The 288,358-nt window shown below is 37.4% G+C and overlaps 2 protein-coding genes and 1 long non-coding RNA gene across 5 annotated transcripts; all 3 read right to left on the reverse strand.

Annotated features, from left to right (window-relative positions):
• Positions 1–52,457: 52,457 nt before the first annotated feature.
• LOC311093824 lies at positions 52,458–60,254 on the reverse strand. The gene is made up of 3 exons (XR_014608485.1): positions 60,024–60,254; positions 57,472–57,626; positions 52,458–52,546 (listed from the first exon to the last, which is right to left on the reverse strand). It is a non-coding gene; the product is annotated as an uncharacterized lncRNA (long non-coding RNA).
• A 7,553-nt stretch (positions 60,255–67,807) lies between these two features.
• On the reverse strand, positions 67,808–209,385 carry khdrbs3 (KH domain containing, RNA binding, signal transduction associated 3). Of its 3 annotated transcripts, XR_014608567.1 has the most exons (11): positions 208,886–209,385; positions 128,320–128,438; positions 112,676–112,792; positions 108,771–108,917; positions 108,129–108,268; positions 105,713–105,899; positions 88,338–88,420; positions 77,143–77,201; positions 73,460–73,581; positions 71,032–71,092; positions 67,808–68,870 (listed from the first exon to the last, which is right to left on the reverse strand). XR_014608567.1 is itself a non-coding variant. In XM_084131850.1 (10 exons), exons 1-9 carry the CDS (start codon positions 208,974–208,976, stop codon positions 73,490–73,492), a joined length of 1,035 nt encoding a protein of 344 aa, XP_083987976.1. In that variant the 5' UTR covers positions 208,977–209,105; the 3' UTR covers positions 71,544–71,567; positions 73,460–73,489. The 3 variants fall into 3 exon arrangements, 2 of the variants coding, with proteins under 2 accessions (XP_083987976.1, XP_083987975.1); XM_084131850.1 differs by lacking the exons at positions 67,808–68,870; positions 71,032–71,092 and adding an exon at positions 71,544–71,567 and having other exon boundaries at positions 208,886–209,105; XM_084131849.1 differs by lacking the exons at positions 67,808–68,870; positions 71,032–71,092 and having other exon boundaries at positions 72,218–73,581; positions 208,886–209,331.
• Positions 209,386–250,547: 41,162 nt separating this feature from the next.
• On the reverse strand, positions 250,548–283,870 carry LOC311093815 (CMP-N-acetylneuraminate-beta-galactosamide-alpha-2,3-sialyltransferase 2; the record flags this gene model as incomplete). The annotated part of the gene is made up of 6 exons (XM_084131409.1): positions 250,548–250,989; positions 251,094–251,219; positions 252,899–252,944; positions 254,497–254,676; positions 255,340–255,533; positions 283,592–283,870. The coding sequence occupies 6 exons, from the start codon at positions 283,868–283,870 to the stop codon at positions 250,822–250,824; spliced, it is 993 nt and encodes a 330-aa protein (XP_083987535.1). The 3' UTR covers positions 250,548–250,821.
• Between the last annotated feature and the right edge of the window lie 4,488 nt (positions 283,871–288,358).

A 288,358-nucleotide genomic window follows, 5' to 3' on the forward strand; every position in this document is an offset into this window, starting at 1 on the left:
TACACTGGTATCACCGTGGTTTTTGGACCCTACCATGACAGCAACAGTAGTGATCTGCCAATGTAGGTTTTTAACAGCCAATGCTAATGACGATATTAAGAAAGCATGGATGATGCATGATGCTGATAAACAAACAAAGAAAAAAGAATAATGACACATTTTTGTTTTAGATGTATCTGTTACAATTATATAAAATAATTATACAGAAATAAAACACAAACAATTTATACATATGTGTGTGTGTGTGTGTGTGTGTGTGTATAGACTTTTGGACACCATTGTGTTTAAAGCATATTTGGATACAACTTTAAATATAAATTAATATTTAAATATATAATATTTAAAATTGTGATGTACACCAAATTATTTACAAATATTTCAATCATGACAACACAGAATATTGGGTTATTTTTTTCTTCCCAAATCCTGGGTTAAGCCTTTTGGTAATTTTGGGGGGTTCTTTTTTCAGTGTTTGGTTAGTTTTTGTGTAACCCAGCTCCTGGGTCAGACGTAACAACTTTATTTATTTTATAAACAATAACAAAGTTATTTATTGCGGGCTTTTTGCAAACCTCCTCAGGAGAGAGCAGTGCAGCTCCGTCAGATTGGTGCGTGTCTTCGGTAAAATACAGGTTTGTGTAAAAAAAATTGTATTCGTCATTGTTTATTGTTTAATTACATACAGAATATAAATACTTAGTAAAAAGAAAATTCTCAGAACTGTATACTGATTGTTTATGGACAGGAGTCAGTCACAGCATATTTTGGCTATGAGTGAAACGCAGGGTGGCGGTCAGAAGACCGTAGAGTTTCATGACTCAACTAGATATATTTGCTCAAAATTAATAAAAAACAGATATATATATATTTCAAAAATTTGAAAATGTGATATCAGTCAATTCAAATAATCTCTAATCTCTGAATCTGATTGTCCACTTTATCAGCCTATCATTGTGATACCAGTCCTGCATCCATCCTGTAGGTTATCCGCAAGCTAAAGCTCGTCTTAATGAAAGCTTTACTTTTGGTTACCTTGTATAATTAAGGTTCAGTCTTCTCATGGTTTCAACCAGACCTATTCATTTTTAATAAAAACTAGCCTATTCATCTTTGCATTTTTCTTAATTATTTCCCTTTTTTTCTCTCTAATAAACTCACAGCACAATAAGAGACCCCTGAGAGAATGAGCCCAATCAGACCAATCCAACAGCCCAGGGGGCGGAGCTGAATGGCACAAAAAATACATTCACATACATGACAAAACCTGATGGCTTCTGACTGTGCCGTAATGGATCTAATGGAAGCCCCCCTATTGCTCTTTGTCTCACTCTCCGAATGACAGACATTGCTATCTGACAATACAGACCACTCGAGCGCAGGGGGTCTGGATGTGGTCCTATGGATGGAGAATTATAGCTATGACTCACAGCTGTAATTAAAAGCACTTTTTCAAGAGACCTGCTGGTGGTTTTTGATGACAAGTCTTATAAGGTTGGATAGAACACAACACAAATCACATCAGACATGAGTTTCCCACGCAAGACCACCGACAGAACACCGACATGCTGTTCAGAGATTTCAGACAATACTAATACTCGTTTTATAATACAGACGTATACGATTTATTTTGAGTTGACCAATTCATCTATGTCCTGTAAGGGGTCATTGGTTCTGTGTAGTGGGGTTACATGATTCATGTTCAGACAAGAAATCGGTACTGCAGTGCACAAAATTGCTATAAAAATACATGAATCACTGGAAACACTCAGGACCAAAAAAAAAAAAAAAACATGGCATATTTAATACTTCCTGAAAAGCACACAGATAAAATATAAGAGCTAATGGATTTGTCATGAAGTTACTGTGCAAATTCTAACTTGCCCTTGAAAAAAAAAAACTACAGTTAGTACCCAATACAACACAACAAAAAAAAAATCTGACATATGACTCACTAGCCACACTGTATGCATCTTTGTAGCAGTGCAAAAATACATATTTTCATGAATGACTAGTCAACTAATAAGTGTTAGGGAATTTATTTAAATACACATCTTTTTGGACCAGTTTGATCTAATAAATTAAGCAATGAACACTGTTCTTACACTCATTATAAATAAATAAATACATTGAATGCAATGTGAGTCTCTTTGGATAAAATGTGTCCCCCAAATGTATAAATGCATAAGTAAATAAATAAATGCATACATATGTACATAAATTCCTTGAATGCAATGTAAGTCTCTTTAGATAAGAATGTGTCACCCAAATATATAAATGCAAAAATAAATAAATGCATAAATAAAGTTCTGTATTTAATAAAGCATTAACTACTGTAGTTCTCTGACAGCAAATCCGAACACTCACCTCCTCTTTCCTTCACTCTGTATGATTATTTTGCCCTTCTGTAAAGCTGAACATGAGGGTGAACACAGCTGAGAAGCAGATCTGAGGGGTAGAACCTGCCACCTGAATGCAGCCATGGGAAATAATTGGTGCTTAAAAACTGGAGAGTAAAGGAAAGAGGATTCATCAGGTTGTTGGTTAAATAAAGCACAGCACGTTTGGAATGGAATTCAATTTACAGGATATTTCATTTGATTCGACACAACGGTATCGCTCTTTAGTCTTTACAATGTCAGACACATAACGGTAATTAATATGATTAGCCTTTTGCTTGACAATGCTATCAAACAGCTAATAATGTGTAGCAGCTGCCTTCTAACAATCATCAGAAACGCTTTGAACAACTCAGAACATCAGTGAAGAAAGGCATATAGTTCTTCATAACATCGCAACATACAACATCATACATCCGCTACATTGCTAAATCTACCCAATTTTTCATATCATCCGAAAAATATAACCTGGCTTCTCTTGAGACTCCCTGAACTTCGCTGTTAATAGCCGCGTTTCCACTGTCGGGCCAGTGCGAGCCAGGGCTTTAAACGGGCCGTTCCGGGCTAATAGCCTCGGGCCTGCGTTTCCACTGTCGGGCCAGAAGCTCCACAGCGCTTCACTAAAACACGCCTCTCTGGAACAACATCACACTAACCCATCATTTCACCAAATGGAAGTTTTATCAGAAAACTAATCAGAAATCACTGGAAACAGCGCTGAAAACAAACATGATAAAAGCGGCCGTTTGCTGGCATTTTTTTGTTTTGTTTAACTTACTTGAATATTTAAAACCCAAGCATCAATGTTTTACCACAGGTTTACAATAAAAAGTGATACATTGATCATAATGAATTAATTTATGTCAAAATTGCACATTAGTCACTCAGAAATAAATTACCGTTAGGTCTATTTCACAAAAGAAAGAGGACACACTTACTTCTTCAGTCGCATCTGTTTCTGTTTATCTGGTAGGCTACAGGAAATATTTACATCACATTTAGAAAGAATGATAATTTCTACAAATATATGCCACCAAAAATACGACCTGAGGAGCTTTAGCACTCTCTCGACTCCCATACAGATATTTTCAGTCAGAGAAACAGAGGAAGCTCCCGAAAAAAAAGTTTCTTTATTTTATGATAGTCCGGTATAAAGAGATGAGACGTAGGCTACTGACAGATAAAATAAAAACATGACTGTGATCAGGGGCGTAGCAGCCATTATAAAAGTGGGGGGGACAAAAGCTGTGACCCAAAGGTGATTTTCATAACTGTGTTTTTCACAGAAAAAAACACACGTGTTCCGGACACACTCTATGGTCCATAGGGGTTCTGTTGTCGTACACGTCTTACTCATAGACGGTCTTACTCTGCGTTACAGTTGATTAAATCAACAAGGAAATAACTTTACGTGTGATTCATGTCATCACGACATACATACTTAGCCTACAGTGCGTGTTTGAAAAAAGGATGCAATCGTCCTCTGCTTTTTTCTGGGGTTCATTTTACCCCAGACGGCCAAACAGCAAAGTAACTAAACACAACGAATGAAAATTCGCAAGAGCAACAAGAGATTTGAAGCTCATGGCAGACACGCCCAAGAGATGATTCGCGCTGTGATTGGCTGAATGTTAGTTCACTCAAGTCTAAGTAACAAATCAGAGAACACGGGCAGAAATATTGGCGCTGGGTCAAAAAAAAAAAATGCGGGGGACAGAATCACCTGTTTCTAAAAGTGAGGGGGACGTGTCCCCCCCGGTTGCTACGCCCCTGACTGTGATACGCCCCTGACTACGCCTTTATGATTGGTCTGATTTCTTCAAGCGTTCACTATGTTTTTTTTTTTACTATGCATATCTTCAAGCGTTATATGTTTACTATGGTAATGGTTAGCGCGTATCGTCTTTTGCATCACAAACAGAAGGCATTCAAACATGAACGCGAGTTAAATTATTTTAAAAGTCTTTAATGCTGACAGAATCATCCGGCGCTGCCGTCTCCCGACTCAGGTGAACTCCGCCTCTGTTGGTAACCACTCCTCTAGCCCGAGCTGGCCCGCTTTGACCCAAGGTATTCGACGGGCCAGAAATCCTGGCCGTTGGCCCCGAGTAAGCCCCGATCAAGCCCCGGAAGTGACAGTGGAAACGCGACTGGCCCTGGCACGCACTAGCACGGTCCGGCCCTGGTCGACAGTGGAAACGCGGCTAATGATATTGCTAAAGCCCGGCGGCACGATGACGTGATTGGGAAAGGTAGTTTGTGACGTCAGAAACACCAGCGATTTCAACCCGCGTTTTTGAGACTGTCTTTGGTTCACTGCAGTATTAAGGAGAAAATACTCTGCGATGGTGTTAACTTATGAATTTGCTTTGTCTTAAAGCACATTAAAAACACCACATATAAATAAACATTAAAAACTTGATTTTCACCAGAGGGGGACATTAAGTACAGTTCCTGTAATATATTTAAAGGTAGGAACAGACCCCATCTAATTATAAGCATTCAATGAATCCTGTATATGCCAAAGTTTGATGATTTACTTCATTTAGGCTACAATCTGTCGAGAAATAACATTCAGAAAGATGCTGCCCATCCCTCTTCTGCAAATGGAGGAATGTTTGTCACGCAAAATGCAATACAAAATTAGGACCAGCCACAAACCCTGTTATGCATACCAAATATTGTCTGCCCTGCAATCTCTGCGTCTATTAGTTTCTGACACTCCACAGAGTGCTGTCTGGATATTCAGAAAAGTCAGATTTAGCTCAGGGTTAAGTGCTGCTATTCTGCCAATCTGTCCAGAAAAGCCTGTCTGCTTTCTGCATTAACAGCAAGAGTGTGTATTACAGAGAGAGAGAGAGAGGAAGAGAGAGAGAGAGGTCTTTAGTAGCCAAATGAGACGCTGTAAATCCGGAGCCATGTCTCCCATTAGACACCTCTCTCTGTCTCACTCTCTCTCTCTCTTTCCATCCGGTCCTGACAGAAAAAGTCCATTAAAACAGAGCAGTCGACAGATTATATTACACCGTACAAACCAAAAGGACATTATTCCTGGATTACCAAATTGAACTAAGTTATTATGTGACCAAATGTTTAGATTTAGCGGGACATAAGATCACAAGAAGATGGAATATTGCTGTCTGGCCTTCCTGGACATGTTTTGATATTAAAGCAGTCGACTGTGCTTATGATCAAAGAGAGAGAGAGAGAGAGAGAGAGAGATCTGAAAAAGACAATCCACTTTGGGATCCATTCATTTTAGATCTATAGAGATAGAAATAAAATGTGCCCACTGCAGAATCGATAAAAGAACAGATGTATAGATACATTTAATAGATATACAACATATTGTAAAAAGACTGTGCTTTTATTGGTTCAGCTCTGAGGAAACTGTATGTTCAATGAGTAATATTTAATGTATAATATAATATGAACTTAATATTTATAATGTTATGAGTATATTCCAAATAATAAAATAATAACTGAAATTACAGAAAACAGTCCTGTTCACAATTTTGTCAACTACAAACAGTCAATAAAAATTTAGAAATGTGGATGCAATCATAACAGAATTTGCACTGGAAAGTGCTCCTATTATGCTCTTTCGAATATTCAAATATGCCTAAACGAGTCATCAGCAATTCCTTCCTGTTAAATACCTACGTAACAAATTTGCATAATGCCAGTCATTGGCTGCCCGTGAATGTCTACTTTGCCCCACCCTAAAACACTGTATTTGTAGCTGAGGCCTGGAAGAGTTTGGTTCATGTTTGTTGACATCGAGAAGACTCTGTTTTCAGCGCCGCGAATCCACTTCCAAAGGATGAGGACTCGTGCTCAAATTGATACTGTAAAACCGACACAATCGTTACTGTTCGTATCACTGTGTATCAATTGCTGAGGAAGATCCGAAGCTGAAATTCAGATATGATAATAGGCGTCCGGTTTCCGACACGTGCTGTAAGCGGCCGACCAATCACAACAGACTAAGCCGACTGACCAATCAGAGCAGAGTAGCTCACGGAAAGGAGGGGTTTAGAGAGACCGAATCCATGATCAAACCATTTCAGACATTTGAGAAAAGAGGTGATGCTGCAATGTATATTATGAAAAAAATGTAAGTGTCTTTTGATGTAAGCCTATTGTAGGAGACCGTCACAACAAACTTAAGAACCTTTAAAATAGGATAACAGGGCACTTTAAAAGTGTTTAAATAGAGAAAGGGAGAGTGATTATGTGCCAACAGGAATTGGGAGACAAGGAAATGTAAACACTTACCATGAGAGAAGTACTAAATGAAAAATAACAAAATGCCATTTTTATGATGCCTCTCATTTTTTTTAAGAAACATGTTGTGGATTCCACAAAGGGTATGTAAATGTATGAGAAGGACAATACATTTTGAAACCCTTACAAAAATGATTATGGGTAACTGTAGTTTTCACTTAAATACCATACTGTAGTTACTAAACTGCTGAAATTTGGGGCCAGATTTACTAAACAGGGCAAATTAGCATGAGAGTGCAATTCCAGAAAAGCGCAGATGGGAATGGAAATTAAAGAACACAGATGCAGCCGGATCATTTCCATTATGACCAACGCAATCTACTAAGAGCAGCGTAAAATAGCGTCTGGTTTAACATGCTTTTTTTTGATTGGTAAATAATGGTGCGAATACAAGTAAATTGACGAGCGCAAACCTTAGTAAACCACCTTAAAATCACCTTGTATGATTGATTTAAATACTCTCCTCACATAAATGTTGCCTCTGAAAGGGAAACTAATGCATATGCAAACAAAAGCATATGCAATAATGTCAGTCGCAAAAAAAAAAAACCTTGTCCATGCCTTTTCAGTGCTGATTTTCCATTGCTTATCTTAAGTAAATCCTGAAAGTAGTTTTTTTAACACCAAAAGAGGGTTTGCGATGGCGCAAGCTGTTAGTAAATCTGGCCCTTGGTCTCTTACTATATTCTGTCCTGCGACAGATGGGTTTGACTCAACTATGCTCAGATTCATAGAAAACAGAGAGCGAAAACTGCTATCAAATCAATGAAAAAAAAATGAAGCAAAAAGGTACAAAATATCTTCAAAAGAAGAATTTTCAGAATATTCTTTCTGTCTTGTAATTTATCACATCTGTAGTAACCGCAAGATATTTGCTGTACGTTTTCTGAGGGAAAAACAATTTTATTTTTATTTTTTGGCACTAGAATAAAATTACAAGTCTGATCACTAAAATCCACCTCTCCTCAATGATTTAAGACATCATTTATGCTCATAGCACAATTTTGACCTCTGGAGAGAGTAAATACTTGAACGATTGATTTGAACAAACCCCTTGCTAAAGTTAAAGCAATAGTAAAGCTTGGCCATGAGCGTACCTGAATAGCATGAAAAAGCTTATTTTTCTCTCTCTCTCTAATTATTTTCCTCCCTGCACTCTCAGCTAATTTCCAGTCTGTATTGTTGTGGTGCCGTATGACCGTAAATGCTGTCCTTCATTGTGCTAGCGAGATGGGTTCGCTGATTTTATAGTCAAATTTTGTACACAGAGGAGAGAGCAACAAAATCAATCCAGAATGCATTGTAAGCACACTCCACAGACATAGTAATGTGAAGAGATGCTGTTGAATGGAGAGAATTTAATGAAGAATGCAGCGCTGTGGTATTGTACACAAACGGTCTGCAACAACAATATTTAAAATGGGACATGGAAAAACACTCGAGTGCCTGTGATTGTGTCAGCTGTTTTGTTTGACTCATGACGTGATATACGAGAAACAAGTGTTTTAACCTTTAGATTCACACACACACACGCACACACACACAAACTTACAACTATCTATAGAGGGAAAAACACATTCATTGTCTTCCAAAAGAATAAGTGGATTGTGACTCACTCACACAAACCAAGAGAGAGAGTTCATTGTTTAGAGGTTGCTATTTTATCTCAAACTTAATGTAGTTGCTACACTGTAAAAATAAATCCCATTAAATGAATGTAAAAGGTCTGCAAAGTTTCACACGTTATTGTCTCACAAAAGAGAGTGATTCTGAACTGCCTGATACGAGTCGTCAGTAATTCCAGTCTCACTTCTGCACAAACCTATGTAGGTTTGTAATACATTTGCATAATGCCAGCCTATGGTCTTCATTGGCTGCCTATGAACAACCTCAGTTGTAGCTGAGACCTTAGGTTTGTGTTTTCATGTGGAGAAGATGCTGTTTTCAGAGCTGCGAGAGCAAATACACTTTGTATGCACTTCAAAAGGATGAGGACTCGCGTTCCAATTGATACGGTAAAACTGACGCCATCATTACTGTTTGTATCACTGTGTATCAAGTGCTGAGGAAGTTCAAGAGCTGAAATTCAGACATGGTTATGGGCGTTTCATTTCTGACATGTGCTTTTTTTCTACAGTAGTCAACATTTGAAGTGGATCAAAACCTTTCATCAAAGTTATACATGAATTACAACAATACCTGTTCTCGTCTTAGGACAACTTTGAAGAAATTTTTTGATCCACTTCAAATGTTGACTACTGTATATCATGACATGCGCACTGATCTGACCTAAACTTCAGACTCTAGACATCCAGATCACTGTTTTTCTAGCAGATCAAAAGAAAATGGAGCCCGTGTTGCTTTATGCTGAGAGCTTTTGTGGCCACAACAATGAAAACAGAGACGTTCACCTGAACGGAGCAGCGTCCAGCAGATGCTGTGCTTTAACATGGCCTTGAGTCCAATTATAACCTTTAGCAGGGCACCGTTCGGCACAGCTGTATCTGATGGAAATCACACAAGTACACTGGAATAAAAAGCATTTATTCAAATCCACATGCCCCAGAAGCTCTTGGTTAGATCTGTCAGAATTGCGCATTACACAAAACATGTCGCATTTCACTGCAAAATCAAAAGAAAAGCCAATTATATTTTGCATGACGAAAATAAAGAATGTTACTGGGGCCATTAACACTTATTTTAAAATATAAAAGCAAAAGATAATTTCTCATCTCTTTCTTTTGATTCAGGGATGAAATATGACCCAGGCATGTTCCTGACAGGTTTAGTGAGATTCACTCCTAAAGGTGGATGAATGTCTTCATGCCGCATACATCATTATTTAGAGTCGTACCACCAAGAACAAAGTCAGCACAAACACTGCAGCCACATTACTCTTTCTCACTCTCATCTGCAGACATGTACCTCTCCATCACGCTCTTGTGACATGTCAAATTCAGGGTTTTATCCATATTCATGAACAGTGAAGCCCCTGTAAAGTCTCAGAGCAAGCAGATGGGTTCGTTGACGAACTGGCCGTATCTGACCTCTGCAGAAGCATTCAACTGCACCAAGTCTGGCTAGACAGACAGAAGCGCACAGCCAATTCTCGGTAAGGCTTGGTGCAACTGGATGCTTACAGAGGTCAGATACGGCCGGTTCATCAACGAACGGGAGGTTGCCCTGTTTGGGGAACACAGGATTGGGCTGGTCAGCCCAGTTGAGGGATGTTGCACCCCAGGAGGCCTCCAGTAGTGCGTCGCACTGGATCCCGGCAACTTTAAGAGTTGAGTTTCTTGGGCAGAATAAGTCAATGGCTGCAATTCTCCGGGTTCTCCAAAGCCTCTTCTGCGTGTTTGAGGCCCAAGCAGACCACGCAGAACGGGTGAGGGTCTTTCGCGACGACCAATGCAACACACGCGGCCGGGTGAGATCATGCAAGAGCGTGGGTGGCAAAACACAGCAATCCTAGGCTGAATTAAAGACTGTCACGTCTGGCGGTGGCTGATCTGGCGATATGTCCTCCTGAAGACACGCAAAGTGAGCAGTGTAAAATCCAACCGAACTGTGTCAGCGCAGAGATCGCGAAAAGCGAATGTCAACTGGAGAACAGCAGAGCACGTTGGCGTTATATGCCCTCAGGTAAGGGTGTGGGCCTTGTGGCATTGGGTGTGAAAGAATGCTTCTGTCTGTCTAGCCAGACTTGGTGCAATTGAATGCTTCTGCAGAGGTCAAGTACGGATGCCCTTTCCATAGGTGGATCTCGAACACAAGATGATGAAAGTGTTAGAAATACAATAAAATCAACATGTAAATACCATCTCTACAGTTGTTAATGAGTTTGTTTGTGGTCAGTACGTTAAAGTTATTTATATTTAGTGCTAAAAAACACTTCACAAATATAAACAGTAATAATGAGATCATGCACATGGCATGCAAAAACAAATAAAACACTTCTACACAATGTGACTGACCATAAAAACATCTTATTACAGAACATCTACAAAGATAATGGCTTCTATAGACATCTGGTGAAATCATAAATTAAAGTAAATATTTCATATTGCCATCAGCAGCATTATACAATCCAGCATCCATATCTTGTTTTGGTTTTCACTGTGCTGTGCTATTATATATCCTGATCAAACAAGATGATGTTAAAGGTTTATGTTCCTTTTAGAAAGCACTTCCCCAAAAGCAAACTGAGTGCTGTCGATTGCCTGTATTTAAGAGATCAGATATTTGTAGAAACATTTTATTCATGAGATATGAGATATGCCATTATTAATTCATTCACTTGTCCAGCTGCTTTGCGCTGGAGTCTCAGTTATCATTAAAAGAGAGACAGGAAGGCAAAGGCTCGTCCGTTTTATGTAATGTCACTGTTTTATTTGCAGATATGTGCAATATATCAAGAAGAGCTAATGCTATCAAACTGATGCTCAAGCACAAATCTGCACAGCGGAACTCAAAGCAAAGCATGTCTCAGATGAGCTGTTCAATTGTGTTAGGCTGGTGATGTCATAATGGCAGTGAATCATAATTAATCATCTGTTTATGATGTCATAATGCAGCTGATCTGTAATGAGAGCTCGAGTCTTGTCTGTGTGTGTGGGGAAAACAGGCCGCTTTTAAAGTCTTCCTTCTGTCCTCCAGGGAAAATTGTGGTCAGTTAGAGGGGAAGTTGTTGATGATCGCTCAGACTCTGAGGGAAATGGATGTTTAAAAAAAGAAAAAGAAATCCACTGTCTGTCCCGCAGCATGTAAAATGACTCTCAATTCAGACAACAATTCATGGGACGCCATCCAGACGCTCAAAATGTTTTAGTATTAAAAAAGAAATCTATCCAAAGCACAATATGTTCAGACAATTTATCCGCTGGGGGAGTTTAAACAGAGCACAAAATGCTCGGAAATGTACTTTAAAACCACTCCAAATAGGGACTGAAAGAAACTAAACAAATTATCTTTTTTTCTGATGACGCATTAATGATAAAAAGCTTATCCTCTGAATAAGCATCATGTAAATCTGTTTAATCTAAAGAGCTCAGCCTAGTTTTGACCAGAAACTTTAGAACAACTTTGGCATAATTAAATTCACATTTATTTGTATAACGCTTTTCACAATACATATCGTTTCAAAGCAGCATTACAGAAAATGCATGTCTACATTACAATTTAGAGTGATCTGTTATCGGAGGTGACTGTGTCCAAGTTAATGTACATTTACAAATCACAAAATGGAAAATTTCAAAATGGTAACAGTCTGATAGTTACGATCTAAACCCTAGCAGTTCTATGATCTAATTCTAGCAGGGAAGCAGTGGCAGTATGTAATGTTATTATTTATTGACTTATTTCAAATGTAACATCTAGCTTATACTTGAAACGTAGCAGTGTACTATAAATATTGTTGGCTCTACTGACAGATTGCTTGCCTTGTTTTGGATAAATGAATAAATATCAATAAAAAAACAATCTCAATCAGATTGCAGTAGTAGCTTTACTATAGTTAAATATTGTTTTAGTTATGTTTTGAATACATTTATGAGGAGGCTTTGTATCCTTGCCTCTGACAGCCTGCCACTGCTGGGATCCAATCACTCCCTTTGTAAAAGCTGGTCAGTGTTCATCTGTGTGTATTTAGTGGAATGGTTTGGCATAAAAACAATGTCTGAAAGCAGAATAGCAGTGCTGTCAGCAGTCCGGGTCAAAGACATTCATACACACTTTCACACACTAGGGGTCTGTGTTCAATTGAAGAGTGGACAGATTCGATGCAAAGTAAATATTCAGCACAGTTTGTGTCCTAAAATGCACATTTCAAGCTTTTAACAACAAACACTTTTTGTCTTATTGTGGAAAGTTGACAGATGGTTTGTGTGTTAGATTCTCTTAAAACTGGTTGTTTCTCACCTAGCAAAAGAACAGTTTTTTTTTAGCTGGACTACTTTTATATGCAGATAAATGTTTTATTACTAACAGCAGTCTTTATTCTGAAAAAAAAAAGAAAAAGATCCCCATTCATTTCCTCCATTATGAAGAACCAAAACCAATTAGACATTAAAAAATGAAGATCAGGAAAAAACACAGATGCAACACTCTTTTATGAGGGAATGAACAATCCCATGAAGCATTGCAAACAGCACAATCAAAAAATAAATGAATAAATAAAACAATATAAAACCTTTGATTTATAGTAATTATTTAAAAATATAAATGAAATGTAATTTATTCCTGTGATGACAAAGCTGAATTTTCAGCATCGTTACTCCAGTCTTCAGTGTCGGCCTTCAGAAATCATTCTAATATGATGATTTTCTGCTAAAAAAAATCCCTTTCCCTGTCCCTTTTGATCAGTTGAATGCACCCTTGCTTAATAAAAGTGTTCATTTTAATCCCAAATTTTTCAACAGCACTGTATGAATATGTCTTGTCCCATAGACTTCATTGTGCTTTACTGTAAACAAACTTTTTCTTGTATTTACAATCTGAGTGACGAGTGAAAGTATTTCCTTTAGTAATTGCCACAGATACTTTTAACATAGCTTAATCTGTATTGAATCCACAAAATTCAGATAAGCAGATAAGCTATCAATAAGTTGTTTTGAACATGAACATTTGTATTAAACGTACATTTCAATAGCATATAAACGTAACACGTGACATGTTGCCGTACCATTCCGAGAATTTCTCCAACAGCCATCATGCATCATGCATCATTTTGTAGCAAATTTAACAATATCCCCCCTTTTGTGAGCATGAAATTAAATCTGCAAAGTGTTTACAGGAAGCTGTAAAGAGTAATTCAGCTCCTGGGTGTGAATAACAGCATGCGCCCCATTCTGAAACACTTCTCAGCAGTGATGCATGTACTCTATGGCTTTAAGTCGTCATGATTTAAATTCAATGCTCTTTCAGTGTGGGTATGTAGTATATACACACTTACAGTGAATATGTCATTGTGAGGTCGCATGCATGGAACGAGCATCCTGGGAAACCGTTTTTCCCGTTGTGCTTGCTTTTAGGAACCATGATCCATATGTGATCTCATTAGCATTCATATATATTTTACATAAAATACATTTATAGTTTAAGTGCAGTGCATCACCAAACAGAAGCGCATAGTGCTTACAACACCAAGGTCATGGGTTTGATTCCCAGGGAACGCATACAACTGATGAAATGGATCCATTGAATGCCAAATGCATGTACAGATATGTACAGTATGAATGTGTGGATAAATGTGTGGTAATATATTTACACGTATACAAAATGTTAAAATGTTTAGGTTAGCAATACTGAATTACAGTGCCCTATTATGCTATTTTAAAGTTTCCTAATTTTGTTTTGAAAGTCTCCTACAATATACTTGCATCAAAAGACAAAAAACACTTAATTTTTTCATATTATACATTGCACATCACCTCATTTCTCAAAAAAGTTTGAAAACGGTTAGTTCGAGGATTTGGTCTCGCTAAACCCCTCCTTTCTGTGACCCTACTGCTCTGATTGGTCAGACGGCCCAGTCTGTTGTGATTGGTCCACCGTTTACAGCGCGCCCATTACCATTTCTGAATTTCAGCCTCGGATCTTCCTCAGCACTTGATACACAGTGATACGAACAGTAACATTGGCATCCGTTGTGTCGTATCAATTCAAGTGGATTTGCAGCACTGAAAACAGCGTCTTCTCGACATGCCAACAAACACGAACCAAACTCTTCCAGTCTCAGCTACAAATATAGTTTTTGAGGGCGGGTCAAAGTAGACATTGTTCGCGGGCAGCAATGAAGACACTAGGCTGGCATTATGCACATATGTTACATTAAGTATGTAACAGGATGGAATTGCTGACAACTCATTTCGGCAGTTCGGAATCAATTCTTTCATTTGGAACCAATAACTTTATTAATCGTGCATGATGATCTTTAAAACTTTTTTTTTACATTTTTACTTTCAGTTTTACATTCACAAACAGCTATATTACACACTGCATGAAAGGTAATATTCGAAAAAGCATAACGGGGCACAATTTACTGATTTTATTTATAATAAATTTATAAATATTTATTTTCTCTGTTCTGTTTGAGTAGTAGCTGATATTGTATGTACCAGTGTCTATGTGTATAAATGTAAATAAAAATACATACATAAAAGGTGCTACAATCACACCTTACATACAATTAACGCCAAAGAACACACTGTGAGAAGCATTAAGCAGTTAAGCAGCAAAAGCAAAGACATTTAGAGAACAGATATGATGTGATATTTCAGTTAAAAAACCTGCTAATTTACAAACCAACCACAACTAGTATAACCAGGCCCTAAATGCAGTTAATAGCAAAGCAATATCTGAACCTGTGCTGTGCAAATTAGACACAGACGACATTAGAGCCATGACCTACTTTGCATAAAACTCTCATAAACGCATGCAAAACACATTGGGCATAAGTTATTCTTAGGGATTTTCCCCTATGAGAAAGCACAATGTGTGGGCCGAACAAACCTGGATCTGAACCTGCGACTGATGAATTGTAAACCTTCCATTACACTACACTGAAAAAAAATGATTCATTGAATTTAATAAAAAAAATGTATCGTAAGTGGTTGCACACAATTGATTTTAGCTACATTTAAACAAATGCATTAAGTTGAACTTAATCAATTTTAGCCTAGTTCAGCTTAATGCATTTGTTTAAATGTAGCTAAAATCAATTGCGTGCAACCACTTACGATAAAAAAATTGATTACATTTTATTTTTTTTTTCAGTGTACCAGAGTTCCCAACCTTATACTCACCGCAAGGACAGGGCTTTGGAACAACTAGTGGTTAAACGTTTTCAAGACAACTTTGAAATGAGTGTTGAAGTAAGAGATTCTGTAATTTTGTGAAACTCAACCGGCATAGATAATGTTATAGATCACTGTCAGCAAATACAAAGACTCCAAAAACAGCTTGTTTTGATGAACTGCTGTTCTTCCTGTTTTGTCGCCAGAAAGTGGGTTGTGACGGTAAAGAAAATCTCTCTCATGCACACAGACATACAGCCACTTTTTTACGGCTGCATTTATATATGTATTTCTCTCCAAATGTTCCTCACTATGCACCAAAAAAAAAAAAAAAAAAAGCACATTGGTTTTATTTATGGGAGTAATAACTGAACACAATGTTTGGAGCATTTGTAACAGGATTTCATTCAAAATGGATGAATTACAGAGGCAATATAGGCACACACAAGTAGGATGGCAGGGAAGAAAGATAAATGACTTTTTCCCAGTCTTCTTTGCCACATATAGTTAAAAACACTATTGAATGGCCTGACAAACATGGTTTTCTTTCCTGTATTAATGCATTTCCTATTAAAATAGGAAGTTGAGGCAAAATTAAATGCCTTTGTTTTTTGAAATAGCCAATAGTCTTTAGTTTATGTTACAGCAGTGAAGCAAGATTGGCTTTTGTTATTGCTATTCAGATGCAGCAACAAGCAAGTGGTTAAGGTTTGGCTGCTGAGAATCAAAAGGCATCTTTCTCGACTGACAAACAGAATTAGCCATATATTCTGCAAGCAACATACAGTATTTATTGCTAATATTTCATATTATATTATATTTCATAATACACACATACACACACACACACACTCAGAAGCCACTTTATTAGGTACACCTTGCTAGTACGATCTTGGACCCCTTTTTGCCTTCAGAACTGCCTTAATTCGTCATGGCAGAGATTCAACAAGATTCTGGAAATATTCCTGAGATGTTGGTCCACATTAACATGATAGCATCACGCAGTTGCTGCAGATTTGTTGGCTGCACATCCATGATGTCAATCTTCTGTCCACCACATCCCAAAGCTGCTCTATTGGATTGAGATCTGGTGACTGTGGAGGCATTTGAGTTTAGTGAACTCATTGTCATGTTCAAGAAACTAGTTTGAGATGATTTGAGCTTTGTGACATGGGGGTGTTATCCTGCTGGAAGTAGCTATAAAGATGGGCACACTGTGGTCATAAAGAGATGGACATGGTCAGCAACAATACTCTGGTAGGCTGAAGTGTTAAAATGAGGCTCAATTGGTACTAAGGGGCCCAAAGTGTGCCAAGAAAATCCCCACACCATTACACCACCAGCACCAGCCTGAACCATTGATACAAGGCAGAATGGATCCATATTTTCATGTTGTTTACGTCAAATTCTGACCCGACCATCTGAATGTTGCAGCAAAAATTGAGACTCCTCAGACCAGGCAAAGTTTTTTTCAATCTTCTATTGTCCAATTTTGGTGAGCCTGTGTGAATTGTAGTTTCCTGTTCTTAGCTGACAGGATTGGCACCGGTGTGTCTTCTGCTGCTGAAGCTCATCTGATTTAAGGTTTGACATGTGCACTCAGAGATGCTCGAACCAGTCTGGCCATGCGTTTTGACCATGTCTGTATTGTAGTCCAAACCATATTCCTATCTCAAAAACGTACCCTACCAAAAAAAGAATCTGAGGGAATTCGGTCAATTTGATTTCATGTTATCTTTAAATCAATAAGAATAACAGAATCTGAGAGCAAAGGCAGTTGAAGTCTTTGTTCACCTTTCTATATCCATCCCTGCCAGTGGAGGGTCAAAAGGTCATGCTCTACAAGGTCAGCAAGATCTCGAGAATCGTCCTCGGTTTAGTCTCAGGCTCTGACGGATGCCTCTGGACCTGTGGGTGGAAAGACAGATTCCTCTGCAAGCTGGTTATCTCTTTATCTCACGACATGGTGGATCTGTCTGATACAGTCGTTCAAGTTCATCAGCATGTGTCTGTCAGCGAGGGAAACAACTTCTGGGATGGAGGCCCATCGCCCCGTAACAGAAGCAGAGTGCTTGTGAGAGTCCAATCAAATCAATGTCACCTTGGATGATCACTGGATATGATCTGCCGGGATCAGGCTTCAGGGGAAACTAAAGAAGAGGGAATAAATAAGACGAAGGAAGTTAGAGAGCGACAGAGAGATCAGGCTTCAAAGAACGCAGGGAATCATGTTGGATTGGATAGAGCGAGCTGGAGACGAGCGCCGTTATCGTATCTCTCCTTTGAGAGGATGTCACCCCTGTTTTTCTTTCCTGCATGTCAGGATATTGATCACTCTGCGTCGGAGATGTAGACAAAATACTCTTTATCCGCTCAGAAAACCGCTCAAGGTGAAACCGAGTAACAGAGGACATTCATCTCGAAGAAAATCCATCAACATTTTTTTCCACAATCCTAAATTACCACGTAGATGTATTTTAATTTCATTCAGGCATTAAGAAAATGACTCTGGGAGCTGGTTTGATTCCTGAAGGGTCTCTAATGACATGATAGCATCTGTCAGAGTTGGGAGAGAGAGAGTCCCTGCGTACAGGAAAGCCCTGATGTAGATACGGATAATGAAATCTCTGTTATTAGCTCTGTTCAGCGTAATACCCCTAATGTGTAATTATGTGAAACAGATGTGTAGGTCTCTGCTTTGTTTACTTTGTTTAGGAAGCCTATCGGAAGAGCCTATTATTGCATTCGAGGTCACAGGAAAGTGATCCGTCATTGGGAATTAAGAGTAATGCGAACATGAGAGAGAAGTTTGAACGTGCGCTGGAAGGTCTGAGCTGAAATGGTGGTCTCATTTTCCCACTCTTAGGCCCTAACGGCACACTTGATGTGGATTCGAGAGTCCATAAGACTCCCTTTGCTCGTTTAGATTCAGAATGGTGCTCAATAAGCTCATTCTGCTTGAGGCTTTGGACTACAACACAATGGTTTATAGCAGAAGAGACAGCAGATTACAACCAGATAATTGTAATCACAAAAATATATCGGACGAGAGGAGCACCTGAAAGGGACCTATCATTCTGAAAAGCATTATGGCAGTAATATAAACATAATAATGACGTTCAAACAAGCAAGCTGAATTGTATGTGGATGTAGTCTTATTCTCATACTGTTTGTTCTCACATCATGAGTCGGTTCTGTTAAACATACAGCGCTACCCTAAGTCAGAGTCGCAAATTAATTACTCTGAGTGATTCAATAACTAGTAGCTATAGTACTGTTCGGGAACAGATTATTTTAATGAGTTGGTTATTTTTAGTAAATCAAAGACATACAGACATACAGTAGCTACGTTTACATGGACACAATCGGAATGAAATCAATCCGATTGATGAATCCGAACAAGGTGTTTACATGAATGATAAATAAAGTAATCGGGTTGATGTGCGCGTTTATATGTCACAAGTTTCAAATCGGATCTGATGTTTTGACATGCGCACACTGCACGAATATACAGAGTTTCCCACTTTTCGCGCATAAATATTCTCCTCTATTGGTTCTTTATTTGTTTTAAACAGCAGACATAATATTAATTCGTCTCTGGTCATAATTTAGAGCATATTAACTGTTTTGCCGTGCTGCTTATTGATCACGCAGTAAAAATGCCCCTCCCCGCGGCCAAAACCAGACGTCTGTGGATGAGAATCCAAAACAAGGACTGGTGGGACGTTGTCCTGCTTCACTTCACAGACACGCGAGTGAAATGAGAATTTTAGAATGACGGGAAACTTATTAATATGACACTTTATTCAACAGGAAGAACAGCTCGTTCCGCACGTCATACGTCATTACGCGTTTAACGTCATCGCACATGCGCAGTCCTTTCAGTTTCGGTTTTCAATCCGATCAAGTGTTTACATGTTCTCTCGATCGGATTACAAAAGGGATAAACCACCCCTTTCAATCCGATCGAAATTTCATTCGGATCGAGCTCAATCGGATCGATTAAGGTGTTTACATGAAGGTTTTTTAGTCGTCAATCCGATTATAAGTGTCCATGTAAACGCAGCTAGTGATTCCAGTACAAAATGATTTTAAGGAGTTGCTCCAGATACAGCCCAACTGGTATTGTCTGATTCCCTACTAATATCTTTAATGAGTCAATTCTATTTAGTGAATCACAAACAAGTATAGTTTGATTCCAGAACAAATTATTTTAATGAGTCAATTACTCTTAAATTGTAATGTAGACACATGCATTTTCTGTAAAGCTGCTTTGAAACGATATGAATTGTGAAAAGCGCTAGATTATTTTACATGAAACAAAACCATACATCGCGTATAGCCGGTTCCCTATCATAAGATTCAAATGAGTTGCTTTGTTTTAAATAAATCAAAAACAAACAGCTCAATTAGTATAGTCCGATTCCGGAACAAATTATTTTAGTCGGTTATTTTTAGTGAATCAAAAACAGTGCAACCAGTGTTGTCCAATTCCCAAATGAAAGCTTCTAATAGCCTTTACTTTTTAGTGAATCAAAAGCTTATTCAGTTGCACAACTAGTATAGTCCCCCTATCTGTGAGACTTAAATCACTCACTGACTGGTTGTTAAAATGACAATATGTAGTTAAGGATACACATTATGGATTTTGTCAATGATGGAAACATTTATGAAATCATTTTTTTGTTTAATACTATTATTTGAATACATAGGCCAAAAGTCTGTGGCATTACGTCACCAAAAACATGGACCCAGTAGAGGACATCAAGGACTGAATGTGGCATTTGGGATAGGCCTATCTCTCTCTTTCTCTCTCTCCTTATCTTGCCATTCCTCATCACCTCCTTCTCCAGGTAGGCCTATATTTCACCGTGTACTTATCTGGGATGACTGATGCCTGCTGAAATGAAAAACCTGTGATTACAAAGACTTAGATTGATTTAATTAGATACTTGTCCGACCTAACCTGCGAACAGACGCGGCACGGCTGGCTGACAACTCTACGAACATGTCCATATTCCCCTGACACCTGTCACCTCACTTAAAGAAATAATACATCTCGCACTCTTTTCTAAAAATACCTCCGGGAGAAAAATGTGTGAGGCTGAGAAATCTATAATTAATGTGGTCATATTTAGCAGCCGATGGAAATATGATGTGCTCTCCGCTCTTGTTCTCTCTTGCTCGTCTTCCCCCTTGTTTTATTTCTTGCTTTCTCGACTTCTCTTACAGGCGGGTTTATGGTCAGGAACCTGATAATCCCAGTGTGAAGGAGGATAGGCGTGAATATAATCGAAGCATCTGAGATTTGTCTACAATTCCATCATGTGTTTGACAGCTGACTGGTATAATTAGCAGCCGAAGGGTTTTCCAGCCAGAAGGGGGGAAGCACATGTGCTGAGGGAAGAGAAAGAGAGAGACAACACAAGTGTAGAGGACTACTGCTAATAAAAACAGCTTATATACAGTCTCTAGATTCTTTATAGACCAGAACATCATAAATAGTACAAAATGGTGACCAGTGAGATAAAGATCAGTCTTGCCAATTAGTCTGCAGCTTATTCTGACAAGGAATCGCACACTCAGACAGGAAGAAGCCACCTGACCTACATGAAAATGGATCATCCACAGTTTGCTTTTACTCTCAGCATGCAACAAAGTGAAAGCTCTGTCAAATTAATGGTGCAGGTGGTTCTGTGAACATTTTTAAAGATGAAGAAAGTGCGAGTTTACAGTTCAAAACAACACCATGATGAAAGGTTATTCTGAACGCTTACTTATTCTAAGTTTACTTAGAAGTTTCTATGCTATTACTTAAGTGTTCTGAATGGTTGCTAATGCATTGCATGTGGTTTACAGTATATGGGGTTTTCAAGTGAAAGGGAGGACTATGACACCCGCAATCGAAACCAGTAGCATTCTCATTCATTTGGCATCTAAATCTGTCTTTTTTTCTCAGTAGAACAGTATTTTATTTTATTTTTTCCAGTAAAAAATATATATTTTTAATAATATTTATTTTTCCTCAACAAATGACCCTTTAGTGAATCAAAACCATACAGTGCAACTAGTATAGTCCGATTCCTACACAAATGTTTCATACGAGTCGATTCATCGCAACTAGTATAGTCTGATTCTGGTCTGAATGATTTTATTGTTCACTTAATATTCAACAATATTATTGATCTGACTGTACTGACACTGTTGTAAAACTGAAATGAGGTGGTCGATGACAATTTTTTGCAGAACTGCTTTATAGATGAAATTAACTAATTTAATAATTGATCTTTACAATGGAACTGAATCAACGCTGAACTGGCTTCAGCTAAACAACAGCCAAAATGCATTATTTTCATTTTCATTATTGAAAATCTGTATTGTATAAAGCGCCGTATAAATCTTGACTTGACTTTATGGAGTTGGCTCATTTTAGTGAATAAAAACAATACAGAACAACTAGTATAGTCCGATTCCTGTAAGAAAGTAGTCTCTAATGACTCGATTCAGTGCAACTAGTATAGTCGATTCTAGTCTGAATGATTTTAATGAGTAAACTCCTTTTAGTGAATCAAAACAATACAGTGCAACTAGTACAATCCAATTTCGGAACAAATTATTTTAATAAGTTGCTAATTTATAGTGAATCAAAAACATACAGTGCAACTAGTATAGTCCCATTCCTGAAAGAAAGTATTCTCTATTGAGTCAATTGTGTTTAGTGAATCAAAACCATACAGTGCAACTAGTATAGTACAATATTAGAACAAATTATTTTAATGGGTCAGTTATTTATACACTGTAAAAAATTTCTAACCCTCCCAAATCAAAAATTTCAAGTGACCGATAACATCTAAATTTTTCAATTGGCCCAAGTGAAATTCTTGTTGCAATAGTCTGTTAACATTGGCTCAATGAGAAATAATACGTCAGACTAATTGAAAAATTTAGATGTTATCGGTCACTTGAAATTTTTGACTTGGGGATGTAATTTTTTTTTTACAGTGTAGTGAATCAAAAGCATGCAGTGCAACTAGTAAAGTCGATTCCTAAATGAATGTCTCTAATGAATTAATTCTGTTTAGTGAATCAAAAACATAGTCCGATTCCTGAACAAATGTCTCCAATGAGTCGATTCAGCACAACTAATCTGATTCTGGTCTGAAAGATATAATGACATGGCTCTTTTTAGGGAATCCAAACCATACAGTGTACGGTAACTAGTACAGTACAATTTCGGAACAAATTATTTTCATGAGTTATTTATTTATAGTGAATCAAAAACTGTGAAACTATTACAGTCAGATTCAACGAACGAATGTCTCCGAGTCGATTCTGTAGTGAATCAAAAACAGACAGCGCTACTAGTCCGATTCCCTGACCTAACGTATGACTCTAACAAGTCACTTCTACTCAGAAACATGCAGTAAAATATACAGTAATCTTTTTCTTGTTTCAAACAACCTATATTTAAAAGACTTATGTTAATATTTGATGCCACATTGTTTCTTAAGTAATCTTGACAACAACACAAACATTTTTGCAGTGTAAAACCTTGTACACAATGACGTCTGGAATGCGCATAAAACAAGCCAATCAGATTAAAGCTTTTAAATTTTGAGATGGTGCTTATTTCTGTGTGCAATATTCAACAGGCAGTCCGTCAATGTGTTGTCTCAGGCTGACACTAGGTGAAGATGTTATCACAGCCTAATTTACAACTTAATGAGCAATAAACAAACCCAGTAATAGTGAAGTTTACAGTTCTCATACGCAGGCAGTGTTGAAGCTAATGGTGATTTTCCATTAGACAGCTGAGGTTATGATGGGGAGAGATTATAGTTGTGGGTCTGTGCTTCCAAACCTCATTAATGCAGTTCATAGGTTCTGCAGCAAATCTACCATGTGTGGTCATTAAAAGTCTTGACTTTACCTCCTCCGATTTTCTCTCGTTATCTTAATCTGCAACCTTTTCACCTGTAGGCTATATACATTTATATAGAAATATATATGCTGTAAATTGTGATATAAACAGTGAATTTCATTGCTTTAATGGGATATCATCTGATATGCTGTTTTAAAGGAGGGCTCAGAGGGCAAACACATGCGTTCACACACATCCTGGGGCATTTTCCCATGCATCTGTGTCTAATGTGCACGTGTGGTGTTAAATTCAGAGGTGCTCGTTTCATTAGTCCATTACTCACACAAGCCTCAGACTCTATTACATGCATGGGTCGTATAAATACGCACACACACAAACAACTACTCCTCGGGCTGTGACTATTTATTCCACGCATGTATAGACTGGTTGACATGTCGTCTTATGGGCAGTAATGAGTGTAAATGGTGTGTATTCTGATTGACTCTGGCAGGGGAGTGGATATTCCTGGAGAAGTTTAACAGGCACGGGCTGATGTGACCTGGCAGTGGGGAAGCATTACTACTGGAGGTGAAATCTCTATTTGGCAGATCCCTCCTGCGGCACATGGCAATTAATAACTGACCTTTAATGTTTCAGCATGTCTCAGCTGTTTGTCTTGACACGGATGCAAGTTAACAACTGACAAATCAACAATATGTCATATAGTGTGCGTCATAGTTGCATGTAATATTTGTGTGAGAAAGGTGTAGATGTGATCACAACCGGTCATGATAAAGAAACAAAACAATTTGAACCAATTAGTTCAAATTCAAGTTGTATTAAAAGGTATCATTTATATACTATTTCTGTTTCATTCTATTCTACTTGCAATGTCAATCATGGTTTAAAAAAAAGCATGTTTTTTCCATGACCACATACATACATATACATACACACACATGGGCGTCGGAACCATTGTATATGGGTGGGACAAGACCCACCCACTTTTTAAGACCAATGATATTGGACCCACTTACTTTTACCATCTCTGATTCAGCGCATTTGTCTTTTCATAGCGCTGTCAGTCAAATACAATTATTAGGGAATTCCCTAATAAATTAAACTCCGCTGAATCGCTACATTATATTTCTCAACGAGCCGCAACTGACGAAAGTAACCGCCCGTTGTACCTTTCCAGTCAAATATTGCGTTGCAAACATCAATAACAGCTTTAAATTGTCATTGCTGGCAGATGACCATGGTATTAGCGGGATAATCCACGGATAGCTGTGCATTTAATGCACGACTTGGAGGCAAAGAACCGCCCGACGTGAAGTGGAGTGTAGTTTACTTGTTTTAATTAAAAGGCACCAGAATAGCCTACATGAAATGGTATTTACTCCAGTAACATTTTTCTGGGGGAGGACCCACCCACTTTTTTTTTTCTTCCGACGCCCATGTACACACACACACACACACACATACACGCATATATATATATATATATATATACACACACATACACATATACATACACACATACATAGAGTTCAGAAGCAAAAGCCTCTAAGTGCCATCTGAAATTTTCTTCTAGAATGATCATTTTTATCAAGCTTGTATATTTAAGTTCAGTAATTTAACTTAAATGACAATTAATAGGTAATTTTCATTGCCATTTAAGTTAAATTACTTTCATTAAGTGAATTACAGATGCTTTTGCATCTGAACTCTTCATACACACAGTGTACTGTATAAACATACACTACTGCTTAAAAATGTGGGGTCTAATTTTTATTTATTTCTTTCTTTTATAAATTAATACTTTTATTCAGCAGGGACACATTAAATTGATCAAAAGTGACATTAAAACTAAATAAATAAATATTTCTATTTCAAATAAATGCTGTTCTTTTGAACGTTCTATTCATTAAAGAAATCTGAAAATATGTATCATGGTTTCCACAAAAATAATAAGTTAATGAAAAAATAATGTTTTCAATAATAAGAAATGTTTCCTGAGCACCAAATCCTCATATTAGAATGATTTCTGAAGGATCATGTGACACTGAAGACTGGAGTAATGATGCTGAAAATTCAGTTTTGCAACATAGGAATAAACTACATTTTTAATATTTTAAATTGAAATAATATTTCAGAATATTTGTTTTTACTGTATTTTGATCAAATAAATGCAGCCTTGAGATTTCTTTCAAAACCATTACATCTTACCAACCACAAACTATTAAATTACCAAAATGCAGAAACATGAAATCAGAAACATGGAAACATGACATCAAGTGACAGAAGTAGAAAGCAAACCCTCATGATTTAAAGGTTCCTTCTGTGATACTTCACGCTGATATTTTGAGCAGCTGTACCTTGAGCCATGTGTGGTTTCCCGCAGATGTATTAAGAAAAGAAATGCTCTTCTATAATGCATTGAGAGTACTGACTTCTCCTTGGTGCGCTATTTCCTTTTCCTGGCAGGTAAGAGAGATCCTCCCCCCTCCGGTCTCTAATGCACCTGTCAATCAGAGAACAAATTCAATTTAGGCTTGTTTGTGTGGACATAAAGAGGGCATAGCCAAGTCAAAAAGAAAAAGAAAAAAAGGTATCAAGCGCTATCACTTGGATAATAATGCATTTTAAAGAGCTTATTGTCAGTGAGAGGTTAGAGTGATCGGTCAGAGAGATTAGACGCTTTACACAGCACTCGTCCCCCAAGGCTCTTCACATGCTTACACATTTATAAAGTCATGTTTTTTATTGGGGGATTGGGAGAGTTTCTTTAATCATTTATCACTGAAAGAAACCGAATATAGAAGACGACAAAATCTTAATACTAATATAAAAGGACAATGTAACATGAGAATTCCCAAATTTCAGAAAGAAAGGGAAAAAAAACAAACAGTTGAAGCAAATGAAGAAAAAGTAATAATCCCTGGCTTTACAACAGCAGCAATAATTTCTTCCTTTAAATGGGGTATATGTAAGAATTTTCATGCATTACTCACTTTTTTATTGACAACGTGTGAACAACTAGTAACAAAACTTAAAAACCAAAATCTTCCCCCACTTCCTACCTAGGTTGTCTATGAAAGCCTGTAGACTTAGACTTAAAAAATCCAAAGGATCTGAAGTTTACGCACACGATCCGGAGAACCTCTCTACGTTCTATGACACATAAAATGAAAGCTTATATAATGTTCAGGATAATGCCAAAAGTACCGTCACGTCAATGTGTCATGCAAAGACAATTGATTAATTCAAACTATAGTCTCATATAGCCCAATCTATATAGTCTGACTCTATAGTCTTAAATATACTGTTTAAATTAAACTATCATAACAGTGTAATTTTAATCACCACATCTGTCATCTGTCAACGTGATGCTAGTGATTGCAGAGCTGGTGCAAACATATCCACATCACTATTATCAGATGCTTTTATAACTGCTGTTTTCTCATCGCAGTTATTTTTGTTGCATGTTTATATTTATATTGAGAGGAACTATCTAATCTAAATCTAAACGTCGCTCTCAGCAGCGTGGACGGCGTCTGGATGTTCATAAACGGTATATTCCTACAAAGGCATTTCCAATTTATTTTTACTTCAGAACAAAGAACGAAAAATAACATCGCCTTGAGTATGATATATCGGGGCCTTGAACCACCATCAGTCTCCTGTACGGTAAGTGTGCACAAGTGAGAATGAGCAATAAGTTGCTGGCTGCAGTTCACTTAACGAGTGTCACTATAACAAGAGTTTCTGAATTCTACACAAAGCCCCAATCAATCAATCAATCAATCAATCAATCAATCAATCATTCATTCATTCATTCATCCATCCAAAAACGAGCACTGTCAAATCGATTAATTGTGATTAATCGATTTGACAGCAGTAATAAAAACATTTGGATAATTGCAGAAAATAAGCTCTGTGACCAACAAAAGTTTGATTCACTAATGAACACAACTTTTATGAATTCTGAAGCCTAAATACAATCACCAGAAGAGCAAAATGTAGGCTATAAATGAACTACACCACGGTCACAAGTCAGACTTCAGACTTCTTATTTAAAAAACATTTTCCTTAAAAGTTTGAGTTAGAATAGCTTGGAAAAGCGCGATTATAAACGAGTAGATGAGTTTACCATTTTGGCGTGATGACGTTTAATTCCCCCGATAACCTCTGTAGTCCATTTTATGTCATAGAATAAAACATGGAAATATCTTGAGCTTGTGTTAACCATAGACCAACTCGTTAACAACTCGTTTCCGGAAAATTTTGACCTACAAAAATGTGTGATCCCCCCCAGAACTCTAGATATATAAATAAATAAATAAATGAACAAATGTAATAATTATTTCATTCTAATTCTAGTGTGCACACATACAGTATAGAGGTTCAGTTTCCACAGGTTCAGATCTTACCAGGTGATCCATGAACCATGGTGCCCTTTAGGCTAGACACTAAACTGCATGTTCCCGCCTGTAATATGTTCCCAGAGAGGAACCAGAGCCATTAACACACATTTACTGTAGGTGCAAAGGCTAACATCTCAATTTACATTCCGCTCAGATGGGGCTTGAGTTTAAAAATCACCTTTAATTAAGATCATCACAAAACAACGTCTTCACCGTTGTCTCCACGCTTGACACATTCCCTTTAAAAACTGTATGTTTGCCACAACCTTGTGACAGGAAAGGAAGAAGGACACAAGAAAGCTTTCAGGGACCCAGAGACCCTGACAACAGAGGACAGCCACTATCCAAATGCAGAGAGACAAGTGCAAAAATCCCATTCAGACTCATTAGGCTGTGACATGTCATGGTGCTAAGACTGTTAACGCTACTCGCCTGGCATATGAATTTTTCAGCTCATGGCTGTTTTATTCATGGCGACGTGTGGCAGAGACATGTTACTCTCAGACACCTGTGATTGAGGTAAGCCAGGGGTCATCACCCAGAAAACACACCGTTCTGCATTCTGCACATGCATGATGCGTTTCAGTTTTCAATAAATAGATAAATCTTTAATTAAATAAAATGGGTGATGCTGGATTCCCTTTGTCTGTTTTTGTCAGTGGGAATGTCGCTTGAAGTGCTGACTGTAGATTTGCGAGATTTAAAAAGGCATTTGGTTTTTGAAGAAACCACTCGCCCTAAAGCATGTCACGCTATGCCTTTTCAAATCTACAATGCACTTTTTTTTTTGTGGATGCAAAATTGGGTAAAAAAAAAAAAAAAAAAAACTCACTTGCACTTAATCTGGAGTCATATCTAGAGACCTGAATATCGTAGAGACTTGGGCTTTTTTTACTTTGACCCAGGGGTGCGTTTCCCATACAACAATGTAACTTGCTGCTGAACTACCATAGTGCGATGCATTGTTAAAGAAATCAACTAGCCTAGTCACGACCGTTTCGTGAAACCATACTGTTGTAAATTTAACATTCAACCATGTTGGTTAATGATGTCATGCACATGGTGGAGTAATAACTTCTTTTAATTAATCCTTTTGAGATCTCATCACTTTCTGAAACCTGACAGTTCCATGAAGAGCCTTTAACATCCATAGAACATTTTCATTGGACAAAAGGTTGTTTTGTTTTTTTATAGTGGAAAATGGTTCTTTAGGTTATTAAAATGTTAATCACACTGAGAAAAAAATGGTTCTTTTAAGAACTGTTCAATGATTTTATACCGTCATTGTTTACTCTTAAGCTGTCCCAAAATCTTTCTAGAACCAGCCAAAAGACCAGCAAACTATTTTTAGGCAGGTTTATTTAGGAATTCTGTTGCAATATTCTAAAAACTCTCAGAACACCTTAGCAACCACCAAAAACACTTCAGCATCATGGTGTCAACTTCAGAAAACAAAAAATAACCATAGAAGATAATAAAATTTTCATAAGCATAAATAAATAAACTGCAACAACACTTTAAACTTAGCAAGATGTACTAACTTTGTTGATGCATGATACATTGTGCCTCACATTTTGTACACGGACTCATTTGTATATCATTTGGACTCATCTCATTTGTATAGTCTATCTCCAGCCAATCTGTGTGTTTTGGAGACCACATGAGGACACTGGGATGTTACAGAAAGTGAAACACTACTCTAAATAAAGCCTGGCTTTCTGCCGGCAAAGACGTTAGACAGATTTAGCTTTCAGTACTAATATGAAGGGCCCAGCTATGCAGAAATGATAGAGAGGAATGGTAATATAGCCTTTATGATTAGATAGGATCCCGAGGGAGGAGTGCAATGGTAGATGGACGAGAGATGTGCATTTACCTTGAACTGAAACACATTATTATTGATGAAATGACACTCCCCAGCACTCGATCTCTTGCCATCTCTCTCTCACACACATACAGTACTCACTGTTCATCGTTCTAAATTAAGCTAGTTTAAACAGAATTAGGACCTTCAACCTATATTTATTAATTGATCATACGATTATATCTAAATCAATTCACATTTCACAACTGAAAAAAAAAAAAAACAAGTGATGTATCGTAAAGAAGATAACCATGTTGTAATATAAGATTTCAAGAGTAAACCAAAATTATCTTTGCTTTATGATCAGAAATAACGGTAACACTTTTACAATAAGATCTCATTTGTTAACATTAGTTAATGTATTAAAGGGGTACTTCACTGCTGACAAAATGGGCTTTCAATAAAACTTGTCTGCCTAGAAAGGCGATTTTTTTTTTTTTTGGCCCAGGATGTTGTGATTGGCAGCACTTAGCGTGTGTTCAGGAAATGTCTCGCCCCTCCATAACCTCGAGTTCTGCTCTAGTGTAAATATAAAGGATGGTGGCAATTTCAAACCCGATTCAGACCCTGACAATGTTAACAAACAAGAGGAGCATCCAGAACGAATTTCATGCACGGACTTTGCAAGCACGGAATTCACAGGACGATTCAGAGTGGTATGTTTTTCTTGCACATTATTGTTACAATGTTATCCACCATTTAATCATGATACTTGTCAGAAAACTATGGTTATACAAACAGTAATCGGTCACAAAAACATGGTTAATTTTCCTAATTTTCCATTCTTATAGTTCTACCAGAAAGACTTGGGAGGCAAGAGAATGTATGAATACGATTTATTTAACAGTTTTTATGCAAAATTAAATTCTTTGGTGTAGGCCCCATCCGTAATCCAAATCCGGTTTCTGCGAACGTAGTAATGGGTGTTAACCGGGCTTAAACAGTCCATATGTCGAGTGGTGATTGGCTAGATCTGTGGTTAATGAATGACGTGATTAATGAATGACGTTAAATTAGAGTCTTTCTGGTAGAACTTGCGCTAGAGCTCCCATTTCTTGGAAAGTGGATTCTGTTAAATAAAATATCTCCCTTTGGAGTGGACTTTTTTGTAACCTTGCAGATCTTTTTATGCTCAAACAGCAACAGTACACACTATCTAAAGTTGAAAAGGGGAAAATGTTAACCAAAGGTACTTTGGAAAGGAAAGGAAATTAATTATAAATAGAAATGAGAATGGTAAGGAATCCCACTTACAATTCGGGGTTCCAGATTATTTTAGAACTCCAGTAGATGATTAGGAAACATCAGTGAAACCATCATAAAAATGATCTGAGTCTAGTGTTTACTGGTTCAGTTGTGTGTGGGCCCAATATTTCTCTCAGCACGTCCGTCCCTGCAGAGGTGAAAATAAAGTATGATTCACATGTTTTGCATTGAGGAGAGGAATTTGTGTTGGCAAGGTCCCTGTACACACACTGCTCAGCTGAAGAGACCACTCAGGACCACAGACAGCGACCGACAAAACAAATCAAAAGCTCGCATACTGGAGGCATAAAACTGAAAGATAGTATAGCTGGAGGGTTACGAGAGACAGCTGCAGTCATTCCAGCATGGAACATGTTAGAGAGGTTAAAAAATAAAAATAAATCTGAGTCAAAATCTGAGTCAGGTTACCAGCTTCCTTTTGATTCTTTCGGCACATTACAGAGATTTTGCCTGATTTCTGCTTATGTTATGTTATCCCTGTAGTTTACAGCCTTGCCTGAACTTTAGCAGACTTCAAGTATGCAACTTACTCATAGCAAGAAATTCTATTGTTATTTTAAGCCCAATCTTAAACTGTAACTTTCCTGGGTAAGCAAGCACCACTCACACACAGTTTCTTCTTTCAAACAAAGATAATTAGTAAGCCAGTGAATTTAGAAAATCAATTAACGTCAAACATGCTCTCAATCTGCCCTATACTAAAACGGCTATTTCAGCACTGCCAATAAATAAATCAAAATCTTTTTTTACAGATCATTGCTTGTTTGGGCGAAATAGTAATGAAAATGAAAAATGCCTTAGGAAAGCATGATACCAGTTTAATAGGCAATTCTCCCTCAAATCATTTATAAGGATGACAAATGCAATTAATTTAATGATTCTTTAACGGGGTTTAACTAATTCCCATTCCTTAATACATCATTTAGTACTTTTGATAGAAGAATTGTATTTCTTTATTCTTTTACAGCAGTCTGTTGGCAAATGGTGATGAGATTTTAGATTTCAGCAGAACAGATTTAACAAAATCCAAAATAAATGTTTGATTTAATAACAAAAGTTAATGCTAAAAGTATTATGAATTAATAAGAAAAACTTTTAGGAATTCATTAATCTTGGTTGAATTTAATTTCTATAGCCTATATACAAATACATTTTTAACATTTCATTATTATTATTATTATTATTATTATTATTATTATTATTATTATTATTATTATTATTATTATTATTATTATTAAACATTAAAAGGGACCTATTATTCAAAATTCATCACACATCATATGTTGTGAGTCTTTCTGAAAGAGCTTGTTGGCACGCTGTACGGCTAATGTCACTAAAGCTACCGGTGTCTCTGCCTGTTTTTACTGATGCTGCCCTTAAAAATTGCACATGAACGCCCTTTGAAGTCACTCACTTGAATGCAACGAGCTGGTAATCACGACTTCAGAAGTGGGAATAATGAAATTTCTGAGTCCGAAATTCTCGACTGAAAGTTACAAAAATAAAAACCTCACGTTGAAAAAATGCATACGAAAATTTCGGACTGCCATTTTCAGTGCGTGAGACTGTCCTGTTTTGTTGTTGCCGGTATGCCGGAGCATGAGCTCTTGAAGCTCTGTCCTCTTCTTGAAAGAGGGCCGTGAGCAGCAGCTCATTTGCATTTAAAAGCGACACACAAAAATGGCACGTTTTTGCTCACCCTCAAAAAGTAGCGATTTTAAAATGCTATAAAAATTATCTGTGGGTTATTTTGAGCTAAAACTTCACATACACACTGGGGACATCAGAGACTTATTTTACATTTTGTAAAAAGGGGCATAATAGGTCTCCTTTAATGTATTATGAATGAACATTGAATTGGCTATATTATATTTTGAAATCAACAATAAATGCCTTAATGTAGGCTCATGAGCATAAACCTGGAGCATAAACTAATATAAATAAACTTTATTGTAATTATGTTACCACAAATTTAATACAATTATTGTGAAAGGTGTGCTTGCAGCACAGAGGCTTACAAGCAAGCCAATGTCTAAACTATTTATTAACTCAAAATAAAAAATAAAAAAATTATCAATTCAAATACTATACCAACAAAACTACACAATTTACAAAATTTAACTACACATTTTGAAAATTATTCAGTTCCAGTGTTTGTTTGTTTTTAGTTTCTTAATTTCTTGGTTTCCAATCCTAATAATTAGACTGAACTTCACTTTTCTGACAGATGATGAGCCTACAGCCTGAAGAACCGTGAAAGTCACCTCAGACGTGGTCTTGTCCGTGTTATTTTACTGATTTGAGTTCTACAGCAGCTGTGATTAGTTCATCCATCAGGTTGCCATGCATGAGTCAATAAACTCAATCCAAACCATTTATGTTCTTGTCTAGTGACCTGAGAGAAAGTTATGATCCCTTTTCATCTGCAGCTTTTGGTGTGGAAGAAGTCTTGACTGAATTCTCTCATTAGAATGACAAGGAATGAAGAAAAAAAAAAAAAAAAAAAAACTGTGTAATTAGCCCATCAGTGTTATCAATCCCTGTGTTGCGACAGGCTCATTTTTTATCATCAATTACCTTGAAAGCGTTTGGACAATGATCAGACCCTGGCCGTCTTTCTCTAGCTGAGGCGCTGTCAACGGCGTTAATGGAATTTTAAATCTCCTCTGCAGGGATCCACTTAAAGAGCAAGTCCCAATTAGGGAGAGGGTAATACGGCTAATCTCACAGGAGACCACGATCAATATCCAAGCCGAAACATGGGCCCTGCCGCGGTGGAGAGTGATTTGCTCAATGGATGGATACCACCCTCAAATTCAACAGGTTTAGTTTGAAGACAGTGATGGACTGGGACTAAAGCAATAGAACAGGACTCATCACAACCAACAGTGGACAATGCACCAATCCGTCCTTTGGATAAGACGTTAAACCGAGGTCCTGACTATCTATGGTCATTAAAAATCCCAGGATGTTCTTGGGAAAAAGAGTAGGGGTCCAAATTTGCCCATTGGCCTCCTACTCCTAATCATCCTCATATATACTGATTAGCTTCATTACTCTGTCTCCTCTCCACCAATAAGCTGGTGTGTGGTGGGCGTTCTGGCACAATATGGCTGCCGTCACATCATCCAGGTGGATGCTGAACATTGGCGGCGGTTGAGGAGATTCCTCCTTCCATATGTAAAGCGCTTTGAGTACCCAGAAAAACGCTATATGTAACAAATTATTATTATAGTTATAATACAAACTCTTGTACAAGTTCCGTTCAAAAGTTTGAAATAAGTCTTTATGCTCACCAAGGTATTTTATGCATTTTATCGAAATACAGTAAAAACAGTAATATTTTGAAATATGATTACAATTTAAAATAACTGTTTTCTATTTGGAGATATTTTAAAATGTAATTTATTGATGGCAAAGCTGAATTTTCAGCATCATTACTCCAGTCTTCAGAGCCACATGATCCTTCAGAGATTATTCTAATATGCTGATTTGCTGCACAGGAAACATGTCTTATTATTATCAACTTATATGGGTGATGTACTGTAAATTTAAATTCAACACTTCTATTTCACATCACATCTTCTCAATTAAATTAGCAAAAAGTCCAAAATGAAAAAATAGCAATGCTGAGTCAAGCATTACATCAAGAATTAGGGTTAAAACACATGGTAAGTTCTGTGGAAGTTTTGTGAGTCAGAACGGTCAGAGAAGAAGGTCAGTGGTTCAATATAGTTCGATCAAGGTGAGTGCAGGAGATGAGGTTGTTAAATATACATGCAAATACAAATTATCAATACATCACAAGCAAGCAGTTATGAATCTTTTATGGGCAAAGTATACACGATCATTTCAAACCAACTCATAAGTGTGTTTACACTAAACTGAAGACTTCATAAAGGGTTTCAAAATGCACCATGCAACTTTTAGTATTGATGAGTGGGTTATAAATATTCTATGAGTTAAAAGAAACCCTAACACTCTTGGTTTAAGGATCGCTTTTCAATCGACTTGTTCTTTGCGGAGCACAATATCATATGCTTTGTCAAAGTCCATAAGGGAATCAGTTTTGACTCAGAAGGACAATCGGGGGACTCATGAGAAAGTTTGTTCTGTCAAGAAATATGGAAACAGCTCAAAATTAGCTCGCCGCCATAAAAAAAGCCACAGATGGAATTATAATTCATTTATCCACTGACTCTCCTCTTCAATTTTAAATGAAACTTCGTTGACTTTCATGTTTGAGGAATCTTCTCTCCACAGAGTGCAATCAATACTACCAGACAACAACATGAATTATTGATACGCATATCCATATTTCCTCTGTCTACGCTGCCGCTGAGAGCTACGGCCTCATTATGAGGAGACTAGCGTCTTTGCTATGAATGGTTTAGCGCTAGCAGGCTAAACGCGGCATCTTTCGATAGATTAAGCTCCATTAAAACTACTTCAGCGTGACATGCTCTTCAAAGTGCCATCACACTGTCAAGGACACGGGCATAATGAGCCCAGACTTTATTTTCCCATTTAAAGAAGCCTGTAGACAGAAGAAAGGTGAGGGCCCACAGCCAGCCGTTTGGTAAAGTGCTGTTTAGCAGCACAACGAAGCCAATCTGTCAGTCATACAGTACATTATGCCCGACAAGATCGTTGTGTGTCTTGAGAGAACTTACTGACACCTGAATGTGTCTCGTTGAGATGTATGACAAAAGTTTTGACCTCACAGGCACTCGGTAGAGTGCCATAAACGCATACACACTCAAATCCTCTCAAAAGACGTCAAAACAAACATCTAAAACAAAATGTAAATGTGCATATTAGGAACATTTCATCTGTGTTTTCAAACAATGTTTGCCCACAAAAGTTAGCTTTAGCGTGTTTTCACACTAGCACTTTTGGTGTCGATTGACGTCAGAGTTCGGTTCGTTTGGATGATGTGAACGCTGATTTCCAAACTAGGGTGCGCAACCTCGAACCGTACCAGAGTCTGCATAAAAAGAGTGGTCTGGGGTATGGTTCATGTGAGCTCCAGTACGGTTCGCTTCTGATATGAATGCAATCGTGTTAAATCACGGAAGTGAACCGCTATTGATGAAGTTTGATTTGATTAAAACTGTGTGCGTGTTCTCTTCTCACTCACTTTCCTGATAAGCACGACTGACGCACTGGAAGGAGAGAGAATGTATGGCTCTGTTTACACCTGGTATTAAGATGCATTTTAGTCGATCGGATCACAAGTAGACAACACTTAATACCGGTGTAAACGGGGGTCTAAAACTTTTTGAGCTTGTCTACTTTCGACCACTTCCAGAGGTAGTGGAAAACACATTTGATCAGATTGATCAGACATTTGATGTAAACGCTCATGTGGTCAAATGCATTCGAACAGCCGAGAAAAAGGATCCCCCCCATCCTTTCACGTCCTCCGAATAATCTTCCACCCCATCTGTATTCAACCTCTCAATGTGATAAGTTTGTCATTTTTCAAAACCAAAATTGTCAATATCCATCAACAGTTACCTATCTCACATAACAGTGCACTGTATCCATCTACTTCTGCCCCTCCCTCTACTTTATTATCTAGTTTCCTACTCCCAACTGTCACTGAAATATTTGACCTTGTCCGGAAATCTAAGTCTTCCACCTGCCAGCTTGACCCTCTCCCTACCCACCTATTTGCCTACCCTCCCTCTCCTCTTTTATAACTAACATCATCCACTCCTCTCTTATCTCTGCTCATGTTCCCTCCGCTCTAAAAACTGCTGCTATTACCCCTGTACTGAAGAAACCTGGTGCAAATCCCAACGACCTAAATAATTTCAGACCAATCTCCAACTTGCCATTTATCTCAATTTTTTTTGAAAAAACTCCATGATCCATAATCATCTCAGCAACAATAACCTCTATGAACAGTTTCAATCTGGTTTTCGGCCTTTCCACAGCACAGAAACAGCTTTAATCAAGGTCACCAATGACCTACTAATGGCTGCTGACTCAGGTCTTCTTACCATACTCATCCTTCTTGTTTTGACTTCGGCTTTTGATACAATCTCGTACAATATCCTTCTGGACCGTCTAGCCTCCATTGGCATTAACACATCACTGAACTGGCTCACATCATACCTGTCTGGCCACACTCAGTTTGTACAACTTAAAAATGTTCGATCACAACCCTCCCCAGTCACCAGTGGTGTTCCCCAGGGATCATTCCTGGGTCCCCCTCTTTTTATAATTTATTTACTTCCCCTTGGTTCTAGTCTCAGGAAATATAATATTCAATTTCACTGCTACGCTGGTGACACCCAGCTTTACTTGCTTATTTCCACTTACGCACCATCAACCGCCTTCACTTACACACCATAACACTGCTATTCTCATCCACACTCTTGTCACTTCCCGTATTGACTATTGTAACTCCCTTCTATCTGGTCTATCTCACAAGTCCATTCATAAACTCCAACTGGTCCAAAACTCTGCTGCCCGTATTATCACCAGAACCCCTGTCTCTGAACACATTACTCCACTTCTAAAACAACTGCACTGGCTCCCTGTAAAATATCGTATAGATTATAAAATTCTTCTCCTTACTTTCAAAGCTCTCCATAATCTTGCTCCTCCTTATCTCTCTGAACTACTTCAGCCTCACAACCCTTCCCGAACTCTCCGATCCTCTTCTGCCTCACTACTTTCCATTCCTTTTGCCCGCATGTCCACTATGGGTTTCAGAGCCTTTAGCTATTCTGCACCTCACCTTTGGAACTCTCTCCCTTTATTCATCCGTATGACTGAATCCCTATCCTCTTTTAAAACTTCGCTCAAAACCCACTTATTTCGAAAAGCCTACCCCACATAACTTCACCTTCAACTGGCTTCATGTTTAACTGCTTCTTTTTTCTCTAGTCTATTTTTTTCTTATTCTTTACATTGTGTCTTGTTTTGTTTTTGATTGTATTGTCTCCTTGAAATGTATTTTAACTGTTTTAATCTGTAAGATGTCCTTGAGTGCTATGAAAGGCGCCCACAAATAAAATGTATTATTATTATTATTATTTATTATAAGATGCCTACTCTCCGCCTACTGAACTAACGCATCAACATTATGGGAAGCGCACTAGCCAGACAGGATTTAAACTTTGTCGGCTGAACACCCAAGATTGGCTTGGAGACGAAAAACATACCAAGTAAAATGTTCTCTCACCATTCCTGGTTTCTTGTGGCTAACAGAGCAGAAAGAAAAGCTCCGTATGTTTTTACGTCGTCTGTTAATTGAGAATCTACATGGAATATTCTGTACTCATGTCACACTGCAGGACAATTTAAAATCAAGTAGTCAAGGCAAAATGATGATTAAAAATGCTAAAAGTTACAGTACCTAAAATGCACGTAAATAAAAAACATAAATTTAAACATAAAATCTTGATGTTGGTTTAAAAAAAAAAAAAAAAAAAAAAAAAAAACACATTACAACAAAAACTTACATATTAAAGTTTAGTATTGGAGTTTATTTAAAGAGAGTTAGCTAATTGTGTTGGGATGAGCCAAAAAAGACTGGTGCTGAACATCAACAAATTCTGCTGCAGAAATTATCTACCTTTAAAATGTTCACCCCACAAAAATCATTGTAGAATACGCGCACTGCACGCGCACACACATATGAATACACACAGTCTAGCGAATGTTTATTCCCACTGTATTCTATCTGAAGCTCTCCATACACTGCTGGTCATTAGTAATTGTATTAATCAACACAATGTAATCAACTTTTTACTAATGATCGTTCCGTCTCGTTAAGGGCCTTCCTCATGTTTTATTGAACAGCCAATTAGACGGAGCATTCAGCGGTTAATTAGCATGCCAGGGCTCATGTTGTTGTTGTGGGCTCCCACTGTGTGTCAAACAGAGATGTGAAAGGATTTACCAGGGGACGCTTCTAACTCGCAGTACTGTATTTGAATGCCCTACTTCAACTTCAACATCTGTGCTATCACAAAACCACATTCAGCTTATTGTGAGGCTCAACATAGTCTTTACAATAATTATACTGGTACATCTTCCATATCCCAGCTCTGTTTATTACTTTCCGTAGTTATTTACATAGAACGGTGTGCTCATAAATGCCTAAAACTTATTTCCACATATTTTTTATAACATGATTATATAACATGTACTGAAGGTATTCAAAAAAAGCTGGCACTGCTAATTATGTTAATACTTGTCTCGCAAAATGCTTTCTCATCCTTGTCCAAGTTGCTCCTACCAGCACCTGCTAAAAATATAATCTGTACAATTACAAAAAAATTATATATAATAGGTGGAAGCTGTCATGTTTCTGATTCAGTGGTATTTTTTACTGACTGTACCGATGAGTGTTTTAGATGTTGTTTTTCATGTCAGAGATGCCTCTACATGTCAATTGGAGGTCATCTCACAGATGGCCTGATGTCTGGTCAGTGACTGAGGATTAGAGACGTAATATGATCATACAATAATGTGTCTGTTTTCATATCCGTGCAAACAGAACTTATTATTTTAAGCTCATATTATGGGTGGAAAAAGGTCAAGGCTTGTCCCACAAGATAAAACACAACATGATGAAATTGAATTTTCCTTCAGTTCCCTTTTGCATTGTTGTTTTTCACAACAACAACAAAAAAAAAATGGAAAGGCATCAGAAAGCACAAAGGCTAGGAAAGAAAAAGAAGCAAAAATGCAAAAGAATGCATGAAATAAAGGGTAAAAAACTGAAACAACAAGCAAAAGAAAGAGTAAATCTTAAAAAAGTGTCAAAAAGCAAAAGAAAGAGCAAAAAGAAACAATTGAGAAAGAACAAAAGAAAGACTCAAGAAAGAGCAACAAAAAAATAAAATAAAGAGTGCAAAATAAAGAAAGAAACAAGGATCAAAAGAAATAAAGAAAGCGCAAAATAAAGAAAGAAACGATCAATAGAGAAAGAATCAAGAGAGATCAAAATAAAATAAAAAACAAGACAGATCAAAAGAGAAATCAAGACAGACAAAAGAAAGAAATAGTCAAGAAAGAACAAAAGGATTTAAAAAGAATAAAATAATAAAATAAAAATAGAAAGTAGGGGTGTAGAAAAGTAGGGGTGTAACAATACATCGGTATGGATTGATGTATCGATCAAACGTCTAACAATACGATGCCACATAGAATATCGATATACGGTACCTTGTATCATAGCAATTACTTGGTTTTGTTTAACTCTGAAACATGAAATGTGAAGTTACCTGCTTTTGCCAAAAAAAAAAAAAAAAGATTGTGAAAGAAAAAAAACCTTTTAATATATAAAAAACATACTTTCAATGAACTTTAATTTTGTAAGTTACCTGTATTTTTTGAGTTATTATTACTTAATCAAAACAACCCAGCTGCAGTTTGATGGATATTACTTGGAAGGCACAATAATAATAAAAAAAACATGATTAAAGAAAATGAACAAGAATGGAGTTATCTATTTTTGCAAATGAACTCTTCTGTTGTAAATGTCCCAATTGGGAGAGGGTGTGCAATTTTCAAAGAGTTTAATTAAACGTTATATATTTTGGTTGCATTTGTGAGTTAATAAACATAACTGGTTGTGTAAACTTGGCACATAATCTAAATATCGATAAATCAGTCGATATAGCCCTGAATCGAATCGTATCGCAGAATTTTTTGAGGTATCAGCAAACATCGTATCGCTGGCTGAGAGAATCGATATCGTATCGTATCGTGATGAACTGTCCGATTTACACCACAAGAAAGTGTGGATGACAAATCAAGAAAGAGAAAAAGAAAAGAAGAATCAACAAAGAGTGGAAGACAAAGAGCAACAAAAAGTAACAAGAAAAATCATAAGCAAGAAAGAATCACAAAAGTGCAGAAGACAGACAGACACACAGACAGATATACATTTGCTGGACTGAACCTTCTTGGATTCAATACAGTCTCAGATTTTTTACTTCTATTGCATTCATTCAGTTTATTCAAGCACAGAGGCACATTAAGTGTCAGTGTAATTCCCACATGTGCGGTCACATATGGGCTCTGTCCCCAGACACCAGTGAGAGGAACCATCCCCCTCGGGACCGTACCTTCAAAATACAGGTCCCCGAAACAAAGCATCAGCCATTAGTTTCACTCACTTCACACCTGGCTGGCATGAGGGGAAAAAAATGGTTTTCTATTTCATGTTGGACTTGTGCTTGAAATAAGGCCAATGTTGAGGGGACAACAATTTCAGAGAGTGGAATATCGCCCGTCTGCTTCTATGGAGAAGGGAGCCGCTACCTTCATGGCTCATGATAAATGAGAGCAGTCCAGAGAAAACGGGAAATAAATGCTTCAGAAAATATTGCTTTACAGAGCTCAATGGGCTGACTTCTGAAATGATCATTATTTATGAGCAAAGGGCCGGCCAGATGACACAGAGAATTATTTTTAGTATATTTCATGCAACGGGATAGCAGTGGAAACCAGACGTGTACGGTCAGTGCGAGAGATGGCTGGATTGGAGGGAGGGGTGAATAAAATTGGTCAGTGAGCAGAACAGGCAGAGAAAAAAAATAGAAATCAATAACCAATCTACAAGAGAAAAAAAAAAAAAGGAGCCCTCGGTGTATCGTACGGAGAGGTTATCATAGCAGCGCCTGTAAATGAAGAGTCCTTCACTCTAAGATCGGTTTCACAGGGTTAGCGGGGTCATGGGATGGCCGTCACTAATATCTTTACGCTGCATAGGGTACATTAATGTCTTTCGAGCTGCTATATGCTGACAACAGCAAACTGACAGCAAAAATATGTGTTAATGTGGTGACTGGCAGCAAGTGTTTCCACCTCAGTGGAGATATTGAACACTTGGAGTTGTGGTAGATTAAACTAAACTCAGAAACTCTGTGCCTTTCGATGTTTTTCGATATTAAACTAATCTTACTTGGAGCTATTATTTTAACATGTCTTCAAAATGTATTTTCAGAATGTTCCACTATTCAATCTATAGTTCCAATCAATGTAACTTTAGCTCAAGAGCTCAAATGACTACAGTAACTGCTTCCAGGGTAAAATAAAACAATAATAATAATAATAATAATAATAATAATAATAATAATAAATAATAATAATAAAGAATAGAATATAACAGAATGAAATAAAACAAAACAAAACATGAAATAGAACAGAATGACATTAACTGGAATTAAATTGAATGATAGAATAGAATAAAAAAATGAAACAATAGAATAGAATAGAATTAAATTAATTGGAATAAAATAGAATAAAATCAAATAGAATGAAATTAAACAGAATCAGGGACGTCACTAGGTTTGGAGGACAGGGGGGGCTTAGCCCCCAGGGTATTTGTAACTTGCGTTTATAGAAAATCTTACAGTGAATTTGAGTAAAAAAACAACCATGTTTATATGTCGCTGTATTTGTCTCTTCAACCCCATTACCCTAGTCTCAATTTTTATTAATTTTTTTTTTTAAGTTTATGAATAAGTAATTTAATGTTTGTTGAACTTAGTCAGAAATGTTCAGAGCAATAATAAGAATACTGATTTTAGTTCAAATTCTGAAGTTAAGCCACATCTTTGATCAAAAATGTTGCTGTCACAAAAAGTGCCCATTTCAGGTTTAAGGTTCAAGTGTAAAATGATATGTTAATGTTATGGTGCATGGTACAATTTCTGGTAAGCTACACTTTTTTATTATTTCAATTCAATTAAATTATTGTGATTTGATTTAATATTGACTCATTTGGATAAATATTAGGTAGCCTACTCGAGATGGGTGTTCATTTTTCTCAAGAAAAAAACAACTCACCTAATGTTGTAAACATAGACAGCCCTATCAGATGGTAGTATTATTTAAGGTTAAAAATAACTCAAATTAAATATAATGTTTTTTTATTATAATAACAACTTTATTTAATGATAGCTATAAGTAAAAATATAATAAATAGGCCTATGTAATATAGAACACATATTTAGCAAAATACTTTGTTTCTTGCCAGCTAGGCTACGTGCTTTCCTATATTATGTTCATTAAATGGCTTTCCTCAGGTAAATGTAACATATTGTTCTCCAGCTTGACCTCTTCACGCTGATAAAAAACACTGATTGATCGATATTATGTAGGTCTATGAGGAATATACATTTCGGTAAGTTGTAGCCTACTACTGTATCTTTCAACAGTGTTCGTGTTTTTTTACTATTAGAGATGATAGGTTCATGTGCGCTAGGGATCTGTCACGTAACATTTACAAGCGCCAAAACGGTATTTATTGTTTGAATTTCGTAATAAAATTGACAGAATCTGAGAGTTGAGATTCTTTTATATCATAAAGTAACCTGCTCTGTCTAGTCTGTTGGTCTCCGTGTCCTCTTTGCTTCGCGATTTTTCTGTGCGTGAGAAAATGGATGTGTGGCGTGAGAGCGTGTGGAAAGTGTCAATTGCGCGAGTCTCACGGTGAATGCGTGAGAGTTGCCAGCTCTCCAACTTCCGACTTTTCGGCTATTTTTTGTAGCTGGATATATATAATTTGTTGCGTCTAAATATGAATGAGGATACGGTTATTGATAAATCGAATTGTTATTGTTGTTCTTATTATCATTTAGGGGGGCTTAGGAACATTTTGGGATAGCTTCAGCCCCCCTAAAATAGGCCTAACGACGTCCCTGAACAGAATTAAACAATTAACTGGAATAAAAAAAATTATACAATGAAATTAACTGGGATAAAATAAAATAGAATGATATATATATATATATATATATATATATATATATATATATATATATATATATATATATATATATATATATATATATATATATATATATATATATATATATATATAGACTCCTAACATTATAAAATGCATTTTGCCTGAACCATTGATTGAAAGATATGTCAGAGTTTCTAATAAAATCTATTTGACTGAAGAAAACCAGTCTCTCTATTAATCTCTATTATTCATATGTAAATACATTATTACACAATGTACAGATACACACACATTACCCAAAGCACTCGTAACCACACACACACACACACACACACACATTACAGTCTATACACATGCACACAAATCAATTCACCACATGCCATAACACACACAGACACACAACTTCCTTTTTCAAGAGTTGACAGTTATGAAGTCATGTTAATGAGTTTCACTCCTCTGTTTAATCTAAATTAATATCAGTAATAAACTAGATTGAGAGTCTGCACTGATTACAAATGAAGAGTCGGGGAGGATCAGTCCTCCAAGAGTCAGAGAACATTAACTGTGGAATGATCAGGAATAATCCTTCAAAATAAGTCAACAAATCTGTTCACCTCTTTGTTGTTCACAAGCTCTGCTTCTCCATTTCTGAGATTTGAACTCTCAGTTTAAATCGCAGTGTCTTAAAGACTTAGTCAACATAAAACGATATTCACAACCCATTTTCCTACCGTAATGTAATATTTTGTCAATGGATATTTATTGTTCAACGAATATTTATATTAATAACTGATAGGTCTGTCTCTAAATTCTGATTGGATGATCCACATTTTAAAGTCATTATAAAATCTGATACATAAATTCTATATCAATGCCCCAACTTCATATATCTCATATGAACTAATTTTATGCTAACGAACAATTCGTTTGCAAATGAATTGTTTTTCATTTTTTATTGAACACTGGTGTCTTTCATCACAGGATTGTTGCTGTTGTTTTATAGTAGCAATAAGCCTCACAATAACCCTTAAGCATTGTAAAACTCATGGTTACACTCAGCTGGCTCATGTGATTTTATAGCTTGTGTTACTTTAGACACATAAAGAATAACATTAATATGGCTGTAATATTCTCTTGAACTGTTTTACCCCAGCTCAGTGAAGTGAGTCTCGCCGGATGTGACCTTAACTGCCTCTTGAAAGCTGGTTTGGATTCAATCCAGCCTTTCAACATTTCTTTTCATGCCATCCACTGGGTTTAGTGATGAAGACCTCACCACCTCGTGCGATCAAGAGCAGAGACAGAAGAAACAGCAGCTGTAAAATCCCCAGAGGAGACAGAGAGAAAGGAGAGAGGAGGTGTGAACAGCTCTGATGTGATGTGGGATCCACAAAAAGTTGAATTTGGCACAAGACCTTCTTAAGGGAATATGCCAAAGCTTGTGGGAGAGACACTTTAGAAATTAAGATGTGAGCTATAGGAGGAAACAAGAGGGTAAAAGTATCGAAAACATAAAAACAGGAAATAAATGGGTGTTTCTTGACTCCTACAGTGAGATATGGCTTTAATTAAAGGGAACTATGAGGTTCTATAAAGTGAACTGCTTCAAAATATAAACACATTTCAAAAGAAACAATAAGAAAAAAAGAAAAAAGGAAAACACATTTTATGGCTGTTCTGAGAATTGTATGATAAGAGATACACTATAAGGCCCTTACAAACATTTACCATGGTAAGCAGGTTTACACCAAAATATTATAGATACATAGATATTGTAATTGCTCTGCTACAGTAGAATAATAATACACTAATAATTTATACTACATTTCAGAAGTTTAGGGTCAGTAAGATTTTATTTTATTTTTCAGCAAAGATGCTTTTGCATTTTTTAAATAAACTTTCTATTCATTAAAGAATCCTAAATGTATCACACAAATATTAAGCTGTTTTCAACATTGATACTAATAAGAAATGTTTCTTGAGCAGCAAATCAGCATATTAGAATGATTTCTGAAGAATTTTTGACTCTGAAGTCTGGAGTAACAATGCTGAAAATTCAGCTTTTACATCAATAAATACCATTAAAAAAAAACATTCAAATAGAAAAGAGTTATTTTAAATGTTAATATTTCAAAACAGTACTGTTTGATTGTATTTTTGAAATACATGCAGCCTTGGTGAAAAAAAGACTCAAAAACATGAAAAATATTTAAGCTTTCAAAACCTTATTAAATACTATTATATTACTATTACAATTTAAAGGAATAAATAATCCAAAAATAAAACATGAGCTCCAATAATGACAAAAAGCACCATAACATCTTGCCCTCCATCGCAGCTTTCAAACCACATTCATGTTTGCATCTTTTTAAATGTCATGACACGTCGCGTAAGGTTTGACGTCAATGACAATCGGTCGAGAAGTGAGAACCGATGACTTTTGATGTTGCTGATGCCAAACCTGACCAGCCATATTTGCATGAATATGAACAAAAACTATTTTAGAGCTACGACAGAGCAAAACAGCATTTATGGAGCTCAGCTCCTTTTGCCTGAACTATTCTTTGATACTTTTTATACTTCTTACTGGGTCATGGTCTGATGGAAATGGTGCTGTTCTCAGCGACTGTCTCAACACAACAGTGCGAGACTAAATTAACCTCAGGACGAACACTGCTGCACCTCTGAATACATGCAGACTTGTTTGGTACGTATTACCAGAAATTCTTCTGTAAATGTCTAAGTAGTTATCTAACACTTTTATCCAAAGCAACACACAACACATTTATTACAGGTTAAGACCCTGTAGTAACCTGAGGTTAAAGGGTTAGTTCACCCAAAAAATGAAAATTCTGTCATTAATTATTCACCCTCATGTTGTTCCAAACCCGTAAGTCTTTTGTTCAACTTCAGAAAAACAAATTAAGATTTTTTGATGAAATCTGAGAGATCTGTCCCTCCATTGACAGCTACGCAACTGACACTTTCACGCTTCGGATTATATTTATTTCAATTTCATAAAGAGATTGTAAAACTAATCCATATGAATTGCGATGTTTTAATCCACATTTTCTGAAGAGACACGATCGCTTAATATGATGAACAACAAGAAGCAGCACGTTTGAGCTTCAGCAAGAACCAATGAGGTTCATTCTCGTGTTACGCAGCACGTTTGAGCTTCAGCGAGAACCAATGAGGTTCATTCTCGTGTTACGCAGCACGTTTGAGCTTCAGCAAGAACCAGTGAGGTTCATTCTCGTGTTACGCAGCACGTTTGAGCTTCAGCGAGAACCAATGAGGTTCATTCTCGTGTTACGCAGCACGTTTGAGCTTCAGCGAGAACCAATGAGGTTCATTCTCGTGTTACGCAGCACGTTTGAGCTTCAGCAAGAGCCAATGAGGTTCATTCTCGTGTTACGCAGCACGTTTGAGCTTCAGCGAGAACCAATGAGGTTCATTCTCGTGTTACGCAGCACGTTTGAGCTTCAGCGAGAACCAATGAGGTTCATTCTCGTGTTACGCAGCACGTTTGAGCTTCAGCAAGAGCCAATGAGGTTCATTCTCGTGTTACGCAGCACGTTTGAGCTTCAGCGAGAACCAATGAGGTTCATTCTCGTGTTACGCAGCACGTTTGAGCTTCAGCGAGAACCAATGAGTTTCATTCTCGTGTTACACAGCACGTTTGAGCTTCAACAAGAACCAATGAGGTTCATTCTCGTGTTACGCAGCACGTTTGAGCTTCAGCAAGAACCAATGAGGTTCATTCTCGTGTTACGCAGCACGTTTGAGCTTCAGCAAGAACCAGTGAGGTTCATTCTCGTGTTACACAGCACGTTTGAGCTTCAGCGAGAACCAATGAGGTTCATTCTCGTGTTACGCAGCACGTTTGAGCTTCAGCAAGAACCAGTGAGGTTCATTCTCGTGTTACGCAGCACGTTTGAGCTTCAGCAAGAACCAGTGAGGTTCATTCTCGTGTTACGCAGCACGTTTGAGCTTCAGCGAGAACCAATGAGGTTCATTCTCGTGTTACGCAGCACGTTTGAGCTTCAGTGAGAACCAATGAGTTTCATTCTCGTGTTACACAGCACGTTTGAGCTTCAACAAGAACCAATGAGGTTCATTCTCGTGTTACGCAGCACGTTTGAGCTTCAGCAAGAACCAATGAGGTTCATTCTCGTGTTACGCAGCACGTTTGAATTTCAGCAAGAACCAATGAGGTTCATTCTCGTGTTACGCAGCACGTTTGAGCTTCAGCAAGAACCAATGAGGTTCATTCTCGTGTTATGCAGCACGTTTGAGCTTCAGCAAGAACCAATGAGGTTCATTCTCGTTTTACGCAGCACGTTTGAGTTTCAGCAAGAACCAATGAGGTTCATTCTTGTGTTACGCAGCACGTTTGAGCTTCAGCAAGAACCAATGAGGTTCATTCTCGTGTTACGCAGACCATTTGATAAACCTGTTCATCATATAAAGCAATTTTGTCTCTTCAGAAAATTTAACTAAACCGCTCCATTCATATGGATTAGATATGATCTGACAGAATTTACTTTTTTGGGTGAACTAACCCTTTAAGTGTCTTGCTCAAGGATCAAACTTTCAGGTTCACACCAGCAATCTTAAACCATCCCAACTACAAAGAGGCCAGTGTTTTGTTAAGGAATACCAGCAGTAGAGTTTAAAAAGAGCAATGAAAACGACTCCTAGCAACCTGCTCGCTAAGGATTTGAGGAATGCAGACAAGCTTTTCAGTGCAACCTTGACCAGGGTGAGCTACTGTATAGAGGAGTGTTGCAGACCACACTACACCCCTTGGGCTGGACTGTGTCAATGCATAGCTCTCTGGGAAGGGAAGATAGACAGAAAAAAGAGAGAGAGACTGCCGGTGGCAAAATGGGAAATGAGACACAAGAGGGAAAAGGGGGAAAATGAAGGAACAAAAAAAAAAAGAAAAAAGGCCATTCCGGGAAATCATAGTTCGGTGAAACATGCCTGAATAGCCTGCCTCGTGTTATTTAAACATTTTAATGAAAGTAAAAAAAATGCCCATGTGTGACCAGGAGATGAGGGCGTTATTCCCTTCTTTTAACCTACCACCCCGAGGAGCAAACCACACCCACCAATAAAGTTCAGAGGCTTGTCAAGTGAGTTTAAAACAAAGAATTTATTGAAGTCTCAATAGTTAAAATGTCTCTGGAAGCAAGGCAACTGTCTTCTACTACGATATATCTCTTGAAGCAGAACAACTGCTTTTCTCCACGTTGTGTCTCCAAGCCCGGCTTAAGTCCGAAGTTCCTCCACGCTCCCTCACTTAGAGGGTGCTGCCACTCAGCTGAGTTGGTTCCTCCCACAGCAGGTAACCAGCAGTGTGGTGTCACCGGCTTGCTCCCTGACCCTCAGCTGACCGCTTAGTCTGCCACAGCCCCGTCAACGAAGCCTGGGGGGAATCCACAGCAAACGTAGAATACTCTTTGAAACAGAAGAAAATACCACAACACCCCAAGGTTCAAGTGAGGTCTCACCACAATCTTCACACCAATAATCAGCAGGCGGTCGACTCGGAACAATGACAGGCAGGCGGCGCCGGCGACACTGAGATGGACTATTCCATTATTTACATGTCAGGGAGGAGACAAACTGGATGATAGATTTACAGTTGCCTGGCTGGAGCAAAGAGCTGGGATCCTTAAGCGACAATGCAGACTGATGATAGCGAGACACAGGATAGAATATTACAGTAAGGCTGGTGGGTCACAACAGCAATGCCCGCCCAATCTGGAAGTCAGTAGAATAGCACAGTGAGGCAATTAAGTCGTTAAATACAACACTAGCACGACGATAGTATGCACATCCAGTATGGGGGTCGATAGAGTAGTACAGTGAGGCTGTTAAGTCGTTGGCGACGGCACCAGCAAGACAGCAGGATACACATCCAGTATGGAAGTCGATAGAACAGTGCAATGGGGCAGGTGAATCGTTGGCTACAGCACTAGCAAGACAGCAGTATGCACATCCAGTATGGAAGTCGATAGAACAGTGCGATGAGGCAGGTGAATCGTTGGCTACAGCACTAGCAAGGCAGCAGTATGCACATCCAGTATGGAAGTCGATAGAACAGTGCGACGAGGCAGGTGAATCGTTGGCTACAGCACTAGCAAGACAACAGTATACACATTCAGTATAGAAGTCGATATAACAGTGCAATGGGGCAGGTGAATCGTTGGCTACAGCACCAGCAAGACAGCCATATACACATCCAGTATGGAAGTCGATAGAACAGTGCGATGAGGCAGGTGAATCGTTGGCTACAGCACTAGCAAGACAGCAGTATGCACATCCAGTATGGAAGTCGATAGAACAGTGCGATGAGGCAGGTGAATCGTTGGCTACAGCACTAGCAAGACAACAGTATACACATTCAGTATGGAAGTCAATATAACAGTGCAATGGGGCAGGTGAATCGTTGGCTACAGCACTAGCAAGACAGCCATATACACATCCAGTATGGAAGTCGATAGAACAGTGCAATGAGGCAGGTGAATCGTTGGCTACAGCACTAGCAAGACAGCAATATGCACATCCAGTATGGAAGTCAATAGAACAGTGCAATGGGGCAGGTGAATCGTTGGCTACAGCACTAGCAAGACAGCAGTATGCACATCCAGTATGGAAGTCGATAGAACAGTGCAATGAGGCAGGTAAATCGTTGGCCACAGCACTAGCAAGACAGCAGTATGCACATCCAGTATGGAAGTCAATATAACAGTGCAATGGGGCAGGTGAATCGTTGGCTACAGCACTAGCAAGACAGCCATATACACATCCAGTATGGAAGTCGATAGAACAGTGCGATGAGGCAGGTGAATCGTTGGCTACAGCACTAGCAAGACAACAGTATACACATTCAGTATGGAAGTCAATATAACAGTGCAATGGGGCAGGTGAATCGTTGGCTACAGCACTAGCAAGACAACAGTATACACATCCAGTATGGAAGTCAATATAACAGTGCAATGGGGCAGGTGAATCGTTGGCTACAGCACTAGCAAGACAGCCATATACACATCCAGTATGGAAGTCGATAGAACAGTGCAATGAGGCAGGTGAATCGTTGGCTACAGCACTAGCAAGACAGCAATATGCACATCCAGTATGGAAGTCAATAGAACAGTGCAATGGGGCAGGTGAATCGTTGGCTACAGCACTAGCAAGACAGCAGTATGCACATCCAGTATGGAAGTCAATAGAGCAGTGAAATGGGGCAGGTGAATCGTTGGCTACAGCACTAGCAAGACAGCAATATGCACATCCAGTATGAAAGTCGATAGAACAGTGCAATGAGGCAGGTAAATCGTTGGCTACAGCACTAGCAAGACAGCAGTATGTTTGTGTAGGAATGTTCACTTAGCTTATCGTAGCTCAGCCGATCTCTCTCTTGCCTCGTCAGATTCGATAATCCACAGCCCCAGGCAGTCCTGCTTCTACGTCACTCGTGCTCGTTAGCCTCTCTTGATTACAAACTCCACCGTTGCGTCCCCAGCCAGCACCCGGTCGGAAATCCAGAACTCGCCGCGAATCCGTCTCACCCCACACTCTCTCGACTCAAAGACTGTAAGTCACAAGCTTAAAAACACATTGACGAGTCTTGCTAGCCAATCACTAAACCCCACACTTCCCTCTTGCACACCTGTCCATCGTCAACGATAAGGACATCACGTGTAAATTGCCGGCTTTGTTTTGGTCCGTCTTTTAATGCCTCCTCCTTATGGGAAACAAAACTCTATAATTTTAGTTCCGCCCCACAACATGTGGTCACCTGGTGACACATGCTATATCTGTTGGGAAAAACGAAACAACTTTTACAAAATTAGTCAAATTAGCAAATCGTCATCTGCTATAATTTTGAACTGAAATATTACATGACAATTTAATTGCATTTCTGCCTTGATCATTTTTAATATCGGTGCTCAGTCAAGATCTTGGTCCCATCTCAGTACGTTAGGCTTTATAGGTTATGTCATTTCCTTTTCTTGACCAGCTTCAGTGATCTCCGGAGTCCAGTTTACAATGAAGGAGCCACAATATCACCATTTATCTTTCTGATTCCAAATCAGTTTAGGCTGATGATGTAGAGGTCTTTCCCTCAGAAGGATGAATCACTGCAGCATGAAGAACAGAATTTCCAGACCATTTCCTTCCTTTGATTGTGCCGTTATGTTCAGCCCCGTAATAGATTGTTGTGTATCATAAATCTCTTCTTTTCCTTCCCCGTATGAGATCCTTTACACAATGTAGCTTATATATTGTATGGTATCTCAAATCTTCCCCAATAGGTATGTATTATTATTATTATTATTATACAGGTAGAATATAAATATGCATTGGGCTTTGTGACCCAGTCAGACAACAAAAAAACAGCCACGCAATCCTTCTAAACAAGGTCCAGAGATAGCCAAGGCTTTATGATTTGCACCGAAATGAAGTCCAAAGATAACAGAGACTTTCAACAGCCACAGAGAAAAATTTCCTTGTGACAGTGTATAGTTATGGATACTGTTCGCATAACTTAATATACAATTTTGTTATGCTTAGATGTCAAACTGTTTTGCTACTTTCTAATCATAGCCTCTGGAATTCATGCAACTGTCAAGTTGAAAAGGCTTATTTCAGGCATTACTCAAATTTATACATCTGTAAGCATTCATACTGTACAGGCTGCTATGACAGGACACATATCAGACAGCAAAAGATGTCAGATCATGTGAAGACATTACATGAAGCCTCTGGGTGAGTCTGACACTGACCTCTGACCTCTTTAAAGACGATCTGAGGGTTGGCTCCCAGAGAGAATGGCCCTGGAGGGAAGGGAGTCATTTTTATGCTCTGCTGGAAGGCATCTCTCTCTCTCTCTCGCTCTCCATCTCATGCACGCCTTCAGGCAAGAAACACAACAAGAGTGATGGTATACTGGAGACCGGGGAGAGTTTTGTGCTTCTGTTACTCTCTGAGGTTTTTCTGTGCTGTGTGTCTCAAACTTTAAAAAAACAACAACAAAAAACTATATTTGGGGAATCTCCCATCCCATCCCCTAAATAAATAAATAAATAAATAAATAAATAAATGAATGAATGAATGAATGAATGAATGAATGAATGAATGAATGAATGAATGAATGAATGAATGAATGAATGAATGAATGAATGAATGAATAAATAAATAAATAAATAAATAAATGAATGATAAGAAAGAAAGAAAGAAAGAAAGAAAGAAAGAAAGAAAGAAAGAAAGAAAGAAAGAAAGAAAGAAAGAAAGAAAGAAATATATTCTCTGTGCAAAGAAAATGAACACCATTGGGCCCTTGTGAAAATGTGACAATATTTTCAGGAAAATTCTCATTACTGTAATGCACAATCTACAGTAGCCAACATTTGAAGTGGATCAAAACCTTTCATCAAAGTTATACATGAATTTTGAACAATACCCGTTCTTGTCTTAGGACAACTTTGATTCACTTTTTTGATCCACTTCAAATGTTGGCTAGTCCCATCTTATTATTGTAAATAAAAAACTGATTTAAATTATAAAGCATTAAATTGCTATTTTAAAGCATAAATAATTGTAGCATTACTGTCATTTAAAATAAAAATAAATGTAGATAAATTTCAAAAATATAATACAATAAAAGATTACAAATATAAATGGAATAATGTAATATAATATAGTATAATATAAAACAATAATATAATATAATATAATATAATACAATACAATATAATATAACATTGTTTCCCATAAATTGATTTTTTTTGTGGTGGCCAGCCACAATATCAACATTGATCCCGGACCCCCCTAGAGGCCCACCAACCACAGTTTCACAAATATCCTGTGGGAAACACTGTATAATATAATATAATATAATATAATATAATATAATATAATATAATATAATATAATATAATATAATATAATATAACAACACAATACTATTACTACATTACATTTTCTTTATGCAACGTATTATTTCTTGTTTGTTTTTTGTTTGTTTGTTTGGTTTTTTTGCTTTTGGGAGCTTTGGAATTTACAACTTATCCTCAAACTGTAAATAATAAATATTATTATTGCTTTAAGGGGCTAAAAACAAAAGTTAAAGTTGAAAATTTGTTACGACAGTGGTTTCCTCTATTCCGGTAAGGATACTAATTAGGATACAGGAACAGACACAGAAAACACCATGCACAGATAATGGCACCACCTAAAGTTACAAAACAACTTCATGGAAGCAGAGTGAATCCGTTTGAGACTACAGAAACTGGCCATCATCCTGGGAGAAAATAGCCCATCTCTGTATATTCACTCTTCTGATAAATCAAACTCCCAATGCTGTAAGCACCTCACGATTGTTTTCCCTATCAGTGCCAACAATAACAGTACGACATGATAACGTGCCAAATAGTCTAGCTCAGGTAAACTAAATCTGATGCCATTTTGAAGTTGGCGAAATTAGCACTTTTGCCCATTTAGAGCCATCTGCACTGTGCTTTGCATAGAAATATTAGCAAAGATAACATTCTCATAAAACTCCCACATTCTGGCCACAGCGACAAGACAACACAACAATACTTACAAACTGAGCTGCGTATCAGAACGCTTCTCATGAAGAAATGAATAGCAGGTATGAAATTGAGGGTGTGAACTCATTTTGAGATGCCGACGTGGCCGTTTGTCTCTGCGCGCAGCACACACTGCGTTTGCTCGGAGCCAGTCTTGGCGTACACCATTATCCCAGACACCCTTCAGAGCTAAAGAGAGGCTCTCAAAAGAGCAGGGACTGCTGACGGCAAGACTTTTTACATGCTAGCACAATTTCTCGACCACATGAGCACCAAAGGTGATGAAATGAGATTCAGTCAAACGTAATGATGGAGATGTCAGGCACGGCGGTTCATCGCTTTGCAAAACAGCACATGCAGGGAATAATAATGAGGCTTTGTTGTTGTTGGTAATTAGTGTGATCTCTCGTTTATAGCTGATGGTATCAGGCTACATTTAACTTCGCCTTCAGTATAAACAGACATTTTGTAATGCATCACATTACAGCGTCCAAGTTACATGTGACATGTACATTTTATTATTTACAAGCTATCCCACCAACAATTACACTTAGTCATGTATCCAATACACACCAGTAAACAAATGTCAATTGAGTTTTATGCTAAAATACCATCTTGCTAAAAGCCACTCAAATAGTGCTGTGATCTATTACTTGGAAGAACTGCAAATGATTACATTACTAAAACATATTCATTAGAATAAGGAGGATCTTTATAGTCAGACGGCCATTACTGTCATTATGCAAGAAGCAGTTGGTGAGATAAGCACACCAAGGGTAAACATTTTGAATAATTATATAGTATTCTGTGGCCAGTTACATAAACTGGGCTTAGACTAGTCTTACAAATTAGTCATCTAAGTTTTTTTCTTCAAGACGGGTCATATTTTTTCAAGTCAGTTCTATAAAAAGGTAGATTGGTCTAATTTAAATCCAAAAAGATAATACTGATTAGCCCTAACTAATTGCTAGTTGGTCAGACTAGTTCTTCAGACACATTCTTAAAGGGTTAGTTCACCCAAAAATGAAAATTCTGTCAGTAATTACTCACCCTCATGTTGTTCCAACCCCGTAAGACCTTCGTTCATCTTCGGAACACAAATTAAACACAAATTTTTGATTAAATCTGAGAGCTGGATCACTCCTCCATAGGCTTCTAAGACATTATAACTTGCTGGCCCAGAAAATGTATTAAAGACATCGTTAATATAGTCCAAGTGACTACAGTGGCTCAACCTTAAGTTTATAAAGCGACGAGAATACATTTTGTGCGCAAAAAAAATAATAATAAAAAACAACCACTTATTCCACTATTCATTTCCTTCTCTCTGGGCCTCGAGTTATTTCACGTAGTGTTTTAGCGCAGCGCGTCTGTGTTGCACGCCACACGCATCACACACATGACCAGCGTCGGTCAATAGTGAGCCTACATGTGACGTATAACACAGAAGCGCTGCGCAGTTATACTACGTGAAAAAACTCGAGGCCCAGAGAGAAGGAAATGAAAAGTGGAATAAAGTTGTTATTTTTGTTGTTGTTTTTTCGCACAAAAAGTATTCTCGTCGCTTTATAAACTTAAGATTGAGCCACTGTAGTCACTTGGACTATATTAACGATGTCTTTAATACATTTTCTGGGCCAGCAAGTTAAAAGTTCTGTCTAAAAGTGGACTGGAACGCAGCATTAGTCTCAGCCTATTTATACCATGTTCACTCATTCACTCACTGCAAAGTTTTGTATGTTGTTGCACTGCATTTCCGAGCGTTTTCCCTGGTTTCATGTCTCTTGGTTTTTGGATTTCTTGCCTGTTCCGTGGATTACTCTTTTGCCTCTGACCCCTGCCTGTTTTGTTTGTTTGTTTATTAGTTTGTTTGGACGGCCTACCTGTGTTTTGACCTATTGCCTGTATATTGGATTACGTGTCTGGATTGCCCCTTAATTAAAGCTGCATTTGGATCTCAACCTTCGTGTCTCGAAGCGGTTCGTAACTGAAACATAGGGCCTGCTCAGTATGGATCACAGATCAACTGCGAATGCAATCCATTGCACCCCTAGTAAAAAACAACTTCTCACCATTAAAATGGTGTTACGTATAAATCCAATAAATCCTCATGTTACGTTGCATTCGGAGATCGACTACTTTTGACTGACAAAATTCCAGCCACCGGAAACACTAACTGATAAAGTGAGTCGTACAAAACCTTTCTTTTTAGTAAACTTTGTGTACACAAACAATGTTGTCAATGCTCGAGTTCATGTGTAGAGCCCCTGGTGATACTTCAAGCACAGTTTCATGTTGTGTCGAGCCTCCTTAGTGTTTTAAAAATAGCGATTTTGATGCTATCACTGCAGTGCCCCTAGCACTCCCATTCAAAAGGCATTTTGACCGAAAACGAAAATACGGTCAATCTTATAAAGTGCCGTTTCCATTCTAATTATGCTTTTACACAAATGTTTGACTCGGGCAGATGAACAAAAATAGCCTTGGTTGCAATTTGGCGAGAGTTACCCTTTAACTGTTCCATTTTGTGACGATCTGGCCCAGCCGAAATGGATATAGTTTCATTTTCCACTGCAGGGCTGATAATAGAGCTCTTTGGAAGTGAATACAGCCGTCAGTCATTGCCTTGGTAAGACAAGAGTTACAGACAATATCCGATGTAATGACTGTTATGGAGGATGATCAGATATTTCTTTTCATTTTATTAATAATTTGTGTTTACGTAGCTCAAATAGCACACTTAGCCAGCTACAGAGAAACTGGTAGCCAGGCAAAAAACAAATGACCAATGTCACAACTACACATTACGTTGAAACTGGACTTTCGCTCTTCAAACATTTAATCTGCAAGCTCACGTTCATCTGTTAATGGCCACATCTCAACATCCAATCAACAACCCAAGCACAGATTGAGTCCACATCCAACCTTTTTTACTTTTTCAATAATCCATTACACTTGGATGTACAGAATACAGAAGAAAAAAGTCACTACTTCCATTTCATGATGCCAAAACAATTGTTTTACACGTTGTTGTTAAACAAGGCTGCATCCCTTCTTCCTGTCTGCATAAATGTTGGTCAGTGATATTTAAAACCAGAAATAGGAGAGAGAAGACAGAAATGAGAGCAGAGGGAAATCAGCACATAGGTTTGAGGGAGCACTTTGGTGTACAGTATGTGTGCGTGTGCGTGTGTACATGTTTTCCTGGGGTTTTCAAGTCCTTGGTCAAGGGTAATGTCAAACGTACCTGTATGTCACTGTTGACTCTCTATCATGGACAGCAAAGGCCGTGTAAGCAGCGGTCTCAACACGCTGAAATGCTGAGGCAGGAATCAGGATTGATACGGTACCAAAACCCACAGCGTGGAAAAAAGCCTCGCTGTTCCTCACAGATCTTAGTGCCTAGGAAAAACAAATGAGAACAAATCTGCAGCTAAAATAAACTCAGACGATCCTTACAATTACCTTAATGCATGACCAAATAGACCAAACGGCAGACAAGAAACACCACGCTGCAAATATGAAAATCAAAGCAGCCTTATAATTTGATTTCTGTGCACGGCACAAAATTGCTGTATTTGAAAATCAACCTTGTTTTCTCAAGTCCTGCAAATCCCATCTTGTTTTTCTTTCTTCCTAATTCAGCAGCCGAACGCTGCCTCCACATTTCTTCATTAACTCGGGTTCCTTCATTTAAAAATCACTCCCTCTTGCTTTTGAATTCAAATGACTTCCATTTGAAGGAGCCGTTTTCATTATAACTACTGACTGTCTCAATTGAGAATGGTTTTTGTTAGACATAATCCTTTTAAAACAATATAATGATCATATATGAGGGAAAAGTCTCAGAGGAACACAAATCAAGCCAGAATACAAATCAAGCCTTTCAATTTACATATTTCTAATTTATAAACCCTCCCGTTTGACTGGCTATTTTGTGACCTACGGGCACAGAGATAAGGAAAATGGCTGATAGTTTTTCTGTTATCTTTTCATTGTTTTTTTTATAGTTTCTTTTTATTTCTGTCTGTCTCTCTTATGCTTTTACAGAATTGAAAGCGCTTATGCTCAATCTTCAAATATGAAATTTTGTTATGAAATTAAAAAAACGTGTACAGCCTTCAGATGTTGCAGCCTCTTCAACTCTCTTCTAGCCATGTCTCGCTGTGGTTCTCCTCTTCATTGACCTGTAACTGCGTGTGGTGGCTGTAGCGGGACCCTCGTTCCTCTGACAGGGCAGCTGCAGCAGGGCCCCTCATCCTCGGGCCCCAATTAGGCCGTGCCATGCAGGCCGGTCTCCCCAGACACGGCATCTCCCCCTCAGCATTGAAGCGAGCTGCCAGTCTCTGATGCTGATGAGGGGGAACAGTAGCTGAAGGGGAGGGCAGTTAGAGCTGCAGCCTCTGAGGCCTTGCCAGCTATTTTTTTTGAGAATAAATGCCACTCTCATTTTTTTTTTTTTGTGTGTGCCAGTGCCATAACAGCTCACAGCTTCTGGCAAAGTGAACTGGTCGAATCAAACTGTGGGTTTAATAAGTCACTTTTCTATAAAAAAATAAAAATCTTACCCTGCCCCCTACTATCCACTTACTTTGGTAGTTTTAATGGACAATAAAACTCAAGACATGTCTAGACACAAGAATATCATAAAACTTTTGCCAGAATGTAATATCCTAATACGGAGCCCTGCACATGACTTGCAGACAATATATATGTTTTACTTAAATTGTGTGCACGATATAATAATTTGTTCCCTTGTTTTAGTAAATCATGGTTAAGTTGTATTAATTCGTTCCCCTGTTTTGATTGAACTAAAACAAGGGAAAATTAATACAACTAGGTGTGTGAATCATCACTGGTCTGACGATTCAAATTAATTACAATTATCATGTCAACGATTCAATTCAATATCACAATGCATCATGATGCGTTGCAAATACCTGCATATGGCTACATATTCGTCAATGCTACATTCACATCAAGGGTTGACGCCACAGATTTTCGGTCATTTCACATTTTTCAGTCATAACAAGTTAGTCATTAATGCCATTCTTTTGAGAAATTGGCATATCTGCCAAGCAATTAACATTCTTGAGAGAGGAACATTCCATAACCTTCAGAATGCATTCAATGCAAGATGGCATGACTAACACATGGCACACAAACTGGCAGATCTTGCCTTTGAAGAAAACTGATATGTCACTTTACACTTTACTGTATCCCCAGCAGACAATTACTCAAATTACAGACTGAAGTCCTGAGTGTTTTTTCATCTCAATGTCCACAATCTATTACAAGTAGACACTCCAAATACTCCTACCTATATACACAAATCAATATAAACCAGCCACAGGTCCTCATAAGTGAAACGGTTTAAGAAACTATACTAACTGAGGTCTTAATGGTCTAACACCGAGGAAAGACTTGTTGAATGTTAGAGTCAAGGATAGAGGATGGAAAACATCAGCTTAGTATTAAAAAGAAATCAACATCATGAGAGTAAAACCTTTCCTTTATTCCTTCTGAGACAAGCTGACTCGCTCTTTTCTGCTGTATTATCCATCATTCTGTACTTAACTTTCGTCATATTATATATTTTCTCTGAGAAGATAACCTTTTCACAGTATGACACTTGTCATCTTCTTGTCAGGTTGACTGCATATCAAAACAGCTATGGTGGTGTCAATGTCAGGTCATGAAATGTAAATGCTTAAAAAGTAGCTAAAACTTGGACGTATTCTTCTATTCAAGGATATACTAAAGGGTTAGTTGACCCAAAAAGGTTTTAAGTGTACTTACTCGTGTCGTGTGACTTTATCCGTGGAGCTGGAAATGTTTCATTGTTTCCACACGACGCAGGTGGGAGCAGGCGCTGACGGACAAAAAGCCCCAAAAAGTACCATAACAGCGTCATACAGGTAATAATTACTATGCGCTATATTCCAAGTCATATTATAGCTCTGTGTGAGGAATAAATGAAATGCAATTAACATTTCTGTGGAAATCTTAAATCTGGCGCGTTTATGAAGCTGAACTATAGTGTTGTTGCGGCCTGCGTTACCACGAGGACAAGAAGGATGAGACGTAACGTAACGGCAACTTATGTCGACGCAAATTAACCATATGTTCTGTATGATATTTATATTGCTTGTTCAGTTATTATGACTAGACATCTATCCTTGTTGCATTTCTATGAAAGCATATGCAGTTAATTATTTGAATTAATTTCCAAAAAAATAACAAAGATTGATACAAATGAATAAACAGAAATAGAGAATAGCCACACATTTATTTTATTTCTCTTTGAGATAAACCCGGTTTTACAAGATCCCAAAGTATATGTCTTATTCTCTGCTTTGAATCCCTTATTAGTTTCTCTGAGGTCTATTTGAATCATGCAACGTGGCTTAACGTGAGGCATTAATCTCCTTTTAAATTTAATCTCTTTACAAATGACCTGGGTCATCACCAAGAGCTTTAGATGAAAATATTGGGACGTGTAGAAAGTACTTGTCATTTCCTGATAAATTTATGGTTAGGATGGTTTAAATCCCTGCAAACTGTGAAACAAACTTTGACCTCTCATCCTGTTTCTACCTTTCACCTCTCTTCTTTAAGACAAGGAAGACGAACACGGAATGGAGTAGAAGTGGGGGAAATTAAATGTAAATGACCATGTCTCTAAATCTGATGTACCAAATTTCAAATAATAGGAGAGAGACAGCCAGATTACCTAGCACTCGCTCCCGTCATTTTCCTGGTTCACCTTAACTGTGGATTGTGTGTTAACACTTTTGGAGAAATCAACCAGTAACTCAGTTGTCTATATATGTTTAGGCATGGGGAAGGAAAAGGAATTTTATAAGACTTGGTGAGACGGTTCAAAATATTTCATTATTTTTTATAAACATTATTATGGTTTTTATGATTGTATACTAAATCATGTCAAAAGTTTTAAACATCACATGTTTATTATTATTATTTATTATTATTATTATTTCATATTTATGGAAGATCAGAGGGTTGTTCCATAAAAGACGCTTAGAAAAGCGGGGATTAAACTCCAAAACCGGACTTGAATGAGCCTAACAAATAAGTTGGGGCTAAAGTGGTTCCATAAAAGGTAATTGAAGTTCACGCAATCTCACTAATTTGATCCAGGTTTATCTAGTCTAGATAATTGCGTGTGCACGCGTTTCTGAAGCAGCCCTAGAGGTCGATCGTGGATCAAATCGATCCACCATCAAACAGCGTATATTTTGTGCTGTTTTATGCGTTTGTGACATGTTTTTTTTTTCCTCAGTGCAAAACTTACATTTTACAGTTATATTCTCCATCTGTAAATGTTAGAAAGTCATGCAAATGTATCCATTTTGCTGCTAATCTTCATATTGAACGAGCGCTGCTGCGCGCATGCGCGCCAAATAGGAGCGCAATAATTCTGACTAAAATATACATTTTGCTTGGAAAATTAATATGCGATATTTTATAACACTAGAACTATCTTCTAATTATAATAATTTATCTTTAGGATGTTGGATAAGTTGCAGTGAACTTCTAGCGAACAGAAGTACTTCAGTGAACAGAAGTAGCCTAATTCAGGGAAGATTTTTTTTTAAGAAACTAAGGCCCGGTTTCACAGACAGGGCTTAGACTAAGCCAGGATTAGACCATAGATCAATTAGGACATTTAAGTAATTTTTATAAATTTTTGGGTATAGGACCTATGCTACTTAATAAAGATGATGTATACTTATTTAGAATGCTGAGAATTACAGCTTTTAATGCAATAATTTTTTGGAGAAAGCAAGAATCCCCAGTTGTAAATGAGTAGATTTAGTTTCTAAAGTACATTATGGAGAGGATAACATGAAATTAAGAGCAAATGTATACATTTTGAAAAGATATGTGCAACTCTAAAATCAAAGAATATTCCATAAAATAAAGGAATATATATTAGCCTACATTAACTACATTTTTATATAACCCTCCCTCCCTTTTATTTCTAGGCTAGTTATTTGTTATTTTATTTATTTGCTTATTTAATATTGAATATTTGATATTCAAATAATATTACTTGAATAACTATTAGGAATTATGTGTCATTATAAGAGTTTGATATAAATATGTGAATGTTATTTATTTATTGTTTTTTGTCTTTTCCCCCTTAAATCATATGTAAAAGTGTCTAACTATGTACTTTTTGGTTATTGTTCTAATCATGTGTGTTGGTGGGTATTATCACAAAAGAAAAAAAGTAGAAAGAAAAATAAGGAATATTTATTGGGGAAAATATGATGTCTTTAAAGGAACTGTCAATTTGTATAATTGTGTTAAATGTGCTTGAATTGAAAGACATAATAAAGTACATTTTATATATATATGCTAAAATATTTGTTATTTGGACATTAGATGTGCCTTATTTAGAATTTTAAACCTACAAGTGTATTTTGTACTGTCAATTACTAAGCTCAGATTCATCTTACCAGTTAAAATTTATACTGTGCTTTTGTAATTATTTATTTTTAATTTTGTGATTTTAACTTCTGCTTTACAAAGCTTTTTTTTAGATTGTGTTCTAATGTTCTTCTAATCATAAACATGTACTACAGCTGCCAAACAAAACCAGAGAGAAATGTATTCATAAATCTTTAAAACAATCTAATTAAATCTTGGGCACAAAACATTCAGCCAGTAAAAAAAGAAAACCTGTAGTATATATATTGTATTTAGGCCTATCTATCTATATATCTATATATATATATACAGTATATATGTATGTCTATATAGTCTAATTTATCATTGTAGCCTTATTTAAGTTGATTTTCTGTATACTGTGTATTTATTTTTGGACTAATAGTGGTTAATAAAGTCCAATAATGGTGAGAGAGTGTCAGTGGTAATGTCGGTCAGTGTTAGAGGATCTGTGTAACAGCTGAGGCTTAGCCTGACAGTTAGCCTGCCCTGGACCAGGCTAGTTTCCCAGCATAAGTTGCCAGGGTAACTGAGTTTGAACTATTTTAAGTTTGCTTTATGAAACAGAAATCACCGACAATAAGTCTGACTTACCAAAATAAGCCTGGCTTGTATTCTAATCTTGTTTTATGGAACAACCCTCAGGGAATACAAATGATCAAAGACAGAACGTTTTGAAGGCATTCTCTTTATTTTATTTTTTATATTTTTTATATTACATTGCTTATGCAAAAAGTAACGTATTCTGTTGATATTTCAAACACTTTCATTCTTCTGATGAGTGAATTAGGAGCAGTAACTCTTGAGGGACTGTCAGCCCATATGCTTCAAAATGATTCATTCTCTGAAGTTACACTTCAAGCTTGTTTCAATGTGATGAAGTTGAACAAAGAGAGAGAATGGGAGACAGAAAGAGACCACCAGATTTAATTCTTTTACTTCAGTCTAAGAATCGAAGACACTGGGAGAAACATCCCACGAAAAAAAAAAAAAAAAAAAAATTCACGGACAGATATAAATATTAGCTTTTACAGAAGCAGCCGAGAAAACATATAATATTGAACATGATGGAAAATATGATCTCACGCGAATACCTAAACTACACTGTCAACTCACAGTGACAAGATGGATGGATGGATGGATTGAGCCATTACAAACAAATATCTCCTCACTTTTGGCCACTATTTGTTTTTCTGTGTTTATCTATGTATATATTTGACTTGAACAAATGTCAACCCCTCATTAGGACATGGAAAAAAATAAAAATAAAAAAATAATCTAGGCTAGGGGGGAGAGGTCTCTAACATGATTTAACAGAATTATGCAAATGTTTAAAATTATTCTTATGAAACCGGTCCCATCTCCATAATTGGCACAGGCTTTGCGACACCTTTTAAAAGCTGTGTGTTTAGGCCTTACCAAACACAAGGCTAATTATGCAATGACTAAACCTAGTGGTATTACAGATGACGAGGCCATGACTCAGCCCTGATCCTGACCTCTGACTGAAACAGAGGACGGGCCGCTGGCTAAATGTGCGCATGCACCACTGCGCCTGCCCCTAAAACCCTGTGAAAAACAGGTTCTCTGCCAGGAAACCTACTTCAAACACTCGACTAAAGGTTTATTGATCTTTGCGGATTGCAGCCTCTTAGGAACATAAAGAAACTTTTAAGGTGATCACAGAGGTTTCATAAAGGAGAAAAGCAACAGACACTTTGAGTTATTAAGCAAATAAAAGTAAGTGTGAGATGCATAGATGTAATGAAAAAAGCTGGCTAGGTAATTTAAAAAAGCTGTGCATACTATTGCATGGCATGAAAATTAATTTAGTTTCAGCCACCATAAAAAATACACATCAATGTACACTGTAAAATAATGATATGATCAAAAAGTTATGACAACATATGTTTTTACATTGATTTAACTCATTAAAATAAGTAAATTTCAACTTTTTTTATAAGCTATACAAGATTCAACTCATTTTTCAAGTCAGTTTACAATGTAATTTCAAATAATTTTTGAGATCCACAGGTGAATTAGTGTCATACATGTACAAAATGTCTGAGTCCTGTATGTAAGACAAAGCAGAAAAACATGAAATATACCAAAGAACTTGTTGCACTCCGTCAAGAATTATAGGGGCTGTATGTAAGAATTTTAATGTATTAATTTAAATTCATATAACAAAAATAAAAAAAAACGAGACATCGACCTTTTTTAATAAGTTTAATGTCATTTAAGTTGAAATAAATATCTACTTTTTTTTTTTTTTTTTTTACAATGCATATACTATGTCCTCAAATATACTATCATAATCAAACTATCATAACAGTGTACATTTAATTAACTCATCTATCAACATGATGCTGGTGAATTGCAGAGCTGGTGCAAACATATCGACATTACTATGATCAGATGCTTTCTTAACTGCTGCTTTCTCATCGCGGTTATTTTTGTTGTGTTTATTTTGTTATTGAGAGGAAAGCGCGCAGAACATATTTACATATTCATCTCAACGTCACTATCGTGGACAGTGTGTGGATGTTCATTCACAGTATATCACTGCAAAGGTATTTTCAATTTATTTTTACTTCTAAGCAAAGAACGAAAAAGAATGTCGCTGTGAGTATATCGGGGCATTGAATCACGTTCAGTCTCTTGTACGTTGCGTTTGCATGACTGCGAGACGAGCAATAAGTTGCTGGCTGCAATTCACTGAACGGCCACCGGTGTCGCTAATAAGAGTTTCTGAATTCTACATATGGCCCCTTTAAATTACACCCAGTCCTCAGACAACAGATTAGCTCTTTATAAAAGTTCAAGAACAGTGTGTAACTAGACTAGACTAGACTAGACTAGAATGAGATGAGTTAGTCCCTCATAAATATTTTATTTTATTTGAGTAGTATATAAGTATAAACCCAGAACGATCTTATCCACTCAAAGTCAGCATGAAATGGTACCAATTTCATGTACATAATGTGACATAAAGTGAACCAAAACACTGAACAAGAAAATAAGTTGGGCTGGTCTTGATTTTATCAAGGAATTGATTGGATGAATGTAAACAGAGTCACTTTTGATTTCATGTTGACTTTCTCTGCAGGATGTTATAGATACTGTATGTGGGCTGTTGGAATGTGGATGTGTGCTCTGTGCACCCAATGATTCTCAAATTCACTTCTCAATGTTTTTATGAGACCACATAAAACCATTAACAGGTTGAAAGGTGTACATATCCACTGTATCTGTTTCAGAAGAAGTGAAGAACATCCACACTGATCAATGGAAACCAGAGGAAGAGTAAAACGAGCCTGTGTTTATGGTGATACGTGAACATGTAGCAATACATACTATAGTTCCCCTTGTGTGATCATCGCCAACAACACTTAAGTGAATCTGATCAATATGTACAATATACGTTTCATATGGGCGTCCAGCTCCAGCTCAACTAAAGAAAAAACAGATTTCTGAATGGGGCTCAGGAAAAATAAACATGCTTCAAATAAATAAAATTTGCTTATATGATACAGATACCCTCACAACGTGTATTGTACTATAAATAAATTCAATTAGAATATCTAGCTAATGTGTATATATATCATAACAATACTATGAATATGCCCTTCAACTTAGTGTTGTTGTAGTAAATGACTCACTAAAGAAATTCAGATTACAGTGAGAATAAAAAAAATAAAAATCCCAAAACAGTGAATGAAATATAATCAGACTAGGACAGGTATGGGTTGCATTTAGATTGTCAGCATTAATGACTTCAGTCGGTGGAGAGACGCCGCTGTCCATGGTGCTGAAAGAAAGCACCGCAGGACAACACTGAACATGAACATAATTTGGGCGGGACTTGTTTTTATCCAGCAGGAACTGATTGGATGGTAAGTGTTAATGGGGTCAGTTTTTACTTTAACTGCAGGATGTTATAGATATGTGAGCTGATGGCATGTGTATGTGTACTCTGTGCAACCGACTACAAGAGTATGGGTACCAAATCAATATTTTTTAAATCACCAAGGGTGCTTCTCAATACTCAAATAGATGCTTCCTTGTTTCCTTGCTCCTCAGTCCTCCGATCGAACTCAGCCATCTTTAAAGGCATCTGAGGAGTCATGATCAATGATACACAGGTGTATCCTTCCCTCGTATACTAATGCCCGCTACTCATTGTACTATTTTGGGCCATCTCAGACGAAAGGTGACCTATCATGGGTATATATATGGTCGGGGCTCCTAAACGGTGGTCCAGCGTCATACAGTGAGAGAGGTTCAAAGATGGCTGGTGTCACGGTCTTGTGACCAAAAATAGCCTCCGATAATTTTCTGACAGTGACATTTAGCAGGATCATCTCACAGTGTGTTTGCTGCTACGACCTACGTCTACTGACTTGTCAATAAAAATGCAACACGAAATGGCGTATTGATCAACGCGACATGGCGCTTAAACTCAAACCTACTTACCTCAAGCTCCATTTGCAAAATTCTTTTCCCTTGCATGCCTCTTTTCCGTAGCCATGACTGCATCCATATTCTCCTCTTTGGATTCCTCCTCTTTTTTCAGCGCACATAAAAACAACAATTGCCAAAGTGTGATTCATCTTGCTGTATTTGTTAACCACTAGCGCATGCTGATGACGTTTTATTCTTCTATACTAACTTGCATCATAGACTACGATTCAATAGGTGTCATCATCGTACAGTCTACATATCGTACCCAAGTTTATTAGATCCATGTCGTACAGTGTGATTTGTAATGATCTTATAGGTTTGCCGAAATCACACAGTCTGTGGCAGGCCAGGCATAAGGGAGTGGAGCTAAGTCGCAAGGATGCACAAATAAGAAATGAGAAGCACCCCAAGAAATGATCAAACACAATCAACACCAGACAAAGGACTGGGACAAACTAAGGGCCATGTATACATAGGTGAAAATAATTAAAACGAAACAAGACAAATTCATAACAAAAGTCCATAGAAACATGACGGAAACAGTGACTTGTCAACTATAACCCTGGAAAGCATGACAGTCATACAACTTGAAGCAACTGTGGCAAGAAAGTGACACTAAATTTTGTCTTCACTTTATTTTTATTTCTTCACTCCAACCAATTTACTTGGTTCAAAGTACCACTTCACATGTTAGTCACGAAACATGTACAAGTAGTGATAGCTGTATAATTTCAAATTTTCTGCAAATGTTCTTGTAAAAAAAAAGCGAACATATTACACATAATAATATTATAACATTAATAACAACAATAATAAAAATAATTTTAATGATACATTTCTGGGATGGATAGATAGATAGATAGATAGATAGATAGATAGATAGATAGATAGATAGATAGATAGATAGATAGATAGATAGATAGATAGATAGATAGATAGATAGATAGATAGATAGATAGATAGATAGATTGTTTATTATTTGGTGGGGACAGTAAAAATCATAACTACTGGCCTAACTGAAAATATTACACAAGCTAATGGGAAGCCAGATGCTGAGATTAAGGTCCCATTTAATCATGAGGATGAATTCATTTGACATCCTCATAATGAACTTAACACAAAAATTGCATTGTATCTCATTTCCCATTTTTGTGTGATAAATGTAGCTTATATATTCACTCTGCCTCTCCCATTCACATATCGTTGACTGTCTTTCTCTCTCCGGCTCCTGTGAGAAGAGTAAATTCCCGTCTTAATGTGTTAGCACGTGCCACATGCCCCCATAACCCATAAGTCTGTCTGCTGACAGAAGTGGGTTCACCCTCAGTGCAGCCTGCTGCAAAATGCATGTAGAGCGTACAGCGCGCCTCTGAGCCAGCTGTGAGAGCACCATTTTCCCAGCACGGCCTCCCCAGAGGACCAGAGAGCACCATTTCCTGAGCGAGAGGAGGCTGGACCGCTCGTCTGCAGGTTATTGGCACATTAACGCTCTTAGTGTGGCGCTTTGTGACCTCGTAGAGGTTCAGAAGCCTTTTCGAGAAAGTTCCAGTAGAAATTGAGTCTTCCCTGAGGAGTGTCATGCTCCTCTGTGGGCCGCAAAGGACTTTTTAAGTCTGCTCATTGTGCTTTTCTTGCTAAGCACAAGCTCTCTACGGTAGCGCCCGTGCAGTTTTAGTTTTCACGATCAGATGATGCGGCCAAACCTCCCTAAAACAAGAGAAAAACAGGAAAAAGTTGGATCAAACGAACAAAACCAAATGGCAAACACACTTTTTAGCCCTATTCGGATGTGACTAGTTTTTCAGGGGGACGTTAAGAGAAATTCGTGTTTCACTTTGCGATTTTAATGCAGTCCAAATCTGCCAAGTCTGTCAACCATAACAGACTGATATATGGCTCGTACAGCAGCACGTTCCTTTGAGTAAAACCCTCTGTGTTCATGGTAGGCCTGTCTTGAAAGGTTACAATGCTAAAAATCTATTTCTTTATGGGAAATTTTTTTTGGGGTTTTAAGCGTCTGAGTATGCTATCAAAAAGACCATAGGTATTTTTCTCTGTGATTTTTGTTTGCTCATTTCTTGTGTACGAATGACCATGATGTAATCTGGAAAAACCAATTTATGCAGCCATTTCTCTGGTCTGTCTAGGGAGGTTATAGAGAGATAAACACTGTCGTTTCATCATTTCTCTTGCATGTTTGTTACACTTGTGGTGGTGGGGGAAAGAAGTGGGAACAAAAAAGTTTGAGAAACCTTGAAAAAAAAACATTTCTTGATAAGAGTTCTTTGCTGAAACTCTAAAGAACCTTACCTTTAGACAAAAGGAATAACATAAAAGACCTTTAACTGACCAATTTCAATTTCAATTTCATCTGAAAATAGATGCACTCATACTTGCAATGTATGGATTAGTGCATCCCCAATCATTGTATTTTGAAAATATGTATGAAGAAGTATGCTTCTCGATGCCAATAATGTTGGACCATGGGTAGTCTCAGCCTCAGACGTCACACCCACGGACCGCATAAGGAGCCGTGTGTGTCGCGTTCTTTAAGGTCCGGCTGGAAACAAAGCAGTCGTGGAGCCAAACCCCCTCATGGAAAAAGAAAGCCTTGCAACAACGTTCTTGAATGATTCATTTAGTGGATGCACGCCGTTCTGTTATCGTAGGGAGAGGAGAGATATCGACTTTACATTTTCACAACCCCTAAACATGACGGTCAGACGTCGTCTTGGGCGGTCCTTGGCCAGTGAAACCTGCGAAGGAGTCGAGACCTTCTGCCGTCAGTCTACGCGAGACTAGATCACGAGTGTCGAGGCAGAGGGTGGCACTCAGTGCAGTCATCAGACACGGAGAGCAGTCGCACTGATAGGATTACTCTCTGAGATCTCTACCCGTCTCTCCTCTCCCTACGGCTCAGCTCTTTATCCTCTCATGCCAGGGAAGCTCTTGTTTGACAGTCGCCGGAGGAAAGCATGTCTGCTCTCTCGAGGCGGGGATTTAACTGCATACGCACTTAGAACTCTTGCTTTCATCAGTACTGTCAGACGACTTCGGTTAGTTTACACATTAAACCCCTCATTTGTGTTTAAATGCCTTGTATTATTACAATAGTACTAGAGACCACCTAGAGAGTATTTTAAGGGAAGGAATGAGTGTTTGTGTTCCCTGAAAGGCAGATTACTCTAGGTAGTCCTGCAAAAGAGTGTCATTATTTGTTGTAAGGGTGTTTACATAGATCTGTTTTCAACCAGTACAGCAAGTTTCTAAGTTTCTAAACAGCATCCTAACTGAAATGCTGCTTCACAATGGACTGATTTGGAATGCATTTCTAATTTTTTGCATTTCATTTCATTTAAAAAAACAAACAAAAAAAAACGTTTTTAATTGACAAAGTATAAAACCATGTAAATGAAGTAATAATTTTGCTATTCTATTCAAACTGAATATATATATATATATATATATATATATATATATATATATATATATATATATATATATATATTCATTTAATTTAGATTCATTTAACAGTTCAAGTAATACCCAATCAATTAGTCAAAAGATAATTTTTTTTTTAAAAATTCACGAGAAGCCAAAGGAAAATTTCCACATAGGTGTATAATAAAGTTCAATAGATCAATCAATCAATCAATCTATCAAGCAAATGATAAAAATCAATCAATCGATAAAATCAATCAATCGAATAAATAAACAAAACAAAAAGAATTCTGTTTTTAACAGTTTGAAAAGTGTATATATATATATATATATAGATACATATACATACTTACATATATGTACACACACACACACACACACGTTCATTTAACAGCTCAGAAATGTTTTTTCAAAACATCAAGCTCACCCCAAACAATCTGAGAAGAGCATCAGTGGTGTTTCACGGCTTCAGGCTCAGCTATCGTAATCTGAAAAAGAAAAGAGAAACATAAAAACTGAAGCTGTACTGATAAAAAACAACAACAAAAAGACACAAACAAACACAAGTTTACCATAAATGTGCAATGGTTTACAAAGCTTATAGTATGATAATATTAAACATTCATTTATTTAAAGCTATAGCACACATACAAATATATAAGTTTAGCTCCTTCTTAAACATAATTGGTGATAATAATGATTTGTTAAAGAAATATTACAGCTATTTATTAATCTTTTTACAATTTTACTTCTAATTTAAGTTCCTCAGCCAAGAAAAGCTTTAAATGAACAGGTTTGTTTTTGTTTTATTCAGTTTAAGGGCTAGTTTAGATGAGATTAGATTGTGACGGGTTGTTTACCTTGTGGAACGAAGGCCTGTAAATACAGCTACCGCCATCCTCATCAGCTCTGAGGTCAGCTGGGGTCATTTAGAGGTCATGTGGGGGCGGGCTGTTTAGTGGACTATAGAGATGGTCATGTGACCAGAAGGGGGAAGAAAGAGCAAAAACAGCAAGCAGAAATCCCCAAAAAGAACCAAGTTCAAAAAGCCACTGCTTACATTATTGAATCTTAGAATATGAAAGACAATATGTGGAATTACTTTCCATGTGCAACATCTTACTGATGCAATAGTACCGTATCTAAAGGAGTAGGATTAAAGATATATTAGTAGATAATTAACTTCATATGCTTTACCACAGAAGAGTCTCGTGTGTTTTCAAGTAGAAAGAATTATAACAGATAATAAGGTAGGTTTATAATTGGAAATTTATTTCAAGCTGCTGGGTACGGTATATTACAGATGAATTTAATTGTGCTGGTTGCACAGGGAATTCTTGTCAAAATAGTTACATGCATCAGATTATTATTATTTTTTTAAAAAGGGAATACTACAAAGTTAAGGAGGGGGGGGGGGGGGGGGGGGGGGTAACTAAACTTTTTGGTTTATTTTCACATTTATGTGGGCTTAAAGGATTTTTTCCCCATTCGTTTTTCTCATGACGTACGCTACACTTTTTTAATGATAATACACATCAGATGTTAGTTTAGATTATGAAGTTTTAACAAAGTGAACAAGGACAAAATGTGCTCTCAAACACAATGATATTTTTGCTTTCAAAAAGTTTATTTTATAATCAACTGAGACGAGAATTAAAGGGCTTACACAAGCTTACAAATATTATAGCTCTTAACAGAAATGTATTAAACTGCCACCACCAGTACCACAATAATTTTCATTACTATCACCTTTTAAACTTCAGCATACATTTGATTAGACTTTTAATAGTTTTATAAAAGAGTACTAGTTAAACTTTAGTCAACAGTATTTGGTTTAGAAATGACCAGTAACACTTTGCTGTGCACTTAAAATGCATTACAACAAGGTTTAAAGGATACACAATGTGCCAAAAACTGCTGGATTCCCTTTAAATTTCGTAGACTATCACAAGCGATGCTTTTCGTTTGTTTTTAAATGCTCTGTCACTATTTTTAACCCATCCACGCTATATGACATACTAATGGACTAACCAACATTAGTGGTGTATAAAGGATTATATGTGCTATAATGGATTAGAATTGCACAGGAAACGTCATTACCTTGATGTATTTCTTGAAGGAATCTATCATATATCACCTCAAATTGGGAAACTGAATTGGGGATTTTAGCCACAATCATGTTACTGTGAATTTCAGTCAGATTACTAGTCAAAAAATGTTGATTTAGACGCTCTCATGGGAAGGTCTAAAAGTAGATTGCTCACTAGGAGAAAACACCTATTACCACAGAGCTCATTAAAGGGTTTAAACGCTCAACACAAAAACCAGACAAAACTATGCAGGCTTTTCTCATCGCAACTGAAACTGCACACAGTTTTTTTTTTTTTTACGACATGCTCCTATAAGGCCTTTAACGCTGAAGAACCTTCCATTTAGAAAAGAGAAAAGAAGAAAAACAACAGGTGCACTGAGATTTTCTTTTACTTTTTTCCTACTTAATTTTCATTAAAGGTCAAATTTACAAGGGACACATGGAAGCTGATCACCCATCAAAAAAAAAAAAAAAAAAAAAAAAGTATCTACAAAAAACTGACTGCTAAATCTAAACATCGTACACCTCATATAACTCCGCCCCCAACTGCTAGTGCCCGCCTCCCTCCGACATAAGTGAGTCTATTTGAATTCTGATTGGTTCTCTGATTTAAACTACATAATCCGGTGATCCCGTAATATTCCGTTTGTGGGGGTCTCTTCCATGTCTGTTTTACCCATCAACTTCTTCAACTTTCTATTTTTGTCGTTTTGGTTGATTTTATTTGCAAAAAAGGAAATAGAGTCCATAGAAAATCCATTACTTGGGAGGGCACACGAAGGAGTGTAGCTGGTCAGAACCGGGAATACGGCTGCTCTCTGTACACTCCTTTGCTTGTCCTTGCTGGTGGCGCCTTGTTGCGGTTGTTTGCCCATTCCTCCGGGCCTGAAGAGGGAGACAAAGAGCAGAGGTCAGGAAGTTTATTAGTGAAACAGTCCTTTAGCTCTTGTTAGAAAGCCTCATAAAACACTGAACAACATTTGTAAGATATGTTTCTTTCTGCGTCACAGACTAACATTGACATGTTTGAGTGCATGCACAAATGTATTTTGGTGAATTAAATCAGTTTGTGTGATGATTGTCTGTAGTCAAATACAGTATGTAAACGGAAAATGAAACGTGTGCAGAAAGAAAACTAACAATACAGATGTGATAACACGCATCAAAAGTCACATATAAAATGTGATTAAACAATGATTTACAGTCATTTTAATGGACTACTTTGAATTTCCAACTACCGACATGAAAATAAGCTTTAAAGAATAAACAAGACTTGGTGAAAATATTACCAGTGTCATGTTTGGGTGATGTGCTGAAAAATGGGCAACCTGTCAAGAAGATGCCCGGTTTTATTTTTATTTTTTAACAGTTACTCATTTTTATTACTTTTTCAACTCCTCCATCATCATTTATGAACACTGCTGTTTTGTTGTGATTGTTTTGTTGAAATAAAAAAATTATAATAAATAAAACTGGATCATATTTCACACCAAAATAAAAATGAAAATAAATTATATTCTGCATTAGGAAAATTAAGCATATTTTACAACAAATAAGAATTTTTGGTATTGTGATGCATTTTATTGTAATATTAAATTACAATATTATTTGACTAATTGTAGTATATATATATATATATATATATATATATATATATATACAGTGCAATGCATAAGTTAATACACCCATGCTAAAGTTGACTAAAAAGAGGAATAAAAAATCATATTTTGGAAATTGAACTTAATGCCTTAATTTAAAAAATTAGGAAAAATCCAACCTTTTAGGACACCAATTTTCTTTGTGAATGAATAATGTATCGTAAATAAATAAATGTTCTTCCTTAAAATACATGGTGCATAAGTGTGTACACCCCTATGTTAAATTCCCATAGAGGCAGGCAGATTTTTATTTTTAAGTATTTTTTTTAAATTAATTTTTAGGATACTATGCATCCTGATAAAGTTCCCTTGGCCTTTGGAATTAAAATAGCCCCACATCATCACATAGCCTTCACCATACCTAGAGATTGGCATGGTTTTATTTCAGTTAGCCTAAAAGCTAGTTTGATTTGCATTGAGAGATGATCTTATGGAAAGTACCCCATGCCAATCTCTAGGTATGGTGAAGGCTATGTGATGATGTGGGGCTATTTTAATTCCAAAGGCCAAGGGAACTTTATCAGGATGCATAGTATCCTAAAAATTAATTTAAAAAAAATACTTAAAAATAAAAATATAAATAAATATAAATAAAATATAATTATAAAATTAAATTAAAATGTTATAATTTTCTTTTACGCAAATACATGTAATACATGATATTGAAATTATAGTAATAAATATCAATTAAAAAACAAACAAATAAATAAAACAAATTAATAAATTCTGGACTCATTGACATGAGAATGGGGGAAATGTGGTTAATTGTCAACATTTAATACAATATAATACTTTTTTCCCCCTAAAAATAAGCTTAATTTTCTCTAAGCAGCATATTTTATACATATTTTCTTTTATATAAAATGCATTTTTGGGGTAAGATCATGTGACCTTGAGCATGCTTCGACGCCAGTAAAGTGTAATTTCCTAGTAAGTTTGTGTTAAACAGGAACCGACTGTGACAGTGATTTGTAGTTGTGGAACATGCAGCAATCCAAACCACCTTCAAATGCGACTTTTACAGAACAACACCAATCTTTAAAGTAACAAATCCCAAGAGTCACGACACCATCCAATATCTTCCTCTCTGAGCTCATGGGATCTCTGATCATTTAGGCCAACTAACACTGACAATCAAAGAGAAACGTCCCCAAACCATCCTCCTTTTGTCCTTCACCTCAGAAAGAACAAAACAACTTTAATTGCACCAGAGGATCAAATAGCCACTTGAAAGGGGTTTAGTGGAGTGCCCTCGGGCGAGAGGTTACCGCCGCCATTAGCGTAACAGCAGAGCTAATTCACGAGCGTCCGTGTCGATGAACGAGAGCGCTATCGACGGCAGCTTTTGTGTGATCTTGCTCGTTTTCAGTTCTTTTTAGGGACAGAAAGGCACAAAGACCGTTTCTCTAAAATCACTTGTTTTTCAGGGAACCATAGCCAATAATCTTTAATTAGAGAGCTGTCAATCTCAGGTTAGCCCGCGCTAGTTTCAAAGAAAGGGTTCGCGCGCACTGTCCTTGCGTTTAGAAAGAATAAGGATGTGTATCAGCCGGATAATAGGAAGTTCTTCTTTGAACTGTCAAGCTGTCTGTGTTTTGTACCACCTGGGAAGTGTTAACTTGAGTGTTATGGATTGTGTGTGTGTGTGTGTGTGTGTGTGTGTGTGTGTGTGTAGAACTGTGTTTCAAATGTGGTTGCAAAGTGAAAACTGACAGGAAAATGACAACTAACTAACTATATATTTTAGGGGCAACATTGTGTTTGTTGTGTTGGAACTGATGGAGAGTAGGAAAATGGTATCTTAAAATGGAATCAAACTTGAAGCTATTAAATCTACTTCAAACATTTTGGTCAGGCTTTCTCAAACCAACATAAAGTTTGTCTTTTCTAGTTTAAGATAAAGTCTGGCTTAACATAACATGAAATAAGAAAATCTATTTCTTAAGGAAACAATTATGATCTGGTAAAGGTTTCCATTTTTTGGGATTCCAATTAGCTTCATACACACGCACGCACGCACGCACGCACGCACACACACACACACACACAACTTCTAGTGCCCCCAAAAAAACTTCTAGTGCCCAAAGCTAACAAAATAAATAAACATAAAATAAAGTTTTGAAACTATATGGTAAACAAAACTAGCAGTTGATTCTGTTACAATATCATTTATACATTCTACAAAAATTCACACAAATGCTTCAGACTGCACAAATGCATCTGTATATACACACTAAACACACACACACATTGATATTCTAGCTGCTGAGAAATATAATGGCACATCTTATCTTTTTTTTGCTGGGACAATGAGCTTACAACAGCAACATCAGCAATTCCAGAGCACTGCAGTTCTTTTCAAGATATCTCTGCCATATTTATGCTTTTCTGTACCGACATTGTTCATAACCGCAAACTTATTTGCCTTCCATGGAACGCTCGTCCGACAGCATTTTGATTCTTTCGCTGCATCCAAACGTCTCCTGTTTACATTCATTGTAACTGTCTGTTCAAGTAAATTCAATGCTGTTGTATAGATACTGCAACCAAAAGTCTTGCAAGGCCAGCAGTATTTATAACATCAATACAGCAGGAGCCGAGCGTGCTACAGGCAAAAGAAGACAGTGACAGACTGAAGGTTCATGTACTAACTGGAGTTATTATAAAATAGACAGCTTATTGTGTCATTGCATTAGAAGAGTGGAAATCAAGCAAGACATGCTCACAAACTACAGTCATTTCATGTAATTATAAAACTGCATTGAGGGAAGAAAAAAAAGACACTTACCGTAAGAGTCATATGATTCTGCACTGATACCATGGCTGTATTCATAATAATCCTCTGAGCTGTGGAAAGAAACGAGAAACATTTATTGAGCAAAATAAAATTAATGCGCGCTGACTGGCTGATCCATTTTATTGATCCATTGTCAAGAAAAAAAAAAAACATATTTCTATTGACATGTTTGTATGTGCATTTATTTATAGACAGAGAGAACGAAAGTGAAAGGTGGTGAAAGTTCAAGGTATGTGTCTGCTTAGATTTGTTGTTCTTTTTTAATTCTCTGTGTGCATTTAAATAGTTTTATAATTGTACCCACATATGTGTTATGTTTGACTCATTTCATGCTGTGCTGCTAAAGTAACTGTTCTTTTTTTGTGTGCTGCAATATCCTGCCTTGACAAATTTCAAATAAAATAACTAACTAAAGACAGAGAGGACCAAAGTGAGAGAAAGATGGTGAAAGTTCAAGGTATGTGTCTGCTTTTATGACACTAGTTGCTCCCTATTTAAATTGACAAAGCAATATCTCAGCAGGCACATGAAGCAGAATAACCCATCGGAGAAGCTATTTTCCGAGCAGATTTGCGGTGCGCCTGCCTTTTATTGCAGCATCTCAGAAGTTTTGCTCCTGGGTCTCTGTTCCCTTTCTGCTTCCAAATTGAGTTTTTCTCCCATAGGCCCCTCAGCTGAGCTGTCCAGTGCCAATCACAGCTGACTGCTAACCATATCCTGATGTTCATGCTCCCATAATTCCACTGGCCTCCCATCAGTATGAATGGTGCTACAAGAAATAGAAGGTTACTGGAAAAATGATCTCAGCTTCCACCAGGGAATATTCTTCAGATATAGACCTAGTGTTACATTGGCATAATTATTTGTTATTCCTCCCATTATTTCTATAGAAACTACATATTTTATATTTGGTTCCTTAATTTCAATAACTCCTCATTTAATTTCTATAATAACTCCTTTCAAATCTATTGTAACTCAGTGCTTCCCATTAATTACTGTACCAAGACTGTGGTGGCCCACCAGCCTATTCTTTCCGACTACAGTTTCATAATGTACCGAAAATATTTTTGACTTTCTCATAATAACACAAAAGTTCTTTGACATTTTGGACTCTATTTTAACGATCTAAGCGCATGGTCTAAAGCGCACGGCGCAAGTACACTTATGGCGTGTCCGAATCCACTTTTGCTAGTTTAACGACGGGAAAAATGGTCGGCACACCCGGCGCATGGTCTAAAAGAGTTGTCCCTATTCTCTTAATGAGTAATGGGTGTAAGATTAAAAAAAACAACCAGAGTCTCATCTGCCATTTCCTTTAAAAGCCAGTTGTGCTCGCGCCATGGCAGATTCGAACACTTCTCTAGCGAGGAAACGTATCTGCTCGAGGTTAAAGCGCGCAAGCCGACCATCTACGGGACAAGCCGGATTCCACCATATCTTTGTGTACACAATAATAATCTTTTACATTGTAATCCTTTTATTTTTAACATGTGGCATGTTTGTGTGCTGCTGGGCATCCCTGTGTGTGTAATAAGCAGAGTGTATGCGCGTTGTGCACCCGCCTATAGGTGCACTTTACTAATGCGCTCTTTAAATAACAAAAAAAATATTGCACCATTGACTTAAACCAGGTTTTTGTTGGTCAATGGTGCAGTCTATTTCAGTTGTCTCAAAACAGCAAAGCGCCAACAATGTGCCTGAACATGGCGCAGGACGTGAAAATGATAACTGCGTCAGGCTGAAATTAGCAAAAAACACTTGCGTCGCGCATGGCACTGCATTGCACCGGGTGTATGATAGGGCCCTTTGTCTTGTGGACAGCACATCGACATCGAGGCACAGCAGCACCTCAGACAGCATGAGTTTGAGTCCCAGCTAAAGGTACTTTCCTGCTCCTGTTCCCTTCTCGTCCTAGACAGTCCTGTCCATTAAAGGTTAAAAAATCCCCAATGTCATGAAAAAAGCTACATCTGAAAATATTTGTCTTGAAAGAGATTACAGCAAGACAATAAAAATGTTCCCATGTTTCTCATTTTGGACTCATATCTCAGTTGTGTCTACTCTTATTTCTAAGTTTTAGGAAGCATAGGAAAAGCAACCACTTAGCAATACATTTTTCCTCTGGGTAGTCTCTCAAAATCCTGTGGGAAACACTGGTAACTCTTCCTCTTTCCTCTCATAACCACTTCCTCATTCCAATCATACTGTCAAAACCCCTCTCCTTATTCCAATCATAATATTATTGACTCCTCCACTCATTCACAAGAGATACTCACACATACAACAATCCACCTTCAGTGGCTGAGAAAAGAGCGTCTTTGATTTTCATAAACTGTTATGCAGAGAGGAAATCCCATGTCAAAGCTCACACAGAGGTGCCTATCGCTAGCCTGCTGTTACTATTAGTTTCACGCTCAAAACGTGTCTGCACACCAGGGAGAAGAAGATATGATGAGAGTGAGAGAGAGGGTTCTGCTGGGATTGCATGTATGAAGACCTATGGAGCACAACTAGGGTCACTATTCTCCTCAGATTCCAACACAGAATCTCAGGAACCTCGTGAGGGCTGGGAGGAGGCTTTATATCATATGTGTGATGAAATTCCCCATTTCCACAGCGCATGAAGGTGAAATTGAAGAGACCTAAAGCTTTAGTGTTCAGTAATGCATCAGTCAACTTCACAACCTGCTGCCAGATGCATCTCTCTCTGCTGTTTCACACCATAAAGAACCTATTCTCACCAATCTGAACACCAGCCTGGGTTCAAACCTAGTTAGACACCTTTAATTTCGTCCCTGACACATCGTCAATATTCCTTCTTTCCTAAATTCGTCTCTCTCTCCCTCTCCTCCAGTGCCGAGTTTGTTCTGTTCTACTCAATTACCCTGTTCAGCTTGTTCCAGTCGAGGTAGAGCGTTAGCAGAAATGATGATGCATTTAAGTCACACACAGTCCAATTCCTCCAATTAGCAACACACACGTGTAAACACTGCAAACACGCTGTCGAATGAGCTACAATCACCCAGAGGAACATTTCACTCCTCTGAGGAGACTTAATGGAGTTATCAGGTACGCTGCATATTAGTGTTAACTGTAAGTATCAAAAATGCTTTGGAGGAATAAAAAAGTATTATGATTATTTAACACCTGCCAACCCGCAAAATGCAGCAGTGGCGTGTAACGCAGTCACTCCTATTAGCCATTTTGGCGGGTTGAATTTGATATATAATATACACATTTTTCAATTGTAGTCTTTTTAAAAGGCATCTGAAATAATAAACTAAGTGCAGTGTGTAGTCAAATATATATAAAAAAACGATACATATTGAAGCGCTAGCGCTTTCTCGCTCTCTCATCTTTCCAACAGCGAGTTGGCACACAAACCCGCCTCCCCTCACTCTCTCGTTTCATTTCCTCCGGATGAATATTGTTAGTGTCTTGAATTTCAGCATGGGATTGCACGTATTGTGCATAATCTTACTCATTCCCGCAGATTTTGTGCTCATTGTGATTAAACAGTCAAATACACCCAAATTAATATCAAAATGCCGGTCTTGGTGAGTATTCACGTAAACAATCAGTTATGTTTTAAGTGAACATAAACAGTTGAGAAAGAAAACGCATGTGTAACAGTAATGGATCCGTGTGTCAGGCTTTAAAGTGACAGCAGCCTAATATATCTGCTGGCAAATTATGATATATAATATATATATACATGATAATTATAACCAATTATAACCAATTTCTTGTCAAATAAGAGACATTATTTACATAATGTTTTTTCTCTCATACACACAGTCATGCTTACCCAGCTAAAACCGTTGTGCACTAACACTGTGTGTCTATCTGGTGTTCTCCAAACAGATTAAATAACAGATTGGCTTGTTTTAAACTGTTTTCACTATGGCGTATAGAAACACTTCAGTCTCTCAGTGATTGCTTATATCTGCAGGCGACTGTTGAGTAACTCTGTCACATAGATCTGAAACCATGAAGTACTGCACAGGTGTTTGCTGGGAGTTTTACTTCAAGTAACCATGAAATTACAACAATACCCTGCTAGAAAATCAACTCAACTTGTTTCCTCAGGTAGATTACCAGCCGGTGGGGTCAAGACTACAAGTACAAATGCTTCGATTCTGCATTTTCTAAGGTTTTTATTACAAATGATATTGTCAGCATAACAATTTGAGTGAAAAGTATGACATAGGATTAATTAATTTTGCTTTACTGACAGCAGTACTGGAGCTGACATGAGCAAAACGTGATGATCATATTCTCCAGAATGATCTTAGACGATCCAAAGAATATCTTGCACTTCAGTAGAAGCAAGAACATTTGACCAGCTGTTTGACTAACTTTTTGTACTTGCTACTTGAATTTTTAGTGAACAAGAAAAGTGCAGAATTGTAAATATATTATTTCAATCATCATTTAAAAAAATATATTAAACAAAGGAGTAAGTCTATTAAAACATAAATGCATACATAAAATTAAATAAAAAAACAATGTAAAAAAATGTGTGTGTGTGTGTGTGTGGGGGGGGGGGGGGATAAAACATATAAGTCTATGTGCAGGTAAAATATAAAACTAAATAAAATAAAATAAAATAAAATAAAATAAAAAGCAGATCCCAGATGTTTGACAAAGTGAGCGTGTTTCCTCAGGACGGGCGCTCGCTGACTTGACATTCATAAAGGCCTTGCTCTCTCTCTCTCTCGTGTGGTTAAACAGATGGTGGGGTTAAATCTGAATGATGTACTACATGTCCCAGGTGATCTCTGTGTTTCCTCGTTCTCTCGTCTTTTTTTCACAGCTGGTAAATCAGCAGTGGGGCGTCTGTGACGAGTCTCGCTGGTCTAATCTACTGAGAGAGGCTTATCACTAATCACTAATTACTGCTTCATTCCCTCGCACTCAAACAGAAAGAGTTTGGAAGAGGTTTGGAGGGCAGAAAGGTGAATAAACATCACACAACGCTAATTATGTTTTCCATACATGGGTCACAAAGTTTACTTAAAGGAACAGTTCAGCCAAAAATGGAAATAGAACGCTACTTTGAGTGAACAAGCATTTAGAGCATGTTTTAAATGCTCATTCCAGACTGTGTCAGGTTGTTCATTCAAGATAAGACTAAAATGAAATCAATTTATACAGTCTAAAAACAGACAATGGAAAACCACAGGCCTTTGTCCTCTATTGAGTCTCCTGCATCAATTCAACGCTGAACTAGAGCATTCAATGTGCATTTATTATAGCTAGCATGTTGTGTACACACCATAAGCCATGTGCAAATATGTATGTGTGTGTCCCATTTTATGTTCTCCTCATACAAATAGGAAAATCTGTCTATTTCAAACAAGCTACAGGCAAAATCATGGTTTGCATATGCTTGTGGAATTTGCGACAGAAACGGAAGCTCTTTTCTCAGATGTAAATTAATCTATTTTTAGACTGTAACAGTCTTCTTGTCTTGCTAACAGAACCAAAGGTCCACAGAGACGGAAACAGAGACGAGAGCGAAGACACCAAACCTCTAAAATAGATCTGAAATAAGTTAAAAAATATCAGCGTGTCTGTCTCAGAGAAAGTGGGACAGAGGACAGAACGTGTGAGTAAAGGAACAGAGAGGAAGACAGGTGTAGAAGAGAGAGAAACCTGCCGAGTCTGATGCTTTGAACGGAGGAGTAATCAGTCGTGATAATCGTGACCTGCAGAGCTGAACTCTGTAATGTTCCTCTCATCAGGTGTGGAACAGCTTTTTTTTTTTTCATATTTACAGGATCAAAAGAACCGGAAAAACAAAGTAACAGAGTTGAGATCTAGATTTCTAGAGTTTTCCACTGATAAAAGAGCCTGCCATTATGAAAAAGTATTAAATGATCAATTTATTCATTAAAAAATTAATTCATAGAATAATAACTCAAATTACTAAATTAATCAAATTTATAATACATTAATGTATTGATTCAAATAATTGTATTTATAAAACAATATTTTTAAATGAATCATTCAAAAAAAATGTACAAATCAATCCTTTAAAAAAAATTACGTTTAAATAAATTGAAAAAGAAAAAGACTTTTAGAAATGTTGTCCTTTATTTTACCACAATAGTCCCATAAAATTATTCATATACTCTCATCAAAATATTCCATCTAATAGGGTGTGTCTTAAAAAGCTGAAAGTTCATTGGTTGCTCCCATTTGATTAACTGTCAAATGAAACTTTTTGCAAATAATAATAAAAAAATAAAAAATAAAAAAAAGTTATAATTTTTGTAAAATTACACTTTTTTAAGGTGTTCGTGTATTTTTACATTTGTAATAATAATTAGCAACATGTACTTAGGGCCTACTATAGGCAGAGGTGGGTAGAGAATCCAAAACCTGTACTTGTAACGCTTAAGTTCAATGAAAATGAAGATGAGGAATATAGCACATAAGACTTATTCGAATAATCCAAACAGCCAACATGCGAAACAGCCTGCAGACATGAACAACACCATACACTGAATGAGAACACAAGAGGAAATTAAATACACAGTGATGAGACAATGACGAACAGCTGTGGTGATTATGAAGGTGTCCATGGTGACTGATCAGTGGTGGCAAATTAGAACTAGAACACATGTGACTAACGAAAACAAACAGAAGGCATAAATGTATTGTCAACACTGTTCTGTGATTTATCAATAAAATAGCTTAGAAAATGAAAAGTTCAAGAATATATTTCTTAGTAACTAAAACCCACAGCTTCACTATTAGTAGAGAGACTAATTAATTCACACGCAATAGCTCTCTATAATGCATTCATATGTAATCTTTACTGTGCTATTTCATCTGTAGGCTATCTGATTCAGAACAAGCAGAAATCTATGAGAAATATAAAGACCCAAAGACAAAAGAACTGATAAAAATAAGCTGTTATTTAGGAGTGCAGTGTCATTTGCCATAGCTGTGCTCAAGGCAACCCGCGTTCGAGTCTCAGCTCGAGGTTCAGGCCTTTTTTGTTCATTAATGACGTCATCAGCGACTAGTCAAAGCCCACTCAACTTTAATCACATAAATGTTGACTTAAAAAATCTGAAGTCGTTCGACCCCTAGCTGTAATCTGGGGATTGTCCATGTTGGTCAGCATCTGTCTGTGCAGTGTGAAGAACTGACCTGAACATTTTATTTTATTAAATATTATTTGTATGAATACAAACTAGAAGCCTGCAATTTTCCATTAAACTCAAGTCGTATGAACGAGTTGCCAATATTGTGTACTCAAATTTCACTCAAATTCACTATAAATAGTTACAAATAAAAATCGTGCATTATCAATAACAGAACAAAACATTTGGTAGATTTTCAAACTTGCAAAAGGGTGAATAAAAACACAATTAATGTGCATTGCTAATCTTCTTAAAGTGGTCCAATACTTGCCTAGCTGCTATCACTAAAATGAATGAATGAAATTAAATGTTTGCAAACATCAATTATTGAATTCGGTTAATTTGTACAGCAAACCATTCCAACATATCTTACTAAGAACAGTGGCCTTCTAAACCCCTCCGAGATCAAGCCAGAGGCGAGGAAAACCTCCCAATCAATCAATCAATCTCCTAAGAGGGAATTTCTAATCAGTTCCCGCTATAATTGCTCTTTTCCCCTCTAAATCTCAACTCTCAGAGTCGTGTCTCCTGAAGCAGTGCTAACCTTTGAAAAGCAGCAGTCTCTGAACTCACTGCACTGACATTTTCCACAACAAACTGCTCTGCGGAGGCCTATAGCCGCTCTGACATTCAGTGTGTGTGTGGGTTATGTGGACCATATGGCGCTCTATAGCACTCTGAAGAAGCTGTTTAAATGCTGTCAGACACACTCACGCACCCCTGAGCACTTCCACCGGGAGTGCGGCTGCAACACGCCGAGTGCACACGTGTGGAGTATCCGGACCGCTACACAAGAAGGTGACACACCTGGGAGAATCACACAGCAAAGGCTTTTTCATCAAAGTCGTAACATTTGACCTCTGACCCTTTTAACGCTCCTGTGAGATAAACCCGCCACCTCTGTGAACATTTAATCTCTGAGCTCTCCCCTTCCTCTAACATGGGTAACGCCAGCCTATTTATAGCATCGGGATGCCATGGTGAAGACACAACTGATAAATTTCAAGTCATGACACTTTCGCAAAATAATAAAATACTTTTTTATAACTATTGTGGTATATTGCGCCATTAGCCTATTTTATCTTTGAGTGTTGAGTGACGTAATATAGGTGGACGCGTGAAAGCGTTGTGAGACTGAATGCATTGAAAAGCCCTCGCGCACGACGCACAGCGCTACTCGTGCTGAGAGAGAGATAAGACAGTAGAGCTGCACGATTCATCTTTAAAAGACTGTGATCTCCATTCAAACACCCATGCGATCTTCTTCCATTTCGTCTGTCTATTAAACCTTTGACAAAATCATATCGCAACATTCAAATCTGTGTTGGCGCTGCCGCTGACCCAGAGAGAATTGTCATGAAACAGCAGTCATTTCCTCATAGTATCATTATTTCTGTGATACAATAGTTCAAATTATCATTGAAGTACTGGGATAAAAGTTTAAAGTTCAAATATAAACACTGATGTCTACGATAGCGATAGAGTAAATCAGCTTTTGATAAAAACTTGGTGCTTAAAATAACGCATTTATCGATTACAATGTTTCGCCACAAGTCGAAAATAATTTGTTATTGAATAATTTATTAAAGAGAATGTAGTACTGTATGATGCTTCTAAAATAAGTCAGAAAAATAAAAAATAAATCGCAATACTGAATCGCAATACATATCGTATCGGCACCCAAGTATCATGATAATATCGAATCAGGAGATAGGTGTATGGTCCCAGCCCTATTTTTCTTCATAGTAAAATGGTAGTGACACACAAAGGAAATCACATGCATGGGATTTTTTTTTTGCGTGCTCATGCGTTACAATCGAACCACTTTACTTTTTATGTTTATCGACCATGTTTCTTTTACTAAAGAGGCTATAGTTTCTCGTAAGCACGCAAAATGTATCTCATGCGCACGTCGAAGTCTGTTAAAGTTCGCAAAAGAAATCGTAAAACTATTTTTTCTAAAAAAAATAAGCGGAAATAAAATATAAACAAAAAACTCAAACTTAAAAATGTAAATGTAAATTAGAAATGTCGCTTACCTTAGAAAGCTAAGGTAACACTTTATTTTAAGGTGATGTAGTTACACGTTACTACAGTACATGTACTTACAATAGTAATAACAGTAAATTATGCATAATTACAAGTAACTAACCCTAAACAAAACCCTAACTGTAACTCTATAGTTAGTACATGTAGTTAATTAATATGACTCAGTACTAATATGAGTAAGTACAATGTAACTACGTCACCTTAAAATAAAGTGTAACAAAAGCCTACAAAACTATTTAAAAAACAAAAACAAAAAAAGACAAAAGACAAAAGAACAAAACAAAATTACTAAAAAATGAAATAAAAAAATGAAAACCGTAACCATAAAAATAAAAGCGAATTCAAAATATGAATAAATACCTGGCCTGCTGTTGCTTTGATATAGTTATACATAGTATACACAGGGTAAACCACCTCTGGATCACTGTATATTCTATGATTAAAAGAAATGTTGGTTTACATATCCCTGGATTACATATTACAAGATCAAAGATGCACCAGGATGAGGTATGAGGAAATCTACCACAGCTCAGTAACGCACAGACGATGTTTTATGAATCAAAGAACACAGAAACCTGCCGTATAATGAAGTACATGTAGGCTTGTCGAAAGACTCCTCATCAATTAGTCAATGCCGTTTGAGCTCTTAAAAAAGCATTTGAGCTCAGGAAGAAGCCTCAACTGACATTAATCTTAAATTAGTATGTTCCAAATACTGATCTGAGACCTGGCCTGTGTGTCTTTGATATAGTTTTAAGTATACACGTGGGTAAACCACCTCTGGAGACAGAACAGTAGTGGTCAGAGTGTGATGAAGTCCACCTGAAGATTACTGTGACATGTCATCACTGCCATAAATCCAGCATCATGTCTTTCTCGCTCTGTTCACACCGCAGGTCAAGTGTCAAGTTCCAATGCTCATTTTCTGCTCAAATTCTATTCAATTGTTTTTGTGAGGTTGTTCATGTGGTTTTTTAAAATGTGACCCATATCAAAAACAGTGGTCAAAACTAAAGACACACAAAAAAATCTCAATTAGCAGAATTTAAATCATACTTTAAATCATATAGATCAATTTTGCATTATACATACAGTATATGCTAAAATAAATGAAAAAATAAACCAAAAAGATGATTAAAATGTATTATATTGCCATTAAATTAAACATAATAATCAGAATTTAATTAATTATTGTATAATTCATTCTTCCTGATTATACAGTATATAATTATTTAAAAATATAAAAATTAAAAATGAACAACTGTAGTTATACTGTGTGTATATATATATATATATATATATATATATATATATATATATATATATATATGTTTTTGTTTTTTATTTTAGCATATACTAACATTGTAGTTTTATTATAGCATATATCACAATTGAATTAAATTTAATAAAAAATATAATATATCTTTAAAATAAAGTAAAAAAAGTATCTTTAAATTAAAATACTAGTATAAAGAATTATTAGTTATTATTAGTCCAACTTGAGACACAACTAAATTACTAAATTACAATAACTATTTTACTGCATTCTAAATTGGCTGTTTCAAAAAACATGAACGTGTATTTTATGTTAACACCCACTAATTATGAGTCAAAATGTCCTTCACAAGACTGTGGTGTTCATAAGACCTTCTCTGGTACACAGTGACAACTGACCCTGTCATACAACATGAAATGTTTCCTTGCAGAGAATATTGCGAGATAAAGGAGTGATTCATTAGCGAGAAGGCCCGCTTCTCTCTTATGGGCTTTCAAAGCTGCCCCCTACATTAGCCTGAACGATTTCCAATGCAGCAAATCTCCAAGTCCAGCTCTGTGCAGACCCACACAAACTCTTTGGTTCGATACAGAGAGGTGAGCACTGACCTACATTGTGAATAAGCTCTCTCGTTCAGATAGACACACAAAGGCACTCTGAGATGCCCTTTACACCGACAGCAGACAAAACACACACAAACTTACTTCAGCGCCTGATTGCTGTAGTTGTTGTCATACGAGTCATATCCCTGGTCATCGTAGGCCGTTCCATATCCATCATCGTATTCCTACGGGGAAGAAAATACATGCTGTAAATATCCAGATGATTATTTTTATTTATTTTTGCAATATAAAAAATTTTGTTCCAGAAAAAAAGGAAAAGAAAATAATTTATTTTTTTGTGAATGATTCTGTTTTAGTTTTAGTTGAATAAATTATTAAATGATTCATTCACAAACACAGTAACTTGTTTTGGTCTTGAATGAATCAGATTTTTTTAAGTAATCGGTTGACTGAATGATTCAAAGACTCAATCATAAAGACAGTCACTTGCTTTGTTCATGAATGAATCAGTGTTTTAAACAAATTGGTAGATTAAAATATTCTATGACTCACCCATGAAGAGAGTCACTGGTTTTGTTCATGAATGAATCAGTGTTTTGAACGAGTCAGTTGACTGCAAGATTCAAAGTCTCACTCATAATTTATATGTAGTGTGTCACCTGTTTTGATGATGAACAACTAAGAGATTCCTTGACTCACTCATAAAGTGAGTAAATAGCTTCATTCAATTGAATTCCCTTTTATTACAATTGCATAAAACATAATGAAATTGGTTTATTTTCTGAATGAATCAGTGTTTTGAATCAATCACTTAACTGATAGATTCAAAGACTCACTCATAAAGAGAGTCACTTCATGAATGAATCAGTGTTTTGAACAAATTGGTTGATTGAAAGATTTTATGACTCACTCATAAAGACAGTAAACAGTTTCATTCCTGAATGAATCAGTGCTTTGAACGAATTGGTTGAATTCAAAGACTTTTATAAAGACACTACAGTAAATAGTTTCATAATAGTTTTCAATCAGTATTTTCTCAACAATTTTTAGTACAGTGAGACATTGTACAGTGTTTATTTCAGTACAGTGTTTTGAACAAATCGGTTGACTGAATGATTCAATAACTCACTCTTAAAGACAGTCACTTATTCTAAAAATGATTTGGACTTTTCTGTGGGGTTTCAGTTCAAAATGGTCTGGGGAGAGAGCTTTGTATTTTGAGCATTAGTGTGTATACATAGTACATTAAACTCTTTTTTTAAAAGAGCAAGAAAAATCCTGTTTTCCTTGATATGAACCCCTTGAAGAGAAAAATGCATGTATAATGCAGCACTGCAGGCCGGAGTCTGGATCGACGAACAGTCTCAACAGGACATACTGCATTTCATGAGGGTCAAGAGATCTGCTCTAGTGATGAAGCATTTCGAGCCGTCCTGGATCCACACACACTCACTCACACACTCCCAAACTCTGCTTAGAGGTTAATCTACTCTGCTGAACCTCAGTCGACATTAATACTCCATATATCTAGAGCAGAAATAGCAGAGAGCCTGAAAACTGAAAAGCAGCTCTTCACTTAAATGAAAGGTTGTGAAAGTGCTTCATTAAGTCGAGGGGCTGATATGATTTTGACACTGTAATTAACATCGCATAATAACCATTTAAGAGTGGATAATGAAACTTCATGGGGGTTAATATCTAATGTAGCTTTTATTGTGACATATCGCAGATTGCTTTGTGACACGTGGCTCTGTGGCCTGTTGTCAGATGTCGCAAAGCCCTATTTGATATGTTTTTGAAGACTAATGAAGCATGTGAAGTGTCAGGATAGGTCATAAGAACAAGCTGGAACTGAGTTATAACACATACTTTGCACCTTTTCCCCCCACTTGCTAAATAGATTTAAATATTGTAAAATGTGTTAAAGAGAGCCCATTGTGTAAAAGTTGACCCCATTATTAAGTGTTTACCTAGACGATCATACACAAATAAGCTTAAAGTGTAAATGCATGCAAACATTATCTGATAAATCAACATGAAATAAGATTTTAGTCTCTTATGCTTGCCAAGGATGCATTTATTTGATAAAAAAAATAAAAAAATAATCATTAATAACTTCCGCCTCTGAAACAAGTTAGCTTTGCAGATGATGTCATCAAGCCCCTCCCCTCTAACCACCCAGTTTCCACCACCCAATCAATTCCTGATGCCGAAAATCAAGTCCGCATTAAATTAGAGTATTATGTTTAATTCAGAAATATGCCACAGCAGATTACAAATGCTGATTTCAAGCTAAACTCAACGCACCTACATTGTCAAATTCTCTAAAATATTCTCACAGAAGTCAAACATCAAAGCCTAGTCCTGCTTTTCTCCTGCTAATTTAGGATAAATGTCCTCCACAAAAAGGCTCCGAGCCCTTGTGACTGCTCCAACATATCCGGGGCCAGCTCAGTTCCAAATCCATCCGCCCTCAATTCACATTCGTAAAATCCTCCTCAACTTCGAAAACAAAGACAAAACCGCTCTCATCACACACCCCGCAGTCTTAGAGAGGCATTACTGTCCGATCAGAGGCCCGCCGCTGCCAAACACACACTATTCACAGTTGCATCTTTAATCCACAAGCAAAGTGACATTTAAACTGAGTTTTATAATGAAGTTTACTTGCAAAAAATAAAGAGAGAAGTTTTGCTGCTGATGGCATTAGCATTGGCAAACAGACTGCATTATCATAATAATTTAGATTTATTATTTAGGGAGAGACTTTCTAATTTAATGCAGAGTACATTTAAGACGGGGGTTCTTAACTGGTTTGACCATGGGACCCACATTTCCCCATGGTCATTAAGCTGCGTCCCAATTTTTTTTAAGGAATTTAAATATGTGTATATATATATACTTAACTAAAGATATACCATTGTTAGGCGTGTTCCCCGAACCATACCTTAGGAAGCTGCTTAAGATATACCTTCTTACGTGCGACGTTACCCGGCGCTGTCCGGGTAATTATTAGGACTCATGGGATATTATAAAAAATAATCCAAACTATAATAGCGTAGCCTACATATTTTAAAATTGTATCATATATTGCTGCCATGATAACCATTTTTGTTCGCTGAGGTGGAGCTGCGATGAAATATTGTTCTTGCAAATACTTTCCAGCATTTCAGTAATAAAAGTGTACATCTTACGTACGGTGCTCGGCAGTGGTCAAAAAGGATTTAAACAGTGAATTTTGAATCTCTTGTAAACTCAGAGATGTGGATTCAGACGGCAATTAAACCACACGACCTGTTTGTCAAAAAACAGTAGGTACTAATTTGGCCAGGAATTTTTACGCGGGTTGGCTGAGAAAAAACACTGACATTATGGATTCGGACGGCACTAAAATCACCGACTTACCCCTGTAAATGTTTAAAATACGAGCCCATGAGAAACAATTAGCGTCCGAATAGGACTTAACTGACAGTAGCCTATGCTTTCACTGGCCTTTAAAAGAGCGTTTTAATTAAATTAATAATATAATATATATAATAATATAATTAAAAATCTAACAACAATCAGTGTAATGACAATTTTATTCTTTGCATGAAAACACTTGAATTAGCCTAATTGAACTGTCTGGGTGTATTAAAACTTCAGAATTATATTCATATAGACCTGCAACAGTGATAAGGTAAAGCTAAGAGTGGTCCAGACCAACCTTCCGAACGTATGACTTACAGAAGGTATATACTTAACTAAGAACGTTTCGGGAAACACATATTATCAATAAGGTACAGCTTAAGGTGTAACTTAAAGTGTAAATTGCAGGTTAAATTTTTCACGAAGATAATGCAATGTGTTTATTAAACATAAAGATAAGAACCGCCCACCATTGTTTTTTATACCAAAATGCTAAATATAATATGAAAAGTTGGGACTTTTAACAGTGGTTTTAACCGCTCCCGCTCCCTTCCACTAGATGGGGCGTGACGTCATAAGAGGAACTCACTAGTAGAGTTACCGGCATAGTCATAGCTATAGATGCCTTACATAACTACAGAAAAGTTGGTTGTATGATTTATTTGATAAAAAAATTATGGATAAAATAACTCAATTGTAAACATACTCGTGTGTGCTGACTTCAAGGGGACCATGATCCTGCCTGAAATGAGAATAAGCTATTCGCAAAACAAACGGGTTCAGGCACGTCAGATCAGCCAGTCGCAGGTCGAGCTGTTCCACGTTCACCTCTCCACTGCTGATTCAACTGGGTGGCATAGCCCACACAAACACAGTGATGGGGACATCGATCTCTCTTTTTCTTTTCTGACAATAAACATCGCTAATTAAATCGTGAGAAATAGCGTGGATTGAGGAAGGGTAATACATGATGTTTGAGGCGTCGATGAGACTAGCGATTGGTGCCTGTGCAGTGTGTGCATCTCTACAGCTCTGATTTGGACTGACACCATGTAAGTAAATAATGTCTTCAGTCGTTGTCCCTCCTTGCTATTCTACATGACGGCAAGATTTTGAAAAGACTGGCTTGTTCCCTTATATTATCCGGGTTAAGTTTGCACCAGGCTAGACTAGCTCTAACGTAGCTACTCACCAGGACACCTGGCCAACCCTCCACTCATTCTCCTCACACCAAGCATTAATAACTCTTTGAGTGCCATGGGTCCTGGCAATTTCCTCCCCTCTCTCACGTCTGACCAGTTAAAAATTGTAGGGCTGTGGTCCATAAAGAATTTGATGGTTTCCGGTCGTTCTCCAAATAGCCATAATACAGTAGGAATCTAGCAGAGTGGTATGGGTTGCGAGTTCCTCTTATGACGTCATCACCAGTTACTGAAAAAACACGCTACCTTTGAAGAAACCCCAATAAATGTTATTTTAACGCATTTTAAGACAGAAATAATTAAATATATACATATAGAGCACTTTAATTTACACATTAATTGGCTGTGGTGGTTAACCTGCAACTTACACTTTAAGAACGACGTAGCGTTAAGAAGGTTTCGGGAAACGCAGCCCAGAACAGGGAACAGGTGTAACATTAACAACCACGGAGACTAACTAGCAAAGGAAACACAGGCTAACGGGAACAGAATAGAACACAATGACACTAAACACAACCCGGACACACCCTTCTCCTTCCACTAATCATTTCTTGTCTATCAATAAAAACAGCCTCAACCCCATACATCAAATGAGGTCAAAATGGAAACTGTAAAATGAATTTGAAGAAAGCATATGAGAATTGATCCCCCTGGAAAACCTGGAGCTCCACAATGTTTCACAGGGATTTCAGTGCCTCTCCAGTAGGTCACCTCTGCCAGGCTGAGAGTGTAGAGAGCTACTACTCTGCGCTGGTTACTGGCAAATAACAGCAGCTCAGACATTTGATTAGAAGCCAAACACTTTAATTCCCTTCTTTATCCAAAGGGAAAAGGGTCTAAATCAATGCAAAATGGAGGTATTCAGCATTAGAACCTTTAAATAAAAACGCTCAACAGTGAGCAACTCATCTTCCTTCCAAGCTGAAACAAGACTAGACTCACTCAGCTATTTATAACTGAAGATATTTCCATTGTGCCGTCTCGGCTGACAGTGATCTCTATCTGCAGCACTATGAATATATCATAAGGTTAAAAAACCTCTCGTATTCTGAAGAGCGAAACTCTGTTACCTTGGCAGATTAGTTATGCACGGCTTTGCGCACTGATCAAATAAATTAGTCTGGTTGAATGTGAAAACAAAACCAGGTCATGTGTGAGAGAGAAAGAGAGACAGAAAATTAGACTTCCCTTGAAGAACGGAAAAATCTCATTTCCAAGTTGCTATAAAGAAGTTGAAAGCTGCTGACAGTCACTGTGCCGTTTTGATCGGCTCACGTTTGATCAAGTCTGTCAACGTTGCGCAAGCCGCTGAAATTAGACATGTACACATCACACGCCAAGCAAGGAGAAACTGAAATCTCTGTTCGCACGGCATGTCAAATCTTTTCAAATTTGGTTGTACTTGTGTCAATGTACAATGTCTCAGCTTTGTCTGAAAGAGGAGAGCAGATCTCTGCTGTTGAAGTCGCGATGAGCGCTCTGAGATGAGAGACTGATCGCAGATTGTTTGGTAAACTTTGGTAAACTCCTCGCTAAGTTGAAGCTGTCGTTAGCGAGCAGCGAGCATTTGATGACGTCCACAGAATCTCTTTCACGATGGATCAGACTCTTTCTGATTTCTGAAGAATGGCTGATTTCTCCTTTGTTACCAATTCAACAAGCATAAAAGCAACACGAAACACCATTTGCAATGCCTTTAACTTAAGTAATGTGACATATTTCCAAGTGAAATATTTATTCAGCACTTATAAGCAAATGAACAAATGAAAAAAGTATATTGAATATGTCTAAGTGAATAAGAAGATCTATATGAAATCAAAAACTGTTTGAAATAAAAAGGACAATCAAAATAAACACATTTAAAAATAAACAGAAGCTAATGAAATTGTCTTCTAGATTTAGGATACAACCATTAAGCAATTCATACATATAACAATGATGAGTATGGACACCTTGACACAAATCTGCACAAATAAATATAAACAACATTAAGAGGCTTAAGATAAACGTCAAGGGTAATTTGATAAACAATACTGGCATAATCAACAAGAGGCTATATTAACTGAAAAACAATTATTTTCATGACTTGAAATGTGAGACAATTAATTAAGCGATAAAGTAAACCCAAACAACATGTTCTATTAATAATATAATCAATATGGGGCTTAAAAGTAAGTTCATAGTCAATCCAAAGACTAAGGTATTTAAATGAATCAACATTATCAAGAGATAAACCATCATCAAACATAATATTCAAATCAAAAGGATAGCAATGACAACGGCGCATACCAAACACCATACAACATACAACAAGAAGACCTCTTATTCAATATAAGCATATTATGAAACCATTTTTGAACAAATTTAAAATCAGATTTGTAACAAATCAGAATTAGTGGTGTGAATAACAGTAGATTTGAACATATTTGAATCATTAATAAAGATAGAAAAAAGTAACGGTCCCAGAGCAGAACATTACACCTTTATCAACAATTACATAATCAGACTGAAAACCCAGGAAAACAACAAACTGACAACTGTTATGAAGATAAGCATTAAACCAAAGAACAGCATTTCTAGTTAAACCAATACAGAATACAGTTTATCAATTGTATCGATTGTATCGATTTTATTTTTGACTTGGAAATAAACAAATGCTCTCCTGTAGACCTGATCTCCAGGTCAAAACAACACATAGACTAATTATCAACACATGCTATATTATTAATTATGCATTACTTCATATTAATATTCACATTATTCAAGTTAATATTCACAAGCTATTCTGTGGCATCACAAGTCTCCATATCTGTCCACCCCAGAAAAGTTTCCCCACAACTTTTTTAAACAAAGTTAAGCTCTTGAGTTGCTTAATATATGTTTACCCCGTTGTTACATCAGCAGAAGAGGTTTCAAAGGTTTCTGTAACAGCAGCGGATGACCTGTTTTCAATCTCACCTGCGCACGCTCTAATTTTGAGAATGCGATTGACATTGCAGCTGCGATCTGTGGCCTGTGAGAGTATGGATCTTTATTCAAGCTGCCAGCTGGGGTCTCAGTGGTGAGTCTATCAGAGCGCTGTTGGCCGGAGCTCAGGTAAGCGGTGTTCTGGAGAGAGCTCTATTAGAGTGGAGTAAAGCCATGTAATCACATTACATTTGCCTCCTTCAGCCCGGTGCCAGAAACGCAAAGCCACATTAGAGACACGGAGAGACCCAGACAAACTCAATCATGTTTAGCCTCTCTCTTGCGCACACACAGACATGTTTTTACTTATCTCAATGAGGGTACAGACTTCTATTTTTTTTTTTTTTGATATTAAAAGGGTTCCCACACCTTGGTTAACTTCAAATTCAAGGACCTTTCAAGGACTTTCCAGGTCCAATACCCTCAAATTCTAGGACTTAATGTGGGGACACATTTCAGGTGAGAGCACTAAGATACATTGTTACAGTTTTGCGCGTGTGAACATCATGGCAACGTACAACACAAAGTACCTCACGCGGGAAACACTTAACGTAACGCGTAAATGTGTGTAACTAACGTAAATCAAGCAAGCTAGTATGCATAGGTCACAAAGTGTTGACGAAATAGGCCTAACACATTAGCGGACCGGAGGGAATAATAAGGAATTTTTTACAGAAAACTTATTGCACAAAAAATAAATTCAAGCACTTTCAAGGACTTGTATCTATGTATGTTTATTTTCAAAAACTTTCCAGGGCCTTGAAATCTTTTTTCATATTCACAAACTTTCAAGGATTTCAAGGACCCGTGGGAACCCTATATTAAAGATAATTATTATAACGATAGACTAACCCAAAATAATGCATTTTTTCACAAAAAAAAAACCACATTGTTAATGGTGCGCGACTTTTACTTGCATACATACATACATAGGGCTTGACATTAACCGGGTGGATTTCAGTAGTTGCGTGTAACGCAGTCACTCCTACTGGCCACTGTGGCGGGTTGAATTTTATATATAATATATCCCATTTTCAATTGTAGTCATTTAAAAATGCATCTAAAATAATAAACTAAGTGCAATGATGTTTCAAAACACATATACAGTATACTAAAATATCTGATACATTTCCAATACTCATTTCCCACAAAATAGCTGTGCTTTCTCCCTCTTTCATCTTTCTGACAGCGAGTTGACGCACAAACCCGCCTCCCCTCACTCACTCGTTTCATTTGCTCCGGATGAATAGTGATTGTGTTACAGGGCTTGAATTTCAGCATGGGATTGAGCGTATTGCACATATTTTTACTCATTCCCTCAGATTTTGTGCTCACACCCAAAGTGTGCGTACATAAAGCCACCTCTCAATACTAAATTGAGGTCTTTTTCGCTGCTTATTGCACTTACACAGTCAAACACACAAAATAATGTCAAAATGCCGCTCTTAGTGAGAATTCACGTAACAGTTATGTTTTAGGTGAACGTAAACAGTTGAGAAAGAAAACGAATGTGTAGCAGTAATGGATCCGTGCTTCAGGTCTTAAAGTGACAGCAGCCTAATATATCTGCTGCCAAATGAGATAATATTAAAAATATCTATATGGCAGTTTTCCCCATGGTATCAATGTCAAAACTGTGGCCAGTGGCTAGTAACTTTGGAAAACCACTAGCCACAGTGGCCGGTGAGCAAATATACACAAAATAAATATCTAAAGGCCAGAATATAGTACAGACTTGAGGATAGACTCATTTGACTTGATCTAGTAAGCAAACATACAGAACAGCCTGCGACCAGCTAGAAACCACCTGCCTCTACTATCACACAGTCCTTCAGATGCCTCTGGCATGTTGGCAAAAGCCATTTGTTCTGGAATAGACATTGCTGTGATAACTCACCATCTTCTGTGTCTGAGATCTTTGATCTTTCACTATCGTCAGAGATTTGCAACAGTGTTTGAGGGTCACGAGAACACACACGTTACATCAGAAATAATGAGAACATCGACACTCTTAAGAGACACACACATGCACTACAGCCTGAATGAGAGACAGGCAGCTCCCTAGGTGAGTGTTCTGGTAGAACAGACACAATTGGCTGAAAGACAGGTTGTTAGAAGATAAGACCTGCCCGTAGAGGCCACAAAACCTCAGCACACACTTTAACAAGTTAACTACATGAGGACATACTACAGACCTTTACAGCTTAAAATACAGTTAAACTAACAAAAAAAGTGACAAAATGAAACGCTTTGAGTGTTTCTGTACTACACACAAACATACCACAACACACATTACCTGAGAAAGATCTAAAAACACACACAAACTGACACTCACGCATGGCTTGTCTGACTAACTCCATCACACTTGCTCATCTCTGCTCCAGTCTGCTGGGTTTTCTGGAATATTTCATAGTTTCACAGATCAGAACAAGAGCTTCGCGTCTGCCAAGATGTCCTGAGCGGCTTCACTCTCTTGGAATACTGAACACCTAACAAATATGAGCATGCAATTTACAGCGCAACAACATCATGAAGGGATATTTTTTTGCATTGTTGTCATTTTTATCCATAGTATTGACAGAGAGAAGTAAATCACTGGGAGAGGAAAAAAGAGAATGGATTAGGGAAGTGACATGAGCCAAATTTGAACTTACACAGCCTACATGAGAAACTAAGACATGTTCGTAGGTCAACATATTTTGTTGATCCTGGAACAACATTCCTGTCTGAAAATTTAGTCCAAACCAACACTGGAACTAAAATATCAAACAAGAACTTTATTCTTTCGCTATATGTATGGTGAAACATATCCTTTAGACTGAAAAAAGGGCTTTTTTGTAGCAACAACAGCACTAATGAACTCAAAGATTGATGAGCGCTCTTCACTCTATCCGTCTCACTTTTAAAACCATTCATAAAACCCAAACTATTCAGGTAGTTTAAAGCAGCTCATAGACATATTCTGAAGAATTCAAGAACATCCTCTACTGGACTAATAAACACACAGAACTAAACTACACTACTGTCAACTGCAATTACCACAAGGCTTCTGCCATGGTGATCAAACTGAGGGAGAATGGAAATCATAAACGCTGAGCTATCATGGGGCTCTGGCCATATTTGCATAAATAGAACTGATTTATGGGTATTCGGGTAGTCAGACTGAAACTATGAGGCGGAAGTATGCATGACATTATCCGTTTAATGGAATTTCATGCTCTGTCTCTCGCTTGTTATATGATAAGAAATGTTGCTCTCATTCGATATAATACTCACTATGAACATTCTAAAAGTTTATTGCAAAAGTGCCAATCACACCAAACTGCACAATAGTTCGGCGCAAATGCACAAATAAATGTGAGCCATTTACACGTCTCAATAGTATCGACATGCAACATGGCACTTAACTTATACAGTACACACATAATTTCAAGGCAAACAGTTTGGAATTTATTTGCACACTCAATTAAAGGTGCTCTAAGCGATGTTGGGTGACATCACTTGTTGACGTTCAAAGTATTGTCAAACAAAACGGAGGATAGCTCGACCCTCCCTCCTCCTTATCCTGTCCCCCCACCCCTCTCCCTTCTGTGCTTCTTGAAACAGTAGAGCTGTAGCGGTGCGTCGATGACGTCGACGCGTCGACGCCAAAATTACGTCGACGTCATATTTTTTGCGTCGACGCTTCTTTATTTATTATCTATTTATTTTTTTGCACCATTCCCGGAGGTACAGCTCGCCACACACACACCGCCCGCCGTGTTATTCTGCCATGTTTTCTCCCTTTCTTTCCAAACCGCGACAAACGCCAGTCTCCTTTCTCTGCAGAATGCCACAAATCCGCTCAACCAATCACAGCGCACCATTCCACGCATTGTAAACAGTAACGGTGGCGCTCTGACACCCGGCATCCTAGTTTTCCTTATCTACTTTGCACTTTTTGATCAACAAACAAACAAAAAAAATAATACATTGATGAACCTGTGGTGGATTCTGCCGTAGGGAAGAAAGGTAAGCCATCGAAATCTAATCATTTACGTGAGGAGATTAAGAAGATGAGGCACGCGGGAGGAAGAGAAATGCCGACTGATGCTTGTTCTCACACGACAGCGTCAAACTTCTATCGAATGCTGACACGTTAACCCCAGGGGATCTTTTAAAAAACTTTCAATTCTTGTACTCAAAGTCAACGAAAACCGAGCAGGACCTAAGCCATTTTACAGCTGATCGCCGTCAAAAAAGAAGGTCGCCGTCGTTTAGAAGGTATTTCTAGCGATGGCTGATTGAATGTAGCCTATGTTTAGTCCAGATTAGTATTGACCGAGTTCAGAGGCTGTCATATGTGGATCAACTTACTTTGTTGTGTATTTTCAACAGTTTCAATGTGAAAAATAACTTTTATATTGATTCAATGGATTAATTGCATGAAAAAAAAAGGATTTATCACATTTATACTATATTATTCAGAAGTAAACATTGTAGCTGACAGTGTGTTTATGTCAGAATGTTTATTTTTAAACCACAACCTTCTAAGTGCTTCTTTTACCAATATATTTAACATATCTTTTGCATTTCATCTTTTGCAAACAACGTCAAACTTGGCACTGCACTTACTCGTGCCCAGACAGCTGTCGAGTTTGAAATCCATCGGAGTAACGGCTCGACAGAGATATGCGAATAACAGACAGGATAAATAATTCCAATTAGTCGTTAGATTAGTCGACTAATCGATAAAATAATCGCCCGACTAATCGTTTAATTAATAATCGTTTACCCCAGCCCTATGAAACAGTCATGAACCATTTAAAAAAAAAACAAAAAAAAACTGGATTTACCAGCAAAAACAGAGCCACCTGAATGTTGGATTGGACATTCTGCCGGCTGAGTTCTCGCCACATTTTGAACGCTTTTCTGATGTAAATTCGGGACTTCGCGCGTTCCTTCTCCTTTTCCCTATTCTTTGTTATTTGGTCTTCGGAAAGTCGTCTCTTTGGTCGTGTGTCGGCCATATCAAAATTCAAGAGAATATAATTCTAACGTTAGTCATTGTTGTTGTCTAGGACATCTCTCCTCTAGCTAACTTCCCTCTTCATGCTTCTCTCTCCTCCACTCCCCACACCCCTCTTCATGTGCACGTGCACTAAACCCCCAACCCCCACCCCCAAATCATTCTTGTCGGTTATTGGCTGGAACACTGTTTGTTATGTTTCATGGTCCAGGTTGGGCCAGTTTGTTTTTGTTGCCGTTTATAGAGCCTGGGCTGTCTACAGAGACCGTGTTTTTTTACAGTGTGTTCAGGGGACAGGCAGCTAGCGGATAGTGAGGAGATGTTTGCTGTATGTGACAAAAAAATGTTTTGGCCTAAAAAACGCGTGACATCGCTTAGAGCACCTTTAAAAGATACAAAATGATCTGTGTAATTCACAATTATCCTGATTCACTGTTTCTGATGGAAATATCATATAAAGAAGCCTTAAACTACAATAATCTTTTGGAAAAGGGGTGTTTAGTTTAACAAAGCACCCATAGAATACAGTTCCTTCAGGGCTGCAAAACGAATCTGTTCCCACCCCAAGTGTAAAGCAAAACGTGATTGCTTGTAGCGAGAACGTGCTACGATTGGTAGCAATGTGGCCCTTATTTGGAGTCCACTTATTTGTGGATTTGTCTGCACGTCTTGACTGTTTCAGAATGTTTCAAAATCCACAAATGCTTGTGCGCGGGGATCTACAAATGCACAAGAAGTGATTCATAAATGTGTGCAGCGATTCACAAATGAATGCCAGGCAGAGTTGTGCTTGTGACATAAAACACATTTGTGTATTTATTTTTATATATATTTACAAATCTCATTTTATGTATTTCTGAATTTTATTAATTTTTGTGAAACTCTTTACATTTATTTGTGGATCTTAATCTATGCATTTGTGAATTAGATTTTTTTTTTTTTTAATCTCAACATTTATTTGTGAATCTCAATCTATTTATTTGGAATAACGCAACAATTCTAACCCCAAGTCCTCCTCTCGTATTACCTTGTCAAAGAAGATTTGTGTTTCTACACTGCATCTTAAAAAATTTAGATGCATCAAGAATCAGATTGTCACTCTGATTCAAAACCTAATCGGATCTTGACTTCCTTGACTTTCCCTTCACACTACCATACTTTCAACAAAAAGTGTCAAACACCTACTAAATACAGAGACTTTTAAAGTTGAAGACCCGAGGCTCAGGAATATGTTTTGAAGTGTTGTCACTTACTCAATAACAACTCCTACACTGGTCTGCATGTCACTAGTGTACTTCAGCGTGATAAAAACCGGCGTGGACAGAATGAAACGGCTCAACAGAGGAATCCGAGGAGCCCAGAGGCGAACCCATATGTCTCGCCATGTTATTGGGAAATAAACCCGTGATTTGTGTTGGTTCGAGAAACATCATGCTGGAAACAGGCATTCATTACACAACACTGGTGACAATGGAAGAAATTTCAGCACTCGACCAAAGGAGAGATGGTATCGCAACCGGCTCAGTAATTATGAGGCTAAACCAAAGTGACAAGCGGTTTTGATTGTGGAAACAGAGGTTCTGAGATACAGACTGGGATAATACATGCCATAATGGTATTACTGCAACCCTCCACAGAGAGTGACTCAGGTATCAGAGCGGCCCCTGAGAGGGAACGAATAGCTGATGAAATTACTTCATATTAATGACTCACACAGGGGGGAGCAGATCCACCTTTGCGGTAATCTGATCAAAAGGTTTTCAAATCGCTTAAGAGACGTGTTCATGCTGACCTCAGTTCATTCTCAGAGCTTGATAAAGATAAAGATATATGACCACGTTTGGGTCAGATGTATTAATCATGCAGGTGTTTGATATGATGCATCTTTTCTTTCCAGACTTGGGAAAGCGAATGTGATTAGTTGATTCGTGTAAACCCAGATGCTGAGAGCGGATATGACTTGGTAATCCCTGTAAATATGAATGGTAAGATTAGATGTGATTGGCTGATGGGATGCCACATGGGGTGGAGATGAAAACACAAACTGCAAGGTAAGAAGTCAAAAAGTAAAAGTAAAAAAAAAAAAAAAAGCAAATTTGAGGAAAATGAAAAGGAAAGTGATAAAGTATATGGGGATCCAAATGTGTCACTCAGTAATCAATAGAGAAATAAATAAATCAGTTGAGAAATTAAAAATGAATCAAATAATCAATTAATAAACATTAACAATAGGGTTAAGAATTTAGTAATTAAAAAAATTAGTTCATAAAAATACTGAAAATAAAATATTCGGTTTAGCCATTTATAGTATTAAAATAAAGAACAAAAAATAGTTTTGAATAAATGGAGCAATTCCAAGAGGGTCCTCACACCATCGGTGCTCGGGCCCTAAATAGTCTTTCAAAAGTTTGGGGTTCAGAAAGATTTTTGAGATTTTGCATTGTCAATACAAGATCTTGACCAAAAATGTATGCACTTTGATTGAAATAAATGTTGTGATGCTATTTCCATCAAGATGAGCAAACATGTTTGGTCAAGATCTTTGTATTGACAATGCAAGAGTCAAGCACTCTGTAAAGTCTCCTCCAGCACATCCCAAAGACTTTCAATGAAGGTCTGGACTCATGTGTGCCAATTCATGTGTGAAAATTGGCACATCTTTTATTATATATTGAATAAATTATATATTGAATAAACTTAATATATTTACTTCTCAAATTATTATTAAGTGGCATAAATAGGCCTGAATTTGGAAATGCAAAAGATGAAGAATGAATGTTGAAGAATAAATAGTATAAAGTGGCATTTTGAAAGCCAACAAAAATTTGATCATATTGTAAATCTTCAAGACACACTCTTCTGTTCGACCCCAAAACACTGATGTCATTTCCAACAATATGGGTGCAAAAAGACACTCTTGAGTCTAAAGCTGTCGCAATAGATGCATGAAAACCAATGACAACACCATGAGCACAATGTGATCAACACAGCCAAAGCTTAGGCCTACATAAAAACATGGAGGCTTCTCAATACAAGATCAACAGATTAAGAAATCTTCTTAAAGGGATAGTTATTTTGTTCCAAACCCCATTCCCATGGAACACATTTTGCATTTATTTTACATACAATGACAGTTCATCCTAAACACATCTATCAAGCAACAAAAAGGACAAACACGCACTATAAAAATAGTCCATACAACTACAGATTCTTGTTAAATCTGATTTCTGTCATTGTACAAATATACTTGCCCCAAAACCCTTCAACTTCTCCTTTTGCATTCCACTAAAAAAATAGGACCATAATTGTTTGGAATGGCATGAAGGTGAGAGAACAATGACAGCCTTTTAATTTATCCATCACTATTCCTCTACAAAGATGTCTTGTTAATTTCTCATGACTTGTCAAAACTCTCAGGACAGTCAAAAGATCGTTTTCCAGTTCGCTCCTGACGAGGAACATCTAAACACTGATTCAGAGTGACAGCTTCAGATTTATCATCCCACAGATGTTTGAATCGTTCCCAGTGTTTCAGGATCCTGCACAGACGTGTGTTTTGAGGCCGTTGAAACGATAGAGAACAGCTGGCGACTGAGTCGTTTCCTCTGACCCCAGCGCATTCGAACGGCGCCCCCTAAATAAACCTGTCAGATGCGGTTAGATACGGGCACTGCGGGGCGGCGTGCCAACTCTACCCACCTCTCCGGGCCCACCATCTGTTAAATATGCCACACGCGAGCCCAGAGACCTCTGAGACGTGCAACATCAAGAGGAGCTGGCGAAAGCTCCAATGTATTTGAACTGATTATTTTCCAACTCTCTCTGATAAATTAAAACTCAAAGCAGAGGAAATCTACAATGGTGTCAGAAGCAGGTGAGCAAATAAGACAATTTTTTCCACATAATCGAAAACAAAAACAAGTAAATCAAACAGATGAAATGATTTAGGATGTCTCCGGTAGACGGGCGCATCATGAACTGTTCTATTACGACTGACAAATGAGATCAGTGTCGGTAAACATTCATTTCTGTGAGAGCTTTGGCGAGCTATTGAGTTTGTTTTATATAATTTATCGATATGAGAAATGTCAACAATAAAACACAAGCAATTATAGGCACATATCACAGATAACACTTTCTGTCTACAGAGGACTAAAATGACTGTAACGGCACATATAGAGTAAGAATTGTTTTCACAAAAACAATTGCATATACCATTGCAGTTATTGTTCATAAAAACTAAAACTATTACAGATTACTTCTGTTCATTTAAATAAATCAGAAATAATATATATATATATATATATATATATATATATATATATATATATATATATATATATATATATATAATGACAAAGGCATATAACAAAATTAGTAAAACTTACAATTGAAATGAAAATGCTCAAAAGTATCAATAAATACAATAATATTATAGAAAAATGATAATAAAATAACACTGGCAAAAGACTATGGTAGAATCTTAAAGTGCGTAGATATGCACAGTTGATGGTAAAGTACACAATTACGTATGAATTACACTGTAAGAAAATATATGATCAATAAGCTATGACAACATGTTTTTACATTGCTTATCAAAACTCATCAAAATAAGTTAGGCAATTTTCAACTTTTTTTATAAGTTATACAAGATTCAACTCCTTTTTTAAGTCAGTTTAATGTAAATTAAGTTGAAATGACTTAAACAACCAAGTCGATTGAATTGAAAAATTTAAGGCAGCAACTTTTTTACAGTGTAATAAAAAAATGTGCATATTTCAATGCATATCAATCAATGCATATTTCAAAAGTCCAGCAGAAATAGTACCTCATCTGGCCACCATTCTGACCTTGCATACTATATACCCTTTGTTAGAGTCCCTGAAGAGAGTGACGTCTGTACTGTAGTAATGGATGTTACAGTTACTTACGTATTCACCGTAGGCATCCTGCACGGTTGGAGGAGGAGGTCTGTACCCAGGTGGGGGCGGAGCTCCTCGTGCTCTCTGTGAGGGAACCCCCCTCCCTCTGCTGGACGGGACCCTGCTGGGCGGAGCTCCTCTGGGCGCCACCCCCCGGGGAACTGCAGCCTGAGGCGGAGGAACACCCCCTCTACTCCTGCAGGACAAACACCTCAGCTCAATATACATCAATGAAATTTCATATGTCAATCAATTACATTTTTTGAAAGAATCATAGGCCTTTGTGAAACATTACAACAGGAACAATAATGAACAAAATAGTGTAAAAAAAATCATAAAAAAGCCAAAAATATTTCATATACATTTGACATTTTTTTACAAAAATGGACTGAATTAGTGGTTTAAAAAAACGTTATATACTACAATACAATATGTGCTTAAATGTTTGAATTAGTTTTATAGACAAGCTAAAGTATAAGTCATAATATATTTAACATTTTGCTTGTCCCTATGTAATTCCCATAATTCCACAGTTTTGATGACTTCTGATGACTGTCTAAATTTTTGACTGTAGTGCACACTATCGTTCAATGGTTTGGGGACTTTATTTTGTTGATTTTTATTCAACAAGGAGGTGTTAAATTGATTAAAAGTGACAGTAAAGCCTTTTTGACAGTAAAGGCAGTGTTACAAAAGAAATTGCATTTCAAATAAATGCTGAACTGAACTTTCTGTGACACTGAAAACTGGAGCTTTGCCATCACAGGAATAAATTACATTTTAAAATAATATAAAAATATTATATAGAAAGCAGTTATTTTAAAATGGCAATAATATTTCACAATATTGCTGTTTTTACTGATTAAATATTATTTTTTTATCAAATAAATGCAGCCTTGGTGAGCATAAAACATTACAAAAATCTTGCCGACCCCAAATTTTGAATGGTAGAGTATATAAAAAATTCCACTTTACAATCACAGGATTTTCTATGAATCTTTCAGCTGACAGACAGACAGATCTAGTATCTAGATCTAGCTATCATTTACAAAATAACCCCCAAACTGGGGTACGTGAGGTGACAGAGGGGTACGCAAAAAAAATACAGAGTTTTGCCGTTCATTAAATTCTGTCCGTAGCGGTGTTTCGTTAAAAAAATAAAACAGTTTTTTGTTTAAAAGCAGTGCCTCTGTTCTTTCTTATGATATATTGCATGTGCAGATATTCATGCAACAAAATATTGTGGGGGCCATGACACTTTTGTGAAAATGATCAAAAATGCTGGCATTGGCTGGCAACCTCTTAAAAATACGCTGGAGGGGAAAGAGTTAAAAAATACGCACCTGAAAATCAATATAAAGGGGAAAATATCGTCCCTTAATAAAAAAGGTGTGAGTGCAGTGTAAGAGGAAAAGAGGAGGTGCGCAGAAGGATGTTAAACGCCTCAGGAGGTTTGGAAAGTTTGGAAACCACTGCTCTAATGGAAGATTGCTTTAATGGTTTTATTGAATTTTCCTCTCCAACTATGATAAAAATGAGAATAATTTGAGGTAATGACATTAGTGTCAGTCCGTGTGAGAATAAATCTGCCAGTTATGCCGCATTAAACTCTCAGTGGAGTTTAAAATTCTTTGCTCAATAAACAGCAGAAAAAATTCAAATAAACAGAGAAGGTGATATTAAGGAGTTAATTTGCCTTATTTACATGTTTTTCTGGCGTTTCACAGTTTTGTAGTTTATGCGGTAAATGTTCTCAGTGGCTATGTTTTCATCCAAACTTGCGAATTTAACTTGTGTGCAGAATTGGAATATTGCATTAAACATTTGCAAATAAAGCACCATTTCCATCCAATGTGTTCAAGAGAACAGAATGGGAAATTGGCGCAAAATATCTGTAATAAAAATGGAAGTTGCTGCCATTATCTTTCTTCCTACATCATTAATGACATAAATGATCATTGAGCAGACGAAACGCAATAAACGCTGTCATGTTATCTTGCGTTCGGACGCCTGGTGTTTGGGAATGCAATCATGTGACACTTCTGGGAGGGAATTTAACCAATTATTCTGATGACAAACTCAGGCATTTCAGAACGACCAAACATTTAAAATGCTGTGTGATGAAATTGGTCCACTGGTTTGTTCAGTTATCCAATCACATTCTCTGTTAAGGCAAAGTCATGAGTAAGGCAAAGAGTTTGTTGCGCATCGAGGGATTTATTCTTTAAATGTGTTTACATTGTAGTTTATGCGCATGTCTTCTTATCAGATAAATATATCCACCTCATTTGAGCGCATTCGTTTTTATGTACATTTTTAGAATTTGTGCACAGTGTTTTTACGCATTTACCCAAAATGTGCATAAAAATAGGTGGATGGAAACATAGCTAGTGATCACAGCAAGTACAATCAAATCTGATTGTACCTGTGCGGTCCCGGCGCTGGTGTTCCTCTGGCTCGTGTGCTGGTTTTGCCTCTCGCAGCCGGGACTTTGGCGTCCTCCGAGCCGCCGTTCAGATATGTCAGCTCCTGTAGTTGAGCCTGTCTGATCTCATCATTATAGTCCTGTAAGACACACACACACACACACACACACACGGGCAGTAGTTAATGAGCTGGAACAGGCAATAATGGTGCACTTGATTTTCAAGGGGAAATATACGCCCCCAGCAACCCCAAACATGCTCCAACATGTCTTTTTCCCCAAGAGGAAGAATTCTGCATATAAATAGTAACATTTAATATAGCTTTTCATTAGCATAACAGATGCGACTGTGAGATGTTATATACATAAAGTCAATACTGCGCACACACGTGTACATATGCATAGTGTTTGTTGCCCTAACTAAAATAGGATTTTCAGCAAAAAACAAAACAAAACAAAAACACGTCCTGTGGACACCAGGCCTCCTTAGACAAAATGTACCTGGTAAAAATACAATTTTTAAAACCAGTGAATATGTATTTTTGGTCTCAAGGTAATAAACACTGCAATCAGGTAACAGCCAACATCCTGATGCTCAGCTTTTGTTCAGCAGATCGCACTCACACCTGTGTGCAAACATACCGGGATAAGGAATTTTTTGATCTCCTCCAGAGCATGACCCATTCTCGCATACGCTTCGGCGGGGGGAGCGAACACCTCGATCAGCACGTGAAGATCTTCGTTAAGGTGATTATACTTTGCCTCTCCGCTCTTTCGCAGTTCTTCTTCCTGTTAACGCAAGAGTACGAAAAAAGAAACATTTGTGCATTTGCGCACTTTTGCAAGCAAGGAACTAAAAATTGTGTAAATTAACAGTCAACATTTTATTTTATTTTTCTGAAGTTTTACTTATTAAAAAAGTTAAAATATAAAATAAAGTATATATAAAATACAGTAGCAAAAACAGCCTGTTCAAACAGTTTATGTTCGAAATTTTTATTAAAAGAAAGTCATATTTTTATTCAGCAAAGACGTATTAAATTGATCAAAAGCGACAGTAAAGACATTTATTATGTTACAAAATATTTCTATTTCAAATAAATTCATCAAAGAATACATCAAAAAAGGTAAATTATTTTTTAAATAAAAACAAATAAATAAGGTAAGGGTTAGGGTTAATAAATAAGAAAATGTAAATAATAATTTAAAAATAGAAGATGCAGGAAGGAAAGACCCTTTTTACACCTTTGAAATGCCACGTTCTGGATACTAAGGGATGTAAATAAATAAACAAGCAAAATTAATAAACTGCAGTAATTATGCCATGCATATTTAATTCAATTAAAATGGAAATTCCATATGCAAATCCATTAACACTGGGCAGCGAGTATGTGTGTGTGTGTGTGTTGGTGGTGGTGGTGGTGGTGGGGGGATTCAGAACTGTAAGCTGACGCAAAGCAAAAGAGCAATTTAACAGGAACACAAAACAAAAACATGGCAAATAATTACATCAGCCCACCCGGCAGATGCACAGATGAAGCAGGGTGAGATTCCTTCATCCAACATGTTTTTTCATTGGAGAGCAAAACATGTTAAGTGTGTGTGTGTGTGTCTCCTGTGCTTCCTCTGATGTAATGCAGTTAATCTGATCTCTTTAAGACAGTCGATGTTATGCAAATGAGATGCTAATTTCATCTACTGTTTACTGAAAGAGGTGAGCTTAGTGCAGATATGGTGAGGTAACAGAGTGTGTGTGTGCGTGCAATGGCAGTAAGAAAAAAACTGGTTTTGCTGTCATTGGTTTTGCTGTTTCACAGAACCAAGATATGCTGTTGTTGTAATGTTAGCTATAGTAACAGGACAGTTATGAGTGTCATTGAGTTTCTGACGACTAACAACAAACTCTTGCTTGTATATACTCTTGTGTACTGTATGCTCTTTTTTGTTCTTCCTTGACGTTCATTCGTCATCTTCGCTTTATTTTTCGCGAAGCATTTTTTTTATATGATAAAGAGACATCCACTCTTGCATTGTGTGTTCGTTCATTTTGGGGGCGGAGCAACGAAGGGAGGGGTGTGTAAAATATCAGATTTGATTAAAAAATAACTGTTATATTTGTATGGTCTACAGCTTCGAGAAAAGTGCTTGCAAAAGCATATTTTTCATATTTATCGGTGAACACACATATACATATTAAGTTTTCTAAACTGCTTCCAAAAAACAACCTCTTGTAGGGTTTGGGGCGTGTATGTTTACTATCAACATCGTTTGGTAAATTCTGTGAAATTCGTTTCTGCGAATTCTAGAACATCAAAGAGAATTATGAGCTTTAAGCAAATCTCTCCTCTCTGCTGTGAGACGGCACTGCAGGAGAATCTCCAAACGGCTTAAAACCGCGCAGGTGAGCGTTCCAGATCCAAACCGTCCAATTTGCGCCGCACAATTCTCCCTCTCTCGCTTTTCTCCGTGGAGAGCTTGTTCACCAAAATCTGACAGGACCGGAGGAGAGCAGCAGTCAATAACAACACGCCCAATTAGTAGATAAAACCTTCCAGAACACCCCGAGCTCTGTTACAGCTGTCTGAAGGGAGAAGATTGCTCGTGTGAACAGGGATGTAATTGCGAGCACGCTTATACATGCATACATCAAAATCACCTGCAGTCGAGCTATTCAGAAATGGCCCAAAATCAACATCACACACACACACACACACACACACACATCTGTGAGAAATATGCTGGGGGGAAATGTCAATCACTTAAAGGATACATATCATGGAATTTTCTGACTCTTTTGAAATACATTTTGCACAAAATAACGTTAACCAATTATAGCATAGGTCATTTAGAACAGTCTTAAAAGTACAGCCTTTTCTAAAAGTTTATGGTGCGAAAGATTTACAAAAAAATTATACTTTCTTGGGCAGCAAATCAGCATTTTAGAATGATTTCTGAAGGAGTAATTATGCTGAAAATGCAGCTTTGCATCACAGTGTCATGAAACAGAAGGATACACACAGGTAAAGTAATCAAAAGGTTTATTTGCAGAAGTATGTGATCGCAACGATGGAAGCAGGTGAGTAACTGATGAATATAGTGTTCATCGTAAGGCGTCGGATAAGGCGTCGGGTAAGGAGTCGGGTAAGGCGTCGGGTAAGGCGTCGGGTAAGGCGTCGGGTAAGGCGTCGGGTAAGGCGTCGGGTAAGGCGTCGGGTAAGGCGTCGGGTAAGGCGTCGGGTAAGGCTTCTTTGAGGGAATAACAAGACTAGACAACGGTGAACTGCAGAGGGAAGAGTTATATAGTGCTGGATGATGATCAGTGAAGATTGGTGACAGGTGACGGTGATCTCTGTGATTGGGAAGTGCATGCAGGTGAGGGCCAGGGAGGATGATGGGAAATGTAGTGAGGGGGTGGTGACTAGCTGGTGACCGTGACACACAGGAATACATTACAACTTAAAATATATTAATATAGAAAATAGTTATTATAAGTTATGATAATATTTCAAAATATTAATGTTTTATTGCATTTTTGTTCTAATAAATGCAGCCGTGGTGAGCATAAAAGTCTTGTGCTTATACTTATGACAACATTCAAAAAAATCTTACCAACCATTTGAAAAGTAGTGTATGTTTTAACTTTATTCTCTATGGGAGCTGGGAGTGAGGGGACTGTGGGATTGAAAAACCTTTATGCAAATGAGAAGTGCAAAAATGCTGGACGGCAGCCAATCACTGTGGGGTGAAAGCAGTGATTTTCATTATCTGCCAACAGTTTCTGGTACTTAAAGCACATCATTACTTATTATTTAATTTAATTCAGATTTCAAATGCAGTTTACACTCTAAAGTGTTTTAAGCCATAAAAATGTTATACGTAATTGAAATAAGCACAAATGTTAGGGCACGTCAAAACAACACCAGTGTCCAGAAGACACCTCAGACCCCACAGGGTTACTTTGGACATTAGGAAATCCAATTTTCCAGCTGTATCTATGCAGATAGATTGAGCTTATATTGAAAACAATTATAGACCTGAACTGGGCTGTTTTTGGTCCAAGAAACCTTGGCTTGCATAAAAAGAGATCAGGGGAAAACCACTAAATCGTACAAAACGACCACTTTAAATAGAAGAATGCCTCTGAATTGCTTGAACAGCCAATGTCAGTTGAATGAAATGCTTGAAGAACTAATCTGTTTTTTGTCAATAACCCCAAACCTATCAGACAATATATCTCTGTCCCTTTGTCTCTTGTGTTCTTTCTCTCTCTGACAGGACGCTGAGGTTAGCATTTCTTTATGACATTGTATACCTCTTTCCAGGTGTGGGGGGGGGGGCATCAGCAACTATCGATCGATTCAATCAGCGGCGCAGCGCGTAGAAAAACGACAGACGCAGTCGAGATCGTTCAGAACGCTTCTCACCCGTGACAGCGGAGACAATGAGACGATGCGGTAAAAGACGGGACAGAAACGCAAGCTCCTGCCTCGTACACTCTGATTAACGGCCCAAAGGAAAAGCACTGATAATAAGGGGAAAAAGAATACCTTTTCTTTGTCTCTCATGGATCCCTTGCCGAGGATGGACATCTTGGTCAGCGTGTCCTCTTGTAGTCTCTTTAATGAGTTCCCTCGAGGACCCAGGAGTTTACCCACAAAATTAAACTAATAAAGAGGGAAAAAACAGAGAGCTTTACTAACACTTCATTGTACTGTCTTCTAATAACTATTCCTTACTATATCAGTTATGCAGAATTACATGCTAAATATTTCCTCTGCAAAAGTAGTTAAACATTTATCAAATCCACACACTGGTATATTAAACAACCAATTAAACAGTGCCACTTTCTTTTCCATTACCCATGATTCCCCCCCTTTTACCCATGATTTTTTTTACTGGTTATGTATTCTTTAATGATCAAATATTTATGTAAGACACTGTACTTGCTTCTTTGTTCAAAATTTGTATTAATATTTTACAATTTATGATTTTTTTTGTTTTTATAATTAGCTAGTTCACACACACACACACACACACACACACACACACACACACACACACACACACACACACACACACATATATATATACAGTGAGGAAAATAAGTATTTGAACACCCTGCTATTTTGCAAGTTCTCCCACTTAGAAATCATGGAGGGGTCTGAAATTGTCATCGTAGGTGCATGTCCACTGTGAGAGACGTAATCTTTAAAAAAAAATCCAGAAATCACAATGTATGATTTTTTAACTATTTATTTGTATGATACAGCTGCAAATAAGTATTTGAACACCTGAGAAAATCAATGTTAACATTTGGTACAGTAGCCTTTGTTTGCAATTACAGAGGTCAAACGTTTCCTGTAGTTTTTCACCAGGTTTGCACACACTGCAGGAGGGATTTTGGCCCACTCCTCCACACAGATCTTCTCTAGATCAGTCAGGTTTCTGGGCTGTCGCTGAGAAACACGGAGTTTGAGCTCCCTCCAAAGATTCTCTATTGGGTTTAGGTCTGGAGACTGGCTAGGCCACGCCAGAACCTTGATATGCTTCTTACAGAGCCACTCCTTGGTTATCCTGGCTGTGTGCTTCGGGTCATTGTCATGTTGGAAGACCCAGCCTCGACCCATCTTCAATGCTGTAACTGAGGGAAGGAGGTTGTTCCCCAAAATCTCGCAATACATGGCCCCGGTCATCCTCTCCTTAATACAGTGCAGTCGCCCTGTCCCATGTGCAGAAAAACACCCCCAAAGCATGATGCTACCACCCCCATGCTTCACAGTAGGGATGGTGTTCTTGGGATGGTACTCATAATTCTTCTTCCTCCAAACACGTTTAGTGGAATTATGACCAAAAAGTTCTATTTTGGTCTCATCTGACCACATGACTTTCTCCCATGACTCCTCTGGATCATCCAAATGGTCATTGGCAAACTTAAGACGGGCCTTGACATGTGCTGGTTTAAGCAGGGGAACCTTCCGTGCCATGCATGATTTCAAACCATGACGTCTTAGTGTATTACCAACAGTAACCTTGGAAACGGTGGTCCCAGCTCTTTTCAGGTCATTGACCAGCTCCTCCCGTGTAGTTCTGGGCTGATTTCTCACCTTTCTTAGGATCATTGAGACCCCACGAAGTGAGATCTTGCATGGAGCCCCAGTCCGAGGGAGATTGACAGTCATGTTTAGCTTCTTCCATTTTCTAATGATTGCTCCAACAGTGGACCTTTTTTCACCAAGCTGCTTGGCAATTTCCCCGTAGCCCTTTCCAGCCTTGTGGAGGTGTACAATTTTGTCTCTAGTGTCTTTGGACAGCTCTTTGGTCTTGGCCATGTTAGTAGTTGGATTCTTACTGATTGTATGGGGTGGACAGGTGTCTTTATGCAGCTAACGACCTCAAACAGGTGCATCTAATTTAGGATAATAAATGGAGTGGAGGTGGACATTTTAAAGGCAGACTAACAGGTCTTTGAGGGTCAGAATTCTAGCTGATAGACAGGTGTTAAAATACTTATTTGCAGCTGTATCATACAAATAAATAGTTAAAAAATCATATATTGTGATTTCTGGATTTTTTTTTAGATTATGTCTCTCACAGTGGACATGCACCTACTATGACAATTTCAGACCCCTCCATGATTTCCAAGTGGGAGAACTTGCAAAATAGCAGGGTGTTCAAATACTTATTTTACTCACTGTATATATATATGTAACTATCTAATTATAAAAACAAAAACACATAACTACATGATGTGCCGATTAATTAATCTAATTAATTGCAATTTAATTGCACATCAAATTTGGCTGAGAAATTACCCTTAAAAGATAATTTAAAGTCATTATTGTGTTAAATAAGAAAATCATCAAAAGACATTACAAAAAGTAGCTTTAGAAATAAATATTTTATCTGATTCAACATAGAATTTATTACACAAACTTTTAGGCTACAAGGGCCATCATTTTTTGAATTGGTATTTAGATATATTTACAGACCAAAAATAGCTTCAAAATAGCTTTTATGTTCTGCAAAAGAAAGAAAGTTATACAGGTTTGAAACAACATTAGGGTGAGTAAATGTAAAGAAACCGGATTTTCATTTTTGGACATGAACAGCACTCATGTAATATTGCAGTCGTTACTCATGTGATATTGCTTAAAGGGATAGTTCACCCAAAAAAATTGAATTCCGTTATTGATTACTAAATTAGTAATATTAACTATAAACCCGTAAGACTTTTGTTCATCTTTGAAACACAAATGAAGATCTTTTTGATGAAATCTGAGAGATTTCTGTCCCTCCATTGACAGCTACGCAACCAGTGTTGCCAACTATTTTCAAAGGAAAGTAGCTAACGCCTCCCCTAAAAGTCGCTAAATGTCGCTAGATGACGTCATACATCAATTAGCATATTCATGACGTCATCGCGGCGTACTTGCGTTCTGCCTGCCTAATGTTTTTTCTCATTAAAATCATGCCTACATACTGTATTTTAATATAACATAACATAACATAATATAATATAATATAATATAATATAATATAATATAATATAATATAATATAATATAATATAATATAATATAATATAATATAATATAGGCTATATAGCCGAATGTCCAATAAAGCTGTTCTCATTTACTATATTTTTTTGTCAGACAATAGAACGAGTAGCTATTGAATGACTATTTTTTATATGTGTAAAATTATCTGAACTGAGAGAGTTCGGGAACTGGGTGAACTAAAGCACTGTGATAGTGAGTATTACAAGTAATAAGCACAAGAAAAGAAAGGAAAATAAAATGGTCAAACTAAATTCTTTAAATATAAATCAAAAGATAAGTGATAAGTCCGTCCGTGGAAACAACACTGCTCATTCACGTCTGTCAGCTGCCGTGCTGCTGCCCTCAGCCATTCACAGAACAGGGTAGACGCAGAGAGAGGTGTGTGACGGCAAGGAGAAAGCAAATCTCGTGCTCGCAGGACTCATGCTGGCAACATTTGGAGGTTACTGAGGTTTGTTCAAAAAGTAGCTAGATTAGTCGCTGGTCGCTTTTTTGAAAAGTTGTCGCTAAAGGGGTCTGAAAAGTCGCTAAAAATAGCGACAAAGGCGCTAAGTTGGCAACACTGTACGCAACTACCACTTTGACGCTTCAAAAAGTTAATAAAGAGATCGTAAAACTAATCCATTGTAAATTGAGCGGTTTAGTACAAATATTCTGAAGAGACACGATTGCTTTATATGCTGAACCGATTTAATTTAGGCTTTTATTCACACATTTAAGTGTAACAAACAATATAGTGTTTTATTTCCATATAACTGATTATAAACTAATCACTGAGGTCCCAAACAAATGAAGATGAAACTTCAAATTGCTTCAATAATGCAAAATGTACGAGTTAAGTGGCAACAGCATTCATTTTTTATTTCATTTCTTTTTTATAATTAATAGTTTTAAATGACCGTGCTACATTTCCAGTGTTCAGCGCTTGCGAGGGGACAAAACCATAAAGTTTCTCTTGACAGAACTGCATCTGTAAAAAACGCTTTACTGAATCAAAAGAGACTCAAGATCTAAAACACACACAGTTTTGTGTCAGAATTCAGATGGATACAGGTGGCGAGGATCAAAGAAACAAGAGAGAGAATAAAAAGAAAGAAAGGAAGAAGAAACATCCCAGAGAGACCAAAGGATGACAAAAGAAAGAGGAAGCGTATTGGCTGAGGAGGTGAGACGGTTTCTCGGATGTCCTTGTTAAACCGCTTCATCTGCGCCTGCTGTCTAGGCTTGTTAGCGATCTCAGTGCTGAACCTGGAGTGGGAGATCAAATCCTGCCACCCATGAAGACCTCAGAGAAAGTCTACTGACATGTTCTGAAACTCACAGCAACACAAAGGCTTGACTGAATCTGCTGGTAAAATACGAATTCCAGAATTAGCAGAAAGAGCGGAGTGGCTGTACCTCTACTACATACTAAAAGCATGCACTTCACTGGTGATGGGAAAGTGTACACTTTTGAGTTCATAGTATGTCAGTACGCATGTGAACGTAAGCATTCAACTACTTTCATTAAAATGCATTGTTTCATGAACTATTAGGTTAACTGCTGTAGAAGAATGGATGCATACTTTGACAATTCCAACAGACAAACTTTTTTTATCCGAGCATCTCTGGCATACAACGTTCAACTTTTACTGCTCAGAGTTTGAAGAGTTTATCTGAAGAGATGTTGGCATACTGTACAGTACAGAACTATACAATAAATATATACAGAAGTTCAGATTTGCATTTGCATTTAGAAGAATTTAACCCTTTGGCTGTGTTGAAAACCCTGTAACACCTTTGATGTTTCTAGTCAAAATAACCGGCCTTTTAAAAATTGCTTGTAAATTTCTCGCCATGCAATATTATCATCACCAAATATTGAATTTGGATTGATTGTAGGCCTCATTGATATGAGCTTATGCACCGCAGTTTTTTAGTGAAAAAAAAAACATTATTTTTCGATAATTTTGTCAATGTTCAGCAAAATATGGATGCAGTTTATCACACTAGTGTGCTTTAATGTTTAACCAGGAAGTTTTTTAAATGCTTCTATTTTGTACAAAATGTCGCACTTGTGGTCTTCCCGAAATGGTCAAAAATGACCAGCCTATACAAAAAATAGCTTATAAATCTCTCATTATATATTATCACTAAATATTGGGTTCAATATTTTTGTCAACTTGTTTTCTTTCAGTTAGGGCAGGGTTTGTATTTATTTTTGTAACTGATTGATCGAAATTTTGGGAAGTATAATTATAACCCTGTTCGAGTCAAAGTCAGTAAGTTTTTATCCAATGAGATAACATTAACTGACATTTTCGGGAAAAAGAAGAATCTCTCTGCATGGGTCAAAATGACCCGACCACAACAGAAGCGTTAATGAGAAATGTTTGAGTTTATCTCTGTCCTGTAAATGTAGACTTTGGTATCTTGCCAAGTCTTTGCATAAGACACAGTTGAGATCTCTTCTGAAACTCTAAAGGAGAAACTTTCCATGAAACTTCCATTTGCTATAATAAACATAATCTCATTGCTCTTTAGAAGAAACAATTGAGATGTTAAAAAGATTTTTTTTTTTTCATTCCAATGGGAACACACTTTGATTTGAGATGCACTAATCCTCATACTTTGGGACATAATAATCTCATACTTTGTAGTTCTGGTGTGCAAATTAGGATGGAGCTGATGACTATAATGTCACTGGGGACACTGTAAAGAGGTCATGACCTTTAATTCAAAACCACCACTGGATCTATAATGCTAGCAATATCTTTTGTATATGCCACATATCCATGTAATTTATTAACATTAACCTATAAATGTAACCTACAGTATATCAAATATAACATATTTCTGCTTTATACTCCCATTAAGTGTCAGTAAGTGGGTGTGGGATTTTAAGAGTGCGGTTTGTTCTGCTGATGGCTGTTTGTGTGGATGCTTTCATTAAATGCCTGTTATTTACTGAGGCTTTTGTTTAGCTGCTCTTTAATGGTGTAATCTGATGATATTAAGGCTTGTAAATGACAGCGTGGGCCTTAATCTGGACATTAAACACAACACCGAGCTGCGTGAGGATTTACGGAAAGCTCTAAATCTCCTAAACGCACCCCAACACACACACATTAAAACACACCTCTCCTCAAAACGCACAAATATAGAAATGCTCAAATTGGCATGCCGTGCGTGTTTGCCCCTGAGAATGTGCCATAAATTCCCATAATCGATCGCTGTTTAAATTAATGATCAATTAATCGATTAATCTTTGACCTTAACCTCTTAAATCCTAAACAGGGGCGTTACTAAGTTATCACGTTAAGTAATAACCACTTGCTTAACCAACATAAAATAGGTGTCGTTTTAAAGCGTAGAAGCTTTGGCTTTACAGTGAATATAAGGAATATGACAATTACTTAACAAGTGATTAGAAATTTGCTGACATATGAGGGGCTGTTTACATGACATCGTTTTCAACTAAAACGTTAGTTTACACGCCAACTGCGTTTTGGGTACACGTGTTTCTCACGTGTTCATCGCCTATACGTCTATATTCATCGCCATCTAAGGGTTTTTATTCGTTTTCATGGATCCGTGCGAATGGGGATCGTTTTGACAATAGTGTTGACAATAGTTTGACAAAACTGGGGCTGCATCCGAAATCACAAACTTCCCTATATAGTTCCCTATAACAGTATGTTACAAAAGAAGTATGTCCGAATACACAGTACTCATAAAAGAGTAGGCAAAAAGTACAAGTTTTATTAGCTTCCTTAAAATATTACCGTCTCATGAAAAAAAAAAAAAAAAAAAACCTAAGGGAGGATAATAACTGTTATCTGATATAAATGCACAAAATGTGTGCAGCTTTAGGAAAATGTGTGTAGGCTTATAGGAAAGGCACGGGCAAAATGGGGTAATAGCTCACAGGCAAAATTTTGATATCCCACCATGACATTCATTATGAATTCATTTTAATTGCAGATTACATCAGGTAATGAGGGCAATTTACCGATCGTTCAGCTGATAGTGTCCTGACGCAGATGCTAAATCACATACAATATTCACGCAAAAGCTTTCAAAAGAGATCCACGTGTCACTTATTAAGCTTGGTTTCTGCCTCACTAATAAAGCTCAGTTTGTTTGGCTGAGAAGAAAGCTGCATTCTCTTGTTTCAGACGAAACAGCCGGCACACTTTGGGTCTGACAACAAGACTGACCTCACAGACAAGCAGCCAGAGACATGAAAAGGCAAAAAAAGTTCTGATAACACTTTAATTTAAAGGAATAATTAACCTAAAAATGAAGATAATGTCCTTATTTACTCACCATCATGTCATTCTGAACCCGTATGCTGTTATTTTATCCACAGAATTACAAAAAAAGGATTTCGGAAGAAAACATATGCAGACATTTTATACAAAGTTACATAAAATTAATATTTTCTAAGTCTTCTGAGGTCATAGATTTGTGTGAGAAATAAATCAAGATTTAGCTTGTTTTTCACAGAAAATCTTCCCTTTTTCTGTAGCTCTCAAAACTGGCACATCTCGTCCTGAATCTGAACCGGACTTAAAAGAGATGGGATTGTCAGTAATTAACCTGCTGTTCACAAAAATAGCTACAGACGACTTGGAATATGTGATTAAAAGACTAAATTAAATCTGTTTTTCATACAAAGCGATCCAGTCTCTTCAGAATATTTGAACTAAACTTCTCAATTCAAATGGATTAGATTTACAATCTCTATGAACTTTTTGAAGCGTCAAAGTGTCAGTTGCGTAGCTGTCAACGGAGGGACAGAAATCTCTCAGTTTTCATCAAAAAGATCTTCATTTGTGTTCTGAAGATGAACGAAAGTCTTAGGCCTATGGGGTTGGAACAATATGATGGGGAGTAATTAATGACAGAATTAAAATTTTTAAGTGAACTATCCATTTTAGCATCCCAACCAGACTTGCATTGCAGCTCAACCAATAGCGTGAGTTTGGGGCAGGACTATTTGTTTGACTCACCAATGGCAGACAGTTTGAGAAAACAATGACAAATCCATGACTGGTGGCACAGAAAAGACATGCTTCACCTATAACAAACACTTAAAATGCATATTTCTTGCTCTCTAATATAAGATTCTTCTTTAATCCCAATAACCAGCTCCCCTGACCTCACGAGATGAAATTAGCCAAGAAAGTGTCCCAGTCTTGTAAACATGTGCAGCATAAATGAGGCTAGAGGTGACGTCTGGAGGAAAACTGTTCCAATCAGATTCATCACACTCACCCTTCAAGCGCTCTCTTTTTCTCTACATCCACCTGTCAGACTGGACAAATTGAATTTGTCTTCCTCCAGTAGCTCTCTGAAGCTCTAAACAGCGCATTAGTGTCTGCAGTCATCAGAGCTGTCAAAGGCAATCTGTTTAGTGTGATGCGGGCGACGTGAATAGCCGCGCCATATGACATTACACTGGCGCTCTCCCTGCGTCACTGATAATTGCTTTATTTGAAGAGGCCGATCATTACTGCTGTAACGCTGAGGGCTCACGTACCCTGACATTCCTTTTAGCTCTGAGATGAAGTTTCGTTTACAGGACCTGACATCCAGATATTTTTCTTCCCAACAGTCGTCCAATAATGCACCGCTATGACAAAGCTGAAGTCCACAGTAACTGTTCAACATTGAATGGTAGAGCTCAGGTTTGAGTTTGGCCCATGGCCCAATTCATGTACTATGGTTTTTATATGGTAGCCTACACCAAGTTACTTTCAAGAATACCATAGTTTTAAATGTCTGAAAACCATGGTGGTACAGTACAATGGTACTTTTTTGATAAATGTACTAAATTATTATTAATATGTATGGTACTTCCATGGTATTTTGGACATATACTATGGTAATAGCATATAAAAACCATGGTACGTGAATTTCAGTACCACAGTGTATCTAAAATTACTACATATTAACATATGATACCATGGTATTACCGCCACTGTACTTTTTGAAAAGGTAATCATATTCACATTCAGTACATGGTATTAATATGGTACTCCAAGGTACTTCCAGGAATACCATGGCACATGTCTAAACACCACGGTAAGTGTACTGAAAGATTACACTTACAAAAAGTATGGTACAACCATGTTTTTTGGACATTGTACCATGGTATTTTGGGAGGGTACCATAGTAATTTGGACATATGCCATGGTAGTAGCATATAAAAACCATGGTACAGTAAATGAATTTCGGAAATACCCTGAAATGAGGTATTTTGGACATCTACCACTATACTAAACTATGGCACATAGTATTAGGCCTGTCGCGATAGTCAATAAATCAATTAATCGCATGATAAAAAAAAATGAGCTCGATAATTTTTCCGGCCGCGATAATTCCATTTGCATGCTTGTTTGTTTTCCTCGTCTCTCTCTCTCTACCTGTCAGTTGCATGGTCTTTGTGTGGGGAGGCGGCGCCCCGGCGCTTGTCAGTCACATGGTCTTTGTATGGGAAAGCGGGACTGCTTGCGGCGACTGCCGGGAGAGAGAGAAGACGCTAGTTGTGAGTTGGAGGGAGAGCCCGATCTCATGAAAATGCGTATCTATACCACGAATGTTATTTCTCGTGCCATTTATACGCCAAAAATAGTTTTTGCGTGTATATGATACGCACTTTATGGCGTGTAATACGCATGCACTCCTCACCCCTAATCCTAACCAAGTATTTTCAGTGCGTAGCATAGGCCTATACACGCTATAAAGTGCGTTTCCGTCTTCCCAACAGTAAATTACACAATCACTCGGGCGTTTAGTCGACAAAGTAACAGAGGACAGTGCAAAATAGTGTGATATGGCCTGTTGAGGCTTTTTTTATTTGTTTACAAAAGGTCCTAACTGGCAGTTTTGCCTCTTATGGAATGTATCACTATTTATGTCTGAGCCTAATATTTAATATTTTTTTGAAGTGCAACTTTGTTTACATCCATTTTATTTATTGTTTTTGGTATTTATTCAAGTGAATTTTTTGTTAACAGACAATGAGAGTCCATTGCTTTTATTGTTTTTGGTTATTTTGTTAATTTTGTGGATATTTAAAATGTTTTCCGTTTTCAATGTTTAATATTCTTTAGAAATAAAAGTTTATAGATCTTTGAAAAGGTGTACCTGCATTATTATGCCATTATAATTATATTAGATGAAAATGGTCTCAGAACGACAATATTATCGTTTATCGCAATAATTTCTTGGACAATTTATCGTCCAGCAAATTTTGTTATCGTGACAGGCCTACATAGTATATTTCAAAGCACCACAGTTTTACCATCTGATACCATGGTAAGTAATATGTTACTACCACAGTACTTTTTTAAGGTTAATCATATTAAAATACCATGGTATTTATATGGTACCCTAAGGAACTTTAAAGAATAACATGGTCTTTACCATGGTACATGTCTAAAAACCATTTGGTAATACTATGGTACTTTTGGGTAAATGTGCTGAATTATTACACTTAAAAGAGTATGGTACAACCATATTTTGGACATGTACCATGGTAGTACCATGTATATAGTATAATACCACGGTATTACCATCTGATACCATGTTTTTTTTATGGGTAATCATATTCACATACCACGGTATTTATGAGGTACTCTTAAGATATTTGAATAACATGATATTACCATGGCGCATGTAAATGTTTTTGTTAGCATGAAATGCAAACCGGCCTCATCCATGTGAGCACCACAGCTCCAACGTGCTGACATAAAGATACCAAGACACTAGAAGATACTAGAAGTAAAGATACCAATGAATCACTCACGATCTAAAGCAGCAAACCGCTTCTGTGCACATGATGGACAGTGGGAAGAGTTTGTTTGAGTTTGGCAGGCACTCTACCATAGACTGTGATTAAAGTAATCGGCTGATCATCCAGTGAAAGCGAGAGGCTCTGGAACAGAAGACAATTATATTCACGACACTGCAGCGTGGAAACGCATCATACAACTAGATCATTCGACTCACTGCACTGTGACAAATTTCATACTGAATAGATAATAATCTCATTATAAGGTCCAGCTATAACGGCACTACAGAGCCAACATGCTCCATGATCCACAAACATCTCTGGGCGACTGGGGGCTCCTGTGGGTGGAGGAGTCACAAGAAAAGCTGGAGTTGTGTTTAATAACACAAGCTGACATTTGTGTTTGATTAACATTTAGACAGTGTAGAGGTCTGGATGGGAACTCAATTGAAGCACAATGCTGCGGTAAACAAAACCCTGTGTCCTGACAAAACCCATGAGACCAAAAAAGTCAATTTTTTTGTATAAAAATAAAAATAAAAAATAATGAAAAAATAAATTCAAGACAGTTGTGTGTGTGTGCGTGGTTTTGTGTTCATGTTTTCATGTCTTTTATTTTGTAGTTTGGTTCCTGTTTCTTGTCATGTATTGCTCTTGCCATGTGCTCTCCCTTTTATGTGTCATGTTCTTACCGCTGTCTTTGAGTCTCACATAACCAAGTCAATTTCACGTTTTTGTTCATGTTATGTTTCAAATCATGTTTGTTTCAAGTTTTTCTTTTGGTTCACGTTTGGATTTAAATAAACTGCACTTGGGATCTTCAACTTGCCTTTAGCGGACTTTATTACAGTGCGTGTGTGTGTGTGTGTGTGTGTGTGTGTGTGTGAGAGAGAGATGTGTTACCCTTCACAGCACACTCCCTCTGGGATCCCAGAGCCCATTTACAAACCCTCTTCAAAAAATAGCTCACACACATTATCACTCTCTGAATGTGTGCGCACACACATGGCTGCTCGAATACCATGTGTTTAAATATGTGCACAAATGTATGTAGCTGCCAAAAGTCCCTCTGCTCTCATGTAAGAAGCATGAGTTGTTCATCTGTCCAGGGTCCATTTGTCATGAAAAGAGGCCAATTCATCATTTTGTCATGCCAATTCACTTGTTGAAGTAGGTTTTGATTGCTTGCATTTAAAACCACCTACATATACTAGTCCAGTCCAATCATTCTAAAATGCTTCTTTCTTTTTTTTGCAAGGATGCATTAAGTTGATCAAAAGTGACAGTAAAGAAGACATTTATAATGTTACAGAAGATTTCTATTTCAAGTAAATGCTGTTCTTTTGAACTTTCTATTCATCAAAAGGAATTAAAAAAAAATGTATTACGGTTTCCACAAAAATACTAAGTAGCACAACTGTTTTCAACATTAATAATAATCAGAAATGTTTCTTGAGCAGCAAATCAGCATATTAGAATGACTGCTGAAGGATCATGTGACACTGAAGACTGGTGTAACTATGCTGAAAAGCTTTGATCACAGGAATAAATTACATTGTTATATATATATATATATATATATATATATATATATATATATATATATATATATATATATATATATGAGCACATATGATCCCACTCTACAGAGTGTTAAAATAACACAAAGTTAATGAGATAATTAAGTGATTACATTTATGCATTTGGCAGACGCTTTTATCCAAAGCGACTTACATTGCATTTCAAGGTCCACATTTACATTCTTATCAGTTCTTGCTTTCCCCAGGAATCAAACCCATGACCTTGGCGTTCTACTGTTTGAGCTACAGGAAAGCTTGACTAATTGAGTGATGATTGAGCATTAGTGATGAACGCCTGCTGTTAACAAGCAGAATCACTGAAGGAAAGAGAAACACAAGAACTACAACTGACTTTTAGTCATAGCCTTAAATTAAATCAGCTTAAGATAAAAAGAAGACATTAAATCTCTGAAGATCTCAGCAGAGGAGGATTAAACAACTCCACAAACAGCATTACCAGCTTCACTTATTACTAACCAGATTGAAAAAGATGAGGATAAAGTTGGACGAGAGGAGATGGCTGGATGACAGGATTTTGTTTGAATAAGAAATGAATGTATGAAATCCAAAAAAAAAAAATTATATACACTACCAGTCAAAAGTTTTGGATTGATACATTTTTTATGTTTTTAAAAGAAGTCTTTGCTCACCAAGGCTGCATTTATTTGATAAAAAAAAAAAAAAACAGTAATATTGTGAAATATTATTACAATGTAAAACAGCTGTTTCTATGCGAATTTATAGTAAGCTGTAATTTATTTCTGTGATCAAAGCTGAATTCTCAGCATCATTACTCCAGTCTTCAGTGTCACAATCCTTATTAGCGATCCAAAACTTTTGATTGGTAGTGTGTTTATATCTCTCTTTCTTCCCTAAAACGCCTCCTCAAACACTCACATAAACACGCTGTTCTAATTATCATGTCTAAAACCCTGTCCTAAAAGAGACAGTCAGACATCTACACCTGCTGCTTCAATTTCTCTAGTTCTCTCTATTCTCCTTCTGCGTGTCACCTTTTCACCCTTTCAAGATGGAACGGTATGAATTAAAAATCAGGCAAACAAAGAAGCCCATTAAATTATGTTTGGAGAACTACGAAAGCACATACTAAATGACGTACAGAAAGGATTGGTCCTTGTGTGCGAGTCTTTTGGGAATACAGCGGGAATATATGCACACATCACATGAACACACACACGCTGAGTAGTGTGATAATGTGATAGTCAGCCGTCAAGGTCAAGCTCACCTCTATGTCTGCGAAGGAGGAAAAAAATCATCAAATAACACACTCAACAGCAACAACATGGAAATTAGGACCATTTGCTGGAATCGCCCCATGCATGCTTCATTATCAAACTCATGTTCATATTAACAAGTGCTTTTCATTCTTTGAAATGACTGTGGTCTGTATATCTAGTGAAGTGTTTCCATGCCGTGTGATAGATAACATGTTAAACAAATTAATGGTTATCAGCTGCAAAAAACGCATCCCGAACTTCAGGAATTTCTGCCACTGAATTTAAATGCAACATCTAATTATTCTACACCATAACACTGCATATAGTAATAACATTATTTTATAAAGTGCCTTTACAGTACAGAAAAACATCAACATCAACAATAACCATAAATAAAAGAAAGCATCCATAATACCAAAGTCACCAAAGTCAATTAAAAGCCATCCTGAATATGCAATATTTCTGAGATGAAAGTAGGATGTCTTAACAACACTATACGTAGGGTTCGAACATTAAACATGAGCCAAAATGACTCCAAAATTCTTCAACTTATCAATAGACAAAGAGATGGGGCAATGGATAGACAAAGAAAATTGTCAATGGATATTTATAAAATATTATGATAAATCAATAATTTAGCCAGCACTGCAAAAATATCAATTGCGAAATTCAGCAAGTCAAGTGAGCACAGGACCTGTTGTCAAATTGAACAACAAATCAGCTACAGAAATTCATTGGGTTACGGACTGGAATTTTGTCAGAAAACTTCCATATTGGTGCTATGAGTAAATGAAGCAACAATGTTAATGTTTTGAGTACATATAATATTAGATAGTTACATAATAGCTATAATATACATAATGCCTATAATATTATAGGCATAAAACGCATTAGCATTCTGATTCAATGACTTGTCGATGACCCTGTATACTTCACTCTTCCTCTACTTCTTCTGAATCAGTTTCTGGTTCATCAGCACAGACACATTTAATTGATCAAAAGGGACAGTAAAGACATTTATAATGTTTCAAAAAATTTCTATCTCAAATAAATGTTGTTCTGTTGAACTTTCTTTTCATCAAAAAAATACAAAAACAATCTATTTCCCTATTTCTAGTCACACAAAAATAATGTATTACATAAATATTAAGCAGCACAACTGTTTTCAACATTGATAATAATCAGAAATATTTCTTGAGCAGCAAATCAGCATATTAGAATGATTTCTGAAGGATCATGTGACACTGAAGACTGGAGTAATGATGCTGAAAATTCTGCTTTGCGTCACAGGAATAAATTACATTTTAAAATATATTCAAATAGAAAACAGTTATTTTAAATTGTAATACTTTTTCACAATATTACTGTTTTTACGGTATTTTTGATCACATAAATGCAGCCTTGGTGAGCAGAAGAGACTTCTTTCAAAATTCTTACCCACCACAAACTTTTGAACTTTAGTGTAAGTGACCAGTTGAGTGTGACCTCTTATATGATACGACACAATATTTCTTTCTGCCTTTTGATGGCGTTGTTCAACCAAGAGTAAAGTGGACAGGTTAAATGTCACGTGACTTACATAAAACAACACCTAGATAAGGTGTATAGATACCCCAGGTAGGAAAGTGAATGCCACCCTCTGTATGTTTTGTATTTGTTAGTTAGAGTAATTAAGTTAGGGCGTTTGACTTAGAGTTAGAGGTTTAATTACAAGTTAGAATGAGTTTTGTTTTGTTCCTTTCATTTCTTTGGCTTCACTAATTGCGTCCCCTTTTTCTCTTGGGTTATTTATTTATATGATATCTTTTTGATCTGTAAATATTTTGCTTATTTTTCCTTGCTTATATTCACCATTATTATTATTACTATTATCCATCTTTTTGTATAATTATTTCACTTATGTATAATAAATTATCTTTCTTTCGCATTACTTCGTTACGTGTTGTCTCTTGCCACCCCAGTCACACCAAATTTTATCATGACCTCAATGTCACCTCTTCTGACCTTAGATCATAAGAGTTTGTAACATACTCACTTTGGGAAACTGTTTTACAGGGATCAAAATCTTCTGTCCCAGTTTCATGTTCTTGTTGATGACCACATCAATGAACTTCTCATCCTCTTTGTCTTCATCTTTCTGAATCTTTTCAATTTCTGTTGAGAGAGAAAGACAGGGAGAGTTAGTCAAATCGTTATCTAGGTAAAATGAATATTTATCAGAGGGAATCTCAGGTTCAGATAAGCCCAGAAAACAGTCCTGCCATTTGCCCGATGTCATTTGTACCAAGCGTATTTTGACTGATCAGTGGACTGTGAAATAGCTTCCATTGGCCATGCTGTAATTCGATTGGATGTGCTTATAATCATATCTGATAGACGTTTCTCTGTGATTGGAGGATATTTCTGTCTTTGTGGCAAGTGACGTCGGATTAGACATTAAAGTGTGTAAATGAGCTCTTCGAGGTCGCACAGAAGTCTTTGTTGTTGTGGGACACAGTGGGGTGCTGAGATATTAGTCACATTAATGAGTTATTGTATGTGTGGGTCGTAGTATCACTGTGGGTTCTCATAATACGTAGCATTGAGACAGATTTGGTTCATTGAGGTACTTAGCAAAAAACAATATGGAAAATGTTGTTAGACGGCGACAGGCAGATAGGAAAATCAAAACGTCCATCAAACATAAAACATAAAACTTTAAATTAAAGTTCACATGATCTGGACAGTACAATGCAAATTAAACAGCAAATTAAATTGCTCAATCAACAGCAAGATTTATCTTGTGCAAACAAACAATTTTGCTCATCCTATTTTTAACCATGATTTCTCATTGAATTTGACAGTACAGTTTTAGGGCCCTATCTTACACCCGGCGGAATGCAGCACCAAGCACGAAGCAAGTGTTTAGTCCGACGCAGTTATCATTTTTTACGTCCTGCGCCACGTTGTTTAAATAGCAAATGCATTTGCGGCCATTTGTGCGCCCATGGGCATGCTAGTCTGAAAACGAGGTGTGTTCTGGTGCATTGTTGGCACGTTGCTATTTTGAGGCAACAGAAATATATTTTTTTTTATGTGGCGGGTCCACAACGCGCGTACACTCTGCTTATTAAACACACAGGGACGCACAGCAGCACACAAACATGGAAAATATTTAAAATAAAAGGATTACAATGTAAAAGATTATTATTGTGTACATAAACATGATCTGTCCCGTAGATGATCTGCTTGCGCACTTTTACCTCGCGCACGAGCAGTTCCGTTTGCGCTCTGGAGACGCGTTCGGTTTTTCCACTATCAGATTCCATCATGTAAATAGCGAATCTACCATGGCGCGAGTGCATCTGGCATTTAAAAGGGAATGGGAGATGAGACTCTGATTGGTTTAACGCACATAAATCCCAAAACACAGCCATTACTCATTATGAGAATAGGGACAACCCTTTTAGACCATGCACCGGGCGCGCCGACCATTTTTCCCGTCGTTAAACTAGCAAAAGTGGATTCGGACACACCCTAAGTGAACTTCCGCCGTGCGCTTTAGACCATGCGCTTAGATCGTTAAAATAGGGCCCTTAATGTCTAAGTGAAAATACTCTACGGCTGACCTTATTTATGGATCAGAACATATTGATTTCAGATAGAATTGTGTGGTCACAAATATTTATCAAAAAAGTAAAGGGCTGTGAAAAAATATTTAAGCAAATCGCAAGAAGGTCCTCTCAAGTTGGCACAATACAACTTAATTCTCATCCCATTGCAATATACCAGTTTTTCTATATCAAAAGCTTGGCTTGTGAATGTTAATACGTTTCTGTAACAATTACTAATTAATAATGAGATAAGTCATCAAAAGAATGCAACAGTACCCATCCACTGTATCATCAGCCTTGGTTCTGGAAGTTTTTTTCATTTTCCCCATAGGCGAAGTCTTGATTTAAGATTTATAAGCCATGAACCAAACCAACGGGTGAATTGTTATGTTACAAACTTTGATTTGAAGCAAAAAAGTATTTGAAAACTGTACAAAAAGGTACAAGACTGTGTACTTAATTTAAGAATAAGGGAAAGAACCATGAAGCATTGTGAATTACATAATCAAATTAAACAGTGGAGAATTTCAAAACTATTGATTTAAAGAAAATGTAGTCTAAACCAAAAAGTAATACCCGTAGGCATGACATAGAAGACTTGTGGTTGTTCTTTTTTGAGGCTTAGGCCATATTTACTAAAAAGGGCAAATTAGCGTGCGAGCGCAATTCCAAAAAACTTGGATGGGAGTAGGGGTGTGCCATATCATACCGTCCACGATAATACCGGTATAAATTTTTACATGATAAAAAAGTGTCATATCGCGATATCACTGATATAGCGACGCAATGAAGTATGGCGCATTTACGTTCCTTAGCGCACAACAACACCACCTGTCTGAGCGCGAGAGCAGCAAGTCAGTCTTATAATGCGGGAAATTCCCCCGCAAACATTGATTCACTTTAGCATGTACATTGTATGAGTATCCTAAATGAATCCACATAGATTATAAAACCAAATCAATAATTTTAAAACTTTCTCCACGACGCAATTGACCAACCGTGTGAGTGTTCAGCGGTGCCGCGTCTTCTCTCTCGCTCTCAAAATGGGTTGCACAAGTCAATCGTCGATACCACACTCTTGTGTTTAGCAGTCAGGACATGACGGAATTGTCTTTTGTCACTTGCATCGTAACTAAAGTTTATCATTTTCACTTCTTTTTAAGTCTTATCAGTTTAAACATTTGCGATTTTAAACTATTCAGTACTCTCGCGCGCTCTCCGAGAGATGTTTACTCTGCGTGCATACGTACAGTAAAGCCGTCTCACAAACAGCTCGCGAGTAACAAAAGTTCTTTTTCGCGGGTTATATCGCTTTAACGGGGAAAAAACACGCAAAATTGTGTAAAAATTCCGGTCATGGTTAGTATATTCGTAAACAGTCGGTTATGTCTGAAATAAGCATAAAACGCGCGTGACAGTGTGACAGACAGTATAATGAAAACAGTAATGGATCCGGGCACTAGCTCTAAAAGTGACAGCAGCCATATGTGTCTGTCATTAATGTTGTCGTCAAAACAACAAAAGATAGCTTTAATTGTAAGGAATCAGAATTAATAGCCTATGTATTTAATTTAGTCCGGACTCAGGACTATCAGTGTTATTTTACATTTGATTCAGTTTCTGTAGTATTTCTGAATACTAGTGTTAGACCTACCCAAAAACTTTTCTCTTTATTTGTATTTTTATTATTTTGTATATATTTTTTGCTACTTTTTTCAATTTAATTCAAAGATTGAAATCAAGCTTCCTTGTGTTGTGTAAACTCTTAAAAACAAAATTACCCAATTGTAAAAACGCAATGAGTGAGCAAACATTTAGGTGAGATAAATGTAATAAAAAAATTGTCTAAATTTGTTTTCTATATTGTCATAAATATCATTATCGCAAATATTCTTGAAATATCGTGATATAATTTTGAGGCTATATCGCTCACCCCTAGATGGGAGTGGAAAGTTCTGCAAGTGATCTACTGATGACACACAAATTAAAGAACACAGACGCAGCCGGATCATCATAATGACCAACGCAATCTACCAAGAGCAGCGCAAATTAGCGTCTGGTTTAACATGCTTTTTTTGGTGGTAAATAATGCCGCAAATACCAGTAAATTGCCTAGCGCAAACCATAGTAAATCACTTTGTATGATTCATTTAAATACTCCCCTCCCATAAATTTAGCATAAATGCATATGCAATAAGGTCAGCTTGAAAAATGTCTGTCCACACCTTTTCAGCGCTAATTTTTCACTGTGTGTCTTTAGTAAATCCTGACAGTATTTTTTTTTTTAACACCAAAAGAGGGTTTGCACTGGCGCAAGCTGTTAGTAAATCTGGCCCTTAGTTCGTATAGTAGTTTTAAGTCAAGTCTCACAGGAGGCACGCCAAGTAACATAGTGCCACACGTTGGGCGCCATGTTACCAGATGAGTATTTTATGGTTTAGGCTAGATTTGACTATTCCTAACCCTACCTGAATCATTTTTTGGTTTAGATAAAAGGGTATAAAATAAAAAAGGCACACCAAGTAACAATATAGGGAGTCTATTATGTCATTAATGACTCACTGAATTGAGTCAAAATCAGTTCCAGTTACGGTTCCTAACTTCCTAAACTTATCCAGTAAACCCTAACCATTAACTCTTAATGATGTTTAGAGCACTTTAAAACCGTTTAAATTATGAAAAGCACTTTTAATGTTCTTTTCTACAATCTGTCATCTTGTGACGGTTATTGCGCTTTAATATTCAACACTCTTTTCCATTATTTGTGCTTTGGTGTGGATAGTTTATGCAAAATTAAGACATCCTCCAATCCCTCGACTAATCTGCCATTTCTATCATTTCTATTCAAACTGTTACGGAGAGTCATCAAAAATAAAGCCGCCAACTATTCATTTTAGACCATGAATCTGAGGCCCATATGTGGCCATTATTACAAACTAAACTTTACAGCGATAATATACTTTAGTAAGTCATGACATTACAATTACTTAAAATTTAAATGACATGACTTAAATCAGATAAGACTTAATAAGCTCACCCACTATGACCATGAACCATTTTGTTTTAATGTATTTCTTTAAATATGCATGAATGATATTAATCTATATCTTTTCAAGATTACTCTTTTCATATTTATGAGTAAACTTTCATAAATATGAATCAGTGAATATTCATGCTAGCATTGCATAGCATTATCCTTTACAATTTGGTTTCTAGGAGACTTTGATGTCAATCAAACAACTGCAAAGCTAACAGTTAGCTGCTAAATTGTAACATTTTCTCTTTAAGTTAGGACAGAACAACAACTTGATGCTGGAAATTTGACGTCGCCTAGTTAGAGTATGTTGTCATGTCTCATCTGGATCTGTGCTTCATACTTTTTCATAAAACATCAAATTAGTTTATATGTATAGCTACGCCAAGAGCTGGTAAAAGAACAAATGCTGCCTTCTTCACTCGGCTTCCGAGGTCCACAGAGACAAAGGATTCAGTGAGCTGTGGTTCATCTCATTGTTTCATGTCATTATTCCTGTAGTCGAGGGGCACAAAACACACCCGAGAGAATACTTGAAAAATATAAATTTCCCTCCTTAAATAACCAGCAGCCTTTACAGCAGAATCATCTCCATTCAGAAGATTGTGACCTACCAACAAATCTAAGCTCTGGAACAATAACATGGGATAATAGATCATAACATGCACTTTATATTAGTATATTGGAAAATGATTGAACTCATGCATATATATAAATAAAAAAGTTTAGTGCATTTTGCACCTGTTTATTAAACTAGATTGCGGGTGGTTGGTGAATAAGATTCTGGGGTTTGCGCTGAAATACGAAGTTATGAAGTGGCACAGCTGTTTATTGTTTTGAGAAGATGGGGTCTCACCTTTTGTCTTTAGCATGTTAGGATAATCTAATTTCCGTCCAAAGCTTCCAGTCATTTGAAATGCAGCTCAGGTGGGGCAAAATGAATAGTACAAAGAAAAGACATTTGGGCATTTCAATTTAAAATTCATATGATGGTATGTTTTGTGGGATTATGGCAGACTCCCTCTTAAGACTCCAACAGAGTAGAGCCACAAAACGCTCCATTAACTCCTTAAATTACACTTCCTGCTAACAAAAAGGGGCAGAAAGAGGAGATTGGCAAAAACATCTCAAAGAGAAGCTCTTGGAGATTTGAAAATGCTCAGGAATCCATGATTCTAAGCAAGATAAATTAAGAATTGATTTTTCATATACAAATTAATATAATTAAGACAATAAATGATTATACTCTTCTAAAGGTAGCATGTGTTACATGTAAATTACAAAAATGTAATAAAAAAATAAATAAAATTTGCATGTGGAAAATAATTTGCTGTCCTATCGCTTATTGAAACTAACACTGCTTTTAAAAAAAAGGTCTGTGCACAGGTCCAAAAACAACCTCACTGGTTACTGAGAAAAAAAGCTTGAACAAACAATAACAAAAAAACAACAACATAAGAAGAAAAAACAACAAAAGCATTTTCAGAGGTTTGGAATACAAAGCTATACTTCTCATGACGAAAGATGTGTCAAACATCCAAACTAATACTTGTCATACTTGACAGAACAGCTGACAAATGTTGAACATTACACGCTCAAGTATAAACATTTCTCCACCCTTCTCTTTTCTCTGTGTTTTCTTTTCCATTAATTTATGGTTTTTGTAGTCTTGCCCTGTAGAAAACCAAGCAGAGCACGATCACAACCAAATGTGAACCTTTGTGATGGCAAACAATGTCAAAGTGCATAGAATTTGGTGTCAAACTGCGGCATTCAGCTGCTGAATCCAGCCCGTGTTGCATTAAAGCTCACAAACAATGTCTTGTGCTTCTTGAAATAGACACCAACCACAGAGTGCTTTCGAATTTAACAAGGCGGAACAAAAAAGCTGCTTCTTTAAGAGTTATAAGGTGCTTCAACCTACTCAGGTGAGGACTATTCTGGTTTCTAAATAGAGATGTGGGCTCAAATCCCATTTCTAACAATTGACACAGAGTGGAGGTTAAAGAGCTTGGCTTGTTACAAAAAAAACTTTAGGTTTAAACCCTGCAAGGGGCAAGCTTTAGACTCATATCATTATATTAATTCATTTAGCAGATGTTTTTATTCAAAGAGACTTACAAATGAGAATCATGTCTAAATATTCTAAAATCTAATTCAAAACAAAAAATCACTATATATTTATATGATAAATGCAAGTAAAAAAGACTTTAAAAGTTTTTTTTTTCTTGTAAAATGGTGACAAACAAGTAATTTTGACACCAACAGCACTATATACAAGATGAGTCTTTCAAACAGAGAAAGACGGAATCATAAAGTTGCTTATATTTTCATTTTGGTGGCAAGAATATTGCACATGGAGTTCTCAAAGAAAAACTATAGGCATCCAAGATAAACGGTACATTTTCCCTAAGGCAAAAATTGGTAGAATACAAATTAACATTTATTGCCATGTAGCCATGTATTATGTTGCAATTATTAACTCTTTCCCCGCCAGCATTTTTTTTTTAAGTTGCCAGCCACCACCAGCATTTTTGATAATAATAAAAATAAAAAAAAATCATTGCCCCCAGAATATTTTGTTGTATGAGTAACATGCAATATATCAAAATAAAGAACAGCTTCATGCATTATTTTTTTATCAGCACTTGAATGTGGGTAAGTTTCATAAAAAATAAAAAATAAACATTTTGAGCAACAAGTTGAGTAAATTGCATTTTTGTCAAAGACTACATCCAGATCGCATTCAGAACGATGATCAAAACATAGATGGAGTAGATCGAGTCCATCAAGACCGCAAAACCTTGCAGAGTCCTATACCTCATCCTGGGTTGACATTTCATTCAGTAACATTAAGCAGTTTCAATTTATATGCTGTTAAATGTTGATGTTTGAGTTATTTTACATATGCATATGCCTACATATGCTATCACTTGTTTCTGCTTCTTCTTCACATGTCTTTTGATCAGAAGATTGAGTAGATGCCTAATAACGCCGTAAATTTCCATCAATGGAAGGAAAGTACCTTGATGTACCTCTAAATCAAAGAGACAAAGCTTCCATGTTGATATTTATCGGCTGAAAGAAGCATTTTTGGTGTAGTTATTGATTTCCATATATTTCTGAAGTCTCCAGTTCCTCTGTTTTTACAGTTGCATGCAGTCAAATTCTCAGTCGGGCCCATGAATCGCCTGCGTAACAGAATAGTAGCTGAAAATGAAAAATAAGATACATGTTGTGAAACACTTTAGTGCGCTTTTTCAAGAGTGGGCTGCCATGACAGATCACAGATCAATACCAGCGGCTGCCCGCTGTCATCGCCCCGTGTCACCCTGCCCACATCTCATTCCTGCAACCCTCCCTCTGGACTCAGACCCGCTCAATGCTGAGAGAGAAAGAAAAATGGCAATAGATTTCCATGACAACCAACACATTTCTTTTTTTCCCCCACGGGAAAAGCATGTTGAGATGTGATGTGTTAAAGCTGCAGACTGGAGTGACAGAGAGTGTGCCCTCCAAGGCTCACACACACGCTTTCTCAGTGTGGTATTCCTGTGCCACAATTTCAGCGGGGCCTGACGAACATGAATATCTATCTGTCTGCATTTTTAACTAACTCGGAGCAATCTTCAGGGCGTTTTTTTTTTGTGTCATAATCTCTGGTGTCTCTCTCACACCGCACCACATTCCCACAACGCGCTCGGATTGTAAAGCTAATGAACATGAGGCAGAGGGAAAATATATTTCTTCATTATGAAACAATTCTGTCTACAGGCAAAGCTGTAATGAAAAGCAGATAAGTCACAGGGAGAAGGTGACGGCGGCGCGGCGGGAGGTCTCACTCACCAGCGCGTACGCTGATCTACTTTCCATGAATTTTGATATTTCTGCAGCTGCTTTCTAATAAATCATGAATCATTTTGCACAAAAACAATCCATCCTAAATAATAAGACAATGGATGGATGGCACAACCAGATCCTTTTATTACAGCAATACTGCATTAAATGTACATATAACAATGTGGTTATTTTTGCTAGAAATTCAATCCAAGAAATAGCTTTTACATTAAACATACAGTACATGTGCTAATGCATATTTTTGGGGGGTAACATTGAACTAAATATGATAGTAAATGAGATGTACTTCATTTTACACAAACAAAACCCAAATGATTATTAGAAATTACACAACTTGAGAATGTTTTAATAGTTTAAATTTAGTTAGAATTTGAGTAGTTAAGATTTTGTTAATGTTTTTAAAAGAAGTCTCTTATGCTCACCAGTGCTCGATTTATTTGATTAAAAAAATGCAATAAAAACAGCACTGTTGGGGAATATTATTATAATTTAAAATAAATGTTTTTATTTCAAATATATTTAAAAACTTAATTTATTTTGACATTTTCAGTCTTCAGTGTCACATGATCGGTCAGAAATCCAAATCAAAAATGTTTTAATATGCTCCAAAGAAACTAAAGAAACTGGTTTTGGGGTCAAGGTTCGATACGAGTTTGGTACATTTACGATTTACAAAGTTCAATATTACGCTTTTTTCAATAAATCCCGGAAAGATGAGCGAGAAGGAGAAAAAGAGCCTACTTCACCTTCACCTTCACAGCGGGTGAAGCGGCACCTGAGGCTTCCCATTTCCAGGACACGCACATTTCATCACAGGACTGTAGAGAGACTTCCACGACAAAAATCGGCACAATGCCAAATGATTCTGTCTCATTATAACTGCAGAAACAACTTAAAATTGTTCGTCATTTATGCTCTTACAAATAAGAGTAAGATATCATTCGAAACTGTAAAGTGTCTATTTTTATTTGTGTAAACTTACAATAAAAACAAATCATTGTCAGGATGCCACTTTCTGCCGTCCCGGTTTCCTTTCTGTGAAGTTTGTGGAGCATGTCACAAAAATTAATCGAAACTCAGCGTATAGGCTACTACCAAGCTTGTGGATCGCCTGTGACTGACTGTATTCGTCGTCTGACTGTATGCACCGAACCGTGACGTCTGTGCCGTTACACCCCTAATAAACATACAACAGATCCATGTGATAGCAGGCATTTGTGTTCCCATCATCTCTGTATTAAACAGACAAACTTGATCCCCAAGCTATCATCAGAAGCTATTTAGTTGATATACAGTACAGTAGATCATCTCACTCTTGTTAAAGGCATTGAAAGAAACTTCAATAACTCTGCTCAGTGAAAGTTCTTCAGGAAAGTCTAATTTTTATAAGAATACTTCAGCGTGCTGTGCAACCACATTAAAATTCCCAGCTCGTGCGGACCACTGGGATGTCATTAAGTGGGGTCAGGCTGCCCTTTATACTAACCACTTAATGGGTTGGTACAGTAGTGTACTCTACATGATAAATGAACTCAACTGTAGAGATTACTAAGGAATGTTTAGGGAAATCCTGGAGCCGTGAACACAGTTCAAGAACAGCTGTTCCGTATGTTTACGCTTCTAGAATTATTTAGCATTAGCATCTTAATGATAAAAAGTTCTACAATTATTCATCATTAACATTAAGTAGGGATGTCAAAAAATTATTATTATTTAATTAACTGCCTTATATGCCCATTAATTAATTATATCATTAGTGTACCAGACAAGAAAATCACTGAGTAGACTTTATGTTCACTATACATATGCTCATCACTGACTGACATTCCATAGTCATTTATTTAGACTGTCGATCTGTCCGATGTAGACACAGGAGGTGGCCTTGTGTTTTCGAAAAACCACATGCAATAATATTAATATAATCAATATTAGTAATATTAATAAATCAATATGTAAATAATATTTGGTAACACTTTATTTTAAAGTCCCCCTATAGTCAATAAATGTATTCCTTAAAACTCATCTTTGATCACCGAAATGACATATTTAAAAAAAAAATTACATATTATTTTATTATGAATTGACAAGTTATTAACAGTAAACATGATAATGCATCATCCAGAGGAGCCCAATGATCCTTGTGGCAGAGTGAAAAGGTTTGTAGATCTCTCTCAAATCCTGGTAAAAACGGCTCATTTCAAGTATGGGAAGGTTGGTACACTTTCCATGTCAGGTGGTAAAACTACACTATATATATACACATACAACTATTTGGTTGTACCGCCTGACATAAAAAGAGTAAAAAAAAAAAAAAACGTGTTTAAACACATTGTTCATGACTAAAAATAAATATTACATCACTTTTGAAAAGATTTTACAAAAAACATTTTTTGAAGCTTTATTTGTCAATGACCCAATTTTTGTGAAATTTATTATACACCAGTGTATTAATTATTACAATTTAATAATCAATACCTCCTAATCATTGTGATGTCAAACGGTTGAGAGTATGCCACATTAACCAAAAGAACCAAGAGAAAATGTAGTTGAAAAAGCCAACTGACCTGTTTATCCAATGAAAACCTTCTCATTTGACATCGTGATTGACCTAGGTGAACTCTTAATGGTGTATGTCTCTGTCAACAAATACATATTTTCTTAATAGTCCATATAATGGTAGCATTGACGTAATTGTAACAAATACATTTCATACCAGTTATTTAGATCTAATTTCTCTTTAAGCCATCCTGTCCTTCTCTCCATGAACGATTAGAGTGCTACATATTTGCTTTGACCTTGTGCAACTTGCATTTCTAGTCTGATCTTCAGCCTTGGCAAGATTAAGCCTCACATCTTTAGCGTCTGACAGACGTCCCATTCAGAGCCCGAAAAAAGAGGCCAAGGGAGAAGTCTGAGACACGAAGGCCGTAATCTCGCCTTCCCACCGCTTCCCGGATCAGCACAGCTCATCAGGACAGAACTGAGGGAAAAACTCAGTCGGCCAAAAGCTTGTCTGTTCTTTGAAGGTTATTTACGCCACAGAAGAATCTGCGAACAATTCCACCCGTGACTCTTAAGAGATGACAGGAATCGGACGTGTTAATAAGATGGAATGTGAGACAATGTCCTCCGTAGGAATATGAGAAATGCTAATTATTTGGAACACAAACATTAACACGCCATTCGCTCATGAATATTATAATGCCGTAGGCATTCAGTTGCAAAAAAATTATCCGGCATTATAATAGATTTTCAGGAGGGAAACATTTGCTTCTTTATGCTGTGGGGAAAAAAAGCTCTTATTATTTGATGGTTTCTGGTTTATCATTAAGGGCTTAAGTTCTTTCAAAGGCTGCTGAAATATATAATATGCATCTCAACAAAACAACAGGGGACCCCAACTTTTATGGCTAATAATATTCTTTTATCCCTTCTTTGAAGTGATTCATGAAATGTTAATCAAAAAGAATGTGCGAATACTGTGCATTTAATCACAGTAATTGCATTCGGTGTAATACAGAAACTTTTTTTTTTTCTTATTTTTCAGTAAATATACATATAAATATATAGCCCTAAAAAAAATACCCTAAACCCACCTTAAACTAAAACATGATACATTTACTTAACAGACTTAGAATTTTCAGAGAATATATGTTGAATTAATTTTATTTGTCATACCCCACTGGAATTTTTTAAATCTTGTTTTAAATCTCACTACATTTTGTAAAAATTTATGTTTAATGAAGTAGAAGAAAACAATTGGCCATACAATTAAAAATAGCCATACTATCCTGCACATTTTTGCTCATAAAGTAAATGCATCTTTTAAGTAGCCTATATTTAAGGACACTGTACTGGACAAAACAGAAGAAAAAAAAACTGATTAAAGGGTTAGTTCACCATAAAATGGAAAATAAAGTCATAATTTACTCACCCTGGTGTTGTTCTAATGCCGTATGCCCTTCTTACTTTTTCAGACCACAAAAGGAGAATAAAAAAATATGTCTTGCTCAAGCTCATCCATATAATGGCAGTGAATAACAACGAGCATCAAGCTTTTAAAAAAAGACGTAAAAGTATCACAGAATGGTCCGATGCGACACGTGCCTTATATTACAAGTGTTCTGGGGGTATACGATAGGGTTTATATAAAAAAAAAAAAAAAAAAAAAAATTGAATGTATTATTTAACGAAAATTCTGACCTTGGCCGTTGGCCTTCTGTGCACGGCTGCTGCGATGTACGTGTTCGTGAGACTCAATTAGCACTCCAAAACGGCCAGAAAAAGCACACAAGATGAGAGAAATCAAGACTGAGAAAAATGCGACATGATACACAATCCATGTTTTTGTTTTTCTCTGAGGTGAATACATCCGTTGTGTTCTACACAGCAAAAAATTATCGCGTTCACATCTGTCAACTGTTATTCTAACTGACATAAGACAACTGGAGTGCCAGTCTGGAGATATTCAACTCAGTGAAGGAAGTACACGGATACTTTTTTGGGATTTCTAGGCGAAATTTCCTGGTGAGTCGGAGTGAACTGCAGCGCTAATAGAGACTCATAAACACGCAGCCGTGCACAGAAGATCAACAGCCAAGGTCAAGACAAGATTGTTTTTTCCAAACCCTATCGTTCAATCTGTGTTGAACACGTAGGATACATGACACGTGTTGCATGGGATCATTCTGGAGTACTTTTGCGTCTTTTTTAAAGCTTGATGCTGGTCGCTATTATATGGACGAGCACGAGCAGGACATTTTTTAAGTTTTCTCCGAAAAAGAAAGAAGGGCATACGGCATTGGAACAACATCAGGGTGAGTAAATGATGACTTAATTTTCATTTTAGGAGATGGTCCTCACTGCAGAACACGAAATCCAGGGGGAGGAGTTGGATCCAGATCCAACTCCTCCCACCTTACATATACCTAAACCTACCCATCTCCACCTCCTGATCCCTAAACCTACCAATCTCCACCCCTTAGATCTGGATCCAACTCCGCCCCCTGGATCTCGTGTACTGCAGTGAGGTGCTACTGCATTTTAGGGTGAACTATCCCTTTTTTTTAAAATTTTTTTTTTTTTTGTACATTAGGAAATTAAATAGCATGACATTTCTTTACAAATCACATAAAAATAATCAGAGCTGAAAGAATGACAATGGTTTGCATTACATTAATTATCATGAAAATCATATCGTAATACAAAAAAAACCCTTAATGTTCCTAGGCTGCAATAAAATCTGCACATTTCATCATGATATTCACCTATCAAGCTTTACAGACAATTAGATGTTACTGTGCTTTTTAATCAGCAGTCTATTAAAAATATCATTTGCATATTTAAAATTGCCTTTAATAAGGTCTCCCGATCACAAGTGTGTGTGTGTGTGTATGCACATGAGACGTTATATAAGCAAAAGAGAATTCCCTATGTATTATTAAAGTCTTTCTCTTTGTCAAATATTCCCTTTTCTGCAACAAAACATAACATAAGCAAAGACAGACACACAATCCCACAGGCGTACACACTATATGCACACTTTAGTCCTTCATTACTGACCTGGGCTTTATGTATATATGTGTGTTTAAATGTTAAACTGGGGTTTAACATCTATCCTGCTTACTTCTCATTTCCATTTGACCTGCTCCATCTATGTGTGCGTGCTTGTTAAAAATGCAGGTGGAGAGACAGACGGAGAGATCGAGAGAGAGAGAGAGAGAGAGAGACAGATCCAGATGAGATAGGGCATCTGTTCTGCTCTCCACCAGACGTTGGCCTCTTCTGTCTGTCATATCATATTTCATAACTCTTATCTTTTGGGGGGCTTGCAAAAAAACAGACATTTTGCATCAGCACCTCTTTTTCTAATTATCTGTAGAGGTGGATTGTGTGTAGATATGAGCAAACAAACGGCCCAATCAAACTGAAGGACTGTTGTATAATGTAGCTTGAATGTCATTGTCAACTTTGAATGACTGTCAATGAGGGAAAAAATGCTTTTTTCCTCCCCAGTATGATACAGTTATTGTATATGCCAACAAGATCTAACCAGTCAAACCTTGACCCTCTGTCACCTACCAACGTCAGCCTTTCAGCAAATCAGTTAGGGCAAACCTCACATTACGTAATTAATATTCATGACCTACAGCGCGCCTGACACAGTTTGAGTTGACAGAAAGTAAACATCCTGAAGAGAGACGAGAAAAACAGTGAAAAGAGAAGTCATCTTAGACATAGTTTGTGCCTTTTATATTCATATAGTTGTCAACAATTTTCCAGGCCCAATTATTAAACATTTATGGTCGCCGTTTCTGAAAGTTGCGTTTGTAAGCTTACAAAAGGTCTGTCATATGCGATTGTCAGTGGCAATTAGGCATTGAAAACCATGTCATGGTTTGACATGGTTGATGAGACTTATAATGCATCTACCTGCTTTTCGAATCATTCCTATGCACCTCAAAACATTTATCTGGTTTTGGAGCGCACAAAATTTCCAACATCGTTTCATGCTAATCGAAGTGTTGCAAACTCGTGGAAGTCATTACATGAATATAAAGTTTATCGCCTGAATATAAAGTGACCCCTAAAAGTATTTGGACGCAGAAAATGTTTCACCAAATTGCATCTTCAAACAAATGCTGTGTGATCTTTTCTGAAAACTAACAGTATATACACCACTGTTCAAAATTAGGGGGTCAGTAAGATTTTTTTATTTTAAGAAATGAATGCTTTTATTCAGTAAGGATGCACTAAATTGATCAAAAGTGACAGCAAAGACATTTATAATGTTATAAAATATATATATTTCAAATAAATGCTGATAATAAAAAAAAAAAAAATCATGGTTGCAACAAAAACAAGAAATGTATCTTGAGCAGAAAATCAGCATATGAAAGAGCTTTCGCTCCGAGTAGTTATAGGAACTCACCACCAGGGCCGTTCCCCTAGAAGGAAATGTACCCATACGGCCATTTTCCTGGTTGCATACACACAGCCAGTTGGAAATCTGAAGTGGCGTGAGCCGGTCGACAGCGACACCATTTAAGCCCGGCATTCAACAACTTCAACAACTGGAGGATGGAGGACGCCATGACCGGAGCTGTGTTTTTGTTGTGTCGAGGGTTTTGTGATAACGGAAATGGAATGTAGATCTAAAAGTTATGCGATTGAAAGATCAAAAAGGAGGGCTTAGAGACAAAATATCCTATGACTTGCAGTGCTACATGTCATCGAGGCTGAGAAAAGAACACAATGCCGCAGAAAAAGGCAACAGGTAAATGCTATCTATCGCTGTTTTCCATATTCGTGGAGTAGTATGTAAACTTTGTGTTTACACAGCTTTTTAAAAATGGCGGATGGCGGTCTTTTTAAAACGAGAACGAGGAGAAATGAAGGAGAATGATACAGCAGAAAACTCTGGCTGAGCGGCAACAGTCCAAATGTTCATAATCATCTGTTATGAATGAAATTTCATACTCTCCAGTTCATCAGGGCTGAGCTCTCCAGCCTGGAGCTCTGACTCACAATACAAGAAGAAGTGCGGAGAAGGAAATGTGAAGTTTGAACGGAAATCTCCAATATTTTCATGACCCAAACATCTGAAATAAGCTGAGTAACAAAAATGTAATACCATTCATTATAAGAAAAATTTGCATGTTAACCCCAAAATGCTCATTTAATGCAGTTATTGTTAGAATAAATTAATTTGAAATGAATATGAAAACATTATCCTTCCAATGTAAGGAGATTTCGGAATATTTATTTATTAATTTATGTATTTTAAATACATTTTATTTATTTAGTATTTAGTAAGTGGTGGCTAATACCAAATTATCAGTTTTATTACAGTAACTTTTATTGCAACAAATATTACATTTTGGCAGAAACATTGGTTATCATTGTAATTTTTGTAAGTATTGGAAGGAAATACTTCATCCAAAAAACTGAGAATTTTTTTAAATGAAAGTATAAAACATGAAGCATATGGAGGGTAAATAAAAAACATAATTTTGCAAAAATATCTACTCTTTTCCAAACAATGAAAATAGATGTGGACAAAAAAAAACGACAAAAAAGCACCATAAAACTAGTTATTTCCCAGTGTTCTTACTGTTAATTGTGACTAAAATTAAGACTGTTAAAATTAATTCGTTTCCTAATTTGAAAGAAGGCTGAAATAAAAATGTTATATTAGCTGACATTTTTTTACTTAAATGGCAACTAACTGAAATAATTTAAGTTGAAGTACTAAAATAACTAAGTTAAACTGAAATAAAAAAGTATATTTGTAAAAAATACTAAAAATGATAAATAAAAAAAACCCCACACAATTACTAAAGTTGTGAAAAAAGGAAAACTGAAAATATTAAAATAACAGCTAATTCAAAATACTAATACATAAATATTAAGACATGGGTTTGGAACAACCTGTTGTTGGGTTGTTGAGGGAGATTAAAAGACAACAGCGTTTTACTTTTTGGATAAACTATTCCTTTAAGTCGTTTTTCAGGGCTTTTACAAAATGGTTTGTGTGGGCCGAAGCTCGCAGTCAAGCGATGCTGTGTTCTCCAAACATCTGTCATCCTCTCGCCCTCTCTGTATTTCATGCTTTACTCCGAGCACTACAGCCTATCTTCCCCACATACTGTCCTGAGTGAAGACAGAAATCTGTCAACTAACGTGGCACAGTAAACATCCTGAGCAATAAAGACTATCTAAAACATCTCCGTGCTTGTACAAGCTTCATTTTTTAGGCACTGGAATGAAAGTTAAAAGCGATGCTTCAAGATTGTGGTTTTAAAAACGGAGTAGAGGAGCCAGGCTAGCTCACTGTGTAGGCTTGAGTTTCTCAGGGACACCGTCCTGCTCCTACCTCTCCATTATTTAGTGCTACGGGACTTTTGAGGGGAGAGAACCATGGAGAGAAAGAGAGAGGAGGTAAAACACGGGGACAGAGGTGCAGTACCCTTCCTAGGTACGTGTCAAGTGAGCAAGGTATCGTCATCCTGTCAGGGCACAGCTGCCATTCCAGACAGAGAGACAGACAGAGAGAGGCACTACAAATGCATATGCAATAAGGTCACAAGAATAACTGTCAACGCCTTTTCAGCACTCATTTTTCACTGCTTGTCTTCAGTAAATCCTAACGTTAGTTGTTGTTTTTTTTAACCCCAAAAAGAGGGTTTGCACTGGCGCAAGCTGTTAGTAAATCTGTCCCTTAATGTTAGCGATATAATACTATATAAAATATTATCAATCTGACTGCACTATTGGATAAGAACAAAACTTGAACTAAATTCAGCTGGATGATGACACTATTGTCTTCTGCAGAGCTACTTTATATCTGAATCGCTTTTGTTTTATAATTGATTAATATTGCAACATCGACACAGTTATTGAATAGAGCTGAAACAACACTAAACTGACTTGAGCTGAATAAAGACACTATTGTTCCCTTTCGAGGGAACTCGAACTGCGTCGACTACGACACTTTGGGGAACGTCCCCCAGCGCAGCGTCTCTGAAGCATGAATGAAACCAAGCCAATCATGATTGGTGTTGCATCATGACGTAACGTGTGACGGCATACACGAAAGCTATATATATATGATGGCGAGTTAGAATTACAAGCGGTGTGTGCATCCCTGCCCTCGTTACATCACGGGTGGGGACACACACCAATTGTGTGTACACTGTTTGGGAGCACATCACGCGCAGGCAGCTCTCGAGGGGGCTGCTTGCCTGGATTGTGAAGCTTTAACAATCCGAGTGCTGCGGTCTTGTCTGGCCATTTTTGATGAGGATGGCCAGAATCGCGAACCCCGTGGTGCGGGTCCCGCGTCTGTTGTGGCGGCATTCATCATGGGGCTCACAAAAGGATCTGGCAAGGAATCTTGAGACTGCTGAGGCACTTTCTCAGGATTCCTCTGCCAGTTCTGATGTTCTCCCGCCTCGTGTGGAAGCTCGCCCAGCGGCTTCTTCCCCACGAGCGGAGAACCCGATGCTCGAGCTGTCTGCTTCCGAGGAAGTGGACGTGCTCAGCATCGAAGGCGGGGATTATGGAGATGACTCATCACTCCGTGTCCCCGCATATGAGTAGCTGGTGGAGGTTGTTTCTTGCGCCGTGGACCAGTTAAACATCAGCTGGCCACGTGAAAGGCGTAGAGAACAACGAATTGTGTAAATCGTGGAACAAGCCATATTCCTCTCGTATTTCCAACCCCCCAGTATTAGATTACAGCAATATTGTGGAGGCGAGAGAGAACAGTTATGGGATGATGTCTCGGGTGGAAGAGCCATTGGCCAGTTATCTTTCCCCCGATGCTGCATCATCCCTAAAGACCCCGGTGCTGCCCACCAAACCCTGCCACATCTTCTTTGGTGGGCAGGGCTTATATGGCTGCGGGTCGGGCTGGTGCCAGTCTGCATACAATGGCAGTACTGCAGGCATACCAAGCCGACCTTCTAAAAGAAATCGATGAGGGCGAGGGACCAACTTCTGATGATATTGCAGAGTTAAGAAAGGCTGCATACTTGTCTCTCCAAGTCACCAAGGAAACGGCCCGCGTTATCGGCCGTTCCATGGCGGCTATGGTGGTCTCAGAGAGATATTTATGGTTAAATCTATCGGGCATCAAAGAAAAAGACAGGGCTTTCCTCCTTGATGCCCCGATTTCGCCTTCTGGCCTGTTTGGCGACGCCGTAAATACTATCGTCGACAGGTTTCAGGAGGCGAAAAAACAGTCTGCAGCCTTTAAATGATATCTCCCTCGCCACTCAAAATCAAAGAAGTATGCCCCCAGTGGGCAGCCGCAGCCATCCACCAGCTCCTCCGCCAACAGACAGGCGCAAAAAGAGAGCTCAAGGAGCCTGGGGGAATAGACGGCCGAAGCCTCAACAAAAGTAGGGCGACCTGAGGGCCGTCCTGCAGGCAAAAAAGGCTTCTGGAAAGAGATCCTAACAAACGTAGGATCTCTTCGGAGCACACAGGAAATCAATGTCGGCTTCCTGCCGTCAAGTGTGCTTCGGGACGCATCGGTTTCCAATGAATGCACGCTGCACTGTCTGCCCCACAGGCTTGCGGCCAGGCAGCGTTCATGTTCGCACACCGAGAATCAACTGTGGGTCTGGCCCCTGAGGGGGTACAGTATCGAGAGGCCGGCCTGTCAGCAGGAGTAGTCGGGACCATACTTAGCTCTAGAGCTCCCTCCACGAGGAAATTGTATGGCCTAAAATGGAATGTTTTCACCGTTTGGTGCAGAGAGTGTGAGGTGGACCCAGTTAACTGTGCTGGAGTTCAGTGCTGGAGTTCCTCCAAGATCGCTTCTTGGCTGGTCTTACCCCGTCCACACTCAAGGTGTACGTGGCTGCCATTGCGGCTTTCCACGCTCCTCTGGGTGATGGGCCCCTGGGGAGACATCAGCTGGTCGTATGTTTCCTCCGTGGGGCTTGGAGGATGAGACCTGCGGCTCGTAACAGAGTTCCCACATGGGATCTGGCAGTGGTTCTCGAACGGCTGGTCGAGGCCCCCTTCGAACCTCTGGAGTCGGCTGAGGCCAAGAACCTTTCCTTCAAAGTAGCCTTCTTATTAGCCATTACTTCTCTGAGGAGGGTAGGAGATCTTCAGGCGCTCTCTATATCTCATGGGTGCCTGGAATTTGCTCCAGGCGACATTAGTATAGCCCTAATCCCATCCCAGGATGGTCTGTGTGCCTAAAGTACCATCTAATGTGGCACGGCCTACGGTTCTGCAGGCTTTTCATCTACCACCTCACGTGATGGTGGATGAGGAAAGGCTTAATTTGCTCTGCCCTGTCAGAGCTCTAAGAATTTATCTTCAGAAGTCTACTTCATGGTGGAAGTCAGACCAGTTGCTGGTGTGTTTCGGATCGCCCAAGAAGGGGCTTCCCGTGTCCAAACAAACCATCAGCAATTGGATTGTTCAGGCTATATCTATGGCATATCAGGTGTGCAGTTTGCCCTTACCTTTGGCCATGAGGGTTAATTCTACCAGAGGCATGGCATCCTCTAGAGCCCTCCTTTCAGGGTCCCCTATCCAAGAAGTGTGTGATGCAGCTGGATGGGCCACCCCTCACACTTTTTTTAGGTTCTACAGTCTGGACATCCCTTCTACGCCAGGCACTCTAGTGCTCTCGTCCTAAGTGTGCCTGTGCGTAGCTTCACACTGGGACAGGCAGGGCTCGTTGTGGCATAGTGGGTACTCGTTCCCCAAAGTGTCGTAGTCTACGCAGTTCGAGTTCCCTCGAAAGGGAGCGTCTCGTGTTACGACTGTAACCCTTGTTCCCTGAGAAGGGAACGATACACTGCGTCCCTTCGCCACAAGTTCCCCTGCCTGGGAGCGACTTGCTTCATCACAGAAGCTGACGCTGTTGTGTGCCGGCGTCCCTTTGTAGCTTCCGTGTATGCCGTCATACGTTACGTCATGACGCAACACCAATCACGATTGGCTTAGTTTCATTCATGCTTCAGAGACGCTACGCTGGGGGGCGTTCCCCAAAGTGTCATAGTCGACGCAGTGTCTCGTTCCCTTCTCAGGGAACAAGGGTTACAGTCGTAACCAGAGACGTTTTATGTAGAGTTGCTTATAGCTCAATTTTCATAATTGATGAACTTTGCATCATTGATTCTATTGTTTCCCTGTTAATTACTGTAAAGCTGCTATAAAACAAGCTGTATTAGGCCTATATAAAGCGCTATATAAATAACTGACTTTGACTATATTTGACTACTGTTTGTCGACAATTACCATGTGTCTATTTTTATTTCTCCTAAGAGATGACAAAGTTGATATTTCAATAGAAATATACAGTATCTGAGAAATCAAGTCTCCTGAGTGATGAAAGTGAAGCCAATAAAAAATTTCCTCTGGGATCCTGAATCGCTGAGCCAGTGGCATCAGAGCTTCCAAAATCACCTTGTGTTTGGAGACAACATGAAGGATAAGACAGCATTGTTATTCATTAAAAGCCTTTGCTGTTGACATGCTGTAATGGCCTGCCAGTTGTGGTGATTACAGGAGGCAATTTTAAGGTCTGGTGTAGGGTGAAGTGAGGCCTGTGTAAACTAAATCACACAAATACAAAGCCTTTTTATTCACTGTCTTTGTGCAAAGTGTTTATGCACAAAATGTGTGCTGAAATTCCTTTACCTTTATAAATGAAAGAATAATATATGTGTAAAGTAGCTTAGCTATAAAAAAAAAACTGTATTTTTCTTGCTCTTTTCCAATAAAGAGTTCACAACACAAAGCTTCCTCGCTCATTAACATTTGACTGCCTACTACATTTATATACCAAGACATACAGTATATAATATTTATAAAATATTCTATTTGGACGTTTAATAGTTTTTTGCTTAAAAAAAAAATCAGAAATCACATTTGTAAACTTTAGATATTCAAATTTCTCCCCACATTTTCATATCAACAATAAATATTCAGCAACTTGACCCAGGAATTTATAGAATTAAAGAGTATTATTTTACACTAAATTACTGTAGTCAGAAATATACAGTGAAATGAATGCATGCTGGGTCAATTTCTTACGAAATTACGAATGGGTCATCTCTTGCTTTACAGTGAATTCACATTAAAAAGTTGTCTTTAACCATGCCACAAAGAAATTATATTATTTAGTACTGTAATTGTATATTCATATTCAAATTTCTGATCTAGCCAAGGCAGAAGTGTGACAAATGAAAACATTTATTAAAACATTGACAAGCTAGAATACAAAATAAGCTAATAGGCTGAATTTAAGTTAGTCAAACTATACTATTGTTAGCATTATTTCAGCATAAAGATTTACCAATATCTTATTTCAAATTCATAATTGTTTGCAGACAGATATTTCACAATAGTAAAGCAGCTACTGAGATTTATCTTTGAAAGGTATGATTTGCACAGACATCAATACTCAACACACAAAACACAACAAAGGTGACACTCAACAAATCATAATAATAGAAAAGATATATTCTGAACATTACAAAATAATCAAACAAAACAAACTACTAAAAGGGAACCATAAGTTCAGCAGCACAGATAAAACCAACAAGAATCAAGAAATTCCACAGCATAATCTATTCATGCCGCACTGCATGCTGGGTACCTTCATAGTACATATGCACTGTAGAAATACAGTATGATATTCCAAGAGTGCAGTTAGATACAGTCCTACTGTGGAATTACTGTGGAAGTCGTGCAATTATTAACCTGGAATATACTGTAATTTCACACTAACATTTTTAACAGTGTAATGAATTAGCGAATACTACCAATTTCAGTACACATGGAATAGTACAACTATGTCAAAATTAATGGCAAATGCTGGTCAGAGCATACAAGACATGCATTCATGACGTCAAGATTTCATTATTGTGGATTCCCCAATGTCTCCATAATTAAGCTGCTACTTGTTCAAAACGCATCCATCAGAGCTATAACCGGAAAATATGATTGTATCAATCCTATCCTATTATGCTATATGATTGTCCTGTCCTATTATCATCACTCTGCTGGTTATCTGTCTGTATGAATTATAAAATGCTTCTACTTATAAAGCACTTAATGGTCTGCAGATCTCTGATGCCAGTTCATGTTCCTTTAAAACATCTCATCTGAGTGCCAAGAACATCTACATGTGGAGAGGAGGAAGATCATTTTTATCGGTGGCTCCTAAGACTCAGACAGTCTTGTTGTTTAAGTCTAGACTGAACACTCAAAAGTGTAGTCAGGCATATAGTTAAATTCCCAAAGCGAATGAAATTCCCAATGCTATAGTCGTAAACAGTGTGTCATACGCTTACTGCATCACTATATGCATATCGAATTGATTCATGTTAAAAGCCCTTAAAATTGTTATATTTGATTAAACATCAAATTAGTCTTTCCATTAATATTATGTGCAGGATTACATTAGCTCAAAATTTGTGTACGTATACATAGCATAAATTGCTAACTGAGGATTGATTTAACCGTTTACATCAATTATTATAGACATGCATTGTTCATTCACAATAATTGCTAGACACTACCAAAAAATTGTTCACAAAATAAAAATTGCATATGTAAACTGTAAATATTCAAATTTCGTTTGAATTTTACTTGTTCGAGTATTACTTGACAATTATATTATTCTATAAAAAATAAGTTTGACAATTAACATTAACATTGCCAGTTACTGTAAATAGCTGATCGACTCTATTTTGTACCCCATTCATGAAAATAATTTAATCAGCTGCACTGTCATTTCATATCCCCGAGGTTCATTCCCTCCTGTCCCTTTGTGTCAAGTAATCATTCTATCGATGCATAACGTCATTTCACCTGAGGATACACAGCTAAACTTCAAAGTGAACTTATTAGAGGAATGCCGTCCTAGCCGTCTCTGCTGTGATACGCTGACACAATACATCATAATTAATATGGATTCTGTATGCGCGTATCCTTTTTCTATCTAGCTATACCTGATTAATTATTCATATTCGCTAATAGACTGCGACTTCTCGACGCTGGTCCTGTAAGCTGGTGTTGGATCTATTCCATTACACAAAGCGCTGAGAATGAGAAAAAACAAGGATCGATAGTCTAAATGAAGGGAAGAGTAGTGGCTGGCTGGGTGATGATACACTTGAATGAGACTCACAACACAGCAGGGGAGAGACAGAGGAACTTTAGGAGGTCTTTCAACAAAACGGGCGCCTTTTTGAGTCCCTCCAAAAGTTTGTGAAACGCTGTAGGCAAAGTAGGCTGTAGGAACCTGAAAATCACTATTGCTGGTCTTCAAAAAGAAATGCAAGTTACTAGTTGCATTTAAGAGAAGATAAGGTTTTAAAGAAGTCTCTTATGCTCACCAATAAGGCTGATTTATTTGATCAAAATACATTAAAATTTTTGAAATATTATTACCATTAAAAATAACTTTTTTCTATTGTAATATATACTATAATTAATTTTATTTCTGTGATGCAAAGCTGAATTTTGAGCATCATTACTCCAGTCTTCAGTCACATTATCCTTCAGAAATCATTCTAATATGCTGATTTGCTGCTCAAGAAACATTTATTTATAATTACCAGTGTTGAAAACAGTTGTGCTGCTTGATATTTTTTGTGGAAAACGTAATACATTATTTTCTGGACTCTTTTGATGAATAGAACGTTTATTTGAAATGTAAATCTTTTGTAACATTATAAATGTCCTTACTGTGACTTTAGATCAATTTAAGGCATCCTTTCTGAATAAAATGATTAATTTTTTTTTTTTTAAATCCTCCTGACTCCAAACTTTTGAACGGTAGTGTGTGTTAAAGTTACGTTAACAATGAATTGATGATGCTAACTTTGTGTTAATATAGATTTTCTTTATATAATCTATGAATACAAAAGTAATACAACCCGTTGAACCCCTAGTTGAAACGTCAACAAGATATTTTTAAATTTATTTTCATAAGAGCAAGGAAAATCCTGTTTTTTTCATGAAAAGGCCCCTTTGAAAACAGCAGCGTTTCTGAGCATCATTCTGTTTCTCTAAAATAATGGCTTGACCTTGAGAATATGAACAGGCGAGATGTATCTCTCATAAGTGTAAACGAAAACCACATACTCTATATGAAGGTTAATCTTTTTCATCTCTCTCTACACTGACAACAACTCGACTCAAAATGAACACTACACCTTCGACAGGTCTCACACATGGAATAAAGAATAAAATAAATGATTTTCCAATGAGTCCAACACTGACTTTAAAGTGCATTTGCCCATAATTACCGTCCGTTCTGCACAAAAAGCTGCGGTTTTAAGAGACACGAGCAAAACGAGAAATCTGATTTTCACAGCGGCATCTCTGTCTTGATCTTCAGATGTGCTGGTATCAGGTGAAACCACGGTAAAGATGCTCGGATGACTATATGCTGACACTGACCGGGGATATGAGGCAGAAAATACCTTGTGTATATGCACCCTCAGAGCATTTTCTCTCTCAAATACACTCATGCCTACATAGAGGTCCAGCATAGCAATTGGCCTCTCGTCGATTTCCACCGTAAAAGATTACTGAGAAAACACTGAAATACTGTAGCAGGTTATTTGATTTTAGAGCAACTGGACTGAACTAAGGCTGCAAGGTCTTTCCATCTTCCTAAATGAGACTCCATGTGACAATTGGAGGAAAGATGGCAGGGAAAATATTACAATACGGATGATTGCTAAGCCGAACAGATGAACTTTTGATGAGGAAAAGCTCATTAGGTCTTTCCGGTTATACACACGCATGAAGGCGGTTGAACCGGGCTAATGAACAAAAGGAATCGCTGTTAAGGACAGCACGTCCTCCATATCGACAGGAGTCATTATCAAAGTTAATGATGATACAGCTATACGGTGCCTTTACGGCCTGTGGTTTCCATTTTCAAAGAACTGAATTCTAAGTAAAGCTGCTGCAAATGTGTTTTATTTATAGCTTGGCTCTTTGTTTCTGGATATGTTTATTATATTTATGAGTAATCATTTCCTGTATCCACTGATTCACCAATTAGAAGGCTGAAAGAAATGTTCACATCGCATTTCTATGGAAATCTGTTTCCGCTTCAGAGCAAAACATAAAAAGTCTCAAATAAGAAATAAGAGTCACACTGTGAGATATAAAGTCACAACAATGAGAAACAAAGTTGCTTTTGTGCAATATAAAGACAAATTGTAAGATATAAAGTCACAATTAAGGGACTATACTGTAAGTCACAATTACCTTTTTTAATGTTTAACTCTAGGGTGAAAACAGGCTTCCAAACATTTTAAAGAAAGTGCACTACAGAATACATCCACAGTAGAGCTGCACTGTTCTGAATAAACCGAGAATCACAATTTTTGTTTCAAATACACTGTAAACAAAGTTGCTGCCTTAAATTTTTAAGTACAATCAACTTAAATGTTTAAGTCATTTCAACTTAAATTGTTAAAGTATTAACAATATTACATATTTAAACATTTTTTCCTTGAAAAAATTCCTATGAATATGCAAATTAGCCCCGCCTCCACACACTCACACCAGCTCAGAGATCCACTCGTTGACGATCACATGTTGATGTGATTGGTCACAAGGTAGTTTGTGACGTCAGAAACACCAGCGATTTTAAATCGCGTTTTTGAGACTCTTTTTTTTTCACTGCAGTTTTAAAAAGAAAATACTCAGCAATGGTGTTGTATTATGAATTTGCACATGGTTTGTCTTATAGCATATTAAAAACACCACATAGATATATAAACAACATAATAAAAAAACTTTATTTTCACCACAGGGAGACTTTAATTGCTACAATATATTTAAAAATGCTTAATTTATTTGAATGAATAGTTTTTTTAATCGTTTGAATGAATGATTCAATGACTCGCTCATAAATTCTACTTGATGAATCAGTGTTTTTGAACAAATCTCTTGAATGAATGATTCAATGACAAATCCATTTTTTAACAGTCATTTGTTGCCACCAAGTGGCATAACTGATACAATTGGTGTTTGAAATGGTCAGCGGCAGCGCAAACACAGATTTGAATGTAAAAAAAAAAGGAAAATATTGTTCGTATTTCCTGATTTTTACATATTCATATAAAAAGCAAAATGCAAGTGAGTAAATTAAAACTATATCTGTATCAATCTGTGCAAATGATTAAAATCTAGAAAAAGGAATTTCAATACAATTCTCATATGACAATAAATGTCACTTAAGGTATTACAATTAGTGATAGATTTAAATAAAAAATATAGGCCAATTAATTTGGCTACTTTGAGATTATCTGCCTATTTTCAATATTTTGTTTAGATTATGCCATCCTTGTTTGAATAACCAAAATCAGTTCTAAGATTTGGATATTTTTCTCTTTTAAATATTTTAAATTTATTTTTAATACAGTTTCTGCAAGTGATACATTTCAAAGATAAAAAGATCATAATTTATTGACCTGCACTTTACTTTTTACTAGTTTTTAGCAATATATTCTCCATGGGGTTTCAGAGTAAAAACAAAACAAATCAGGTAACTGTGACACTAAAAGAAGGAATGAGAGTTACACTGTAAGATATAAAAGGTAAAATTTCAAGAAACAAATCACAATTGTGGTATATAACATCGCAATTAAGGGATTAAAACATACAATTACGTTTTTATAGTTTCACACTGAAAAAAAAAAGGTTTCCAAATATTTCACCCAAAAAAACTTAAAACAGAAAAGCAGGCATAAACAAAGTATATTTCTAGGACCTTTATAAACTATTTTTAATTGTGACATTATTCTCACTATGCTGATGCATGATGCATTTGGCATTCAGAAGTTTAACTTTTGGGTTGTTTTTGCAATTCAAGATATTTAAAAGTACACTCCTCCTAGTCTCAAATCTAATGAAATTAATCTAGAAAAATGTTGGGAAGAACTAAGGACTTGTCTGAAGGTTCAAATAGAGCAAAAAGAGAATGAGAGAAATGAAAAAGAGAATGAGAGAAATAACTGATTGGGAGCACAATGGCATGTGTTCATATCTTTAAACAGAAGCGCAGAGCTACAACAAGACATCTTGATTAAGTGGGGGTCAAACATCTGAAATGTAGCCAGAGACATCCGGGCGTTTTGCTTGGGGAGCGGAGCACCACCGACACAGCGTGTGCAGCGTTAGAAATAGAATCGAGAGGCAAGAGAGCTCTTCTTCTGTTCCTACAGTCCCACTAATGCAATTAGCTCAACAGATGCTGCTTCAACCCACAGCTTTTATTCAAGAGATGAAAAATATCATTTGTAATACAGCATCAAAGGCTAGAACACAACACAAATGAGACCTCTTGAATATCACAATGGTTTCTCCAAAACACCAATTAAAGGAATAGTTCATTCAAAATGAATATACTGTCAGCATTTACTCACCCTCGTGTGATTTCAAACCTGTACGACTTTCTTTCTTTCTTCTAGTGTAAATATATTTTTCCATACATTGAATGTAAATGGTGATCAGTGTTGGGGAAAGTTACTTTTAAAAGTAATGTTTTACAATATTACATTACTCGGTTACACTTTATTTTAAGTAATATTAATTAACTACATGTACTTAATATAGAGTTACGGTTAGAGTTTGTTTTAAGGTTTTGTTGTAAATTTAAAAGTAATACTCATTAAAAAGTAATCTGATTACATAACTCACGTTACTTGTAATGTGTTACCCCAACACTGATGGTGAACACAAGATTTTTAAGACAAATTCACTGTTCCTCACACAAAACTACTCTATGACTTTATTTATATCACGTATGAGTCATATGGATAATGTTTGATGGTGTCTTTTGTCATATTTTGGGTCTTTGCAGCCGGAAGTCACCATTCACTTTCATTGAATAAAAGTGATCAACATGAATATTCTTCAATTTCATTCTCTTATATTTTCATTTTTGGGGATAACTATTCATTTAAATTGAAAACGAAAAACTTTTCCTGGAGTTTAAAGATTTGAAGGGGCTTCTTAAAAGTTCTTCATCTGAAAGATAAAAGCCACTAGAAGTGCACTAAGGAATAAATTCAAAGTATGCAAGAAAAACTCAATGGAGAAAATGTTTGTATTTTCTGAATTTCCATCTTCATCAATCTCTGCAGACGAGTAAAATGAGGAAAGTGGAATTTCCAAAATAAGTCTATTATTTATAAATGTCACAGAATATAATTTAATGTCTATTGATGCATAAAAAATTGTAATGATAGACCAAAATATAATCAGGTCAATTAATTTGGCTGTTTTAGATTATCGTGGCCCGTTTGGCTGATTAACAGAAATGTCGGTTCTAAAGTTTGGTTAATGCACATATTCTGTTATAAATATTTTAAATACATTTTTAATGCAGTCTGAGCAAGTGATGATTTTCTGAGATAAATATGCCATAAGATATTGACTTGCACTTTACTTTTTAAACATGAAATGCAGAAAATACAAACAACATATTCTCTATGGGGTTTAGTGCATACTTTGAATTTATTCTGTAGTGCACTTACAGCGGCTGCAATATTTTCAAACGAAAAACTTTCGACAAGCAACTTCAAAACATTTCAAAGGAATCAATAACCACTTCAAGATATTTTAAATACATAAAACCCCCAGAATGTAAGACATCTTTAAAACAGAAAACTTTCCACAAAAAAATTATTCAGGACAGCTAATGCATATACTTAACGGTATACTGACGCTGATTCATTTTATGATTAAAAAAATATTAAAATAAATGTTAATCAGAAAACCAAAGACTTGCTAAAAGTACCTACGGACTATCTTCAGATTTCTATTCTAGGATGTCTCTAATGAGCTGTCCGAAATGTAATTAGTATATGAGATGAATATGATCAAATATTTATGGGAGGAGAAAGATCTCATAGGCTTCATGTCTCTCTGAAAGTTTGGTTGTCATGGAGATTTGTCCCAGGTTCCTCCAGTCTAAAGACACTTGACCCCTTTAAAATCCAGTTTCGCTGCCAGAGCAGGACTCTTCATTAGTGGTCAAAATCAGATTGAGGGTGTGTGACGCCATGTTCTCTATAAGATATACTGTCTGTGCTGAGATAGAATAACAAGTGCTCTTCAAAAACAGCAGAGGCAGAACAATCATATCTGCAGCATTTGGTTTGGTAAAAGAATTTGATCTATGTACGAGGGGAGTCGGTGTGGAACAGACTACGAAATCTCCAAGAATCCTCTTATTCCTGAGAGCAGCTGCATTGAGCTCATGTGTTCACTGTCAGAAATTTGTTTTCATGATTAAATCAAGTCTAGGATTAAAGTATAGAATAGCATAAATTGCATTCTCGACAGCAACCTTGATCAATTCTAGTGTGGAACAAAGCACATACATTCTAAAGATATTCTGCACCGGCATCCAAATCTAAATGAGACTTGAAATATATACAGTCTTACCCAAAGAGACCATTATTTTTCACAAATAAAACACCAATGAGATTGAGAGTTATGAGCCCACTTTTACGACCCTTGTAATCTCACAGGTCTCCTCTAGGGTTTCGGAACAATCTCAATGAAGTCTCGTACTGTGCTCAAACAACAAAGTCTGCAACCTAAAGTCAGAGATCACTAAAGCTCTTTTCACACTGCCAGCGACACGATCTCATCCATTTTTAATGAGAGCTGGTGACATCCAGTGACACAAATGACAGCGACAAGACAAAGTTGAGAAAAGTTGAACTTCATGCAAATGAGCAGTAACTTTGGGGATTGACTACCAATGGAAATGAGTGCACATGTTCCGTCGTCTGTGTGATAATGCAGTGCAGTGTCGGCATGTTGGGGAAGTTAATCCTATCAGGTAACGGTAAAAAATAAGCTTTTTATATTAAATCAAGGCTACTCGCCACAAACAAATTGTCAGCCGTTTGTAAAGGGATACGGCTCTGTGTTTGTATTCTCCTCTCTATCGAGCATTAAGTACAGCTGGAACCGGACCTCATCCCAGTCAGTGTCACTTGCCATACTGGCTACAAGCCTGAATGGTCTCATGAACCCAGATAGCTCAGGGGTTGCGTTTTTACTGCATATATAGCCGCAATAACAAAGAGCATGTGTTGTTTCTCTGATATTATGCACTGATTCAATTTATCTACCAAAGTTTACTGAACTTTTACTGAATCTACTGAAGTCCCTTCAGAATGTTTATTTACATTGGGAAAAAAATTATTTGATGACAATAACATGAGAAGACATCCACTTATGTCATTCATAAACATTAGTAGGCAACGGCAATAGGAACGCTAATAGCAACTCATATTTCAGAAGATGAATTGGGTTTTAAGGGATAGTTCAGCCAACAATAAAAATTCTGTCATCATTTACTCACTCTCAAGTTGTTCCAAACCTGTATGAGTTTCTTTCTACTGTTGAACACAAAAGGAGATGTTTTGAAGAATGTGTGTAACCAAACAGTTTTTTCTTCTCCATACTATGGAAGTCAACAGGGACCAGCAACTGTTTGGTTGCAGACATTCTTTAAAATATCTTCTTTTGTGTTCGCTATTTTAAAATATGTATATCTACTGAAAAACTTTTAAAGAGTTCACTATTAAATAAACTACCGTTCAAAAGTCTGAAGACAATAATTAAAAAAAATTTTTTTCGATTTTTAATTTTTATTTATAACAAATTGTTTCATAAAATAGGCCTATTTTGTATTTTAAATAAATGCTGCTCTCTTGAATGTTCTATTCATCAAAGAATCCTGGAAAAAAGGTATCATGGTTTCCACAAAAACATTAAGCAGCAGCACAACCGTTTTCAACATTGATAATAGTGAGAAATGTTTCTTGAGCAGCAAATCAGCATATTAAAATGATTTCTGGAGGATCATGTGACTCTGAAGACTGGAGTAATGATGCTGAAAATTCAGCTTTGACATTAAAGGAATAAATTACATTTTAATATATTCCCAGAGAAACCAGTTAATTTAAATTGTCATAGTATTTCACAGTAATACTGTTTTTGCTGTATTTTTGATCAAATAAATGCAGCATAAATACTTTTGAACAATATACTGTAGATGACCGCAAACAGATTTGGATGAAAGTCTTTAAGCATAAGACAGTGACAGGAAAAAAATACAAAAGAGCATTTGCAGTGAAACTCATAAAATACTTACAAATCTAAAACGACGGAAATGTTTCAGCAAACATGTTTTTTTTTTTCTTCAGACAGAGACACCACATCATGGCCTGGATTCCTCGCTCATGTCATTACAGCTGAACGTTTGACTGATGTGGGTGTTCTCCAACAGAATGATAAATAATAGACTGATGAGGAGAACCTTTCCTCTGGCTCGATCCCCGTTCTGATCTGGCTCTGATAAGCCGGCTCAAGGGCCACGAACCGCAGATCCTCTTACAGAAACCGATCAGATTCAGGAATCAGATCTACTAATAGCGACCTGACTCACTCTCTCTCTCGCTCACTCGCTCTCTCTCTTTTCACTCTCTAATGAGAAACGGGACAAATGACTCTAAATATAGAGCCAAATGCATAGAGGAACAGGACACAGCTCATGTTTAATGAGGCACAGACTGTAAATGCCCTCGTGTCCAGGAAACTGATCCAATATAGACATTTAGCAAACTGACTCTCACTGATGCATTCACAAGCATGGGATGTGGCTCATTTATCTCCTGACTAACCGTTTGTCAGGTGAAAGACAAAAACATTGTCTCCAATATAATTCTGGCCTCACCCTACAAGGATTTTTTTTTTTTTTTTTGGTATTTTCCTCTACAAGTTACCCTGTAGGAAAGGAACAAATCAACTTGTTAATCTCTTAACTGTTAATCCTATAGACAGAAAAAAGTTTGGTAGCACTTTGCTTTACAGCCCTGTTCCCCACATACTATGTACTTATTATAGTAACTGCAATAACTGGGTAATAACTAAGCCTGAACCTGCACCTAAATCTAACCTTAATCCATGCAGTTACCTTATATTACAATACCCAGTAAATTCTTACAAAAGTACACTGTGCACATGCTGTAAAATAGAGTGCAACCAAAAGTATAATTAAGGGCTAATCTCACATAGCCTACCTCTTCTAGAGTTTCAGAATCTTAACAATGTGTCAAACTGTCATATATGTACTCTCTATATGAGCGTACAACAGGAGTCAAGTCTGTATTCTCTTAAAGTCCCTCTGTAGTCAATAATTTCATCCCATAAAACTCATCTTTGATCGTCAAAATTACATATTTAAATGTTTTTTCCTTGGAAAAAAAATGTCTTCATGACTTAAAATCGCTTGAATGTAACTCTAAACCCTTGCCTCATTTAGTATATGCGGTTCTATGAATATGCAAATTATCCCCGCCTCCACTCACTCACACCAGCTCAGAGATCCACTCATTGACGATCACACGTTGATCTGATTGGTTACAAGGTAGTTTGTGACGTCTTTGGTTCACTGCAGTTTTAAGGAGAAAATACTCAGCAATGGTGTTGACTTATGAATTTGCACATGGTTTGTCTTAAATCATATTAAAACACCACATAGTCATATAAACAACATTAAAAGCTTGATTTTACCACAGGGGGACTTTAACATTAACATAGCGACAGTGACCAAAGTAATATGGTGACGTCCATAAAACTAAACAGTCTCATCACTTTTGATACGACAAGAGTCCGATCCATTCAAATCTTCATTAACCGACAGCAGCTTTTATATCTGGGTGGAGAACGGAGCATTTGAGTCACCCGTAGAACACAAAACTGATGGGAGAGGCTCTGGTGGAGAACAGACTGGAACTAAAACCTTCAGATGACACAGCTCATACTGTATCTCCATCACTGTAAGTTACCAAAACCAAAAGCTCGCAACTGCAACACACTGTAGATACGCGTTTTTGCAGCGAAGAGCGGCTCTCTCGCACTGTGTGACGTGACGGACAAAGTTGTCCACTCCGGTTTTTCGAGAATGCGGATGTGACTGTGAGTGATGAAAAACTCAAATACAGGACTAACAACCGTATTCTGCTGCTGTATGAAAGTGACCTGAACTCAAATATTTCTCAACAAATATTTTCAAGACCAAAATATCTAAGCTACGCTCTGATCCACCCCTCTTATGTAGTTCTGGCCTCATCCAAATAAAGCAAAAGAAAAAATACGTATGAGATCTCATTTATATCTGAACTTACACCAGAAGAACAATGAGATTAAATTGAGACTTCAGGCTCATGCTTCTCAGAATTTTCTCATCAATATAGAGATCCATGTTGACACCAATTCTGCACAAAAAAAAGAAAAGTCAGATCTCAAATTCTTCCAAAAACAAACTTCCCGAGTAATCAAATTTTCTTAAAAAAATCTTACTTTGTCACAAAGCTGATACTTCAACTGAACACTCAATTACGTCTCCTCATTGGTGAAAGATCAACTAAAAGACACTGTAAAATTGCAAGTATTGCAAGAAGCAAAGTAAAGAATGAAAATAGTTGAAAAATAAACAGATATTACAGTCTTTCTTAAGCTCCTGCCTGATTTTCTGTACTAGTAAGAAAGTTTTTCAGAAAATCCTAATAGACATATTAAAAGAAATAATGAAGTCATCAGTGATTACTCATTCATTTATTTCATTTTATCTCAGGGACTCTCTTTGTGAGCGGGCTTCATTTCCACTCAGTCAATAATGCAATTGCACTTAAAAAAAATATAGCTTGTTAAATGCAGTGTTCATAGGAAAGGAAAAGAAAGGATATGCAAAGAAAAAAAGAGGGATGCAAGCTGTTATAAAAGTGAACCTGACACTCCACCTGTGTCTCAGCTCACCTTTGCTTCTACTGGGGTTTTGATGAATAGCTAAACATGAAGGTTACTGACACCAGCGGGGAGGATTAGAAAGAGGACTAATGAATGGATGGATGAAGAATGAGGAAAGATGAGACAGAAAGATGAGAGTAAAAGAGTGAAGGTGAAATCTGAGAGAAGGCTTAATGAAATGTTCTTATACGTGTAGCAGCCACGGACGGCGATATCTTTTTTTTTTTAATCATGAGCTCTGCTCCAATCCTATTGAGATGCCTTGCTGTCTGCCTACAGAGGATGTGTCCTAAATGGCACAATAAGCCCTTCCAGTCATCCTCCAAGTCCAACGGAAACCTAAAACGACAAATGGAACGGCCTACAGTCTCATAGTCAAGTTATGTCATACTTATTTATATAGCGCTTTGATCAAAATACAGACTGTTTCAAGGCAGCTTCACAGTAATAAGAAAATAGAAGTATTGACGCCGCAAATTTCTCCAATTATGAAATGAACAGTTTCAGCTGTAAAGCAGCTCTAAAAAGACAATGGGTCTCATTCACTAAGCATGCGTACTACGCACACATATGTATGGAAGGTAATTGCGACTTTTTATCTCACAAATGTTTTTGTTTTTTTGTGCAATTGCAAGTTATAAAGTCAGAATTGTGTGACATAAACTCCCAATTGCGTTATAAATTCATAATTGCGAGATATAAACTCGCAATTCTGACTTTATAATGCAATAGCAAGTTTATATCACGCAATTCTGACTTTATAACAAGCAATTGCAAGACATAAAGTTAGAATTGTGAGATATAAACTTGCAATTGCAAGAAAATGTCAGAATTGTGCATGGGCTTTGTGGACTTTTTTTCCCTCAGAATTGGACTTTGTAACTATCTGAGTTTGTATCTCATATTTCAGAGAAAATAATTTATATTTCGCAATTATGACATTATAATTTGCAATTGAGGAAAAAAAGCCAGAGTTGTGCTATAAAAAGTCGTAATTATCTTTATAAAAGAAAATTCCATGGCAGAAACAAGCTTCCATAAATTTGTGCATGAAATCTGCATACAAACATTTTCATGAACAAATGATTCACTAAAAACTTTAATACAAAAATTTATTCCAACAAATGAAACCACACATACACAAAAAGCACGTACTCTGTACGGCCTTTAATCGTGTTAAGAAGTTATATTTCATCTTATCACATCATCACTTAATATAGTGATAGCAAGCACATTTGGGCCGATTCCGGCTGAAATGCGCTACTGTCGGCTCAGTGTCGGCATCGGTGAAAAGATAATGGGCCAGAGTCGTGCCGACAGTAGCGCATTTCAGCCGGAATCGGCCCAAATGTGCTTGCTATCTGGGTTTAATCGTGTTAAGAAGTTATATTTCATCTTATCACATCATCACTTAAACCCCAGATAGCAAGCACATTTGGGCTAGTGTTGCACGATGTACCGATACTTCAAAAGTATCGCGATACTCGGAAATTAAAAACGTCACGATACCTAAATTTATCAGTATCGATACTTTAAAAAAAAATAACGCCTCCCTATGGACGTCTGTGTTTTTTTCCTGACGCACGCAGCAAGAACCTGCCGCTGTCAGTGTCATGTGACAAAACACTACAGCGAGATGGCTGCATGTGCGAGCACAAGTGGTCCACGACTCGTAGAAAAAGATGACGCGAGGAGTGACATATGGAAGTACGTTGCCTACCTTGCTCTGTTGCACGGTGCACCGATACTTCAAAAGAAAAACGGAAATTAAAAACGTCACAATTCCTTAATTTATTAGTATCGATACTTCTAAGAATGACCGCGTTCCAGATTTGTAAAGGCCTGACACACACTGGCTGCGTGTCGTGTCCGTTTTTATCTCGGCTCCCATGTTAACTGCCTGCGTGACACACGCGTCTGGGCGCAGCTCGAGACGCGCAGAAAACGCGCGCATGCTAGAAATAGAACCGACGCCTGTTTTTCACGCGACACGCAAGCGTGTCTGAAGCGTTTCCAGGCAAAATAGAATAGGAAAAGATGTTTCTATGTCATTTTGACACGAATACATATTAATCAATGACATTTTGATGTTTGAAAGTTTTGACAAATACAATATAAAATGTAATTTAAAAAAATATTATCGATTTTCAAATATTGCACCTCTCAATACAGAACGAATTATTCTGTAGCCTATTTTGCCGTCAACACTGCCAACGTTGTCTTTGCTGCTATATATTTATGTTTAACATGAAGTATAGGCCTTCCACAACTCTCTCCCTACGTCAAATATATCACCAATGAGGCTTATCATACCAATATTAAACATTGTTTAATATAATCGCTGTTCATATTTTTATTCAAAGTTCAGAATCAAGATAAAGCTCTTATGTTTCTTATGATAAATGAGATAATGCTGCTAAATTTATATATTTTTTACCTTGAATGTCATTGCTCTAATTTATTTTTTATATTTTGATATTTCATATTTTGTTCAAATGTTTAATATATCTGCTGTTCATATGTTCATTTATTAGTGTGTTATATGATTAGAATGTTGTCCCGGTTTTAAAATAAAGCACAGCAATGATATTTGAGAGTGTTTCTCCCTTTTCAGGAAAAGTATCGAAAAAGTATCGAAATCGCAATACTTGACTTGGTATCGGTATCGAAACAATAATTTTGGTATCGTGACAACACTAATTTGGGCCGATGTTTTTAGTAAAGGATATGATTTAAAATGTAGCGAAGTACAATACTTCAATCAAAACGTACTTAAGTAAAAGTAAAATTACAGATTTTAAAAACTACAAAAAAAAGTACAAGTACACAAAAAAAATACTCAATTACGTAACGCGAGTAAATGTAATTCGTTACTTTCCACCTCTGCTATTATGTCGTCCACAAGACTAGTTTACAGTCACGTGACTACCACGGAGGCCCGGAGGGCACACTGCATTACGGAACTGTCAATTTTCCATTTCAAAAGAAGAAACTCAAAAACATTTGAATAAAATGCCAGTATTACATATCCAGCACCTAGCAGTATTTCAACTAATAAAAACAGCATGACGTTCTAAAACACCCAGTGTGAAACAGGTGCCTCAATGTAGTAAAACAGTGATTATAAAAGATCAAATTCAGTATACCTGATTGAAGATGCATACTAGCAGGTGAATATGGCAAGCAGGTGAATATGAACGTAACGCAAAATAGTAGGCCTAATGATTTTATGGAAAAACACTTTGTGTTTATATTCGGGGTTTATCTGCTTTCCTGTACATAGTATGATTAATCAATGAGGTATACTGAATTTGGTATTTTAATATCATTGTCCTACTAATTAGTACTTAGCACTAACCTGGTAAAAATGACTGGCGGGCAATCATGGAGGAAAGCCAAAATTCAGCTGTGATCACAGGAATAAATTACACTTTACTATATATTCACATAGAAAACAGCTGTAGGCCTAATAATATTTCACAATGTTACTGTTTGTGCTGACTTTTTGGATCAAATAGGCCGTCAAAATATGCAGCTTTGGTGAGCAGAAGAGTCTTATAGTATTATAGTGTATTGCTCTATATAACACACTTGTTAGTAGACACAAAGAGTTGACAAGCCAATATCAAGAATATTTGCAATGTAAAACACATTTTCCTCAACTGGAACTTCTCTCAACTTGTTCAGTGGTGTGATATCTAGAAGTCAGAATTAAAAATGTTTTAGCCTGGTTTCATTCAACAAAACATGAGCATATTTTCATGACTGTTGTGCTTTCAGTGTGAAGAGAGCACAACAGTGTGAAGAGTTAAAAAAAAAAAAAGAGAGAGAATAATTGGTCCTAGCAACTGTAAAAAAACTGTAATGCTTACAGTTTTTTTCAATTGCTTACACACTAAAATTAAAATTTTCCCACAATTAGCAAAAACTTACACTCATGGAGCAAAACACCGGCCTACATTTGCAGGATTGTAAGCACATTGTCAGTTTCACACTTTTTGCAAAACATTACACACAGTGATTTGCAAAACACTAAACACACTTGTATACATTTGACACAGAAATTTATCATGATGTAATTTCCTTGCAATTTCAAAGCAAAGGCTTTCAAATGAACACACTCATGAACCAATTGGTTAAGCACAGCCACCAGGAGTGCACACACAATGGTGCTTAATTGTAGACACACCAATCAGGTTTACACACTATAAAAAGGCCACAGGTAAGTTCACCTGTCTTCAACAAAAATGGACGGTGTCAGAGGAAGAGGGAGAGTGCGGATGAGAGGGGGAATCCGAAGAGAACAAGGTGGAGGAAGAGGAAAAGGAAGAGGGAGAGGACAAGGGAGAGGGAGAGGGTTAGGAAGAGGAAGAGTGAGAGTGGGAGGAAGAGGGAGAGGGAGAGGGAGAGGGAGAGGAAGAGGAAGAGTGAGAGGAAGAGGGAGAGGGAGAGGACGAGGGAGAGGAAGAGTGAGAGGGTTAGGAAGAGGAAGAGTGAGAGGAAGAGGGAGAGGGAGAGGACGAGGGAGAGGAAGAGTGAGAGGAAGAGTGAGAGGAAGAGGGAGAGGGAGAGGGAGAGGGAGAGGGAGAGGGAGAGGGAGAGGGAGAGGGAGAGGGAGAGGGAGAGGGAGAGGGAGAGGGGGAATCCGGAGAGAACAAGGTGGAGGAAGAGGAAAAGGAAGAGGGAGAGGGAGAGGACGAGGGAGAGGAAGAGGAAGAGGGAAGACAACCAAATCCGTGTAACGAAATTCGTTTTCGTTTTTGGAAACAATTGTGGTCCATGTAATAAACCACGGACTAATACTGAGGGAGGTGAATTCGTCACTCCAAAAGATTCTTCCCACGTTGCCTTGCAAATGAAAATATAGCCTATGATGTTGACAAGGCCCTGTGGCCAGATCCAGCTAGGCGGAGAGATGTTTAGGTTTTTTTTATTTTATTATTCGGTACTGAACTGGATTTGTATTTTTATGTAACAGTATTACTGTAAGCTTACAGTACAAGGGTATGTTCGGTAATACTGTATGGAAACTGGAAAATGTTTTATGAATGTTTTGTTGAAATGTTCAGTATTGGCTGACTTGAGTAAATGAAAATAAATAAATATTTTCATTAGTCTGCACAATTGGTGTCATGTGGTGTTTACACTCTCTCTGTGTAAATGCTAAAAGTGTTTTAGGTTGAGCACAGGAGTGCTTAACTGATTCAAACAGAATTAGACCATATGATGGTTGTGTTTATGTTATGACAACAAAATAAGGTTTTATAAGACATTGTATAGTTTTGACGAAAGTGTTCCATTTTGCAAATGATCTGAGGTGTTGTGCTACTTTGGTGTAGTGTTGTGCTAATTGTGTGAAGGGGTTTGAAAAACCGGGCCCTGTTTTCAAAATTGTGCTTAAGCAATTGAAAAAAACTGTAACAATATTTATTCCTTTATTTCAAAGCTGCAGTTTGGAAAACCCCCCTCACAGCCAGTGCTGCTGAAATGGAGGTCAAGGGGACCATGAAAAGGTGGCTCCAGCTGGCAGCAGATAGAGATGGTGGACGAAAGAGAAGGCTTCTGCAAAAAGAAATTGTTCACAGTGTGTGTGTGTGTGTGTGTGTGTGTGACTGTGAGAATTATTTGTGTGTGTGTGTGTGTGTGTGTATGTGACTGAGAATTATTTGTGTGTGTGTGCATGTGACTGAGAATTATTTGTGTGTGTGTGTGTGTCTGTGTGCATGTGACTGTAAGAATTATTTGTGTGTATGTGTGCATGTGAGAACTATTTGTGTGTGTGTGTGTGTGTGACTGAGTTTATTTTTTCTTCATATATTATAAATATATTTTTATTGTTATTTTTATTATTTTTATTGTTATTGTTTAAAATGGGTTGTTAATATTATTGTTTAAAATGTGTCGTTAATGTTCATTTTATAGTTTATTTGATCATTGTTAATACATGTTCATGATACAGTGTATTTGTTTTGTTTTTTTATAAAAGCCTTTAATCTTTTTTAAATGTTTGAATTTGTGTTTTGTATTGCTAAAATGTATTACATGTCGTAGTTTCTGGACCACATCTGGCCTGGGGACCAAGCCGAATCTCAGCCAGATCTGTCTTACAGTGTCTGGGCCAGAACTGGGCCAAATAAAACAATAAAGTTGCTTTACAGTGTCTGGGCCAGAACTGGGCCATATAAAACAATACAAGTCACTTTACAGTGTCTGGGCCAGAATTGGGCCACATAAACAAAACAAATCATTTTACAGGGTGTGGGCCTCATCTGGGCCGGAGGAACTGTTTTTGTGTCTATTTTCCATGTGTGGACCAGTTTTGGGCCGGGGACCCAGCCAGAACTGGGCCAGAATTGAAGCAAGGATGTGGCCCTGTGGTAGGCCAGACAAATTTTGATATATGGGATGTTTCTAACTTCTGTCCGATTCATGCTTAAAACTAGAAAAAAAGCTATTTGCTAATGGGGCAAAAATAGTTTGCTATTTTGTTATTTATATTGTTTATTTGTTATATAATGTTATATTATGCAATGTTAACTTTAAAAAAAAATCAGATTTTAAAAGACGTTTACATATTTGTACTGGAAAACAGTACATAAGTACAAAAGTACTCATTAGGAAATCCTGTTTTGGAAAAAAAACATGGAGTCTCATCTTCCTGCTCAACGATGGCTATCTCTATGCATCTCCACCACTAACAAATGCAGCAGAAAAAATATCATTTTGTAGGCCAGACCATCCCGTCAGCCATTGATTGGCTGCCCACTAATTATGAGGAGCGATGGCCGTATTGTTTTCATATATTTTTATTTTCGTTTCCTCCTCTGCCGCACCGCCTACATGGGCCATTACTCTGCGAAACCGCAGAGAGGGGGGCGGGACGTTCGTCAAGATGGGATTTGACATCTGGTCAACGCAAGGGTGGCTAGAGATCAGGGGATCAAATCGATGAGGGTATCAAACTAATACTAGTCCGTGACATAGTATCGTGACATCTATATAATCAATAAGCCGAATCACTGAATAATTTTGGCACAAGACCTCAAACTTACACGTGTGTGTGTAATAACTGCTTACATCCATATACTCTAGATTTCTCTTGCTCCTTGGCACCTGACAGATTTAGAAGATCTTTAGTCCTTCTATTCTTTACCAAATAATGAGATTCACAAATATAAGTGGTGTGTGACGCGTTTACACACTCATAATGAGGATGGATGGTGTTTGTGTTGCCAAAATTCAGTGTCAGACCACGTCTCAAACAGGACCCAGGCGACCTCTCCATAAATCTAGAAACTGCCCTGTTATAATGCTTGTTACACACAAACATATCGAAAATTTTGGCTATGACTGTAAGCCACAGCTCACAAAAGAAAGCCATGCAACACCTGTGCAATCACAGTTCACATCTGTCATATTCATATTTTAAACACAGGAGACAAAAATAGAGCAAAAAAGGTTTTCTTTTTCAAATTAAAAAGTGAATGAAAACCCAGTTTCCATATATATATATATATATATATATATATATATATATATATATATATATATATATATATATATATATATATATATATATATATATATATGAGAATGTAGGCTGCAGACTTTAAGCAATCTTACTAGGTTTACAAAAAGCTTTTGATGTCCTATGAAAATAAGATAGAAAACAATGCATTTGAACACACATACAAATTTACAACAGTCATTTGAATTCTGACACTCCGCCTAGAAAACAAGGTGGAGAGAAGTGTACCGCTCCATTGGAAAAGCAAAGAGTTTAGTTCAGAAAGCTGCTGCCAAAAAACAAATTAACAAAAGAGGATGTTTTAGAAATTGGATCCTTTCCAATCGTACAGTCGTCTGTCCGTATACAGTGCTTTTAGTGTATAGCTTATCTTTAGTAAAAATGCACTACCCAAAAAAACAGGGTTTGAAAAGGCAAGGACATCCGATACGCCAAAGCGAGCCAGAAGTCACGGTGCCTTTCCAAGAACGCTCAAATTCCTCTTGGGTTCATCTTGTCTAATCTATTAGAGAGGGGAAAGAAACTACAGAATTTTTCTTTAATGAACAGGGCTCACATGTGGGTCCCTGTTCCCCCGCTCTGCATCTGTGAGTGGTTAAATTAGCACAGAGGTGCTGAGACATGGAGACAGTCAAGACATTGGAACTGCATTGGACACACACACACAAACACACACACAGCGTGCATTCAATTCCCTGGAAGCCAGCACTAACCATGGACACCAGTGAGACACGAGCAGGAACCCTGCCAATGACAAAATCAACGGGGATAAAAGGAAAGTGACTGTTCCAAACCCGTGCAGCCTGGCACGTTACATGAAAATGGTACACTTTAGTGTCTTATTACTTGTTTCTACAGCATTACAGACACAAATTGCATGATTTTTGTTTTAAAAAAAACATTTAAGTATGGTATTATCTAGGATTAAATTAGTCTAGCATGAAAAGATGCATCAAATGCCCCCAAAAAATGTGATTTCAGCCTGTCTCATCTCCCTTGCATTCTCTAAATTAAAACCATACAACAATGCAATAATTTGGTCAATCTATTGCTTTAATATTCAGTTGCAATTAAACATAAATGTGCTCATTAAAATGTGCCTCAAATGTTTTGCATTAAACATTTTTAATTAACTTATTTTAATCACAGAAGACATAATAATAGCAGTGTCCCATTTTGTAGTGTCCCATTGCTTTCTCTATGAAGGAAACATTCAATCCCAGAATGCACTACAATGATCTGAGAGGGGGAAAAAATATCACCCAATTTGGCAAACAATGAAAACTGTTGATTTCAAATATGATTATAATTCATTCAAAACTGAAAAATATAATATAATATATTATATTATATTATATTATATTATATTATATTATATTATATTATATTATATTATATTATAATATAATATAATATAATATAATATAATATAATATAATATATCACAGCACTGTATCATTAGCTAGGCACCAAACTCTGTTGATATCAGTTATGAATCAGTCTTCGTCATGTACCTTTCAAGGTTTAGTTCACCCAAAAAAGGAAAATTCTCATTAATTACTCACCCTCATTTTGTTCCAAACCCATAAGCATTTCATTCATTTTTGATGAAATCTGAGAGATTTCTGTCCTTCCATTAACAGCTACCCAACTGACACTTTTGACGCTTCAAAAAGTTCATAAAGAGATCGTAAAAATAATCCATGAGAATTGAAAGGTTTAGTCCAAAATTTCTGAAGAGACTCGATCGCTTTATATGATGAACAGATTTAATTTAGGCTTTTATTCACATTTAAACATTGATCAGCAAATATAAAAAATATAAAAAAACAGAAGCTCAACCGAACCTGCTTGATGTGCGAGAACAAACCTCACTGGTTCTTGTTGAAGCTCAAACGTGCTGCGTAACACGAGAATGAACATCACTGGCTCTTGCACTCAAGCGAACATGCTTGAGCTTCCGTTTACCACAACTGATGTGTGAGCTGATGAATGTTTATATGTGAATAAAAGCTTAAATTTATAAATAAAGCGATCATGCCTCTTCTGAATATTTGGACTAAACCTATCAATTCATATTGATTAGTTTTATGAACTCTTTATGAACTTTTTGAAGTGTCAAAGTGTCAAGGGAGGGACAGAAAGCTCTCAGATTTCATCAAAAAGATCTTCATTTGTGTTCTGAAGATGAACGAAAGTCTTTTTAAATTTTAATTTTTGGGTGAACTATCCCTTTAAGGCAAGTCAGTTCACTCGGCGGCCATCTAGATAACAACCCAGGGCAGCTTTTCTATGTAGGATACAGGCACATAGTATAGCAGATAATTACTTGAGAAGTGAAATACCAAAAATCTCTTAGTTTTACGTCAATAATACGCTTTCTAATCAACAACAAAATCAGGCAAAACATTGTATCATAAATTGGGCTTCTTTAGCTCGAGTTTTATACTATCTCTGCCTTTGCTTGAAGATGAAGTTACTGCCCATTTAGAGCATTCCAAATTGGTTACTTTTATGAGGTTGCAGTTCAGTTAGATGCTGCCCTCTGTATAGCCATATAAAGTTTGGAACAGTGCCTGTGTGTGTGTTTGTCTGGAACAAAGACGGACGTGGACAATATGCCTCTGTGTGCCGGCATTGTGCCACGCTGTAAAAAGCCTAACCTGAGGCTCTATCGGTCTCTCTTTCTGTCTGCTGCGGGGGCCTCCAATTACACAGGCTTAAGATTTGCCATATCACAAAGTAATTAACTGATTTCAGCCCAAATCCTGTGGAAGCTGCTTAGCTCGGCATCTTTTATTGGAGATCTTACATTACGGGAGCCATGTTTAATTTGGAGAGGGAGATCTCCTTTCCTAACCCTGACTGGAGCTGGTGAGAGGCGACATGTACCCAGGCAGCGGATGATCTCTCTCCGGATAATGAGGCATTGTGCTGAGATCCCTGGAGGAGCCAGAGGAGAGCAGGATATTGAGATGAAAGCTGGATCATCCAGTCAGCTGGGCTGATGTAGAGACGTCCTTATTGACCACATGCTGGTGACTGAAGAGGTTCAGAAACACACACACACACTCACGAATGTACTCAACAACCCCTAAGTGTGGAGACAAAGTCAACATTGAATCAAAACTGACCGTATTTACTTGAATGCATGTTCCTGATCTTACAGTAAATGATTCCCAAATCAAATAGCTATTCAGACACAATAGGCCCTATTTTAACGATGTAAGCACATGGTCTAAAGCTTACGGTGCAAGTGCACTTAGGGCGTGTCCGAATCAACTTTTGCTAGTTTAATGACGGGAAAAATGGTCGGCGCACGGCGCATGGCCTTAAAGGGCCGTCACAATTCTCTTAATGAGTAATGGGTGTGTTTTGGGTGTAACATGAAATAAACCAACCAGAGTCTCATCTCCCATTCCCTTTAAAAGTCAGTTGCACTCGCGCCATGGCGGATTGCTATTTACATGATGGAATTTGGAAGCGGAAAGACCAGAGAGGAAATGGATCTGCTCGTGCGCGAGGTTAAAGCGCGCAAGCAGACCATCTACAGGACAAGCCGGATTCCACCATATCTTTATGTTCACAATATTAATCTTTTACGTTGTAATCCTTTTTATTTTTTATATTTGGCATGTTTGTGTGCTGCTGGGCGTCCCTGTGTGTGGCAGAGTGTATGCGCATTGTGCACCCGCATATAGGCGCACATTACTAATGAGCTCTTTAAATAACAAAAACAATATTGCCCCATTGACTTTAGACCAGGTTTTTGTTGATCAATGGCGCAGTCTATTTTAGTTGCCTCAAAATAGCAACGCGCCAACAATGTGCCTGAACAAACCTCGTTTTCAGACCAGCACGCCCATGGGCGCACAAATGGGCGATAATGCATTCGCTATTTAAACAATGTGGCGCAGGACGTGAAAATCATAACTGCGTCAGGCTGAAACTAGCAAAAAACACTTGCGCCGCGCTTGGCGCTGCATTCCGCCGGGTGTATGATAGGGCCCAATGTAGTTTGTGGCAAACTTACATTCATTTTGGTACATAATGCGCACTTTCCACAATTCAATCAATTCCCGATTATTAAAATCAAGTCATTTCCTACATTATTCCTCGTTTTAATATACTATTTCACTCATAAATGTGTCACATAGCTGATGAGACTGTTTTCATCTGCAGTGTTCTAAAAATTACCTTTGAAGGCACATTGAAATTCAAAGCAAGTCTGTGATTGCTTGTTTGTGTCATTGTCATGATACACACAGACTGGCAGATAGTAAATTGAAGTGTCATATTAATGGTGTAAACTCATCTCGACGTTGCACTGTCATCTAGGAGTGTTTGCTCTTTAACTCAGTCGCTTACGCACAGCGGGATGTTTTAAGCTGTCTTTGAGCCTCGGGCGCATTCGTAGTTGATGAAAATCTACGGCTCTGTTCCAAATTCTAGTGACAAAGGTAACGTTTTGTGGCAACAAATTTGCTCCTGCTGCTGTTCTAAAATGTACAACATAATTATGCTTCTAAGCGACCTTATTTTGGCTAAATTATATGCATACCTGATAAAAAGTGACAGTTAAGACTTCAATTAAATAAAAAAAATTGAAATTGAAAAAATTCTGAAAAAAATATTACAGTTTCCACAAAACTTTTAAGCAGCACAACTGTTTTCAACAGTGATAATAAGAAATCTTTCTTAAGCAGCAAATCAGCATTAGAATGATTTCTGAACAATCATGTGACACTGAAGACTGTGGTAATGATGCTGAAAATTCAGTTTGCATCACAGAAATAAATTACATTTTAAAATATATTAAAGTAGAAAACAGTTATTTTAAATTGTAATAATATTTCACATTAATACTGTTTTTACTGTATTTTTGATCAAATAAATTATGCCTTGGTGAGCATAAGAGTTTTTTCAAAAACTTTGATAAATCTTACCAACCCAAAACTTTTGAATGGTAGTGTATATTAGATTATAAATATGCTTCATTAAATTTATTTGAATATTATAATTCAAGTAATGGCAGTTTAAAATAGATAAATATGATTTTAAATTCCCTAGCCTATTTGACCATTTTTTTTGCATTTTTATGCACAAATGTTGCGTATGTAGGAAGTAGCCAGCAAGGTAGCACACTAAGTTTCAGAAAAGAGCAAAACAACTGTACTCTAACAATATTCTCAAACAAACAAACTGAAATATTTATTCTGCATGATATTAGGAAGCCCACTGAGATTATGTCTTCGGGAGATTGGATCCAAAATAAGACTTTTTAATATATTTTATCATCAGAACTACAGTCAATACCCATGAGCTGACAGTTATTTCTCCTGCTGGGTTTCCTGACATGTCTCCTGTGTGGAACTGGCAGTCAAAGAGAAAATCACCAAAAACTGCTATAAACAGACGTGTGGTTAATACCCACTGACAATACACTGCTTAATCTGCCAAAAGCCAAATTCAACTTAACTAAAAGGTACCACAAACTGTGCTGTAGACAACCTGAGAAAACACAAGAAAGTTCTCTTAACATCTCTATTCTACAAAAAAAATCAAGCTAGTATAAAATGAATGCTAAAATCATGTTTGTATTACCGACAGAAAACTGTAGACTCACTCAGTCTCCAAACCTTGGGGTAAATGTTTTATCCGGCTCCGACGTGCCCCAATCCTGTTATTACCGGAGTCTGTTGAAGAAACTAGCCGACACAACAAGAGCTGTCACTGCTAATCTGAACCATCAAACTGGCACTAATCTTCCAGTGAAATCGCCTGGATTTATTTCAGACAAAGAACACAAAAAAAGAGATTCTCAGTCTTTCAATTTCATTACATGGGTCTATAGTAGCGTTGACATGAATTAGATCACTGAGGGGAAGTTGTCAAGCTAAGCCTTGTTAGCACTGTTGATACAAGTCTCTCACTTTGGACACGACGCAATAAAGCCTTCATTTGCTACGTTCATTTAGTCAATCTGTCTAAACATATTTGTGAGTGAGTCATGATGAAAACTCTGAGACAGTCACTGATTTATTTGAAAAGAGAGTGTGTGGCTGTTACGATACACACATGCACATTGCTTTCATCAATAAAAGAACCAGCCAGTTCCCTAATTCTTTACCTAGCATAACAACAAATGAACTGTTTATTTAACTACTATATTTTAGACATGTTACCATAGTAAACCAATGTGGTTTTAGACATGTACCTTGGAGAACCATGTAAATACCATGGTAAATTAATATGGTAATCATTTTTATGCTCAAACAACAACTTTACAGACTAACTAAAGTTGAAAAGTGAAAAGGCATAATAGGACCCTTTAAGTGCTGTGCTATATATCAAGGTAATTCAGGTATCAGCATTGTTATATGATATCAGCGAAGTGCATTTTTGGTAAAGCATATACGTTTTTAAGTGTTTGCCCAGAGACTCGAGTGGCTGTAAATCTCTCATGTGAAATTTAATGAATAACGTATTGATAGATTTATTTCTTTGAGACTGCGTAGGAGGCTCCAATTATATATTTAGATCCATTTAGATGTGTCTGAGATAAGTCTGCCACTGCCAGTGTGTTAAAATGGTTAATCTAAAGGCTAAAAACAACCAAGACATTCAAGTCAATCACTAAAAAGGTTTAATACCGGTATCCACATTTCTTCAGTGCGTAAGCTTTAAAAAAAAGCACACAAATGCTAAAGGTCTGTGATGAGAAAACATAAGTAAGATTCACCCAAACTCATCAGCAGTCATAGGGACACTGTGATTTTGCCAATATATTTAGCCTAGTTGATCCTGGAACAACATTCCTGACAGAAAATTTAGCCCTAACCCTATCCCTTTGCCTAAACCTTACTCAACCCATTACTACTATTATGGGTAAATTATGGTGAATAACACTGATGTAAGCACCTAACCCTGGTTGTAAGCCTAAATTTGACATCAACTATAAATTTGTCCCTCAAATCTGATTGGTTGATTGGAATGTTGTGCAGTCATGATGAGAGAAAATCCTTATATAGCAGTAGAACAATCTCATTCATATCTTTTATCCTTTCATATTGCACGTTTACACGCATAAATCTTACTATATGAGGTGTGAATGGTCAGGTTTTACATGGCTCAATCATAGTAGGATGGCTCAGACCTGCCTGATTCCCTCTTGTCATTTTTTTTTTTTTTCTGCCAATCCGTGGAGTTAAACCCACAGGCCTCTGGGCACTGGAACAGCTTTCTAACTGTGAGGCAAAGCGCCTGCCAAGTACGTAATGTGTTTAAAGAACAGCACTGGAACATCGCAGGTTTTATGTCCCATTTATCTCTCTGGCCCTCTGTTTTATATCCTCTTATTTTAACACACAATATCTGTAAAACATAAGCCATGTGGTTCACAACTGTTGGGTTGTGGCCCAAAAATAGTTCCCGGGTTCTGATAGGGTCGTTGACAATGGGGGAAAAGGATACTAAATGCAAATAATAAAATATAATCAGATAGCAAAAGCATATAGGCCAATTAACTTTTAGAAACAAAAATTGCCATTTTGTTTGTCATGCTCATGGTTTATTATTATAAAACAACACTTCATCGTCTGGTTTTAAGGATTTGTTTTATCATTTTTGTGCAATAAGCAATTTTGGTACCTTGTTAGATTACTTGTTTTTTAATGTAAAATCTGGTTCCTGAAGCAAAACCAGTTGAGAATCACTAAACTCTAGGGATATGAAATTGGGAAATCTTTTCTGATTTGAACAATCATATAAAAATTATTCTGAAGATTTGTTTTACAATCCCAGTACCAATGATGAAAACACTGATGAAATAAATAAATAAATAAATAAATATATAACCACCAGTTATTGCCAATCAGACAACCAATCAAACAATGACAGAACAGAAGTAATCATGAAATTGACTATAAAAAATAAAAAAAAATTGATTTTCCTTGCTCTTTTGCGCACAAAGTTCAGAATACAAAATTTATTTCTGAGGGATCATGTGACACTGAAGACTGGAGTAATGATGCTGAAAATTCAGCTTTGCCCTACCCAAATATGTAGAAAAACGATTCTTTTTAACCCTCTTTCTGACCTCTGACTGAAATGATCCGTTTTTAAGGAATACATTTTTTTTCTAATGTCATTGCATAGGAAACAGTATCAACGCCCACTTGCTATTGCACATGGGTAAGTGTTTTGAAAACATATAAAACATTTACATTGTCATTTACAGGCAAAGCATTATGAAATCTTTATGAACCATTATGAAAGAACAAACAATTCATCCACTTGTTCTTGATGGTGGTATCCCTTTGAATTTTCTACAGAAATTAGCAAATGAGCTGTTTAAACAGGACGCACCAAAGCAAACTTTCCTAGCCGCTTCCATTTGTCCTCTTGTTGGCAGACTCAAGCACAAGCAGTGTGTCAGAATACTGTAGAATCTGTATACTGTATCTAGTGTAGACAGCGCAAGTGATTATAATGGGTTCCATTTGCTTTTGATGCAACACGGCACTAACATCTATTGTGCACAAATTAAATATTGTCAGCCATTAAGCAAGTGAACGCCAGTGGGCGGGGCCTATGGTGCAATGACGTAAAACTATTCATCGATGTCTTGCTCTGGAGGCAGGCATATGCAAATATATTTGCCCATGTAACATCACAAATCCTGCATTATCCAAACGAGCCGTTTTTAGAGTTTGATTAAATAAATGCTTTGTTTATAATGAAGAGGATGTTTAAGCTACGAAACTTGCAGGATGTATTAATGGTACAAAGACCATTAAATGTTGAAAGATCAAGGCAAAGATCAAGATCATCTTATATGTCGAAAGATCAGGGCAAATTGTATTTCTCATGTTACGACCCCTTTAAGGCGAGACACTACAGGTGAATAGGGTAAAAAATTTAAATAAGAGATATCACCATGAAACTTCCTCAGTTGATTACTTACACAAGTAAATAAAAAAAATGTATTACAAGTTTTAGAAATTTGTATGTTTAATTATGCAAATTAGGCATTATCTCATTAAATATGCACGATTTTGCATATATTTTCGGTAGAAAGGTTATATAGATAGATAAATTCTTTTTTCATTTTGTTTACACACAAGATGAAATAAAAAAATTCAGAGGGATTTCAGGGTATATGCTTTCATTACCTAGGAAATCAAAATATACTGTCCATAGCCTTAAAAAAATCGATTTTCGACATTTTTTTTATTAATAAAATGTCATATAAATCAGGCCATGAATGATTTATTAACAAATCCCTCTGAAAATATCTTCAGAATACTGCTAAGTGCATAACTGGAAAGTTTGGTGTACATAGGTGCTACATAGTCTGAGATGTTTGTACTGGAGAATGACAAAAAAATAATTTTGAGAAAACGGCAGTTAAAGATTTAAATAGCTCTAAATGAGATTTTGTCATTAGCTTTAAATCCACCTTTGGACATTCACGATTGGTTACTGATAGGAAGGAAATGCCCATATTTGGGTTACATAGCGTTGTGCAGGAGACCGGTCATGACAGACTTCAGTAAACAGACGGAACTCGGCATGTCACGTTGGAATGCTAACTTCTTGGTAAATTCGGGAGAAACTTACTGCCGCAAGTAAACAAAATGTAATAAAATAAACATCTTAATGTATATTTTCAACGTTTTCTTTATAGCAGCTTGAAAGAACACATATTGAAGGAGTAAACTAGCCCAAAATCTCAAAACTGACCACTGCATGAAAAATCGATGTTTTTGCCTGCCGTCTCTCGCCTTAAATTACAATAATGCTTCCAAATAATAGCTGTTTTTACTGTATTTTTTGTAACAAATGAAGCCTTGGTAAACATGCTTGGTTAACATGCATGCAAACTTAGCCCCGCCCACAACATTTTTAGGTCGGGAAGTTCAGGTGTTCGGACCAATCAAATTGTCAGGGCGGGCTTTATACGATGATGGACAGATGATCAACTGTAACGTAATCATCCACGTCACCAACGAGCGCTTGGGTTGAATTCGTTTACAACAAAGATGACTGCCGCTGGAGAATTGAGATTTCACACTTACAAATAAGTCAGATAGAATAAATGCATATCTTTAGACAGAAAATGTCATAATTATTCTCTCTAGGCCAATTCAATTAAGCTTATGAGAAATTAAAATTAAGCTAACAGGCTGTATTGACATTGCACTCTTTAGCAGTAGCACTTGTGCAATTCTACATATCCCTTTTCCTTAGTTCTCCAATTTTTTAGAGTGCCGTACCCCCTGGTACCCCAACTCTTCCACATCTTTCCATTAAGGGACAATATTTGCCCCAATTAAACGATTTTTCCATTTCATTTTTCACCTTTATAATACCTTTAAAAAATAAATAATGCTTTAAATAAAACAATGTTCAATAAATATGCAATGTTAAAAAACGTTTAATATTAATAAAAATATGATATTAAAATCACCAGTAGGTGGCGGTAACTCACTGTCTTTGTCAAAGCCACAGATTTTGTTGCAAAATAGAGCAATAAGCCTGACAATACTGTTTAAAATGTAGTACATCACTTAATGTTACCCCCTTTTTTTTCCACTGTTGTATAAAATCAATGTCACATTTGAAATCGTGTGGATAGTCGAGAAACATTGCATTCTTGCTCGTATAATGATCAACATTAAAAACACTGCTGTATATCAGCCTGCATTTTGATCGCAGATTTAGTCGCACAAACAGCGCAAGCGGCTCGTGACAGAACACAGACCGACTGAATGACACTTTAATTTAAGTAGAAAATCTCAAATGAAGATCGCTGAACTCCAGCTTGTCTGTGTTTTCAGATCATCCGCGCTTCTTCAACAATGTAGAGAGAGCGCGCGTGCATGGTTGTGGCCAGATACTACTGAAAAGACCGGGTAGAAAACATGTTCTTTTAACAGAAAAGCTCTGATTAGTAACCATCGTAACGGGTGCGCACGCTTTCACGCGTTCTGCTATGACGTGGAGCACGAGGTGCACTCAACGTTACGCGACTAATTTTTAATTAGTCTACATTAATAACAGTTAATTTTGTTACGGTATGAACTTAATCATAGAAAAGGCAAAAAAATCTAAGACCTTTGTAACGAAATCCAAGACTTTGTATACCAAATTCAAGGCTTTTAAGGCCTTAATTTGAGATGATCAAATTTAAGACTTTTTCAATGCTTTTAAGACCCCGCGGGTACCCTGGAACCGCGATCAAGGCATTTGTCGATCGGAAATATGAATGAAGAACATGTCACTTACTCCGTTGCTCTGATTGGTTGTAGGTCTATCCAATTGAGTGCAGAGGCATTTTCTTTCCTGGTTCGGTTGAAACACGCCCCATAATCACAGCCCAATGGAGCAGTATCAGACTCATATTCTGACTAGAATCTGAGTATGACGACGTCAGGCTACATGCTTGGTAAACAAGCCTTGTTATTCTTTTAAATAAAAATAGATCGTTTCTCTGATAAAGGAATGACAAAAGGTTCAGGTGGCGACGGAATCTCATGAGTTGATAATAGCTGCTGTTCTAATAAAAGAAGTGGAAGTTCTCGACTGCATACGGCACAAATGTGTCATGCCAAACACAGCACACTCTCTTCTACAAAAGTAAACCATCACATCCCGGGGACGTCAATAACTCAAACCACACACCATCTGACAAAATCTGTTCACGAGAATTCAAATAATTAGGGGTTGAATCATGATGGTGCAAAAAATGCATCTAATCACATGTTGCACTACTTTCATTAAACAATATCTTTACTGTCAATTAATATGATTAGTATGTGGCTCTCTGGAATACTTCATTCTGATTGGCCAATCACAGCATTGTGTCATTTTTTTTTTACTGAATCCCGGAATGTCCTTATTGTTCTGGGGAGACAAAAAATAAATTAAAAAATCCTCTTTTATTCATTACATGTGTACCAGAGACTGTGGGAGGCAATGTAATAATTTTAACCTAAAAGCTCAAACACAAGGGTAATCCAAGCCACTCATCAATATCATGCTTTTAGTGGAAAACAGCTGCAGCGCTTGATCCACTTTAAAATCCACTAGCATGGCACAGTAGCATTCCTGCGACAGATGTTGGTTCTAGTGACTACACAATTTGAATGAATTTTGACATACAGTATATGACATACATGAACACTAGAAGTGAACTGAACTGAAAAGCGATTCAGACTCAAACCATCTTGGGATGCCTTCTCTGTACAGTTCATTTTAAATCTGTGCAGGGTTCGCTTACAACATGCATTCTGAATGCAAAGCGTTCCATGTTCACTTTATACTTTACCCTGTAAAGGCAAATGTTAAATCAAAGGTAATGATGGCATGCACAGAAAGAGATTAGACATTTATATCTAGAGAGAAATAGACAAAATAAAAATAAATAAATATAAATAATACAAGAAATAATATAAATTAAATGTAAATAATAGTAAAAACACAATAATAGAAATAATAGTAATTAATTAATTAATAAATACAAATAAATATAAATAGATTAAATACTAAAAATGTAATAGGCCTACATGGAAATAAATAAGAACAGAAATAGAAATAAATCAATGATAATTACATTTAAATAGTAACAATACAATAATTTAAATGATAATACATACATACATATATACATATATATATAGGCCTGTCGCGATAGTCAATAAATCAATTAATCGCACGATTAAAAAAAATGAGCTCGATCATTTTTCCGGCCGCGATAATTCCATTTGCATGCTTGTTTGTTTTCCTCGTCTCTCTCTCTACCAAATAGACTGGATGACCACTCTCGGTTCCTTAGCGTATAGGAGGAGTGAACCCTCTTGTCAGTTGCATGGTCTTTGTGTGGGGAGGTGGTGCCGCGGCGCTTGTCAGTCACATGGTCTTTGTATGGGAAAGCGGGACTGCTTGCGGCAACTGCCGGGAGAGAGAAAAGACGCTAGTTGTGAGTTGGAGGAGAAAAAAAAAGAAAAAGATGGAATTGGTTTCAAAGCCAAACGCGACAGCGAGCCCGATCTCATGAAAATGCATATCTATACCACGAATGTTATTTCTCGTGCCATTTATACGCCAAAAATAGTTTTTGCGTGCATATGATACGCACTTTATGGCGTGTAATACACACGCACTCCTCACCCCTAATTCTAACCAAGTATTTTCAGTGCGTAGCATATACACGCAATAAAGCGCGTCTCCGTCTTCCCGACAGTAAATTACACAATCACTCGGGCGTTTGTTTAGTCGACAAAGTAACAGAGGACAGTGCAAAATGCTGTGGTATCCTGTTGAGGCTTTTTTTTATTTGTTTACAAAGGTCCTAACCGGCAGTTTTGCCTGTTATGGAATGTATCACTATTTATGTCTGAGCCTAATATTTAATATTTTTTGAAGTGCGATTTTGTTTACATCCATTTTATTTATTGTTTTTGGTATTTATTCAAGTGAATTTTTTTGTTAACAGACACTGAGAGTCCATTGCTTTTATTGTTTTTGGTTGTTTTGTTCATTTTTTGTGGATATATAAAATGTTTTTCCGTTTTCAATGTTTAATATTCTTAAGAAATAAAAGTTTATAGATCTTTGAAAAGGTGTACCTGCATTATTATGCCATTATCATTATATTAAATGAAAATGGTCTCGAACGACAATATTATCGTTTATCGCAATAATTTCTTGGACAATTTATCGTCCAGCAAAATTTGTTATCGTGACAGGCTATATATATATATATATATATATATATATATATATATATATATATATATATATATATATATATATATTACCTACTTGCAAGGCCAGGGACAGTACAAGTGTAAAAACTGTCCCTGTCCCAAATGGAACCCTAACCCCTCAGTGTCTTCCTCTTAGTCCACACTTTCGTGAAATAACGGCCCTTTGACTGTCAGGTAGAAATCTGCTGCGGAGCTCGCCCTTGTGAAAGCTCAGCAAAAGTGTGCATTACTAAGGCGCATATCAGTCATAAAGGGGGCGCTCATGAGCTCCCTTCTGAAACCTAAAATGACAAATGGGACATCCCACTGTCTCATGGACTGCGCAATCATGCACACACTGCGCCCATTGTAAGTCCACAAGACCGTAAGTGCATATGAAGTGTGCCATTTGGGACAGGGCCACTTAGACCTTTTTCACTCACTTATTTTTTCCCTTTCACTCACTTCAGTAGTCCACTGAAAGTGATCTGAGTATGGTTCTTTTTAAAGCATGTCTTTAAAACTTTTGACATCCTCAAATCCAAGCCAAACAGGTCACTCTTGCCTATTGATGAGCTGTTCAGTTTGGTGATTGATTTCCACAAAGACAACAATGCTTTTCCCTTTGTGCAAACTAGAGGAATGTCACCATAAATTCACCTGAGGCGAATCAATAGCTCAGACGAGGAAGGAGAGAATCCCATCCAACTGCGCTTTCACTCAATACCGCCTCACAAAGACAGAACGCTTTTCCGCTGATAGATCGTCCTTCCTATCACAGCTGGGTGGCGGCCATATCGGAAATGCTCTAGACAGTGACACACAGTCAGTTGTGTTGAAAATGTCACTGTTTAATAGCATGTGTCTTGCTCAAAGCCCAGCGCTTCTTTCCTGCTACTGGGAAAACAATCAGCATTAGTTAAACGTAGTAATGACTATAATACATGAGAGATTATGGCTCTCCTAGTATATTTTAACGCTACCCAACTTACAAAAATATGGTCTAAAGGTCCTTGCACACTGAGTCCGAAATTTACGCATGCGTTATTTTGTATTCATCATTCTGTGGCTCTGAATTGTTAAAACAACTCTCAAAATGCTTGCTACGGATGCAAAAAACAGACAACTTTTTTTTATGACGGACGAAAGTTTCGGAGGCAGTGTGTAAACGTGATTGACACAACGTGAGGTAGGGGTGGGCGATATGGCAAAAATATCATATCACGATTTTTTTCAGGAAAATCACGATTCACGATTTTATCACGATTCTTTTTTATGTTGGTTTTACTATTTTGTTACTGAGCATTACAGCCAAACTAATGTCAATATTTTAAAAACAAAGCCTTAGGTAACAAAATATAAAATAATAAAGAATGGCAGACGAAGATAAATTTTGTCATTTTCTTCGTTATTAAATATTAAGATCAAAGATACACATTACACATACACAACTTAATATACAAATTAAATAAACAGTGCTTTATGTTTTCAAATATGAAAATAAAACAAAACAGACTTCACTGTATAAATTATACATTTATAATTATTAAAGCTACTATTAAAGTTATCAGTCAAGAGCAGTGAGTGATTTTCTCTTTGCATTTTGTTGTTTTATTAACATTAAAGGGATAGTTCTCCTAAAAATTCAAATTGTCATAATTTACTCTCTCTCGAGTTGTTTTAAACTCGAATAAGTTTCTTTCTTCTGTTGAAAATAAAAGTTATTTGGAATAATGTGGGTAAACAAACAGTTGATGTACCCCAGTGACTTCCACAGTATATTTTTCTCCTATGGAAGTCAATGGGGGCCTACTGTTTGGATAGCCACATTCTTCAAAATATTAATATTAGAAAAATATTAGAAAATATTAGAAGGAAATTAATACAGGTTTGGAACAACATTAGAGTGCATAAATAATGAGATAATTTTTATTTTGGGTTGAACTATCCCTTTAAGGACAAGCGGCAGCGTGTTTACTATTACTACTGTCTCTTTAAGAGCTGCGCGCGACGCGTCTAATATACACGCATTTGACAAGCAGATTTTCTCTCAATTTTCTCAAGTTTGCTTTCACTTTAGACATAACTGACTTTGTTTATGTAAACCTTGTGTGTATTTAACAGTATTAGCACAATAAGACTCGGAAGATAACTTAGTCCAGTATCCAGGCGCTGGTAGACAGGCTTTTAGTGCATGTGAGCTTCACATGTACGCGCTGAGGAACGCACACGTTAGAACAGCGCATCAGCACGCAAATTAAATGTTTAACTGACAAGACATTAAAGCACATGCAAATTATGAACTGCAGTGTCCCGTTCCGCTGCGCTAACATTTTATGTGAATATACGTTGCGTTGTTCAGTAGCCTATGTTGGGACAGAGGTGCCAGAACAGCAATTGATAGAATGCACGATACTACGATATTTCTTAAAAAGCAGATCGTGGAGACATTTTAATCATCCACGATCAAAAATCGTCATATCGCACACCCCTAATGTGAGGTCGTATTTATTTTTTAATAAATTTCGGACTCAGTGTGCAAAGACCTTAAGAACGTTTCCCTAACGTTCCCATTACGTTATGTTAATTATTTAAATGTTTTCAAAACATTCTTTCTTGGTTATGCGAACATTAAGGCAACAATCCATTTTATCATTTTGCAAACATGGGAATGTTACTTTTGAATGTTCTCTGAACATTCTGAAACAAGTCGTGACATTTAAAAAGAATTTAACTGAAACAGTTTCAGAAAAACTTTCCATGAACGACAAAGAATGTGTTTGAGCTAAATATTATTAACTTTCCCCACCAGCGTGCTCATTCAGAAGATGCGTAATAGTATGAAGCCCCTAAAGGGACGTGGTGAAGGAAAAAAATGTGAGATGGAAGAAAAAGTTTGTCAATGCTTTTGCGTTCTCTCACAAATGTTTTGCGTTCCCCCGAGAAACTTAGCATTCGCCTGCAAAGAGCTCAAAAGGTTTTGGAGACAACGCAAAGTTTCTCAGGGGAACGGAACATTTGCGAGAAAGCGCAAAAAGCATTGACTTATTATTTTTCCTCCCATCTAATTTTTTTCCCCACCACATGTCCATTTAGGAGCTGCATGCATATAATAGCGCCCCCCCTACCATATAACAGTGAAAACATGGATTTCCGGAAAATTGTCAATGGTGTATCGTAAATGGCATTGTATCATAAATGACGGAAAAATTCTGTCAGTGGCGGGGAAAGAGTTAAAGACCAGATAACTTTGAACGAACATTCCAGTAACATTACTGGGAGAACGTTTGTTATATATACATAACTTTGGGAGAACCTTGCCAGAACCTTAGCCACATTTTTGAGAATGTTCCCTGTTAGCTGGGTGATCACTGAACCTTTATCATAAAAGAAAATATCCTTAAACTATCAGAGAGACAAGAACAAGATGAACATCAATATGCTTCTTTCTCAAAGCGGCGCAATGCATACAAACACATACATGCAAATTCACATCACAACCATGTGTTTCCTTTCTTCTCAAATCTCCACACACTTAGACTCACATCATCTATGCATCAAATACCCATTCGATCAGAATCAGGGCTCTTTATTACAGAGCTCACGGGGTCACAAGACACCATAAATATGATAATTCATCCGTCTATGGGGATGGGTGTTTGTTATTTGTGTGTGGTTGACAGAGCTGTACCCAGCTGTTTCAAAGTATGCCAATTTAAATTAGACCGAGACAGGAGTGCAGCACACTGATCTAAACTACACAAGAGCAAGAGGCTGTGCACGTCTGTTCATTCTGTGGATATGCATTTGTGTTTGTTTGCATCTCATCTCAGTGTGTGTTTGTCATTAATTAATCAGTGCTTGTTTATTCTAGGCGGGGAAAGCCTGGATAAACAGCTTGGGTGATATTTGCCAAACGACAGCGAGGTTTGTTTGATGGACGCCGCTGGGATTCCAGTTGAACGTCTTCTTGCTACACGCGAGGAAATAGTATTCCTGCTATGAGCTGCAGTTGTGTGCGTTCTGGAGGTGCCTGAACTCCCCTGCTGCGAATGCACAAATGAATGTGGGAAATCTTAAGAAAGTCAACAGCCTGAAAACGCTTTCCGGATGTCGCTGAGAGTTAGGTGGAGTAACTTTTTCTTGTCATAAAATTGTGCTTTAAAACGCAGTACTTTTGCACCACCGATATAAGCACAAAGAATGGAAACTGTGGCTCGACCACAGCATCACATGATCCTTCAGAAATCATTATGCTGTTTTGGTGCTCAATTATTAATAATGGTTCTTATTAATGTTGAAAACAGTTTTTGCTTCTCAATTTTTCTGGAAACCACGATACGTTTTGTCCAGGATTCTTTCATTGTTTTGTAACATTATACATGTCTTTACTATCATTTTTAAACAATTTAATGCATCCTTGCTGAATAAAAGTATTAAAGGGTTAGTTCACCCAAAAATGAAAATTATGCCATAATTTACCCTAAAGCCATCCTAGGTTTATATGACTTTCTTCTTTCAGCCAAACACAATCGGAGTTGTATTAAAAAATATCCTGGCTCTTCCAAGCTTTATAATGGGAGTGAATGGTGCCATTTTTTTGAAGCTCAAAAAAGCATATCCATCCATCATAAAAGAAATCCATACGGCTCCAGTGGTTTAATCAAGGTCTTCTAAAGTGAAGTGAAGCATTGCGTTTTTGTAAGAAAAAATATCCATATTTATAACTTTATAGACTAAAATCACTGGCTTCTGGTAACCGCTGTCCACGCGTTCACAAGAGAGTCGATGACGTTCGTTACTTCTCACCAGACCTTACGCTACACCTACGTCATATGCTGGAACTCGACTCTCTCCTTTTTGGGCTTCAAAAAAATGGCACCATTCACTCCCATTATAAAGCTTGGAAGAACCAGGATATTTTTTAATATAACTCTTTGGCTGAAAGAAGAAAGTAATATACAACCAGGATGGCTTGAGGGTGAGTAAATTATGGGATTTTTTGGGTGAACTAACTCTTTAATCTTTTTAAAATAATAATCTTACTGACCCCACACTTTTGAATGGTGGTGTATATCAACATGTAAGGCAAATCATATAGTTCATAAAAAAACTGTACACCAGACCCTTGTTTTCAAGCATCCTCAGGCATGTTTCCTTGATGCCCATGCAAGTTCGTAAAACATCTTTCAATACAACAAATTCATCAAAAGTTCTACTGTTTAAACTCCCAAAAACATTCAGTGCAAAATCAGTGATGTGTTTTCAGACCTGCTGTATTACACAAATCTTCACATTTTAAGGGCAAATTAGCACAAGCAATCTAATTTTACAAAGAATAGATCTTATGCGATATGCTTGGATCCATATCTGAATAAACAAGCTAAATCAATTAGACAGATTAGATGCTTTTACAACCGTAGTTAATCAGTGACCGATCCCGTCTCAAAAGAGCTTTTCATCTACACTGTGTATTGAAAACAGTGACTAATAATCCATACAACTAAAAGCATGACATTCATTCTTTAAAGCATTAGCCTTCATTGTGTTTAGAAGGGACTGTGGCAACCGTTGGTGGACTCTTAAGTGTTATTTTTCAAAGAACAGACTATTAGGGTGCAACATAAACACTCTCTCACTCACACACCTCTCATTACAGCATTATCCCAGTGGGTTGTTGTCCTGTTATAGGCGTCAGAGTTTGATAAAAGAGCATTTCTGTGCCTCGTTGATTTCTCATAATGAGTTCACCCGTGGAGCTGATTTGTCATTTTTCCCCCCCTTTTCGTCCTTCGTTTTCCTTCAATCTCTCACAGCTACAAAACAACGTTCACGCTCATCCGTCTGGCCCTCGTTTCTTTCTCTCTGTCTGAGATGCGGGACTGATTCTTTGATCCGTTCTTCGGCTGAGGCCGGACACTCAATCTTCCTGAGTGTTTGTCTCGCTGCGGATTGGGCTCATGTGTCTGGATGTGTAAAATGAGCTCGAATGGCTTTTGTATCGCCTCTCTGAAACCCTTATCTGATTCTACTGAAGGGAGAACAAAGACAACACACACACACACTTTCTCCGTTTCCTATCGCAGCCATCTCCTGTTTCTATCAGCAACTAACACAGAGAACATTTGATACAACTACCATCTTGCAAACTAAACAAGTAACTATACACACACAACCAACACTCAATATTTTCCCCACCGCAGCAGGGTCGCTGTACAGGGCTTGGCGTTACATTTAAATATTTATACGTTTTCTGGCCATATCAATATTTATGCATTTACTCAATTCAGAAAGTTTGTCCATCATGTTCACCTCTGTTGCCAATTAGAATCAGACAGACTCATAAAAAAATGTTATTAAAAATAAGGCACGTTTTCCACACTGTTTGCTCCTACGATATTGCATAAATATAACAATAAAAGTAAAAATAAACAGCAGTTATATCATTTTAGACCATAAACACGCCACACAGAGAGTTTGTGAACTTTTTTGGGAAGCAATTGATTTGTTGAATCAGTGCTTTGAATCAGTTCACTGCAATAAACCGTTTGAACAGTTTGAAATTAGCTTACCATGTCTAACGCAGAGTTTGCTACTGAAGTTTAAAGTCCCTTCAAAAATCAAGTTTTTTATGTGGTGTTTTTAATATGCTTTAAGACAAACCATGTGCAAATTCAGTCAACACTATTGCTGAGTATTTTCTCCTTAAACGTCCAGTGAAACAAAGACAGTCTCAAAAACACGGTTTGAAATCACCGGTGACTCCGTCTGTCGTCCGTCGGTGATCACCGGCTACCGTGTAACCAATCACGTCACGAGGGGGGCGGGCTTTAGCATATCTGCTGCAAACTGCTGCAAAGCAGTGCAACATTTGTGCAACATTAGCAACACATTAGCTGTTTGATAACAGTCAAGCAAAAGGCTAATCATATTAATTACCGTTATGTGTCTGACGTTGTAAAGAGCGATGCCATTGTGCAGCGTTTACTACGGTAACTTAAGTAAAGTTGGCCGAGTGAATCTGGGTGAGTGAGTGGAGGCGGGGCTAATTTGCATATTCATAAATCTGCGTATACTAAATGAAGCAAGGGTGTAGAGTTACATTCACAAGCTATTTTAAGGCATGACAAAAAAAAATTCACAGGAAAAAAACGTTTAAATATGTAATTTTGGTGATCAAAGATGAGTTTTAAGGGATAAAATGATTGACTACAGAGGGACTTTATTCCTAGCAAGACGCTGAAACATCTGTCAAAAAATTCTCATATTTGCAAGTTGTGAGACAAGAAAGGACCATGAAATTACTCTAATGAAATGCTCCAAGGAAACAATTTTTGTGTTAGTACAATAACGTGACATCGTTTTTCTACTGTCCAAATACATCCTCTTCTCTCCTCTACCTCAGCAAAGTAAAATCACACCTCGGCTGCAATTAGAACCAGTGTCTCAACACCTCTAAACCGCAGATCTATAACCAGGACGGCATCTATCTCCCTTATCTCAGCAAGCTCTCACTTACATTGCTCTCACAGGAGCTTTGGGCTGCGTGTATGTACTGCAGCATCTGCAGGATAATCATAATCATGTCTCCAGAGAAAGAGATGCGACACTTCAAGCCGAAATCAATGGAAATCGTCAGTTCTTTTATAATCACAGCTTGAAAAGCTTGGCTGCGAACACAACTTATCAATAAACGAATGTCATAAAGAAATGATCATTTCAGCTATGTTGTCTTCATTTACTTGAGTAAATGACAGTTTGAGACTGTTGTTAACTAAAACTTGTTAAAAATCGGTTTTATTAATTAAAATTAAGCTGAAATAAAATAAATGTTAGATGAAAAACTTAAATGTGAAAACCGTAAATAAAAAGTAAAACAAAAAAGTTGAAAAAATTATTTTAGGATGAATTACAACAATTACTAAAACTAAATCTGAAATAAAAAAATAAAGCTAAAAAGAAGTAACACTTTTCAATAAGGTCCCATATTAGTTATTAACTTATTAGTTAATGCATTCATTATTATTATTAATTATTATTATTAAGTATTTATTATTTTTTGTTAACATAAAAATACAAATGTTCATCGTTAGTTCATGTTCACTCAGGTCCATTAACCCTCTGGGGTCTGGGGTGTTTTTGGGGTCCTTGAGATGTTCTGACATGCCCTGACATTTGTGCTTTTTTCAGTTGCTTATAAACATATTAATGGCAAAGGTGTAAATTCACTCTATATAGCACAAACAGGACTTCCATAATATGTGAGCCACATGTATGTACATGTTTTCATTTTTGAGAGAATAATGTTTATGCAAGGTTATCGAAAAAACTAAAAATTAAAGTTTCTGAAATAAGGCCACAAAACACATACTAAATATGTGGCAATAAGACTTTTGAGTTCATCGCCTAGAGTTTTTTCTTCAAAATGATGTGAAAATCATCCTGCCTAATCATTCACATAAAACGATACATTGATTTTAGTTTTGTGAAACACTTAGTTTGGAAAGCCAATATGCGGATGGGGCGTAAACGCTCCAACAGCATCATGCATATTTAGTAGTTCACACCTGGTGAGACAATGTCCCTGCATACTTAATGAGCCATTCATTCAGGTGTGTCACCTATAGCTAACTTAAATATACAAGCTTCATAAAAATGATCATTCTAGAAGAAAATTTCAGATGGCATTTAGAGGCTTTTGCATCTGAACTCTTCATATATACACACACATACATACATATACATATACATATACATATATATATATATATATATATATATATATATATATATATATATATATATATATATATATATATATATATATATATATGCATGCACATACATACTTTATAATCTTTTCAAAACTAGTCAACGTCTTTCAAAACTAAAGTATACATTTTATCATACGTATTTCAAAGTAAAGCATTCATTAGTTAGTTGATGACTTTATTTTTGACAAAACACATACAGTATATATTCCTCATCTCAGTATAGCAATAGAGTTTGCTAAAAGCTGTTCATTCAATACGGCAGTATTTGAAAATCGATCATATTTTGTAAATTACATTTATATTTGCATTTATGTCAAAACCTAGACACTTTTAAACATCAAAAGGACATTTATTAAAATGTATTTGTGTCAAAATGACAAATAAACAGATTTTCCTATTCAATTTTGCATGGAAACGCTTCCAAGACGCTTGCGTGTCGCGTGAAAAATAGGCGTCGGTTCTATTTCTAGAATGCACGCGTTTTCCACGCGGCTCGTGCCGCGCCTGAGACGCGCGTCTCACACAGGCACTGTACAAACTCTAAACTGTTCACATGGGAGCCGAAATAAAAACGGACATGCCACGCAGCTGAGACGCTTACGCCACGCATCCAGTGTTTCACCGGCCTTATCCAGCGGATGTGGGCGTTTCACAGGTTTGTATGGATCGCCTCACATTTGCGTTTGAATAGCGCGGTCTCCGTAGGCGGAGTCACATTAAAACTTAATTAGCTGAGATGAGAACAACTGACATCTCTCTCTTTACATACATATTATATAAACTGTGAATATTTGTTTTTTATAAAAATTACTTCATTTAAAAGAAGAGAATTCAAGCTTCATGCCTGTGTGTCTGTATGCCTTTTTGACTGAGTATTCGCTGAGTTACAGTTCATTTTCGGACGCGTTTCAGAATTGACTTCACTGACGGAGAGTAGGCAGAACTCGCATCATGTTTATTTTTCTTTATTTGGCGAAAAGCACAACACTTTGTTTTTGTTATGAGCATACACAAAAAAAATACACGCTAAACAGGATCGATTGATGTATAACAAGCATATAAGATAAAAATTAATATATTTTTTTTATTATTTTTTTGCACTCATACGGAAAAAAACGAGCGATAGCCGACCCCAGGGGGTTAAATAAAATTTACAGATACAACAATGTGCTGGACCAACAAGTTTGATCCACGGTGGCTCTACCTCGCAAACTACAATACTTGAAGGATCTGCTGCTAAACAGCATTTTAGGCAGGTGGTCAAATGGTATTAATTGGTCTTACTGGTTTTGGCTCATCAGTGTGTGTGTGTGTGTGTGTGTGTGTGTGTGTGTGTGTGTGTGTGTGTGTGTGTGTGTGTGTGTGTGTGTGTGTGTGTGTGTGTGTGTGTGTGTGTGTGTGTGTATATATATATATATATATATATATATATATATATATATATATATATATATATATATATATATACACACACACACACACAGATATATATATATTTATATATGAAAAAGACTGCATTATATCTGGTATCGCCTACAGAAAAACAATGGTGATCAACTGGCATATTTTGATTTTTTTTTTTTTTTTTTTTAAGACACATTGAGTATAATTGCATGTCTGCTACTTTTTCAGGTAGTTCTAATTTCCCTTTACTCAGCAACTGGTCTGAAAACCCTCGCTGGCTTCAGCCCCACCAAGACATCTTAGCTAATGGGCTTTCAGACAAAAGCAGGAGAGAAAGAGCGAGCAAAAGAACAGACTGCCTGCCGTTAAAAGTTTCCAGACAAGAAAAGCAAACCGACGAGGAGAGGAGGGGTGAGCGCGTACTGCTGTATTTAATGAGCTACACCGACCAAACCTGCTCATGGGTCAGAGATGTAACAAGCCAAAAGACCCGATGCGTGTGCCAACCTTAACGAGAACCAAGTCCAACAGCAGGTCAGGACTCAAACGGCTTGAATAGAGAACAATAGTAAACAGCATGAGGAGCAAGAAGAGTTTCATTAAAAAGAGAGAAAGAAGGTGAGAGAGAAAGGAAGAGAAAATGAACCTGGAGAGTCAGGCAGGGCGGTAAAATAGAAGCAACCTCGCTAAATGGAAGACAGCTATACACGCCATAAAATACAGCTGAAGACCCAGTGGGCGAATACGAATAAAATACAGTCGGCTGCTCTGATAATACTGGAACTGCTGTTTAGTATGTTCTGTGACCTTTAAGACAAAATGATCATCTGTCTGCTGGTTATGTCAACTGATATAAAAGACCTTTCTCTCTGTCTCTCCCACTGCGAAAAACACTGGTGAGCTTTCACTGCCAAGTTGTACGTGGTATTACAGACAAAGAGTACAGCAGAATACAGTAGTAGGATTGGATCAATCGCAAAAATTCGGTATGATATACAAGCCCCTGCTACCTCGGTATTGACACTAAATGTATACCTTAGTCCAAAGGCTTTCAAAATAATATTTCAGAAGTAAAGACAAGAAACTGTTTTACTGTTTCATTCTGGTTCCTAAAAAATAATTGGTAATAATCACAATATTATAATTATTTTATTCTATTGACAGCCATAGTTTTTGATAGCTAGAAATTGAAACAAATGTCCATAGTACTGTGTGGGTGTGGGTGTGGGGGGGGGGGGGGTGGGGGTTGGTATCTATTTCTAAGTTCTCTTCCTTGCAACTACTTTCATGTCCTTACATACCTTTATTTGTGATCCTTTTACTCACCACTGTCGCCTTTAGCTCGCTCTGGGGGGTTGTGAGGCACAATCCACTGTAAAGCTGCTTAAAAACAATATTTATGGTGGAAATCTGAACTGAAATAAAAAGGTTTCTTTGCAGGCTTATACATCTAACATTAATCTAATAATGGGTGGGTAAAAAAGACACACTGTCAATTTAATAAAAAGAATGAAGCATTATATAAATCTCACATAACTATTAGCATAAAGCCTGCTCCACTTTCTAGCATTTTGCAGCTATTCCAGCATGAATTAACAGAATGAATGAGGCGTTTCATTCTAGAAACATCTTAATATGTATAACGGCGTTAAAAACATTATGAAGAGCAGTTTTCATTAAATTCTTCTAAATAAAAAAAAAAAATTCTAAATCAGTAAATTCTTTTTTTTTTTACTTGTGTGTATTTCAAAGATGCGATACAATCGTGTACAATACAAAGATGACAAAAAAGAATTTGCAATACAAACTTACTCATTGAAAAAAAGTGGTACTTGGAAAGAATTATGCACAATTATGGGGAAAAAGAACAGGATTTCTCTTACTCTTTTGAAATAAGAGTCTGATGTACTATGTAGAAATAGTGTAAATTCCAGTCGGAAGTGAGCATCCCTATGCCCTACTCAATCCGAAGGGCAGAGCCCTTGAAGTGTGGACATTGGAGGGAGCAGGGCACTTGTGTGTCACAATGTAGCCGTTTGACACGCACTTGACAATGGGAGCAATTAAAGACAATCACTGTGTCCGAAATCTGTCTGAGTAGCTACTACATTTTAATTTTAATTTACTTGGCGACCTTTAAAAAGTACGCTCTATACCAGGGGTGGGGAACGTTGGTCCTGGAGCGCTGTCCCACAGAGTTAAGTTCCAGCCCTAATCAGCTAATCAATGTCTTCAGGATCACTAAGGCTACAATCAGGTGGGTTTTTTCAGGGTTTGAGCTAAACTCTGCAGGAAAGCGTCCCTCCTGGACCAACGTTCCCCGTCCCTGCTCTATATAGTAGGAATGGGTAGTATGAATACAATTCGGACACACTACATCCGCCATGTTGTTACTGTCACGTGACCTACCAGAGTTGCTTCACTTCCAGTCATAAACCCTCCCCCGTGGCCTCATGGGATAGTAAAGTGTCCATCGTATGCACACTTCAGAATCTCGGCAGAAGTATTCGGTCATCTGGGGAGTTTTCGCCTACTGTTTTTTGAATACCATGTATTCAGACTAGAGGTAATGCCAGGGACACTTAACGACTAGCTGAAACATTCTAAGACATGATCAGTCGTGAGTATCAAGTTACATTCATAATTGACCTTACAGTCGTTAAGTGATTAAAGTTGAGTCGACGTCAACTAGTCAATGATGATGTCATTAATGAACAAATAAGCCTGAACCTCGAGCTGAGACTTGAACGCAAGTTGCCAATGGCAAATGGCATCGCTTTCCCGAAGTGCCCTTCAAGGTCGCAAAAACGCTGTATGGAATTCACCTTTGCTCTAATATGCAAAATTTCTGATCTACTGAAACCATGAAAACTAAAGTGCAAAACTGACTCATTCAGAACTCTTTATATTTATGATATCACAACCATGAGCTCATTAAGACACTGATGAATAACTGTGTGAATTACACAGAGGTTATCCATAAAAACAAAACTCTTAAAGGTACAGTATCAAAAAGAGCCTGTTTATGCAGGGTCAGAGAGCTGGTGGAGAATGGTCACAAAAAACTAAAATGAGACAATTTGGTGCAAAAAAGCATTATATGTGGACAATGGCCCCCGTTAAAGACTGTGAGAAAATGCATACACACAAGATGGTCTGTATCCGGATTACCCATGATTCATTAGCATTCAAAAGTGTTGTATCAGCACCAAGCCCAACAATTCAAGTGTATAATTGTTGCAATAATTATTTTGGATTTTATTGACCATGTTATAAAGAGGAAAAATGCCCTGTAATCATGTTTTTACAGCAGAGCAAACCAGACCACCAGGAGCCATTTGAAATTGACAGAGGAAGCTTCTCTTCTCTTTGCAAGCCTGTATAAAAAAAATAAAAAAATAAAAATAACAGCATAAAGCTTCTCTTGCAGAGCTTTTAGACTCTCATCCACAAGAGGAACGACATCACACACACACCGTTATAGGGTATAATGGGGAAAAGTGAGGATCTCGCCGGGTTATGGAGGGGCATAAATCTTTAATAGCACAGAGGCGAAGAAACAGGATATCAGTAAATGAAACTTAAGTGGATTTTCAGGCTTTTGTAGAAAGAGAAGTTATTCGGTAATGTGCTGAGAGTGGCGTAGGAAACAGACAGAGAGAGAGGTTTGACTTTTCAAGGCCCTTGCTTGACCACTACAAGCGTTATCTCATCCTCACATGCTCTTTCTTCATCTGATTAGAAACACACAAGTTTAAAAACAGTTCATTATTAAAATATATTAAATTCATTGAGCAGAAAATCATATAGCACTTTCACTTACAAAAGATAAAATGGTTTTTGCCAGTATTTGTCTTGTTTAGCAGTAAAAATATTTTGTAATTTTTAAACAAAAAACATAAAACATTTTTTAAAAAGTCAGTCTACTTGACTTCAGAGAACATATCTTGAATAAGTTATAAAGCAATGTTTGTTCTTTCTGTATTAAATCCAAACTTTAATTTTTGTTAGATCTGTGCTTAAAAAAAAATGTTTATATATATATATATATATACATACATACACTTTATATCTGTACTTTATCACTTTAAGTTCAAATTAATTTTAAATTCAAAAGGAATATCATCAATAGACATTCTCTATATTCAGGGATGAATCATCATTAATGCAACTGATTTTCACAATTTTGCTATATAGCCTAAAGATGGCTTAAATATATTTGTGCGGTTGCATTAGTGATGATTCATCCCTGAATGAAGTTCATTTGAACAAATCGGTTGATTGATTGATTGATTGATTGATTGATTGATTGTTTGAATGAATAAATGTCTTATTTAAAGTCACTAGTTTCGTTTTTGAATGAATCAGCATTTAAACAAATTATTTCGAATGATTCAATGATTCAATGACTCACTAAAGACAGTCACCTACTAGTGTAACAATATAACCTACAGAGTCACTGAACTCCACCACTAATACACAGACTGACGTCTGGAATAAACACTAACAAGTGATAAACAGTAAAAGTTCCAGTGCTGTTGGACTGCATATTGTAGACATGAAATTAACTGTTGTATAGTTATGCATCGCATATTGTAGCGGAACAGACCTTTTTTTACCTAAAGTAAACTACGATTATAAAAAATGAATATGTCAACACAAGTGAGAGAGAAAAATACAGCAAATCTATTCTTTGATCCCTTTTGCCACTTTTATTAATAGCTACAGTGGAGGGAGGACAGGAAATAATGGGAAACAAGAGAAAGGAAATGGCAAGTTGACAATTGTTGTGATCCAGATTCAAACAAACATTTTAAAGGTGAACTATTCCTTTCACATTCAGTAGACTTCCAATGTATTTTTGATCACAACTCAAACTTTCAGATGTGGTTCAAGATCTTCCTTCTGTTGTTCTGCTTCAGAATAAAGATGCTACACCAAAAAAAAGTATTAACAGGAATCAACGTCAGCCACAGTGTCAATGTAACACACACACTATTTACGTCAACACACAAATACACTAACAAATCACACTCATACTGTGAGTACTGTCGGAGATTTTAGCTTCCTAGTGGAAGCATCTGCATTTGAGAAACACCCTGCGTTGTGAAAAGAGACAAAAACACCTTTGGATGTGTGAAGATCACAGAACTCTCTGAAATCACACTCAAGCGCGTCCCGCCTTCCGGTGATACCCAGCGAGTCCGACGAATCTGGACCCATTGCCAGCTATCCTCCCTCTGAAGAGTCTCCGCCACATTGTCTGACTCCGAGAGCCATCTTCTGTCACACAGCAATCACAAGCACCAAGAAGAGCCTTCTTATTTACATACTATCATATATATTTCTCATCTTACTTTCATTCTAGCTTTATTTGTTTCCTATCTTTCCTGCTTGTTTTCCCTCCTCCTATTTCTTTCACCCATTACAATTACAATTTCATCCTGTATTTCGTTCTCCTATTGCCTTCTCCCTGCCTTTTGAAATTTAATTTGGTGGCAGTCCTTCATAAATAACTTTGCCCCTACGGAGAAGTGCGGCCTTATTCAAACTGTAGCCCGGAGCACAAAGACATACTGATTAACGGAGTCTCTCTCTCTCTCTCTCTCTCTCTCTCTCTCACTCAGTGTCTCTCTAATCCTCTGTTATCCAGGGCTGCTGTTGTACTGTCCCTTGCTCTTCTGAGCGATGCATTAACATCCTGCAGCAGTAAAAGATTAATACTGTATAAATGAGGAGGGGAGCACCACAGGGGTGGATTGGTGGCCTAGATTAACATTAGAGTGCCGTGGGTTGAAGGTTTGCCAGACAGCCTCACCGCGAGCTCCCTAATGTAAGTACCGAACACTCCTGAGCACAGATTGGGATCGTTTAGCTGTGTCGAACCCATGTCATGTTCATCCTAAGACAAAGCGAGCATGCGGGATTTAAAGGAACAGTCACCAAAAAAATTACAATTGAATCATCACTTGACAGAATTAAGACTTCTGAAGCAGTAAGTCAACCCAGACGGAATCTACAGACTGGTTAAATATGCAGAATGGATTTAAACGTGGTCAAATTAGAGCTGAAAGTACAAAATCACCAAATGTCACTGTTTTTCATGTTTCAGAATTGACACTGACATGCTAAATTCCTCTCGTGCATATGAAATTTGAGAAATAAAGCGTTTAAATGAATTTTGAGTTATGACTTAAATTTTAAATAAATCAAATGTAATAAAATAAAAAACGATTATGCTGATATACTTCTACTACAAAACAATTGGGGCCAGTACGGATTTTATATTTAAATATATTTTAAAATATAATTTATTCTGTGAAAGCAAAGCTGAATTTTCATTCATAAAAGCAAAGCATTTATTTGAAATGTAAATATTTTGTAACTAGGGGTGTAACAATATATTGTGTCGCAATTTATTGCAATACAAAAATGCAACAATATACCGACTGATTTGCAATTGCGAACTCTGATTTCTTTTGGCGAATTTAAACAATGCATGAAAGTTTTGGATCGTGGATAGTGACAATGGCCCTCATTTATCAATCTTGCGTAGAAACGGGCGTATATATTGGCGTAAGATTATGCTTACACTCCTCTCATCGCCTGATTTATGAAGCTGTGCGTACCTTTGAAATTCTGGTGTACGCAATACCTGCCCTTGATAAATGCCGCGGGTGAAATCGATCGTCATTAGAATAACACGCCCCTATATATTCAAGTCTCCGCTTCCCCCACGCCCTCATTTTACGCCATGGACACACGGAAGACGGCAAAGAAGAGAAACTTCTTTGAGAAAGAGAAAGCGAAACCAGGGAAGTGGAAAGAAACAAAATTGATTTCTAGATTTTTATTATTAATGACGCTTATTGTTATTTAGAAGAAGAATGTCGTTATTATTATTTGTATTATTATTATTATTATTATTATTATTTAAAAGAAGAAGAATGGCATTTTTATTATTTTGTCAGTCTGAATTATTTTTTTGGTCATTGAAAGCCTTTCATTACTAAACCCAGTCCGTGCATACCTGCCGGGCCTAACCCTGGCCTAACCATCGTTTCAAAGAATAGTACAACGGCGAGCGCGTCGAGTATAAACGCCTCGTCCGTTTGGGGAGGTGCGCGCGCAGTCTGCGGAGACTCGCGCTGCGGAGCCAGGCGAAAGTATAAACAAGGCTTGAAACGTCAGGTAAAGCACACAGGCTCGCAACTTAAGGAATACATATGCCTACAATTCAAATGCTTTGGTAAAGTCACACAAATTAAACATTGAAGTCCATGTTGCACAAAAATAAACACTGAAGTTTATAATTACTATGATGTTGTTTTTTTACAGTGGGTCATAATATATTATATCTTTTAGTTTGTCAGTGCGTTTTGTGGTGTTAGGAATTGTTTTTTTGCGCATTCCCGCACTCAAAACGTGCGTACACCACCTCCTGAGCTGGCGTAGGATTTGAGCGTGTCGTACGCCAACGTCCATATTGATAAATCTCAAAGTCAACGTGGTTTTGGGTGTACGCTGGAAATTTGGTGTACGCACTTTTGATAAATGAGGGCCAATATGTATAGTGGATAGTTCACCCAAAATAAAATTTTCAATTTAAAAAGTTTTAGTGTCTTTAGTAAACTACTATAAATAATGTTGAATATAATGTATAATAATGCAATTGGGGAATATTTGTGAGCCCTGATAATGCCAAATGTCTTGTGTTACCAGTAAAAAGTGGCCTACATTATTTTAAATGTATAGTCAGTGACAGAGTGCAAGCATATTCGTCTAAAATAATTCTGTATTTTCAGCTTCAGAATCATGAATATTTTTATTCTGGTGTCACCATTGTCCTGTGCATTGGGATATCAAAATCCTAAAAAATCTTACTGACAACTTTTGTACATTGATGTATATAGCCAAAATAAGTGGTTGGCTTGGAAAACAACTTTGACGAATCTTCAAAATACATTTTGAAAGATGAAAGAAACTTATACAAGTTTCAAACTACATGAAAGTTTGTAAATGAAGACAAGATTTTCATTTTTGGGTGAATTGTACAAAGACTCAGTTTCTCCCTCAGAAGCCTATGGAAATATTGCATTCGAGGGGGTTTATTGGTCACCACAGGTTGTTCGGTAAGACCGCTACATATCACGTTACAGATTTCCAGTTCTCAAGGGCAAGTTGGAGAGGAAGGGAGGGGAAACAGAGTGCTTCTCCTCCTCAAACTCACAGAGACAGTATTTCATAGCTACACGCTCCGGCTCATTATCCCTGACCCGTCGTGTCGAATCAGAGCTCGGCGTCTGAGAATCCAGGCTCATTTGTTTTTCGAGCTGACCTGAGAAAGCCCCCCACACAGAAACTGCTGAGACTGACAAACGCAGACACAAAACCGCCGGTTTTTTTCTGTACCGTCAAACAGAAAATGAGAAGCGTGGCACGTTTTCCACATCGCTGCGTTTTATGGGGGATGAGAATGCTTTAAAATCACCCATCCCATCACGCAAGGGCCGCTGGAGATGATTATACCTGTAGACGAGCCGCGAAACGACTGCGGCTTGAGACCGGGAAGGAGTAATCGGAGGTGACGCACAAACATCTATTGCATTTTAGTAAATACGAACGTAAAAATAGATTCTGAAAACAATGTCACACCTGACACGCACGGACTACTCCTCCTCATAAAAGTCCTGTAAACGTGATTCATGATACTTGAATTGATTTATTTGATCGTTAAAGGTGAAACCCCGCCATTTCCGCACAACTAGCAGCACCTGCAATTTGTTTGTTTGAGGAAATAGTAACATCGGCTCAACCAACGCCATGAGTTTATGGGTGGGACTAAGTAAAGGAAAACAAGCTTGTCATTATTTGTGTAAACCTGTTTGGGGCTGCTAATGGTGCAATAAATGACATACTTCACCTTTAAATATTATTCTTCCCTTGGAGATAATCACCCAGCAAAACGTGGAGAACATAAACCAGTAAATTACACTGGCTAGTCATTTCTTTGACATAACTTGGAACCTTAATCAGATGTTAAGGTGTAAAATCAATATGTGTTGACTGCAGTTAACGAGCAGTCATTAGATTTTATAAGGAACAATTCAAGTCTCTCAGGAAACAGTTCTCACTTCACACAGAGGAAAAGCAAGTGCATTGCTGCGTGTCTAAAATCCTCTCGGTAAAAGACATCCTGCAATAATAACAACTAGTCATTAGCTGCCTAAACAGGATCAAGAAGTGACAGAGCAAAAGCAGAACAAGAAAAAAAAAAGAAGATATTTTTAATGCCAACTTCAGGCAATTCGTTACAAGGTTAGGAATAATTAAAAAAAACTGAGTCATACACAGAAAACACTAAAGCATTCTTCTGTACTGTTGCATTTGGTTTACATTCATTTGTAGTGCAAACACTATTGTTGTATCCCTCTGATGCATGCAAATGCAATAAATCACAGATAAAACCTTTTTTTTTTAACTTAAAATATAAAAATCACTCCCAATCTAAAAAAAAACATTAATTTCAAGATAGCAGCACATCTGTTCACTGCAATAAAAGAGAGCAGTACATATTCAAGAGATACTTGATGCGTCGTCCATATTGAAGTTATGTTGTCATTAATTTTTTTTTTTTAAATGCAATGACATAAGGTCGCTCATTTAGAATAATGGAAAAGAGATAAAAACAGCTTGTAAATATCTGTTCACTCTGCCTGTGAGCATCTATACTCATGAGAACTGATCCTAGATCAGTTATCCTAATCCTATTCTCTCCAGTACTGTGATATTAGCAAAAACAGGTCAGAAACTCACATCGACAGCTATCCACGTACACACATAAGATATTAATGCTGCCCGGGGTGTCTGAGAGACAGTGATGATTATCTCAATCAAGTGCCATTCTACTTGCAATTTATCTCTCTAACTGTCTCTATTTATCTCCGTTCACAAGGCATTTGATGCAATGCCAGGCTCTGTTTCTGTTTGCTCGTGGGTGGTTTTGTAAGTCGGCATATAGCCACAGACCAGAGGGCAAAGAGAGAGAGAAAAACTATTTTTTTACAGATCTCTCTATCATAGCAAGAATCAATGTCCCTTCCTGAATCTTAAATGTATCTTATAGACCATCTTACAAAGCACATACTGTGCTTTAGGAGTTTTGGGGATTTTGCACAAGCATTTGTTTATTCTTCAACCAGGGATGCAGCATGCATGAGCTAAAGGATTTCCTCTTTTTCTCATCACTCACTCTCTTCTCCTTCCTCTGGGTAAATGGTGGTTTGGATATGATATAAACATGGCAAACCAAGATGGGATAAAGTGATCCATTGGCATTGCCAATGATTTCAGCTGGTACACTGAGACCACCACATATAATCTGGCACTGCTAAAACATCTACTATAATATAATGAAATACTTTAAATTTATATACTTGCAGAATAAACCAGCAGAAGTTAATTTATGCTAGCCAGCTAAATATTGACCGCTGTAAAGCACAGCTAAAGATGTGGCAAAGCTAAACATCTGCCCATGCAAAATTACCGCTGTATCAATCGTTGCATCAATATTTTGAGTTCAATAATGTAGAAACAAGTTTTCTAATGTGGAAGCTCTAAAAACTAACCTTTTTTTAAACTGCCTCTAGAAAGTGTCGCACTCAAGTACTGTAAAGTACAAAAGCGACGAAAGCTTGCAACACTGAATCTTCCTCATGTATTTGGTGATGTCATTTGCAATACATATATTTGGCATAATTTACTATGCATTTAATCATGATGTATATCAAGTGACACCCAGACTTGCAATACTGTACATACACAACCATCTTCAGAAATACATATGCTTACTAAATTCAAGCACACGTACACATTGCTACTAAATGTAAGCACAGGTATGTGGTCTAAGTCGTTACTGGTACATTAAATTTGACTTTTCTAAGACCCAATTATGGATCTTAGAAAATTATGGATTATAATGGAGTGTAATTACACTAAATACCTAATTAGTGCCTCACATTCTCTTAAGAAAGGCCTTTCTAAAGCAATTAAGTAAAAAGATTGTGTGGGATTTGAAGTTTAGCCTTCCTGCAGCTCAAACAGTAGAGCGTTGGCGCTTGCAACGCCAAGGTCATGGGTTCGATTCCCAGGGAAAGCAAGAACTGATAAGAATGTAAATGTGGACCTTGAAATGCAATGTAAGTCGCTTTGGATAAAAGTGTCTGCCAAATGCGTTATTGTAATGACTGTTGGTGTGTGCTGGTTTAATAAAACTCCCACTGTATCTGTTTCCAGCCAGTTAAGAATTGTTTAGCGGCCTGTGTAGCATTGCAAACAGTGTAAATGCATGTGCAAATGTGTATTTGTAAGTTGCTTCTCTTTGTGTTCCTCTTCTCCTGCCAATTACATAATTTAGTTAAGGATTCTAAGATGAGAGCTACTCGACATGACATCATGAGCCATCTGTAGTATACTGGAGATAAGAGCGCAAGTTTTTCTCAAGATTTGGCAGCCACGCAAACATCTCCAAACCCCAGGACGCCTATGCTGATTTCTGCCAATAAAACATTGAGAGATGTTAGCTAATTACTTGCAAATTGCATCTTTCTTAATAAACGAGCAAATACACTTATGAAGCAGTCTCTTTCTTCCTGGCTTGCTCAATTTCTCTCTCTCTCTCGTTTTAATTTCTGTAAGCGAAACTGTCCAAGAACTGAAAAGAGGTAAAAACTCTGTCCTTCTGTCATCATGCCTCTCACTTCAAAATATCCTGCTAAAAGGTCTTGCAATTTAAAGTGAAAGGAAGCAAGATGGAATGATAAGTAAGAAAAGTGCTGAGTGTGAAAGTGTGAAAAATGTTATCCGCTACGCTGGTCATACCCCCGGTTCTTCGCTCTGACAGCAGCACCGTTCTTCTCACGGCAAACCCTAGCGGTCTCTGCAGAAATTGCAGTTACTGTCGACAGAACTCATCTGAATATCTTCCACCCTGGCATCTTGATGTGGCTTTGAGAAAGAGATAGAGAGACCACACCATTTTTACTGAGAAATGAGACAGGTTTGATGTCTAATGACATCTGCATTTGGAAGCTTTGAGCTGCAAAGCTAGACTGGAATGACCCTTTTTAGAGATATTTTTTGGATATTGAATGCAGGAAAAATCATCAAAAAGCATCACTACATTTATGAAAAAGTTAAACTTTGTACTCTCTTTACTTTATGACATTTTTAATTTGATTTTACACTATTCCCTGCACATATACTCCTCAACCCTCTTAAAGAAATTGTTCACCCAAAATTTACCACCCAGTTACAAATTTTTTTTTTTTCTGTGCAACAAAGCGGATGAGTTATAGTGATCTATTTATTTACTGTTGCTGTTTTGTGTTTTTTGGCGCTTGACGTGTTCACTATTCAATGTTGTAAAGAATAAAACAGCATACAAATAAAATAAAAACGTCTATATTTCTGGTTTAAAAAAATACCAGGTTTGGAACAACATGGAGGTGAGTAAATATTGACCCCATTTATATATGAACAGTTGCACAGAAAGAACATGTTTCACATTATGCTGATTCGGCAGCTTATTATCAGACCTCATATGCCTTAGTGTTAGAGCTCCTAAACCTTCAGTCACCCCCTTGGGCAAAGTGCAACGAAGAGTAACAGCCAGGGAACACATTCTATTGCATAAGTGCAGCTTTAATTGAAGAATGGCTGCATCATGCCTAAAGCTGCAAACGGACTCTCTTACGCACTGGTTCACCAGATTTAAAGCTCTATGGTTTTAGTTTGGAGACACTACGGCCGATTCTGCCCGGTGAATCGAGTGGAATTTTTCATTGGATCGCACGACGAGGAACACATCTCAAGCAACAGCATCAAATTTTTTCATGAGTAAATAACTTTGACATATTACTTGTGCAACAGAGAGCATTCGGATGAGAGAAAGAGATGGAGCGCGCAATCTATGACAGCTATGTACATTGCAAGGGAGCACACAATGGCATGCCAAACTTTTTTAACTGGTAGGATAAAGAAAGGTATAGGAATAAAACAATGACATTTTGCCTATATTGCCAGACTTACGTTCATGCAACAGCCTCCATGCAACACCAACATTCTGAACATGTTCACGGTCATGCGAGTCTTTGTTTGAATTATGAATGTTCCCACCAACTGGCAAACCATCCCTTCAACATTTTCTTTAAGCTGCTCATAAAGATAAGTAGAACGGACGGATGTTTATGTCTTTGCATTTGAATGCAAAGGCCAGAACAAAACTCTAAAACACAAATTTCTGGATGGAACTCTCTGGTGCTTAAACACACTTTCCATTCAGTGCTTATTTGCCTGAGAGCCCCAAAAGTCTTGCATCCAATCCAGAGATGTAAATAACTGCACCTGCTACATTCGTTATCAATGATATTGGTTCTGTGCAGTGCTCTTAAAACGGATTAATTAATGAGTCTCTCTCTCTCTAGAGTCTAGACTCAAATCTGCTCTGCTTCCTTGAGGGAAGCGCAAATGAGCTCATGCTCTTGAGGAATGAACATGCTTAATTCTTTACAGAGAACAGAAAAATACACATATGAAAAAAATAAAACCAGTAGGCTATGTTTATGCTGCCTCTTTAGGTTACTGCATACTCACTTACATTTACTCATTAGCATATCGAAAGAGACTCTAACCCAATTGTCACTAGTAACATTTCTAGTTACATTTTATTTCACTCGTCATATGTAATGGTTAGTCAGAATGGATACTTTGCAGTTCAATTTTTATAAATAAAAAAAAAAAAAAAAAAGTAAAGGAAGATTAAATATATTATTATAGTAACAATGTGAACACACACTAGTACCAAAAGGGTATTAGTTTCTATGAGATTAGTACTGGAGAAAAATGCTATTTGTTACCACCAACAAATGAGCTAGTTGTTTGTCACTATTTGTGACTAAAACAAAGGAACAAGTACTAGTATGCGATGGAAAAGTAGTGGTTCAACAACAACAAATTCAACAAATAGCCACTACAGGAATAACTAGTGCCTAAGGAATTGATAGTAAAACCGAATACTCTAATTAAAATAAATTAAAATGAGTTCGTGTTAAAACGGCTTGCCACAATGTACAAATGCATATATTTATAGTATGTTTGAATATGTTACAATAAGCGAATAGGACAACCAAATAAACGGTTCATCATAATCATAATCTCCTTAGTATTTCAACCAGTGATCGCGCAAAACGCACAGAACATCGCGTCGAGGAATTTAAGAGCGGTGACACGAATAGTTTGACAGGAGACAGCGGGACTTACCTTGATCAAGAAGACGCAATGAGTGCTGGAAGGACGGGTCCAGGGAATCCTTCTCCGCCATCAGTTCTGGCAAGTACTTTTCGTTATCCATCTTGCCCAGTGAGTTTGGTCCGACAAAAAGCTTGTCAGTTGTAAGAGAATGTTAGATCCTGCTGTTGTCCTAAAGCAACCCAGGCAAAATGCGCACCAGTCGTACAAGGAAAAGAACCCAGTGATTCTATTAGCTGTCGGTAAGCATCTGCAACATAACCTGGAGTTGGCTTTTTTTCTTTAGTTGTGCTGAAGATAACTGTCCATGCGCTTCCCAGATGGTTCGTCTTTAGCCCATCTGCAGGAATATGCCGATGCCTCCGTCCAGTCAGACTGCCGCTCGCAACTGTAAACAAGCGCTTTGAAGCTCCCCCTGTTGTATCCACGGGCAACGACTGCAAGATCTTCCGTTGATTGGATGTAGCTGGTGCCGCTCGTGAGATATCGGATAGCCAGATGTCAATCATTCCGTGAGGGCGGGGCGGGTGAGGAATTGTCCGAGGTGCTGCAGTTTCTTGCGAAATGTGTTGAGAGTGACAGAGATGGGAATCGAAAGGAGTCTGACGTTTGTGATTTTGGATGGATCATACTGTAATAATCATCTTAACATTACGAGGACTTAACGGTTCCAGTTACTATTTGTTTTGAAATATTTGAGAGAGATAAAAAAAGTTGTTGTTGCATTTAATCTCCCCAGTAGTCCGTTGCCAGTAAATAGCCATTTAACAGAATTTTTCCAAAAGGTGTGTTTACATTAGGCTATATATAACCATTTGAGAGGTAAACACAAACTAATGATTGGTCTTCTTCAGTAGCCTATAAAATTTCTCAAATTAATATTTGATTTATTTTATAGAAAAGCCTTCAAGCGATTACTACAACAAAACCCTAATGTGTCCATACAATCTTTAACCACACGTTTCTATATGATAATCACAGTCAACACTACAAGATACAATAGCTTCACGGTCCTTAAGAACAACATAAGTTCTTGGTTTGGAGATTACGAAACAAATAACTATTAACGGTTCAGTTAGCGAGTCAACTCCAAGTTGTTTCAATGGACTAAAAAGCACCATCTCATCACTATTCTTTCATGTCACACTGTAAAAAAAATCTGTAGAAATTACAGTATTACTGGCAGCTGCTTGCCAGTAACTTACTGTAGATTTAAATTGATGTTATTTACTGGCAACAGTTTGTTCAAAGTTAAATGAACATTAAACATTAACAAGTCTTTATCTTTACAGAATAAAAATAACAGCCTCATGCAAAGCATTCTGGGAACCAAAATCTGAAGGAAAAAAAACAGAAAAAGGTTGATGAAGATTTCTGGTTCCCAGAATGCTTTGCATTAGATTGTTATTTTATAGTTTTATTCTGTAAAGACAAAGACTTGTTAATGTTCATTTAACTTTGAACAAACTGTTGCCAGTAAATAACATAAATTTAAATCTACAGTAAGTTACTGGCAAATAGCTGCATAACTACAGCAATTTTTTTACAGTGCATGTTCAGAATTTGGACAATAGATGGCCATGCTGTGTAATTCACTAAAAAGAACCGGCTCATCAGTGATGGATTCAGGAAATTGGACTCTAGCACTGTATGTAGCACTGTATGAGTTTGCTTCACTAAAATAACTGACCCACAAGAATCATTTTAGCACAGTGTTCTTAAGTAATTGTACATCCTTAAAGCTGCCGTCGGCAAAAAATTTTTGATCATATTCAGTGAAATCGACACTATAATCCGACAGAACAACATAAATAAGGTGGTTTTAGAAAAAAACCTGAGCTTCTAACTCCACCTGGAGCGTGTTATTTGTTTTGCAAAAATCCACCGCTCCCGGATCATCGGGTCCAATCAGCGCTGGGGGGTGTGAGATCTGACTGTCAATCACAGGTCGTGCACACGCCACAGATCCCACTCCCCCCTCGCGCTGAGTCGCGCACGTTACAATATCACATGCACACGCCTGAAGTTTGCAGGTGTGTTGGATTGTATGAAGCGTGATGGCGGAGAGAAAATCTACTAACAAGCTTCCAATTCCTCGGTTATTGCTATCTATGGGTAGATTAGCCAGGGCAGCCTACCTCCGAGTCCATGGTGTTAATCGATGCTGAAGAGACGGACGCGTTCACAGAAAACATGGTGCACACGCACTGACGAGCACGAACTCGATGGGAGGGTGCTCGCTGGTAGTGGGGGAGGGGCATGAGAGTTGTAAACATTCAAAATTTCTTCAATCTGCCAGACTTGCCGACTGCAGCTTTAAATCATTCTATAATCTTTTAAATGTAATCTGTTCTGAATAAAAATGTATATAAAAAAATAAAATTATTAATATAACCCGTTCTGAATAAGTGGTGATCTTTGCAATGTGGTGGGAAGAGACCTGTATAAAAGACCTTGGGCTGATTTGGCAGATTTTAACATGATGTGTATCATAAGTTGCTAATGTTTTTTTACTTACCCTAAGCTCTTAAATTGTGAGACAGTTCAGAAAAGAGCTTATCAGAGCTGTTCAAGGCAGAATTTACTCTGGAACTACAAGTGCAAAACAGGATTTGCGTATCCGTCCCTGCAGATAAACAGACAGAGAGAACTCATGAGCCAAAAGGCAACATATATACACCATATAAAATATAACAAAATGCATATTATTCAGAAAAACCCATACATCTGTGTAACTCACAACATTCATACCAAAGAAAGGTCAAAGTGGTCTCATGGCTGCAGGCTTAGCCTACCAACCGCAGAGTTACTCTGCCTCCATGTCAATATGCAACAGCATTAGATGCCAGTCAAAACTGATGTGTGATGCCATGAGGGACATGACACATGAATGGTCAGTAGCTGGAAGAGACATGCCCAAATTAAGATTTTTCAAATGAACAGCTAAACTGTCAAAAATAGGAATGTGAGCTGTTTTACTGTAAAGCCCAATTTCTACAGATAGCCTGGGGAAGGCTAAACTTAACTCAAGAGTGAGTCATGTATCTGTAAAATACCAGCTCAGATCTTACTGATGAGGTCATGCATGTGTAATACTAGAGATTGAACAATGGAAAGAGATGCTGCCAGTATTTCACAGGGGAGCTATCGGCCCGCTTATTGAGTTATTGTGTTTGGTAGCACCATGTATGTGGTAGTTCATGTTTGATCCTTTCATTGTCTCTCGGATCCAGTCATTGAAAAAATTATTATTTTGCCAAAAGCGCTCAGGCTCTCAGAGACACAGCCAAATGAAGAGCAAAAATCCATTCCCCGCTGCACCTTTTTTCCTGTTTGGAGGAGAAGAGTGGGTAAAGAGGTTAAAGGTCACTGTCAGAGCATCGCATACACAGTCAATCAAAAATCCACACTAAATTAAGTAGGAGAAATTTTTCATACCTTTTTTCAAATCCTGCATCTCATCCCATCAGCAATCCAGAATATTTTTGTAGAAATGCATTACGGCACATCTGGACATGTTTCTAAAGTAATGCAGTAATGTTATGCTGTCTTGACTGATTTGCACTGCATTAGATCACATTAGATTAAGCACATTCTATCTATCCATCTATCTATCTAGAGAAACTAAATACACCTCACTTTCATTTCTAAAAGACGGAATCAAAATTCACTGAGCATATGATGTTTGGGCCAGGTCTCCGCTAGACTTCTTATGCAGATGAAAGTGTCCGGTGTTCTTGCACCTTATGGTGTGTGTGTGTGTGTGATTAATCCGATCTCATCTTCCGTTAATGGCTCTCACTCTCAGCAGGTTCTTTCACCTCACTGCTAATGACCAAACTCAAGAGTCACCAAAGGAAACCCACGGAAGAGAATTCAGGTCACAGTTTTGTTTAAGGCTATTTTCTGTTACCATCTGTGATGATTTATATACAGTATACGTTTGTCAACAGACAGCCCCCAAACGAGAGGCTGAAGAGCCAAATGAGACAAAATCGTCCAGTAGTGAAGTGGGCTGTCTCATTATACCAGTCGGGGTAGTTCTCAACTCTTCAGTTGTCAGAAATTGAAAAATAAAAAGGTGGAGGCTTAGGTGGGCGTATTGGACTGTAGGCAGCGGAAACAAGTTGCATAACTCAGAATGTCAGAGTTCTGATGAGCAAAACCCACTCTATCTTCGCAAACCCTGATCCATGGTTCTGAAACCGGAAGAAAAAAAACTTCTATGTATATCAGCACTTTTATGTTCATCCACATCAAACTTTGAGGTGACGCTCTGTATGTTTACTGTGTGGACGGAAAGCTTCAAGCAATCGATGAAATGTTTATTTATAGGTACCAGTGGGTTGAGTATATGGAGAGGTTAGCTCTGAGAACAGCTAAAGTTAGAGATAGGAGACAGTTAGCTGCTATTGTATACACTATGCAAATTCAGGGATGCATGAAGGTTAGGACTATCCATCCTTACCTTAAATAAGCCTTAGGCTGCAATCAAAGTTTTACAAAATCACTTTGAACGCCATAACACTACAAACCATGCAGCTTTTAAATATGACAGCCAGGAGGTCAATCTGTGATATTTATGTACATCCCCTACTGGTCAAATAAACAAGTCAGAGTTTACAAGACTTACACTTTGGACTGCTTTCAAAGACAAAACTTCTTCACTTGTGCTTGTGTTTCTGGTCTAGTGCTCACATGCGTTGGAAGGAAAGTATAGTCTGCCTGCACCTTTAAGAGAGAAAAACAGGAACATGTAAGAATTTAAAGATTGCAACCCAGCATACATGATCATGGCAATCTTGAATTATGGTACCTGTTTACACATGTTTGCCTCTGAAAGAAAAAAAAGGTTATTGCAAAGCTTACGAGTCAATGTTTTAATCTCTGCAAGAGACCATTAAAAACAAGCTCAAAAGCACTAATCTCCTTCTCTGAAACATGATTTATTTATAGATATGGTTGCCATCTGGTGCTGTTCTTCTCCAATGTTTCGGCACAAGATAAATCTGCTCCATTAATGGGCTCTTGTCTTAGCATCCTGCTCCTAATTGCAATGTATCACACCATAAAATGATAAATAAACTTTGCTAAGTGTTTTTTTTTGGTTACGATACGCTGGTTGTTTCTCGACGCGCAGCCAAACAATTGCGTCCCAGTGGTCGTTATTGTGACAGAGAGTGGTTTTAATCATAGCGAAGGGAGGTTACCTGCTTGACAGCGCTGCCGGGAGACTCTCCATTTAATATTTGTCTCATAAATACCACGTTAATTACACGGCCAAGGGGAAATGACTGACAGCTTTTGGGTGTTGTGATTCTTTTTGTCCTCACAAGAAGCTAAACATCTGCAGGCATTTGTTTTCACTATAAAACCATTAGAGTATGAATGTGTAGCTGTGTTCTGAGGTAAAAAGTAAGACTACGAAAGAAAGTCACAATTTTAAACCCATGTGTGATCATTTCAGCTTTCTCACATTGTAAGCCTATATTTTTAGTAATGATGTTAAGTTTAAATACATATACACATTTAATGAAGAAAAACAGTTATTATAGCCTACACATGCCTTAACGACTAAATGAATTCCTCTCATGACAACCTTCCGTCTCACCTCAGGAATGAAGAGTGCTGACATATGGGCATTTAGCGGTTCATTTGAAAGTTTCACGTCTGTCACTGGGAGAATCTTATAGCCTGCGTGACTTTCACTAGTATCTTGCCGCTCTCGAGAAGAAATCACACAACGCTCGTTAAAATATAACACGTGCACGTCTTGTCTAGAGCAGGAAAAAGGCGCGAGATCTGATGAGAGAAGCGCGCGCCTGAATTTGAAGTGGCAACACTGGCTCCGTGTGGCCATAACAAGTAGTTCCACTTGTTTTGGAATGACTAGGTGAGTCAAGCTCTTTTAAAGCTCAGATTAAACCTAATTGTAACCACATTGGGTAACTGTTTATCTACGCTGCCTTTTAGCCATAAAAGCCACAAAACAAAACAAAAATCCGTTTTTGAGGACGTGTCAGTAATGACAGAAAAAAAATATAAACTAGTGTTGATTATAAGTGTGAATATTGACTTCTGACAGTTTGAATTCTGAATTCGTTGTACTGTTAATGAAGAATAACCTTAAAAAAAATGCTAATTTATAAGGCAATTCCGACTTGTGTAGGAGTTCACATCGTTTTCTGTGGTCCGGTTTCCATATGGCCTATATTTATGCTATTATTTTCTGTGAGGAAAATGCGATATTTTGAATAGATTTGAATATTTTCTGAAAGAGAAACAATCCCAAAAGCAAACAGATTGAGATATGATTATTTGACTATTTATTGATGATTATTTCCCAAGAAGTGGTAACACGTTTCGATGGTCCACTTTAGACATTCTACTTACTATCTTCGCAACTACATGTTCATTAGAGTATTAGGAGACTGTCTGGTTAATATTTGCTAACACTTCATTTCGATGGTCCACTTTTGACATTCTACTGACAGCTATGCAACTACATGTCAACTTATTCCACTAACCCGAATCATAACAGTCTACTAACAGTCTACCGTCTAATGAGAGTTAGTTGACACGTAGCTGCAAAGTACTTGAATATAAACAATGATTAAAATGTCTTATTAATAATGGTTGCTACACCCTGTTGCCTGTTAAGTATTAGCACTGTTAGTTACCAGTGACCAAACTGACTCATTTCACAAACTCAGCTGTATATGACTAATTTAAAAATGATCTTTGTGACCACACACACAACCCATCCGTTAAATGGCCATTCAAACAGAGTGGTCTTGCAAGCTCTGATCCTTCACAGGAATTGATCTCCCTTCCTCTCTTTCCCCCTTTTACTCTCATTCTCTAAAGGAAATCGTAATGAGAAGCTGTCAGCTCATACAGGTAAACAAATCAATGGCACCTAGACTGGAAGCGCTCACAAGGTCAACTGTCTCTCTCACCCTTACTCTATGTTTATGTTCTCTCTACCTTTCCATTTTCCCCTTTCATAGCCCTGACTGAGTTTGTGGTTGCACAGGGACTTAATCTGACCTCTCCTCTTCTCTGCATCTCAGACAGGAAGACCTGTCAGCTGTTTGTTAAATAATGTCTCTATTTGCCATTGCATATGATAATTTAATATGCATTTGAAGTGATCATTTTGCCTTGAAGGCCAATAATATTATTCTTGAAACTCTACATAATTTAATGTTATTTAGATGGACTGGACAAACTCTTTAGATGCCAGGGCGTCACAAGAAAAATGACAATCCCATAATGCTCTGCATGGGTTTTTATTTATTTTTATTTTTATTGGCTTCAACTTCTGAATTGTTCTTGAGCTCTGAATTGGTTAAAAGGTAAGAGGGCCTGGCGATTTCAACCAAAAAGAGTATTGTTTCACAGACTGACCAAGTTACTACTATTTTATAAATGATTATAAAGGCAAACATTTTGATGCATATTTTTTTTTTTAGATGGCACAAGATGACACAAATCAGATCAGGCTTTGGCTCTCTCACTATAAAAATATAATACAAATATAGCTGCAAGCAGCAATTATCGGGGCCAAGCAGAATCAGATGACAAGACATGCCAACATGTCTGAATGTGTCAGACCAACTGCAACAATGAGCAATTAAAGGCATTTAAAGAGGATTTTAGGCAAAATGCCTGAAAAATCATATAAACAGTAAATAAAAATATGATTTAATGGATTATCACTTTCGACCAATAGGTGGCGCAGTTACAAAATTGATGTGATGTGGTCAGAGTAAAGTGACAATGACACATACAAAGTTTGGTGTCAATATGTCAAGGCATTGCAGAGATAAAGCCTGAATAGTGCTTTTAGCATCATGCCTCAAACTTGCTGCTGCGCTATACGAAAACGGTTTTGTCTATCGACACGAAATCCATAACTTTTAGTCGGCACGGTCTGGAGATGATACGATTCGATTTTGGTGAAAATCGGACAAACGGTCTAGGAGGAGTTCGAAAAAGTAGGTTTTGACTGAAAATCAAGATGGCGGACAGGAAGTTCAGCCAAATAAGGAAAACTTGGTATCTATGTTCTCGGCTTGACCCAAATAATCTATTAAGACCAGTGGCATTTCAATAGCCAGATTTATTCAAAAGTTATTAGCCTTTTTGGAAATTTTGTTATAACTCGATGTCTCGAAATATTTTGGGCACCTTCAGGGGATGGAGCTGATGGCACATTCTGAGTTTCGTAATATTACATCTATGCATTTGTTTAGTATAGCATTTTATTTCACAAAACTGTATTTAAGTCCATGGGAATTTCATGGTTTGTTCTATTATAGCGCCACCAAGAGACTCAGTCCCACCATTTTTTTCATGTGTTTCATGTGAGCCCATACATATGTGTGTCAATTTTGGTGAAAATATCTCAATTCGCATCGGAGTTATAGACATTTATATGAAAAAACACGTAAAAAATGACTGACACATGACTTTGATTGGATTTTACTACCCCTTACTATCAATATTTTCGCATTTGGGCATTGGTTTTTGATATCGACCTATGTTTCCAAACTTCTGGCAGTGGTTTCGTCTCGATCGGACTAGCGGTTTCGAAGATATCGGCAAATGTTTTTTAAGCGCTAAATCACAACGCTACACATCGTAGGACTCGGCAAGGATTCAGGAGTCTAATGAGACGAGTCTCGTGAAAATAAGTCGCCCACACACAAAGTTATAAACATTTGGAAAAAAAATTCAACACTAGGGGGCGCTGTTTCAAAACTTCTCACGCTCCTTCAGGGCATCGTGCTGATCACCCATACCAAGTTTCGTAACAATCCGTTCATGCGTTCATAAAATACAGCATTTTAGCACAAAATTTAAAATGGCCAACAGCCAAAATGGCCGATATGGTCAAATTGGATATCAGTCGACTCAGCCTGAATCTAACGAGACCAATTTTGGGCAAACTGTTCAGAAGTTATAAGCAAAAATAGCCATTTTTCATATCTCCGGACCAGTAGGTGGCGCTGCGCCGAAACACTGCATGTAGCCTCAGGTCATGGTTGGGATGACATGTACCAAGTTTGGTCTGAATCCAATAAAGCGTTGCGGAGATACAGCCTTATGTCTGTTTTCACAAGCGCTACGTAAAATTTGTTTGTGGGTTTTTTCGAAAATTGTTAACCGAATCAACTTGAATTCCAGAACTTTTTGTCGACATGGTCTGTAGATGATCTGGTTAAATTTTTGTGAAAATCGGAGCAACGGCCTAGGAGGAGTTCGAAAAAGTAGCTTTTTTTAAAAATTCAAAATGGCGGCCATATTTTTATGACGGAAAATGACGACATAGGGTGCAATCGAATCGTCATGAGCTCATGAATCAGAAGAAAAAATAATTTTGTTGATTGGCCTTACGGTTCAAAAGTTATTAGCAAAATATTAGTGAAAGTTTGGACAGGTGGTGGCGCTAGAGGGAATGACTTAGACACACCAAAATTGGTGTACTTAATGCTGGGACTGTCCTCTATCAGAATGTAAAACCATTACAACTTTCCTGCAATCGGTTCTATGGGCTGCCATAGACTCCCATGGCAGAAGAAAAATAATATTTTGAAGGAATAACACCACACTCACGAACAACAAGGTGCCAGACAAACAAAACTGAAGATCTCAAAAAATAAATAAAACTGTCTGCACACTTGAATCCTTACAGCAAATTTAATAGCCAAGCTTTCGGTCAAACGACCATCCTCAGGGCATACAGACAATCAATGTAGCAATCAACTTAACTGTGTTCAAACACATCAGGACAATCAACAGTGATTACCACACCTGTGGAAGCCAGGTAGGAGAGTTGTAGTCCAATGGTGGGAGTTGTAGTTTTTCTTTAACCTACCCAACATATTGAGTTATCTACATAATTTACACATTTACTCCCCATAGTGAAAATCCCCAATACAAGAAACAAACATAAGTTCAAATATACAAAAATACAGGCACATATATACATATATACATACATACATGCTGTATAAGTACATGGAGACTGCAAGGACATCAGTAAAAACCTTTATAAACTGCAGTATTCAAGACTTATAAAAACAGTACAGCTGTGACTATAACATGACACTCATGTCGAAATCCACATTTAAACCTTTGGGATATAAGGCATCCAAAGTATGAATCCAGTACAGTTCCCTTTGGCATAGCACTTTATCAATGTTGCCACCTCTAGATAATTTAATCTGCTCAATTCCCTGAAAGCGGAGAGAAGAGACTGAGTGAGCACACTCTGTAAAGTGACAGGCCACAGGGTAGTTAGGGTCAGCACGTCTGATAGAGCTTTTATGCTCACTTATCCTCTATTTTAAACTACGTGTGGTCTTTCCCACATACACCATGTCACAAGGACATCTCAAAATGTAAATAACATTCTTAGTTTTACATACAATAATTAAAAGAATAATAAGAACGGGAACAGATACAATAGGTGCCTCCGCACCTTCGGTGCTTGGCCCCTAATAATACCAGCCTATTTTAAAAAGAGGACATGACATTTCTAACAACTTATGCTGTATAATTAAATGCAAAAAAAAAAAAAAAAAAGGAAGACAGAAAAAAAATTCTCCTCACAGATTCAGATGAGCTGAGAAACATTCGACTCTTAATTAAATTACACAAACTGAGGTCTCTTCCTGGAGCATAAATGTCAAAAACTCAACCTTTCATAAGTCAACCTAACTAGAGCTGACTCAAAATGCAATTAACATATTTTCTCATTGTAAGCGTTGAATGGAAGCTAGAGGGGACACCTGCATGTCTTGGCCTGTCAGGATTTTAGCGCAATAGAATAAAGTCTGTGAAATCCATACGTCCATCAAACCCTGTAGGAGGGAGGCATCAGGAAAAGAAAAGTGAGGGAAGAGTGTGAGGAGAGAAGTAGAGATTGAGAAAAAGTGGAAGGAGAGTGAGATTTCGAGAGAGAATGGTGGCTGTCAAAAATCCCTGTCAGGCAGCAAAAGGTGAGATGGCTCTTTCCCATAAATTCCTGTGATTATGGAGAGAAATCTGTGAGGAACATGCAGCCACTGGTAATGAATGAACGTGGCTGCTGTGATGGACGCGTGTAAAAATACCTCCCAGAATCAATGTTTTTCGGTTGTTGTTGTTGTTGTAAGCTCCCAGATTACTTGTAGACATGATGTTTAGAATTTTTGGTGGCTTAAATTCATCAGTGTAAAAGTTTCTTTAATTTCGAGGCATTTCAGCCGTGATTTTAGGTTGTCAGCGGTTTGACAACTGGTTAAAAACTCCAGCCAAATATGACTGAACTAATATTAGTAATTACGGACCACTTGCGATGCAAGTAATTATATTTTGTGTCGTCAGAAATGAGAATCTGTCTCGCCATTTTGACTCGAATCTACACTAATATGTCAGTTTCAGCAAAGAAACGAAAATAGCAGAAAATGACTGAAATAATTCAACTTCAAAGCCTTTTTGGGAGGGCTCACAGTAATTGATTGGATGAGAGTGGTTCAAAATTGGTTGAAAACTCTGCTTTTTGAAACAGCTACAAAGTTTGAAGCAATTATACATACACAGAACATATAGTCAAAGTTGCTTTTGCTTTTGCTTTCCGTACAAAAGCACATGAAATTCTCCTTAAGAAAACATCAGCTCCTGGATTTTTTCTTAACATTCTACAATTTCTCAAGAAGCATACTGAATAACTGCATGAGGCGACCAGTGGGATGTATACAAACTTAAAATAGTCAAGATGGTCTGCTTGAGAGGGTTATTAGCAGACTTTAGAAAGAAGGAGAATTCAGGTTGGAGTGCTTCCTCCTCCAGATCTTCAGGAACCGCTCACTGTGTGGGAAGCAGGTAGGAGGGAGGACCTGCTCCTCTGCCTCAACTCCTTCCTCTTTCTCTCTCTCACTGCTTCTTCTCTCCAAGGAGTTTTCCAGCTTGAGTATGGGGGCGTATTGATAGATGCAGAGAGTAAGAAAAAATACTGCATTTTTACTCTGGCTTCTGTTTTTGCCTCTCTCTGAGGGCAGTACCTTCTTAAATCAAGTAAATTAAGTATTTCTAAGTATACGTCATATTTGTAGACATGCTCTGGTCAAGCTCCTGCACTTAAACATTTTTAATTACAACTTTATTACACAATGTCAAGAAAATGAACAGAATTTAAATTTTAAAGGGATTGATATCTTACATAATTTTCATTTTTGTTATTTCATTAAACAAAATAGCTGTTTTACAATGACAAACTAAATGCACCACAAAATCACACAAATTACCAATACTTATTGATATAGCTGGTATAGTTTTCTTCCAAAATATTGTCACTTCCTGGAAGATGATGTCATTATGGAACTGCTTTTGTTTTTTTAAAGAGATTCTGCAAATGATTAACATAACAAGTGATACCGAGGACATATGAAAACCAATTAATTGACCCCCTAAAGTCAATAATTGTATCCCTGAAAACTCATCTTTGATCACCAAAATTACATATTTAAACGTTTTTTTCTTAAAAAAAAAAAAAATGTCTTCATTCCTTAAAATAGCTTTAATGTAGCTCTAAACCCTTGCCTCATTTAGTATACGCGGTTCTATGAATATGCAAATTAGCCCTGCCTCTACTCACTCGCACCAGCTCAGAGATCCACTCATCACACGATGACGTGATTGGTTACAAGGTAGGTTGTGACGTCAGAAACACCAGCAATTTCAAACTGCGTGTTTGAGACTGTCTTTGGCTCACTGCAGTTTTAAGGTGAAAATACTCAAGCAATGGTGTTGACTTATGAATTTGCACATGGTTTGTCTTAAAGCATGTTAAAAAAAAACATCACATAGACACATAAACAAAGTTAAAAGCTTGATTTTCACCACAGGGGGACTTTAAAACAATACTCTCAAGAAAACATGTTTTGAAGCTTTTTGATTAGAGAAACTAAATTAACAGTTTTTCATGTTAGGCATTATTGAGGCACCCAGAGACATGTAAAAAAAATGAGCTTCCACTCAAACCAAAGTAGTGTAATGATTTAAACTAAACAATAAGATTTCCTAAATATTATATACTAAATATTAGGATAAAAAAAAAAGTAAGTATGGAATGGAATGGAAGTAATATATTGGAATGACCCAACAATACATCACTTCAATTGGAGTCTGAAATGCTTGCTGTTGTAATTTTAGAATTGGCTACATACTGTACTCAAACAAACAAAAGGTTATTCATCTCTCAAAGTCAAGTAAAAAAAGTACATTTAAAGATGAGGGGGGCAAAGAGTTTTAGGGAGAGATGCAATGCGAAACAAAGCAATGCTGACAACATTCATTCTCCACAAATTATCAGGCTATTCCCACTCATTACGTCCTCTCTCTCTCTCTCTCTGTCTCTCGTTTTTCATTCAGAGCCACCTCTACTTTGTCAAACTTTTCTTATATTTTATGTCATATTTATCTTTTAAAAACCTGAAACGTGTACGCACCTTGTCCCGGGAGGTGTCACCCGATTACACAATCTTGTGTTCTTCTAAAGCATCCTATCTGTAGAGACAGCACTTCAGCTCTTCAAAGAAGATAAAACAGGTTTACGTTAAACCCGCATCCTGAAAGACCTGATAAATGGAACATGCTTATCTGTATTCTGTGTGATGTTACACGCTTATTCTTAATCTCTCACATGAAGACTGTCGGAAACTCAGAGAATAGGAGGACTCAAATGCTGTGATGAACGTGAGAAAAGTTTATTAGAAAACTTGGAGAACAAAACAGAAACAGTCTCTGTGACTCAGTGCAAAAATGTAGACTCTCGGTAGGGTGGTTCCCGCTCACTCAACGGACACGCAGGTAAAGGAGACAACCGACAGGCAGAGAACAACTGGGCGACCCACTGAATGACGAATCCCGGATCCAGCAAGTGAGATGGCCTTGCTTACAAACCCCTCGTCTTAGGTTCCTGAACACAAACGCCCGCAGGACATGCACGGGACAAAGCATATGACCAACGGGGCAGACACAACTGGGAATAATAAAGGGTAAGGGAAACGAGTGACAGGTGAAGGGGATCAGGGGGATCAGCTCATGATTGTGCTCACAGCACTAGGGCAGCACCATGAGCTGCAGAAAATGACAGGACTAAAACAAGAAACAGAGAAGAACCAGTGACACAAAACGAGACTGTGAGGGATTTACAATGGCATGCACAAAGTTTTTGTCTAATGGAAGTTCTTTGGAAAGTCGGCTGAACATGTATACCTTGACATGGTGTTACCCAGCAACAACTGAACTTTTACACTGACAAAAAGAATCAGAAGTGCTCACTTAGATACTCTGTATCAAGAAGATAGTATATAATTAAAGGTCTCTGGATCAGTACGGTTTCACTGTCTTACTCTTTCTTGCACCATGTCTTACTTCAACTGAAATGCCGTAGGCATTTTAAAGGAAAAAGAAAGAGAGAACATAATTTGGAAAACTCAATCAGACAGAAAATTATATTTATTTAGACACCAACCAAAACCCAGTGGCTTACAAGTGAAGATTCCAACTCTTAGTATTGTATGTAGGAAAAAGGATGTACTAGACTTTACATTTACATCAATTTAGTGGAGGAGAAAAAACTGAATCATATTAAATGCAGATTATTTGTGAACTATAACAGGGAAAGAATATATGGCGGCCCTTTATGAAATGCAGTACTTCTTGCCCCCTATCAATGGTGTCATGAGTCAGAGTCACAATTTAGTATTATATATAGTAATAGTATTCTTAATAAATTCTTAATAATATTCATAATAAATGTTTTATTATGAATACTATTAAGAATTTATTAAGAATACTTAAGTCATCATTCTGCCGTCAATAACATTGCACGATCAATGAAATAATTATTTCAAATCAGATTAAATCAAGAGCAAAGATGGTAGAATCCAGATTGTATACTTCTAGCTGCATGCACTAGCCAAGCATCTGGCATTGAGATGACTAGGAATATTAACGGACGGATGGATGGGGCTGAAGTTTTTAAGTTCATTTCCACTTCAGACACCTTCACATTCTAGGAGTCTTGAGTTAGTAACCAACTGGAGGACAGTAATGTGCTGTCCATTTCACTGTGTGTGCGCGTGTGTGTGTTCGTGTGTGTGTGTGTGTGTGTGTGTGTGTGTGTGTGTGTGTGTGTGTGTGTGTGTGTGTGTGTTCTCAGGTCAGATGAATGAAACAGCCACTACAGACCAAATATATCGATCTGACCTTTGACTTTTCTCTCTGTGCTGCTGAGTGAAACTCATCAGTAATGAGAAGCTGTGATTTCAACTGCTGAACAGACCAGTGAGAGTAAGACAGACACAGAGAGAGAAAGATAGAGGGAGATGTTAGAACAAATTTTAAAAAAAATAATTATAAAGAAACAGCAAGAATTAAACATGAAATTTGGTATGGTATTTTCTTGTTAAACATGCTCCAATAATCTGTTTTAGTTACAATTTCGAAAAACCTTCTTTTTTTTTTACAGTGATGATAAACACTAATTGTAACTCGAAAAAGGATGTGAACTGAATTGGCCATAGCCCACATAAAGTTTAAATGGAATCTGAATTAGATTTACAAGAGGAATTTACTGCAATTGTAGTAAATCCATCCATCCATCTATAAAAAAAATTCAAACTTTCTAACAAGGCTTTGTTTGAAGCCAACATTCAAAGTTTATCTTGACAAACCTTGAATTTCTAGTTAAAATTTCTAGTTGATTATGTGAATTTCTTTGAAATTCAGTTCATTTTCATTCTACTTCCTCACAAAATGTAATTTTCAATTCTGCAACCTGTTCAAGTTCAGGAACTGAATAGGAATTTAGAAGGCTTTCAAGTCAATTCTGAATATCACACAAGCCTAATAGCTTTACAGCTCTTGATTGCAGTCCAAGTTTTCTGAAAATGATCAGTTCAGGCCTGATCAGTTATAAAAGTCAGAACAAGCTAAAGGTCTGTTCTGAATTTGTTGGATATACAGTAATGTGGCTAAAAGATCTAAGAGGAGTTAAAGTGAGAAAGGCATCAGTATATAAAAAAAAAAACATATTTTGTTGGCTTAGTACTTGTGCAGTAGAACTGAATAGGCCAGTGAGTGTTTATTGTGTCAAGAATCAAGGCCCCAAACATATGCAAACAGACAATGACACAGACACTGAGCTCTGAATGACACTTATACAAAAGACTTACTCCAGGCAGACTCACACAGCTCATGGCAGTGCTGCACTAACAAGAGAGAGAGAAACTAAATTAAATGCTATAAAAACGCCACGTTTATTATCTCACAGGGTCAGTTACACAGTGAAGTTACAAGAACCAACTTCAGTCTGTAGTTTGTCTCACTGTCCAATAAAAAAAACATTCACATTTAGAAAAAACATAGAATTTTTACATTCCAGATGTGAGCATCTCTCAATACTGAGAAAACTGCTCAGGCACTGAAGCCATCGCCCACGATTAATTAAAAGCAAGAAAATTTTGTTGAATTTGCATTTGGTTTCAGCATTAAGTCTCACAGTACAAGTTGCCTGTCTTCTTCCTGACCATTGACTTTTTTGACAGGTAGCAGAAGACTTCTGACAAAACTGACAGCACACTTAGCATTAGCATTAAGAGGGGAAAAAAGGAGAAGCCATTTACAAAGTGTGCCTCAATTGCTTCCAGATGCATGCTGGGTAAGTACTAGCTGGGTTGATGAACAGAGGTCCCAGGGTGGAGTATGACGCATAGACGTCAAAGGCAGGTGGATTTATAAACGCACACACTCATTCACACACTTTCACACAGTTGGAGGTAACAAGTGTAATAGCACACTCACAATACAAACTACACACTTTGTAAAGAATTGTTAAGCTCTTAGGGCTAATTAATACCCGGTGGCAACCACCAAAGATTGTCTGATCAGAACAAATAAGTGATGTCCGTTTAGGAGGAGCCAGATGCACACACACACCACTCATAGACCACTCATTTCAAACTTGAACAGTATTTAATTAAGTGTGGTTCTAGAAAGAGAACAAGAATAAAAAAAGTATAAATATACACACTGATAAACATCAATATGCAAATGAATACAATCTGTATTTCGTATGACATTGGAAATATGTCTATGCGATCGTATAATAGGATTATCTTACAGACTTGTGTGCTACTGCATATGTGATAATCATGTCTTTAAAGACAAATTTACGCACACTCACAGTGTAAATACACAGTATAATGAAAGAGATTAACTTACTCTTTGATGCACGCACACATGCGAATATTCTTTATCGATCGCGGATGAACTGGCGTTATCATCATAGACAGTATATAAACTGGACACAGCGACCCCATTGGATTCAACGGAGACAAGTGAAGTCAATTAGAAGCTCTCGCTTCCTGGGGGTCGAGTGTACTGCGCAGACTCAAACTGAGCTTGACGACGTAGATGTGACGTGAGCAACCTGTCTGTCTTCTAGTAGCTGTGCCAAGAGAAATCTAAATCATTCCCTTAAGAAACTTGCAGAGACGGAGAGTGTGAGTAGGAGCTGTCCATGAGCTAGGAGCAGGAGTAACTTTTGCTAGGTATTCTGATTAATTATTTTGTCATTTTGCCTCCACGTTCCCCCGATTGCCCGTGAGCTTCTCCTCCTGTCCATACGGTAATCTCTCTACTGTGCGACAGAGAGTCGTGTGGGTATGACGCAATCGTTAGCCTATTTTTACAAAAATTGCTTCTACAGGGCCATAACGTAAGCTTCAAGGTAATGGAGCCTTTTATACATTTTCGTGTTTCTTTAGAAATAAATAATGGACAAATGGAGTCTTTAAACGCCTCAGATGTAAAGTTATTCGCTGTCAAAGTGACGCCAAAATCAATGGGAGTCAATGGAATGCTAACAGCAGGTGGGGGTCCGCTAATCAATGCCGGCGCCCAGGGAAGCTTCAAAATAATATGAAACCCTGCCCCCCTGGTTATCATCGCGTTAGGTCCGTCTTGCGCATATAGTAATAATAGCGCTCGTACCTCAAACTAAACGGTGTCAGCATTAGGGTCCTTAGCACCGTCGGGTCCTAACAATAGGTGAGTGACTTACTGCCTGACTACACAACAACAGGGAATTAACTATTACACATATAAAAAGAACTGTATGAATATATTAATGATTGTAAACGTATTAAAGACTGGCCCTCATTTTAGTACACACTTTAATGTAGGCTACAATAATAATGCTCCACAAAGACTGATGCATTCAGCGATATTGAAGTATTCCTGATTGAACATTTGAGAATGAATGAAGCAACACAAAGGAGCTACAATCAACATGCAACAGTGGAGAAAAAAAGAGGGAAAAATAATCTATAAACTGCATGCCGCATAAAGAGACTGAAGCTAAATAAAGAAATCCAGGAAGCAAGAGATGGTAAATATGCCTCCATATGTTCTTAAATATAGACAGATAACTTGTCAAAGATGAACCAAACAAATGACATTTCAGGTGTCTTAACATCATTAAAACAATATTAGAAAATTATTTTCTGAGAATTAAGGTTGCAAAAGGGAATTTTCATAGCAATGCAATAGAAGAACATTTTGAGTTCCCCAAAGAACCCATCTGTGAACCATTCTTGGAAGAACCATTTTTTTCTTAGGGTGTGTTCAGACTTGGCATGTTTGGCTTGATTAAAATGAACCCTGGTGTGATTGCCATATTAGTGCGGTTCATTTGAATAGGCCTAAGTGTGAATGCTGCCATCTGTGCATCAAACAAGTGGACCGGGACCGCTGAAAAGTTCTTCTTGTCGCTGTTTTGACTCCTTTACACATTTGATATGCTCTTCATGAGTTCTAAGCTGGTCAAATACCATCATATGTATACGCACACACAACAAGCGCATTTAGCCCAGCACACAGCATTGTTTTTGGATGTTTGGTAAGTTCTGTCATCAAATATACGTAATAAAAGCGACCAATCACCAATCGGTTCAGTGTTAAAATGCACAGTAAGGGCGTTTTCACACCTGAAAGTCTGCACCAATGTCCGAACCAAAGTTCATGTTTTGATACATTTTATATATTCGGTTTTGGTTTGGTTTCACATTGCAATTATGCGAGCACACTAAAGAACTTTATGTGACATACTTGCGTCCTGTTGTCATCATCTATGTGGGCTGCATCTTGACATTGATTGGTTTGTAAATGGATGTGTGTCTGACATCAGCGTGTTGTCAGTTCGGCAGATAACTTTGACAACAATGAATGAACACATCGTTGCAACTATATTGTTATTATTAACGCATTACTACCTGCAGCACCAACTATACACGAGGCTAGTTCAAATTCGCCAAATGAACGTCCTCATCGTGCGAACATTGAATATTCCTCTCCGAAAATACTTGGAAAGTGTCTGCATTTTTTAGTAGTCTCAAATTTCGTCTGTTTGGTCCTGACCATGGTCTGGGGGAGGTTTCACACCTGTAATTTTGATTCGGATCAAACTGAAAAGTCCGAAAATCCGGACCAAACAAGGTAGGTGTGAAAGGGCCCTTAGTGAACCAGGACTAAATGTTTTTTTTTTTTGTCCGGATCAAATGAGCCAAGCAAACCAAACTACAAGAGTGAACAACCTTAGTGTGAAGAGCATTTTAATAGTCTAAAGAACATTCCACTGTAACAAGTCTTTTGTGCGATGGAAATGTTCCACGGCTGATAAAGGTTCTTCATGGAACCAGTAAAGAACCTTTATTTTTAAGAGTGAAGGTCGTTTTTTTAGAAGAAATTAAACTGATCAAAGACTAACTGAAGAAATGAAATAAAAAGTAAAGTTTGTGAAATATGACAAACAAAACATTTTTATCTAAATAGGTCTTGATATGTTGTCCTTTAGCAGACAAACCAATTAACTTAAAGTGTTGGTAAATCAAACAACTGGTAATATGACATTTAATGCAAAGGCAATTAACTGTCTTTCAGCGTGATTATTCCATCAGTGTGCGGTGAAATTCCATCGGGAAAAGGTGATCACATAGTTTGGCTCCAGGCTGAAAATATCTCATTAAACCTGTGCATCTGAAATGGAATCTGTCAAATCAATGTCATGTTATGACAGCAATAGAAAAATCATTACTGGTGATGGTCTGAACGCGATAAAAACCGCACGTGCGACCACACGCTCTAGCTGAAAGACATTCAAATGCACACACATGCTTATTCTTGGCTTGAAATTATGTGTTGAAGTGTTTCTTCTTTGTACGGGAAGTTTGTGTCCAAAAAAAGTTGACACAAGTGGGAGAGAATTTCTTGCAGATAGCAGTATCTCATTCTTGTTACGGTGAATAACCAGAGGATGTGATTAAAATCAGACCGCAGGGGCTCCAACAACCTGTCCATACACAAGGTTAAAGGGATCTCTACAACTGTTCCTGTCACGCACACACTCACTGCGAGTGTAGGTTGCTGAGAAGGAGTGCAGTAGATATTGATTGGTGATATGGATCATCTCTCTGCACTCCTGCGTGACTCCTGCTCTCTTTCTACCACTCAGTCTATCATAACTCAGCATGTCTCCATCAGAATGTTGCTTTCTGTCTGCCAATGACACCATGAGCGTGCAGAGGTTATCCAAACAGAAGCCCACCTTTCGCTCGGGACCTCCCTCAATCAAGCACACTGCAAAATATTATTTTATTAATATTATTATTAATATTTTTGTCCTGTTTTCCAATACAAAAAAATCTAAACATCCTTAAAACAAGACAACTTTTAGAAGCAAAGCTGTGTGGAACGTTATATATTTATTTGAGATTATATAAGTACCATCTTAATAGAGATCTCTGATTTGGATGCTCTGTCTTCATATGTTTGCAGCAACTCAAATAGAGCACAATGCAGATTTTGAGTTCCCCAAAGAACCCATCTGTGAACCATTCTTGGAAGAACCATTTTATCCATTTTATCCAAAAATATCTTGTTTTGTCGCGCCAAGATTGATCGTGCCCGGTGTGAATAGCTCCATATATAGGGATCTATTGTTTCAATTCAAGAGCATCATCGCGTCAAAGGGCCTTAAGCCTGTCAGGCACAAAGTGGGGCACCTTTCTGGAATTTCCACGATGTCCTAAAATAATGCAATGCAATTAAAAAGGAACATTTGTGAGCACTGTGTATCTGTATGATTATTAGGACATAAAAATACACAGCACAAACAAATTGAGTAAAATAAACTATAATAAACTATAAACTATTTTATTCAGTAGAATTTATTAATGAATTATTATGTAAATCTATTCAGTAATTAATTATATTTATAATCAAATCTTATTTTGCCACAGTGCATTCTGGGAATTTTCTGCATATTAAATATAGAATTTGAATTTCATAATTACATAGGCTTTTCATGTATTTTTTTTTACCATACTGGCAAATAGTTTTCTTTCTAAGCATCAAAAAGAATTGAAGGTTTATGCCTAATTAAACAATTTTTTACTTGACTTTCCAATGGAGTGAAACTTATGTATAAAAAATAACAGTAGCCAGATTCAAACATGAATACCCCACCTATATGATGGTTTAACAAATCTGGAGCATGTGTGCTAATCACTAAATCAATTATCTCATATTCTATATTTGAACATATTTTAAACTGTTTCGACATTGTACGGCAATATGTTTCGGAAGCATCAACTTCATCATTGCAATGATATGCAGCAAACTGAGTTTGTGCGTGTGTGTATTCTGCACACTGCGGCTTGAAGTTGCAGGTTATAAATGCCAAGGCTTCCCTCACTGACAGATCCCACACAATGACCTTTCGCCAGACTTACACAACAACTCAAGAGCCTGTTATTCCTCATGTATACACAACCACACATATACACAGAGGCGGTTTGGATGTTAGAACAGCACTCCCAGTCACTGAAGACTTTACTGGACGTAAGCGTCAACTCTAATAGAGGTCGTGGCATCACTTTGGTGCTGGCAGAAACCTGCAAACTCCATTATTATTGAGGCCTTTCATCGTGGCCATGCTGTGCAATATTGAGAGTGAAAAGGCAGAGAACACTAACCTGCTCATTTGCCCCTGTGTCTTTTATATTCTCCTAGTCTCGTGTAGCCAGACCTTCAGACTGATGGCAGAAGATCTGGACTCCATAGCAACTTTCCGAAGAGGCTGCTCACTACAGAGCTAATAGGTGGAGCTTAGGTCTAGCTCCTCCTCGCTAGATGTCCAGAGTGGAGGATCGAATGTAATTTGGGCCTAATGAGTGGAGCTAGAATATCCAACCACACCCTAACTCTACCCACAACTCTATCCCTCCACCCCATTAGACGTCTTTCACTGGCCAAGGACCGCCCCAAGAGGACGTCTGAACGACATGTAAAGAAAACAATCACAGTTTGTTTTGTTGAGCATCATGCTTAGGGGAGTGAAAATGTAAAGTCGTCCCTACAATAACAGACCGGCGTGTGTATTTTAAAGAGTCTATGCAGTGAACCATTCTTTAAAAATCCAGCGTTTAGTTGATCCTGATAAGCGCTCATTGTCACAGTAGTAAACACCACAGCTTTCTTCTTCCATGAGGGGGTTTTAAGTCGTGACGGCTTTGCGGATCGTTAAAGAACGCGACGCAGAAATTCTGTAGAATTCAACCAATCCGATGACGACTTCAAAACTCCTGAAGTGTTTCCAATTATTCGTGCCATATGCATCAGACGAGAGATATCGCATGGAAATTGATGCTACAGTCGGTCAGGGCTTACATTGTGTGAGAGGAATCAAATGCCAATCAGAGTACGAGCACCTCCCAAGCTCCTGATCATTTTTAAACATTTTGACCAGTGTATAGGCTGTTGCCTATAGCCAGATCATACACAACCATGTCATATATGCTAGATATATGAATATTATTATAGCCCAGTGGCTGCAACCCTACAGCGTGTGCATACACTGACACACACACACATGTAGGCAACACTATCTAGTTGTTTTTGTTGAAGGGAATGGCTGTGGTGTTCTCTGATTTTCACCATATCATTTGCAAAGTCTTTTATTTTCTTTCTTTTATCTATTCGAAGCTATAGCAGCAACATTGAAAGCTCCAGTCTCAGTGTTTAGAATAGAATGTTCAAAAGAACAGCATTTATTTGAAATAAAAAGTACACATTTTATCAGTTGCATTACATTGCATTCCTTGGAAATTGAACTGCAGTAACACCATGGTCATGGGTCATGGTGTTGCTACAGTAGCTCCATGTTCTACTGTTTGACCTACAGGAATGGCATATTAACAGGGATGTCAAATCCTGCTCCTGGAGGGCCACTGTCCAGCAGAGTTCAGCTCCAACCCCAGTTAAACACACCTGAACAGCTAAACAAGGTTTTACTACTAGAAACTTCCAGGCAGATGTGTTGAGGAGCTAATCTCTACACCCCTGGCATGTAAGATGCAATACTGGCCAGACTTCACAAAAACCTGACAATGCAAGTCTATGGAAGCAAAGTCTGTGAGCCTTCATCCTGATTCCTCTCCTACCGTCTCTGTACCTCCCCTCTATTCCCTCCCTGCGTTCGATGGGCATCGATTACCCAGAGCCTGACGCCCGGGTCCCATCGAGGAGTAAGCGGATACAGCTCTTTACCTCCTACAAGCTTGCATGCGCCCCTGCAGGGACAGGTCGAGGTAAATGAATAGTGTTCTCGCACGTAGTAGATATCACTAATGTATCTGCTATTGATAGAGTGAGACAACATGAGTAGCTTCGCCTTTACTTAATACAAAACATAAATCTGGCAGGACAGTGCCAAGGAGCTCAGACAGAGGGCGGGATATCTCGGGCAATGTCGCTAGATTGTAGCAGCTTTCCTTTATAAAGGTGATCCAAAAACTATAACATTATATGACTAAGGCTCAGAATGTTGTTAATGTACCTTAAAGTGAGCTGAGCTTTGTGTGGTTGGACATTTGTTTACGACTTATTTTCTTACCAAAAAGCCCAGTAAATTTTCAAAGACAATGGGTCCTATTTTAGTGGTCTAAGCGCATGGTCTATAAAGCGCACGGCGCAAGTGCACTTAGGGCGTGTCCAAATCCACTTTTGCTAGTTTAATGACATGAGAATGGTCAGCGCACCCAGTGCATGGTCTAAAAGGGTTGTCCCAATTCTCTTAATGAGTAATGGCTGTTTTTTGGCCGTAACATGCAATAAACCAATCAGAGTGTCATTTCCCATTCCCGTTGAAAGCCAGTTGCGCCATGGCGGATTCGCTATTTACATGACGGACTTTGATAGTGGAAAGACTGGACTGAAGGCGTCTCCAGAGAGGAAACGGATCTCCTCATGCATGAGGTTAAAGCACGCAAGCAGACCATCTACGGGACAAGCCGGATTCCACCATATCTTTATGTACACAATATTAATCTTTTACATTGTAATCCTTTTATTTTTAATATTTGGCATGTTTGTGTGCTGCTGGGCGTCCCTGTGTGTGTAGTAAGCATGAGTGTATGCGCATTGTGGACCCGCCTATAGGCACATATTACTAATGCGCCCTTTAAATAAATAAAAAATACGCAGTCTATTTCAGTTGCCTCAAAATAGCAACGAGCCAACAATGCGCCTGAACATACCTCTTTTTCAGACCAGCACACCCATGGGCGCACAAAAAGGCGCAAATGCATTTGCTATTTAAACAACGTGAAAAAGACGTGAGCAGGACGTGAAAAAGACATGAGCAAGATGTGAAAATGATAACTGCGTCGGGCTGAAATTAGCAAAAAACACTTGCGTCGCTTGGTGCCGCATTGCACCAGGTTTATGATAGGGCCCATTGAGTGTACTTGAATGACAACAGAATATGACAAAGAATTGATTTTGTGTTCCTGTAGCTCAACCGCTAGAGCATGGGTATGGGCTGAAATATGTGCCACCAGAAACTGAATTTGAATCATTTATATTTGAATTTGAATTGCTAATCTTGAATATTTGCATTGGAAAACTGAATTTGAATCACATAATTTGAAATTGTATTGTTTAATTTGAATAATTGCATTGAAAAACTGAATCTGAATTGTAATTTGAAATTGAATTTATTTGTTTGGAACTGAAGTCCAATACAATTTGATCCTCACTGAAAATTCAACTCTCTATATATACTCACATTCAGTTCTCACAATTCAGATTCAGATCACCAAATTCAATTTCAAGTTACTGTGACAGACATCCGGGTAGTTGGAGGATGAAGGAAGAGCAATCGAGCGCAGATCGATATCGATAGATAGAGTTCAGTGTCGCAGGATCATCACTCAGCACTAAATATGCCAGACTGTTGTGCTGCTTATGGATGTTAGAACGAAAGAAATGAAAAATAAATAAATAAATAAATAAATAAATAAATAAAAGCAAGGGATAACATTTCACAGGTGAGAATGAAACCTGTGGCCTCTCTCTCTCCGTGGCCCGCGGCAGCGAACACAGCTTCACCTCGCTGCTGCACCGGTCCCCGCTGATCCAGATGGGACTGGCCAAAGACATAGTGGTGATCGGGAGTACGTATATTTCGGCGGGAAGTTCCACTGCCTTTGCCGGTGGCCGGCGGACGGAGAGAAACTACAGCGGGGCAGCAGAGTTCGTCTGCGGCTGCAGGATCTGGAGACTTACTGCCCGCTTCCTGGGAGCCAAAACCGACACAACGCTGCTGGAGGAAATAGTTGAGTTTTCTTTTGCTGAAGAAAATAGTCCGTTCCGCGTCCATAGCAACGCTCTGTTTTTCATGGCAACGGTGTGATATACTTATTACATGGCTTGGTTGAATTTCAATGTAGAATGCGGCCGTTATTTCTTGATAACAGACGCTGCGAAGTATATCACACCGTTGCCATGAAAAACAGAGCGTTGCTATGGACGCGGAACGGACTATTTTCTTTAGCGGAAGCAATACAATCGTTTTTAAATCAATAAACTACTTTTTAAATCAATAATTTGTGTCAAATTATTTATTTATTTTGTAGGTAGCCATGTAATAAGCGGGATAATGTATAGCAAGGCGGTTGTTATAGCGAATAACAACCCCTTCAGGATGATTCAAGATCTGTCGGGGTTGTTATTCGCTATAACAACCGCCTCGCTATATACATTATCCCTTATAAATTTATATATCTGCCTGAATCAGCCTGAAGCCTATAACTATATATATATATATATATAGTTATAGGCTTCAGGCTGATTCAGGCAGATATATATATGGGATAACTCTATCTATCGATCTGCGCTCGATTGCTCTTCCTTCATCCTCCAACTGGATGTCTGTCACAGTAACTTGAAATTGAATTTGGTGATCTGAATCTGAATTGTGAGAACTGAATGTGAGGATATATAGAGAGTTGAATTTTCAGTGAGGATCAAATTGTATTGGACTTCAGTTCCAAACAAATAAATTCAATTTCAAATTATACAATTCAAATTCAGTTTTTCAATGCAATTATTCAAATTAAACAATACAATTTCAAATTATGTGATTCAAATTCAGTTTTTTAATGCAATTATTCAAGTTTAGCAATTCAAATTCAAATATAATTGATTCAAATTCAGTTTCTGGTGGCACATATTTCAGCCCATACATGGGATTCATAATGCCAAGGTCATGAGCTTGATTCCCTGCACAAGGGCTGATAAAATGTACACCTTGAATGCACTAAAATACACAAAATAATGACTAAATGTTCATTTATGAGTGATCTGTTCCTTTAAACACTTTCACATCTGTTATTCCATTTGAAATCTTCTAGTATGCTCTCGGTATACTTTTACAAAACACAGATTGCAATGTTTGGATTAACTCTTACAAAAGCCTATGAAATATAATAATTGCCACAGTTTAGAGCAACTGTTCCAGTCTTTCATCCTGCTAAAAACGCAGGAAGCTGTATATACTGTATGTGTGAATACTGATTGTTTGCTGAAGCCATGTTGATTGGCTCATTTCTCACCTGTAGCGACAAGACCAGCTTTTACTGAGAATAAAGGGGGTGTCACACACACACACACACACACACACAACTGCTCTCACTCAACGGCCAGGAAAATTACTGACCACCACAAAACGGCAATAAAATCAATCTCAAGGTTTCACTCCATTACATTTCAAATTGATCTCTCTTCAGATATTTTCTCTCTCCTCACCTTCCCTTCCCTCCCTCTCTTTTTTCTCTTTCACATCTTGTGAAACAGGATATAATGACATATAAATGGCCTCATACCAGATTGACAAATAACCAGGGGAAAGTAAAAATGATGAATTTTTACAACTATTTTCACACTATTCTTCACACTCTTCGTAATTATTTTTAAATAAATATTTTACTAATGTTTTCAATATTATTAATATAATTTAATTTTCATCTTACCTTGACAAGCTTCACACATGCCTGTTTGTAAAAAAAAAAAGTTAAATTTTTTTAATAAAAAAAACGTTTTTAAAAACAATTATAAATGAAAAACCTGTTCCTGGGAGAGTTGCATAATTGCCCACGTTTCCATAAGGAAGCTATTGTTATTTCAAAATAACACCCCTCAATTTAGGGGTCGGAACATGTGAATGACCACAGCAGGATAAGAAAGCATGTGATTACCGTCAATTTATGTGGCAGTTTTAGACTTCACAAAAATGTCTATAGTGTTTTTATCAACGGAGACTTATTCGGTTACACATGTGGAGGCAGATGGATTGTATTATCGGAAACTCTCAACAAGATAGAAACTCAAATCCATGTTGAACGTTTCCTTTTCAATAATGCACGCGTTACTCCTCAGAGATGTCATCGGATTGTGCGCTGGTAGATATCAGGGTCATCTTTTTGCTGTCATGGTATTCTTCCTCCAACAGCGTCTGTCTGCAGTAATCAAAGACGAGAAACATTATGTGAGCGGTTTTGGCGAGCGCAGGATTCATGTCTTGTTTTGGCACCACATTGCCTTGTGCTTCGCTAAGAAGAGACTGTCTTCTTCATTAGTTTGTTACCCTTTTTTAAAGCTGTAACTGCATTTGCAAATCACAATTTTAGCTCAAAATAACAGTTAATGAGCTCATACAAATTAACTACTAAACGATCAAACTGAAATTCAAATCAAAGTGACCACCCACTTGGTCTCTTTGGTTCCAAAAGTATTTTTCTCATTCATTTTCACCTTAGAGATTAAAAATAATAATAAAAATCAATAAACGGATCTAAGCCATGAAGCAAAGCAACCAGATATGAATCATAACAGTACAAACACTGATCTAATGCAAAAATATGAATATGAATATCTGGGGGAAAAAAGGGTGCAGGAAAGTTAGTCTTTAAAGAGAGACATTTTTTTGTTCGTTTTATTTGGATATACATCGTCACGCTGTATCTTAAAGACTCTATCGACGAATGAGTGTAGAATCCAGGGAAAACTTTATTTTAAATTCAAAACCAAGAAACTCAGTAAACTCCAGGCAGATCAGCATCAAACAGACAATGCAGCATTTAACTTAGACTGACTGCAAAAACACAACTATACACCATTTTACCTAAACTGATACCAGAACAAGGAGGGCAACATTAAAATTTCTGTAAGATGCTGCCAAGTGACATGAGTAACCCCTGCTGAGATGAAGACACAAATCTCCATAATGTATGTTCTCATCATCTCAAGAAGAGTGTGAACACCTGCATCCAAACAACAAGAAGACAGCAAACAGATAAAGGGTGTGATTTACATAGCAATTAAATACAGCTGTTGGCAGTTATGGATAAGTGTAGGCCTACATGAGCATTAAATCAAAACGCATGTATTTTCACTTTGCATTTACATGTGAGACAAAGATAACAGCTGTTGTTTTATGTCATCTTTGTTAAGTGATGTTAAAAATTCTCAAGTCAAATATCACAATAAAAAAAGTCTGAGACTAATTTATTCTCCCGTGCGTATTCCACTAGCCAACTCAGATTTTAGTTGGGGATGCCAAGCCTATACTGACTGTTTTTGCAAAACTCTTGCCCACTACGGAGCTCTGTCCATCACAATGACAGAGAAGTGACATGCCTCTGACATTTTTTCTCACATTCCCTGTACTGTCTCATGAGCTCATCAAAATAAGAACAGCAGCACAATAAACATAAACTGTTGTAACAGGTTGAATTAAAATGCATTTCATGATGAAACTTTACCCTGAATGTGTGTGATGTCTTTTTGTCCCTTCAAGGTTGCTGTAGAAAGTACATCTGTCTTGCAAACATAGCCATCCTAAACATCATAAAACCTTGCAAGTGATCGATTTAGAACACTCTATCTATAGGAAGCAACTCCATTTGTGAAACAAAAATATGTTAACATGTTGCTAATATAATGCACAATATTCGTCAGAAATGTGCAATAATCATTTTTACACCAAACAATTATTCAACACATTTCAGTATTGAATAAAACGTTTGGGTTCAGAAGTCTCTTATGCTCGCCAAGGCTGCAATTATTTGATCAAAAGTACAGTAAAAACAGTCATATTGTAAAATATTATTAAAAATCAAAATACCTGTTTTCTTTTTTAATATATTATAAAATATAATTTATTCCTGTGATGCAAAGCTGAATTTTCAGCATCATTACTCCAGAAATCATTCTAATATGCTGATTTGCTGCTCAAGAAACATTTCATATTATCATCAGTGTTGATAACAGTTGGCCTACTTGATATTCTTGTGGAAACCACGATAGCCTTTTCCCCAGGATTCTTTGATGAATAGAAAGCTCAAAAGAATAGCATGTATTTGAAATAGAAAGCTTGTTATAAACATCTTTACTGTCACTTTTCATCAATCTAATGCATCCTTGCTGAAAAAAGTATAAATAAAATATATTTATTTAAAATCAATATTTCTCTCATCAGCCATATTGGATTTATCTTTTACATTGCAATGCATTCTGGGATTGCCAAAATATATTTCAGTCTATAATGCCAATGTTGGCATTTCGCTATGTTTTAGAACGAATAATTTATGTTCGTATGCAATAGGCCTAAGTGAGTGTAAGATTACATTACAGTTTTTTTTCTCAATCGCGTTGGCTCATTTGGAACCATCTTAACATTCTCTGAACTGTAAGCTGAATACAGTGAATACTGAATACAATTTAAACAGCTGTTTAAATGAACATCAGAACTCAAAAAAGTAGTGACTCATTTGTGCTTTGAATTGGCCAATGACATCAAAATAAAAATGTTTTGTCATCGTGTGATCCACACTGGTCAAAATGTTTAAATGTCTTTTCAGCATGGTAATATTTGTTATACAATATTTTTTTATTTTATTTTTTTATTTATTTTGTTGGCGTTAAGAGTTTAGCCGTTTCAACTGAGAATCAACTCATCAGTTTTGATCAACAAGTCATTTGCATTTAGTTATTGTGCAAATTGTAGACTCTTTTGCACACAAGCAATGTGCTTAAATCAATAAGAAATTCCAATCGGATGTGAACAAGAAACTATTGTTCGGAGACCTAAACTTGTTTTGAGAGAAAAAATAATAATCTCTTTCGAGAATTGAGGCATAGGGATTGAGCCAAAAGCGTTGCAGGACAGCAGAAAAATACGCGATTACACAATCATTATTACACTTGATGTTTGCTTTGCGTTTTCTGAGGAAAAGTTTCGGATAAGAAAGAAAAAAAAGTCCCTTCTGGCCGCAGTGAATAAGGTGAAATGCTCCGAGTCCACGGGCTGATGCTGCTCTCTATAGGCACTGAATGGTATTTTCTACACCCTCCCATGAGCAAACCTTCTCTGATTACAAAATGTTAATCATCCGTTGTTGGCCTGAACTTCTGTCACTCGCTCAGGAACTACATGCTGCATTAGATAATTTAGGAGAATTACAATTAATATGCAAATATACATTTTTAAACGATGCTTTACCCAATAAGTGCTTTACCTATTGTTACCATGAATAGAATTTGTACTTTGACTGGTCTGGGCTGTGTTTCCAAAAAGCATCGAACACCTAAATAGATCGTGGAGACCATTGGTGGCAATTGTTCTACGATCAACTGCTTACGATGCTTTTGGGAAAAGCAGGCAGCATTGAACGTTTTCGAAGTCCTCCTATGAGACACTAAACATTACTGTTCTTTGGTGTCGTCGTGCTGTTCTTAAAAAAAGAAAGCGGCTGCTGCCATCTAGTGGATTTACAATGACATTGTTCTCTGTTAGTTAGTACTGGCATCAGAGAGAGACAGAAACCAGTAGCCTAAAAGAGAAAAAGATTAAGCCCTAATCAGTCGGAAATAAATGTATAATCATATACAGTCGTGCTCAGAATTAATCATACCCCTGGTAAATATGATCAAAAATGGCTGTAAAAAATAAATCTGCATCGTTCATCCTTTTGATCTTTCATTCAAAAAATTGGCAAAAATCTAACCTTTCATTGAAGTAAAATAATTGAAAGTGGGGGGGAAATCACATTATGAAATAAATGTTTTTCTCCAAAACACGTTGGCCACAATTATTGATACCCCTAGATTTTTTTTATTAATTAAATATCTCTGAAGTATATTCCCATTAATATTTGCCTTTTTTTTTAGCACACCAGGGTGACTAGGAACATGAAATTGTCCAGCTATGACTTCTTGTTTCACAGGAGTTTAAATATGAGGAAGCACAAAGGCCAAATTCCCTTAATCATCCATCACAATGAGTAAAACCAAAGAATATAGTTCTGATGTGCAGCAAAAGATTGTTGAGCATCACAAAATAGAAAGTGGCTGTAAGAAAATAGCTGAAGAATTGAAAATCCCCATTTTGACCATCAGGGCAATAATTAAGAAGTTATCAACTAAAGATGTTACGAATCTGCCAGGAAGAGGACGTGTGTCTATATTGTCTTAATGGACGGTGAGGATGAAAGTTTGAGTGACCAAAGACTCTTCAATAATCACAGATGGAGAATTGCAGAGATTAGTTGAGTCTTGGGGGCCAGAAAGCCAAAAAAAAAATTTATCAAACAACCCCTACATCACCACATGTTGTTTGGGAGGGTTTCAAGAAAAATGCTCCTCGCTCCTCCAAAAACAAACTCCAGCATATTCAGTTGTCAGACACGACTGGAACTTCAAATGGCACAGGGTTCTGTGGTCAGATGAAACTAAAAAAAGAGCTTTTTGGCAGCAAACACGCTAGATGGGTTTGGTGCACACAAGGATAAAAAGTACCCCATGTGTACAATTTATTAATATACCATTGGATCTTTAATGTTGTGGGCATATTTTTCTGCTGGAGGTCCTGGACTTCTTATTCAGATGCATGGCATCGTAGATTCTATCAAATATCAACAGATAAAAAATCAAAACCTGACGCCTTCTGCTAGAAATCTTATAATGGGCCGTGGTTGGATCTTCCATCAGGACAACGATCCAAAACAAACATCAAAATCAACATAAAAATGTGTTAGGGAGCACAAAATGAAGCTTCTGCCATGACCGTCCCAGTTCCCTGATCTGATGAGTGGAGTGAACTGAAGAGAAGAAGCACCAACATGGATCTGGGAATCTGAAGGATCTGGAGAGATTCTGTATGGAGGAATGGTCTCTGATCTCTTGTCAGTTATTCTCCAAACTCATCAGGCATTATAGAAGAAGACTCAGAGCAGTTATCTTGGCAAAAGGAGATTGCAAAAAGGTATTTAATAAAAGGGTATCACTAATTGTGGCCAACGTGTTTTGGAGAAAAAGCATTTATTTCATAATGTGATTTCCCCCTTTCAATTCTTTTACTTAAACGAAAGGTTAGGATTTTTCCAATTTTTTGAATGAAAGATCAAAAGGATAAACGATGCAGATTTATTTTTTACAGCCTTTTTTGATCATATTTACCAGGGGTATGATTAATTCTGAGCACGACTGTATACACATACATTACAAAAATGAATGAAGACTACATTTTTCTTGAGCAGCAAATCAGCATATTAAAATGCTTTCTGAAGGATCATGTGACACTCAAGACTGGTGTAAAGATGCTGAAAACTAAGCTTGGCATCACAACGAAAATTAAATTTTTAAACATTAAAATAAGCAAGAAAGTTGTTGGCCACACACTGAATCCAGTGCAGACTGAAGAAGTCAAGCAAAACATTTTTTATTTTATGAGTTGTATCGTGCAAAAAGTGCTGGTGAATTAAAAACAGGTAAACTGGTGTGATTAGGGGGCGTTTCTTACAACCAGTGGGCGGGACTTTGTTCCTTGACAGTGACATTGGCCCTGTCCCAAATTGCACACTTCCTGTGCACTTGTGGTCTTGTAGACTTACAAGGGCCTCCCTTGCACCCTTTTTCAACAGTTCTGGTGACCCTTCTGACCTTTGAAGCCCCTCTGTTCACCCTGAGTTCTCAATGAAACCATCAGCCCTATGCTCTAAAAGTAATAAATTATTGTGATAGCTGTAAGTTGGTAATGTAGTAATTAAATAGACTCTATGCACGATCGCCTCCGCGTTTTGTCTCAGCCCGCCCAGTTACATCCAGTGCTGCGTCGGAAGCCATTTTTGCATTAGGTGGAAATACTGGCAAATTACATTTACATTTAGTCATTTAGCAGATGCTTTTGTCCAAAGCGACTTACAAATTAGGACTAAATTAAGCAAGTTATCATGAAGAGGCAAAAACAATGCAAGAAGTGCTCAAAATTCGAAGTTCAGGCATTGTTCAGAGTAGCATAAGCCCGATAAGGGAGGATTAAAGGAAAAGGAAAGAAAATGTTTTTTTTTGTTTTTTTTTTTAGGTTAAGTGCTCACGGAAGACATGGGTTTTCAGCTGTCTTTTAAATGTTGTCAGGGATTCTGCATTCCGGATGAGGGTGGGGAGAGCATTCCACCAGCATGGAACAGTGAATGAGAATGTTCTGGAAAATGATTTTGTGGCTCTCTGTGATGGAACCACGAGACGTCGCTCGTTGACCGATCGTAGGCTTCTGGTAGGGATGTAGGCTCGTAGGAGTAAGTGAAAGTAGGAGGGTGCTGAGCCTATGATAAATCTGTAAGCAAGCGTCAATGCCTTGAACTTGATGCAAGCAGCGAGTGGTAGCCAGTGCAGAGAGATGAACAGGGAGTGACGTGGGCCCTTTTTGGCTCGTTGAAGAAAAGACGAGCTGCAGCATTCTGAATCATTTGTAGAGGTTTAGTTTCACATGATGGAAGTCCAGCCAGAAGAGCATTGCAGTAGTCAAGCCTAGAAATCTCCCCGCTCATGACTGTATACGCCCCCCCAGGCACCTCCCCGCTCATGAGTGTTATACACCCCCCCAGGCACTTCCCCTCTCAAGAGTGTGTACGCCCCCCAGGCTCCTCCCCCTTTCATGAGTATATACACCCCCCAGTCTCCTTCCCCTTTCATGAGTATATACGCCCCCCAGGCACATCCCCCTTTCATGAGTGTATACACCCCCCCCCCAAGGCACCTCCCCGCTCATGACTGTAAGCGTCCTAGCTGGACATCACTTTTGGCCACTGTACTGAGAGTTAAAATTGTAATAGCTGTTAAAATTGACATCTTTACCCTTTATTCAAATATTATAAAAAATTTAATATTTCGCATATTGCATAGATTGTCACGGTTCTTGAATTCACTGTCTCTTCCTCGTCTTGTGTGATTGTGCATGTGGATGTGTCCTCTGATTACCGCTTGATCATCAGCGCCAGCTGATTCCACTCAACTCACCTTTATATGCTCAGTGACTGGTGTCTTGTGTTGTCAGATCGTTGTGGAGTCTACCGGTGTTGTGTCCTGTTCCTGTCTTGTCTGGCGATCTCCGTGTTCAGCGTTTCCCGCCTGGATATTTTCTCACCTCTTGTTCTCCACGGTCCAGTTGCCTGTCACTCATCCACCACCACCGAGTTGCCCATCGAGGTCCCTGCGCCACTCTTCAGCCATCGTGTTGTGTGTTTGTTCTGACCTGACTTTCTTGTTTATTGCTATAAATAAACCATTTTACTTGCATCTTGCATCCTCCATTGTTTTGTGACAGAACGATCTGACCAACCATGGATGCAGCAAGTGAATCAGCGATCAGCCTGGATGAATTCATCTCCCGCAGTATTACACGAATGGATGCACAGGAGGAGAGTCTCACGAACACGGGTCGGGCGGTGCAGGCTCTAGTGGCGCAGGTGTCCGAGCTCACCCAGCAACTCCAACATCTGAGAGGTCCCACTGCGCCACCCACAGCGCCAGTTCAACCCACACCACCGGAGCCGAATCTTCAGCCAGAACCACGCCTACCTGTTCCAGAGGCTTATTCTGGAGAACCCAACTACTGCAGAGCCTTCCTAACTAGATGCTCCATTTCTCGCTGCAACCCAGGACCTTCAACAGTGAACGGTCTAGAGTGGCATTCGTTCTGACTCAACTAACTGCAAAAGCGGCGTTATGGGGAACGGCGGTGTGGGAGAACCAGGATCCATGCTGCGTGTCAGACTACTCCATTGAGTTCCGCACCCTGGCGGCAGAGTGCCAATGGAATGAGGAGGCGCAGTGGGACGTGTTCCTGCGTGGGCTGGCTAACCGTGTCCAAAAGGAGATCTACGCCCTGGAACTTCCTACGAGTTTGAATGGCCTGATCGAGCTGGTTCTGTGGGTGGACGCTCGGTTGAACCGGATGGAACGACACGCACTTCTGAACGGACCACCTGGGGGCACTGAGAATCCACGAACCAGCGGCGGGGACACGGTCAGCCCCGTCTTCGGTCACGAGCCCATGCAGGCGGGTAGAGCTCGGCTTTCCCGGGAGGAGAAGGAGAGGCGGAGATCCCAGGGACTCTGCCTCTACTGTGGGGGAGCAGGCCACTTCACTTCCACCTTTCAGTAAAAGGTCAAGCCCGGTAGTAACAATGAGGCTACTAACAGGTGGGATATCTGCCGAGAAGACCTCATCCACACTTCTCCCGGTAAGACTGAGATGGGCAACCCGAACGCACGACTGTCAAGCCTTATTGGATTCGGGAGCAGAGGGTAACTTCATGGACCTTAAGTTTGCTCACAGACTTCAGATTCCGATCACATCACTCACTCACAAGATATCTGTCAACGCTCTTAATGGTCACATCATCACACTCACCACATCAGGCAATCATACTGAAACATTGTCATTCCTACTCATGGACTCTCCACTTGCACCCGTTGTTCTTGGTCACCCCTGGTTAACTCAACACAACCCCAGAGTGGACTGGCACCAGAGCTCCATCTCCTGTCTAGTGTCTGCTTGTTGGTCTGTGTCTGGTTTTGTGTTTCAGGAGCAGGCAGTGGATTTATCAAACGTGCCCATTGAGTACCTCGACCTGAAGTAAGTGTTTAGTAATTCCCGTGCTGCTTCTCTTCCTCTGCATCGTCCCTATGACTGTGCCATAGATTTACTGCCAGGTAAGTCTCCGCCTAAGGGCAAGTTATATTCGCTTTCTGCTCCAGAAAGGGAGGCCATGGAGAAATATATTTCTGATTCTCTAGCAACAGGGTTCATCCGTGCTTCCTCTTCTCCAGCGGGGGCGGGGTTCTTTTTTGTGGGGAAAAAGGATGGTTCTCTGCGACCGTGCATTGATCACTGGGGGTTGAACAACATCACGGTAAAGAATACTTATCCTTTGTCGTTGATGTCTTCAACCTTCGAGCGGTTGCAGGGAGCATCGGTCTTCACAAAATTGGATTTACGTAATGCCTATCATTTGGTTCGCATAAGGAAGGGGGATGAATGGAAGACCACATTTAACACCCCCAGGGGGCACTTTGAATATTTGGTCAAGCCTTTTGGGCTGTCCAACTCCCCAGCCGTCTTCCAGGCACTCGTCAATGACGTGCTGCGAGATATGGTTGATCAGTTCGTATATGTCTACCTGGACGACATATTGATTTTCTCTCCAGGAACACGTGCAGCACATCCGATGAGTGCTTCAGAGATTGCTAGAGAATGGGCTTTTTGTCAAGGCGGAGAAATGTGCTTTTCATGCACAGTCTGTTCCTTTCCTAGGTTACATCATCTCGTCTGAGGGAGTATGTATGGATCCTGACAAGGTTAAGGCTGTGGTAGATTGGCCAAGTCCAGATTCCTGTAAGGCCCTACAGAGGTTTCTGGGGTTTGCCAACTTCTATCGGCGTTTCATTCACAATTTCAGCCAACTAGCCGCTCCTCTGACTGCCTTGACCTCCCTCAGAACGATGTTCAGGTGGTCCGATACAGCCGAGGCTGTATTCACCAAACTGAAAGGCTGCTTTGTTTCGGCTCCCATCTTGATAGCCCCTGATCCATCACGTCAGTTTGTGGTGGAGGTTGACGCGTCAGAGGTGGGGGTAGGCGCAGTACTTTCCCAACGTTCTTCCACAGACAACAAGATGCATCCCTGCGCGTTTTTGTCCCATCGTTTATCACCTGCCGAACGTAATTATGACATTGGTAACAGAGAGTTGTTGGCAGTCCAGTTAGCGTTGGAGGAATGGTTAGAATGGTCATTGGTTAGAAGGGTCGGGGGTACCTTTTATCGTTTGGACCAATCACAAGACTCAAAAGACTCAACTCCAGGCAGGCTCGTTGGGCACTTTTTTTCGGCCGTTTTGATTTTTCTCTCTCGTACCGCCGGGTTCCAAAAACATCAAACCCGATTCTTTATCTCGCATTTTTGATCATTCTGAACGCCCGTCCACTCCCGAGTGCATTTTACCCGAGACCCTATTCGTCTCCACACTCACATGGGGTCGAAGGTCAAGACGGCCTTAGAAGAGGTAACGCCTCCGCCCGTTTGCCCACCGAATCGATTGTTTGTGCCGGAGGGATTACGGTCTGACGTGATTCACTGGGGGCATTGTTCTAATGTGGCTTGTCATTCAGGAGTCAACCGCACCAGTTTTTTGGTCAAGCAACGATTCTGGTGGCCATTAATGGCTCACGACATCCGCAGTTTTGTCTTGGCTTGCTCGGTTTGTGCCACTGGTAAGACTTCCAATCGACCCCCAGATGGGTTACTCCAACCACTGTCTGTCCCTTCGAGACCCTGGTCCCACATAGCGCTAGATTTTATCACCGCCCTCCCAGGGCAAGACGGTCGTTTTGACCGTAGTGGACCGGTTCTCGAAGGCGGCTCATTTTATTCCCTTGCCTAAATTACCCTCCGCCAAGGAGACAGCGGTGACTGTTGTGGATCACGTTTTTTATTTACATGGCCTCCCGATGGACGTGGTTTCAGACAGGGGACCCCAGTTTGTCCAAATTTTGGTGAGAGTTTTGTAAATTACTGGGAGTGTCAGTCTGTCTTCAGGGTTTCATCCCCAAAGCAATGGCCAAACCGAGAGAGACAACCAAGATTTGGAAAGAGTGTTGAGATGTTTGGTATCCAAGAATCCTTCCTCCTGGAGTCAGCAGCTCTCAATGGTTGACTATGCTCACAACTCGTTACCAGTGTCATCCACAGGCCTATCTCCGTTTGAGTGTAGCTTAGGTTACCAGCCACCAGTTTTTCCTAGTCTGGAATCTGAAGTCGCGGTCCCCTCCGTTCACGCCTTCGTCCAGAGGTGTCACCGCACATGGAGCAGAGCCCGTGAGACTCTGCTCCAGGTGGGGGCAAGCACCAAGGCTAAGGCCGATTGCCACCGGTCGAAGCCTCCCATATACGTCGTTGGTCAAAAAGTGTGGCTTTCAACCAAGAACATTCCACTCCGCTCCGTCTCTAACAAGCTAGCTCCCAAATTCATCAGCCCATTCACTGTCACCAAGATCCTTAGTCCAGTGGCAGTCCGACTCAAACTTCATTTGAATTCATCCCGTCTTTCATGCATCTAAATTAAAACCCGTGTTTCATTCTTACATTAATCCGCCTGCATAATGTAATGTGATAACGCAATGAAAAATGCCAAATTGTTAAAAATTTTGTCCATACATAATTTGTCATACAAAGAAATTATGAAGATATGCAAAAACAAGAGAGAACCAACGAAATATGAATCAAATTTGAAGGGTTATTCAAATATAACAAATATTTGGCCACTACTGTAGTAAATATAGGTGCATAGTGGTTTGTCATTTGGGACACAACTTTGAAATATCCACCTTATATTTGCCTCAAAAATATTTTGAAATAGCTCAGGTCTGAGTGGTCTGCTAGATAATACTGAGTGAGTGAGTGTACTTGTACAACTATCTTTGTGAGGAACAGTTTGAGTTTTAGACCATTGGAGTGAGGACAAAGAGAGTAAAGTGAGGACATTTTGGCCGGTCCTCACTTCTGAGACCCCTTTAAAGGCCTGTTTGAGGGTCAAGACTTGGTTTTAGGGATAAGGTTATAATTAGGCTAAGGGTAGGTTTAGGGTAAGGGTTCGGCACTTAGTTGTGACAGAGATTGGATTGCATTGTGTCAATGAATGTCCTCATAAAGAAAGATGTACAAGAATGTGTGTGTGTGTGTGTGTGTGTGTGTGTGTGTGTGTGTGTTGTTGAAGTACCGTGTGAGTAAACAGGTCTTTGCAGTTGTAGACATTCCCGACTGGTAGCTGTAATACAGAACTTCTGAACTTTCAGTCTGATGTTTGCTGCAGCTGGTGGCTCCCAGCGACTAAACACACACACACACACACACACACACACACACACACACACACACCTAGAAACAGTTCACTGTACAAAGTGATTAACTGAAGGCCATATTGTGACTAAATTGTATTGTATTTACTTTAGCTAGCTTCTTTGCACAAAGAACAACATAGTGACGAAACGTGTTTGTCCGTTTAGGGATACTGTAGAAACATGTCGGCGCATTTCAATGTAAGGTGACCCTTGTGTATGTAGTTAGAAATGGCTCCTTCTAAGGAAATAAAAACATAACGGTTCATTAAGTAAGGTCTTTATACACCACTGAAAACATAGTTACGTGTATGATATTGCATTTCTGTCAACAGATCCTCCTAAATATTATACAATACACCTTTAAGTCACGGCTGAAGTGGTTCTATTAAATCACGGGTTGCATTTGGTTGCATTGGATTAGGTCATGGCTGAAGGAGTTGCAGAACGTCCTTCAATGCCCTTCAGACATATTCACGAGACAGCACAGCCTCTCATACCTTATAGCTGACATATAATAGCCAGAAGGTTATATCAATTATGATGTAACACCCATAACCTTCAAGCAATTAAATATGTAAGCAATAACAAGAGGCTGTGCTGGATCGTGAATAAGTCACGGCTGAAGGGCGTTGTTATGCATGACGCAAAGCGGAGCACAGCCTCTCATAGGCTTATTGGGGGGGGTTGAAGTGTGAACTATTTAACAGGGTCCCGGGACATTTCCGATCTCTTTATGAACTTTTTGAAGCGTCAAAGTGTCAGTTGTGTAGCTGTCAATGGAGGGACAGATATCTCTCAGATTTTATCAAAAAGATCTTCATTTGTGTTCCGAAAACGAACGAAAGTCTTACTGGTTTGGAACGACATAAGGGTAATTAATGACAGAATTTTCATTTTTTAGTTAACTAACCCTTTAAGACTAAACCTCAAGTGTCATAACACCATCAAATGAAGTTCTGATAGAACTGTAGTGTAGAAGTTGTTTTGCTTAAAACTTTTAGGTTTACAAAACTAAAGCCAGTTACAATAAAATCAGCTGAGTGGGAGAGAACTACATGGTGAAGAAGACACACAATGAGAGCTATGTGCAAATAAATAGATAGACCTCAGGGCCAAATTAACATAAGGGCTAGCCCCACAACATGAGCAAGGAGGGGGCCCGTGATTGGCAATAATAGACCTAGTTTGACTAACACCTAAACTTTGATGACACCTGTTTGAATTGCAGGTGGATATTAATTGTTTGTTCATCAGTAAAGTGGCAGAAATTAAACCAACCGCAACCGCTGCATTCCTGTATTGCTGCACGAAAGACGTATTCAGTGGCTCCACACCTCATTCCATTACATGCAAACAAAAGTCTCTGGTAGCTTTTGACACACTATGACTAGACACTCCCTTGTCTTGTAACAAAACTATAGCATGCGTGACAATGCTCCTTCAAAAACTCAAATAATGTGGACAGACCTGAATGGTCAAGTCATTAACACTGTCTTTTTTTCTTCTAAAATGTATTGTGTAGCCTACTGAAATTTTGCAATTTCAAATAAGAAAATAAAGTGTACTTTTCAACCAGTCATGTCTAAAACACACAGCTTCAGAGTTTAACAGAGATGTAGGCTACTGAAAAAATATATATATTTCTGCCTGTGCATTAAACATGTATCCTTGAGAATATCACAGTTAGGACTTGGACAGCATTATTTCTTCATTTCTGCATTCAGTGTCTTAAGTGCCACATGATCTTTCACAAAAAGGCCTATGCTGATCTTGTGCTCATTTCTTATTATTATCAATGTTGAACACAGTTGTGCTGTTTAATATTTTTGAGGAAACGGTAATATGTATTTTTTCAGGATTCTTTGATGAATAGAAAGTCAAAAGAAGAGCATTTAAAGGAAATAGAAATATGATGTAACAATGTATGTCTTTATTGTCAATTTTGATCATTACAAAGCATCCTATAAATATTAATCTTTAGAAAAACAAACAAAATCTTGCTAAGCGAACACTTTTGAACATACAATGGTTCTACGATACCTATCAAGTCAAACCCTGAATATTGATAACTAACCAGATTATATTCATTATTAATTTAAAATTTATTTGCATTATATTCATCTAATGTCACATCCACAATAATACGTTTTAATTTTTAAAAAAAGTGTAAAAAAAATTCTAAAGTGTCTTCACGTTCTGTTTTCGCTGGAGGTGCGGTACGCCGGTATGGCTTACTTCGAGCACTGTGTATATCTCAATACAGGTGAATGTCAGTAAATAGTCATGTAACTGAAACTCAGAGTCCTCGTCCTTCTCACCACCCTCTGTATATACTGATCAGCTCCCTTTTCTGAAGTTCTAAGATGGTCTGGGTCTCAATCCCTCCACTGTGTTTACCAGTGCGTTTGAAATTCTTGGGCATGTTTTCGAAATAGTGGTGCCAAGTGCCTTTACTGTTTGCGCCAAAGCCAAACACACTGACCTAAGCACAGAAAAACACATCAGCAGAAGTACCTGACATTAGTGTACAGCACTCAAACAGAAGACTGTAAGCCACACGAGCTCTGTGAATGCTAAAAGCTTTACCTCATCACAGATGTGCAGGGCGATCATCAGCACAAGGAAACCCGTGGATGGATAAGATCTTTTAGACTTAATGTGCAGCCACGTGGTGTGCACATAATGCATGAAAGCAGGGTGTATAACCATCACCTGGAAGAACGAGAGGACCGTTAGCAAAGAACAAAAAGGAACTTTGATGTTGTAGCCTTTACAAGCTAATTCAGAATCTACAATGGGGTCTAAAAGTCTGACAAGATCTGGGACTCAAAACCAGATAATGAATTCATTTTAGGATTTAAAACGATTTTAAACAAAGAAAAGTTACAATAGCTATGTTTTCGTCCAAAGTTGCAAATTTAACTTTAATTGACCGTTCGCAAAGACCCGCCCCCTTTAGTTACTGTTGCTATGTGCTCTTGCGCCACACCATGTTCTCACACAGTGAAAAATACATTGCGGAGGAGAGAGGACACTGACAACGTGCTGTCAGACAGGACAGACCAAGTTACTTTTGATATGAAACAAAGTCTCACCTTTCAAATTTGGTCATTTTTTAAAGAAATTTAAACAATAAATACCGTTTTGTGGCTCTTTAATGTGTCTGACAGATTGCTGTAGAGCCTCAGTTAAAGATGCTCATGAACCGATCATCTCTTCCTTCTAGTTAATTTATAGCATCAAATAAACATGAATGTACATAAGAAGGAATGTTGTTTTAACCGCGGAAAGACGTCAGTACACACCGTTTTTCAAGTTCAAATCCTCCAATGTTAATCTACTAACTCTCCTGACTGCTTTGTTGGACAAAAATGCCGGATTCGGTGAATTACGATTGGTCAAATCACCTGTCAATCAAACTCCCTGCAAAGGGTGCACCTCATTCCATTTCCATTCCATTACTTTCCACACCTCATTCCATTACATGCAAACAAAAGTCTCAGGTAGCTTTTTGCATAAAACATTTGGAATAAAACAGCGTATCCATCTCATGTGTTCAAAGAACAAAATTGTCCCTTTGGCGCAAAATATCTAATAAAAATGGAAGTTGCGGCAATGTGGCTTTTTTCCCCTACATCATAAATGAGTTGTCTCAGAGCACGCAGTCGAAACGCAATAAACACTGTCATGTTTTCTTGCGTTTGAACGCCTGGTGTTTGGGAATCCAATCATGTGAGATGCTTCTGGGAGGGAATTGAACCAAGTCATTCTGATGACAAACTTTGGCTCAGGCATTTCAGAATGACCAAACCAACATTTTAGATACTATGCAATGAATTTGGTCCACTGGTTAGTCCAGTTATGCCATCACATCCTCTGTTGAGACAAAGTCACGTGAGCTTTTTGTTGCAAATCGAGGTATTTATGTGTTTCCATCATAGTCTTCTTACAGGATAAAAATGTATCTGATTCAATTGAGCGCATACATTTTGTATGTGCATTTGTAGAATTTATGCATATTTTGGCTTTTCCATCCAGCACTCTTTCATGCGATATCACAAAATGTGCATAAAAATAGCAGTGTTGAAATAGGGTTGGAGTGAAACTCTGCAGGAGAGTGGCCTCCAGGAGCAGGATTGAAGACCTATGGTGACACTAAAGGGTTTCCATGGCATACATTGTGCACTTATCTCAAGCCTAAAGTAGTCTGTGTGCCATAACATTAATCTCCACAGCAGTCTCTCAGGTGGAGTTTGTAGAGACAAAGCATACAACTATAATGACCAATTTTATCAATTCAAAATTCTTTATATGAACTCTTTTCTGTTGAATGGTTTATCGTTTTCGTTGGTTTATTATTAACATAAAAATGAGATATTGTGTGATCTTACTTTGTCCTTGTTGGCTCGTAGCTTGTCTATAACCTTAAATCGTGTTCTGTTGAGTAATACAGAAACAGAAAAAAAGGGTCAAAACAATCCAAGAAATAACTGATGACAAAATAAAGGTACATTATGTCAGAATCTATAGTTGCAAAAGGTATAGGGATGGATATGTATTTGTACTCTGACTTGTATAAAAATCTAAAAAAGGCTACCAAAAATCCCTTTGTTAAAAATACTTTGATAGAATGGAATGATGTTCAGCACATATTGGGAGAAGTCCCAACTCTCTCTTACTTTTCTCCTATTTGGGTAAATAGGGACTTCAGACCAGGGGAAAATGACTCTGGCTTTAAACAGTGGGCACTAAAGGGCATTAAGGTTGGGGATTTGTTTGAGGGAGATACATTGATGGCCTTTAAAGATCTTAATGAAAAATTTGGAATCCCAATGAAACACTTTTTTAAATACTTGCAAATTCGCAGTTATATCAATGACAAGCAAAATCATTCACTATCTAGACCTAAACCAACAGAACTAGAAAAGGCTATGTTTTATGAGGCAAATTTGTAAACAGTTCTAAGGAATCATCTGATTCCAAGAGAATTGCTTGGGATATAGATTTGCAATATGACCTTCCAGATTCAGAATAGAGCCAGATATGTGTTAAAGCCCAGAATTTGTCAATTAACACTAGATTTAAGCTGATCCAATACAACTGGGTAATGCGTACATATGTCACCCGTGAAAAGTTAAACAGGTTAGAAGATAGTTAATATATATAAAATGTTTTGTCTTTTGGAAATGTTCTTGCTATGCTCCATGTTTTTCAATAAAAATATGTTTAAAAAAATAAAATAAATAAAGTACATATGTCCAGTGTTGGGGTAACTCATTACAAGTAACTTGAGTTACGTAATCAGATTACTTTTTCAAGTGACTAGTAAAATAATGCATTACTTTTAAAATTAACAAAATATCAAGAGTTACTCTTTCAAATAAGTAACGCAAGTGCCCTTGTGCTCATGTTGAGACAAATAATCGAGGCGCAGAGTGATTCTTTAAATTTTTTATTGGTAAAGTGTTAAACTTTTTTTCTCCTATTGTTCCGTTATCCAGAACAGCAGCAGCTAAAAGGTTTGTTTTTTTTGCTTTTCTCTACTGTACACGTGTGAATTTGCATTTCCTTAAGCATAAGGCTTATTATTTAACTTTTGGTGTGAAAGGGCCTTTATATTTGCCCAAAAAAATTACTTTTTTTTGTTCTAAAAAACAAGCACACCCCATGTGAAAAAAAGTAATGCAAAAGTAACGTAACGCATTACTTTTCTAAAAAAGTAACTAACGCAATTAGTTACTTTTTAAGGAAGTAACGCAATATTGTGTGTATGTATATGTTCTCAAAAAATCATATTACCATAGTACAAAAAATGTATTGTTATAATATTTAAATTGTAAATTATTTACACATTAGGGTATAGAACGATTTGTTGTACTGCATTTATGCTGATAATATATATATATATATATATATATAATGATTTTTTTTCTTTCATTTTGCGATTCAATGTGACTTTTTTATAATATACATTTAACCATTATCTCACCGTTTAATAGTTCCATCAGTAAGAGCACTGGTGACCCACTGGATATCCAGTGTTTTGAAGGGCAACAACACCAGGTGGGTGGTGCTGTCCAGATGAATGGCACTTTCTGGGTAAAAGAAGCGGTGGGTGGTCCTGGACCCCACATCTTTCTCATAACCTTCAACTGGTGCCTTATTCATTCTGAGGGAGACAGAAATATAATATTAAAGTAGGCTAATATTAAAATCATAATCAAAGTGGACCTATGTCTATTTTAAAATTCTTGATTCAGTTTTACAGCTCACACGCACGACGCACAGCGCTACTCATATGCTGAGAGAGAGATAAGACAGTAGAGCTGCACGATTCATCTTTAAAAGACTGTGATCTCCATTCAAATACTCACGCGATCTTCTTCCATTTCGTCTGTCTATTAAACCTTTTGACAAAATCATATCGCAACATTCAAATCTGTGTTGGCGCTGCCGCTGACCCAGAGAGAGTGAAACAGCAGTCATTTCCTCATAGTATCATTATTTTTGTGATACAATAGTTCAAATTATCATAGAAGTACTGGGATAAAAGTTTAAATATAAACACTGATGTCTACGATAGCGATAGAGTGCAGCTTTTGATAAAAACTTGGTGCTTAAAATAACGCATTTATCGATTACATTGTTTCGCCACAAGCGACAAGTGACTGTTAAAAAATTAATTTGTTATTGAATCATTTATTAAAGAGAATGTAGTAGGCTACTGTATGATGCTTCTAAAATAAGTCAGAAAAATGTGATGAATTGTTTTTGTAAATATGACTCATCTTATACATCATGTACAGTCTGTAAGTGTATGATTTGAGTTTACCTCATTACAAAATCATGACTGTCTATAAGAGGACCATAGAATGATCCTACAAGGTTCCCAGAGTTCCCCACCACAGCACAGGTTCGGCAGCGAGATGGACCAGCGTCTCTGTATTGTTCCTCTCCAGGAATGACAGAGAAGAGCTGCTGAATCACTTGAGAATATCTAGCTTTGCTCTTAGTAGACTGTAGAGACTGTGGGTGGATTAAAAACAAATCTAATGTCACAGTGACGCAGGAAAGTGCACTTCTACGATCAGCATGAAATTATAATCAAATAAAAAATCAATATAAAGAAGATTACATTTGAAAATCACTAAGAACAATTTATATAAACTAGTACTAATGATTAGTTACAAGACATTAAAACTTTACAAAATATTTATATAAAAAAATGCTGTTTTTGAACTTTCTGTTAATCAAAGAATCCTAAATAAAATGTATCAAGTTTCCACAAAAATATTAACCAACACAACTATTTTCATAATAATAAGAAATGTTTCTTGAGCATCAAATCAGCATATTAGAATGATTTCTGAAGGATCATGTGACACTGAAGACTGAAGTAATGATTTTACATTTAAATATATTAAAATAGAAAACAGTTATTTTATTTCACAATGTTAATGTTTTACTGTATTTTTGATTAAATCAAACATTAAAAATATTACAGACCCCAAACACACATTATGTCGTTAGAAAACCCATTCTCCATTGTTCTAATTCTACAGTCAATTTTTAAAGAATTCACTCCCATTCAATTATAGCAGGCGAGGCCAAGAGCCCTGGGAGCGGAACGAGGCCGGTGGAGCGAATGCAAGTACACAAGTCAACAAAGTAGGGTAAGATGAGTCACCCCCTAGCTGTCTCTTGGCAACTGTACACTTTTATTGTCATGTGACCATATATTTCGGAACCACCCACCATTTCTGCCAGACTGTGTGATGAAAAGCACAGGGGAAGGCACTAGGCTTGCTACAATAGGTGTTAAGCCTGTTTTATGCTTCTGCGTCAAATCAACGGCGTACCGTGCGGTGAAATGCACCGCAATGCAAAGCAACACGATGCAGAACCATAAAACGGCCACAACGCCGTAGGAGTGACGGTGTAGCTACGCCGTGGAGTTGACGCAGAATCATAATGAGGCCTTTATGGGTGTTACACGGTGTTCAGTCGCAACACCGGTTTCATCACTTTGATTTTTTTATTTTTTTTTATTTGTTAAGATTTAACGCAGTATCCGTTTTTTTCTGTCATCCGTTGACTAGCGTTGTATGATCACACTCTTATTAATGCAAATGCTTTTAAACCATTCAAGCGGGACAAGACAAAAGAGACCGCGCTGTCTGTTTAAAGCCTCTGTTATACTCCAGTTTGGACGCGTACACGACAGCTGCGCACAGCTCGGACGTGGACTACTTGTATTTATACTTTCTGCTGAGGTCCACTCGGTGAACGTGTAAAGTATAACAGAGGCTTTCGTCCTGCTAGGTTTATACTCGACGCGTCGGCACGAGCGCGAAGGTGCGCACGGCAAAAATGACGTCATTGCGGTGTGGGCGGTCGTGCGCGTTGGGTGCGCAAGACCCCATTTCGCTTGGCTGTGTGCGCTGCTTTTTTTGTAACAGCGTGCGCGGCTCCGCATCCGAAGATGAACGACTTCGAGCCGAATCTGGCCGAGCTCGAACTTCTCACCACACCGGCACCCAGTTTGCACGTCTAAATTAGTTGCTTACATTTAAAAAATGAGCATACAATAGCATAAAATGTATTTTTAATGAACATAATGTTTTTAAAATGTTCACGAAACTTAATGAAATGTTTAGTGAAATTAGAAAATATGTAAGAGATCGTTACTTTAGTTATATTGTACACATTCTCATATCCACACATTTTTTTTATTGTCACTAGTAATAATCTCAGGGTTTACTGGGTTTTACAGATTCTTTTTGTTGTGTGGTATTGGTGGTGGTGTACTAAAATAAACATTGTCACGTCACGTGTGTAGCTTCTTCTTCTAACCGTTGTGGAGTCGCCCCCTATCGTTTCAAAGAATAGTACAACGGCGAGCGCGTCGAGTATAAACGCCTCGTCCGTTTGGGGAGGTGCGCGCGCAGTCTGCGGAGACTCGCGCTGCGGTGCCAGGCGAAAGTATAAACAAAACTTTATGTGACACACACAAACACACACACACACGACCCACAGAAAGACGCGCATCAGTATTGAGTTCTCTTTCAGGCTTGAACGAATCACAACACACACAAATTATGCCAAAATGTCTGTTTTGTCGAGTGTCCTCAATAAGAGCAGTCTTAAATGGGTAAAATAAAGTCTTAAATAAACGTTAAGATTTGTGAGAAAATGGGACGCGTGTCAGATCCGCGTCATTTGCAGAAGCGGCTAGTCTTTAAATGTCACAAAGTAATGTGACGTTCGGCACCTCTCCACCAAGGCTTCGAAGCTTAAACAGCACACATCGAAGCAGTGTATCGGAGCTTGATTCGTTTTGCCATAACCACGTGATCTGTGACGTCCGAAGCTTCATTTCCACAGTCACGTGACTGCTTCATATTCAGATTCAAAAATAGCGTGAACCCCAGGGGGGCAGGGTTTTCTATTATTTTGAAGGTACCCCCGGGCGCCGCCATTGGCTAGCGGACCCCCACCTGCTGTTAGCATCCCATTGACTCCCATTCATTTTGGCGTCACTTTGACAGCGAATAACTTCACATCTGAGGCGTTTAAAGACTCCATTTGTCCATTATTTATTTCTAAAGAAACACGAAAATGTATAAAAGGCTTCATTACCTTGTAGCTTCTGTTATGGCCTATGGAAGCAAATAAGAGACAGAACTATTTGAAATTTAACAGCCACTGAATACTTAGTTTTGAAATATTTTATTTTGAAAAACATTTATCTGAATTTATTTGCTCTGAATTCACCCCTTAGAAATTATTTTACTTTGGAAACCATGTATCTGAATTTATTTGTTTTGAATTTACCTCTCAAAACCTGAATTTCGATGAATATTTTTCAATGCTCACAAATACAGATTAAAAAAAAAATCAACTTACAGAATTTCAGATAAAATATATTCAAGTTGATCAAATTTGACTGCTCAAATTCAGATCTCAAATTTCAAGTTAATATTTTTCAAAGAAAACATCAGTCTAATTCGACTGCTCAAATACAGATAAAAAAATTCAAGTTAAATATTCACATGGTAACATCCGGGCTACCCAGGATAGGAAAAACAGTTGAGCGCCTATCAGAGCACGATGATCATGTGCGCAAGGTAGCCTATACAGTAGGTGGCGGTAATACTCCTAAGGAGTGAACGGCCATGAAACGGAAAGAAGAAGAAGAAGAAGAAGAAGAAGAAGAAGAGCACGACCAGCCATGCGACCAGCGACCATGAACCAGCTGTCTATGTCATGAACACACGACGACCTGTCTGTCGTGATCCAAGAAGTCGATCGGCACGGAGGATGTTAAAAAAGGCTAAAAAAGTGATTGCGTCATAACCACGCGGCTCTCTGTCGCACAGTAGAGAATGTTATGGAAAAATTCATTATTTCTTATATTCATTTGTTTCCAAACTGTTAATTTCATTTAATCATGTGTTTCTGTGAGGGTTTCTAACAGCTGAGTTGGGGGCAGGAAAGAGCAGACGTAATAAACCAGATGGGCCGGGGAGATAACAAACACCTGGGCACGAGAAAGAATTTTAGTCAGGAATACAGGGTGTCGTTTAGTAATAAAGTGAAGTCCCAGGCGCCCTCCTGAGAGAAGCAGGAGGTAATTTAGATCGTAAATGAAGGCCTTTTGGCTTCTCAGGGACGAGAACAGTTTGACCTGCCCGGGGGGGGGGGGGTAGAAAACCAGTCCAAACCAGTGGAAGATAGGGGGTTATCTTTAAGGAAAACTACTGAAACTATGAAGGAGGGGTTAAGATGCCAGGAAACTGTATAAAATGTCTATGTTTTATTGAGTCTACAGGCATTCTGTTTCAAAGCTGGGTAGCTGCAGTTTGTGAAAAGAATCCTCAAAGAATAAACCTTTTCTCTTTATTACAATTTTGCCTCTTGAAAGTTTCTTACACCTTTTGATGCTGTTTTTGTTAAACTCTGAAAATTGCTCTTACAAGAATTACCGTATGGACAGGAGGAGAAGCTTGTGCGCAATCGGGGGGATGTGGAGGCAAAGTGACAAAATAATTAATCAGAATACATAGCAAATGTTTCTCTTGCTCATAGCTCATGAACAGCTCCTACTCACACTCTCCGTCTCTGCAAGTTTCGGAAGGGAATGATTCAGATTTCTCTTGGCACAGCTACTAGAAGACAGACGGGTTGCTCACGTCACATCTACGTCGTCAAGCTCAGTTTGAGTCTGCGCAGTACGCTCGACCCCCAGGAAGTAAGAGTTTCTAATTGACTTCAGTTTGTCTCCGTTGAATCCAATGGGGTCGCTGTGTCCATTTCTTTTACTGTCTATGCGTGAACCCCTTAAGCAGGTTTCGAGTGTCATGCCCTTCGGTAGTAGAAAATAAAAAAAGAAATAGACTTAGCCCTCACACTGTTGAACAAGTCCTGTTCCTTAATAAAAAAAACCTTTAATTTATTAAATTACCCACAAAATAAAATGTCAGCTCCCCAGTTCACAAGCACTTCACCATTCCACACAATTTTCTTTTATTTTGATTATATATGCCTACATGAGCCTTGCCTATGAACTCGTAGGATTAGGACTGAGGCTAAAGTTTATGTGAATAAGGCTGCATTTGTAGATTAAAGCAGATTCATAAGAATTGTTTCTGTACAAGTAGTGGAGCGGCTAAGTGATATAATCGTTCAGTTTATGATACAAGCGTGAAAATTGGCATGAGCAGTCTCCATGGGTTACTTGACAAGAAAATTGTCCGAGCCACTTGAAATTTCAAGATTTTTATTTTTTCAAGATGGCTGACACCTTAGTGGAGCAGTTAATTGATATAGTGGTTTATTTGGTGATACAAGCATGAAAATTGGCATGAGCAGTCTCTGATGGTCACTAGACAATAAGCCACCCACAGCTACTTGAAATTTCAAGATGGCGGCCATTTTTCAAGATGGCCGACACCTTAGTGGAGCAGTTAAGTGATATAGTGGTTTATTTGGTGATACAAGCATGAAAATTGGCATGAGCGGTCTCTGTGGGTCACTTGACAATAACCCACCTACAACTACTTTAAATTTCAAGATGGCCGACACCTTAGTGGAGCAATTAGGCTCATGGCAATTTTCATGCTTGTATCACCAACTAAATGATTTCTTAAGCCTAATTGCTCCACTAAGGTGGTGGCCATATTGAAAAATGGCCGCCATCTTGAAATTTCAAGTAGCTGTAGGTGGCTTATTGTCAAGTGACCCACAGAGACTGCTCATGCCAATTTCCATGCTTGTATCACTAAATAAACCACTATATCACTTAACTGCTCCACTAAGGTGTCAGCCATCTTGAAAAATGGCCGCCATCTTGAAATTTCAAGTGGCTCGGACAATTTTCTTGTCAAGTGACCCATGGAGACTGCTCATGCCAATTTTCACGCTTGTATCATAAACTGAACGATTCTGCCAAACATAAGCACTTAGCCGCTCCACTAAAGTGAATTAGTCCCATTTATTATTATTTTTTTCATTTCAAATTAATTCATACAGTTGTTTGTTCATACATTGTATAAGAACTACATCAACACTAACACATGAATTATGAGGATTAATTGTATTGCTTTGTGGTTTACAGAGCACAAAGTGATTTATTAAATGAAGAAAAAAAATGGTCTTATGGGACAGAAAGGCAGCTTTTCCACTTTTTGACCACAAGATGTCGTTAATGTGCAACGTGTAGAAAAGCTTCGAGTAATGAACCATTTTATGAAACAGTCGAAGGGGAAAGCCCCAGTGCTTCACAAAGCTTCATTTAACCATCACAAAGGTAAGAGAGCAAATTACTCACCCAGACCCGGCGCCAGGATGATTATTATACCGGCAGCCTAATAATCATGAAATGCACTCCGCTATATTTTAACACATCTCCGGCGAACGTCTTCGCGCAAAAGAAAAACTCTTCATGAAGCGCAGTGAAATGCAGCGACCTATTCACACGAGCTCGTACGAGACTGCTACGAGCATGCGCTTTGAGCTATATGTCGTGAAAAAAATTCATAGCAGGACACTGACATCGCGCGGACCGAGCAGGTAACATTTTATATGAAACAAAGTCTCAACTTTCAAATTTGGTCAGTCAAAGAAAATTAAACCATAAATAGGCTAACTGTTTTGTGGCTCTTTAATGTGTAGTAACAGATTGCCTCAGTTAAAGCTGCTCGTGAACCGATCATCTTTTCCTTGGTTGATTTATAGCATCAAATAAACATGAACATCAGAAGGACTGTTGTTTTAACCGCGGAAAGACGTCACTACACTATTCAAATTGAAATCCACCGACGTTAATGTTCTAACCGTCTCTCTCTTGAAATTAAACGGCAATTCATCAACTGGCCGCGTGAGGCTGGCTGCAAAAGTGAGTCAAATCTGCATCTCCCCCATGCTGAAATGCCCAACTTTACAGCCTGTGAATTTTTTTATAACCCATCCGTTTAAATTATATTAAGCCTTAAATTTCTGCATAATTAAGGGTGTCCACTTTTGAGTGACAGGTGGATTCCCGCTGCAGTGGTCATTAGTCATAATTAGCCGTTTGTCTGCTGTCTGTTAGCCGTCACGTTACCTCAGCTAATAGGTTGGTTTCACGTGACGTCACGCTGCTGCATCGCGAGAGCGCGAAATAGAGAGCCTAGGGGGCGCGCAAGATGGTGACCGGTGAGGAGGTAGTTTTGAGATGCTGAGGAGAAAAGTTTGTTCCTTCACCTCATATCGTTCTTTTTGTTTAATAAATTGACCAATCCGACATCTAAATGTAAGATTTTAGTTTTTACCAGATAATTAACACGGAGAGTTGCTGTAAATTGTTTTTGAACGTTGTGATTAACTCAGAGAGACTGGAGAGGGAGAGTAACGTTAAGGTAAAAAAAAAAAAGACAAAGATGAAGAGCAAAGATGATGAAATGCAAATTTGCAGCACTGACCTTCAAACAGAGCACGCATATGTAGTGCAAGGCATCTCAGTTTCTTTACCGGATTCAACGCCCAGCACCCCTGATCCGAAGAAAAGTAAAAATGAACCGTCTCTGTCTGAAATTCATGAAAACATCATGCGATGCATAAATGAAAGAGTCAACGGATTAAAGGAGCTCTTAAGGGCAAATACGATGAGCATTGAAGCTTTAAAGAAAACAACGGAGTTCCTCTTCAATGAAGTAAAGGATGTCAAAGATGATGTGAAAATTTTGAAAAAGGACATGAAGGCGATGCATGAGGTCAGTGATGCGCATAGTAAGAAAATGTCGGAGTTCGATTCCAGGCTTAACGAGGTAGAAAGGTACAAGAGAAGATGGAATCTGAGATTGTACGGTCTGACTGAGCAGACAGGTGAAGATGTAAAGGCACAAGTGGTGGATATCTGTTGTGCAGTTCTTCCAGAGCTAACCACCAAAATACAACAGGATGTAGATATAGTACACCGGCTCGGAAGAAAACTTGAAGGAAACGCCACGAGAGGGAGAACCGTCATCATCCAGTTTGTGTCCAGATCCTTACGAGATATGCTTTGGAAAGCGGCGAAAACCAGCACCTACCTGAGGTCCAAGGAGCTACGGTTCGGAGAAGATTTAACGACTATGGACAAAGCCTTACGCAGACAACTGTGGCCAAAAGTGGAGGCTGCTCGGCAGGTAGGGAAGAAGGCTTACTTCGTCGGCGTACAAGCCTTCGTTGATGGAAAGGAAATACCTCCCTAGGATTTTGAATATGATTATATGTGCATAATTCCTGATAAAGAACTGCATATGGACACAATTCTGCACGTGTTAGTATCAGTGTTGGGGGTAACTCATTACAAGTAACTTGAGTTACGTAATCAGATTACTTTTTCAAGTAACTAGTAAAGTAACGCATTACTTTTAAAATTTACAACAAAATATCTGAGTTACTTTTTCAAATAAGTAACGCAAGTTACTTTGTTTTCCCATTTATTGACTGACAGCTCTCTTGTCCCCATGTTGAGACAAATCAAAGTGCAGAGGTGTGTGTGTGTGTGTGTGTGTGTGTGTGTGTGTGTGTGTGTGTGTGAACATGATGGTTATTGTAGTTCTAGACTAAATGTGAGCATTTACTCATCTCACTTGCACAAAAAAAGATTCAATATTCCTCAAAATGAATATAATCAGTGAAATGCAGAATCAGAATACTATGTAAACCTCTAATAACTAAATATGTTAAATCAAACATACTTTTTTTTTTTTTTTTTTGCATTTTATCTCACTTTAAGTGACCATTGTACTTGCTTCTGACCTTCGATGATTCAGTTAAACCATAAGCAGATTTAGATTTATACAAAACTATAGATTTTTTTGTTTTTATTGGTAAAATGTTAAACTTTTCTCTCCTGCATCCTCTTCTTCTGTTATCCAGAACAGCAGCAGCTGAAAGGTTTGTTTGAGCGGCGCCCTCTAGTGGACACTTGTGAATCTGCATTTCCTTCATCCTGAGGATTATTATTGCACTTTTGGGGCCCTGTCTTACACCCAGCGCAATTGACTTTGTACACCGACGCATGTTTCATTCCTATTTTGCACCCGCGCAAAGCGCGCTTTTCCCTCCACAGAAGCACGTTGCTAAACTAGGGAATGAACTTGCGCTCCCTGGGCGGTTCAGCGCAAAAAAGGAGGCGTGTCCCGGCGCAAACAATCCCTGGTGCTATTTTACTGTTCCATAAAACAATAGCGCCACTGGCCAGAAAAAACCTAGTCTAAAGTCAGTGGCGCGTTGTTCATTATGCTATTTTAAGGGCGCATGCTTGACCATAATGTATAGCGTGCACAACGCGCATACACTTTGATTCTCTAATCTACACAGAAGCAGCAGTTTTCATTTTTGCAAATCATATTATTACAAACGATAGATAGATAGATAGATAGATAGATAGATAGATAGACAATTTATTATAAAAGCATACATTTAGCTTACACATTTACCCACATTATTATATACCGGTTTAACCGAAGCTAATTTGGGTGTGTTTCTCCATCCCCAATGTCACTTCTCTCTCTTTTACGGCCGTGACGAGAGCGTTGCTCTCCTCGGCTGTGAACCGCTCCTGGCGCGCGCCTGGCAAATCCGTCGTTATAATAGCAATACGCCAAGGAAAAACCGCGTCTGCTCTTAAAGGGAATGTGAGATGTCGCTCTGATTGGTTTATTTCACGTTACGCCCAAACCACACCTATGAATAATGAAGCTACTTCAGACCAACCCATTTTAGATAGATAGGTTTAGATAGGTATAATAGCAACAGCGCCGAGACCCGCCCACAAAATTACTTGCGCTTTGCGCTTTGACACTTGCGTTTCAGATCGTTAAAATGGGGCCCTTGGTCTGAAAGGGACTTTACATTTGCCCAAAAATATAACTTTACTTTACGAAATTTGTTACTTTTTAAGGGAGTAACGCAATATCGTAATGCATTACTTTTCAAAGTAACTTTCCCCAACACTGGTTAGTATACGGTTACAAGTGCAGTCATAATCTGGATGGAATTTTGTGACTTTTACAACAGATTTTTTTCTTTTTCAATTTACGGTCAGAATGGATCTCTGAACTACAATATATTGCACTTGCACAGCATAGTTTTCGAAAGGTTTTGATTTAGTTCAAGTATTATTAAGGTAAATTTGGGTTGTAAGTTCTACTTTTGAGGTGTAGGAACATGTTTTGTTTCATATTTGTAAAATCTTAAGTTGCTAATATAGCATACTGGTATCTTTGTCCGTTTTATCGTTAAATGTCAGGGGAATTCGAGATTTGCTGAAAAGGAAAGCAGTTTTTTTGTTTTGCAGGAAATTTAAATGTGATTTTTATTATATTCAAGAAACGCACGCATCTTTGTCAGATTATAATTTTTGGAAGAGCCAATGGGGGGATGATTTATGGATGTCATATGGGAGTAATCGATCAGCCGGTGTTGCAATATTAAAAGGTACATTTAAGGGGAAAATAATTCAAAACAAAATGCATGATTCAGGTCCATGGGTGATACTGGTTATAGAAAAGAATGCTGAATTTTTTATTTTGGGGAATATTTACGCAAGTAATTTTACCACACAAAACAAAACTTTATTTTTGAATTTTGAAGACCAGATTGAAAAAACAGTGGAACAATATAGCAATGCGAAATTAGTACTTGGAGGGGATTTCAATACAATATGGGATTCTGAAAAGGATTGTTTTCCACCTCGTCTGAGTAACAGGTCTGTTCTTCCAGAATTGAATAGTATATGTTCTACTCTGGACTTGATTGCTATATGGAGACATACGTATCTAGACAAAATTCAATTTACATGGTGTAAAGGAAACCTATGGAAGTAAAATAATGTCAAATGTTTTTGAAATAAAAAGCCTGTTGAATTGCACTACTTGAAAAAAAAATAGGCATTGCATTAACCATGCTTGCATTATAATGCATTGTATTTTTAGGGCTTGCATTTTTATGGGCTGAAATTCAACATGGTTGAATATTTAAGCTGTGAATATTTCAATTAAAAACATTTCAAACACCTTTTCATTATTAAAAATTCAATAATCCATATTCACCTTTCATATTTCACTTCCAAAATATTCAAACTGTTTAAAAATACAACCAATAATATTCAACAGGCAATTTTCGGTCCATTTTATTTCGCTTTGCAAATTCGCTTCCACAAATTCAGTGGTTCAAATTCGACAGTAATTTCAACATTGACGTCCAGGAACTGCAGGAAAAGCAGTAGATTGCCGAGCATACTCTCCATTTGCTGTTAGTCGACCTCACCAGCAGGGGGTGCAAAAGCGCTTGTTGTTGACGAAGACATTCATTCATAAAATGAAAATGATTATCTGTGTCAGTATATATGCGGAAAAGATGATAAACACACAAAAGCTGTGTTTATGTTTCATTCAATAACTTCATTGTTAATTTCCCTGTGTAGCCTATGTCATCAGCTTTCTCTACCATGAACAGGATTATAATCGGTTATAAAAGGACTCTGATGAAGATGTAACTTTACATCGAAACGCTAGTCATTTATTGTTATGCACCTTAAATAAATATTTTAATTAGTAGACATCTGTGCTGCACCGGCGATTCCTTTTGTCAGGATTATAATCGGTTTCCCTCAATACCTCATACTCAAGGATTCCCCTTGGGACAAAACGCTTAACGTAGCTTAATGGACTAATACAGTGATATGAAAGACCAATCTTGCACCTTATTAGGGAAGTAGGCTGTAGGCTACTATAGGCTACAGGCAAGAAGATGGACTCAGAATATGAACTTAACGCGCAAAATTTCATGCTGAGCTTTTCGTGATATACTGGCATAAAATCAACACTTGATCAATTAATACTAACACTCTCTTCTATTCTATTCTATTCTATTCTATTCTATTTCTCTCTCTCTCTCTCTCTCTCTCTATATATATATATATATATAGTTTGCCTACGTGTATTGCATTAGCTTAAACTGTCATAGCATTTGCATATTGTTGTCCTATTGTTAGTTTAACTGTAAATCGCTTTGGATAAAAGCGTCTGCTAAATGACTAAATGTAAAATTGGCTTGACATTGGACATTCGCACATTCAGGGACCGTCTCTAAAGTTGCATACAACATTGGCATACACGTTTCTAACTTAAATAGCAAACTTAAATTTATTTGAATAAATATCAAAAATCCAAAAGGTGCACATTATGCCTGACACTACATGAGCACTTTATAGTTGGTTTTATGACTGTAAGTCGTTCTATTCAAATGCTATCGGAGTTAGAAACGTGTATACCAAAGTCGTATAGAGACGGTCCCTAAATGTGCGAATGAATGTCCAACATCAAGCCATCTTTATGCCAGTCTATCACTAGGAAACGCTCAGCATTAAGCTTTGCGCGTTATTCTGAGTCCATCTGCTTGCCTGCGAGTTTGGTCTTTTACATCACTGTAGTCTATTAAGCTACGTTAAGCATTTTATATGTCCAGCAGGGGAATCCTGAAGTATTGAGGGAAACCCAATAGCTTGCATGCAGCACATCGCCACAATATAAATTTAAGGCAACTAAACAACCAAGAGAAATATATGTCAACCTCAAAAATGTAACATTGGATCTGTATCTCCGCGTCGGGGAATAACATTATAATCTCGTTCACGGTAGAGAAAGATGCATATGTAGGCTACACAGGAAAAGTAACCGTGAAGGCACTGAATTTAACATAAAACAGCCGTCATAATAATCACAAATACATTGCTGTAAATGAGTTTTATGAATGAATGACTTGCTCTAATTTTGCTGGTCTTCGTCTACAACACGTGCTTTTACACCATCTGATGGTGAGGTCGACTAACAGCAGATGGAGAATATGCTCGGCAATCTACTGCTATTCCTGCAGTTCCTGGACTTCAATATTGAATTTACTGTCGAATTTGAACCACTGAATTTGTGGAAGTGAATTTGCAAAGCGAAATAAAATGGACCGAAAATTGCCTGTTGAATATTATAGGTTGTATTTTTAAACAGTTTGAATATTTTGGAAGTGAAATATGAATGGTGAATATGGATTATTGAATTTTTAATAATGAAAAGGTGTTTGAAATGTTTTTAATTGAAATATTAACAGCTTAAATATTCAACCATGTTGAATTTCAGCCCATAAAAATGCAAGCCCTAAAAATACAATGCATTAAAATGCAAGCATGGTTAATGCAATGCCTATTTTTTACAAGTGGTGCAATTCAACAGGCTTTTATTTCAAAAACATTTGACATTATTTTACTTCCATACAAACCTTTCTCAACAGTCACGCATAGACTATTGGTTAATTTCAAGGAATCTATTGAATTACACTCACCTAAAGGATTATTAGGAACACCATACTAATACTGTGTTTGACCCCCTTTCGCCTTCAGAACTGCCTTAATTCTACGTGGCATTGATTCAACAAGGTGCTGAAAGCATTCTTTAGAAATGTTGGCCCATACTGATAGGATAGCATCTTGCAGTTGATGGAGATTTGTGGGATGCACATCCAGGGCACGAAGCTCCCGTTCCACCACATCCCAAAGATGCTCTATTGGGTTGAGATCTGGTGACTGTGGGGGCCATTTTAGTACAGTGAACTCATTGTCATGTTCAAGAAACCAATTTGAAATGATTCGAGCTTTGTGACATGGTGCATTATCCTGCTGGAAGTAGCCATCAGAGGATGGGTACATGGTGGTCATAAAGGGATGGACATGGTCAGAAACAATGCTCAGGTAGGCCGTGGCATTTAAACGAAGGGGCCTAAAGTGTGCCAAGAAAACATCCCCCACACCATTACACCACCACCACCAGCCTGCACAGTGGTAACAAGGCATGATGGATCCATGTTCTCATTCTGTTTACGCCAAATTCTGACTCTACCATCTGAATGTCTCAACAGAAATCGAGACTCATCAGACCAGGCAACATTTTTCCAGTCTTCAACTGTCCAGTTTTGGTGAGCTCGTGCAAATTGTAGCCTCTTTTTCCTATTTGTAGTGGAGATGAGTGGTACCCGGTGGGGTCTTCTGCTGTTGTAGCCCATCCGCCTCAAGGTTGTGCGTGTTGTGGCTTCACAAATGCTTTGCTGCATACCTCGGTTGTAACGAGTGGTTATTTCAGTCAAAGTTGCTCTTCTATCAGCTTGAATCAGTCGGCCCATTCTCCTCTGACCTCTAGCATCAACAAGGCATTTTCGCCCACAGGACTGCCGCATACTGGATGTTTTTCCCTTTTCACACCATTCTTTGTAAACCCTAGAAATGGTTGTGCATGAAAATCCCAGTAACTGAGCAGATTGTGAAATACTCAGACCGGCCCATCTGGCACCAATAACCATGCCACGCTCAAAATTGCTTAAATCACCTTTCTTTCCCATTCTGACATTCAGTTTGGAGTTCAGGAGATTGTCTTGACCAGGACCACACCCCTAAATGCATTGAAGCAACTGCCATGTGATTGGTTGATTAGATAATTGCATTAATGAGAAATTGAACAGGTGTTCCTAATAATCCTTTAGGTGAGTGTATGTTAATGAGGTCTCTATAGAGCCTTCTGTTCTTACAGATCACAAAGCTATTTTTATCTCGTTAAATACAACTAAATCCAAATATGTTAAAACTTTTACATACTGGAAAATGAACCAGAATATATTGACAGATGTGCAGTTTAGAGATAAAGCAAAAGAGGTTATCATAGATTTTTGGAAGGAGGCAAATGTAACTAATTTATTTGGGGTAAATTGGGAATTAATGAAGTATAAGCCATAAGGAGAGGAAAAGAAATAGCCAAATATAGAAGAGAAAACGAAGAAAAAATTATACAGGAAATTATAAGTCTTTCTGGAAATTGTAATATAGATCAAGAAAATAAAAATAAATTATTACAACTACAATTAGATTTAGATAAAATATATGAATATAAAGCAAAGGGTGCCTTCATAAGATAAAGAAAGAAATGGTTAGAGGAAGGAGAAAAAAAATACAAAATACTTTTTTAATATGGAAAAAAGGAATGTAGAGCTTGCATCTATGGTCAAATTGAATATTAATGGACAGTTAACAGAAAATTCTAAAGAAATATCAAGATATGTGGCTGAATTTTATGAGAAATTGTATTCTTATGATAACAAATTGAGTAATGCACAGTCATTCTTAGATACTATTAAAGATGACATTCAAAAGATAAGTGAGTCTTCTATTGAAATGTGCGACCAAGAGATTTCTTTAAATGAAATATCTCACTGTATTAACAAACTCAAAGACAATAAGTCACCCGGGAATGATGGTTTAATTAGTGAATTTTATAAATATTTTCAAAACGAATTATCCCCTTTTTTGTTAGCTGTATTTAGAGAAGCTATACAACAAGGTTATTTACCCAATTCACTGAGACAAGGTTTGATAACTTTATTACCAAATCCCAATAAGGATATATTATTTTTAGAGAATTGGCATCCCATTACGCTAATCAGTAATGATGCAAAAAAATTTGCAAGAATATTTGCAGAAAGATTGAAGAACTGTCTTGATCCCATAATTGATGAATGTCAATCAGGGTTTATGAAAGGTCATCACATTTGTAATAATGTTAGGCTCATTTTGGATTTAATCGACTACAATGAATTTATTACAGATAATAGTTTTGTTTTATTTGTTGATTTCTTTAAAGCGTTTGATACTATCGATCATAACTTTATGTTGGAGACCTTAAATTATTTTGGTTTTGGAGTATATTTTAAAAAAGCTATTAAAACACTGTACAATGACTGTAACAGCTCAGTTAAGTTATCATATGGAACGTCATCCAGGTTTAAAATTAATAGAGGTATACGACTGTCCCATTTCACCATTTCTTTTCTTACATGTAACACACACCATGGCCATACATATTAAAAGAGATACATTTTGTGGTATAAGACTTTTGGAGAAAGAGTTAAAATGTTCTCAATTACCGGACGACACTGCTATTTTTTTAAAAAGTGAAACTGAAGTTAAAAAAGCTATTGAGTGCCTTAATATTATCTCTTCTGTATCTGGTTTATGTTTAAACATTAAAAAATGTGTGTTATTCCCCTTGAAAACATGTAATCATAATAACATTCTTGGTATTCCAGTAAAGGAGTTAGTAGATTATTTAGGTATTAAGATCTGTAAAGACCAAAAAGAGAGAAATAATTTAAATTTTACACCAATTAAACAAAATTAAACAAAAATTTAATTCATGGTTAATGAGAGATCTTTCATTAAAAGGAAGAATATTATTATCCAAAACTGAAGGATTGTCACGCTTGGTGTATACAGCTCTTGCATTAGATGTTCCACAATCAATTATAAAAGAGGTGGATACTGTTTTGTTCAATTTCATTCGGAAGAACAGACCTCATTATTTAAAAAAAAACAGTTTTATGCAATCCAATTGAGGATGGTGGTCTAAATGTACTTGACTTTAATACTGCTAATTGCGTATTTAAGAACAATTGGATAAAGAACTACTTGAACTCTAAAGGCAAAATTTGGAATATCATCCCTGAGTTCATTTTTGATAAGCTGGGGGGCTTAGAATTTTTAAATAAGATTCCGATAAAGCTTTCTTCTTTTCATAAACAGGTTTTTCTATTATGGATGCTCATTTTTAAACATAATTTTTCTCCACACAAATCTGTGATTTGGAACAACAAATACATTACATTTAAAAATAAATCTTTATTTTACAGAAACTGGTACAATAATGGTATAATTTTGGTCAGACAGTTATTTAAGAATAATGGTCATCTTTTTAATTACTGCAAATTCCTTAACTATTATAAGATCCCTGTAGCGGCTAAAGAGTTTGCAGTAGTATTTGATGCCAAGAGGCCTTATTCAACTTTTATCAGGCAATGTATCTTCCGAAGCTATCCCCATATATACTACTAATCAGTTAAGTATTGATGGCGTGAAAATTATAGATAAAAAATTTAATAACTTTTATATTAGAGAATTATGTAGAATTACGTTATTGCCTAAATGCAAACCTTTTTGGAACTCAATGTATAATCAGACTGATTGGAAAGAGGTCTGGAACTTACCCAGTAAATACTGTCTGACCAATAAAGTTAAAGAAATTACATATAAGATTATTCACTTGATTTATCCAGTGAGACAAGTAGCCTCAAGATTTTTTTAGAGACATGGAAACTACATGCAACTTTTGTAATACAGAAGAAGAATCAATAAAACATTTATTCTTTGAATGTGTATTTACCCAATTGTTTTGGATTGATGTTGAATATCTGATATCTAAATTCACAAAATTAAAGATTCAACTATCTGGTAAAGATATTTTTTTGTTATACAAAAATAAGAGTGTGGAGCAAAATTTTGTTGTTAACTTAATAATTATGTATGGAAAATACCATATACATAAGCAGAAATGGACAAATAATAAACCTAACATTATATTATTTCAAATTGAGCTTAAACATTATGTATACGAAACGGATGTATGCAATTTTTGAATCCTTTTCTTTGTAATTTTTCCCCTGTATAATTTTTTTTTTTTTATTGTTTTATTGTTTCTTTGATGCTATTATGAATGTAATAGATAATAATACATTGCGTTTCCTCTGTATTTGTATGTTGTTATGCAATAAAAAAATAAAAAATAAAATAAATAGAGAGCCTAAGTCCCTCCCCTCCGCTTCCGGCTCATGGGACCTTATGTCGGGAAAAAATCCTACGGAAAAAATATGTATGGTAGTCAATGGCGAGAGACAACTTATCTTTTTATTCCGTCTGAACTGTGCCCTGAATTACACATATGATGTTTGTCAATTTAAAAGATAATTATGAAAGTCAAGAAAGTCGCAGTTTGTCATAAAACAGAAGAGTAACATTTAGTTTTATGTGAAAATCGCTCAATGAACTACATCTCTCGTCTCGCACTATGTACGTCACCAATATCGTATGTGTGCAGTCTGGTACAAAACACTCAGGCATGACGGCGTAACGTTACGATTATAACGTAAGACTATCGAAAAAAAGAACAGACGTTAGCTTCAATAAAGTAGCTTCATTCATTGAGAGAAAAGGTATGACGTCAAATGTGCGCCTTTTGGGTTTGTAGTCTTTGTAATTACGTATTTTCACAGTCTTATACCTCAACAGTTTTTCATCAAACTGCGACTTTCTTGACTTTAAAATGTATCTTTTAAATTGACAAACGAGATCAAAATATTTGTTGTCTCTCGCCATTGACTAGCCTACCATACAATATTTTCCGAAATAAGGTCCCATGGTGGTCCACCGGAAGGGGAGGGACTTAGGCTCTCTATAGGGATGCAGCAACGGTCTTCAGAAACCTACGGGTGACGTCACGGACACTACGTCCATATTTTTTTACAGTCTATGGTTCTAACTCTCCTGACTACGTTGTCGGACAAAAATGGCGGATTATGGTTGGTCAGATCGCCTGTAAATCTCTCACAATACTACTCTACCTTAAACCGACGAAAGCCCGTCTAAACGGTCTATGAGCTTCAATGAACGTTAAAATAACGTTGCGTTGACTGTCTGCTGCGGAGCTCGCATCAGTGCGGGCTCAGCAAAAGTGCGAATCGAGGGCGCAAATCAACGGCATAGCGCTCGCGAGCACCCTTCTGAGACCTAAAATGACAAATGCGCACACGGCAGCCATTGTAAGTCCACAAGACCGAAAGTGCATGAAGTGTGCCATTTGGGACAGGGCCAATATCAACAAGAACATATGTTTACGTTGCTAAGAGTGGTTGCCAGGGGTGTTGTGTAGTGATGCTGCATAGAACCGTTGGGTGAAGCGGTCTTAGGCTGCGTTCACACTGCAGGGCTTAATGCTCAATTCGATTTTTTTGCAAGGCCGTTCACATTTCCAATTAAATGCGACCTTTTGTGATCTCCTGTGTGAACGTGAAATGACCCAGAAGTGACCCGCATGCGCAGAAGAGTACTCAGCGGTCAACGACGTCACTTGTTGTTTGCGGAAGTAGCTAAACTTCAACTAACTGTGATTCTCACACACACACACACACGAGCGCGCGCAGCGACCGTTTCACAAGAGCCAGACAGCAGCCGCTGACCTATCTAATATCAGCACAAATAAGTTAACATAACATTAGTCATATATAATGATGGTGGCCGTGGGCTTTTATTTATTTTTTTAATTAACAGGCTCGTTGAGGTCAACCCGTTCGGCAGATTTACCTCAGCTTGACGAATATGCAGTCCGTTTTCAAACCGACGACTACTTCAATGCAGAATTATGACGTTTTTCGCGTATCAATGACGTGCGGGTCGGATACATGCGACCTGGCCGTTCAGACTGAAGTCGCATTTCAAAAGATCGGATATGTATCGGATTTGGGACCACATACCCAAGTGGCCTGGGTCGCATTTGAAAAGATCGGATTTGTGTCGTTCAGACTGTCATGAAAAGATCAGATACAGGTCGCATAGGGGCAAAAAAATCGGAATTGGGTCGTTTCAGCCTGCAGTGTGAACGTAGCCATAGCCAGGTTTTATCGTGAATAAAACACAGCCATTGACCAATCAGAATCAAGGACTGGAATTAACCGTTTTATAAATGTATATTAAGTTTATTTGATAGGGACATAAATTGGGCAACAGCCTGGAACACACTTTTTTCATATTTGTTTAATCCTTTGTCATAGATGCATTCTGGTCATTTAAAGGGGTCATATAATGTCATTTTTGTACAAGCTAATATGATTCTTTAGGGTCTAAATTAAAAGTTTGTAATATACTTTAATTAAAAATTATCATTAGTATTGTAAGAAAACACTCATTTTACCTGGTCAAAAACAGCTCTGTTTTCAGCACGCCGTTTCAGTGCATGTGTCTTTAAATGATAATGAGCTTTGCTCACCCCGCCCCTCTGTTCTGTGCGTACACCATTTGTAATAATAACACAATAACCATAACGCGTTGTTCATTATAAACGTGGGATTATGAATTATATTGAGAACGTCGTACATAGAAAACATGCCATAATGTACCCTGAGTGTAAAAATAGCCACATTCATCGTGAAGCGTGCAAGCTATTTGCAAAGATTAATATAAAGATTAATATAAAGGTCAATAAAACGTTACACTCACTTGTTCTTCTGGAGGTTCAGCAGGAACACGAATAGTTGGTACTGATCCTTTTTTCTGGAGCAGCTTCTTAGCAAAAACAGCTTTATACTGACCCTCGTTTGTAAAGCAGTCTCGAGTCTGGTGAAATGATTCGTGCAAACATGACAGCATTGACGTTGATCGTGGGGAATATTCCCTTCGAAAACAAACTCAGCCACTGCGTCTTCAGCTGTACGGATTTAGAAACATCATCAATATGACTGCTGTGTTCGTTATTACACCCAAGAACAGAACACCACAATCGTTAACGGGTGATTCTCTGAATTGGGTGCCCTTCAAGTCCCCCAAACATACTACAAAGATTTTCAATTGAAGGAAATCACAAAATGCATTTTAACGCTGTCAATTAATAGAACCAGGTGCCTTAGCATTATAATGCAACACAATTGCTTTTTTTTATTTTTTATTTAAAGTAATGGGTTGCCTAAGTAGTAGACAACAAGCATGTTTGCATGTCCTCACTAACCATCATTACATTTTCACTGAATATCAAACAAATAAAAAGTGCAATTAATACCAAAATGTTGCTGCTAATATAATCATATGTTGGTCTACTTTAACTAAAATATATATGTATATATAAAAATACATTAATTATATATGACATTGCAATATTTATACACGTCCTCCAGTTTGTTTTCACCCCCGTCACGCCATACTATTTACCCCCCTATAAAAATAATGGATCAATCCCTGTGGCATCACATCCAGGCAGTGACATCACACAAGTCTCTTGAAGAACATGCTGCAAATAAAGGCAAGTGTCAGTATCTTTTCTTACCTATATTTCATGTTTTTTACTGTCAGATTAAGATTGTCAGGCTCAACATTTCAACTCTGTTATATGACTAAATGATAGTAAACAACGGTTTAAGAAGAATTAAATAATAGTTTTGCAAAACATTAAAATTTTATGCTGTCCTAAATGTCATGTGGTGCTACTGTCTTAGCTAAGCTAACTGTCTTAGCTACTGTTAGCCAAAAACTTCAACCCCGTCACATTCAACCCCGTCACATTTTTTACTATAACAGGGTTGAATCGTTGTGACAGGGTTGAATGTTTGACACTTCTTAGTAGATTACTCAATTGTAGACTTCTTGTATTGTGATGTGAACTGTCAGAAATAATCGATTATGGTATTTTATGTTCAATATTTTCAGACATCCCAATGGCAAAAACAGCAGCAGAAAGGCAAAGACAGTACAGAGCAAGAAAGGATGCAGACGCAGAGAGAAGGGAAACATATATCAGGAGTGAGCGTGAAAGGTGGAAAAGGGACACAGAGATAGGAAAAAAGAAAAAAATAAGCAATCTGGGTGACAGAGCTAAACGATATAAGCGGAAGATGTGGAGGGATGCTAAAAAAAGACAGAAGAAGAAGGAAGCTTTGAGGAATAGCGACATAGCGACTCTGCTGCTGTTTTTGCCATTGGGATGTCTGAAAATATTGAACATAAAATACCATAATCGATTATTTCTGACAGTTCACATCACAATACAACAAGTTTACAATTGAGTAATCTACTAAGAAGTGTCAAACATTCAACCCTGTCACAACGATTCAACCCTGTTATAATAAAAAATGTGACGAAGATCGATTGATGTTTGTGATTAATTAATACTTAATGCTTTTGATTTAATGTTAAATACTTACTCAAATGTTTGTTTGTTTTTGCCAACTTTAATAAAATAAAATGTTATTGAATGTGATATCATTAATTTTACAGGTAAGAAATCCATGATACTATATTGAAATAATGATCATCACTTCAACCCTGTTATCATTTTCAACCCCGTTATGCTGAGTTCAACCCTGTTATTTGATAGTTTTTATTAATATTTTCGTGATAAGAAGACAAATTAGGTCAATGTTTGTTTTGCTGTGTGCAGAATTTACAGGACAGTCGGAAAAAATAATTAAATCCTAATGTTAATGCATATTTTGTGATAAGATATGAAGACCAATGTTAGATACAGTTTTCATGACCTGATTTGGTATTCAAATGGTGAGTATTTAAAAATAAAATTCTACATGCAATAAATGATATCAAACAAGGGACATCTCATTGAAAAGCTTCTACAAAAATTTACTTGAAAATCTTTTTAAATCATATTTAAACAGGGTCCAAGTGGTCTGTGACGGGGTTGAACTCCTAAACAACTTTCAGTAAGAAAAAACACTCAATATCGATTAGAATTTCATGCCTGAGGTGGGAAAATGTATTTTCTTAAAGGTTTGACTAATCCACTATCACATGAAATGATCAGAAATAACTATTTAAGGTAAAAAAAAAAAAAAAAAAAAGGAAAGTATGACCCAAAAGGCACCCAATTCAGAGAATCACCCAGACGCCATTCTACTCAGCACTCCAGCTATCAACAATGAACGCGAGGGAGGAGTTATGATGGCGGAGTGAGCGGTAGCTTTTTTGCAGGCTCCGTTATTAAAGTCTTGAAATCGTCCTAAACATTTAACCTCTGACAGAAAAAACCCAGCAACTTCACATAAGAACTGCACGAACAACATCTCAGCCCCACGGAGTTCTGTTTTTCGAAGCTGACCACCTTTGCTCGGTTTTTCTTTTTTCTTTTTCTGCAACGTGAACGAGATGGCTAACGTTAGCAAAGCGGCTAAAGCTCAACTGCTAACAGACCACGACTATAAACTGACGGCCCTGCGCGAGGCATGTGAGGAAGAAGAAATAGAGGCAATGGAGGAAGAAAATGTCTCATGACCACACACCTTTGCCTAGCCCAAATCCCAAGAAAATGAAACCAAAGAATCAAGATGTGGGAAAACAGCCGGGTGAGATAACAAATGAAACCATCTTAGATGCAATTCAAACTTTGATAAAGAGATTTGATGAACAAGATGACAGACTGAAAGCTTTTGAAAGTCGAATGGAAGCTAACACACTAGCAGTGAGAGAAAATAAGGAAGAAATAAGCAAAGTGAAGGAAGAAATGTTGTTGTTGAAAAAAGAAAATGCGTCACTGAAGCAGATCTGTTTGGAGCAAGCCAGATATAAGAGAAGGTGGGATCTTAGACTGATGGGCCTTCCTGAAAAAGACAAAGAGGATACAAGAGAGACTGTGATCGGCATCCTTACAAGAGTGATCCCGGTGTCAGTGGAGAAACTCCGTGAGTCAGTTGACACAGTGCACTGCTTGGGAAAGAAGAACGATGCAGCTACCAACAAGATGCCCAGACCTGTAATCATCCAGTTTGCCTTGAGAACTGTCCGTGATGAAGTATGGAGGAGATCAAGAGAGGCAAGAGTGTGTAGAGAGATGAACATTCAGTTCAAGGAGGACTTCTCAAAAGAAGATCGTGAGGCTCGTGCAAAGCTTTGGCCTAAGGTGCAAGAAGCCAGAAGAAACGGAAAAAAGGCCTCCCTAAGAGAAGGATATGCTCTCATTGATGGACGCAGAGTTGACCCCTAAGTGCTGTGTAGTAAGCAAATGCTCAGGCACTTTCTGCTTATTCAGAGTAAAAATTCAGTAACATGGTAAGATGTATTTAAGTTTTACAGAAAGAAACTCTCAGGTATTTTATTTAAACATATTCTGTTAGTATGAATCTTACCAGGTGAAAGTTTAATTGATTTAACTGCTAAAAGGGGTTGAAGGACTTCAATTACGAGTTGATGTTTTTTCTATATTTTTGATATGTTACTCAGGACAACATGTTCATTCCAAAAAAAAAAACCACAAAAAAAAAGTTAAGCGCATTTAGAACAACCATACTTTCTTTCATATCATTGAATGTTAGGGGATTGAATAACATTACAAAGCGTAAAGCCATTTTTTTGTTTTGTAAGGATCAGAAATCGCAATGCATCTTTTTACAGGAGGCTCATTCTGTTATGGATAATGAAAAATTTTGGAAAATTCAGTGGGGGGATTACGCCTTCTTTGCACATGGAACATCACACTCAGCAGGAGTCATGATACTATTTAATAGATTTCCAGGTAACATAATGGATCATAAAAAAGATACTGAAGGTCACTGGTTAATGGTGGCTGTGGAGACAAATGACAAACGTTATATTTTGATATGCGTTTATGGCTTTAACAACCAAGCAATCAATGTGAATTTGTATGCAAAATTAAGCCAACTTATAATTGAATGGAAAACAACATATGATTCAGATAAAGTGATATTGGGAGGAGACCATAATATAGCCCCTGACTCATGGCTAGACCGACTACCTCATAGGAATTCTCAACCTGTATATAGCGACACTATACTGTCTTTATGTACAACAACGCATATAATTGATTATTGGAGAGCATTAAATCCAACATCATTTCAGTTTACATGGTATAACTCTGCAGGAAACGGTCAATGTTCAAGATTAGATTACTGGCTGATTTCATGTGAGTTATGTAGTGATATTTCAGATTGTAAAATATCAGCCTCTCCGCTTACAGACCATTGCATGATTAGTCTAAACCTATTAACATCCAAACAACAATTGAATTCTCCAAATATCTGGAAGTTTAATAATGATTTCTTAAAAAATGCTGAATTTTGTGAACAGGTGAAGTCTCTTATCCTAGAGGTTGAAAAGCTAGACTTGAGTGATATCAGTAAATGGGAATGGTTTAAAGGGATAGTTCGCCCAAAAATGATATTTAAGCCATGATTTACTCACCCTCAAGCCGTTCGAGATGCATATGTCAATCTTTTTTCAGACGAACACATTTTCAGTTATTTTAGAAAATGTCTTAGACCTTTCAGTGGTTATAATGTGAAGCAATGGGGTCCAGCTGATTCAAGTCGCAAAATGTGCATGCATCCTTCACAAAAATAATCCATCCGGCTCCAGGGGGATAAACGAAGGCCTTCTGAGGGTAATCCGTGCAGTTTTGTCGTAAAAATATACATATTTAAAACTTTATAAACGAAAATAACTGGCTTCCGGTGGCGGTCGGCGCGCGTTCATGGAGATGAATGACGTCGTGACGTAGAGCGAACGTAGAGTTTTGTTTTGCTCTGCTCTCTGGCTGCGCTGTCACACTCGTTCTACGTCACGACGCTTCCTGCGGTACGTCCTACGTCATTTGCCAGCAACCATCTCCATGAACGCGCGCCGACCACCACCGGAAGCCAGTTATTTTCGTTTATAAAGTTTTAAATATGTATATTTTTACGACAAAACTGCACGGATTACCCTCAGAAGGCCTTCGTTTATCCCCCTGGAGCCGGATGGATTATTTTTGTGAAGGATGCATGCACATTTTGCGACTTGAATCAGCTGGACCCCATTGCTTCACATTATAACCACTGAAAGATCTAAGACATTTTCTAAAATAACTGAAAATGTGTTCGTCTGAAAAAAGATTGACATATGCATCTCGAACGGCTTGAGGGTGAGTAAATCATGGCTTAAATATCATTTTTGGGCGAACTATCCCTTTAAGTTCAAAACCAGACAAACAGCAGTTGACACAGGTAGAAAACTGTCATGTATAAGGAAAAGGAAGCAAAAGGATCTAATTGACAAAATCAATCAACTTACAAGTAATGTACAATTATCCTTAGATAACATTACTGAATTAAAGTTATTGCAGTCCCAATTAGATGACATGTACACAACAAAGGCAGATGGAGCTTATGTTCGATCAAGAGCTAGATGGATTGAAAAGGGTGAAAAAAGTTCAACTTATTTCTTCGGACTTGAAAAACAAAGACAAAGTAAGAAAAAAATAAGTAAACTTATGATAAATGGTATAACAATGGAAGATCAGAAATTAGTCCAAGATGAAATTAGTCTCTTTTATGGTAACATATATAAATCAAAATTTAACAAATCAGATTGTGACTTTTTATTTGAAAAAGTCGATGAAAACATTAAAAAACTGGATGTGGAAGACAAACACATACTCGATGAAGAATTAACTATAATAGAAATTGAAACTGCATTAAAACAAATGGATAACGGTAAATCCCCAGGAATAGATGGGTTAACATCTGAATTCCTAAAACATTTTTGGGCAGATATTAAAAAGTTACTATGTAAAGCTTTTTTAGAATGTATTAAGGAAGGATGTTTGTCCCCTACTATGAAAACAGGATTGATAACCTTATTACCAAAACCTCAAAAATATTTGTTGCTGCTAGACAACTGGAGACCAATAACCTTATTATGTATCGATTATAAACTTCTTGCTTTAGTGTATGCAAATCGCTTAAAGCATGTAATTGGAAAACTTATCGAAGAGTATCAATCAGCTTTTATAAAGGGAAGATACATTCACAATCATATTCGACTGATTCTAGATATGATTGACTACCAATCATTCATTCAATCAGATAGTCTTGTTTTATTCATAGATTTTTTCAAAGCTTTCGACACTGTGGAACATGATTTCATGTTTACGGTGCTCAAAAAATTCGGATTTGGAGAAGGGTTCTGCAAAATCATAAAAATGTTTTATAATGATATTTATAGTTACATCTCCCTCAACCCTGGAATGACACCGAAAATTAAGATTTCGCGTGGTATTAGACAAGGTTGTCCTATTTCACCAAAATGATTTATTTTATGTACACAAATGCTAGCATATCTAATCGTAACTCACCCTCAAATTAAAGGAATCACCATTTTCGATTATGAATATCGAATAAGTCAATTTGCAGATGACACAGTAATCTTTTTAAAAGATAAATCTTTAATTGGAAAAGCCCTAGATATAATATCAGTTTTTTCCAAAGCTTCAGGATTATGTCTAAACCCGAAAAAATGTGAAATACTATGTCTTCATCCATGTGCTGAGACAAATATAGACTCCATACCTGTCAAAACTGAACTAAAATACCTAGGATTAATAATGTCTAAAGATGGAAATAAGAGAGAACAACTAAACATTGAAGGGAAAATAGAGAGTATGAAAAAATCTCTTAATCATTGGCTCATGAGAGATCTCTCTATTCTTGGCAGAATCTTATTAACAAAAGCTAATTTATCAAAATTAGTATATCCTTGTCAATCTCTTTATGGATAAAAATGGCAGTCTGTTGCAGTTTAATTCCTTTGTCGAAAAGTTTAATTTAAAATGCTCTTATAGAGAATTTAACCAAATCAGTAGAGCTATTCCACTTCCCTTAAAATTCATGATTAAAAATATCCTCACAAATTCAAATGTGACTGTTAAACTCCCTGATTTAAAAATTGGTAAATTGAAATTTGGAGAAAGAAAATGTAATAACAAAATACTTGGAAGTGTGTTTAAAGAAAAGCTATTCTATGATATCAAAAAGCCAACGAAAATAAAGATAACTGATAATCAAGTTACATTAACAAAGACTTATTGTAGCTATCTTAAATGGCCAATTTCACCCAAGGTAAAAGAAATTCAGTTTAAATTAATAAGTAATATTTATCCTGCTGCTGAAACCCTAAGGAAAAGGTTCAATTTTGAAGTTAATCCGTGTGTTTTTTGTATGACAGAACACGAAACAATTGAACACCTTTTTTTCTCTTGTTCAGTCACAATGGGGTTTTGGAAGGATGTTTATCGATGGTTAAATATTGGGACCAACAACTCTTTGTTTAACAAATTTCAAGTGATGATATATATGGATGGTCTGTCAAAAAAGGTATCTAAAATGGTGAACATTATTTTCATTATGGGGAAGTATCATATACACAAAAATAAGTGGAATAACAGCAAGCCCAACATAAACTGTTTTAAGAATGAAATTAAAAATTATATAGCATCTCTAAAGGTGTTATCGGAAGAAAACCAGTCCATAAATGAGTTATATGAAACAATGTCAGAGTCTCTTGTCTTGCTCCTTGAGTTTACAGTCCTATGTTCGTAAACACGCTTGAAGCACTATGTTGTTTTGTCAGCCCCTGTATATATTTATTTATTTTTTTTATTTTTTTTTTTAAACAAAACAAAAAAAAACAATGAACGCGCGTCGGCGCGTGCTATGATTGACAGCTCGCTCACGAGGGCGCGACGGCGGGTCTGTGTTTGAAACGCTGCTGTCAATCACCCATCGTGGGAGGGGCGTCGATATTGTGACGTCACAATATCGAACAGCTTGATTTGAGACAGGAGGAAACATATAAGAAGATTAAAAAAAAAACACTGGATGGATTTTTATCATTTTATGATGGTTGTGTACAGGCATTGCCAACACACATTTCAGTACAATCAACTTGTAAAAGTGCATGTACCATTATATGACCCCTTTAAACTGATAGGAAACATCCTGAAATTACTGTACTTTCATTGTAATTTTGCCTCATTTTCCCTTATTTTGAGGGAAAATATGGCTCATCTTACCCCACTCTTCCCTATATAACATTGTGGTTTTTGGCCATTTTTAACACTAAGGATGGAAATTAATAGGCCTACCTGCCACCAGGCATAGATGTCGTCAGGAAGCCCGCTGTTATTGAGAGAGAGCAGTGGTGGGACATCTTGTCTGAAGCGTTTGGTAAACCACTCGTCGTCACTTGCAGCCAAACACCGCTCCATACAGGCACAGGGTTCTTCATGAAACAACTGCTCCACCAGGCTATTGTTCATCAAATGTTTGAACCGATTATAAGGAACTTTATTTATGGTCACTGTACTGATGATGGCACCCAACAGAACCACGAAGAAGACCTTCATGTGTTTACAAGACGGCATTTTGAATGCAGTGGTGCTTCTATCCCCAGACGTTGGGTTGGTATAGATTGATGTTCAGGCGATTCCTCTGGCAACTTTCAGCACCTTAATATGAGACCAAGTGTATATTTAATGAGTAACAATCTCTGTTACTTTAAACTATCCTTGTATCTCTGTAAAGCCGCTTTGGAACAATCTACATTTTTAAAAGCGCTATATAAATGAAGATGACTTGACTTGACCAGCTGCAAAAAGCTGAGCATTAAGGACAATAAAAATAAATACTTTTCTACAAACAAAAAAAAAGATGGGTTGTTCCAGCGTGTTTGGGTCAGATATGGACAAACCCAACCATTGCTTTAAATTAAACAGTTTAGGTAAATTTAAACCAACAGTTTGTCCATATTTGACCCGAAACAACGCAGCATTTTTTGTTCCTCGTTTTCAAGTTATTTTTGGATATGCTGGTCTAATGTATTTTATTTATTTAATTTATTTATTTAGCCCTACATAACAGTACTCGAATGTATTATAGCCTACACAATAATATTAATGATACGTAGCCTATTAAGCAACAAAGGTAAACAATAAAAGAGCGATTCCATGCAAATGTCAACCTTGCCATGAAAAAATAAAGTTATTATCAAAATATCAAAACCCTTTCTAAGTTGTCCATTTGGATCTGTATTTTATTGTATTGATGTGCTGTCATGTAAATTTTAAGGAAATGTCTGTGTTTATTCACCTCAGATAAGGTGTGTGCACAGATAATAATTGCTTTTTCAAACAAACATATTTCATGCTTTAAAAAGAGGGATCAAAGACTCATTTTTTTATACTTTATGTTGACAGTAAGCATTTTGCAGAAAGATGGGAGCATGACTGAAATATAAATACACACACTTTGTTATAACTGCATGCACTTTAAATTTATAAAGGCTATATTTAGGAAGTCACGACGCTTCAGTGCTGTGTCACGTCCGTAACGATTTAAAGAATAAGTTCTATATTGTATAATAATTATTACAATTAATTTGAAACTTTATGTACAAAGCCAAAATATGTCCATTCTAGTTATGATTGACAATTAATCTCACTTATTTGCTCTAAACAACCTAATTATGCGTTACGGACGCTTCATATTAAATCATGCATGATTTGACCAGCGCATATTTGTTGAATGAATGAATGAATGAATGAATGAATGAATGAATGAATTTATTTCGAGCAATATAATGACACACAATCAAGAAGCATTCTGATTAAATCAATACGAAAAGATAAATTCATCAACTTTACAACATAAATCGAACCCACCCCGGTCTTTCAACATGTACTGTTAAAAAAAAAACCCGCACATATATTAAATTTATCTCTATTACTGTACATCAGAACATTTTAGAAATCAATTTATATTTTTTATTTATATTATTCTTACAATGCATTGGCTAATATTTCAATAATGTGGCTATTTTGAAGTACGATTGCGCATTCAACAACGCAAAATTGGTATAAACATTGCGATCATTTTGACACAAAACATAATATTGCGATCATTGTGACACGATTGCGTTTTGCATACCGCTCTCCAGACTGTTTGTTCTAACGTTATATAGACACACACAGGCCTACACACTTTTACAATCGGACAGCGTTTTAATTCACCTAACCTTGGACTGAGGGGAAACCGGCGATCTCGACTCCGGGGAATATCGATATGATAAAAATACAAAATAGCTGCTGATGTATCTTAGCAATTCCGTATCTTTCGGGGTCTATAGTATACACCACATTATCAAGCAATATCATGCCCGAGTTGAGTTTTGAACATGCCTAAGCTGGTTAAATTTTCAATAGAGTGTCTGCATCCTGCAAGACTTCAAGTTACGCCCCTTCAAGTTACGTCCATTCAAGTTACGCTCACCACTTCAAGTTGCTCACTGTTTAAAGCAGCGCTGCACAGACCGGTCGGTGTATGATATCAAAGTACCGCGAGAGCGATTAGAGAACAGACAGTTCTGTATGCTTTTGAATCGCTCTCGCGCAAGTTTAACATAAACAGAAAATACTAGAGTTGATTAAACTGACTCTTAGCTGTTCAAGAACCGAAATACTTGTTTTGGTATGCAGTAAAGCAAGCTGCAATCTGCATTAGTGCCAGGGTATTGAAAATGTATTGCAAGAAACCATATTGCAATGTATTAATTTGTTTTATCAATTATTCTTCCCACCTCAACTAAAGTGTGGAGCAAGCACTAATATATCCTTTTGAAATTGGGATTTATTTCTTCTTCTTTTTTCTTTTTTTAAATAAAAATTACATCTTTTGATGTCTTATCGTATGACTGATTTGCTGATGATTAAAAATGTTGACTGATATCAACAGCACTAAAGAACAGCTAAATGCACCGCTGACAAACAAATCTTATGATCTTATGATCTTATCTTATACTTTTAAGACAAATGAACAACAAGCACACCCATAACAAAATCTTTTAATTGAAAGGCAACACAATGAGGGTTTAAAGACAAATGAGGAATTGTCACTCAAAAGCACCACAGCTGCACAAAAAATAAAGAGGAAACAGTCGTAAACTGGTATAGCAAACAATAAATTAGGTGACATCTATGCATTTACATCTATTAGGTGACATCTTACCCATATTTAATAATGGAAAGTGACCACTCCAGGGCGATCTACTAATGTCCATTTTTCTGTCACTAGCCTTTACAGAAATATTACACTTAAAAGACACTTTAGGGTTAAAATTTCTTTATTTTTAAAATAAAACAATGTTATTTGAACAATTACACCTTCTTGAGCATTCAATGTGGCAATATTTGATTTAATTAATTATATAGAATTTCAAGCAATACAGAAGTGCTCGTCCCCACAGTCATGTATGGGAAAATGCTTTATTTTTATGTCAATAACGGTTTTCCGCCATTTAAAATACAATAATGTATACATAACTATCAAAAATATTATGTAAATTACAAAAAAACAAAATGCCGAATAAATATTATAAAATTTATAATGAAAGTAGTGGTCCCCTGGAGTTGCGTCACTGGTGTTACCGTTAAACAAAAATCTCTTTTCAAAAATTCACTTTCTTATCAGACATTTTCTTATTTATCTCATGATTTCATATTAAGCTTTTAGTTGAACTCATTGGTATGACAATTGTAAGGGAATTGTAAAAATCTAGAATACAAATGGATTAAACTACTTAATTTAGTATACATGATTGACAACGTGGTTTGATACCTTGCAGCAGCCATTTTGTAAAATGAATTTTTCATGAACTTTATTCAAAGCTATTCATTTAGATTGTATGCCAGATGTAACAATTTAGTCTCATCTACTTAATTATAGTTGAAGAATAATGATCTTTGGTCTTAGAAAAGTGACACAACCAGTGACACAATGAATCACCAATGACATACAGTACATGTCACATTAAATAAAATATCACATGTGACATGATGATAATTTTTCATCCATTTAATTCTGCTTACACTCAAAAGTTAAGATTTAAAGGATTGCATCATTACTTGATTTTAACTGGTTTTCAAATATTTAAAAGTGTGCTTGCGCAACCATGTATTTGCTATAAATTATAGCAAATACATGGTTGCGCAAGTTAACTTTCAAGCACACTTTTAACAAACCTGATTAAAATAAATAAAACATAATCTCCTTATTTGTTGCATTATTATTATTATTATTATTATTCTGTAACTCTGACTACATGTCCTGAAAAAAATGGAAATAATATTTCATAAAAACCTATAATATTGCACAATATTAATATTAAATAAATGCACAAAAAATATTAAAAAAAATCATTAAGCTGTCATTTATGTGTACTCATAAAGTCAAAGGGTAATCTAACATCTACTTTCCATACAAAAGTGGACGTTTCTGTAGAATGGCCTGGCATCTGTGTGACACAGATCGACGAGCTCAAAGTTCCAAACGCTTTACTCTGCCCTTGCTGCAATGTAAAAAGCGGCAATATGACTTATACACTTCGATTTACACGGTTATCTCGGGAAAATATTCTTGTCTCTATACTAGCTGGTATCTTGCCGACAACATCTCGTTTTGAGTTTGACATATCGTGTGGTTCTGTGTGATTTGGACAACTTCAAGTTCCTGTTACGCCCCTCTCTTGCAGTCCGCAGACAGACCCATCTCGAAATTTTAGCAGCATGAGAGATATGCGTGAACGGAGGCTAATCTATAACACGGTGATTTCAGTTTAAATTTGATTAATTGTGCAGCCTTACCTTACTGATGTCTCAGATGTCATCATCTCAGATGTTTGTTGTTTCAAATACCCAACAGAGTCAGAGACGCACAAACAGGTCTCTGTTCAAGTTTTTAAAGCATTTTCTCTGATTTTCCAGCGTCAGCCAAGTGTCGATTTCGGAACTGTCACGTCCATAACGGAAATCCGTCACGTCCGTAACAACGTTTTTTCCTCATAAATGAAAAAATGAAAA

Source organism: Abramis brama, assembly GCF_963993115.1.
Source record: "Abramis brama genome assembly, chromosome: 12".
Taxonomy (NCBI): Eukaryota; Metazoa; Chordata; class Actinopteri; order Cypriniformes; family Leuciscidae; genus Abramis; species Abramis brama.

Bases quoted from the DNA above. Each gene is read 5' to 3' on its own strand.
- khdrbs3 (XM_084131850.1), bottom strand. From the start codon at position 208,976: ATGGATAACGAAAAGTACTTGCCAGAACTGATGGCGGAGAAGGATTCC. The intron at 77,202-88,337 runs GTAAGTTTGTGT...TTCTTTCCACAG, and splicing joins TACAGCAATCAGGCGCTGAA to CTCAGAGGATTATTATGAAT. The intron at 73,582-77,142 runs GTAAGTGTCTTT...CTCCCTCTTCAG, and splicing joins AGAATCATATGACTCTTACG to GCCCGGAGGAATGGGCAAAC.